General features: G+C 34.9%; 3 protein-coding genes and 1 long non-coding RNA gene across 5 annotated transcripts; 1 reads left to right on the top strand and 3 right to left on the bottom strand.

Moving 5' to 3' along the window:
- Window positions 1–52,910: 52,910 nt before the first annotated feature.
- On the bottom strand, window positions 52,911–60,834 carry LOC103104710 (uncharacterized). Its single transcript, XR_001627496.2, has 3 exons — window positions 60,751–60,834; window positions 53,548–53,732; window positions 52,911–53,434 (listed from the first exon to the last, which is right to left on the bottom strand). It is a non-coding gene; the product is annotated as an uncharacterized LOC103104710 (long non-coding RNA).
- Window positions 60,835–71,095: 10,261 nt separating this feature from the next.
- Window positions 71,096–177,257, bottom strand: VTA1 (vesicle trafficking 1). 2 transcript variants are annotated; one of them, XM_001370368.4, is made up of 8 exons: window positions 176,938–177,257; window positions 128,732–128,826; window positions 126,107–126,234; window positions 124,984–125,059; window positions 109,528–109,639; window positions 92,082–92,252; window positions 80,215–80,295; window positions 71,096–72,507 (listed from the first exon to the last, which is right to left on the bottom strand). In XM_001370368.4, the coding sequence occupies exons 1-8, from the start codon at window positions 177,047–177,049 to the stop codon at window positions 72,362–72,364; spliced, it is 921 nt and encodes a 306-aa protein (XP_001370405.1). In that variant the 5' UTR covers window positions 177,050–177,257; the 3' UTR covers window positions 71,096–72,361. The 2 variants fall into 2 exon arrangements, with proteins under 2 accessions (XP_001370405.1, XP_007484700.1); XM_007484638.3 differs by lacking the exon at window positions 80,215–80,295 and having other exon boundaries at window positions 176,938–177,226.
- Window positions 177,258–198,157: 20,900 nt separating this feature from the next.
- Window positions 198,158–200,836, bottom strand: GJE1 (gap junction protein epsilon 1). The gene is made up of 3 exons (XM_001380882.4): window positions 200,798–200,836; window positions 199,275–199,457; window positions 198,158–198,550 (listed from the first exon to the last, which is right to left on the bottom strand). Exons 1-3 carry the CDS (start codon window positions 200,834–200,836, stop codon window positions 198,158–198,160), a joined length of 615 nt encoding a protein of 204 aa, XP_001380919.2.
- Window positions 200,837–240,950: 40,114 nt separating this feature from the next.
- NMBR (neuromedin B receptor) lies at window positions 240,951–273,603 on the top strand. Its single transcript, XM_001380878.3, has 3 exons — window positions 240,951–241,844; window positions 266,339–266,687; window positions 269,394–273,603. The coding sequence occupies exons 1-3, from the start codon at window positions 241,423–241,425 to the stop codon at window positions 269,793–269,795; spliced, it is 1,173 nt and encodes a 390-aa protein (XP_001380915.1). The 5' UTR covers window positions 240,951–241,422; the 3' UTR covers window positions 269,796–273,603.
- The last annotated feature ends 14,755 nt before the right edge of the window (window positions 273,604–288,358 follow it).

The raw sequence follows: 288,358 nt of genomic DNA, 5'->3' as shown, positions 1-288,358 counted from the left end.
AAGGTTCTGAAATCCCAACTGTTTGGGCACTTCTCTCCTGGAAGGGCATTGATTGGAAAGGCTTAGAAAAACAGGTTTCTGCTTCTCCTGATAACAACTGAAGAGAGAAATCTTTTGATCTGGCTTCTGCAGTTTGAGTTAAGAAGACTGAAGACACACTTCACCTCTGGTCCTATTTGGACAGTTATCAACTGAAGATCCTGGCCGATTTGATTAGACTCCATTTGTGAGACTTGGTTATTGGGGAAACTTACTGATTAGTTTAGAATAAGATAGTTTTAGATAGATTTATAGAAATTGGTGTTTAAGGAAACTTAGAGTAATTCTCCTAACCCCTGTTCCTTCCTCCCCGTCTCAACCAATAGATCTGAATTGTTTATGTTTCACTCTTGTTCATTCCTCACCAAATTCCTATAATAATAATGTTTAATAAATGTCTATTTTATTCATTGATTGCAAATCCTGATTCCAGAGGAATTCTACTAGACTTCCTTGTTATTATTGCAAAAGATCTGACTGGCCACTCCAAGAGGCTCACGTGACTTTTGTCTAAATTATTATACAATTACACAACCCTTAGATTTGTCAGGCCATTCAGTGACTGAATCATAATTGCTTGGATAGAGTTGAAATTAGATGAATATTTTCTACGCCATAATTTTCCTAGGTCAGGCAAAAATAGAGTTTCAGCAGGTAAGAATGGAATACACCAAAGACTAGATGAGTTTTCTTTTTCCCTGGACAAGTATGTATGATTTTGTCTCTATAGTTTGTATATTATTCAAAAGACTCTGTAGTTAAAGAAATATAATTGTCTATTATCATCTGCATATTTTTTTGTCTCTTTTTGTCTCTATTCTTCTAAAGGAAAGAACCTGAAGTTTGGAAGATCTGAGTTGAAACATGGCCTAGACCCTGCTATTGATAACCCTGGGCAAGTCATCTAAATTGCTGTCTGCCTCAGTTTCCTCATCTGTAAAATGTGGTTAATAATAGCAACTACCCCAAAGGGGCATTATGTTGATTAAATGAGATAATTTATGTAAAGTACTTTGTAAGTCCCAAAATGCTACATAAATTAATAACTCAGTTAATGAATTAGTTATTAAGTGCCAATAATATGACAAACAGTGCTAGCTAAGACAGAATGATGACTAAAATGAAACAATCCTTGCTCTCAAAGAACTTACTTTCTTAGGGAGAAACAAAATTCTTGTAAAATATATATATAAAATTCAAACTTTGTTTTGGAAGTGGGGAGTGTTTTAGGGTGGTGGTTTTGGGGATGGGATTGGATGAATATCAGGGAAGAGCCTGGTCTGAGATCAACAAAACAACAACAACCACTGAGTAACTGGGAAATTATTTTAGTTAAATAAGGAAAGGTTGAAATGGAGATGGGGTACTTCTGATACTAAGTTTCTCTAAAGTCCACACGATCTAAATGTCTCCTCAAGAAGAGTCTTCACAGAGTTGGTCTACACTACTCCTCACCTCAATTACCTAAAATTCCCAGTCCCTGCTCTAGATAATTCTGAACTAAAACCCACATTAGTTGATATTAAGGTACTGATCTATGGTAAGCTTGGCAGGATCCAGGGAACGATCCCAAGTCTGGATGGATTTAGATCTCCCACTCACTGACAGCTGGAGTAGACAAGATGTTGTCAGGCTAGCTGTGAATTTTAGATTTTCTCCATTTTGCTTAGTCTTAGAATTCTAGCAACCAGGAATGTATACACCCTACTTAAGGATTAAGTGTTGAGGAGGATGGCCTATGACCTACATGTGCTAGCAAGTGATAAATAAGAAACAATTGGCAGACCCCTCCCCCTCTGCCCCGGGCTGTCCTAAGTCAAGCTTAAGCTACCTTTGGTATATGTGAAATGCAGGAAGTGTTGTAAAGAACGGTCTATATATTTCACATCACTTCCTTTAATGGGCTCTTTCTCGCTCTCTCTCATGGAGATGTGGGCCTCTTTCAGTGTTGGGAGCTGGAAGCGGTGTTCTTAGCGTGCTTGGTGAGTGGTTTAGGCTGATTCCTCTTTCCTTTACCTCCTAAAGCGCTAACCTCCTAGGAGTCCCCTCATCTCGGAGGAGGCCTCGTGGCTGGAAGCCAAACTAGATTGAGAAGGCCCCTTGGCCTAAGCCTTTGAATTCCTATTGGCTTGTCAGATCAGTCCAATTCCCTTTCCTCTCTCTTTCTTCTTAATTTCTTCATACTATTGTAATTAAACCATCATAAAAATCCCAAACTGACTTGAGTATTTCATTGGGATTGAATTTTAATCCCTGGTGACCACTAAAATAATATATTCAGTCAACAACTCCTAATTTTTACCCTAACATACCTTCAGTTCAAGGATCTTCTTTCTCAGGAAACACAGGATTTAGCAGGAAGGACTGGTAAAGGTAATCCACCAGGTAGCTTGGCAGCAAAGCCTCCGAGATGCTTGCAGTCAGCAAACTCCTAGAGAGACTCCAACTGCTTCTCAGTTTTTCTGCTCAACCCTCTTTTCAACATTCCAGAATCTTTTCCCTGTTTGTCTCATGCCTACATCCTCTACATCTGTCCCCAGTGGCCCACCCTTAGCAGGGAGAGGGGTGACCCTAGGAGTTAGCCATGAAAGGCTTCTTGAAGAAGCTGGCATTCTAATTCAAATAGATTACTAGGATCTCTTTCTCTTATATTCTACATTTGCCATAATGCTTTGCACATAAAGATCATCCATAAAAAATAATTGAATAGGGCTGAATTCAATGCAACAATGCATATTCATTGGGCTTCTTCTATGTCCCCAGGGCAAAATTCTAAGCATTAGAACACAAATTAGTATTGGTTGATAAATTTGGCATAATAATATCCCAAAGTAAAACAATCTGGCCTGTTAGGAACAGAACAACTACAGACTTTGATCTATAGCTTACTAGCCAGTTGCTAAATGACATTTAGTACCTCCCCACCTAGGGCTGACATCCTAGCCATCTGGAATCCACCTTTGGTCTTCCTTCCCCTTGGAATAGTTCTGCTTATCATATGGACATTCTGCTCTCTGGGTCTTGATTCCTTCCACCACACTCAGTAAATGTCTCTTAAGGTTTTAGTCTTTCAGAACAGACACTTGGGAATCTTTAACTAGGTGAAATCACTCCTACACTCACTCAAACTTGCCAACACGTTAGAAAGAGGAAAGTGCTCATGGCATTTTTTTGTCCATTAATTGAGTTATGCCCATGCTTTGGCACCTCACAAGGGGACCACATTGTTTCTGGGAAATGTGCTTTCCAGAACTGTCTGACACATATATATTTTTAATACATTTGGCCAAAAGTTTTTATTTCTTCAGGGGCCTGGCTGGAGTAGTCAAGAGTCCACACAAATTCACCATGGCAAATTCAAATGGGAAACCATTTTCATTTAATAACGTTCCTATTTCTGCATGGCTGAGTTTACATTGATAGCCAGTTACCCCTAGCTTGTAACACACTTGGGAGGCAACAAATAGGGAAATTGATCTTTTCTAGTACCAGAAACACCACCTAATGCCAATCAAGGATAGATGAATAGCTGAAAGACAGAAGAAGAAGAGGACCCATTATTAAACAAGAGAAAAGTTCTTTCCAACTCCAAATGCTATGATCTTTTGGCTCAATCAATTAATTGGTATTTATCAAACACGTATCATGTGCCAGGCACTATGCTGAGCACTGGAGATACAAAGGCAAAAATGAAACATTCCCTTGTTCATAAAGAATATGGGGGAGACAATTTAAATATGTGCATCTATGCATAAATATAGGTATGGAATATGTACAGGGTGAATATGAATATAAGATAATTTGGGAGAGAAAGCAAATTAGGCGACAAGGAAAGTTTTCATAAAGAAGACAGTATTTGAACAGCAGTAATTCCAAGAAGCAGAAGTGAGGAGTTATGAAAATATTGTAGGTGTGATAGATAAACAGTAAAATGTGATGGAGATGAGAGACAGAATGTCCAATGAAGGGAATGGTGTTATCTGAATCCCAGAGTGTGAAGAGAAGAAATAAGATTCCCAAAGACTGGCAAAGAAGGAAAGAGCCAATTTGTGAAGGGTTTTACATGCCAAACAGAAAAATTCGTATTTTATCCAATAGGACATAGAGAATCACTTGATTTTTTTTTAATTGAGAATGATAATGGCATGGATATTGTATCCCCATAAACTCAGGCAAACTATTATCAGGGAAATTCCTTTGCTCCTTTATTTCCTTGTGACTCCTAACCCAAAACATCTGATAACTCCTATAAAACCCTGAGAGGATTATCCTCCTTGGATTGTCCTTAAGATTTAAGACAGACAGAGAGATGTACCTCCATCGGGTGATATCTCAGATATCCATCTGTCCTCTAAACTACAAGGGTCACCCCCTATGTCTCCAGGCAGACCCAGTCAGATGACCAAACACCCCACTTAATGCCTGAGTGTTTACAACTCTAGAGTCACCATGACAGCATCATGTCTACACTGTTGTAAAGAGTATAAAATCCCCAGAATTTATATCATCTATGGGGACAGCTTTTCCATCCATGCTGTCCTCCCAAGGAACATCTCCCCATCTTGCTGTTCCACCTTGATAGCCTCCTGGCCATTCTTAACATCACTTTCTAAATTAATAAATTTCTCTTTTTATTTTTAAGCTAAGTTTTGGAGTCTTGCATTCTTGCAAAAGGTATTCTTCCTGAACCCCAGAGGTTCAGCTTTAGTACCCTACAACAATAAGACTTGATCTATACATTTAAAAAATTGCTTTGGCAAAAGAGAGAAGGATGGAATGGATAGAAGAGAACCTCAGGTGGGAGACCATGGGAGGAGAAGTGATAAAGCCTAAGCTAGAGTGTGCATTTCCTGAGAGATATGTGAGAAAGATAAAGAGGACATAATAGAGTATGAAGTAGAGATGGAAATGGCAAGATTTAGCAACTGATTTGATAGATTGTAGTGAGAGTAAGAAGTAGAGGATAACAATGATGTTGTAAATTTGGGTGACTGTAAGAATGATGGTGCCTTTAACAGTAAGAGGGGTGAATTTTGTGGGGAAATAATGCATACTGTTTTGTACTTACTGAATTTAAGATGCCTACAGAAGAGCCAGTTAGAAATGTCTAATAAAACATGATGTGGGACAAGAGATGAGAAGAGAAACTGGGGCTGGGTTCACAGATCTGGAGGCATGTACTTTGAGATAATAATTGAACCCAAGGAAGTTGAAGATATCATCAAAGAAAAGATTATAGAGAAAAAAGAATGGGGAGTCAAGGCAGGATCTTGTGGTTAGTTCATAGAATGCTGTGGAATTGGAGACAGGAAAACCTAAATTCAAATATTAGCAAAGACAGTGTGACTTTGGGCTATCTTGCCCCATGCATATTACCTTATATTCATTTTTGTACTGTATATATTCTGTAATATAAACATATATAGATTTATATCTTAATGTCTTCACCATGTTCTTTGAGGACATTCATTTTTGTCTTTTTATCCCCAGTGTGACTCTCTCAGTCTTGATTTCCTAAGCTGGGTAAAGAATGGTTTGGATTTGGTGGTCTGTAGAGTGACTTCTAGTTCTAAATCTATGATCCTATGAATAAACAAAGGAGAGAAATATAGTGGAAATCCATAGAGAATCTATGTAGTAGAGAGTATCCAACATTGTCAAGTGCTGCGGAGATGCCAAAGAGCATGAAGATTGAGAAGAAACTAATTGATATGATAATTAAGATATTGGAAACAACAATTTCAGTTGAAGGATGAAGTTGGAAGCCAGAGATTGTAGTGGGTTTAGAAGAAATTAAAGTGAGACAATGAGTATAGTTTCCTTTTTATTTGTAAAAAATAGTTAATAGATCTTATGTGGTAATTTTATATAATTCATGTCTGGCACAGATCTTTTTAAATTTTATTTTTAATTCAATTAATTAGTTAATTTAATTTTATATTTATGTAAAACATACATTTATAATTTAATATTTAATTTAAAAAATAATAGCTGTATCATAGAGATGAGGCCTACCTACCACATATATATATATATTTATATATATATATATATTTTTTTTTCCCCCTTAAGGGAAGCTTTTTGCAAATTTTAAAGAACTAATATAGTTGTGGATAATGATTCTCAACTGCAGGGAATAAAAGGTGAAATTGGATTGGGCAGAAAAGAACAAGAGTATAGTCCTCTGGTCTTGTAATTTATACTTTCCCCTTCTCATCTACCACTTCCAATGTTAGGAAGACAACCACAGAACAGGAGTTAGAAGAGACGGAGGCAGTTATCTGGTCCAAACTGATAATAATGAGGTATTAATTTATGAAGACTGTAAAGGGAAGAAAAGTGAGATGGTACCTGGACTGACCGACAAAGGAGGATAGAGGAAGTTATATTCCTGAAGTCCCCTTAAATTCTGCTGCCTGTCTCAAGCCAACACTAACAACTGTCTGGCAAGGCAGAAGATATGAGTCAAGCTGCCCTCAATCAATGCCATAAAAATGCTATAAAAGTGGGGACAAAGGTATAAAATATGACTAGCTATGCAGACTGTAAAGTGATCCAAGAACACAGACAAAAGACAGCATGATAGTGAAGAGAATGCTGAGTATTGTGTCAATAAGGCCCAAGTTCAAATTCTTCCTCTGACACAGCCCCTTACAGAGATCCCAGATCTTTATTCCAACAAAGAAAAACAAATGACCCACCATTCAAGAATATTGAGATAATACTAGAGGGAAAAAATTTTTTTTAAGTAAATCAACCTAAGATAGTCAAATGTTGACAGTACAATTAGTTTAAGATTATTTGGATGAAACTCAGGCAAATGTAATCTTAACCTCCTACCAAAATAAGATTTTCCATATATTCTGGTCAGTTGAGCTAATCAGATTGCAAATTGGCAGGCCAGATCCCATAACAAATTAAACATTGGTTTTTGGGTGTTATATGATTTAATAAGGCACAGTGTAATGTGCCAGCCAAAAAGATAATGTGGTTTTGTTCTACATTAAGAAAGGAGTAACTTCCAAGAACTGTAGTTTAATTTCATTATATGGTGTCTGACCACATCTGAAGTATTTTGCTCACTTCTGAACATCACAGTGTAAGAACACTGATAAGCTTGAGATCCTCCAGAAAAGAGCATTAAGAATAATTTCATACCATATGAGGATCCGTTGAAGAAATCAGGAATGTTTAACATGAAGAAGAAAAGGCTCAAAGGGGACAAGAGTTTTTTAAGGTGCCCTTAAGTATTTTAAGTCTATCATGAGTAAGAAAGATTAAATTTACTGTTAGATACAAGATGGCAGAATCAGAACTAACAGGTCACAATAAGACAAATTTAGGCTTAGTGCCTGGGAATATTTCCTAACAATTAGAGCAGTCTGAAATTGGAATGAACTGTATTGAATTAAGGTAGGAAATTCACTCTGCAAGGGGTCATTTAGCCTTCTCTAGCACACCATTATTGTTGTTCACCTTCGTTTTCAAATGGCACCAATAACATCATGGAATGGCATCTTGATTTGGACCTGAACTGGATTTCAGTGAGACAGAGTTGCACAAAATTGTCAGCCCCACTCTCCCCCAGAATGATCGCTATCTGATGACAAGATAAAAGTCAGGGAATTTGGTGATGGCCTTGGGTGTATTGGATGACATTGGAGTCTTCATTGACCAAGTCTTGAGTGCTTTGCCCAATAAGGAAAGAAAGAGCTACTACTTTCCAGGACAATCCATTTTGCTCTTGGATAGCTATAATTGTTAGAAGGTTGGGGTTTTTTCCCCTTATAAAAAACCTCTATAACTTATACCAGTTTTTCTTACTTGTCTCTGCTAAGGTCAAGGAGAAAAATATCTAATTTCTCTTCTATATAATACTTCTTGAAGTCCTTGAAGATGACTTTCAAGACTAAATGCTTCTCTCCTCTAGGTCTCCCAGTTCCTTTACTTGACCATCCTTTACCAACCTGGTCAACATATTTGGTGCTTATCAACTCATCAATTTCCTTTCTAAAATATTACACTCAGAATTAAATACAAGATTTTACAGAGGGTTTAATCAGGAGTAAGTAAAGACTTTCATCTTGTTCTAGACACTACACTAACTAGATTTTTGTGTATCGTATTGTAATTATTGACTTGTTAAGCTTACAGTCTTTTACACATGATCTTCTATCTAACCATAATTCCACAATCTTATATTTTGGAGTCAAATTTTTTAAAATATTAGATGCAAGACTTTATGTTAACCTCAAATTAATTCTTAGCCTCTTAAATTGAATCCAGTGTCCCCATCTGTCAAGCCTTTTATTCAATTTTGGCTTTGTCATTCAGTGTGTTAGTTATCCCTCACAGTTTTTTGTCATTTGTTAATTTTATAAGTTTGTCATCAGTTCAATTCATCAATTAAAAATATTAAAGAATAGTGATTACCCTTCTGTTCGCAAGGTTCATTGTTATTGTAATAATCTTAGATCCAAAAGAAATTTAATCATTATTTTAATATATTGAATGCTTCTAATTAGATTAAGAAAAGAAATATTGACTTAAATAATTTATGTTTATTTTATTTGATCCAGTTTCTTGGTGGGGGGAGTTTTGTGGTCTTACACAGAGAGAGAGAGAGTATATGAATCTACATTATTTTTTAATGAAACTTTCCTTCAGATTTTCACAAAGTAGAAACAATATGCTAACCTCTCCTTCCATGAAAATTAAGCTAATTTTACCTTAAAAGGCTCTGGTTGGTAGGTTTAGTGGTCTAGTGGGTCAGACTGTTGTTTTCACTTCCTTAATGCCTGAATACAATTACAAGGAGCTTTGAGGGTGCTCCAATGCCTAGCTTGAAAAAAAGGATCTGAGGTTAACTCAGACAAATCTCATCTGAATGAATGCAAGGTGTGTGTGATAACTCTCCTTATTGAATCTCCTAATATGGTTAAGTAAATCTCTTCTGATTAACTGCTGATTAGCCTACAACCTCTAATTTTTAATTCAGTGTCAAAATGAACTATGAAGGGACTAGCCTCAGTTAGCCTAGTGCTGAAAAACATAAATAGGCAAGCTGATGACCTCAAACATAAAGATAATGCAGAAAAACTCTAATGGTTTTACCAGTCTCTCCTCAGTCAGGGGTCCTCATCAAATACAACTAAACCAGAGCCCTGACATTTTAACTGTTAGCAGTGATTTCCATAGCCCCACTGCCTGAGAGCCAAGAATGTCACATTTTACCCCTTTTCTCAGCGTTCCCTCGTACCCTTAAGGGGGTTTGGGAATGTCTCTCTTCTCTAATACTATCTCAACTGTCCCTCCAAATTGTATTTCCCCAAGGTTTATGGGAAACCTAGTACTCTACTTCCATTTGATCACTAAACAGTTAGATTGACTTTTATGCCCATCTCCCTCAGCTTCCTGCCTCCCCTCTTTGATTAGAGGGCTGGAGGATGGAGTGCCAAACTCTTTCCATTCTGTACTAGCAGTCTACATTCTAGCAATCTGTGGACAAACAACACTATAACACTTGATGCCACTGGATAGAAAATGTGAAGCTGTCCCATGTTTGCTGTTTTAAAGATGCAAACAGTTCTTGCTACACAACCAATGAAAATATTCTCTTCTCACTCACACAGTAGGAGAGTACAGAATGTCTTCTTCCAGAAGTTGGTCCCCCAAATCACCCACATGAGTGTTTCCATCCTAGGTTAATCTGGTGAAATAGAAGAAGTAAGCTGAGAGAAACTGTTACTTATTGAAATAGTGAAGGTAAACTCAGGGGAAACTGTTTCTTCAGCAATGACTGTTGTTCTCTGACTGGCTGTGACTAGAGAGAATGGCTGAGGGAACCTGAGGCTGCTTATTGGTAATGGAGGTAGAAATGACAAATCCTGAGGGATGCCACATAGGGATACTGGCACACAGGGATGCTGGTACATAGAGGACTGCTCTGGGGTTTATTTTGGGGTTTGCCTATTGATCCCTACTGATGGCTGATGGAATAATCTATTTCCTAACCTCCTTCCTCCCTCCCTCCCTCCCTTAACCAACCCTCTCCATCCAGTTCTTCTTGAAGCCTTTGGCTCCTTCCCTCCTCACTTGAGAAAACTATAAAGATATTCTTTTCCTTTCCTTTTTCAAATCAAGGGGTTTATTGGGACAAAAGGATGGGAAACTGAGGTAAGAGGGATGAGGATTTCCCTAAACTACAGGGATAATTTTAGAAATGTTTGAGGAAGTATTCCAGTCACAAACTGAGACTCTGAGACAGTTAGGGAGATGGAGGACAACAGCAGTTCAAAATCTTCTTTCTTTTTCACAAATTCAGCCTGGCTGGTCTCCTTTCTCAGCTTCAACCCCAGAGAAAAACAAAGTTCAAAGTCTCTAAGTTTTCTCCTGGCCAGCTCCACTCTCAAATAGACCACCAACTCAATAGCTTCTCCCCTGGTCAGTTTCCACTGCTCAGAGCCAGAGAGACAGAGACCAAGTCCCAAAAACCAAGTTTCTCTTCTCAGTATCAACTTCAACTGCTCAGAGCTAGAGAAACCCCAAAAAACCAAGTCAGCCTCACAAAGTTCTTTCAGCCAGTTTCAAACCTCCAGGGAAAGAGAGAGTGTGACTTCCAGTCAGAATCCAAAAGCCAAGTTTCTCCTCTCAGTGTGGCCAGCAAAAGCCCCCAACTGCCACCCCTGGGAACATTCCATTGCAATCCTGGTTCTTGCATCTTGGTCCACAAGTCCTGCAAAACCTCTCTCTCTTCATGTCTCTATCACACTGGGCATATGCCAAAACTTTGTTACATCAGGATTGTTTTACAGTTATGATAAAGAATCTGAATTTTGTTTATTGCCTTCCATTTGTTTCAAATTTGAGAGAACAACCACAATTTTGTCATTTGAATTTTTTGGTGATTTTTTGGAGAGATGATTTCAAAAGAACCTCCACTCCAAAGAAAGCTACAGGAGTAGGATTATTTTTGTGTGTGAGGAGGAAAGCAATCTTCAACCACATTACCAGAAGTATGTTCAGAACAAGGTAATTTAATTGTCCCAATAAACTCTATATTGGTCAAAGCATATGCAGAGTTTTATCAGTCAAATCCTAGCCCTCCACAATTTCAGAACTCATGAAATTTGGTTTTTGATGTATTTTGACAAGAAAAAAATTGTCTTGGTTTTTGACTTTTGCTTAGCACTTGACATACTAGCATTGAGGTCTCGGGAAGCATATGCCCCCTTCTGCCAAAACAAAGGATCACCTCTTAGTCTCAGCATAGCTCTTTCACAATAATAGAATCTACTTGATTTTGTGTTCATTTTTTGTGCCTTTTGTGACCCATTTGAGATATATTTTATGCAAATAAGTCTTCATGTCTCCTATGAAAGATAACAACCAGCAGAGAAGGAAATTTGTTAGGACCACAATAGAGGCTAAAAAAGAAAACGTGAGAAATATGAGAGTGGTATACATGGTTCTGATCTTGCATTAGAGTATTGAATGCTGAGAACAAGGATCTCCACCATTGTAAATCAAAGTGGCTGATGTGGCTGAAGGAGTGGAAGCTGTGAGGAAATAGAGATCCCAGATATTAGAGGAGGTAGGGAAATGGTTATCGATTTGGATAAATGAAAAACAGTTAGCAGAAGATAGCATTTCCAAGGCAACAATCTGTGAAAAGGCAAAACTGCTGCATGCTGGTCTGTTGAAAAACAAGCTTGTAACAAGTGCTGATAGTGGTGAAGTGTAAAATGCCAGTCTTAGCTGGTTTGATGATTATAAAAAGAGAAGTGGTATATATAGTGTGGTGATGCATGGAGAGGAGGCCAGTGGCAACATAAAAATTGCTGAGGAATTTGTGAATGATTTTAAAGCTTCTGTAGGGGCTAAGAGATTTGTTCCCCAACAAGTATTTAACTTTGATGAGGCTGGCTTATTTTAGAAAAAAAATGCCAAACAGGACCTACATCACTTGAGAGGAAAGGACATCTCCACAACACAAACTGATGGACAGGCTAATTCTATTGCTGTGTGGGAATAAACTTTTAAGATGAATCCCCACTTAGTTTACCATAGTGAAAACCCATAAGTTTTCAAGAAAAATAAAGCGATAAAAACTTGGGAAAATTGTTTTGATCTATTTTTTTAAATTTATGTCTATGTATTACTAATGTTTATTTAGTAAAATACAGCTCCATTAATGCATATAATGCCTTCTAAAATCTGGGTTTTAAGGGTGTCTCAAACAGGTTAATTCAATCATATTATTCCTTATGGGAAAAAAGTATTTAGTATTTGACCTTTTGGGTACTCAACCTACCTTCTAGAAGAAGCTAATGACAAGTAACAAGGCACTTCTGCATTGCTTTTAGTTCTAGGTGCCACCTTTTGAGAATGTGTTCAAAGTAGGACAACAAGGATAATGATTGAAATTGGAATTATGTCATTAATCAATCAACTGAACAATAAAGATTTATTAAGTGCTTTCTATGTTCTGGGCATTATGCTAAGCACTGGGAATAGAAGGACAAGTCAAACAAATCTTGTCCTCTAGGCTTACGTTCTAATAGAGGAGAGAACATATAAGCAGGTAGGTATAGACAAGACACAAACAAACTGAACCTTGTGTTACTAGCATGGAGGTTAGGGAGCAGGGCAGTGAGGACCAAGAAAGGCTTCCTGCACAAGATGACACTGGAGCCGAGTCTGGGAGATCAGGTAGTCTGAGGGACATAGGTAAGTAGGAAAGCAATTTAGATATGGGTCATGGTTAGTGCAAAGGCACAGAGATGACAGATGAAGTATTTTGTGTACAGAACAGTAAGGAAGTCCAGGAGGTTGGACTAGAGAGGACATGGAGGGAAGGAATGTGTAAGAACACTAGAGGTGTAAGAATGTCATCCCACGAAGGTCACGTAGAGAACTGGGAATGTTTAATTGGGGAAGAAAAGACTTAGGAGAGACTTGGTAGAAATTTTGAAGACTTTGAAAATCACCTGGAAGGGAATTCAATGGGGTTAATATCCCACTAGGGGACAGAACTTAGACTCATGGATGGAAGCATTTCAGTTTGACAAAAGAAAAAAAATTTCTTAACTAGAATTGTTTGAAAAGGAAACTATTTTTTGAGGTTTTGAGTTGTATCAGAGGAAGTATTTGAACAGAGGCTAGATAACCAACAACTCAAGATTGTATGAGTATAGTGAGTGAGAAAATAGACTAGATCCTTTCCAACTCAGACACTTTTGTGATTCTATTTAATTATATCATATCTGTAAGCCACATTTTCCACTCAGGGGATTCCTGGAGACCTTCGGCTACCCAGCGCTAGTAGCCCTACCACTTCCTCATCTAACTTCTGTAACATCCAAAAGAGGAACCATATCCTACCCTGTCTGCCACTGCACAGCCTCTGAAACAGACATAGCCTCACTAAAATCTGTTGGAAATAGGGACCTATAGTGGCTGATAGTTTCCCATGTTTTGAAAATCTTTATTTATTTATTTTTTTTACTATTTTCTAATGTTTGCCAGCCCTATCGAGAGTTTCTCCATAAGTATATTTAAGATCAGTTTGAGGCACGTGACTTAGATTGCTCAGTTGTACTTTTCCCTTGATACACTTACCGTGATATTATGCTCCTAGAGGATATGACAGGCAATTCCTACAGGGATGGTCTCTGATGTACTTGAGAACATAAATGAGGAAGGTGGTCTCTGAAAGACCATAGGTAAAAGGCACACAAATTACCTGAAATTGACTGAGAGGGTCTCCTTTAGCTTTCTCCAATTATTAATCCTAACAATAGCAAATAACACATATATTACATACATATAATAATGTGTTACTCTATATAGTTATACATAAACATAGATATATGTGCATATTTATGTGTATATTTATATATAAACACTCATGTTTAAAATTACTTTCTCCATAGCAATCCTGTGAATTAAATAGTATATTGTTATTCCCAATTTATAGATAAGGAAAGACTTGGAGAGGTTACTCATGGTTATATTGTAGGGGTTGGAACCATAATTCAAACTCAAGTCTCCTGTTTCTAAATTTGGTACTCCTAAATCCTGGCTGGAAGCAGTGAGGAGAGTGTGGATTGTGAATATGACATGGAAGGGAGAAGAGGTAGGAAAGATTTGGGTGGGAGGAGAACAAGGTAGCAATCAGCCAGCACATAGCCAGAGATCACAAGAAGCTCCAAGAAGGGTTGACCAGTAAAGACTGTATCTTAAAAATGCTCCAGGCAACATGAAGACACTGGAAAAGAGGAAAAGCCCTAAGCAATGGAGTAATAATGATGATAACAATTGACATGTACTGGGAGATCCAAGATCAAAACTGAGCACAATTTTAAGCTCATCAAGCTATTAGTAGTAGTCTCTTGGTAACTGAGGATGACAATTGTCTTTGTGCGTTTTTGTGCATGAAGATTTAAGTGGAAAAGTCAATGCACAGAGACAGTCCCACTGGTTAAAGATTTAAAATGGCACTAAGACTTTTGGGGAACTCTCTGTATAATGATTTAAAAAAAACACCCTTACCTTCTGCCTTAGAATTAATATTGTGTATTGGTTCCAAGGCAGAAGTGTGATAAGGACTAGGCAATGGGGGTTAAGTGACTTGCCCAGGGTCACCCAGCTTGGAAGCGTCTGAGGTCACATTTGAACCCAGGACTTCCCATTCTAGGACTGGCTGAGCCACTTAGCTGCCCTCTGTGTAACGTTTTGTAAAGCACTTTCACATAGCATGAGATGTAGATGATAAAACCATCTCAAGGACCTGGAATCATTTGGCTAGTGTCATACAGGAAATAATTATTAGAGTGAGAATTAAACTCAAGTCCCTACTATGTATAGATCTAGGAAGCGATAGTTTGAGGGGAGAGAAGGGAAAAGGAGACAAAAGACAAATTTTGCCTGTTTTTCCATTTGGCATAGGACCAGCCTTGATTTAATTTCTCTGTGGCCTGTAATTTAGTTTTCATTTTCTTCACTCTACTATTATGATTTATGCCAAAAGCCAGGAAAATATCCCTGCCCCAACCTCCTCTTGGCCCATCTATTTTTGAGACATGCTTTCAGAGACAGCCTTAGGCAAGAGCACATAGAAAAGCTATCAGCATCAATATATTTTCAATTTGCATGTTAATGAAAAAAAGACAAAAAACTAACTGAAAAATAGCAATGAAAATTGTATAGCCTAGATAATATGTGTAATCACTAAGAAACATTTTTGTCAGTGTAGCTGGAATGCTCTTTGATCTAAATAAACCTTTTTTAGGGGACAGGGGAGAAGGTCTGTTTCTTGAACTGTGATTTGTTTGGGAATCCCTAGAGAAGAAACTCTCTCCATCAATTCAAATCATCACAAGCTTCATGAATGAATGCTAAAGAATTGCTAGGTTGGGCTCTTTTTAGAGTGACAAAGAATTGGAAATTGAAGGATTGTCCATCATTTGGGGAATGACTTAAAATGTGACATATGATGGTGATGGAATACTACTGTGCTTTAAGAAATGATGGGCAGGATGATTTCAGAAAGAGCTGGAAAGATACACATAAACGGATGCAGAGTGAAATAAGCAGAACCAGAACACTGTACTTAGTAAGAAGCAATGCTGTGGGATAATCAACTGTGATAGACTTAGCCAAGAAAACCCAACAGACATGACTGAACAATAACAAAATTTTAATTCAAGTATTTCTCACATCAGTCACCCTCTGGATTCCCTCTTCTTGATGGCTCCATGGCTTGGGTAGATATAATGTCACACTAGAATCAGGAAGCCCTGGCTTTGAATGCTCTTCTCAGATACTTACTCCCTGTTTGGGCAAATCATTAATTTCTTTCCCTTTCAGTTTCCTGATCTATAAAATAGAGATGATTATAGCACCCTCTTCAGAGAGTTATGAGAATGAAATGATATAACCAAAGCAAAGCACTTTGTAAACTTTAAAGTACTATGCTTGCTGTTATTCTATCATTTCAATCATGCTCAACTCTTCATGACTTCATTTGGGGTTTTCTTGGCAAAGATACTAGAGGGGTTTGGCATTTCCTTCTCCAGTTCATTTTACAGATGAGGAAACTGAGGCAAACAGAGATAAGTGACTTGTTCAGGGGCACCCAGCTTTTAAGTACCTGAGACCTGGTCTCAGGGAGAGGACTCTTCCTGACTCTAAGCGTAATATTCAATCCACTTCACCATCTACCTGTCCATGTAAATGCTAGCTATTATTATTATATTGAAGATGGTTCTCTTAATCATTGTCTTTCTCAGCACTCTTCCCCTCTAAGTTGAGCTGTTAACAAACCAACCAATTATGTTTGCCTGACCTTAGTTTCAGTATTATTTCTAAATTCTTCTCTACAATATAGTTGCATAATGTGTTAAAAAGTGACAATTCTCCAAGATGTTTCTCTAGATAAAATCCTACACAGATTGGTTACTGAGATGATGTATCTTACTCAGTTGAATCAGAGAATGTACATTGTTTAAATTTTAGGAAGAGCCCTAAAATGGTATTCAGCCTATGCCAGAAAATTTATATCAATATTGTCTCTGAATGAAGTTATAAGAAATAGGGGCAATTTTAGGACTCTAGAAAGAAGCCTGAAGCCATAGATTCCCGGTGACCAATCTTGAAAACTTGAAAACTAAGATACTGTCCTATTAGGAAGATATAAACAATAGACTACCTACAAATATTTCTGCTTTTTTATGACCTTTTAAGCTATAGTATGAATATGATTAGGTAATTCTGGAAGTAGATGAGACAACTCCCAGGTAATTTAACTTAAAAATGAGGCAATAACTTAATGAGCCCTTAAGTGCCATTCCAAATCAAGTTCTAATATGAATCTGTGAAATTCAAAATAGCAACTTCTCTAGCCTCAATCATAGAGATGTGTGATTTCTTTTTTACCACTAAATACTCTTTTTTTCTGGAAAAAACCAAAAACTTTACCTTCTATCCTAGTAAGAATTCTAAGACAGAAGGGCAAGGATTGGGGATTAAGTGACTTTCCTGGGGTCACACACTTAGGAAGTGTCTGAGGTCCAATTTGAACTCAGGTCCTCTTGATTCCAAACCTGGCACTCTATCCACTATGCCACTCACTTTCATTTACCAATGTATATTTAAATAACTGGGCACCTAGGAGGTATAGAAGAAGAGAGCTGGGTGTAGAGTCAGAAAAACCTGAATTCAAATCCAGTCTCAGTTACTAGCTTTATGATTCCGGGCAAGTCATTTAACCCTGTTTACCTCAATTTCCTCATCTGTAAAATGAACTGGAGAAGAAATGGAACGCCACTCCAGTATCTTTGCCAAGAAAACTCCAAATGATATCACAATCATATCCAACTGAAAGAACCAAACAACAATAACATTCAAATAATTCTCTGGCACCTTTTGGTTAATCTGCTGTAAGACCTATTGAATGTAATAGAAAGGATGATCTGTGTAAACTATTTCTGGTTATGGTAACTGAATATAATCTGGCAGACTAGAGAGCTGCTAGTAGGGGGACACACCTGAGGGCTGTCTATTTGTAATGGGGATAGATGAGAGACACTGCTTGAGAGATAGAGATGCTGCTAGAGGTAGAGAGATGTTGCCACAGATAGACACTGCTACAGGGGAATGCTCTGGGGTCTGCCTATAATCTCTATTGATGGCTGATGGATCAATCTATTTCCTAACCTCCTCCTCCCTTCACTCCCAGATCCCACACACTCCTTCACCCCCCTCCCTTCTTCCAGCTTCTCCCTCCCAGTTTCTTCTTGAAGCTTGTGGCTTCACCACTCCCTGCTGAGTGGACTATGAAGATACTCTTGTTTTCTTTCTCAGGTAAGGGGTTTATTGGGAAACAACAGGATAGAGAACTGAGGAAAGAGGGATGAGGGTTTCCCTAAACTATAAGGAGAATTTGAGGGTTTGGGAAATAAGTACAGTCACAACTGTGACAGGGGGACAGAGAGATGGATAACTGTTATTCTTCTTTTCTTCTCACAAAGCCACTAAGGTCTCTCAGCCTAATTTCAGAAGTCCCCTCAAGGGTCCTTCAGTCTGGGACAGAAGTTAATAATATTAGTTCCCAGCTTCTTCCCCCTATAGCCAGGCTTGCCTCCTTTCTTTGTCAGTCAACCCCCAGAGCAAGAGACTCAAAGTCCCTCCAGCTTCAACTGCCTCCTCCTCTTGGGAACATTCTGTTTGGAACCTTCTCCTTGATTTTGTAGATCAGGTCCCCAGCTTGGTTTGCAAGCCTGAAGTTCTCTCTTTCTGAATTGCCTCTATCACATGAATTATATTGATATATTTGTATTTTAGCACATAGCATTCAATTTTGAATTTGAAAACTTTACTACTCCCTTCTTCCATCATTTTGGCTCAAAAATCTCTTTTTTCCTAATAAAATGTATTCATATATTATTTGCCTACATGTGTGCGTGTGGTTCCACAGCAAAAGCACTAAACTTAGAATCAGGATATCTGCATGCCACTAGCCAATTCTGTGACCCTAGGAGGTAACTTATTAGCCTATCTGTACCTCAGTTTATTCATCTGTAAAATAAGGAGGTTAGACTACATCAGTAAATCAATAAATTTTTGCTAAGAGGCTTTTAAGACCCTTCCCAATTCTAGCACCATTAGTGTTTTCACGGCAATATGTTCTTTCCTATATTGACTATTGGTAAAACTTTGCTTTCTCATTACCTTTTTTCTTGATTTCCTTTACCTCTTTACCTTAATTCCATAATAGTTTTTATTACCATAATATTTATCTCCAGTTCCACTCTTCTGTGCCTTTTTGGCTACACTACTCTTATACTTCTCATTTTTGCATTGCTCTGAACTACTTTCCACAAGTTTCTGTTGGATTAGCCCTATCAAGGGTTCTCCTTTTTGGCTCTTTGCTCTCCCAACATCCTCTTACCATTTCCTGATTTATTAAAAGCATGTGGATGTGAAAGTGCTGTGATTCTCTGGAGGATATCAAAGTCACTCCTGGGTCGGAATGTTCTCCTTTTAGTTACACAGTCACACTTCTGAAAACCACATCCCAAGGCTGAATCTCTGCATTTGACTTAAAGTAACCCTGGCTACTCATATCATATGAAGGCGCTGAGACATCGACCCTACAAATTCATTGAGTAAAACAACCTTCTCCCGCTGGGATTTCGTTTGTTGAAATATCTCATTGGAAATGTTTTATTTTAAATACTTTGTGTCTTTTATATTTCCAGAACATTCCTACTCTAATGTCCTATCATGACATAGTGGTGACCTTCAGTTCTCAAAGGCTACAGCACCAAAGCACGAGCTTTGGCAAGTTTTCCCAAGCTGAAAAGCATCATTGGATCATAGATTTAGAGCTCTAAAGAAGTCAGCGATCATGTAGTCTACTCCTCTTATTACAAATGAGTAAACTGAGGCCCAGGGCAGTTAAGTGACTTCTTAAGGTTATACTATTAAGCCTCAGAGACAGGAGCTTTTCATTTCTTATTAAAGATATTTTATTTTACCAATTACCTGTAATAACAATTTTCCACATAGGTTTTCTGAAGTAATGTAATGCAAATTCTCTCCCTACTTCTTTTCCATTCCCCTTGCTATAGGTGATAAGCAAATTTTATATAGGTTATATGTGTATTATGTGGGCATTATCTTGCAAAACATATTTCCATATTGCTCATTTTTATAAGAGAATAATCATATAAAACCAAAACTCCAAAATAAAAACCCAAATAAACTAAAGTGAAAAATTATATGTTTTGATTTGCATTCTGACTGCAACAGCTCTTTTTCTGGAGTTAGATAGCATTCTTCATCATAAGTCCTTTAGATTTGTCCTGTATCATATTGCTGAGAGTAGCTAAGTCTTTTACAGTTGATTGTTCCACAATATTGTTGTAACTATGGAAAATGTTCTCCTGGTTTTGCTTGTTTCACTCTGTATTAGATCATATAGTTCTTTCCAGCTCTTTCTGAAACCATCCTATTCATCCTTTCTTATAGCACAATAATTTTCCATAACCATCATATGTCACAATTTGTCTAGCCATTCCCCAACTGATGAACATCACCTTAATTTCCAATTCTTTTACATGCCTTAATTTCCAATTCTTTTTCACCATATAAAAGGGTTGCTATTTTTGTATATTTTATATACAGTAGGTCCTTTCCCCCATTTTTTTCTCTTTTTGGATATAGACCTAGCAGTAATATTATAGGATCAAAGGGTATGCATTATTTTATAACCCTTTGGGCATAGTTCCAAACTGCCCTAAAGATTGGTTGGATCACTTCACAATTCTATCAATAGTACATTAGTGTCCCAATTTAAAGCAGGTGCTTTTGACTCTACCAGCATTTTCTTTGTACCAGAATGCCTCCCAAAGATTTTTAAGTTCAGGGTTCACTGATAGATTGGATTTAGAGTCATGATTAGTAGATTAGCCACAAATATATATTTTTGCATGATCAATGAAACCCACCAAAATACCAAATGACATCCAATTTTCTATTGTTTTCTTGCATTTTTTCAGTGAGAATGGGAAAAAAACACAGAAAGTGCTAAGAATTAAACAATTCTTTGATCATGAACATTAATTCAGTTCTTGGTGTTCTTAATGTGTCATCTTTTTCCAATAATCAAGAAACTGACATACTCCTAGAAAAACTAAACAATTCCATAAGGTCTCTTAAAACTTCATTTGACATGAGGAAGCTCCTTGAGGGAAGTCCTCAACTAGTCACTTACTTCACTTAATAGATTTCTCTTTAACCAATGCTACTGATATCCCAATGGGTAGCATAATCCCACCCATTTATGTTATGCTCATTTCGGTGTTTTTTTAACTATCTTTCTCTTTTAAAGTGGACTTTGTAACACCAAGGAATAAAGAGTTAACAGATACATTAAAAATAGATATTTGATTGATATAAGACAAGGTATAAATCTAGTCAGGTCAAGTCAATAAGCATTTATTAGGAAATTATTATGTGCCAGACACTGCAAGGCCTTGGATTCCAAATACAAAGAGAAACAAGACAGTGTCTGCTCACAAAAAATTTAAGTTCTATCTACCAGGGAAACCCAGAGATTACATTAACACAATTAAGAAATTCTTTTCACATAAAAAACCTGATCTAAACAATTGGAGATATATTAATTTCTCATAGGTAGATCAACTCAATATAATGCCTCTAATCTAATTTTTATAAGTGATAGAGAAATGTTAATAAAGATTAAACTTTAAAATGTCATGCCTTTTGGAGAGTTGATTGCTAAACATTTACCAGAATATTCCCTTGCCTGGCTTCTTTATGGTGGCACTACTTCTCTTGTTTCTTCTTTGTCTTATACTCTTTATAGTTGTTTGTTGGTTTCTTATTATTACACCAACTAACCTTAAGTGCTATCCAAGACTGTTCAAGGCCCCCTTCTCTTTTCACACTGTGCAAAACATTCATTTAGCAACCAGTCTGTGCAAAGTTTCTGTATTTAACTGTTCTGATCCTCTGAATGATCTCACAGGGATCTTATTAGCTACTAGGAGTCAAACACCTTCTATTTAGTTATGCCCAGAGACTTCTCCCTCTTCCTCTCCTTCTCCCTTTTCCTGTCCTACTCTCTCTCTCTCTCTCTCTCTCTCTCTCTCTCTCTCTCTCTCTCTCTCTCTCTCTCTCTCTCTCTCTCTCTCTCTCTCTTCTCTCCCTCATCTCTCTCTTATCTATCTATTTATCATCTATCATCTATCTTTCTATCCCTATCATCTCCCTCTATCAACCTATATTTTTGTCTGTATGTCTGTCTATCTATCTATCGTCTCAATCTAGCTAACTATCCCGAACTGTAGTCATCCCCAAATGACTTTTGGACATACCAAAGTCCTGAAGGCATCTTTAAGGCAATATATTAAAAACAAAATTAATTATCCCTTCCCCTAAAACTTCTCCTTTTGGAACTTCCCTGTTGCCATGAAGTTTGTCTCCATTCTCCTAGTCACACAAGTTCACAACCATAATATCATCCTTGCCTCATCCCTCTCTTTCAATGGCTTTATCTAATCTGTTTCCACATCTTAACACTTCTAGCTTCACATTTGTTTTATGTATCCTTTTCTTTATACTAAGCCACCAACGTAGTTCAAGTGTTTTGCCCCTCTCATCAGCACCATTATAATAGCTTTCTAATAGTCTTCCTGACTCACCTGTGTCAACACTTCCATCTATCCTCCACCACAGAGATTTTTCTTAAATTTAGGTCTGATTATGTGTCTCCTGACAAATTATAGGGACTCTTCTTTGCCTCTAGAATCAAATACAAACCACACAGTTTGGCATTTAAAGTCTTTCCATACTCTAGGCTCTTTTTACCTTTATCATTTTTTCACTCTTTAATTCCTCCCATATGTTTTATGATCTAGTAACACTATTCCTTATTTAAGATACTCCACCTCTGGTCTAAAATTCCTTGCACCGGATGTTCTCTCTCCCTAGAATATCTTTTCTTTTTTCTTTTAAAAATTTTATTTAGAATATTTTTCCATGATTCCGTGATTCATGATTATTCCCACCCCTCTTCCCTCCCCCCTCCTGGAGCTGACAAGCAATTCCACTGGGTTATACATGTATCATTGCTCAAAACCTATTTCCATGATATTCTTATTTGCAATAGAGTGATCTTTTAATGCCAAAACCCCAATCATATCCCCATTAAACTACATGATTGATCATATGTTTTTCGTCTGCATTTCTGTTTCTACAGTTCTTTCTCTGGCTGTGGATAGTGTTCTTTCTCATAAGTCCTTCAGAATTGTCCTGGATCATTGCACTGCTGCTAGTAAAGTCCATTACAATCAATTGTGCCACAGTGTATCAGTCTCTATGTACCATGTTCTCCTGGTTTTGCTCCTTTCACTCTGCATCAACTCCTGGAGGTCTTTCCCGTTCACATGGAATTCCTCCAGTTCATTATTCCTTTAAGCACAATAGTATTGCATCACCACCAGATAACACAATTTGTTCAGCCATTCCCCAATTAATGGAGACCCCATTTTCCAATTTTTTGCCTCCACAAAGAGCATAGCTTATAAATATTTTTGTACAAGTATTTTTCCTTATTATCTCTTTCACGTACAAACCCAAATGCCTTTACTTTCATGTCTTAGTTTCCCTGGATTACTTTCAGACTCTACTCAAAACCCACCTTCTATCAGAAGCCTTTCCTTGTCCCCTCATCCCTCTCTACTCCCAAATGCTAGTGCCTTTTCCTCTGTGAGTTTATTTACATATTTTCCGTATATTAGAATGTGAGCTACTTGATGCCATAGAATTGGCCACTCATCATTGCCTGCTCTTACCAGTGATTACCACCAGAGCTTTGACCTTCTCTTTCTGCACTGACTGATTGTCCACTCCATTTTAGAAGCTCCATCGAAGATTCACTCTACTATCAGTTGAGCTCATGGCAGCTGGGAATTCCCAAGCGCAAGAAAATAGCCAGCCTCACTCTCTCAGAAGCAGAGATTATGGATTAGGTACCAATATGCCTGGAAAATGCTTGTTAATACAATAATTATGTATAACAATTTTGGATCATGAAAATAGTGGTTAAAATTTTTGTATTATTTGACCCAGATGTTCCACTCTTTGGCATATACTAGATGAAGTTCATTGATAAGAAGAAAGATTCTATATACAAAAAATATTTATAGCAATATTTTTTGTGGTAGCCAAAAATCCATAATTAAAATAGATTCTCTCAAATGTGGAACATATTAGCCACCTGTGGTACATGAATGTTATTGAATATTACTTTTCTGTAAGAAATGATAAATATGACAAATCCAGAAAAGAATCAGAAATACTTAAAAGAATTGATTGATGTAAGGTAGAGACAAGAAAACAATATCCAAACGAGCTACAAAATTTAAATGGAAAGAATAATAATCATGAAACAATTTAAAATTAAATTTGGGGACAGCTAGGTTGCTCAATGGTCAGAGAGAGCGATTCCTGGGCATAGGAGATTCTGAATTCAAATCTGCCCTCAGACACTTCCCAGTTTTATGACCTTGAGCAAGCCACTTAACCGCAATTGTCTAGTCTTTGCCACTCTTCTGTCTTGGAACCAATGCTTTGTCTTGTTTCCAAAACAGAAAGTAAAGATATTTTAAAAAGGAAGAAAGAATGAAAGAAAAGCATAGTGGTGCCTTGATACACCAGCACCTTAAGTCATGAGCAATTTGAGATATGAGAAGTCATGATTGGGATTTTTTGCTTTAAGTCAGGAGGGGATATTTGAATCTTGAGCTTCCACCACCCTCTACTAGATGGCCTCCCTGACATTAAGTTTCACAAGTTACACAAGGCTGCCTCATTTCCTTTCTCATTAAATTTTGGCTTTATTATCAGTTTGGGTTTTTTTTTGGAAAATTGTTTAACTTTTAACCATGGGTCCTGAGGGCAGAGGAATTGAAGGAGTACAGCAGCAGCAGCATACGGAGGTTGTGCAGGAAATTAGTGGGGAGGATCCCAAAGTGGATGAGGTAATCAGTACAAGCAAGATTAAGGAAATGTTGAGGATTTAGGAAAAAAATTAAACAATTTATTGAAAAGACACACCCAGAAAAAGTAGCAACAGATTGTACATCGGAGCTGTGTAACAACTCTTGTTTCACACTTTATCATGTGTAGAGAGTAAGTCATGTCAAGTGATAGCATGAAATAAAAACGTTCTCCACCAGCATCTTTGCCCAACCTTGAAGGTAAATAACATTTCAGAAGCAAGTTTATTTCTTTACATTCTTTCTTGCTATCTATAAATATATTTGTTATTTATAAAGTACATTTTCATATTTAGAATTGTATAAAACAAAAAATTCATGTGTTTTTGGGGGGTGGATGGATTATTTACATTTCCATTAATTTAGATGGGGAAATTCAATTTGACACACAAGAAAATTGAGTTACAAGCTTGGCCATGGAATGAATTAAACTTGTATCAAGGAACCACTGTAAATAGTTGTTGCAAAATTACAGAGGAAGTTTGGCCTCAAAGCAAGATATGAGAAGATAACTTCCTCTATTGCTTTGCAGAGGCAGGTAAGTGTCTATAAGTGAAAGAGTGCATAAGTTGTCATATTTTTTAAAAATATATTGATAGATGTTATTGATTTTTCCTCACTTTCTAATTGTTTCCTTCTTATATTTTTTATAATAAAGGATGACTCATTGGGAGGGAGATGGGGCAAAATTAAGTGATTAAAAAAAGATAAATAAGAAATATTTTAAAAATAATACATAATTGAATTGAATTAGCCAGAATTTGTGTTTTAGTAACATACTCTAAGATTTCAGCATCAATCATACCTTGATGAAACATCAGAATAAGACTTTGTTGAAGTGAATTATTGTCAATAAAAGTAACAGCAGATAACAATATGACTCATTGAAAGCATGAATAAGGGAGTCAATTCAAAGAAGCAAATCAAAGAGATTTCATCTTACACCCAAGGTAACAAGAAACATGTTCATGCTCAATATAAGCAAACGTAACATCACCAACATAATTATAGCTTATTTTTAAAACTCTTACCTTCTTCTTAGTATCAACACTGCATATTGGCACCAAAGCAGAAGAATGGTAAGGGCTAGGCAATGGGGGTCAAGTGACTTGCCCAGGGTCACACAGCTAGGAAGTGTCTGATACCACATTTGAACCCAAGATCTCCTGTCTCTAAGCCTCGCTCTCACTCCATCCTATAGGTTATGTTTTGAAATCTAATGCAAAAGATAAAGTAGAGAAATCCATAGAAAACTCTAAAAGGATCCTGCCATCTAAGTCAATGTACACTTCAATATTCAGTGGCATCAAAGTGAATTGGGATATAGACGAGGATAATGAAACCCAAGCAAATAAAATTAGGAATCAAGATATGAAAACATCCAGAGGTTTGTTGTCTATTGTGAAGACTAATATGGACTCATGGAATTTTTTTTTTCAAAAGGAGTCTGAAGATGCTAACCACAGTAAGTACTGAATGATGTCATAAAAATGAAATTGACTGCATTTTAAAAGCCAAGAAACAGACACAGAAGTCTTTTCCAAAACAATGTGTGCACTCATTTGATCTACTCTTCTGAGGAAAGATCCAAGTAGAACTTTTCATGGAAGATGTCCTAGGCAGAGAATAAAATAGAAAAGAATTTCCTTCTTTGGGGAAAGTTCTCTAAATTCTTCTGTTCACCGCTGGAATAGTACTAATTTCAGACTATTGAGGGAAAATGCCACATCCTGCTTTACAAAATGCTAAATTTAAGGGCCATCAATTCCCTCAAATTTAAATATGCAAAAGGTACTTACAAAAATTACAAAATTACATAAAACACTAAAAGCGGCTTAACAATTTATTTTAAAAATACATTTAATTTTAACAAAATAATAACAAAACATCCTATTTAAATATTTAGTTATATCCTCTTTTGATCTTTGGTCTGTGCATTTTTTCTGAGTATTGCACTCATAGTTCAACAAAAGGGGACTGGATTGACCATAGCAAGGGATAGATAAAGCAATGAAGGGGTGCTCATTGAGAACTGATTCAACTGTACTTATCTCTCCTGTATATATTGGGTATGTTGCTTTTCTGTGGCTAGAAGTTTGAGGTAGTTGCTGAAACTCATGACCAAAATGCTTTTGTAACAAGGTGTACCAGATAATATGGAAGCTACCTCAATGGCATGAGCCTCCAAACCCAAAGGCAATTAAATCTGGAAGAAAATTCAAAATCTTTTAAGAAAAAACTAGCCAAATACACAAAGAATGGGGGCAAAGGACACTTTCCACCTCATATCACATTTCCATATTTCTTTCATGTTAATCATTACTTATTGCAAATTCCACCATTTGCTCAGCTGTTCCCTAATCATTAGAATGTAAATTATTTCCAATATTTTCCTATAATATCTAAAAGTACAGATATTTTTGTACAGGTATCTTTTTTCCCCTGACATCCTCAAAAATATAATCTTAGTTGTGGCTCACTGGGCATGAACAATCTGGGATATGTTATGATGTATTGACATATTGCTGTCCAAAAACATTATGCCACTTCACAACTCCACCAGCAATGTGATATAATTTCTGTTTTTCCAAAAGCACTGAATTTCACCTTTGATTCAATAATCCCTATTGGTCATATATTCCAAGGAGGTTGAAGACAGAAAGGAAAGACTCATAAAAGGAAAGATAAAATGTTCAAACAACATTTTTTTGTATTAAGAAAAAATAATTATAACAAAGTGAAGGCCTTTATATCAGGGAATTGTTGAACAAAATTAAGCATACGATATAATGGGATAACATTTTTCTATAATAAATAGTGAATTTAAAGAAATTAGAAATGAATGAATGAAAAAAAAATTCTTCTTTGAAGGCACTCATATCTTAATACAGAGAAGAAAACATATGTAAGAAATTTCAGCTGTGGAACAGATGGAAAGGCCCAGAGGTCCTTAGAGTGCAATAATATGGCAGATGGTAATACATCTTTTTTTTTCTGTCATTTCCATTTGGGGGAAAATCTGTTTCTTACGTTAAATCATTTATAAGGAACTTGAGGATGAGATTTTTTTCTGAATCTTCACTATTTGTGTTTGCTAAGACAGCAGTAAAAGTAGAACCTTCAGAAGCAGTTGCTAGCTTGGATATCAATGGAGACTTACACTCTGGATAAATGAGTATAAGGGCCTGGAAGCAGGACCAGTGACTTGGGAGACTGACTATTTCTGGAGCTTTGAGACATGAGGTTCTTGGCTGTTTCCTCTTCAGTTTGAGGAAAGATGGCTGTGGTAAAGTGGCCCACCTAGCACATGCTACTTGTCTCCACTGTAACATGCATTACAATTAAATATTCTTGGGCACAGTAAAGACCGAAGAACCAGGAAAAGAAAATAACTATCAATTACAGAAATGTAAATAAAAGCAGCCCTGAAAAACAAATGAAGTCTGATTCTCAACTCAATGACCATCCTTGATCCAAGAGAACAGATGATAAACAGACTGCCCTTCCCTCTGCAGACAGGTAGATTACAGGTATGACATGTTGTATACTGGCAGATGCATTTACTGTGTCATTTGATTTTGTTTAAGCATTGTTCTTCATTCCAAAGGAGGATTCAGTGTATGGAGATTAGTACATTAGGAAATAACTGTTATATAAAAAACAAAGCCTCTGATAAAAGTTTAAGCCATTAAAAAAAATAAAATGAGTAGGCTCTTCCAAATTATCTCAAAGGTCCCTTTCTAGCTATACCTTTTGGATCTTATGAAATGCTAAAGATTTTTATGGGCTTATCTTCTATCCTCCTACTGAAACTATTATCTTGATTAACAGCTTTGTAAGGCCTCATTTTCTTTTTTTGTCCTTGTGTTTTTGTTATTGGTCTCAGGTTTTCTAAACCATTATGGTGATTTATGTAATCATATTATCTGTAAATAGAGATATTTTCATTTTTTTCTTTTGCCTATATTCATTAATTTTATTTTCTTGCCAATTGCTGATAGAATTCTAAAATTATGTCAAATGATAATAATAGAATTATGCAGACTCATTTTGGTCTTTTTTAAAACTGGGAAAACCTTAAATGTTTCTCCATTATATGGCTTTCTAGTTATTGGTTTAAAAAATTTTTTTAATCATATTAAAGAAAAAAAAGTCTTCCATTCCTGTGCTTTAAAAATTTCTTTTTAACAAATTGTTCTTTTTTATCAAAGGCATTTTCTGAATCTACTAATATGTTATATACTTTCATATTTTTATTTTTGTTCTTATATTGAGTATTTCACTATTATTGAACAATTCTCACATTTATGAAAAATATTTTGTCAAAAGTTTAATTATACAAATAAATTAATACATTATTAAAATTGTTTTTAATATTGTTATTCTGCAGCCTCTATTTTTTTAATATTTCTTACATAATAAGCATGAAAGATATTAGCATATCATTTTCTGCCTTGTCTTTGCCAGCTTTGGGAGAAAATCCCCAAGCTTTTGGGGGGTACACGTTTTAAAGTGATGAAGATATCTACCTGTACAGAGATATTTACAGCAGTTCTTTTTGTTCTGACAAAGAACTGAAAACTGAAAGGATGTCCATCTATTGGGGAATGGCTGAACAAATTATGGTTTATTCTTCTAATGGAATATTATCATGCCATAAGAATATGACAAACACACTTCTGGTCAAGATGGCAGCTTAGAGAAAGCTAAAGTCCAGATCTCCTGAAACCCTTCCTTACCGATCTCAAACCTAATGCTCCTAGGACACCGAAATTCAAAACGATCAACAGCATAGACCCCGGGAGTTCTCCTCCTGGACCTGGACCTGGATCAAAAGGTACGCCCCCCCCCCCAAAAGCCAGAACCCGAGACCACTCAGACCTAAGGGGTTGGCAGAAAGAAGGTCCTAGGACCCATCCCCCCCAACCCAGAGCGCTGAGTCCGAGTCCGAGGCAGCAGAGGCAACCTCAGAGCCCCACAGCCTGCTATTCTGAAGGCCGCTTCCTGAAAACAACCTAACCCAGTGGAGGGGGCACCCAGACAGCAGGGAAACAGAGAGGGACGGGAGCTCTTAACCCCCCTGGGAGGAGCTCTCGGAGCTCCGGGAAGCCGTGGTCCCTCCCCCTCAGAGAGCAGGGGCTTCTGAAACAACAGCAACCCTCAGGACTGGCAAAAGGCCTGGGAGCCGGCTACTCTGAAGGCCACATCCTGAAAACAACCTAACCCAGTCGAGGGGGTACCCAGACAGCAGGGAAACAGAGAGATGGGGGAGCTTGTAACCCCCTGGCTGGATCCCTCCACCCAAGTCTCAAGTCCCTGCCTCAGGGCACACTCAATTCAATCCAGGGAAAGCTAATCTTCTTATCAGGAGCCCTCGCCCAGAGCTCCAGGAAGCCGCGGCCCCTCCCCCTCAGAGAGCAGGGCCTTCTGAAACAACAGCAACCCTCAGGATTGGCAAAAGGACCCCAGGGCCGGCTATTCTGAAGGCTGCTTCCTGAAAACAGCCTGACCCAGTCGCGGGGGCACCCAGGCAGCAGGGAAACAGAGAGACGGGGAAGCTCGTAACCCCCTGGCTGGAACCTTCCATCCGAATTTCAGTTCAACCCAGGGAAAGCTAATCTTCTTATCAGGTGCCCTTGCCCTGAGCCTAGAGAAGACGAGGCCCCTCCCCCTCAGAGAGCAGGGTCTTTGGAAACAAGGGCAACCCTCAGGACTGGCAAAAGGGCCTCAGGAGCCGGCTATTCTGAAGGCCACATCCTTAAAAAAAAAAAATAGAATATGACAAACAAGATGATCACAAAAAAAAACCCCAACTTGGAAAGACATATAATGTGTCGCAAAGTGAAATAAGCAGAACCAGGAAAACATTGTACACAGTAACAAAAATAATATATGGTGATCCACTATGAATAATTTAACTGTTATCAACAAGGGAAGGATCCAGAACAGGGACTCAAGATGAAAAAGGCTATCCACCTCAATAGAAGAACTGATGGATATTTGTATTCAAGGAAATTAATATTCTTGACTCCAGGCCAGGTACTCTATCCACTGAGTCACTTAGCTGCCAAATTACAGGAAGAACTTATTATGTTCCTTTTTCCATCCATCCATCCATCCATCCATCCATCCATCCATTCATAATTACTATTTTAGGGAAGAAAATAAGTATACAAATTTCTTTGACTCTTATTCTATTAAGCTTCAGTAAAATGGCTCTCAAAAGCTAAACATTCTTTTAAAAAACAAAAGACTATTTAAGATTAAGGTAACTGAGCAATTATCTACTCATAAGGAATCTTATTGAAAATGTAGACAAAAGTAATGAAATTTGTTTTTAGAACTCCATTTGGAAAGTGACTATAAACAATATGCTTATTTTGATTTCTAAAATCAGTCAAGGTTGTGATTTCTTTCATCATATCTATAATACAGCCAATTTAAATGCTTTCATAGCTATAGAACCTGTTAAAATTACTAGAGATACTACAAAGGGAATTTTTATCCAGTTGTGATCCCACTAAATGACTTTCAAGATTTTAGAGACTCTGATTTTTTATAATTAATTAATTTACTTAGCCAATTTAGAACATTATTCCTTGGTTACAAGAATCATATTCTTTCCCTTCCTCCCCTCCCCCAACCCTTCCTGTAGCTAATGCACAATTCCACTGGGTAATACATGTGACCTTGTTCAAAACTTATTTCCATGTTGTTGATGTTTGCACTAGGATGTTCATGTAGAGTCTACATCCCCAATCATATCCCCATGGACCCATATAATCAATCAGGTGTTTTTCTTCTGTGTTTCAACTCCCACAGTTTTTCCTCTGAATATGGATAGTGTTCTTTCTCATAGATCCCTCCAAGTTGTTCAGGATCACTGCTTGCTACTAATGTAGAAGTCTATTACATTCTATTATACCACAGTGTATCAGTCTCTGTGTACAATGTTTTGATTCTGCTCTTCTCACTCTGCATCAATTCCTGGCGGTCATTCCAATTCCCATGGAATTCCTCCACTTTATTATTCCTTTGAACACAATAGTATTCCATCATCAACATATACCACAATTTGTTCAGCCATTCCCCAATTGATGGTCATCCCCTCGTTTTCCAATTTTTGGCCACCACAAAGAGCACAGCTATGAATATTTTTGTACAAGACTTTTTGTCCATTATCTCTTTGGGGTACAGACCCAGCAGTGCTATGGCTGGATCAAAGGGTAGACATTTTTTTATCGCCCTTTGGGCATAGTTCCAAATTGCCCTCCAGAATGGTTGGATCAGTTCACAACTCCACCAGCAATGAATTAATGTCCCTACTTTGCCACATTCCCTCCATCATTCATTACTTTCCTTTGCTATCATGTTAGCCAATCTGCTAGGTATGAGGTGATACCTCAGAGTTGTTTTGATTTGCATCTCTCTGATTATAAGAGATTTAGAACACTTCTTCATGTGCTTATTAATAGTTTTGATTTCTTTATCTGAAAACTGCCTATCCATGTCCCTTGCCCATTTATCAATTGGAGAATGGCTTGATTTTTGGTACACTTAATTTAGCTCTTTATAAATTTGAGTAATTAAACCTTTGTCAGAGGTTTCTATGAAGATTTTTTCCCAATTTGTTGTTTCCCTTCTGATTTTAGTTACATTGGTTTTGTTTGTACAAAAGCTTTTTAATTTGATGTAGTCAAAATTATTTATTTTACTTTTTGTGATTCTTTCTATGTCTTGCTTGGTTTTAAAGTCTTTCCCCTCCCAAAGGTCTGACATGTATACTATTCTGTGTTTACGCAATTTACTTATGATTTCCTTCTTTATGTTTAAGTCATTCACCCATTTTGAATTTATCTTGGTATAGGGTATGAGGTGTTGATCAATTCCTAATCTCTCCCACACTGTCTTCCAATTTTCCCAGCAGTTTTTATCGAATAATGGATTTTTGTCCCAAAAGCTGGGATCCTTTGGTTTATTGTATTCTGTCTTGCTGAGGTCGCTTGCTCCCAGTCTATTCTACTGATCTTCCTTTCTGTCTCTTATCCAGTACCAAATTGTTTTGATGACTGCTGCTTTGTAATATAGTTTGAGGTCTGGAACTGCAAGGCCACCTTCCTTTGTGTTTTTTTTTCATTATTTCCCTGGATATCCTTGATTCTTTGTTATTCCAAAAGAACTTTGTTATGGTTTTTTTCTAAATCAGTAAAGAAATTTTCTGGGAGTTCAATGGGTATGGCGCTAAATAGATAAATAAGTTTCGGTACGATATTCATTTTTATTATATTGGCTTGTCCTATCCATGAGCAGTTAATGTTTTTTCTAATTGCTCAAGTCTAGTTTTAGTTGTGTGGAGAGTGTTTTGTAGTTGTGTTCATATAGTTCCTGTGTTTGTCTCAGGAGATGGATTCCTAGGTATTTTATTTTGTCTAAGGTGATTTTGAATGGGATTTCTTTTTCTAGTTTTTGCTGCTGAGCTGTGTTGGTGATATATAGAAATGCTGATAACTTATGCAGGTTTCTTTTGTATCCTGCAACTTTGCTAAAGTTGTTGATTATTTCAATTAGATTTTTGGTTGAATCTCTAGGATTCTTTAAGTAGACCATGTAAACCTCAAAACTTCTTAGACTTATAAATGTTGGAAATTTCACCATTGGGAAATTTCATACTTGAAAAATTTCCTATTGATAGTGGGTCTTGACTATTGGAATGTGAACCCCATTGGCATGGGAGGTTCCTTCTCTTCCCTTCTTAAGATTACTTTAGGACAGAAACCTTTTGCTGAACAATGGAAAGGACTTTGACCTATGCTTAAGCATAGAACAGGAATTTCTTTGAGTCATGATTGATTTTAGAATTGATACAATGGAGATACTTGGAATCAATCTCCACCCTATTCAGCCCTAACAGGATTTAGAAAGGGCTGTAGCAAAGGATCAAAGATTTAATTATTTGAAAATATGACCTACAACAGACATGTGCAAAGCCAGAGCTCTGGGCGGTCCTGCATTAAGCTAGAGCCTCCATTGGCACAGGGAAATTGATGGACACGTGATTGGTAGATGTGAGGACTGAGGGGAGGGAACTTGGATGGTTTCCTTAAGGATAGGGGGGTCTGAAGACTCGAGGTGGGGGTTGAGAAGTTGGTTGGTGTGGTTGGTGTGTGCTCTGAGAAGCTTGCTCTGAAGGAAGCTGAAGGTGGGGGCCTATGAGACTGTTTCTCCATTTTGGACACGTGAGTAATAGGGACTGATCTCTTTTCTTTGCCCCAGCTATCTAAGGGCTTGGGCCTTTTGGCCCAGCCTAAACAGAAGGGGTATTTAAGCCCTATTCACTTCTCTCCATTTTTCTCTCTCTCTACCTCTAATTCCTTTCTTCCTCCTATTGTAATTAAACTCCATAAAAGATTGACTGCTGACTTGAGTTTTCATTTAGGAATTACATAGCTGAATTCCTTGGCGACCTTAAATTAATATATATCAGTCTTTTAAAGTGATTCCCTTGTAACAACCATTATATCATCTGCAAAGAGTGATAACTTGGTCTCCTCCTCCTTGCCTATTTTGATGCCTTCAATTTCTTTTTCTTCTCTAATTGCTACTGCTAGTGTTTCTAGTACAATGTCAAATAGTAGAGGTGATAATGGTCATCCTTGTTCTACTCCTGATCTTATTGGGAATGCATCTAGTTTATCCCCATTGCAGATGATATTAGCTAATGGTTTTAGATATATACTGTTTATTATTTTAGGAACAATCCTTCTATTCCTATGCTTTCTAGTTTTTTTAATAAGAATGGATGTTGTATTTTATCAAAGGCTTTTTCTGTGTCTATTGAGATAATCATGTGTGGTTTGCTTGTTGATGTGGTCAATTATATGGATGGTTTTCCTAATACTGAATCAGCCCTGCATCTCTGGTATAAATCCTATTTGATCATGGTGGATAACCCTTCTGATCACTTGCTGGAGTCTTTTTGCTAGTATCCTATTTAAGATTTTTGCATCTATTTTCATTAGGGAGATTGGTCTATAATTTTCTTTCTCTGTTTTTGACCTGCCTGGTTTTGGAATCAGTACCATGTTTGTGTCATGAAAGGAATTTGGTAGAACTCCCTCTTTGCTTATTATGTCGAATAGTTTGTATAGGATTGGGATTAGCTGTTCTTTGAATGTTTGAGAGAATTCACTTGTGAATCCATTGGGCCCTGAGGATTTTTTCTTAGGGAGATCTTTGATGGCCTGTTGGATTTCATTTTCTGATATGGGATTATTTAAGAATTCTATTTCTTCTTCTGTTAGTCTAGGCAGTTTGTATTTTTGTATATATTCATCCATATCACCTAAACTTGTGTATTTATTGCCATATAATTGGGCAAAGTAATTTTTAATGATTGCCTTAATTTCCTCTTCATCGGAGGTGATGTCCCCCTTTTCATCTTTGATGCTGTTAATTTGCTTTTCTTCCTTCCTTTTTTAAATTAGATTGACAAGTACTTTGTCTTATTTTGTTTGTTTTTTCAAAGTACCAGCTTCTTGTCTTATTTATTAAGTCAATAGTTCTATCACTTTCAATTTTATTAATTTCTCCCTTAATTTTTAGGATTTCTACTTTGGTTGTCTGCTGGCGGGTTTTAATTTTATACCTTTCGAGTTTTTTTTATTTGCATTTCCAATTGATTGATCTCTGCTCTCCCTAGTTTGTTAATATATGCACTCGGGGATATGAATTTACCTCTGATTACTGCTTTGGCTGCATCCCAAAAGGTTTGAAAGGATGTCTCGCCATTGTCATTTTCCTTGATGAAATTATTGTTTCTATGATTTCTTCTCTAACTAAACGATTTTGGAGTATCATATTGTTTAATTTCCAATTAGTTTTTGATTTGGTTTTCCATGTACCATTATTGATCATTATTTTTATTGCCTTGTGATCTGAAAAGGCTGCATTTATTATTTCTGCTTTTCTGCATTTGTGTGCCATGTTTCTGTGACCTAATGTATGGTCAATCTTTGTGAATGTGCCATGTGGTGCTGAGAAGAAGGTGTATTACTTTTTGTCCCTATTTATTTTTCTCTATATGTCTATTAATTCTAATTTTTCTAATATTTCTTTCTCTTCTTTTACCTCTTTCTTATTTATTTTTTGATTTGATTTATCTAAATTTGATAATGGTTGGTTCAAGTCTCCCACTAATATGGTTTTACTGTCTATTTCTTCCTTCAATTCTCTTAGTTTCTCCATTAGAAATTTGGGTGCTATATTATTTGGTACATACATGTTGATTAGTGATATTTCCTCATTATCTAAAGTCCCTTTTAACAAAATATAATTACCATCCCTATCCCTTTTGATCAGGTCTATTTTTGCTTTGGCTTTATCAGATATCATGATTGCCACTCTTGCCTTCTTTCTGTCAGTTGAGGCCCAGAAGGTCTTACTCCATCCTTTAATTCTGACCTTGTGGATGTCTACCCAGATCATATGTGTTTCTTGAAGACAACATATGGTAGGGTTTTTTATTCTAATCCATTCTGCTATTCGTCTATGTTTTATGGGTGAGTTCATCCCATTCATGTTCAAAGTTATGATTGTCACTTTTGGACTCCCTGGCATTTTGATAACCTTCCCTAATTCTAACCTTTCTTCTTCAGCTCTACCTTTTAATCCAGTGATTTACTTTAAATCAGTCCCCCTTGTCCCCTCCCTTGATATGTTTCCCTTTCTAGTCCCTCCCTTTTTGTTCCCTCCCCCTCCACCCTCTTCTTCCCTCCCTTTTTTGTGTTCCCTCCCCCGTACCCCCTTGGTTTTCCCTTCTCCCTTCCCTTGTTGGGTAATATAGAATTCAAGATCCCAATGGATCTGGATGTTCTTCCCTCTCAGAGTTGATTTCCCTGAGAGTAAGGTTTAAGTGAAAACTCTCTTCCTCTCCTTCTTATACGAGTTTTCTTCCCCTCCCCTTCCCATGTGAATCTTTGTGTGATAAAGATTATTCTCTTTGGTTTTTCTTTCCCCCCTATTTACACATTGCATTTTCCCCACATATTAATATACACAGATTGATATAAATGTAGTCCTTAGAGAAGAGAGTTTGAATAAAAGAAAAAGATAACATTTTTCTCCTTTTCCCTTTCCTTCATATTTACCTTTTCAGGTATTCCATGCTCTTTGTTTTTCGATATCGAACTTTCCACAGAGCTCTTGTCTTTTCTTTGCAAAGACTTGGAAATCTTCAATTTTGTTAAATGCCCATACTTTCCCTTGGAAGTATATAGTCAAATTTGATGGGTAGCTGATTCTTGGTTGAAGGCCCAGCTCTCTTGCTTTTCTGAAAATCATGTTCCATTCTTTACGGTCATTCAGAGTGGAAATTGCAAGGTCTTGTGTGACCCTGATTGGCATTCCTTTATATAGAAATTGTCTTTTTCTGGCTTCTTGTAAGATTTTTTCTTTTACTTGAAAGCTTTGGAATTTGGCAATTACATTCCTGGGAGTTGTCTTTTGGGGATTTAGTGTAGAGGGTGTTCTATGAACTATTTCAGTGTCTGTATTGCCCTCTTGTTCTAGGATCTCTGGGCAATTTTCTTTGATTATATCTTGTAGTACAATGTCAAGTTTGGTGTTTATTTCTGGCTTTTCTGGTAGTCCAATTATTCTTAAATTATCTCTTCTCCCTCTATTTTCCAAGTCTATGACCTTGTCAGTGAGATATTTTATATTCTATTCTAATTTCTTGGTCTTTTGGCTTTGCTTTATTAATTCTTGCTCTTTGTCTTCGAGTTGCCTAATTCTGACCTTTAAAGCCTGGTTTTCCTTTTCAGTTTGGTCAAACTGGTTTTGTAGATGCGTGAATTTCTTTTGCATTATTTCCCACTTTTCCTCCCAGAAGGCTTCCATCTTTTTGATCATTTCTGATTCAAATTCTTCATGTGTTTGTGGAGAGTTTCCATTTCCTTTGGGAGGTTTCGGGGCATTTGCTTGTGTTTCCTCTTCTATCTCCTCTGTATTTTGTATTTTTGCTCCATAAAATGTGTCCAAAGTCACCCCTTTCTTCTTGTTTTTCTTAGACTGTTGAGGCTCTTGTGCTTCTGTGCTGTTTGCCATCTCTATCTGAGTGAGGAGGATTAGCTTTTCTTATCTCTGTCTGGTGTTCAGAGGCTTTAGCCCTAGTCAAATTATCCATTCTCTGCAGCTGTTCTGCCTTCTAGAGGAAGCCTGGAATTGCTGGTGTTTTAGTGTTACTGCCCTCCTCAGTTCCCTCCCGATGCTTCTCCATTGCCTTACTTCCAGTCTCTGAGCCTGGGTTGACGAGGTGTTTCAGTTCCTTTGCCGGCCAGAAGACCCTGCACTCTGATGGGGGGGGGGGGGGGCGCAGCTTCCCGGAGCTCAAGGGCTCCTGATAGGATTAATTTCCACTGGGTTGAACTGAGTGTGTCCTGAGGCAGGGACCTTCTGTGAGACTCGCATGGAAGGAGGCAGCCAGGGGGCTACATGCTCCCCCCGACTCTCTCTGTTTCCCTGCTGTCTGTGTTGGGTGCTCCAGAGACTGGGTCAGGTTGTTCTCAGGAAGTGGCCTTCAGAATAGCCGGCCCTGAGGCTCCGAGGTTCCCTCTGCTGCCTCGGACTCAGGGCTCTGGGTTGGGGGGGATCGGTCCTGGGACCTTCCCTCTGCCTACCCCTTAGGTCCGAGTGATCTCGGGTTCTGGCTTTTGGTGGGGGGCTGTACCTTTTGATCCAGGTCCAGGAGAAGGGTTCCTGGGGTCTATGCTGTTGTTTGTTTTGAATTTCGGTGCCCTAGGAGCATATAGTTTGAGATCTGTAAGGAAGGGTTTTAGGAGATCTGAACTTTAGCTTTCTCTAAGCCACCATCTTGACCAGAAGTCTTGTGAGCAATAGGATTGTCATTTTTATTACGTTAGCTCATCCTACCTATGAGCAATCGATGTTTTTCAATTTGTTTAGATCTAGTTTTAATTGTGTGGAGAGTGTTTTGTAGGGTTTTATCAAAGGCTTTTTCTGCATCTTTTGAAATAATCATGATTTTTCTCAATTTGCTTGTTAATATGTCAATTATGTAGATGATTTTCCTAATGTTGAAACATTCTTGCATTCTTGGTATAAATCCTACCTGGTCATAGTGAATAACCCTCATGATCCCTTGCTGGAGTCTTTTTACTAGTATCCTACTTAATAATTTTGCATATACATTCATTAAAGAGATTGATATATAGTTTTCTTTCTCTGTTTTTGACGTGCCTGACTTTGGAATCAGTACCATATTTGTGTCGTAAAGGGAATTTGGTAGAACTACTTCTTTGCTTATTCTGTCAAATATTTTGTATAATATTGGGATTAGTTGTTCTTTGAATGCTTGATAGATTTCATTTGTGAATTCATCTAGAACTGGGGATTTGTTCTTAGGGATTTCTTTGATGCCTTGTTCAATTTCTTTTTGTGATATATGTTTGTTTAGGTAGTCTATTTCTTCCTCTGTTAGTCTAGGCAATTTATATTTTTGCAAATATTCATCCATATAACCTAGATTTCCCTTATTTATTGCCATGTCATTGGGCATAGTAATTTTAACGATCGCCTTAATTTCCTCTTCATTAGAGGTGAGGTCTCCCTTTTCATCTTGGATACTGTCAATTTGTTTTTTTTCTTTCTTTTTTAAATTAGATTGACCAGTACTTTGTCTATTTTATTTGTTTTTTCAAAGTACCAGTTTCTAGTCTCATTTATTAAATCAATAATTCTTTGACTTTCAATTTAATTAATTTCTCCTTTGATTTTTAGGATCTCTAATTTAGTCTTCATCTGAGGATATTTAATTTGTTCACTTTCTAGTTTTTTAATTTGCATGCCCAATTCATTGGCCTCTGCCCTCCCAAATTTGTTAATATATGAACTCAAGGATATAAATTTCCACCAGGGTACTACTTTGGCTACATCCCATATATTTTGAAAGGATGTCTCATCATTGTCATTTTCTTCAATGAAATTTTTAATTATTTCTATGATTTGTTCTCTAACCAATTTTGGAGAATCATACTGTTTAATTTCCAATTAATTTTTGATTTGGCTCTCCATGTACCCTTACTAATTATAATTTTCATAGCATTGTGGTCTGAGAAGGTTTCATTTAACATATCTGTTCTTTTGAACTTGTTTGCAATGTTTTTCTTTGTGAAATTACCATGTGCTGCTGAAAAGAAGGTTTATTCCTTTTTGTCGCTATTTATTTTTCTCCACATATCTAGTAACTCTAATTTTTCTAAGATTTCATTCACTTCTCTTACCTCTTTCTTATTTATTTTTTGGTTTGATTTATCTAGTTCTGACAGAGGAAGGTTCAGGTCTACCACTAGTATAGTTTTTCTATCTATTTCATCCTTGAGTTCCACTAGTTTCTCTTTTAGAAATTTGGATGCTATGACATTTGGTGCATACATGTTGAGTACTGATATTTCCTCATTGTGTATACTGCCTTTTATCAGCATGTAATTACCTTTACTGTCTTTTTTGACTACACCTATTTTTACTTTGGCTTTGTCTTTGTCATGAATCATGATTGTGACTCCTGCCTTCTTTTTATCAGTTAATGCCCAATAGATTTGGCTCCATCCTCTTTCTTTTACCCTATGACTGTCTCTTTGGCTTTGTCAGGTATCATGATTGTGACTCCTGCCTTCTTTTTATCAGTTAATGCCCAATAGATTTGGCTCCATCCTCTTTCTTTTACCCTACGAGTGTCTACCTTCCTCATGTGTGTTTCATGTAGAAAGCACATGGTAGGGTTTTGGTTTCTAATCCACTCTGCTATTCACTTGCATTTTATGGGTGAGTTCATTCCATTCACATTCAGAGTTATGATTACCAGCTCTGTATATCCCAGCATTATGATTTGTACTTTTAGTCCTGCCTTTTCTTCTTTCACTATTTCTGTCTACACCAAGGTTTTGTTTCTAATCAGTCCCCCTAATTCCCATCCTTATTTTACTTTACTTTCTACACCTCTCCCTTCTTATTCCCTTCTTATATTCTTTACAGACTTTTTAAACTACGCCCCACAGTCTCCCTCCCTTATATTACTTCCCTTATATTATAGTCTAGATGCAAGACTCTTCCTCTCCTCATCAACCAATGATATAGAATACCTCAAAAGACCAAAAAGACCAAATTCATAAGAAAAAAGGGGACTCTACAGTAAGGCCTAGCTTTGAAGGTAAGTGGGATTTGGGCATTTCCACACTATAAGGGGGTGAAAAAGCTCCCATCCAAAAGCAAACTGATCTACACTCCCCCACCCCACCTACAAAGCCAGAGTCTGACCCAGCATGCACCAGAATAGTGAGTGAGCAAGGAGAACCACTAGAGTGAGCAAGGGGCACCTCTAGGTCCTTAGGAGTTGACTAAGACCACCAAAAACCTAACCCTGAGAGTAGCTACACCTGAAACCCCAGAGGCCTGGGGAGATCATATCTTGGGCTCTCTTGGGAAGGTGGCGCAGAGAAGGGCAGCAAACAGCAGAGGCTGCGGAAATTTAAGAACTTTCCTCAGGCAAAATCCTTTCTCCATAATTACATATAGAGAGAGCCTGCCCATCTCACTCAGATTTCTGATTAAAAAGGGAAGGAAAAAACACCACAGTGATGGCAAATTGTGCCCAGAAACAATAACTCCCCCCCCCAAGAAAAACAAGAAGAAGGGGTTGACCCTGGAAATTTTTTACAAAGAAAAGACCCAGGCTACAGAGGAAATAGAAGAGGAAATTCAAATAAATGCAGCAAAACCTTGCAAAAATGGAAATTGTACACAAGATCATGAAGAATTTAAAGTGGAGCTTATCAAAATGATGGAAGCCTTCTGACAAGAAAAGTAGGAAATAGTTCAAAGAGAAAATAACAGTTTAAATTAAAAGAACTCCCAATTGGAGAAACAATTGGAAGTCACAAAAAGCAGGATAGACCAAACTGAAAAGGAAAACCAGTCTATAAAATCCAGAATTAGGTAACTTGAAGACAATGATCTTGTAAAACAGTAAGAATTAATGAAGTCAAAAGACTGACAAAATAGGAGAAAACATAAAATATCTCACTGACAAGATGACAGATCAGGGAAATAGATCAAGGAGTGACAATTTAAGAATCATTGGTCTGTCTAAAAATCCAGAAATAAACAGAAATTTTGACAAAATTCTATAAGAAATCATCCAAGAAAACTGCCCTGATATTCTTGAACAAGGGGGCAAAATAGTCATTGAAAGAGTTCATAGAACACCCTCTACACTAAATCCTCAAAAGAAAACTCCCAGGAATATAATTACCAAATACAAGAGCTTTAAAGCTACAGAGAATATTCTACAAGAAGCCAAAAAGAGACAGTTCAGATACCAAGGAGCATCAATCAGGATCACACAAGACCTGGCAGCTTCCACACTAAAGGACCACAAGGCTTGGAATGTGATATTCAGAAAGGCAAGAGAAGTGGGTCTTCATCCAAGGATCACCAGTCCATCAAAAGTGACTATATGCTTCCAGGGGAAAGTATGGACATTCAAAAAAATAGAAAATTTCCAAGTATTTGTAAAGAAAAAAACAAAAGTAAGCAGAAAGTTTGATATCCAAAGAAAAATATCAAGAGAAACATAAAAAGGTAAATATGAAGGAGAGGGAAAAGGGGGATTTTTTTATTCAAACTATATTTTTTAAGGGCTACAAATTATTAATATTAATATATTGGGAAAATCTTCTTTCTAACTCAAAAATTATATTCACTATTATAGTAATTAGAACAATCATTCACAGGAAAAGATTGGGGTTAATAAGTACTATAAGATGATATGCAAAACATCAAAAGGGGATGCAGGATTGAAGATGGCACCAAGAGATATTTGAAGAAATAAAATAAATAGGATAATCTTTATCACTCAAAGATAGGCATGGGAAGGGGAGGGGAAGAATACACTTATAAGAAGAAGAGGAAGAGAGTGCTAATATATAATACTTAAACCTTACTCTAAGTGAAATCAATTCTGAGGGGTAAGAGCATCTAGATCCATTAGGGTATTGAATTCTATTTTATCCTACAGGGAAAGTGAGAACGGAAAACTAAGGGAATAGGGGGAAGGGAGTACAAAAAGGGAAGGAAAGAGAGGGGGAGGGAACTTAATAGACCTAAAAAAATAAGAACAGAACAAAAAGTGAGGGGCCAAAAAGGGAAACATATTAAAGTAGGGGATAAGGGGGACTGATTAAAAGGAAACCACTGGTTTAAACAGATATAGCAAAAGAAGACAGGACAGAACTAGGAGAGGATACCAAAATGCTGGGGAATACACAAGTGACAATCATAACTTTGAAAGTGAAGGGGATGAGCTCACCCATAAAACAAAAACAAATAGGACAGTGAATTAGAATGCAAAATCCTACCATATGTTGTCTACAAGAAATAATCCTGAGGCAGGTAGACACTCACAAGGTTAGAATTAAAGCTTGGAGCAAAACCTATTGGGCCTCAACTGATAGAAAGAAGGCAGGAGTTGCAATCATGATATCTGACAAAGCCAAAGTAAAAATAGATCTGATTAAAAGGGATAGGGAAAGTAAATACATCCTGATAAAATGGAATATAGACAATAAGGGAATATCATTAATCAACATGTATGCACCAAATGGTATAGCATCCAAATTTCTAAAGGAGAAACTAGTGGAATTGAAAGAGAAAATATATAGTAAAACTATATTAGTGGGAGACCTGAACCTACCACTATCAAATTTAGATAAATCAAATAAAGAAATCATTAAGAAAGAGGTAAAAGATGTGAATGAAATCTTGGAAAAATTAGAGTAAATAGCTATATGAAGAAAAATAAATAGGGACAAAAAGGAATACACCTTCTTTTCAGCAGCACAAGGTACATTCACAAAGATTGGCCATGTACTAGGTCATAAAAAAACGGCAAATAAAGGCAGAAAAGCAAAAATAATAAATGCAACCTTTTCAGATCATAACACAATAAAAAAATCATGATCAGTAAGAGTACATCCAAAGCCAGGCAGGTCAAAAATAGAGAAAGAAAAATAAAGACCAATCTCCTTAATGAACATAGATGCAAAAATATTAACTAGAATACTAGCAAGAAGACTCCAGCAAGTCATCATGAGGGTTATTCACTATGATCAGGTGGGATTTATATCAGGAATGCAAGGATAGTTCAACATTAGGCAAACCATTCACATAACTGACCATATCAACAAGCAAACCAGCAAAAATCACATGATTATCTCAATAGACACAAAAAAAGTCATTGACAAAACACAACACTAATTCCTATTGAAAACACTAGAAAGTATAGGAATATAAGAGTCTTTCCTAAATATAATCAACTGTATTTTGCTAAAACCATCAGCCAACATCATCTGCAATGGGGATAAACTAGATTCGTTCCAAATTAGATCAGGAGTGAAACAAGGATCCCCTTTATCAACGCTATTATTTAACATTGTTCTAGAAACACTAGCTGTAGTAATTAGAGAAGAAAAAGAAATTGAAGGCATTAAAATTGGCAATGAGGAGACCAAGCTATCACTCTTTAAGGATGATATGATGGTCTACTTAAAGAAACCCAGAGAATCAACTAAAAAGCTAGTGTAAATAATCAACAAGTTTAGCAAAGTTGCAGGATACAAAATAAACCCACATCAAGTCATCAGCATTTCTATATATCTCCAACACATCTCACCAGTGTAAAGGTTAAAATTATGGTTGAGCCTGAAATAGAAATATTATTGATCGCCAAGGATTTAATTCTTTAAAATCCTAAAATGAAACACTCAAGTAAGAATGCAGTTTATAGTGATTTAATTACAATAGGAAGAAGAAATTGAGAGAGAGAGAGAGAGAGAGACAGAGAGAGAGACAGAGAGAGAGAGAGAGAGAGAGAGAGAGAGAGAGACAGAGAGAGACAGAGAGAGACAGAGAGAGACAGATAGAAAGAAAGAGAGAGAGAATTAACTGAACTGCTCCAGCTTAGGCTGAGCCTAAGGCAGGAGTTCAAGGGTTTTAGCCTGAGAGCCAAAGGGAAAGGGGAGTCAGTCCTTATCACTCACCCATGTGACCGATTGAAGGAAAGCTGCTGTCTGCGGGGTTCCTCCAAGCACAAGTTCCAGGAGCTTGGCCCTCTCCACAGGAAGGGACGAGAACCCCAGAGGCAGTTCCCTACCTCACTTACTGTGTCTCACATGTGCCAATGGTGGCTCAAGCTTGGCTTAGGACAGTTGAGGGGGCATGTTTCTGATTTGTCATTTGCTAGCATATACCCTTGTAGTGTGGGTGTGCACATTCCTGGGTACTAGACCAAGCAGGATGGAGAAAATCTAAAAATCACAGCAGCAAGAAGTAGAAAGAAAAATTCCATTTAAAATCACCCTAGACAATAGAAAATACTTAGGAATCTATCTGCTGAGACAAACAAAGGAACTATATACACACAATTTCAAAACATTTTCCACACAATTAAAACTAGATCTAAACAATTGGAAAAACATTAACTGCTCATGGGTAGAACGAGTTAACATAGTAAAAATGACCATCCTACCCAAATTTATTTACTTATTTAGTGCCATACCCATCACCTACCAAAAAAACTTTTTTACTGAATTAGAAAAAACATAACAAAGTTTATTTGGAAGAACAAAAGATCAAGGATATCAAGGGAAATAATGAAAAAAAATGCTAAGGAAGGTGGCCTTGCAGTACCATATCTCAAATTATATTATAAAGCAATGGTCATCAAAACAATATGGTACTGGCTAAGAGACAGAAAGGAGGATCAGTGGAATAGACTTGGGGTAAGTGACCTCAGCAAGACAGTCTATGATAAACCCAAAGAACCCAGCTTTGAGGACCAAAATCCACTATCTGATAAAAACTTCTGGGAATATTGGAAGACAGTGTGGGAGAGATTAGGTTTGGATCAACATCTCACATCTTACCACAATAAACTCAGAATGGGTGAATGACTTGAACATAAAGAAGGAAACTATAAGTAAATTAGGTTAACACAGAATAGTATACATGTCAGACCATAGGGAAAAGTAAGATTTTAAATCCAAGCAAGACTTAGAAAAAAATCACAAAATATAAAATAAATAATCTGGAATATATCAAATTTTAAAAAAATTTTATACTAACAAAAGCAATGTAACCAAAATTAAAAGGGAAATAACCAATTGGGAAACAATCTTCACAACAAAAACCTCTGACTAAGGTCTAATTACTCAAATTTACAAAGAGCTAAATCAATTGTACAAAAAATCAAGCCATTCTCCAATTGATAAATGGGCAAGGGATATGAATAGGCAATTTTCAGTCAAAGAAATTAAAACTATTAATAAGCACATGAAAAAGTACTCTAAATCTCTTATAATCAGAGCGATGCAAATCAAAACAACTTTGAGGTATCACCTCACACCTAGCAGATTGGCTAACATGACAGCAACAGAAAGTAATGAATGCTGGAGGGGATGTGGCAAAGTCAGGACATTATTGCATTGCTGTTGGTGTTATGAATTGTTCCAACCATTCTGTAGGGCAATTTGGAGCTATGCCCAAATATGCTAAAAAACTGTCTGCCCTTTGATCCAGACATAGCACTGCCAGCTTTGTACCCCAAAGAGATAATAAGGAAAAAGACTTGTACAAGAATATTCATAGTTGTGCTCTTTGTGGTGTCAAAAATTGGAAAATGTGGGGATGTCCTTCAATTGGGAATGGCTGAACAAATTGTGGTATATGTTGGTGATGGAATACTATTGTGCTCAAAAGAATAATAAAGTGGAGGAATTCCATGGTAACTGAAACAACCTCCAGGAAGTGATGCAGAAAGAAAGGAGCAGAACCAGGAGTATATTGTACACAGAGACTGCACTGTGGTAAAATTGAATGTGATAGACTTCTCCATTAGTGGCAATGCAGTGATCCTGAACAACCCAGAGGGATCTATGAGAAAGAGCACTATCCATATTCAGAGGAAAAACTGTGGGAGTAGAAACACATAAGAAAAACAACTGATTGATTACATAGGTCGACGAGGATATGATTGGGCATATAGACCCTAAATGAACATCCTAGTGCAAACATCAACAACATGGAAATAGTTTCTAATCACAATCACATGGAATACCCAGTGGAATTGCACATTGACTAGGGAAAGGATGGGGGGAGAGGAGGGAGGAATAGAATATAATTTTTGTAATCTATGAATAATGTTTGAAATTGACTAAATTAAATAAATAAATAAATGAAAGTGTTGTTTTTAATTTTGTTTTGTTTTGTTTTTCTCCCCCCCCCCCTTCTTAATTACCTTTTGATTATTCTCTTGAGTTCTGTGATTGGGCATCAAATTTTATGTTCATGTCTGGACTTTACTTTATAAATGCTTGGAATTCTTCTATTTTGTTAAATGATCATACTTTCCCATAAAAGAATATAGTCAGTTTTGCTGGGTAGTTGATTCTTTGTTGTAGACCTAGTTCCCTTGCTTTCTGGAATATCATATTCCTTGCCTTTTGGTCCTTTAGTGTAGATGCAGCCAGATCCTGTGTTATCCTCACTGTAGTTCCATGGTATCTGAATGACTTCTTCTTAGCACCTTGTAATATTTTTTTCCTTGGTCTGATAGTTCTTGAATTTAACTATAACATTCCTGGGTGTGGTCAGTTGGGGACTAAGTACAGGAGGTGATTTGTGGATTCTTTCTATCTCCACTTTTCCTTCTTGTTCTAAAATATTAGGGCAGTTTTCTTGGATAATTTCCTGTAGTATGATGTCCAGGATTTTTCTTTTGTCATGGTCTTCTGGTAGACCATTGATTCTTAAGTTGTCTCTCCTGGAATAATTTTCTAAATCTTCTGTTTTTTGAATGAAGTGCTTCATATTTTCCCAAAATTTTCATGCTTTTGATTTTGTTTTATAGTGTCCTGCTGCCTTGTGAAGTCACTTGTTTCTAATTTCTGTATTCTGGTTTTTAAAGACTGGATTTCATCCCCAACATTTTGGTCATCCTTCTCCTGTTCTGATTTTCTTTGGAGATCATCTTTCATCTTCTTTGCCTCATCTTTCATTTTCTTTGCCTCATCTTTCATCTCCTTTGCGTCATTTTCAAACTGATTAATTTCGGCTTTCAAGACACTATTTTCTTATTTTTGTTCAAGTGCCTCTGTTTCCAGATGACTTATCTTCCCTTTTAAGTTCTTTTCCTAGTTTACTTCAGCCTCTCTTAATTGTGTTTTGAATTGTATTTTGAGTTCTTGCAAAGCCTGTGTCCAATTTGCTTGAGTTTCTGTGTTTTTGCTTGGTGTTCCTTCATTCTTCTCTGTTGCATTTTCTCTTTGTTCATTGCCTGGGTAGAGACTGTCAATTGTAATTTCTTTTTTATTTTTCTGTTATTTGCTCATATCTGTCCTTCTTTTCCCCCTGTAGTTGTCTGCACTATTGCTCCTCTCTTTGTGTGTTGGATCTGTGGTTTGGAGCTTTTCTTCAGCCTTCCCCCTTTGAGCTTAGTCAACAAGTTTCTCAGGGCAGTCTGTGGGAGAGGGATGTTGGAGCTTGAGCTTCTCTGACCTCTGAAGGCTTTGATGAGATTAAGCCCAGTTGAGTTGCAGAACTGGATGAGGCCATAACCTTGGGAAGGGGGTGGGTGCAATATGGAGTGTCTCCTCTACTACAACTAGGCTGCCCACTCTGCGCTTCTTCTCTAACTGCCTCCCTACCATCTGTGTTCATCACTCTGAGCACAGCTTTGCCTGCAAGGTACTCCCTCCAGACCAGCACCATTGCCTGCCCAGAGGTTCCAGCTACCCCTGTAGGCTCAGTGCTCTAAGTGGGCGAGGGGTCCTGGGACCTTTCTTCTTCCTTCCCCTTAAACTCTAGTCTTCTTGAATTCAGGCTTTTGGGGAGCATACCTTTTTTAAGTTGCATCCAGCAGAAAGGTTCCTTGGCTCTGTCCTGTTAGGTTTGATTTTCAGTCCCCTTGGAGCATTTTGTTTGTAATCATTAAGGAAGGGTTTTTAGAGGTCTGAATTTTCACTGCCTCTAGGCTGCCATCTTGACTCCGCCCTTCTTAGAGACTCTGATTTTCAGACTTTAAATGTGAAATAAGAACAATCAAAGTCATCATCTTGGGTTATTGCATCAGTGCTGCTTTTCTTTGCTTTCACCTTATTTTCAATAAGGTCTGTGCAATTTGCAAAGTGCTTATTCTAAAAGTGAGATGAGAGCTTTGAGCCTTCCTGGGGCTAATCATGTTCTATCATTTTTGGAGAGGGAACAAATGGTGTCCATTGTTGAATCTCTTCCTCATCTGATAGAGATGGTCTGCAGATTCAGTCCAAGATACTTGAGAATCAAATTTTCTAGCATATAAAGTTATTAGTGCATTATGAAAAGAATACAAACCCCTGAACTACTATTTTTTACCACTGTCACTTCCTCTTCTGGTCCTATAGCTGTGCTTAACTTCTGAAGGTTAGATGGCACTGAAAAACTAATAATTGTCTATTAAAGAACAGTTTCTCTGTGTTTTTATGAGAATAAAGCATTTCTCAAGTTCCTCTTGTAACAGTTAAATTAGTTACTCTACTAAAAGTATTATATTTTTATGAGGTTTATTAAGATTATTAGAAATCAAGGAAAAAAGAAAATACAAAATAAGAAAAGCACATGGCTAGAGCTGATTAGTCCATTTACAATTCACTTACATCTTGTTGTAATCTCTGAGTAGAGGAAGAGAGCTCTTGAGAGGCAGAGAGCCCTTTAAATAATAAATTGTGATCTTGTCCAGGTGGAGACTCAGGTGAGATTATAGGGAATTCTGGGAAGTACCAAGGACTTCTGGAGATTGAAGTCTGTGGTTCATATCTCCATTTTTACACTCTATAGCTACATCTTCATAATTTGTACTTATCTCAAACTTTTGAACATATTCTTTTCTGGTGATCAGTCTAAGTCCATAATTATGATGCCATACACATAGTATAAGAGTCTTTTGCTCAATGATATGATGATAATAATTTTTTTGTCATTTTTCAATTGTCAAGGGTTTTGTCTGATTCTTCATGACTCCATTTGGGGATTTCTTGGCAAAAATACGGGAGTGATTTTCCATTTCTTTGGCTATTATTTATATAATTCTTTACAGATAACTCATTTGATCCTAAAAGCCCAGTGAAGTTGGTGCTGCTATTATCCCCATTTTAGGTGAGGAAATTAAGACTAAAATGGGTTAAATGACGACCAAGGTTGTATAACTAGTGGTCCAGGATTTGATCTCAGGTCTTCCTAATTCCAAATCCAATAGTCTTATGCTTTGTTTGCCTTATCTAAAACACTGAAAAAACAAAACGGAATGCTAGTTTCTTCGGTCATCTAGTACTACGTATCACAGACATTTTTGGCTTAAAACATGGTTTTGTTGTTATAAGATTTTTTTAGCCATAGCTCTGCAGTCTGATTTTGAGATTCCAGATTTCCCCACATCTCAGAGTAGTTGTAGAAGTGGTGGCTCAAGGAGCAATTGCTGGAGGAATTCAATTCATCCATAAGCTGTCAACATGAGATCTGCCCATAAAGAATGCTTTTTATGGGGTAATTGCTTTATTATTGCTGAAGGTGGTCATTGCATTATCCTGGCCATATTACATGTAGCACATCTGGGAAATGTTTACATGAAAGCCTTGGTAGATGCTGGGCTTGGTGGCCTGGAACTGATTCTGATATTGAAAAAGCCACAAGAGAGAACAGTGTGCCTTACACTGTGAAGCCCTACTCAAGGGCATCTACTTTTCCATGGGAAAAGATTCAATTTGGTTGAACACAAATTAATGCCACAGGATCATCCCAGAGGAAGAACTTCTGGATGAGGGCGTACTCCTCAAAAATGCCTTGAAACCCTCCCAACTTTTTCCCAAGCTTCAGTTATAACAATCAAAGCTATAAAACAATTGCTAGTAACACCCACAATTGTCAGAAATTATCATTTTAACAAAGTTTCTATATTTATTTTATTTAAGAATTTGAAATTTCTGGATAGGAAACATATCCAAATGGTCTACTATCATACTTCCTATACTAAAAGTATGATGTGGGCTACTAGGATCCTCTAAAGTTTACTGCTGGGGAAGAAATGACCATAGTAAATGAGCTTGCAAGGTTTTCTATTGTTTTCATTTTGATACTCTGGTCAGTGAAAGTACTTAATATTATGTAATTGCTAGTGTAGCTGGGGCTCAAAGCTTCCCACAATACTCTATCCAGTTTTAGAGGAGGTAGGTAAGGAAGCCTCAAAATAGGGATTTTAATTAGGTCCTTTGATTCCAGAACAAATGCAATTTCCACTGTAACACTAGGACCCAGATTTAAATATCAGGTCTGCCAAATACCAATTATATGATCAGAGGCAAGTCAATTTCTTTGGGCCTCAGTTTTCTCATCTGTCAAATGAAAGGCTTGGAATTGAAAGCTTTGGAGGTCCCTTCTAGTTCTAGATGTATGTTCCTATTATACTGATGAAAGGTAGCTAGATGGGGCAGTGAATAGAACACTGGGCTTGGAATCAGCAAGATTTATCTTCCTGAGTTAAAATATGACTCCAGCTATCTATGTGATCTTGGGCAAGTCTCCTAAACCCTGTTTGCCTCAGTTATCTGTACGATAAAATGAACTGAAGAAGGGAATGGTTTGTCAAAATGTCTTTGCCAAGAAAATCTCAAATATGATCAGGAAGTGTCAAACATAACTGAGACAAATGAACAACAACCTTATTGAAAAGAGATGAAATTTCTTATTCATGACGTCTTCAAAGACGAAAATTGAAGCTCACTTTAAGGAAAAACTCTTTAACAATTACAGCTATCCCAAAATGGCATAGGCTGCTTTCTGGGGTAAAGAGGTCCCCTCACCAATGCCTTCAAGGAATGACTTGTCACATAACTCTTATTCTTATTCAAAAGATTCTTTTCAGATCTGAGTTAGACCCAAAGGCTTTTGACTTCCCATTCCAACTCTAAGATTCTAGAAGCCCAATAAGTCAATATCTGTAAAAGTAATTGATTACAAGCTACTTTGGTTTCTTCAGTCAAATTAGATGGACATGTAAGTATCAGTGATATTAAGGACAATGACAATTCACGTATCTCTTTATGTCTTGAATATGTTCATATCTTGGGATAAATTAGACAGTGTAAGAGGTAACTGTCAGCTAGGTGGTGCAATAAATAGAATATTGGGCCTGCAGTCAGGAGTCCTGGGTTCAAAGCTGGCCTTAGATCCTTAATAGTTGTATAACTCTGAACAAGTCACTTACCATGCTTTCATCTGTAAAATGCACTGGATGAGGAAATGGCAAATCATTCCTATATCTTTGCCAAGAAAACCCTACATGGGGTCATGAAGAGTTGGATACAACTGAAACAACTTAACAACAATAGTAGGTAATAGGGTATAATGAAGAGAAAACTGATTTTGGAGTCAAAAAAAGCTCTTCTGGCTTATACTGGCTATGTGATCCTGGGCTTGTGGCTTAGCCACTCAGTGGCCCCAGGTATTAATTGAGTGCCTTTTCTACTTGGATAAAGGCTTCTTCACTGAGAATTCACTATACTAGAAATCACAGGTTTGATTCCATCTTGTATTTGGTCCATAGAAAAAGAAAGATAACTTCTATTCTGAAATCTTTTTTAGTCTTTTGAAATTTACATACCTTTGGTTTATATATCAGGTCATGGGAATTACTGCATTTGGGTACAGAAGGAATGACGAAGTTACTAAGTTCCTGAAAATAATTGGAGCCAATGACAAGGACCCATAGTCTAAACCTTGGCATGTTGATACATTTTTTGCTGACCCTTCTTTATAATTCGAATTTCATTTGGCAGTGGTTTATTGTAGGTAGTTTTACTCCATCTGACTATTCCTAGGACTCATTTATTTGTTGTAAACTCTTGCCAGTCTGCAAAATTCTTTGTAATTTTTTCCACTATCAGAAATGCCTGTTTGTGGTTTATTTTTAATGGACTCATTGCCTATCCCCACTGGAAAACTTTTATGATGGAACTTGTAGATACTTAATTACTTTTTTGGTTGTTGTTGTTTTCTCAAGACTCTTAGGAATGACAGCTTGCACTCATACCCTTTGTTTGGATTTGGATTCTTTCCTTTATGCTTATAAAGGATATCCTCAACCTACCCCCCCCCCCTCACTAACTAACTCTACTTCATAATGGTTCTATAACTACTAAATCACTTGGTAATTGAAATGAACATAAATGCATTTCCCCTTTTAAATGGATAGTTTTTGACTTTTCAGTTCTTCACTTCGACTATAACTCTGCAGCAGATCATTGTAAAAGAAGTTAAACAAATTGAAACCATAAGGTGGTTCCTGGAAATTCAGGATTTTTTTAGGACTGAAAAGAACATTTCTCAAACAATTATTTTTTTTTCGTATCAAAAGGATGGATTTGGAATTTATCTTCATTTCCCTGTCCTCAGTCAATAGCTAACTTTATCATATTCGGAAAACAATGATAGAATTTTAAAAAGCAAAACTGAATAAAAGGACAAATAAACTTTTTCAAAGTGTGAGAAATTTGTTTTGTTAAAGAGCCAGCTGTTCCAGGATGAAAACTCTTTTTGAACATGTGTTTTATAGCTCTTCCAAGAAATGGTCCTTTCCCCCTTGGAATATTATATCTTTAGGCAGCTTTAGATTTGAGGATTTTTTCTATTCATCTGATATTTAGGGTCTGAAAATGGATGAAAATTAGGATAATTTTAGAATAAAGATGTTATCAACAAGTAGAAGATTAACATGCAAAAGTAGAAAATAATGGTATAATATAATATTAAATGCCAATACCTTGTAACTCAATTTAACAGGGCTTGGATGTATGACCAGATTATCTCAAATGGACACCAATGTGGCAGACAGCAAGGACCTTGTTTTGGTAGAAGACATTTTGTGTTCCTCTATTACCAGGCTGGTAAAAGTCTTTTCCATTGACTCCATCCTATCTCTCCCAAATTAAGATAGTTTCTGTCTCACTGGAGGTATCAAAGAGGATTAATTGAGCTAGATAAGGAAAACAGATAAATTCCCCCTACACACACACACACACACACACACACTCCTTGGGCCCTATGGTCAAGAGAATTCTACATTATCCTATCTAACATACATTATCCCCATCTAATTTTTACAACAAAACAAAAACTCATGGAGAAGTTACTCAGGAGTTGGAAAGATAATGTGAAGTTCACTTTGAAAAAAATTCCAGTTAGTTATTTCTATAACATTATAACAAAACCTTTACTGATGTAGATAATTTTTATAGGTCCCTTCAGCTAGACATTTTGTTAACAAGGGAAGCTTAATGATGAATGAAAACTTTCAGAGACTTGGGGTTTTGGGGTGGATTTTACAATTTTGAATATGTAATTCATTAGTTTTGATATATTCTTTAAAGTCTATTCTTTTTCTGTTTATCTTGTGTTTTCATTACAAATAAGTTCACAAGAGTAGAATAATTTAACTTGCTTTCTTTCAACACAGTGGGCAGTTGACAAATACTTGTGACCCACTAAAAGTATGCTTGTTGTACACAATTTTGTATGGAATTATGTTCTGGCTGAATCATGATGATCCTGAAAGCCAAGTCCATGTCCATTTTAGAGAGATTGTAATAACACAACTTTCTTAATACTATGCATTGTTTATTTTTAATAACTACCTTTTCTTTCCTGGTCATGTATTACTGAATCCTTCACTGTACTGTTTTTTCTTGAACTCTTTCTTAAGCTGATTTGAAATAGTATTACCTATATCTCTTTCTCTCAATTCAATATATACTGCTAAATCAAATAGAATAAGAGAAAAGGTTTAAAATATATGTAAGGGTCTAACATCTAAGATGTTTAGAGAGCTAACACAAATATATAATACAAAAAAAAAAAAAACATTTCTTAATGAATGAGCTGCCAAAGGATATGAACTAACAGTTCTTCAAGAGGACTTACCAACTATTGACAACTGTATGAAAGACTGATGCAAATCACTATCAGTAAGAATAATTCAAATCAAATCTACTCTGAGATTAAACTCTCATACAGCTTATTGGCAAATATGAGGAAAAATAGGAATATTAGAGGAGTTATGGAAGTTATGAAAGTCAGGTGACTATATTGTTGGTAAAGTTGTAAATGGTCAAAACATCCTAGATAGGTACATAGATAGATAGATAGATAGATAGATAGATAGATAGATAGATAGATAGATAGATAGAAAGAATTTAATTGGTTATCTCCCAAGTCTGAAATTTTTCCTCTCCTTATTTTTATTGTTTCTTTCAAGTCCCAAGTAAAATCTCACTTTCTATAAAAAGCTTTTCTTGATCTTAATCCCCTCCCTCTATTGATTATGACCAATTTATATAGTGTTTGCATGTTGTCTTTACCATCAGGTAAAGAATTCCTTGAAAACAGAAGCTTTTATTCTTTACTTCCTTCCTTCCTATCTTTTTTATTTCCTTTCTCCTTTCCTCTTTCTTTCCTTGGCTTAGTAGAGTGTCTGTCAGTGCATAGTTGTTGATTTGATTTAACTCAAAAGAATAAACTATGGATAAATAAATAGTGAATAAGTGATTATATCTACCCATCACATCCAACTTTTGTCTTGCACATTGTTAGAGCTATATCTCTTGATAGATTCATACATACCTCTTGTGAAGGTTAAACTTAATGGTTTGGACAATGATTATATGAAATTATATTGTCACCCGTATTTATTATATCTTGAGTCAGAAATTTATTTACAAATAGAGAGTAAACAACAAAGAAGAGAAATGTGAGGGGGGGTAGAGAAGTTATCTATCCTATCAACCTAAATGTTTCAATCTGGGTCTGCTTAATCTAGGCAGAGATTAATTAGCTCTCAACCAGGAAGGTTGGTAGTGAGTAGCCATGTGGCCTCCTCCAAGATGGAAGCTTGTCTTCCCAGAAGCTAGGAAAGGGGTCAGCCTTTTACTCACCCAGCAAAGTAATCCAAAAATCAGAGTCCAAGTAGAAGCCAAGATCTGAGCTCACAGTCCAAGTTGTAGTCTCCAGCAAAGCTACCTTGAAGACTATCTAAGAATATCTCCAGAAGACAATCTCTTCAGACTATCTTCTCAAAGACAATCCACCCTGGAGTAGTCAAGGACTTGCTTTTGATGGTGACTTCTTATCCTTTTCCCTCTTAACAGGGGCCAATCACAGTTGCCAAATTGTCCAAATCCAAATTCCAGGGGGCAGTGTCTGTAGGATCTACTTCTCACTTTCTGAAAGTTAAGTTTTCATTAAAAAGGTTCACAGTTTCCTGATTTGATTGAATTTCTAAGGGTGTGAATTCTCTAAGTACCTTGCTAGCTTCTCACCTAGTGCTAAGTAGGGTGTTTAATCATTTGTTGATTTAATTCAAAAGTAGACAAGGGGGAGTTAATCCTGTCTTCAGTCTAGTGAGGTACTTGGTAGGGTTACTTAAATTAGTGTTAACTCAGGCTAGGCAATAGAGTAAAGAATTCTCTTTCACAATTCCACCTGTGATCCTTTAAGAGGCTAGTCTCCCCAGTGGATCATTTTAACATAAACAGAAAACATAATAGTTAGATAAAAGAGGGAAATAAAAGAGAAAACAGAGAGAGAGAGAGACAGACAGACAGACAGAGACAGAGAGGGACAGAGACAGAGACAGAGAGCAAACCAATGTTTGCTAGGTGCACTTACAATAAGACAATTAGGGGGCAATCCCCTTTGGCATGTAAGTTTACATTCAAAATGCTTATGTTCAACTCTTCCACAATTCAATCAGTTATACTCCAAAGTTCATGCTGGATCTTCTAATACTATGGAGGTTTTTCTTGGGCATCTTCATGGCATCTTCTTCAAAGAGTTTATTTTCTGGATTCAAGGAGTTAGCATGCTTTTTTTTCTGAAAAGTTTGGATTTTTTGACACTCTCCTTCATTGTTTTTTTTTATATTTTATTGGCAAATGAATGCTCAAATTGTTTTGAGATATTTTGGATGGCAACATATACAGATCCAAATCAACCATAGAGGAGGCATAGAGCCATGTTGACATAAATAGAAGAAATATTATGTACATAATTTGATTTAATAGATCTTACCTCCCTTAGTAAAAATATATTTCATTTGGGAACAAAATCCTGGAATTAAAATTTCAAATATAAATTTACGCTTGCGTCCAGATGAATCTTGGAACAAATATCTAGGAGTTTTCCTCCAGAAAGATATTTGATATTTGATCATTGGTATTTGAATAAAATATCAAGTATCCTTTTTTCAGAGCCTATGAATCTGTTTTGAAGACAAAAGCAGGGAAGAAGCTTATAAAGACAAAAACCACAGCTTCCATATCTTTATGAATCATTCAAGCCACAGTTTGGTGTGATTCTATCTTTCCTTTCAGGTAATAACCAAACAGCAAGGATTATTTAGGATAACAAAATATATGGAACTATATTTACAAAATATATGGAAATTCTAGTATGTTACTATATCACACATGATGTCCACTTAAAATAATTATAATTATTATCTAGTTTAAAAGACATACAAAAAAACCAAAGTGCTACATAAATATAAGGGATTATTATAATTATTGATTGACTGCATGACTTAGGAGACAGATTGCCAGCTTTTAAGTAAGAAGAACCCCAAAATTTCTTCTGACATATCATAACTATGTGATCCTGGCAAGTCACTCCACCTCTCTGTGACTCAGAAAATTCCCAAGGGTTTATTTATTAAGGTAGAGTTGGGATGTGACTTCTGGAGAAAACTATCACATTTAAGAGTTTGCCTCAGATGTCCATCAATTGGGGATTGACTGGATACCAAGTGAAGAGTAGAACCAGTAGAACACTGTACACAATAGCATCAATATTATACTATGAATAACTGTGAATGACTTGGCTATTCTCAGCAATGTAATGATCCAAGACAATTGTGAAGGACTTATGATGAAAAATGCTATCTACCTCCAGTGAAAGAACTGATGGAATCTGAATGTAGATCAAAGCATATGATTTAAACTTTATTTTCTTCTTTTTTGTTGTTATTGTTTTGGTTGGTGTTCTCTTTTGCAGTGTGGTTAACATGGAAATATGATTTGCATGACTCCACATGTATAATCTACATCAAATTGCTTGCCTTATCCAGGAGGAGTCTAAAGGAGGGAAGGAGAGAGAGAGAGAGAGACAGGGGGAGAGAATTTGGAACTAAAAAAAAAAAAGAATTAAAATTAACAGGTTATTGAGAAATATAAAAAAATCAGCATTAAAGCAAAAAGAAAAAATAGCATTAAAAATCATATTAGTAAATGCATGTAAGAGAACTAGAAGAAAGTCTAAAAAAGATAGCTTTGAAATTACATATTGAATTCATTATATACTTAAAAAGAAAAGCAAGCTCTTCATAATAGAGATTGACACTTTCATGTACAAACTTTTTTATTCTGTTTTGCATATGGAAATGATCATTTTGTTTGTTGTTTACTGAATTCAGAATACAAATTAAACAAAAATAAAAGAATAAAGAGTTTGCCTTGTTAAAGAAACACCCACCGATCTTTTATGTATTTGTGTATTACTTTAAAAGGTTTTAGCTGACCTGGTCATGCTAAAAGATTCATGAAATGAAGGGTCCACAAACTGCTAGGGAGATGATTGGGTTTGTGGAAATTATCCTGGCCCCTGTTTTTGTACTGTTCTGCCAATGAAGATTTTTTTTATTTTTAAATAAAGTTTTATAATATTTTAAAATTAAAGAAACATGTTTAGCTTCCTGTCTATAAAAAACGAGCTGCCAACATCTGCTTGAAGTGGAACAAAGTAAAGAAGTTGCTTGAAACTTGATTTAAGGGAAAATGCTTTCTCCAAAAGTGAAAAGACTAGTGAAACTACCACTGTGTTCAAGTCCTAGTTCTGCCACTAATTGCCTTGATTAATTACTTAAATTCTGTATGTCAATTTCATTAATCAAAAAGCAGACTTGAGGGAAGTGGGTAAGGACTATATCTATGACTTGTCTCGTTTTAGGATCTATGATCTAATTAGTGTAAAAAGCTACCTGTTAGTAAATTACCCTTACCAATAAGGATAACTAAACATCTATTATATGTCAGACATTGTGCCAAGCATTGGGAAACAAAGAAAACCAGAAAGCAGTCTGTTCTGGAGGAACTCACAGAATGATGTAGAAGACAACATGCAAACAATTTGTACAAATGAGCTACAGCCAGAATAAATTGGAGAAATTTCCTATCAAGACAAAGTATCCATCAAAAATAGCATAATTACACCATTGGAGGATATCCATGGTCCTGGATCGGGGGAGTTTTAATTTATTTATTTTGTGCCTCTTCATGAATATTTCCAATGGATATCCATTCTTCTCATTGATGGGGAATATACTAAGGTTGTGTTAGTTGAGAGAGATCTTTTATTACTACTTCTATTATTTTTTAATTAAATACTGTTGTTTTCAACAAATTGTGTATTCTGGCTCAGAATATAAATATAAATATTTAAATATAAAATTATGTATTTTGGTGGTGGCTTGTGGGGTGTGAATTGAAATAAAAACAAACGTTAAAATTTTCCAGAGGATTCTCTCTATGAGTTAAGAAAGTGTTTCTAGGTATTCCTTTAGTTTCAGGGGGAAAAAGACTTGTTTTCTTTTGAATATGTTTCTAAAATTTTTCTCTTTTAAAATGTGATTTTTTTCATGTGTTATTGCCAAAGCTTTCATAATCAGAGTACATTACTGAACTTCTAAATGAATAAAAATATATTTTTTATTTTAAAAATATAGTTTTATAAAACATTTTAGGAATTGTTTTTACAGAATGTGAGCTAGACAATCTCGATATTATATATAGCTCTGACATTGATATGTCCATTAAGAAAGTCAATATATTTGCATTTTGTGGTTGCTATTTCTTTAAGACACCAAAACTGGTGGCTAAATTCAGTGAAAACAATTCAATGAAAACAAATGGTGGCTAAATTCAATGAAATCAAATGAAGCAAATCAATTGACTAATATTTTCACAGTGTACAGCTGTAAAATTTTGATTTCATTAGAAGTTTGAATGCTAGGGGGCAACTGGGTGGCTGAGTGGGTTGAAAGACAGGCCTAGAGATGGGAGGTCCTAGGTTCAAATCTGCCCTCAGACACTTCCCAGCTGTGTGACCCTGGGCAAGTCACTTGACCCCCATTGCTTAGCCCTTACCACTCTTCTGCCTTGGAGCCAATACACAATACTGATTCCAAGATGGAAGATAAGGGTTTAAAAAAAAAAAAGAAGTTTGAATGCTAGATAAATGTAGCCTGTCTTTCATTGATAGAATGATTCTTTCCAAAGCAATTCTGGTACCTAACTATGGAATTTTATTTTTGCTATTAGTGATAAATCACAATTTAAAAAGAAATTAATAGCACAAAGAGCCATTATTCTATAAATAAGTGGTCAAGAGAATGAACAGTTTTTTCAAAATAAGAATTAGAAATTGTCAATGGCCATATGAAAATGCACTTCAAATCTCTAATAGGAAGAGAAATATACATTAAAACTTCAATATTTTACCTAAGGCCTATTAGATTAGTAAACAGTATTTTTTAACATAGATACACTAGTATACTATTGCTAGAGTTGTCAGTCCAGACATTCTGGATAAAAACTTGGAAATGTATAATAAAGTGACTAAATCATTTCTATCTTTTGACCTAGTAATCGCTCTATGGGGCTTATGCCCAAAGAAAAATAAAGATGGAAGCAAAGACACTATATATAAATCAGTGCCTCTTTGCGCTAACATTTATTGGGGAATGACTTAAAAATTATAGCATAGGAATATGATGAAGTATACTATGCAATAATTGATATGAAATAACAAATATGAAGAATTCAGAGAAACAAGGGAAGATATATATCAATTGTGAAATGACACAAGTAGAACGTCTCCTCCAATCCCCCCACAAAAACAAACAAAAAACTATACATACTGTTGTTTTTAAAGTGTTGTGGCCAGGGAACTGTATCCTCCAGTTTACCCAGGGGTCCCTCCCCCTTACTTCCTGGAATGGGATTGATCTTGAATTGGACCAATCCTGTGCTAGGGAGGGGCCACCACTACCCCCTGCTTCCGGGTACAGGATTGTATAGACCAATCCTGTGCATCTAGGAGGGGATACTTTGAATCCAGTTATCCAGTTTTTCTTCTCTCATTAATCAGATAAAAGAGTTTTTATTTTATTCATTTCAATACAATGAAGAAAAACAACGCCAATGAAAAGATAATTAAAAGGCAGTTGAACTCTAAGTAAGTGAACAGACAGAGAGTTTCAAGCAAGAGTTTATCTATCTTGTGAGATTATATTGTATGTTACATTTACTTGTTGGAAATGACTGGGAGTGGGGATAGCACAATGGATAGAGTGCCAGGCCCAGAGTTGAGAAGTCCTGGGTTTAAATCTGGCTTCAGACACTTCCTTCTTGTGTGATCCAGGGCAAGTCATTTAACTCCAATTGCCCTTATTGAGCTGTTACTGAGCCTTAGAACTGATACTTAATATGAATTCCAGGTCAGAAGGTAAGATTATTTTTTTTTAAAAAGGAAAGAACTGTGATATAAAGACAGAATGAATCAATGAAATATACTTTAAAATCATACAAATTAACAAAAAAAATCATTACAATGAAAAACTGTCTCTACATGAGAAAAATTCCATATTTTGTAAATGGGAAGATTATGATAATCTGTAATACTCCCAAAGGGAATAAGTCATATTCTCTGTGAATGTCAGTTGCCATGCCAATAAATTACTTTGGTTCTCACATTATTTGTAGAATGTAAGATCATAGATCTAGAGCTTGAAGAAATCTTTGGAACAATCTAGTCCTCCTTCAGAGTGTCATTTAGTCAAAAGAACTTTGGTTCTTGGATCAGAGGATGTGTTCAAATTTCATCTTTGAAGACTTTGACAACTTTAATGACCCTGATCAAGTTTCTTTACCTCCCTCAAAAATGGGGTGATTGAGCCAGATGGCCTCTAAGATACTTTCCAACTCTAGATCAATGGTCCCATAATTATTCAGATGAAGAAACTGAGACCCAGAGCAATTTAGTGGCTTCTCCAAGATCACACAGTAGCAGCCCTCCCTAGAATCTGAACAAAGGCCCAATGACTCTATAGGCAACAATTTTTTGAAACTTCATGCTGGGTCTCAGAAACTATATTGAAAGTCTACATATTATATTGGAAGATCAATCTTATCTTTCATTCTAGTTTGTATCATTTGTGCAACCTTAGGTAAGTCATCTGTTAATGTATCAATCATGTAGTTCAACTTTGAACTACATGATTGATACATTAACTTTGTTTCCTGATTTTGCTCAGAATAAGTACTCTCAGACTATAATGGCACCATTTACACCTTTGCTTAGAATAATCAAAGATTCAAGAGCTAAAGCTACATGACAAAATATCAGACCAAATTATAGTCAGACAGAATTACCTGGTTCCACACTTTATTGTCTTGGGTCCCAGCATTTGTAAAAATGGTGAGGGTCTCTTCAGACCTAAAGACCTATGATCCTCCTCAAGATTGCTTTTATCCCCAAGTGCTGGGTGCCATGTCAACCTGGGGGTTGAATAGACAATTATCAAGACGGAGTTCACAGGACTTGCCACTCAACTTTGGACTTTTCCCAGACTCAGTGTCATAACTTTGTTTTTTGATACTCCCTCCACCATTCTTGCTTTTCTATTTTAACCTAATTAAATTCTTTTTTATGCCCACTAGCCTTGGGGTATTCCTTCTTTCTACAGCTATGTATGACAATTGAGATTTAATGCCATTTCATGACCAACAACCACAGTATGTTCTTTAAGCCCCTGCACGCTCTAAATTGACACAATGTCTAATATGACACAATGCTAGTGAACATATAAAAAAAAGAAAATGATGGGAACAGATGGCACGGTTTCATGGGTATACCGGATTCACCTTCTTTATTTTTAGAGGACACAGGTTCACTAAACTGTTATGTCAATGTGGAATTTTAGAGGCAGATTTTTAGAGTTTAGTAAATGATTTGACAAAGTCGATCTTACGAGGTAAAAGACATAAGCTAAATGATAATACAATTTAGTAAATCCCAAACTGGTGAAATGGCTTCACCCTAAGAGCAGTAGTTAATGATTTTATGTCATCTTGGAAGAAAGTCTCTGAAGGAGTGTCCCAGGGTTGTGTTCTTAGTTTGCTTTTGTTTTGCAATTTTTATAAGTGACTTAAATAAAAACATAGATGGCATGATAATCAAATTTGTTCATGACACAAAGTTGAGACAATTAATACACTAGATAATGAATGCACTTTCAATTTGAAAATAACTTCTATATAATGCTCTCAGGTTAACAAAACACTTAACAACTGTTAACCCATTGAATCCTTACAATAGCCCTGAGAGGTAGGAATTATTATCTCAATTTGACAGATAAGTAGGTGGAGTTCTAGAGAGGTGAAGTGACTTTCCTAGGATCACGTAACTGTCCAAATGTCCAAGGTGGGACGTGAACTCTGGTCTTCCCCACTCCAAGTTGATTACAACATCTAGTTGCCTCCTAGATACTGACAAACTAAAACATTTGACTAATATTTGGAGTGGAGGGCAGGTGGGATCATTACATTATTGTAGGGAACTCCAGTTGGGAAAACTCTCAATCAATTTAGATGAGAAATTGTTACTTATATGCCTGGAGAATTATTTCTAAACTCTAACTTACCTGGGACACTAAGGGGTGATCACATAAAACTAAAATTTAATCAGCATAAATGTAAAATGTTAAACCTTGGCTAAAAAACAAAACACTTCATAAATATAAAATAGGAGAGGAATTTCTAAATAGTAGTTTGATTGAAAAAATATGGGGATTGTGAGTCAATGATATGATATAGAAGTCAAGAAAGACAATACAATATTTTGTTACATTTAGAGTAGTCCAGGAATGAGGTGATGATAATTCTGTTGTACTTTTCCCTGGTAAAATGAATATTACATTCAGTTCTAGGGTACAATATTTTAGTGTAGACTGAGAGAAATAGTGGTAAATCAAGGAAGTTCCCTAATTAACTTGCTAAGCTTGTAGGATGCTGTCTTTGATTGGAACTTTATATTTCAGCTACTGGGAATGTTTTAGTTGGTTCATACTTTTGTGGATCAGAGTCCCCCCTTTATTCCAAACCTAAAAAAAAGCCATTCAGTGTCAGAGTAATCTCTTTTTTGCCCCTTTATAACCTCAGGTCAGAGACCAAAGACCTCTGAGTGCTTTTCAGGAAGCCCCAAAGTCTTTGATAGCTTGGTCCAAGGGATGGACGCATCTTGAACAGTGGGAGTGTATTGAGAATTACTGGGACTGAAATTCCTAGACTCTAGTCTTTAGACTTTAAAAAGCTGATTCAAGTCCTGGAATGACAATGGCAGGGGTATGTGAAAGGTGTTAATGTATCTCCAGGATAGGAGAACCCATTGACAAAGGCATAAGAATTTCTAAATCAAAAGGGAATACTACTGAGTAGAACTAGTATTAGGATTGTCTTTCATTCATCCTCATATACAAGATTTCCAAAATCTGGCCCAATAGCAATGGGTTTTGCCAGTATCTTGGGTAGATCACATATATTCCCTGTTACCCCAGCAAAAGAAATATCAACCAGGGGCAAAAACCATGACATGGAGGAATAAAATACCCAGATTTGCCTCCACTATTCCTGTCATTTTTTTAGACTGTGTAGATCTTTTGAAAAAGGGATTACTTTCCCCCTTAATTTTCTTTGTATGTTTCCCTTGTGGGAACTTTAAAGTCTTCTGAATAATGCCATAAGGCTGGGAGTGTGTGTGGCTTCTAGAGACAGTTACATTGAAGACACTGATGAACTGAAGATTGTCCAAAGGAAGGCAACTAGAATTATGAGTGGCCTTTAGTTCCTACCATATCAATTAATATTAAGTGCCCACTCTGTGCCAGGCACGGTGCTAAACACTAGGGATACAGAAAAAGGCAAAAGAGGCAAAAATCCTTACCTTTAAGGAACTTACAATCTAATGATCAGAGGACTGGGGATATTTAGCTAGGAAAAAATGAGCACAATCTAGCTAACTTCATGTATTTGTAGGGCTGTCACATGGAAGAGGGTTTAAAATGTTTTGCTTGATTGCAGAGGGCTAAATGGTTGGGCATATTAAACTTTTCTGTGCGGAAAATTTTGCTAATTATTAGAACCATTCCAAAGTGAAATGGTCTTTTCCCCACAGGTAGTGGCTTTCATCTCATAGGAAGACTTCTGACAAAGGCTAGATGATCATTTGTTAGGTATATTTTGGAGAAGATTATTTTTCAGGTGCTGGCTGTACTGTATGGCCAAATCTAAAACGTCTCTGGGAATACTTAACACACAAGTGAATATTTTCAAAATCAATTTTATTATAAAGTTTTCTACTTAAAATTCTGAAGCAGGGAGATATACGTAAAATACGTCAAAAGTTGTTTTCAACTTCATTTTGTGTTTGTGGGGGACATGAATGACCATAAGATTTCAAAACATGAGAAATATAGGTCTGGCTATCTTTGTAAACATGCTAAGATTCAGAAAATGTGGAAAGCAGATTTATCTACTAAATTAGACTCTGCAGAGTGGAAAGCTGGCAACATACAAGCTCTGGCATCGTACTTTGTCCCTGGTCCAGATATCATACTTTTATTATACACTGTATATTCTAGAGCCTGGTAAAACTAACATGCCTGTATTTCATTACTCAATAGGGCTAGTCCTGTGAGAAACCATTAAATGCTTTAATGCACTTGTTTTCCAAATGCAAATTGGCTAGTTGTTTATAATTTTATAGCTTTTGGATTCAGGGTTCAGGCTTTCATCTTTGTGTGTTTGGTTGCACGCATTTGACAGGTCTCTGATGTGGGCAAGCAATCAGGTGGATGTCTTGCTAACCAGTGTGCTGTGGAAAGCATATGCCAACTTTGCTCACGGTCCATTAAGATCTAATCAAGATTACTTACTTCACACCTATGGTTCTTCTTGAGAACAGACATAATAACCTTTTTCCCTCCCTTCTCCTTTAGGATTTTAAAGCAAGATTAATTTCTCAATAGTTCACAAATAATAGACAAAAAATATATAATCATAATACACTCTGATGAAAGTTTAATAGAATGAGTTTTTTTAGCTTTCAAAATTCAGTTTTTTTTAAATATATAAACACCAGACACCTAATAAATGTGCTGTTTCTATTTAACAATGAGGAAAATTGATGTGTATTAAATGATTTATTCAAGATCATAGAACTAATTAGTTTTGGGACCCTGAAGGGGTCCTGGGAACTATAATCTGCTTATGTATGAACTTACTATTGGGTCACTCCAACACCCAGAATGGAGAATGGCTTCCTCTCTCTGGCACTAATGTCCTTTATGGGGCCCACCTGTCTAGATTTTCCAAAGGACCCCTTGCATATAGTCCTGTAATGACATTTGGAAATTGCATGATTCTGTTAAAAATCCATGAAATATTAGCTTTGATTATAAAGATTAAAATCACCCTTGCCTTGGATGTCACATTCACATGAGAGATCTATGTAAAAGGGTAATCCAAATTGGAAATTGCTCAAGCCAGAAAAAAAATAAGGACTGAAAAAGGGAAAAAAGAGTGAAAAGAACTATGATTTGTATTCAGAAATATATTTGTAGTTGCTTTACCAGGAAATCTCCTGAAACATTTGGAATTACTATGAAGAGAAACCATTTACTACTCCACATTAGTTGATATTTAGTGGCTCTTGCTCAATGAACACAGTCAGAGGCTGGGCAGTATTGAATATTGGGAAGAGGCCAGAAAACCTGAGTTTGAATCTTGAGTCTTCCACTTAGCCCTCATGTGACCTCCTCTGAGACTCAATGTATTAAATGAAAGTTGGACTCAGTGATTTCCCAGGCTTATTATAACCCTGACATCTTGTGAACGTTGTGAAGTATAGCATGTCCTGGAGGTGCTGAGGATAGGAGAATTTACTTAATGTTTAGTATATTGATTTAAAAAAATGCTTGAGGATATTTCTTCATTAAATATTAGGACAAATGACAGGATTAAGTTGTGAAAGCTTAGCATGAAGTATCTGGCCCTGAAGGAAAAGGATTTATTATTTTTATTTTTTGACCCTAATTGTAGTTTTCTTTTTATTTTTTAAAAATATTTTTCCATGTTTACATGGTTCATTTTCTTTCCCTCCCCTCTTCTATCCCTCTCCCAGAACCGATAAGCAATTCCACTGGGTTATTCAAATGTTATAATACCTATTTCCATATTATCTATTTTTGCAATAGAACAATCTTTTACAACCAAAACCCCAAATCATGTGCCCATATAAACAAGTGATATCATTTGTTTTTCTTCTTTGTTTCTATTCCCACAATTCTTTCTCTCAATGAGGATAGAATTCTTTCTGCTAAGTCCCGCAGGATTGTACTGGATCATTGCATTGCTGCTAGTAGTAAAGTACATTACATTGGATCATTCCACAATGTTTCACCTTCTGTGTACAATGTTCTCCTGGTTCTGCTCATTTCACTCTGCATCAGTTCACTGAGGTTCTTCCAGTTCATATAGAATTCCTCCAGATCATCATTCCTTACAGCACAATAGTATGCCATCACCAACATATACCACAATCTGTTTAGCCATTCCCCAATGGGACACCCACTCATTTTCCAATTTTTTTTGCCACCACAAAGAGTACAGCTATGAATATTTTTGTATACATGTTTTCATTATTATCTCTTTGGGGTACAAATCTAGCAGTGGGTATGACTGGATCAAAGGGCATGAATTCCTTTAATACCCTTTGTGCATAATTCTGAATTGCCTTCCAGAATGGTTGGATTAATTAAGAACTCCACCAGCAATGCATTATACTGTCCCATTTTTGTATTTGAGATTTTCTTAGCAAAGATACTAGAATAGTTTGCCATGTTCTTTTCCAACTCATTTTACAGATGAGGAAACTGAGGCAAACAGGTTTAAATAACTTGTTTGGGTCACACAGGTAGGAAGTGTTGAAGGCCAGATTTGAAACAGGAAGATGATTTTCATTCCAGCTCTTCCACTTCCTATTAATTTCTACTGAGGTGACTTTGGACAAGTCACTCTCTGGGTTTCAATGATCTCACTTTCAAAATGAGAGGATTCAACTAGATAACCTCTAAAGTCCCTTCCACTTCTTGACTCCATGTCTGGCATTCTATCCATTATACCACCTACCTGCCCAAAGATCATCTAGTACAACCAAAATGATTATATTATAGTTGAGGAACCTCTAAAGTCCCTTCCACTTCTTGACTCCATGTCTGGCATTCTATCCATTATACCACCTACCTGCCCAAAGATCATCTAGTACAACCAAAATGATTATATTATAGTTGAGGAACTAACACCCACAAAGAATAAGTGATATGTCCAAGGTATATTCGATATTAAGTCATAGAGCCAATAATGGAACCCAGATTCCCTCTCTCCAAATCCAGAATTCTTTTCTATATACTTATACTATATTCCAATCTTCCACTAAATATTGGGAGGAAGTTTGTGTAATCTGACACTTGCATAAAGTATACTAGTAAGTTGATGCGATCAAGGTCTCTCTTAGACCCATCTGAGTGTCTAGAGACCCTGACTTTGTGCTTTGCAACTCTTACAATAAAGCCAGTTTGGCTCAGGAAGATTGTTTCCCAGTATTTTTCGTTTACGAGTTTAAAGACATTCCAACATACCATTAATATTTCAATATACCATATCCATTGCAAGATACCAATAGGAAAAGGATTTAAAAACATTACTCACCTTTACTAACAATTTGCAAAGAGCAGAAGGAACTCAGATTATAGCAATGTGTTAGGAGGCTGATATTCTCATGAAGCCTACTGGTAGCATATAAAATGTCTAACTTAATAGCAATGTACAATGTTCTTTTACAGAAGGAGATAAGACAATTGTTTTGATAAAATTTATTTTTAAAAGCTCAAATTTCAAATGATGAATTCCTTGTCAGTATTATTTTGCTATTGATTATTTTGGGCAGAAACACACTATAAGCTGAATTGGCTTCTGATTCTTATGTTAAAATTTTATACACTGATAAAACTAGGTCTTTTTGTAGTAGTACAATGTTATAATTGTGTTAGTGAAAATTAAAAACATTTGGTCTTTGGATTAAGCATTTTCCCCTATACCTAGAGAGGTGGAGTATTTGAAGCAATACCACAGAATATCTTGTCACAAAATAATAAAATGGTGCCCAGCTCTGGGCATAAATGTATGCCTCAGCTTCCTCTTGGGTAAAATAGGGATAATAATAATATCCACCTCACGGGGTTCTTGTGAGGATCAAATGAGGTATTTGCAAAGTGCTTAGTTCAGTGCCTGGCACATAGTAGATGCTATATAACACATTCCTTTCCCCCAATTTTACTGTCTTTTCTAAAAACCCAAAGCAAACCACAAAGGAAACATTTGCAATCTCAAAAAAAAAGTTTTTACTCATCTTTCCAAATACATTATTAGAAATTGATTTTGGCTTGCATTTTGGTCTAAGAAGCTATTTTTCACCTTCCCTCACTTTTTTCCCAGTGTTGCCTGGCTTGGGGAATTTGTAGTCTATAAAAACCTCTGAAGGTTGTATTAGAGAAAGGAGACTATTCAAAACGTCCAAATGCATCTGTGGATTACTGATTTGAGTTTCCTCCACCTATGCAGTGGGCATTCCATCAATGCTTACTCATCTTTGAAAATTCTTGACACATTCTTCCATAAGTTTGTCCACAGCCTGGTTGGTTTAATGTCCTAGAGGCCTGCCTTGCTTTCTGATGAAATTGCATGGGTAGTGGTGGGGCATTCTGGCCGTTACCTCGTGGTCTCTCATCCTTGTCTTGTGATTAGTACTTCTCTGTTCTTCCTATCAAATAATTCATTGATGATGCTTTTCACTCTTTTTCTTTGAATTTTCTCATTGGTTCAGTGTTGCAACTTGCTAATACACATCACTGCCCTCTTTTTTTTAATACTTATATTTAGTAGCAGTTGCTTTCTGTCTTGTTGCCATCTAGCAATATGCATAAGGTGTTATTGAAAAGTTGGGACTTTGCTTTCACAGAAAGTTTGGAATCAGTAAAGGAGCTTTGCAATTTCCAGAAAATAATCCAGCAACCTTGGCCAAAGGGCTATAAAACTATGCATACCCTTTGACCCAGTAATACCATTACTAAGTTTGAATCCACAAAAGATCAAAGATAGGGGGAAAGGACTTAACTTGTAGGAAAATATTTATAGCAACTCTTTTTTAAAAAAAATTATAATTTCTTTCAGATTAAATGCCAATGTAATTTAAAAATATTTATGTTCTGATATTATGCAATCCATGTTCTTTCCTTCTCCCCCCCCTCTCCCCAAGAGGGCAGGTAATAGGATTGATCATACATATATATATTTTTTGTAATAATCTCTCAGAAGCCGAGAATGACTATTGTCTTTGTGCATTATCATCTATATATTACATATTTCCATGCTCATCATGTTGTGAAACAAGACACATATTGCTTTCACTAGAGAAAAATTCATGGAATAAATCGAGAATAGTATATTTAAATTTTGCTTTCAGACTGTCTATTTCTTCTATATTAGTAGATAGCCATTTTTTTTCTATGAGTCTTTTGAAGTTATCCTAGATTCTTGCCTTGTTAATAATAGTTGTCATTCACAGTTGATCATCATATACTATTGTTAATGTGTACAATGTTCTCCTGGATTTGGTTACTTAATTTTGCATCACTTTGTATCTCTTTCCAGGTGTTTTTGTGATTTTGTTTGTCATTTCTTAAGCACAATAGCATTCTGTTACAAGTATATACCACGACTTGTTCAGTCTTTGCCCAATCGATGGACATTCCTTCAGTTTCCCATTCTTTGCCACCACAAAAGAGCTCCTATAAATGTTTGTCAGGTAGGTTCTTTTGCCCTGTTTTTAATTTCTTTGGGATGCAAACCTAGTAATGGTATTGCTGAGTCAAAGGGTGTGCATGGCCTTTAGGCAAGTCCAGATTGCTCTCCAGAATGGATTTATCAGTTTGCAGCTCCAACAGCAGTGTATTAGTGTCATTTTTCCATATCCCCTCCAGCATGGATCATTTTCCTTTTTTGTCATTTTAACCAGTCTCTGATGGGTGTGAGGTGGTACATCAGAGTTGTTTTAATTTGCATTTCCCTAATCAATAGTGATTTGGAGCATTTTTTCATATGGTTAAAGATCGATCATTTTAATTTCTTCACCAAAGAATCACCTGTTCATATCCTTTGATCATCTATCAATAAGATTTACTCATGAAAATACAACTAGCAGCTATTATTCAAGTACGTTGTCAAATTATTGAGCAGAAATTGCAATCTAAACAGGTCTCACTAAGTATACCAGCTAATTTGGAGGTACTGTTTGCCAAATTTCTTTAATTTATAAACCAATATCAACCAAAAATATGTTCTCTTAAATATGTCTATTGCAATATGTTGTACAGACACCGGGATTATTTAATAAGTTATACTAGTTAAAAGAATCTTTTTTTTTTGGTTTTTATTTCTTACATAATACAGATGCATGTATAACACAATAACACCATAATCCCCAAGAATAAAACTTATACACTAAACAGTTCCAAACTCCAAGATCATAGTTATAAAATCTACAGATTCCACTAGTAGTAGAGTTCTGTATCTTCATTCAAAGGGCCAAATTCTCAGACATTGGAAAATATAAAATTAAATTTTCTATGGAAAGCAAGTCAACTGATTTGCTTCAAAAATCAATGTATAAAACCAAGAAGTTTGGAAACCTGCATTATTTAAATTAAACAAATATTCACCAAGCACTTACTATGTTTGAGGCCTCCTTAGCATTTACTCTATTTTCTGTCAAGAAAATTTACTGTCTTTAATCTAGTAGCATTTACCATGAACACAAATTGAATTTTCAAAATGAACTTCCATTGATTATCTAATGATTTCCACCAAAGAATCCTTCAGGTGAAATTCAAATGTGATCTTTGATCCAGAATTTTTTTTTTGAATACTTTAAGTTAAACTCAAATTCAGATTAATGTAGTAAAATAGCATTGTGGCTGCCCACAGCCTGTAGATGTTTTTCTTTTATTTAATAATATATGTAAAATGAATTACTAAAGTTATTTCCAGTATAAATAGATTTTTGATGAAATTCCTGTTTTCACTGTTTTCACAAGTTCCTTGTGCATTTTCAGCATCTTGCTAACATTATCCCCCGAACCAAAACATGACTGGTTCCCTGAAATGGGAAATGAAAGCTGGCTGAGCCTGCTGATGAAAGCTACAGCAGGAACCGGACACATAAACACAGGTTTCATTGTCATATTCAATGGAACTGGAGCCTTTCTTATTATTACTGTGTTCCTGATGGACTGAAGATGGAGTAATGGAGTGTTAGTTCTTTAGTCCCAAAATACATGAATGTTTTGGACAAAGGCTTCATTCTCTGCCTGTAGTCAGCAACTTGAGAGCTTTCTGTAGATTCTGTACAGCAGTGCTTACATCTTCATATTGCAAAGCACTGCCTGCATACTTGCAGTATTTCTGAGCTCTGGCAAAGTCCTCTGGAGTTAGACGGACATCCCCTGTAAGAGTAATCAAAGAATTGACAAAGGATGAAAAATATATGCAAGCTATCTAATTAGGTTATATAAATGTTAGCTTTGGCCATTTAATGTAGTGTCACCTTCAGATTATGTTATTTTCACTTCTTTTTTAGTATAGTTTGTTTACTTTTATGATGGTTGATAGAAATTACTAGAATATGATACAAATAGGTAGTAAAATTTCCCTTTCAGAAACAAGAAAAAGCTTTCACACTTCAGCAAATTAAGTACAAAACTGTTACATACTGAATGAAACAAGACAGTGGCTGCTGTGTTTATACTGAAATCACAGAAGTCTTTTCATGGAATAATACACACAGACTAAAACTTCTTCAACCCCCATTTGAACTAGAAAAATCCTACCACTCTAAATAAATATAAAAGAATGAACTTTATATTAAACTATGTTTTTTAAAAATGGCATTTTTTTCTCTTTCAAAATTATTCTACTTTGCTTTTGGGGGGCATGAAATCTACATTTCATTTTCTTGAACTCTTTAAAAAAAAAAAACCAAAGATTGTCAATGTTATATATATATATAGGGATGATACCCTCTTCACATTTATTTGTTATATTAATTTGAACCTTTTTTTTTTAACTGTAGAGGTAGGAAATAAATATTTACCAAGCAGTTCATGGCATTTTCAAAGTTTTATCAAACTTTAAAGATTTATGTGTCTAAATCTTATGCTTCTATAAATATAACGATAATTTTCAATGTAGAGTGTAATAAGAACTAAGTTTTTCTTTTCCTGTATCAAAGGGCTTCTATATAGCAACAGAACAATGGATGTTTATAGTTCTAAAATCTGTGTAACAACATAACAAATAAGAGTCTTTTAATTTCTTGTGAGAATTTGCTATAATAAAATTAGATTAAAAAAATAGAAAAAAACCGACCAGATTGGTGGCCACAGGATAAAGATAATTTTATGATGCTCTATTAAATTGCAATTAAACATGATTTTTAGAAATATTGCAAAATTTTAAAATATGACTAAGTATCTCTGAAAGAAAACATTTAGTGCTAAGTAGAATTCAATTTTTTGAAGAATAATTTAACTTTTAGCAGATAAGTAATATCAATATCAAGATGTGATAAGGAGAGAAGTTTGCTTAAATTACTATTTAGATATTGTTGAAAGGCAAAAAATCTCGTGTGTGTTTGTGTGTGTGTGTGTGTGTGTGTGTGTGTGTGTGTGTGTGTAAAAGAGACAGAGAAAGCCAGAATTTACTTTTTGTACAAAGTGAAGTGGAAGAGTACCAAATACTAGGATAATGGACAGCTAAGTGAGAGAACTCAGCCCAAAGTTATATTTTAAAAATACAATTTTAATTATTTTCAATTCTATTTATGATGAATTTGAGATCTGGCTGAGAATCACTGCAGAATAAAAATAAACAAATAGACTGTCACTGATTAATTTACCGCTTTTGGAAAAAGGCCATTGCTGTTTATTTTCTAGAGAATTTATGAAGATAATAATAAGAACAAGGGATCAGAGGGCCAGTTGCAGGGTATGTTAATGACTTTTGATTTAATGACATGATTCTATAGCACAAAAAGAAGATATGATAGTTATCTGCTTTCATGTTTTTCAGGTAGGCAGCAAATCCAGATATTCAGAATTCAAAGTGAAATTAGGTAGATAATCAATCTAATTAAAAATTTCTAAAATTTGAACTAGTAAAATTATTGAAATGAATAATTATTAGAATAATTTAATATCAATAAAATATAATTACTTTGTGTTTTATAAATTATTCTCAAATGAAGATAGTTTACATTCATCATTATTGCTGACTTAGTGAATATAAATACAAATAAATTCAAGACATAGAAATTAATAAATAATTCCATGTTAAATATATAGTCTATCCTTTTTGTTAATAAGTTATACATTAGTATCTCGAAATCAGAAAGGTATTTTAGACTGGGATTAAAAAACAGTAACAATAATTATGGAAAAAGAATATGTCTGTGAAATATATATGTATTATACACAAACACATAATACAAAAGAAAAAAGAGGAAGAGAGAAAAGGAAGAAAAAAGAGGAAAGAAGAAGAAAACTCACTCACATACGGAGTAGTGTGTATAGCACAAAGTGCAGTGACTGGAGTAGGGAGACCTGGGTTCATATCCTAATTCTGACAATGAGTACTTGTGTGACTATAGGAAGATCCTACCCAGGATCAGTTTTCTCATCTGTAAAATGAGGGCTTGTACTAGAAAGCTTCTGAAGTACGTTCCAGTTATAAATTTATGAAACTAAACATGTGCAATGTTACCTAACTGGGCGACAATAAAACTTAACCTACATACTGCTATTCATTTGTGCTCAATACTTTTAATGCCAAAAGAATCTAGTAAGTCATTCTTTAGAAAATAGTTAAGACATTGGTTCAGAATTTGGCTGATTTACTGAAAGGAAGCCCAAAGTCAAGAATATAATTTTATTTTGATAGTACCAGTATTAGTATTCTTTTCTGGCATTGTACTATTTTTAATATTTGGATATAAATATATATATATATGCATAGTAGCAAAAGGTCTTTTTTTACTTTTAGTTTATAAATTAAACATGCCTACTAATGACAAAACTGCTAACTTTATTTGAAGTGGTTAATGATGAAGATATCAACTATGTAAAAATCATGGAAAAACTAAAATTATTATTTCATGGAAGCTTAATAAATTCAATTGGTCACTTTAATTTTATTCTTATTATAAAACTAAAGAAACAGTTACATCAAATATTTCATATATTACATTAGTTATCAATGAATTATGTCAAAAATATATTATCCTAATGTGGAAATACAACATGTCATTATACTAGAAAAATACTAAATTTAAATTAATTGTTTTCTTTTGTTCTTAGGTCAGGATTTAAGAAGCAACTATACAAAACATTTTTATAGGCAATTTCTCTGATAAAAGCTTTATATCTTAAATATCTAGAGAAATGAGACCATTTTATAAGAATAAGAGTCATTCTTCAATTGATAAATGTGCCATTTTTAGTCATCTGAAAAAACGTAACCTCTTGTGTGGCGTGGCAAATAACTGTGCAGCTCCTGCTTTTCCAAAAGTTATATAGCTCATGAAGGCCTCTAAAGGAAAGCTCTTGCAACCAGTGTTCTGAGCATTGTCAACTGTTTCAACATCAGAAATGGATATGGTTTTATCAGTGGAAATGAGATTAAAGATACATTCATCTACTTTACTCCTACATTGTAAAAATGATGGGATCCTTCCATCTGACTTCTACCTGAAACCTCTTGTATAATATGCTGCCTTCACTATTACAATGTGAGCCTCTTGAAAACATGGATTATCTCTGCTTTTTGATTTCTATCCCTAGTTCTTAAATATTTAATTGCTTTTTCATTCATTCATACGCTTGGGTGAAAAAAAAATTCCCTGGGTGAGCAAAACACGTAGTGGTTTTAATGGAGCATAATATTATATAGTTTTATATGTATATATATATATTTTTTTATGTCATTATATGATAGTTAATAGTGTGATATGGAAACCAAAGAAAATTATTTTATATTAGAGTATAAGTCTAATGTTCATTATGAAAAGAGTAAAAGTTCAATTGTACTTTTCCCTGGTCAGATTGCATTTGTGCTGTCATCTTAGGAAGGACAATGATAATCTGGTGAATGTCAATAGGAATGACAGTGATAAGGCGGTGATTTTAAAACTTTTTGATCTCTAGAATCCTTTATATGCCTAAATATAATTAAGAACTCTCACAGAACTTTTGATTACATGAGTTATGTCTAACAATATTAATTACATTAGAAATTAAAACATCTTAGTATTATTATGAAAAGAGTTTTGACTTTGTATACAGCCTTCAAAAACTCTGGAGTCTCAAAGCATTCTTTGAGAACTCCTGTGAAATCTGTCTATAAACCATTTCATATGAAGATTGACTGGAGAAACAGGATAGTTAATCCTGGGGAAGAAAAAACTAAAGCGATAACATACTAGATATCTGCAGAACTAGAACTAATAAAAGTAAAGAAATTATAGGGCTATAAGTTTATTTTAAATAATTATGATAAAAATATTTTAAATTATTCATTAATTACAACTATCTAAAATGGAATGGGCTTCCCATGAGGTGAACAATTAAATTTTTTATCACCTCAAGCAGAAGCTGAATAATAATTTCAGTATTAGGATACTTTACAGGTTTATGCTTTGGGCAAATGGCCATACCAAATGATCTCTATAGTCCTTTCCAACACTTACATTTTATGATTTTTCTTTTTAGGGGATCAAGTGAACCAGCCCCATACAGTAGAATGGAAACAAAAAGTTCCTAAAATGGACCAAAATGATGAGAATATACTTTCTTCCCCAACCCTTCTTAATTCCAGTGCCTGCCCTCTTAATTATTTCCAATATATTCTCTATGTAGCTTGTTTTGTATACATTTGTTTTCATGTTTTCTCCCCCATTAAATTTCAAGGTCCTTGAGGGCAGAAACAATCTTTGGCTTCTTTTTGTAACCCTAGTGTTTTGTTTCAAATAATAGTATTGTTTGTTACCTTTTCAAAAAGATCATAATGAAGGACTAAGAATGCTTATTAATTTAGATTCCACCTAAGAAGTGAAGAAAATATTTAAGATGAACGGAGATTAGCATTGTGGTATAGCCTGTAATTCTTGCTATGGGCAAGACTGAGGCTTTTTGATCACTTGAACCTGAGAGTTCTGAGCAAAGTACTGAGTTAATCATGGCAAGTCCTGGAGAGTGAGGGGCATTGGGCTTCCAAAGGAGCAGCAAGCAAGCCCAGGTTGCAGTCTTAGGCTTCCATGATCAGCAGTGGGATCAGAGAGGCCAATTCTGGAGAAATTTTCACTTGTTTTACTGTCTGAAGTTCTACCAACTTGAGATTCATCTGAGTAAGCAAGCTACCCTATTTCAAGAACCAAACATATGTATAGAACAGGGGCTTTTAAATTTTTTGTGTGTTATGGACAACCTCTGGCAGTGTGGTGAAATCTATGAAACCCTTTTCAGAATAATGACTTGTAGTGTACAATTATAATTAAAGGAAATGATAAATTTCAGTTTGATGTTATCGATAATCAGGATGCCATTCCAGCCCCTAAGTTCATAGACCCCCTAGACTCTTTGTATAGACACTTAGTTAAGAACTCTTACTTTAGAAAATTAGCAAACTAAAAATTATTTCAGTTTATTTTTCCACTTTATACATTTATAAACCTTTGAAGACATTTTGTCTGAAGGAGAAGAAAAATAATTTTGGAGTATTCAATACTTTGGGGACTAGAGAAGACCTAAATAGATTTAAAAGCATTTAAGAATCTGGAAAGAAGCTTAAAAAGAACAGAAAAAAATAGAAACCTATCCAAGACAGTGATCTATTAAAAAAGAGTGCCTTGCCCAAGAACAGTTAATGAACTGTCTTCTTCTCTTCTATATTTCCTGCTTTCCATATCCAAAATGATACTATTAGTACAATAATTCAGGGTCTTTATGAGTTAAGTGAGGTTTTTATGGAATAGCCTGGTAACCTAAACCCAATATAGAGTAGGCCCTTGTTTTACACAAACTCAACACATGTGAATTCAGTAATATGCTATTGGCAATCTCAAAAATAAAGGCAGAGAATATGTAAAATAAAATTTAATTACATGCTATATTCCTACCATTTTCTCTAGAGGCATAAAAATCTCACAGTAGTTCACTCAACCATGCCTTTTTTCATTCTGAGAAGTAAGCATTACATTGTTTTACACTCAACATTAGCTCCTGGATCAATCTTTGATCAGAGTTCTTACTTGTAACAAGAAGTCATATCCACATCAGAGCAGTGCTTCATTAACCCTATTTTAGTTATTAATAATGGCTCCAAACTACAAGAGTAGTTACTTTGGTAGCTCTGATAAGCCTAAGAAAAGTCATAAAGTGTCTAGGTATGTTTGTATAAGAAATCTTTTTTTACATAATGGGGTTAGCAGTTATGTGTAATTTTCAACTTTCAACTCAGGGGTCTTAGAATATATTTGGTTGCATAAAACTAGGTCCTACTGTATAATGTTTTTATAGGGGAATGGTTTGGGATTTCTAACTTACAGAGATAATTTTGGGACATAATCTATTTTGTAAATTGAAAATTGTACAAAAAGTTATTCCAATCTTTGTTGATCACTTGTATCATTTATACAAAATGGTATATATATATATGTATATATACGTATATATATATGTATATATATGTATATATGTATAGTAGTAGTAGTCTCTCGGTAACCGAGGATGACTATTGTCTTTGTGTGTTTTTGTGCACAAAGACACTTGTGCATGCAGATTTAAGTGGAAAAGTCGATGCACAGAGACAGTCCTACTCTCTTGGTGTTGGAAGCCTGGGTCCATTGGCACGAAAAGTCGTTACACCTGGAGACTTCCTCAGCTGCATTGGATGGCCATGTTGTCTTTTGTGCTCCAACATGCCCTAAGCACTCCACAGTGCCTTGCTGCATTGCCATCTCAGCCGTTGAACATATATATACACATATATACATAAACATATACATAAACACATGTTATATGAAATTATGATTTAGAACAAAAGGGAAGTAATCCAGTGTTCTAATTTTTCTCCCTTTAAGTGTTAATGACTCCTTTAGCTGCTAAAGTTTACTTAAACTTAGGTATTAATTAGCCTTTTTGTCAGCTGAAATTTAATTATGCTTAAATAGATATTAGCCTGATTTGAGATGTGTAAGGAATAAATGAAGCACACACGATATACTAAGCTTTCTCTGGATTTTCATTTCCTTATTATACCATGAGAATCAATGAAACAACATTCTTATTAAAGCAACTTTATATCCCGCCACTGTGCATTTATTACATAACAGAATTTCAGAGATAGTAGGCAGTATATCTCTGAACTCCACCTCTGAATGGACATTTTTTCAAAAGGAACCTATTAGAAGGTTGAGGGAAGAGTAGAGAGAAGGAAGAATTGGAATATTAAAAGAGAAGGGGAATGGCTGTGATTTTATAACAAAGAAATGGGTAAACTAGTACAAAATCCCATCTTTTTCAAACAAATGTTCTCATGGTATTTTTTATAGTTGCAAATCTTGGAATAACACAATCCCTAAATAATCACAATCACAAAGTGACCAAAAGTGTACAGAAAACTAGATAAACATACACTTGCATTAAAAAAACAAAAAACTGTAAGAAATTGTATAAAAGATATCACTGAGGAAATGTATGAACAGAAAAGAAGATGGATATTCTGTGATGAGAATGAGAGATAAGAGATGGAGAGATCAAGTATATTATTATTTTTTTAAACCCTTACCTTCCATCTTGGAGTCAATACTGTGTATTGGCTCCAAGGCAAAAGAGTGGTAAGGGCTAAGCAATGGGGGTTGTGACTTGCCCAGGGTCACACAGCTGGAAAGTGTCTGAGGCCAGATTTGAACCTAGGACCGACTGTCTCTTGGCCTGGCTCTCAATCCACTGAGCTACCCAGCTACCCCTCAAGTATATTATTGGTATATGCTATGATGGAGGAGTTGTTCATGTATTATTATTACTATATTTTGAAAATAAGGTAGAAAAAAGCATAAAAACTTTACAAAACAAGTCCAAATCAAATAAATACATACTTACCTATGGTCATAGTACTGAAAAGGGCTGGATCAACAATAGGAATATTCTGAGGAGTGGGTTGAATAGTATTACCTGTTACACCTAACAAATCAGTAAAGTACAAATGATTATTAAAAGTATCACACATTTAATTATATAGTCAGAATCATATAGAAGTCACACTACATTACCTAACTATACTCACTGACCTCAACAGATTTTGATTTACTATATCTGATAACAAAAGGGTATGATGACATTTTGGGGGGAATAAAGCTCTCGAGAATATATATATATATATATATATACATATATATATACACACATATGTATATATAGATATACACACATATTTAGTCATGCATATCTAAGTATTTCAAATTGCTTTTGAATTATTACTTATCAACCTATAGGTAGAAAAAAAGCCCTTTTAATTTCTTAACTGCACTATATATCTTTGCATTTATATGTTTCACAGGATTTTTAATTTTGTGAATAAGTCTAACTTCATATACTTAATCTACCATTAAATTTTTTATTTCAAGTTAGAAACCATTATAAATATCACATCATCTTAATAATTGTTAATTTTGATTAATGAGAGGGTTAATCAGGGTTAAAAATTCATGAAAAGGAAAGGAAAACATTCCTAAATTATGCATGTATGGTTCAAGCTATATTAAAAGAAGAGAAGAAGAGCCTTTCCTCACAAAACAAAGTTAAAATGATCCAATAATAAATATTATATATAATAAATACTTAGTAGATCTTAAACTGTCAACTATTATTAATAATGCCTACTGAACCATATTTCCTTCCAAAATATAGCTTGCCTCAAGCCTCCATTACAGAATTAAATATTAATTCTAAGGATTGGCTTCTAAAACAAGAGGTGGCTGGTAGGAGGTAATAATTTGAAGGTAGGGAGGAACTAAGAGAGTAGATTAGAGAGAAAAGCGAAATTGGGCAGTTTGTGCAGATATAAAAATATTCTAAGAAAAAATTTTAGAGTAATACTCAAGTAGCCTTATTAAAATTCTAGAAAAATGGTTCCATAACAGATTATGGCTAGAAGTTCTTGACATGTATTATACCACAAAATTTACTCAACTTTTAATTACATGTAATCTGGAACAAAATTCATCAAATAATGAAGTTGAAGAATTGAGAACCACAAGAAATTACGTGGTTTAGTAATCTGAGGCTAATGTTTATGTAAGGTAGAAAATTGTGTTTACTCTTATTAAGGTCAACATTCTACATACAGCCTTATTAACAGCTGTATTATTACTTAAGATTAAAGTAAAAAACACTGACATATATTCAATGTAAATCCCATATTACTACTCTTAACTCCTTGATGCTTACCTAAAAGGCTCATAAAGGTAACTGTCTTAATCTAAATAAGAGGTTCCAGACTTTCTTGGTTTATGTTGATGTTGAGCATACTGAGACTTTAAGAGCATCTTATTGCAAAGTGTTAATTATGGGATAAATCTCAGAAAGACACAAGAACAGAGAGCTTCAGAGCTTGATGAGTATCTGGAAGAAGTGTGGGTGAAAAGGAAAGGAAGATCCTAAAAATTCTTGTGGACACAGTTGCTTCCCTTGTAGCCACTTCAATAGATAAAGAAGTCTTTATTTGTTGGAATGGAAACTTTCTTATTCATAACTCAAAAATTAATTTCTTTTTAAACAGAATCAGAGGGCAGGTAAGCATCTTTGGAGGTTGTCAGGTTCAATACCCTTCTTTAGGAAAAGCTTTTACTTAATTCAATATTTCTCCTACCCTCAACTCCCTTTATTGTCTTTAGTAATCCATTCTAAAGAGCACTGGATTTAAAGTGAGATGACCTAGGCCTAGGGTTTCTTCAGTCACAGAGTTACAGATTTGGAGCTAAAAGAGATCTGAAAGATTGAACTCAACTCACTCATTTTATGGATGAAAAAACCAAAGCCCAGAAATGTTAAATGACACACAAAGGGTCAAACAGTTAATAAGGGTCTAAGATGGAATTTGGAACCAGATTTGGAATTTGGAATAGGTTCTCCTATTTCAAACAGTGTATGCCTCTCAAATCTGTCTGGGTACTTATCCTGTCTCGGACTCAGTTTCCTCATCTGTAAAGTGCCGGATTGGATGTCCTCTAAGTTTGTTTTCTAGCTCTTATCTTTTTGTTCTTTACACTGCAAAAATGGCTAGCTACTAGTTGGAATGTTGAAGGAAGTCTTAAAAATCTTCAACATTTGTACACTTAACTTTTGAGACTTCAAGCATTCCCATGATTTTATGTCACTTAATTTTCACTTTCACATTTGCAACTGTGAACATTCATGTTTATGCACAATAAAGAAAAAAATGAGGCAAGATGAGGGCAAGTTTATATCTACAAAAAGAAGGAACATATTCATATATGTGTTCATGAATCTACTCCAGAAAATTCTAATGTAACCTCTCAAGTGCTTAAGGAGGGAATTGAAAAAATGGAAAAGTGGTCAAATTTGTGAATAAATGAAATGAGCTGAGTACCTGATCATACTTGCCCTTGAGCATCCTGTTTCTCCTATTGCCTGTGCTGCTTCTTAGGCTCCCTAGAATTCTGGTATGGAAGGGCAGAGCTATTCAGGCCCCTGGACCAAGTCAGCTTAAGGATTCACTCTGTGGTATGTGCTTTTCATTGGGGAACAGTTCAATAATAGAGCCAAAAGGGAAGATTAGCAATAGCAGGTTCTCCCCCTTCCCTTTTTTCCTTTGGGGTTCTTCTGACATTAGAGCCCAAGTTCTTCTCCATTCTGAAGTTGCCTCTCTTCTACCCTGCATTTTAGCAGTTACTCCATGATTACTGTTAGTAAAAGTACATATTATGAGAGTTAATATATTTTTTTAAAATAAAGAATTATATGTAGAAAAGTATATTTTCAGCAATCTCTAGGGAAAGATTATAGCTTTTGGGGGCAACCAGGATTTCCCATTGGTTCAGTGTATTAATATTCTCAATTTTTTGAGTTCTGCATTGTTTTTTAGGAATTGCACTCCTACCTCAAAGTTAAGGATTTATTATTTGTGATCTCATGAAGATTTCAATGTGAACAATACATAATTTGACATTTACAAACTGTTCTGACTACAAAGTTAAAAAAGTATAGATTCCTCAGTTATAAAATATTGGCAATCACGCAACTAAAATTTGAGAACACTATCTTTGAAAATAACAAGTATTTGTTAGTAAGCATCTATTACATGCAAGGAACAAAGAGAACAAAGATAAAAAGAAAAAAACACCATCTTGGTAATCAAGGAAAATTCTCCTTCCAGTACTTCCAGTTTGTCAAAAGAAGTGTACTGTACAGATTCCTCTCTTCAATTGTTCTTTAATATTTCAAAGGTTTGTAATTTAATCAGTAAGTAAATTAACCTCCATTGATGGAGTTTTTAACTTCCACTGAATTTTAGAATAATCTTCAATTGTTGCTGGATCCAAAAAATTCCTCACCTAAGGCCAATCTGTTGATGAGCTTCTCAAAATTTAGCTAGATTTATTAAATAATATGTTTCCATATCTATATGATCTTCCCTGAATGAAAATAAAATATGGAGACCCTGAATAACCTCCCCTCCAAGAATACAAGCTAATCCTTCCTATGTTGTACAAGAATAAAAATGAAGGTAAATTTGAATATGAATTGAAGTAATTGGAAGAAAGCAGCATAGTCAATGAAACTTGACCTGGGTCTAGAAGCATCAGTAGGACTTGGGAGTGTCATGGGAAGGTTGTTAATCTTGGGAGGATATTCTGTGTATGTTGTAGAGATGGAGAGGAACAATATAATCAAAGCAAAGAGAGTAGGGCAGCTAACAGGATAGGTCAGACTGGGTCAGAATTTGGAGGGTTTTCAAAGCTGGGCAGAAGAGTTAGTGAGCTATGATGTGGCATATAAATTCTTTTCTTTCTTTCCTTTGTTTTTTTATCTAAACCCTTACCTTCTGTCTTAGAGTCAATATTGTGTTTTGGTTCTAAGGCAGAGGACTGATAAAGGTTAGGCAATGAGGGTTAAGTGACTTGCCCAGAGTCATACAGCCAGGAAGTATATGAAGCCAGATTTGAACCTAGGACCTCCTGTCTCTAGGCCTGGCTCTCAATCCACTGAGCCACCCAGCTACCCCCTCGGCATATTAATTGTTAAAGATAACAATAATAAACCTGAAACTAGTTGTTGATATGTAGAGGATGGTAATTTTGTAAATTATTTTTTATTAAAAACCAGTATTAATTACTGAAAAATCACAGTTATTTCTATTTGGATTTATTACTAAAATATTTCATAAATAATTACAGGTCTAGAAGCAATTTGTTTAAGAAGAGAAAAATATTCCCAACATTTGGTATTTTTACTGCATGTTTCAATGGAGTAGTTTTCCTCCTTGTCCACCTCTCCCTAACCACCTCCCCATCTCAACCCCCCGCCAACTTTTGGTGGTGGAAGTAGAAATTGTATATTAGTACATACTATTCTTTTCAGATATCTTAAGGATTTCCCTTTGATAAAAGTGCATCCTGAACCTTTATGAGAGAAAGCAAATAATTCTTAAAATGAGAAAGAGGGGAAACATCTGTTACACTTATAAATTCAAAAAAATTTTATATTTGTATCCAGCAACTATGGTCTACAATTCTTTACTATCTTAAATATAATTGAGAAATGCTGAAAAGGTAAAAGAAGGGATTAGAGTCTGAATAGCATTTAAAATAACCAACTCTTTAGGTTGACAGTACATTTTCAAAAATGTACTTTTAGTAGGGTAGCTGAGTGGCTCAGTGGACTGAGAGCCTGGCCCAGGGATGGGAGGTCCTGGGTTCAAAAGTGACCTCAGACATTTCCTAGCTGTGTGACCTTGGGCAAGTCACTTAACTCCCATTGACTAGACTTTACCACTCTTCTGCCTTAGAACCAATACAAAGTATTGATTCCAAGATGGAAGGTAAGGTTTTTTTTAAAAAGTATAGGTTTAGCTTAATAAAATTTTATACTTCATTCTCAAAAGAAAAAAAAAAGGGTTGTAGCAAATATTTTTCAAAAGCCTTTTCTCCTTAAATTAAAAAGTATTCATATAACTTTTCCTTTTTGAAGAACTGAGTAATTAAAGAGGGGAAGAAAAAAATCCAGATAGTTAAAAAGGGGATACGAATATTCAAATATAATGATAGTTAAGGCACTTCCTAAGGATTAGTCCACAGTATATATTTTTCTGGTACAAAAGCATTTTTGATAAAGACACTTCTGAGAATATCTAACTCCCACTCTCTAGTATGTTAGAAAATAAGTTATCACAATAAAGTGAAAAAACATTATAATACCACTCTGAAATTTTTTTTTTTCAATTTTCTTTTTCCTCAGGTCAGTTTCCTCCAACATTCAACTGAAATTGCTCTCTTCAGTTGCCAATAATCTCTTAAATGCCAAATTAAATTATCTTTTCTGAATCCTAATCCTTCTTGACATCTGCAGCATTTGACACTATCGATCACCTTTCCTTTTGGACACTTTCTTCTTTTCAGGTTTTTGAGATATTAATTCCCTTAAAAGTCTGACCAATTCTTAATCTTCTTTATTGGTTCTTCATCTATATCACGATCACTAACCACTGGAATCCTACAAGTGTGTGTGGGAGACAGTCAATCCTAGGCTCTCTTCTCTTTTTGCTACTATCTCATTTGGTGATTTCATTAGCTCCCAAGGGTTAAATTATCATCTCTGGGTAGATAATTCTCGGATTTGTAATATCACTCCTGAGTTTCAGTCCCAAATCAGATACTGCCTTTGAGATAAGTTAATAAGCATTCAAAATTATTTTAATTAATTGAATAAACATTTATTAAGCACTTACTCTATGCCAATCGCTATGCTACTGCTGGGGACACAAAAACAATAATGAACCAGCTCCTGCACTTTTTATCAATCTAGATGGGCTTTGAAAATTGTACTAAACACCTTAGTGTATCATTCCACTTAATCAAGATGATTACCTTCTGTGATTTCATTGTTATATGGAGTTCCACAGGAGTTCCCTCTACAAAGTCACTTTTTCTGTAATTTACAGTCAGTTGCCTGGGGCCCTGACAAGTTCATTGATTTCCTGAGGGTTACAAAGCTATTATACATCAAAGGTGGAACTTGAACTCAGGTCTTTCTGATTCTGAAGCCAGCTCGCCAGTCATTATATTATTGCCTTTTAAAGAAACAAAACAAAACAAAACAACAGAACACCTAGGTCCTGTAGATTTATTGAATATACTATCCCCATTTTACAGAGGTTAAGAAATCTGTTCAGTGCAATAAAGCTGCTAAGTGTAAGAAGAAGAATTTGAACTGAAGTTTTGGAAACTCCATATCTTTAGCATGATCCACTAGGTTACACTGCCAGGCAGCCTATATATCTACATCTTTAGATCTTGACCAAGGGCAAACCTGCCTTTGGGAACAGGAAAGACTTTGAAAGGGTTCCTTTGTACTTGAAATAAGGTGAAAGAGGAAAAGGAGAGGGTCCTTCTTGTGCCAGAAATCTCTCCCCACCTGGCTGTATAACTTTCTGCAGATAACTTCTGCATTCTACAATCCCAAATCAAATGGAATCTCCTTGCTTTCTCTGGTTAAATTGAAGAATTATGAGTTGCTGAGATAAAAACTTGAAAAAAAAAACAGCACAATAATTAGGCATGTAAGAGTCGGGTAGATATTTCTTTTGATGGGTGAGAAAAGCAACTTAGAAATGAACCAGTATATCAAATAGGCTTTTTATGCTTCTCTTAACTCATATGTTTGAATTTCATAGTTTCTATGCAGCTCTGGTCTTTACATCAGGAATGTTTGGAAGCTCTCGATTTCATGAAAAAATCAATTTTCCTCCCTGAAGGATTACACTCAGTTCTGCTAGGAAAATTATCCTTGGCTTTAATACCAAATCATTTGCCTTTTGGAATATTGCACTTCAAACTCACTGTTCCTTAATGACAATAGATTCTAAGTTGTGTGAGATTCTAAGGCTCTTGGGTACTTGATTTTTTTCCTTCTGGTTGCCTGCAGGTTTTTTTTTGTTTTTGTTTTTTTTACTGTCTTTGACTAAGAAGCTCTGGATTATGTCTATGATAGTCCTGAGAGTATTCATTTTGAGATTTTTCAGGAGAGACTTTTGATTTCATGATTCATTCTGACTTCTTGTTCTAAGAAACCTGGACAGTTTTCTTTTAAGATTTCTTGAAATATGGTATCTAGGATTTTTTTTTTCCTTTGGAGGGCGAAAATTGTAGTATACAGGTAGTCTAGTGATTATTAAATTTTTTCTCTTCAATCATTTTCTTCGTCAATTGCTTTTGCTATGAGATCCTTTACACTTGTCTCATTTTTTCTCATCTTTTGATTTTGTTTTAATATTTCTTATTTTCTCAGGGTCATTGGCTTCTATTTGCAGGGAGTTAATAGAATGGGTAAGGTTTTCTATCTCTTATGCCAAGATGTAAACTCCTTTTCGAATTCTTTCTTCTATTTCTCTGATTAATTTTCAAATTTTTTTTCCCTCTAGAGTTCTCATTTAATTTATTTTAAAAAATTAAACTCTTTTAGGAGTTCTGGTTGAATTTGTGCCCAAGTGAAGTTTTTCTTAGATGTTTTGACAACATTTTTTCCTCCTGGGTTGTTTATTGAAGGTCTCTGTCACCATAATAGCTTTTTACCACCTTAAATTCTTATATTTGCTCATTTTTCCTTCAGACTTCCTGACTTAAGGCTCAAATTAGGTCTAGGCTCTGTGTACTTCAGGAGGCAAGGTCTGGGCTGGTCTTGCTGCTACTTTCTTGAGGTATTAAGTATTATACTTTTCTCAGTAGTCAGGGACAGAACAGGCTGGATTAGAGAGCTTTCAGAGTCCCACTGTGGTCTGATCTAAGGCAAAGTCTTACTGTTGCTCTCCTTTTCCAAGGTGTACAAGTTCCTGACCCAAGTTTAGGTCTGAACATTAGACTGCTGCTGTGAACACAACTTCTCTCAGCCAGGCAGAAAGCTCTACTGGTTCAGAGGGCCAGAACTGTAAGATTCTCTGTGGTCTGGGATTCCTGTTCCAGTTATTTGACCCTAGGCTTGAGACTTAGCTAGATGTGGGCACTGAGACCATGCTCCTTGTCTCTTGAGATCTGTTCTTGAGGCTTCTGAATTTACTCTTAGACCCAAGATAGGTAGTGAATGATAAAGCCATTGGTTGGCAACTCCCTTTTGCTCTGGTGCACTGCTTTTTCGTAAGTTGGAGTACTCATACTTCTGACCACTGACATTCATACATACATCTCTTTCTTCATATAGTGATAGAGGCTGGGAAAATGGCTCATTTTGACATTTTCTTGAATTTCCCACACAAGATCTGGTTTGGTGCATTTTCTAAATTTTTTGTGGGGTATGGGGAGAGAGATGGAGGTCAAGGGGGTTGGGAATGGAGCTCACTATAATTTTTCCTATTCCTCCATCTTCTTGCATGAACATTATAAATGCTTACTATACTGTAGGCATTGTGTTCAGAGATGAGAATACAAATAGCTGAAAATAAAGACAATGAGGGATGAGGGAAGGAGGAGATGTGGTTAGGAGAGAGGCCGACTGAGAATCTGGAGCATACATATCCTGGAGAGAAATGAAAACAAGGCTGGCTTGGACCTCTTTCTTAAGATGAAAATTTTGAGAGGAACTTGTCAACCAGAGAGAAAAGTCACAAAATGTAGCTGAAGCCCAAGATGTGAAGTCCAGAGGGAGAGTGAGCTTTTAGGATGAATGAATTTCTGAAGCATTGTAGAGAGAAAAAATCTGAAAATTAGGAGCATTGCTTGAAAATGATGTCCTATATGTATCTTAAACTCAATACATTATATTATTTTCCCCCTCAGACTCTCAATTATTACATATATTCCTGCTGCTATGGAATGTTCTTGCATTTGCAGCCTCCATGTATCCCCCAATTCTTCATTTGCACTCACCTCAAGGGGTGCATTGTGGCAATGAGGATTCAGTTGAGGTTATTTAGCATAAACTCATAATGGACCTAATCTGAAGTTTTATGACTTTCTTTCAGCAGCACGTGAATAGGAGCAGAGGCAGCAGAAGGGTGTGATTAATATGAAGCAGGGAGTTGTTAGGGCAAGATCAGTGATAGGGCATGGGGAAAAGGAACTCTAAAAGGTTCATCAAGAGAACAAAGTGAGGAAAAGAGGAAAGTGTAGCTGGTGCAGGGTGATGGCCTGGGAAAGAACTGAGGGGGTCAAGGGGTTGGAGATCACAATCAGAACAAATAACAGGTTTCAAGGCTATGATGTAGAGCGAGGTGAGAGGTGGTATACCAATAGATTGTGATGAAATGAAGAATTTTCTGAGTTCATGATCATGAAAGTAGAGCTTTTATAGGTGATCTATCTATACTTGCTAGTGACTTGACTGCTTCTCTTCTTTTCAAATACCAAATTCTTAAAAAACACCATCACTTATATCATTAAACATATCTGATTTCGTTTTGACAAACATTAAGAAGGAAACTGCTTTGTGGTCAAGTCTGTAATAATGTAATAGTATAATCTTAGTAGGTATAAGGGGGTAAAACAAAAAACAAAATTATTTTTTTAAGTGTGAAGTCATTCTATACTACTCCCATTTCTAACTGTGCTTCATGTTTGAGGCTCTTGATCTTAATTTAGCCAAGTAACACTGAAATTGTATTTAATATTGAACTATATTTGTGACTACTTGTCTGTACTTCTATTTGTACTGCTTTTTTGTGGGGGGAGTCTATCAATGTCTCTAATAAAACATTTATTTTTTAGTTATTTATAGGTGTTTATAATCGGGATACATATAAACTATTGTTCTTTATAAGATTTAATTATTAATTACTTGATTTTTGAATGATCTTACTATAATTTTAATGATATGATTTTTGATTTATTCTGAATTCTTGTAGTCTTTAAAACTCATAAGTAAACCAAAAATTTCATTATAAATTTTCCTCTCCTTTACTCTCCTAACTTGATTTAAAAAAAATTTGGATCATCAAGAGGCCATATACCTTGTACCTATTAATACATTTGCTACAAATCCAAATGTAGCACCAAGAAAAGTTAAATATGTATCCAACCATAAGAAAGCAGGAATTGTTACACTAAATGTGTTTATATTTTTCCTGAATGTTATATTATTATAAAAAGTCAAAGAAAACTCATGAAATGATTGAAGACTGAAATCTACTGAGGAATAGTAAATTTATATATGTAAAGCAAAGCTAAACAAAACCAAACCCAGCATGATGAAAAATTTAGACTATCAAAGGCACTAAGATGGAACCTAGCAATAAAACCTAGCACTTAAGACATGTATACATATTTGTTACTCCAACACAAACGAATTGGATTGAATATTTGTTAAGTGAAAGTCAATGTGTAAAAAGACAAAATAGATGTAATAGCAGCAGAAATGACATCATCTTTAATGGGAGGTTAAAAAACCCCTATATACTTTCTTGTATCTTTTCCTTTGATCTTGAAGTCATTTTTCTCCTTGTCAAACCTAACCTTTCTACTTGTGTTTTTGATTCCACCTCCAGCTAACCTTTCTTACTCTAAATCTTTCCTTTTCTTTTACTAGCTTCTTCACCACTGCCTACAGTCTTCCTCCTTGAAAAAATATCTATCATTGGGTGGTAATATCATATATCTCATATTCCTTATGCCTGGGCATTCCTCAAAATTCTATATTGACCTTCTTATTCTGAAATATCTTTTGGTGATCTTATCAGTCTCCATAAATTGATTTACCACCTCTATGCAGATGACAAATTTATATATACAAACTTAATGTTTCTCCTAAATGCCAGTCCTGCATAAATACACATGTTGAATGTCATCCCTATATCAATCCAACCTGCAAATTTCCTTATTTCTGTCAAGGACACTAACATCTTTCTAGTCACTTTAGTTTGAAATTTCAAAGTCATTAAATACTTCTTTTCCTTTGCTCCCCACATCTAATCACTTTGCTGAATCTTGTTTATTATGCCTTTATAATGTATTTACCATTCACTTTCCTCTTTCCAGTTACATATCCTTCCTCATCTTTCCAGACTACTGTAATTGTCCCCTAATTAATTTTCCTGTTTCTGGTTTATTTCCTTTTCAATCTATTATCCAAATAGTTGCCAAAATCATCTATCTTCAAAAGGCAAAGACTTGGCCCTATTATCTCCTTCCCCTAACCCTCAACAAAAGGAAACTGTAGTGACTCTTCATTGCCTATACTAGGGGAAAAAAAAAAGATAAAATGTAGTTTCTACCAAACAGATATTTCTTGAATCCAAATCAGTGTTTTATTCTACTCATTATACCATATTGTATCTCTACAGGAAGGACTGGAGATGACAATATTGGGGTTTAGGTGGGCACAGAAGGAACTGAGCACCATGAAGAGAGACAGGGGAAAAAATCAGGGTTTATCTTTCTTCTGCTTTTTTCTATGACAAACCCTCAATCCTAATACAATGAAAGGAGCTACTAATGGAAATGTAATAACTCTACATGACTGGTGGATGTGAGTAAATAAAGGCAAGAAATCTTGATGGCTTACATCAAGGATGTATGTAAATTCAGAATACCTAATATAACAGTATATTCATCTTGCTAAAACAATAATGAATCTTTAGGACAGCAGTTTGGGATCTTACTCTTCCCTGTGATCACTACTATTATTATCAATGATCACTGTATTTTTATAAAATTAGGAATATCATACGATAAGCAGTTCTTTTAAATAGCATGATAGATATCAGAGGTCATGATGAATATTTTCAGATATTTTAAATTTCATACCTGTGCTATGAGGCACTTCTGCTGGTGTATTAGCTGGAGCATGAGCACCTGGAGGAATCTGTATTCCTGTATAGCTGCTGGATGGCATGCTGCTTGGGTCATATGTTGAAGATGACCGTTGGGGTGGGTGACTGGGCAGGGGAGAAGTCTTAGCTTCTTCATTTTCTTCATCTGTTATGAAATACATATATAAACAAAGTGCAAGTTTTAAAAAATAAAAAAAGCTGAACTTACCACAGAAGTTAATTGCTTGCTTACAAGGTAAAATTATATTTAATAATGGCAACATGGTACATTGGCCACAAACTCTTCCAGTAGAAGGCTGTATGAAGAGACTGCTAGAATCCTGTGGAAACTCTTTTAAGTATTATAAGAAAGGGTAGGTATATAGCATGGCAGAAAGTTCTGATAAAAATCCAGTGAAGGAGCCCTGAATCCCATTGACAAAAACACCTTACAGAGATGGGGGAAGTGGTAAACAAAGGCTTTGGGAACTATTGGGGAGAGAGGGCAGAACAGATTGTGAGCAATGGCAAGAGAAAAGGGAGGAAACCTAGTACAGAAGTAAGCTAAAAAAGGAGGGTATGGGGAGAAAAAAGGAGGAGTGGGTTAAAGAAGGAAGGCAGAATTGGTAAAGGAAGAGTCAAAGGCAAAACCAACACCAATGATAGGGGTGGGTGGAGTTAAAGGGTAAAGTTAAATTAAAAGGAAAGAAAGAATGAGTAAAAACATGGATGGGGAAAGAAGAAGAGAAAGCATAAAAAAGACTGTTTCATTTATAGTTCACAGGTTTTAGAATAGGCATACTTTTTGTCTTACAAGTTTTTTGAGTTATCATTAAAGAAATTATAAATAACATAAGTAATATATAATAAAACAATAATATAATGACGTTATAAATATGTAATAAACATGCTTATCCAAGAGAAAAAAAATTCTCACATTATCTATGTCTAAAATATATATATCTCATGATCCCAATCTGTAGCCTTTTCCCAAGGAAGGCTGTGCATATGTTAGCATATAATATATATTTCCATATTTGCTATATTGTGAAAGAAAACACATGTTGCTTACACTAGAGATAAATTTATGGAAGAAATAAAGTATGGTATATTTTAATTTGCATTTGGCCTCCATTTGCTCTTTCTATGGCAGAGGATATCTCTTTTTTTTTTTTTTTGGTCATGAGTCTCCTGGAGTTATCCTGGATCTTTGCCTTGTTTATAATAGTGAAATCATTTATAGTTGATCATTACACATTACTGTTGTTACTGTGTACAATGTTCTCCTCCTTCTGCTCATTTCACTTTATATTACTTCATCTAAGTTTTTCCAGGATTTTTTTTGTGATCTTGTCATTTTTTATGGCACAATTATATTCTACTATATACATATACCACAATTTTTTTAGCCATTGCACCTGATGGACATTCCTTTCTTTGTCACCATAAAAAAATATCATTTAGGCACTTTATATTTTTGTAAGTATTCACCATTTCACTTGAATTATTAAATTTGTAGGCATATAATTGTGCAAATTAACTTCTAGCGACTGCTTTGATTTTATCTTCATTAGTAGTAAATTTGCTTTTTATTTTTGATGTTAATCATTTGGTTTTCTTCTCTTTTTAAAAAATCATATTAACCTTGTAGTACCTAATGTTTATGGAATACTATTGTGCTAAGAGGAATATGATTGGGGTTTTGGTGTTAAAAGTTTACTCTATTGCAAATAAGAATAATATGGAAATAGGTTTCGAGCAATGATACATATAAAACATAGTGGAATTGCTTGTCCCCTCCAGGAGTGAGGGAGTATAGAGGGGTATGAAAAAACATGAATCATATTCTAAATAAATAAATAAATAAATAAATGCAATTAAAAAAATAATTTGATCCTCCCAATAACAACAACCACAAGAAAATCATATTAACAGATGGTTTAACTATTTATAAATGGGGGAGTATAGATTTGAGTAGAGAGGAAACAATATGAGACCATTATGGAGGCAATTAACAAATCTTAAATCTGAACATAAGAAAGATTATTTAATCCATAGAAAAAAAGAGGATAGCAGAATGGATTAGAAAGGAGAATGCAACAATGTATTATTTATAAGATATATTCTTTAAACATACAGATTCACAGAGAGATAAAAAGAGGGGCTGGAAAAAAATCTATTATGTGTCAGCTAAAGTAATTAAAGAGGGGTATCAATCAGGATTGTAGAAATGCTACAATAAATGTAGATATAAAAAGTAATAAGAATTATTATGCTTAAGGGCAATATGAATAAAAAAATCAATATCTTAAATAGCACCTAGTTACTTAAGAAAAACTTAGCTGAATTGAAGGGCAAAATGGAGTAAAAAATAAAATATTCTAGACCTAGATAAACCTAACCAAAATGATAAATAAGAAGTCAAAATCTCAGTAGAATTTTTGAAAAATTAAAGATAAATCTAGAATAGGAAGAGAACAGAAAGGAATTTATACAGGAATTTTCTTGCAAATGAAGCCATAATGGGAATTACCAAAAAATGTAGAAAAGATGCAATACTAAGCACTGCATTTACTGAGCACAATGCTCTAAAATTTTTATTTAGTAGGTTTTTGTAGAAAGAATTATTTTTTCATTCCACAGAACTATTGAGTTAAAAAACAAATTATAGAAACAATAGAAAATTTCATTAAAGAAATGACAGTAGTATGAAAACATACAAAAACTATGGGATGAAGCTAAAGAAATCTCAAAGGAAAATTTTTATGTGTAAATACATTCACTGACAAAAGATAAAGAAAAAAAGAAAAAAATAGGAGAAAACAACTACTCACCTGATAAAAAATTAAAATTTGAACAATAAGATGAATACAATTATAAGCCAAAAAAGCAATTAACTGAGAAAACTAGGAACAGATTTTCCTTAAAAGGAAAAAAAATCTAACAAAACAGGCAGATTAACTTAGAAAGAAAGGAAAACAATGTATTTTATCAAAATTGAAAAAAAAAAAGAAAATTACAATAGCTGAAGAGGAAACAGATGAACTTTTCAAAAACTTGCATAATTGTAGGCTAACCAAATGAAAATTTTGAGGAAACATTTATTAAAACAGACTAGCTGAATTAGCAAAAAAAGTTTCTTTAAATGTTCTATTATTTTTAAGATGAAATTGCACAGGATTACCTACAACTCCCAATGGCGGAAAAAAACCCAAAACCTCAACCCTCCAGAAACAGATGAACATAAAAATGAATTGTAGTCAACATAAAAAAAACCCAATTAATTCTAATGTTATATTAACTATTTGCAAAAATAGAAAAAGGGACCTCTCCAGTCTCCAATACTCCTAATAAATACAGACACATTTTTAAAAATTAGGAAATAGGTTTTAAGAACATATTAGGAAGATTATATACTGTAAAAAAAGATGGATTTATATCAGGAAGGAAAAGTTGGTTCCATATATGGAAAATTATAAATATAATAAACCATACTATAATGGCTAATTATAAAACCCAAATGATAATATCAATATAATAATGTGCTAAAAAGACCTTAAAAAAACCTAATACTCATTTCTGCTTTAAAAACAAAAGAAATACCAAAGTAGAAAATTCAAGAATAAATCTACTTTGTCCAAATATTTGTGTAAAACCAAGCACATACATTATATATAATAGAGCAATATTAGAGGCATTTCTAATATAATCAAATAAGATCAAGGATAAAGCAAGAATGCTCATTATCATCACTAATATTCAGCAACATGCCAAAGACAGTTTTTATAGTAATAAGAGAAATTATGGGAATAAGCACAAAGAGGAAACAAAATTTCATAATGATTTATGTAGATGATATGATTTACTTAGAAAATCCTAAAATGTGTGTGTGTGTCTCTCTCTACACACACACACACACACACACACACACACACACACACACACACACACACACACACACACACACTCTCTCTCTCTCACTCAGTATTACTAAAACAAAACTCAAAGGAAGAATTAAAAAGATAAATTCATTAAAATTACTTTAAGAAAATATATTTTTGAGTTTTCCTAATAAGAAATATCCAAGAATATGATTCCAATTGAAAATACTCTAACAAAATGAAGAAATAATTTTAATTTTAAAATTCCTTTTATTTAGGATAATTACTTCTCTTAACTATTTGGAAAATATTAATTGCTGTTAAGTGTAAACCTTAAAATTTCTTAGACTTATGAATGTTGGAAATTTCCCCATTGGGAAATTTCATACTTGAAAAATTTCCTACTGATAGTAAGAACTCTATTGGAATGTGAAATTCCTTGGCATGGGAGGATCCTTCTCCTCCCTACTTAAGACTACTTTAGGACAGAAACCTTTTTGCTAAACAATGGAAAGGGCTTTGACCTATGCTTAAGCATAGAACAGGAAGTTCTTTGAGTCATGATTGATTTTAGAATTGATACAATAGAGATACTTGGAATGACAGAACCAGGTCTTGGAACTTACAATCTCCACCCTACTCAGAATAACAGGATTTAGGAAGGGCTGCAGCAAAGATCAAGATTTAATTATTTGAGAATATGACCTTCAACAGACATGTGCAAAGGAAACAGACCTCTGGGCGGTCCTGGGTTAAGCTAGAGCCACCATTGGCACAGGGGAGACATCGACAGTGATTGGTAGATGTGAGAACTGAGGGGAGGGGACTTAGATGGTTTCCTTAAAGATAGTGGGGTCTGAGGAGAGGAGGAGGAGTTTTTGCTCTGAGAGGTTTTGCTCTGAAGGAGTCTGAGAGGAGGGAGGTCCTGGAGGGAGAGCTCCTGGAGAGGTCTGAGAGGAGGGCTTGCTCTGAAGGAGGCTGGAGGTGGAGGCCCCTGAGACTGTTTCTCCATTTTGGTCACGTGAGTGATAGGGACTGATCTCTTTTCTTTGCCTCAGCTATTCTCTCTCTCTCTCTCTCTGTGATTTCCATATCACATTATCACAAAGTGATAATCATAATCACAAAGTGATTTCCATATCACATAAGTCAACTCATAAAAATGAGTTATAATTAATTTACTGATTCAATGCTGTACCAATCATATCATTAAAGTATTAATCTTCAGTGTTGGAAAAGTAATAAAAAAAATAATATGAAGGAATAAAAGGCCAGAATTTCTGAGGAATAGTTGAAAATGTGAAAAAAAAGTTTAAAAACATTATTTCAAATACTTCTACAAAGTAGTAATTATCTAAATCATTTGGTAATGGTTAACAAGTGAATCAATGGAAGAGGATCAGAGATAGAAGCAAACAAACTCAGTAGTATAATGTTCTGGGGTAAAGACTCATTATTTCACAAAAACTGCTGGGAAAACTGGGAAATAGTCAGAACTAAAAAACAAAACAGTATTGGAAGCCAGACTGCAATGAATTAAAAATTTAGAGGGTGGTAAAGAAGTAAAAGCAGCAAGTACAAATGATTTTTTTCCCTAGCAATTTGGCATTTAGAGGAGAAACAAAGATGATTGGATGAGTTAGAAGGATCAAATAAAGGTTTAAGGATATAGTAGACATGAACATGTTGTAGGCAGAAAGGGCCAAAAGAGAGACACTGTAAACATGTCTATGAGTGTGTGAGAGAATGAATGACTGATGGTCCAATCTTCTAAAGAAGATGGGAGGGAATGTGATGAATTGACAAAGACCTGCTTTAACCTAAGAACATGCATTAATTTGTTATGTAATAATCATAAGCATGTGATAAGTTTTAATGAAGTTGGATTTTTCCTTTTTCGTGTATTTTTTACAGATAACAGTTTTAATGCCATCTGGCAATGATTTCTGGTAGCAAAATTAAACTGTACATTAAAATTGAAAAAAATATGTTTAAAAGTAAAAACTAGTCTACGCTTCAGAATAGAAAGTGGTTCATGCTACATCTGTGAAAAACTAATTTATGAGTTGCTTCGATATTGCTTAATTACTTAAAATATCTACTAATCCAGAGGAGAATGATCTCATTGTGGTAATCCTATGTATATCACTCTGCCTTTAAAAAAATCTCAGTTTTTCTTCCCCTGATTCACTGATCACTGTGTTACAATCATCTGATATGACTTTTCTCCTTTGCATTATCATGTAGTTTAAAAGTTTCTTAGGTGTCTGCAAATATTTTTTTTAATAGGCTTCATCTAGTTATAATATTATTATTAAAAAAAAACCCTTTTACTTTCTCTCTTAGAATCAATAACAAATATTGTTTCCAAGGAAGAAGAATGGTACAGGCTAAGCAATTGGATTTAAGTGACTTGCCCAAAGTCACATAGTTAGGATGTATCTGAATTCACATTTGAACCCAGGACTTCCTGTCTCCAGGCCAGGATCTCTATCCACTGATAGGACTGAGTCATCTACCTGCCTTGTTCAATTATTTTCAATGGGTATAGAAGAATGTGAAGTCCAATGCCATTCATTTTAGCATTAATCTGATTTTCTAAAGTTACATCCCCCTTCCTCTTCTCTACTTCTATCCCTACCATTTACTCTTGTTTACAACCAAACTGGCTAAGTGTCTGACACATAGAAAGTACTATCTAGATGTTAGCTACTATTATGACCTAGTGTTCCTAAGTACACAAAAGGATTTTGCACAGGCTGTCTTCCAGAGAAGAAATACTTTCCTCACCTTAACTCTACCTTTCACAATTCCTAATTACCTTCAATGTTCAGTTCAAGAACTATTTTCTGACTAACCCTTTCCTGATGCCCTTAGTAGTTGTTAGCTTTCTCTTTCTCACTCCAAAATTACTTTGTCCTGATTTTACGTATATTTTGTATTTGCCTATTTGTATAAATATAAATAATTATTTACCCCATCGAGAACTCCATAAAAGCAGAGATGATGGTTTCATTTTTGTCTTTGCTTCCCCAGGGTGTGGCATACAAATATATGCTTAATACATGTTTATTGAATTGAAATGAACTGGACTACCAACTCTACATTGGTATCCATTTAGGTGACTTGTAGTGGGATGGTATTTGGCCAGCAGTACTTTGGACAAACATGCAATTAGACACTTACAGTTTCTGAACAGCAAAATAAATTTAGGTAGTAAATTTAGATTTTTCTCAGAACATTTCCTTATACAAACCAAATAAACAAGGTTCTAAAAAGTCTATTATCCCTAGAAATTCAGAACACGATCTTTTGTTTTTAAAAATAGAGGATTTGTGTACAGCATTCTATTTTCTACAGAATGTATCAAATATCCAAGTTTGGAACAACATGTTATTAGAATTTGATTTAACACTTCTTAACCTAAGAAGATCTCAATACTTACAGAAACAATGACAGTGGGTAGGTTATTCATTATATTACTAGCTTTAAAATGTTCAAGTATAGGAGAGGATTACTTTTCTTATTTGTTCAGGTCACTTATTATTAAATTAAAAAAAAAAACACAAACCAAAGGGTGATATGTAAAAAGCTTTGAACACTCAGTCTTTTTTTAGCAGAGATATTTAAACTATTTGTTAAAAATCAGATCATGAGTCATTTGTGAGCATGTGGATAAGTAATGTAGGAAAATACTTTACTCCATCCTTTAATACATATTTGATCACTCTCTGACTTCCATTTCAAGTACAATGAAACCTTAACTTTCAAGCATGTAGAAATCTAGCATTAATGGTAAGGCCAGAAGTAGTGAAAAGGAATTCTATTATTTAAAAGTTGCCAGAGAGGTTAAGGGACTTGCCCAAGGTTTGCCAGCCAGAAGATGCCTGAAGGAAGCCTTAAACGTCCCTTCGTGGTCGCCAATTGTAATGGGGAAATTTTTAGCTTCTGGGAGAGGTTATAATATTGAACAATGGCCGCCAAGGAATTTACTTATGAAATTCCTAAAATGAAACACTCAAGTCAGAATGGAGTTTATGGAGGTTTAATCACACTGGGAGTAGGGAAAGAGAGGGAGAGAAGGAGAGAAGAGAAAAGGGAAAGGGGCTACTCAACCTCTGACCAAGGCAGAGTGAGTTCTAGGCCCAAAGGGCCAAGGTGGAAAGAATCAGTCCTTAACTCACGTGAGTGATCTGAAGGAAAGCTGTCTGCGGGCGTCCTCTCCCTCCAAGCTCCTAACACCAACTCACGTCTAGCTCTCTCCACAGGAAGTGAGCAAATTCCAGAGGCTGTTCCCTACCTCACTTCCTGTGTCTCACAAGTGCCAATGGTTGGCTCTAGCTTAGCTTAGGACAGCCCAGGTGGGCAGTTGGTTATTTCTGATTTGTCATTGACTAGCACATGCCCGTGTAGTGTGGGTGTGCACAATTTTTGGGTGCTATACCAAGATGGAGACTTTTAAAATTCACAATTAGGGGGTTGAAAGTCAAGGCCCCTCCTTACTTAATTATGCTGCTCCTTAGAGTCCAAAGTAAATGATGAAAAGGCAGAATCTCAAGCATACAAGTAAGGAGTCTTATTTGTACCTGCAAGTTACAAAACTTCAAGCTGATTTTAACATATTACAGTTGTAGGAAATGAACTAAAGATTCAGAAATTGGCAATTTGCTTATATTCTAGGGTCTGGAACAAAGTAGGAACTTAGTTATTAAAACTTTCCTTCAATTGAAAATAAATTTAAAGCATCTACAAAAATCTATTTGTCTTTTTTGAACCTAGTTTATAACTCTATGAAATATACTGAATTTTGTAGTACTGATTAATTAAAAAAGACTTATTGAGTTGCAAAAAAGTGACAAAAACAATCAGCAATTAAATTATTTTAGAACTAAGAATACAACTTATTTTTCAATAAGTGTTAAATTTATGATATAGTAATCAATATTAATGAGAAACATATTTTAGAATATTCCAGAGTCAAAAATTTAAATATTATACTGTACTTGTGATAAGTAGTGAGCTGTTTTTTTTTTTTTTTACAGATAACTAACTACAAAGGGTAGAAAGAAATACTAGCCTGGTTATTACTATTAAGAACTCTCTTCCTTCTGACTATCATTCTAAAAAGGATAGGTCTAAGTAAGACAGCTCCATACATTACTGACTCTGTGGTTTGATATTGCCACAATGCTAAGGTGAAAAATCATGATGAGACTATAAATTTCAAAATTGAGCTGATTCCTCATATTTACATCTCTTTGTATCTCAAACTAACTGGTACATAATTACCAAAAATATTTATATGTAGTGTGGCTGGGTGTTCTTGGTATAGTTTAAATATACTTTAAAATAGATCTGTAAAAATTATAATCTTCTTAATATTTGAAGTTTTTTGAAAAAATTTAAACTGAATTTAGTAGTCATATGACTGCCAAATGACTGATATACAAAGTTTTACTGTATTATTCTAGGCATGGATTATCAGATTATACTAATCAAATCTTAAAAATAGTCAAGCACTTATGCCTTCTTAAGAATAAGGTCAATAATTTCCTGTGTTAAGAAACTACATAGGAAAACAACACTGTTCATGTCTTAAAAATGTAATAATGTTTCCTAAAAGCATAATTCTAAATTTGAATTTTAAAATGCTAACCAAAATTCTTTTGTCAAATTGTACTAACATCTTTCTAGATGAAATACATCATTTTAGCATCTTGAAGATTTACAAGATGATGAGATTTACAGACAGAACTATACCCAGAATGCTTATGTTACTAAAAGAACATTAAAGGTAGAACATAGTTTAAAAATTGAAGGACATAAAATGCTGAAAAACTTGTCAACTTATAAAGTTATAGAGAGCTAGTTTCATCCCATTTACAAATGGACTTTCCCCCTTTGTTAGTGAAGGAATAAAATGAGTAAGCAGAAAGGAATGGAGAAAAACCCAGCTTTGTATTTTTAACAATGTTTCCTTTCTTTCAAAGATGCAGAGTAGGAATTGTGATGAGTTCTTTTTCCAGTCTTCTACAATCAAAGTATTTGCATATGACCTTTGGCTCTAAAAGACTCTAAAACATTAGCCACATCTGTCATGATGTTAATAACCCCTAAAAGTGCTTCATATTTTAACTGTTCAAGTGTCAAAAGGAGTACCTTATACTAGTTAATATCGACTCTAAAGTTGTAAATATATTGCAATACAAATTAAGGAACTAATACTAAATTTCACAAATTTAACTTATGAGATATTCCTTGATACCCAGAAAATTATTTTAATAACAACTGGGGAAGTTCTTCATATATTCCATGGATGGTAAAATAACATAATGTGCCCAAGTTAGGGATATAAATATGGGCTGGATCTGATTTCATTGAACAGAAGAAACTTCTTCCACCAGTGCCTGTCTCTGTAACTATTCCCATCAATGAGCTGCCCAGAGCACTTGAGTTAAGTGCTTATACTGAGTCATTCCACAAGTATATATCAAAGGTGAGATTAGAATTTGGATTTTCCTAGCTTCAAGGCTAGCTTTCTATCTACTAGGCTGTGGGTGCTTTATAAAATTTTAATATCAACACTTACTTTTCTATTTAGTTTAGCAATTTGCTGACTCAAAAGAATTATGTAAGGCTATATTTCATATCCTGTGTCCAATTAGCACTTCATTATTTTTCACATGCCATGCCAAACTAGCTATAAAGTACTGCTAGAGACTATGTATTAAATAACTGTTGTATAATGTCAATGCAAAATTGCAATTTGGATGGGGAGGAAAACAAATTATAGACTAAGAGACCTAGTAGATCTGGCTGGTGATGCTCAGGTTTAAAACAAATACATTTAAAAATGGAACAACTGATAACCAAAGTCTGAAAGGTAGCCATAGGCCTAGGCCAGTCAGGAGTTATGAATCCATGGTACAATGTAAAGAACATTGGATATTTAGGGACAAGTAGGACATAGTACAGAGGGAAAATGCTGGATATGGAGTCAGAAGACTCATGGCTCAGAATGGTCATTTTAGTACTGTATGACCTTGAGCATGCTTTCAGGGCCTCAGATTCCTGTAAGGAACCTTGTCTGTAAGATGAAAGGGTTGCACTAGATGAGTTGTAAGGTCTCAGCTCTATATCTAGAATCATTCTTTCTTGCATATTACAATATTTTAAGTATCTGAAGATGACTAGTGTTTATTAATGTTCACTTCCTTCAACCAATCTTCATATGGTAAAATCTCCAGATCCTTCATCACTAAAGCTGCCTTCCTCTTTGTTTTTCCTTAATTACTATTATACTTCCTAATGTTTAGAAATCAGGATTAGACATAATATGCTAGAAATTATGTGAAAAAGGCAGAATTTCTAGTCTTGGCCATGATGCCTCAATGAAGCTCAGCTTGTATAAACTTTCTTGGCTTCCCTGTTATATTGGTGACTTATAATACTCCTGTCTAATTAAATCTGCTGCATTTTGTATTTCTGCAGTTGATTTTTAAAAATTCCAGTATAACTTTACGTTTATCTTTTAAATTTCATCTAATTAGGTTCACTCTAATGCTCCTTTTGAATCCAATACAGTAGCTATTCCTTATCCGTTCAGCATACAATCTATATTTTTATCAAATTTGATAAAAATGTTAACTAGCACAGGCCATGCAATGCTTCCTGGGACATTCTCACCTACCAATGACTATATTGTGGATTATTCAACCAGACCCAGAAACCATCTAACTTTAAACCTTAAAATTTCTTAGACTTATGAATGTTGGAAATTTCCCCATTTCCAACATTAGGTAGGGAGGGTCCTTCTCCTCCCTACCTGAGATTACTTTAGGACAGAAACCTTTTGCTGAACAATGGAAAGGGCTTGGACCTATGCTTAAGCATAGAACAGAAAGTTCTTTGAGTCATGATTGATTTTAGAATTGATACAATAGAGATACTTGGAATGACAGAACCAAGTCTTGGAAATTACAATCTACACCCTACTCAGTCCTAACAGGATTTAGGAAGGGCTGCAGCATAGACCAAAATTTAATTATTCCAATCTCCACCCGACTCAGGGTAACAGGATTTAGGAAGGGCTGTAGCAAAGGATCAAGATTTAATTATTTGAGAATATGACCTTCAACAGACATGTGCAAAGCCACAGACCTCTGGGCGGTCCTGGGTTAAGCTAGAGCCACCATTGGCACAGGGAAGACATGGACAGTAATTGGTAGATGTGAGAACTGAGGGGAGGGAACTCGGTTGGTTGGAGAGGTTTTGCTCTGAGAAGGTTGCTCTGAAGGAAGCTGGAGGTGGAGGCCCCTGAGACTGTTTCTCCATTTTGTTCATGTGAGTGATAGGGACTGATCTCTTTTCATTGCCTCAGCTATCTAAGGGCTTGGGCCTTTTGGCCCAGCCTAAACGGAGGGGGCATTTAAGTCTCTGTCTCTGTCTCTGTCTCTGTCTGTCTCTCTCTGTCTGTCTCTCTCTCTCTCTCTCTCTCTCTCTCTCTCTCTCTCTCTCTCTCTCTCTCTCTCTCTTCTCTCTCTCTCTCCTTCCCTGTTTGTAATTAAACTCCATAAAAGGTTGACTGCTGACTTGAGTTTTCATTTAGGAATTACATAGCTGAATTCCTTGGCGACCTTAAATTAATATATATATATCAGTCTTTTAAAAAGTGATTTCATTGTCACATAACTATATTATTATCTAATCCAGAAATGTCAAATGCATGGTTTGTCTGTGGCCCAAAACTCCAGATTGTACCCCAAACAGGATTAAAATATAAATGGGTAATATTTTATAAAATAAATTAAAATGCATCAAAACATAACTAACATTACATTTTAAATCTACATTAGTAAGTGGCCTACAAGGATCCTTATATATGGATTAGTGGCTCTGAATTCTATTTGAGTGTGATTCCACCGGTATATCTTATCTTTCCACCTTCATATCTTTCCACCTTCTCCACAAAAATAGCTGGGTCAAAAGTTTACCTAAACTCTAGATAAGTCACATTTGTAGCATTTTCTATCTACTAGTTAAGTAAACATGTCAAAAAAGCTCATTGTTTAGCATGACTTGTTCTTTAGGAAGTCATGGTGGCACTTTTTGCTCCTTACTTTCTTTTCTAGATGTTCACTAACCATTCATTCGTTTAATATTAAAATACTTTAGAATTTTATGAAAAATTTAAACCAAGCTCATTACCTTATAGTTTGTAGATGCTAATAACTGTCTTGAAAAATAAACAAACAAATAAACAAGGGGCAGCTAGCCTAGAGTCAGGAGGTTCTAGGTTCACATCTGGCCTTAGACACTTCCTAGCTGTGTGATCCTGGGCAAGTCATTTAACACAGTATATTGATTCTAAGGTGACCTAAGTATTGACCTAAGGAAGGTAAGGGTTTAAACAAACAAACAAAAAACCTCATGATATTTTCTAGGATACAGTAAATATTTAAAAAATGCTTGCTGTCTGATGTTCCAAAATTGTGGTACTACTGCTATTCTCCATGATCTTTTTTTTTTTAAGCCCTTACCTTCTGTATGTTGTATTGATTCCAAGGCAGAAGAGTGGTAAGGACGAGGCAATGGGGGTTAAGTGACTTGCCCATGGTCACACAGCTAGTAAGTGTCTGAGGCCAGATGTGAACCCAAGACCTCCCATCTCTGGATCTGACTCTCAGTCCACTGAGCTACCCAGCTGCCAGCTCCATAATCATTCAAAGAACAATCAATATCAATGCTTTCACAACCACATATGAAAGTTCTCTGGGATACAATTAATTTGGGCCAGGTGACTTGGCCAGGTGACTTGAACTCATCAAGCCTAATGAGATATTAATGACCTGAAACTTGCATTCCAATATCCTATTTGCCATTTTTCTTTGGTCTTTTTCCAGTCAAAAATAATTTTCCTGTTAGAAGAAAATAGTAAGAGTTGAACAGCTCTATTTTCTGTCTATCAATAGTTATTCAAGCACATATATACTTCTGTCAGTGGGAAGTCAATCTAACTGTATATCATAGTCTTATGTAGCAAACTATAATAGTAACAAATATTATGTCACGTTTTTATACCGCTTTGAAGATTAGCAAGCATGTTCCATTCAACACCTTTATGAGGCCAAAATCAAAAAGTACTTCTAACTTCATTTTACAAAAACATTAAGGCTTAGATAGACTAAGCATTTTGCCTGTGGTCACAGCTAGTAAGTCTGAGCCAAGACTTTAACAACAACTAATTGTAAGGATAGGGAATTATATTTGTTGTATTCAACCTCAATCTTATTCCATTTAAAGCAACAGTTATATTCTGTGCTGATAGATAATATAACTGATAGCAGGAAATATCTAATAGGAGAAAGAGCTCTCAGATTCTGAATGATTTTTAGGATTTTAGGGATTTACATATCAAAGATCAATAATGAACTAGGTGCAGAAATGAATAGGAGGAAGAAAATGAGCTACATTTTTAATAGACCCTGAAGTTTCTTAATAAAACAAAATCCTATCTTTTAAAACTCCACTACTCTTATCCTCCTTTCCCCTCGATGGTATACAACTGCAATGGAATAAAGGTATTAAAATATTGCTACTATAATTTTCCCCCCACATCTCTTCTAACAAATGGTTTTGGGACCGCATACATGCTGAAGCAATCTTCCATATGCAGAAAGTGAAGCAAGACTCCATTACTACTCCTCATCATATAGTTAGTTGCTAGGTCTTTCTTTATCAAGACAAGAAATTCTACTGAAAAATAAATAGTAGAAGACAGAATAAAAGTCTACAAAGAGATGAAGATACTTATATTGGATGCAATAGCAGGAAGAATTTAACATCTCTCCTTTACATAAAGAAGAAAACATTCTTTCAATATTAGAAAGACATATGATTTCCTCAGTATTGGGAATCTCCTTGGCCACAGCAGACCCTTTTGAGTAAAAACTCTCTGAGATTTTCTGTGGCCAAAATAACAATTATTAATATCAGTCAGTCATTAAGTCAATGAGAACTACTGGGGATACAAAAAGAGGCAAAAGATAGTTCCTGCTATTAAGCTTAAAGTCTAATGGGGAGAAAACATGTAGATAATAATGTACAAACAAGCTACATATGAGATAAATTGGAATAATCATCAGAAAGAAGTACTACTACCAGTAAGGAGGATCAGGAAAGGCTTTATATAGAATGTGGGAATTTAACTGGGACTATAGAAGAGCTATTACAAAGGCTAAGTAGAGATGACATGGCAATAGAGAGGATATAGGGGATATGTGAGAGTGGGGAGCTAAGAATGACACCTAAGTTGTGATTCTGGGTGCATGGGAGGATGCTGGTATTTTAGGAATAATAGGGAGGATAGGAAGATGGTGGAGTTTAGGAGTTGAAATGATCAGATTGATTATAATAGAATATAATCATGCCATAAGAAATAATGAATAAGATGATCATTAAAACAAACAAACAAAAAAAACCCTGGAAAGACTTATACAAAGTAATGCAAAATGAAGTAAGCAGAACCAGGTCACATAGCTAGGAAGTGTCTGAGGCTAATTCTGAACCCGGGACTTGTGGTCTCTAGGTGGGGCTTTTAGTCTACTGGGTCACCTACCTATCCTCCACTTTCTTAAAATTTTTTTTCTTGTTTCTTTCCACAAAAATATTAATATGGGAAAATGTTTTATGTGATTGCAAATCTAAAATCTTTATCAGACAGTTTACCACCTTAGGGTAGGGGGGGAGAATTTGAGATTCAAAATTTAAAAAGTTAAAACTTGATTTTATATGTCACTGGGTAAAAAATACAATAAAAAAGTAAAAAAAATAATAATTAAAATATCATCTAATAAAAAAAAAATAAAGTATCCAGGGTCTGACCATGTCATTTTTTCTACAACACAACTCGAGTGGTTCTCTATTCTATCTATGATGACATATAAAAACTTGTCTGACTTTTAAAGTTCTTCAATTACCTAGTTTCTACCTGGTTTCAATCTATCTTTTTAGTCTCACTAAATATTCCTTTTAACATTCTATCAGTTAATCACTGTGAAAATTAAATTTAACTCTACCCTTATTATAACAATGAAGGTACTTAGTTCTTCCCTGATTGTGAAGATTTAAATTGTAACTCATGTCTATTTTTAGATTTTAATCCCCATAAGTGTAAACACCCTACTTAAAAGTAAAGTATGGAGACATGTGCCTATTTTTAGATTCAATCACAAAAAGTACAAACACGGTACTTAAAAGTTAAGTATGAAGATTTGCCCATTTAGATCTAATCACCAAAAGTGCAACTATCCCATTTAATCATGAAGTGGGAGGTCTGGGACCCATGTTTACAATAGTGGGCAATGAATCAGAATTGACTAATTGCCTTCTAGGCAGTCCTAGAGCAGAGTGTCAGCTGTGATTGGTAGATGTGGAATTAGGAGAATTGATGCAAGAGAAAATGCCTTTAAAAGAGAGAGTGCTACACAGAGTGGGGTTTTCTTGGAGCAGAGTTCAACTTGGACTTCCACTTCTGCTGTAATTCAATTCTTCATGCTTTCGAATTGAGGCTGGTGAAGAAGGGTAGAAGGATTTGCTGCCTGGACTAATACGTGGTGAGTGAAAGCTGACCTTTAACTGCTAGACTTTTCTAAATAGACTTCCCTAGGTCTTGGGCTACAAGGGCTGAGGCCTATCTGGTTGAGGACTAAACTCCCCTGCCTAGTTTTTGAGCCAGAGGCTGGAGTAAATGACTTAGTGCTCAGGCTAGATATCTTACCTTATCCTCTCTCTGATTTCTGGCTTCACTCTTTCTACATTTTGTAAATAAATTGTAAATAAAATCTCTTTGGAATTAATTAAATTCCTAGTGACTATACTCTTAAATAATCAAGTCCAATCCTTTAAAAAATAACCCCCTTCCCCCCCTTACATCATATTAGCCTTCTCTCATTTCTCTTATGGCAGTTCAATTGTTTTCTCTACCTTTTAGGCTGCTGTTCCCTTGTCCCATATCTGCCTCAGAATCTTTTACTTCCTTTAGAATGCAACTCAAGCATCACCTTCTACACAAAGAGTTTGAAGAGCTAAACATCTCCCCTCTCCAACTATCTTTCATTTATTTATTATATCATTATATAGATACATGTTGTTTTCTCCAATAGAATGTAAGTATCCTGAAAGCAAGAACTGTTAATTTTTCTGTCTTTGTTTCCAAAGTACCTACACAGCGATTAACACAAAGCTGGCTCTTAATAAATGCTTGCTGAACTGATTGTAGACTATTTCTTTTCTCTCAGGTTATCAATCTGATTGTATTTAGTCACAGCCTCTATTATACTTTGTGGTGGTGTTGGTGTTGTTACTGGCATAGTTCCTTGTATCCCTGTTTTTTTCTCCCAAGATTCATGACTTCTACAATCCATACTTCGTTGTTGTGCCTTCCAGCCCTGATAAAGGATGCAAAACTAGGTTGGGCACTCAATAAACTTTAAACAAAACAGAACCTAAATAATATGAATTTTGTTCAATCATTTTTTCTTAGAACAAATCAATACACACCATTACTTTCTTCATCCATTCCAACAGGTCCTGCTTGTGGAGTTTCCCCATTTTTAAGACAGTTATGGATATAGGTTGCCTTCCATCTGGCATATTTTCTGTGTTTCATGTTCTGAAAAAAGGTAATTTAATATTTGGGGGTTACCACTATATTTATCTTAATAATACTAGTTATACAAAGAAGGAAATTGATTTGCTTTGCTGAAAATGTATAATTTCCCAATCAAAATATCACTGAATTCAATATAAGTTTCATAAATAGAAAAGCATGGTTTTGAGTTGAAAGATGACAAACTTTTTTTCAGATTAAGTCATTCTTCTACCTGACTAAGGAATATATATGACAATTCTGAAGCTTGCATATCATCCTCAATCAATATCTTGCCTGCTCTGACAGTTTCTTTCCTATTCCAGGAACATTTACATATTCAGTCAGGTATAAGTGATGTTCCCAGCAGAGGAGGGTGAAAATTACATTAAAGGAATAAAGAGGTCACACAATTTAAGCAGAATTAATGGATTTAAATACTATTTTATTAAAAACTATTCCCATTCCCAATACAGACCAAAACCCAGCTCTTTCTAAATCTCTTTAGATAACAAATGTTTCAAGGGACTAAGTATTGGACATATTTTCGAGCAGAACTGTAAACTCTACCACTAAGTAGTTGTATAGTATTGAGCAAGTAATTTTACTTCTCTGAGGATTCAATTTTCTCATTTTTGTAAAATGAAAGTTTCACTGTGGCTTCACAAAGATTTAACTTTGTGAAGAAAGAAACACATCTGTCTCTAATTACATGAGGACTAAAAGCTCTTTCAGAACATGTGATGAGCTAGTTTTCATTTCAAATTTTCAGATAAATTTAAGCACTAAGTCTTGATTTGTTTCAAGTAAGACCCAAGGAATCTTAAAATAGCAATTTATATTAAGAACATAAGATCTTTTATTCACTGGCCATTTTTCTCTTTATCTTAAGAGAAAGGATGTGATTATATAAAGTCCTATGCAAGGGTCAGTATGCTTAGACATTATGAAAAACAGTAGGGAAAAACAAAAATAATTCCTTTACCACTTGGGAAAGCATAATCAAAGCATACTGACCCAGGTACACAACCTTATATGAGACAGTATTCTTTTATAGGTATTACTTCGTGACTTGGCATTTTAACACACCTTACTCTCATTATTCATCAAAATACTGTGATCAAACTCATAAAATTCATATTCAGTTTTTTCTTTTTTGTTTCTCTTGTTCTGGGGAAGGAAGGAAGGAAGGAAGGAAGGAAGGAAGGAAGAAGGAAGGAAGGAAGGAAGGAAGGAAGGAAGGAAGGAAGGAAGGAAGGAAGGAAGGAAGGAAGGAAGGAAGGAAGGAAGGAAGGAAGGAAGGAAGGAAGGAAGGAAGGAAGGAAGGAAGCAAGGAAGGAAGGAAGGAAGGAAGCAAGGAAGGAAGCAAGGAAGCAAGGAAGCAAGGAAGGAAAGAGACAGAAAGAAAAAAGAAAGAATAAAAAACAAACAAACCAAAAAAAAATCTTCTCAGACTCCTTACAGATATGTGCTTACCCAGGAGAGTGAAGAAACTTCCAAATGGTAAAGAATTAAAATTTGAAAATATTAATAGAGTAAACTCATTTCTATTCAATAGAATGTTTGCTAGCTGTTCATAAATTGTTGAATGTCAACATATTTAGCTAGGTCTTTTGTTTCTAAAATTACCACTTTTCATTCAATTCAACAACTGACTGCAACAAATATTTACTTAATTCCTACTCTATGCAAGGCTTTGTGCCAGAAATGGAAAATACAAAACAGAAATGAAATAATTGCCCTGAAGGGCAATATATTCTACTGGTGAAGGTAGTAGGGAAAATAAGCATCATCTTTATAATAAATGCTACATACTAAAAAAAATAATGAAAGAGTGAGTACTAACAACTGGAGGAGTGAGGAAAGACTACAGAGATAAGGCACCACTTTAACAGTCTTGAAAGAAGTCAAGGATTCTCTAAAACAGAGCTGAGCAGAATATATTCTAGGCATGGGAGAGAACAGTGTATACAAATCCACATAGATAGAAAAGAGTCAGGAAGTATAGTTCAGTCTGGTTAAGTCACAGAATATATAAAAGGAAATTGGAAAGATAGGTAAAAGTCTTTTATTTTGTGAGCAGTGGAATCACTTTACTTTTCTGAGCAGGAGAATGGGACATGGCCAATTCTAGGCTGTAGAACAACTGAGTATTTGCATGTGGAATGGAGAGGAGGCAGAGCAGAAAAAAAACTATTAGAAGGTTATGCTAATAGTCATGAGAAGTGAGAAACTTAAGTGAGAAACTTAAACTAGCATGGCAACTGTGGGAGTAGGGAGAACAGGACATAGGAGATATTGTGGAGAGAAACTAGATAAGACTTTGGGTTAAAGTGTGTGATGGAGAAGGAAGAGTCACAGACAATTAAGATTACAAACCTAGGTGACTTGGAGTATAATAAGCCCCTCAAAATAAATAGAGAAATTTAGATAAGAGTAAAGTATGGGGAGATATTTGGTTGTTTTACATATTTTGAGTTTATAATTTCTATCATGAAAATCATCTAAGATGAAAGGTACAGGAGGCAGTTGATATGAGTCTAGAATTCAGTAAATACTCAAAGATTTTCTATATCTATATAGATGATGTATACACACATAGATGTGTGGATGTATATAACCCACACATGTCTATATATAGATAGATTTCTCTCTTTTCATGTATGTATGTATGTATGTATGTATGTATGTATGTATGTATGCACATCTGGGAGTTACCGAGAGTGGGAACAGATGAAGTCACCAAGGGAGATGATAAAGAGAGAAAAAGTCAAAGGTAAAAGTTTTATTTTGCTATCTAAATTGAAAATTTCAATTAAGAAAAGAGACAGAAAGGTAAGAATGAGGAAAAGTCATAATCTTCAAATACTGTTTTTTAATGTTTGAACATTGAATTTGAATTTGTCTTAAAAGTACATAACATTTAAAGTTGTAATTATTAATAAACTTTATTTCATATGGAAAATAGTTTATAAGCATTATACATTTCAAACTTCAGAGAGAGAAAATAGAACTGCTCCTTCTTTACTTTTTACACAAAAGAGTATCATTTGGAAAAGAAAATAAGCAGGACAGGCTCTTTTGGAATTTTGACTCGATTACAACCTTATTTATTTTGAGCCTATTATTCTAGATACCATAGGGGACATAATAATAGTAAACATAAAACATGGTTCAAGTACTCAAACAGCTTACAGTCTTGTGGTCACAAAATTTAAAACACATATATTTTAATTTCTGCCCATTACTTAACTAATAAAGAAAATAATTTAAATCCATGATACATTGGAAATGTTGGATTTAGACTTAAGAGGACTGAATTTAGACACTATAATAACCTTGGGCAAGTCACTTAACCTCTCTGGTCCTCAAGATTCTGTGTCTATAATGTAACGATGAAGATAAAAGCTTTAAATTGGTTCAACTAATAAATGCAAAAGGAGTCCAAAAAGATATCACTGTTGCTGGGGGAAGTGGAAGAAGAGAAAACTTCAGGAATAGAGGAGATAATGATCATAATCTTCAAGTATATAAATATTACCTTATGGTACACAGGGAGGGGTTAGACATATTCTGCTTGTCCTTAGAGGAGTAATGAGTGGAAACTGGAGGTAATTTTTTTAGTCAGAGATGATGAAATATTTCCTTACAAAAGTAGAATGACCTAACATCTTTGAGGAAGATGAAGTTCTCCAATACTAGAGGCTATATAATCCTTGTTTGGAATGAGAAGGAATATTTTTGCACAAGCATAGTTTGAAAATATATGATCTCTAAAAGGGTCATAAATTACACATGCTAATTCACTTAGATCATGGATTAATAGCCACATATTGAGAAAGGTCCTTTTAATTAGGTAACAGAAAAAACAACTTTTCTCGATTCTCTAGAATTTAGGGGATAATGGGATATAACAAACAGTTCTCAGTTCTGCCATCTTCAAAGAATTATCAAGGCATCTTCCATAAAGAAGGATAAAAGATGAGTAAAAAAAATGTTAGGTTTAGCAGAGGTAAGATTAGAAGCATTAAACAAATATCTATTCAATGATTACTGAACAACAGATCTTATGATGAGAAACAGGAAACAATCCTAGAGATCATCTAGATTGGCAGTTCTCAAGGTTTTTGATATTAGATCCCTTCACCTCATCTCTTAAAAATTAATGAGAGCTTTGATTTTGGTGGGGGACATATTTAATGAAATCTACCATATTAGAAATTAAAAATCTTACTATTAATATTAAAACAGATTTGGCCTCAAAGATTCCCCCCCAAACCATCTTGGGGATTCCTTGAACATATTTTGTGAATTGTTACTCTTGTCTAGTCCCTTAATTTTTAGGCCCAGAGATATTAAATAACATAGCCAAAGTAACATAGAGTATTACTACCAGGGAGAGGCTTTAAATCTCAATCCTTTAATTCCAGATTTAGAAATCATTTTATTTTAGTAAGCCAAGACATCTTATACTATTCCTCAACCTGGTAGTCACTGCTATCCACAATGTGCATGCATCTAGCTTTCCAACTTTAATTCCCAAGCCAGACTAGACTAATTGGAATTTGTTAAATACTACATCTTCCTATTTCTATGTCTGTTTTTATTTCTTCTAATACTTTAATGTCTTTTTTTCCAACTCCATCCACTGAAATCATAACCTAACATATCTTTTAAAACCAAATGCAAATGTCATACATTTCATGAAATATTCTTCCCCTTGTCGACTTCTCTAAAGGACACTTACTAAAGTCTGTCCTTTAAATGTAGCTACAAGGCAGATATAGTATATCATCTCCTCTGCTTGAGGATAGGAATTATGTTATTCATTCTTGCATTTTTCAGAGTACTTAGAATGGTGCTTCAGACATAGTGGGCACTCTAGATGTTTGTTGAATGAATAGACAATTTCTGGATAGGCATAAAATTAAAGACGAGGAATTTTAAACAGATAAAACAATTTCTTAAGAACTAAACAATTAAACTAATCATTATTGAGAAAATATACCATTTTTTTTCTCTTAAAGTATCCAAAAGTAGAAAAGAGTTTCATATTTGGGAAAATCTTATCTCTGAGTTGATGAGGAAGAACAAATATAACGATTTTTCAAAGTTCCTTCTAATTTTATGATTCTGTGCTGCCCCCTTTAGGGAAGAATTTATAAATAAAATAATTTTGGTTACTCTATAAAAAATATGCATTTAAAATATAAGATATTCTAACACTAAATTTGCTATAATTTTATTAAATATGAATAAGCTTTCTTAAAACGAAATCAACTAAAATATCAATGGCTTTCTTTAAATTTTAAAATTATATTCCTATTATTATCCAGATTAATTCTAATTCCTGGCATAAATCTAGTGCTTTGCTTTCTAATTCTATCTTTAAAGTAAAAAAATGTATATTACAAGAAAAAAGTGGTAAGTGGAAAATTTCAAGACACCAATATTTTTGATACCCTTACCTTACATTGGATGATCTGACATCCTTTCTGGAAAACAGGAACTACAAAAATTGCTTCAATTTTTACTCCTGGCCTCTTATGTTTTCACAGAAATGATTATTGGATAACTGAAAATAACTGACATTTGTTACTGCAAAGCATGAACAGTAAGAGTCAGCAGTTAACACTAAGAAGCTAGAGGCCATACTCCGCCACACCCACCTTTGAAAAAAATGTTTTGCTCCTCTCCTCATTAAGTAAAGAATTCTTTACAAACCAGCAAGCAATAAGTCAGTGAACAAGATTTCCTGTGAAAGAATATGGGTCATTAACAAACCTGGGAAGCAGTATAGTATAGTGCAAAGAGAACTAGGCTTGAAGCCAGGAGATTTAAGTCTTAAGTTTCTGCTCTATCATTATTAAATCAACTATGACTTAGAGCAAATAACTGAATACCCTGGCTGCTTCAGTGTTGCTATGTATAAATTGGAATAATAATATGTGAATTATTTATACCATAGGAATAGTGGGCTGAAAAAATATTATAAAGTGACAAAATCTTTTAAAAAATGAGTCATCAAATCAATCAAAAAAATTCTTTTTCTATGTCCCAAGTTCTGTTCTAAGAAAAAAAAAAGATAAACCTCAAACAGTCCCGTACCCTCAAGTTTACATTCTAATTTACAATACCATAGAAATGAAGTATTATTATATTGAAGGTTCTGAAACTGAAAGCTGGTTCATGATGAAGCTCTATTCAAACAATCTTTACTTTTTGCAAAAGAACATAAAGTTTTAAAGAGGAATGCAATCATACAATTCTCATAGGTGGATACTTCTTTACCAATGCAATCTTAAATCAATGATGAGGGCTTTTCCCTAATAAAAGAATGGATATGGAAAATTCCTTTTGGTAGTCAATGTAACTCATTCCTCAAAAATTAAAAAAGAAAAAGTCTAAAATTGAGGTACTATTGGGACAATATTTGATAAATTTTAAGAAATAAAAATCAATCAGCAAGTTTTAAAATGAAATGCCAAAAGGTCAATACAATAATATAACTTTTCTTTTTAAAAAAACTAATTTCTAATTTATCAACATTTCAATAAATTATTTAGGTTACTGATAACAGTCAAAATTTATTTTGCAGTTCATGTCTCCCTACCTAAAGAGAACTCTATTTTAACATAGCTTGTTTTTGGAGTAAATGACCAAAGAATAGCCTAAGATTAGCCAGCAAATTCACTTCAGATTTCTTGGCTTCGTATTTTTAAAAAAATGTTTCTATTGAAGGGATAGGGTAGCAAATGTCTATATTTCTTACAGATTTACTAGAATACAATCAAGAATTATTCAGAAAAACAAATACAACTGGGCCAAGAAAGATGCTGAAACTGGAGACAGATCATCCAGTTCCTATATACCTTGAACTTCCTGAATAACAGGATTCTGAAAAAGTCTGGACACAATATATGAAGCAATAATAATTATTAGAAACAAGGGGAAAAGTGAAGCTAGGAAAAATCCAAAATCATCTTCTAAAGTAAACTCCAAAAGGGAAAAGTCCTAGATAACACGTAGTCAAAAACCCAAGTACCCAAGTCAAAGAAAAAAATAACAAGCATTCTGAAAAAAAAAAGCAGTTCCAAGACCAAGAAATGACACTCAGGATTACACAAAATTTGGCAGCTTTTATTATAAAAGAGAGGAGATATTAGAAGACAATATTGCAAAAGATATATTGCCTTAGGATCTAGAATAAAGGATACCTAATCCTATGGTAAAAATAGATTTTTCTTAAAAGGCAGAAACTTTAAAAGCAAACATGAAGAATCTAAAGAAACCTAGAAAGTTATATTTATTTGATCTCTGATGATACTGAGTTAATATTTTAAAAGGAAAGAAGAAACAAGTGTTCCTTCAGATCTTTAGAGCTTTCAAAAAATACTGATGAAGGTAAGAAAAACAGGGGCTGGGGATGGATTGATTCTATTCTGAGAGTTTGAAGTGGGGAAAGGGAAGTAGGAGTAAAGGAGATATAATAGTGTAGAAAAAAATGAGGCTAGAAGTTGTTTCCCATAATTGATACACTTGAGAAAAATATAAAAACATGGAAGGATGGAAAATAGGCATCAAAAAAGCTCACTATTATCTGAAATCAACAAGAGAGATTTGAATACACATACATACACTTAATCAGCTTGGTTTAGAGATACATCAAAACTTGAAAGGGAAACAAGTAAATTAGCTGAAGAGGAAGGAAAATAGTTGGGATGGAACATTATGTATTTTCAAAAAGTTAAGAGTAAGAAATTGAGATTCAGTTTCATACAGAATCTTCTATGTTCTGTTAAGATACATAGAAATGTGTTATTTTAGTTTTTAAATATAAAAAAAGGAAATATTTGAAAAGAAGTCAACCTAAGAATTCTCTAAAAAGATAAGTATCTTTCAGATTTTTATATTGGACATAAATGAGTTTACAATATACTGCAATGACTGAATGGAGAGAAATTGTGATTTAAGAAAACTGAATTGTCTTAAGTATATGTTATTTTGGTGAGGCTATACACAGAATTTCACAACTGATCGCAAGCACTTTATTAATAAAGAGGTATGGAACCATTAGGTGTTCTGAGAAGCCCTAAAAGTCTTCTTAAAATTAGAGGGTATTTTTTTAATCAAAAAACTTTTAGATTAGTGCTAATGCTTAAAATAGGAGGTAGAAAGTTAGAGAACATTAAAAGACTGCATAGTCTTCTAAAAAAGAACTCTGAATAATAAGATGACTATCTGAGCAGTGATCTATAAAAATGCAGAAGAATTATGAAAGAAGTTCTGTTTATACCAGCCTTTACCATGTTTAGAAAGAATAGTGAAAAGCTAAAATTTCTGATATTAGTTGAGGAGGAGTCAAAATGGAGGCTTAAAAGTAAAAAAAAAAAAAGAGAGAAGAGGCTGAAGACAACTGGGAAAAGAACTTAAAAAAAGCAAAATAAATCATGTGGAAACAGAAAAATAGCGTCTTGAAAGCCAAAATTAATCAGCTTGAAAATGCAGCAAAAGAGATGAAAGATGACCTTGAAAGAAAATCAGACCAGAAGGAGAAGGATGACCAAATAGTCAAGGATGAAATTCAGTGTTTAAAAACTAGAATCCAACAACTAGAAGCAAGTGACTTCACATGGCAGCAGGAAACTATAAAACAAAATCAAAAGAATGAAAAAATTGAAGAAAATATGAAATACCTCATCCACAAAATGGAAGATCTAGAAAACAGGCCCATGAGAGACAACTTAAGAATCATTGGACTACTGGAAGATCATGACAAAAGGAAATGCCTGGATATCATTGTATGGGAAATTATCCAAGAAAACTGCTCTGACATTCTTGAGCAAGAGGGAAAAGTGGAGATTGAAAGAATCCACAGATCACCTCCTGTATTTAACTCTGAATTGACAACACCCAAGCCAAATTCAAGAACTACCAAATGTAAAAATTAAAATTAATTTGAAATAGCAAAAATATTGTATTTTAGGAGATTTATTGATGATCATTAGAAATAAAGGAATACAAGGAATACAAAATAAAAATCACGTGCCCATGGCTGATCAGTGTGGTAGAGTCATGCATGCGAGGGACATAAGCTGGAGATTAATCATCTGTCAGTCAAATGAAGATTCCATTTTGGAATGTGACTGGGAAACGCTTGGAGGCAAGAGTCAATGGCTGGACTGGATTTGAGGTTTTTTTTGGCTTTCTGCTTAATCTGAAGGAGGAAGACGCCATTCTTCAAGCCATTCTCCAATTGATAAATGGGCAAGGGACATGGATAGGCAGTTCTCAGATAAAGAAATCAAAACTATTAATAAGCACATGACGAAGTGTTCTAAATCTCTTATAATCAGAGAGATGCAAATAAAAACAACTCTGAGGTACCACCTCACACCTAGCAGATTGGCTAACATAACAGCAAAGGAAAGTAATGAATGCTGGAGGGGATGTGGCAAAGTAGGGACATTAATTCATTGCTGGTGGAGTTGTGAACTGATCCAACCATTCTGGAGGGCAATTTGGAACTATGCCCAAAGGACGACAAAAGAATATCTACCCTTTGATCCAGCCATAGCACTGCTGGGTCTGTACCCCAAAGAGATAATGGACAAAAAGACTTGAACAAAAATATTCATAGCTGCGCTCTTTGTGGTGGCCAAAAACTGGAAAACGAGGGGATGCCCATCAATTGGGGAATGGCTGAGCAAATTGTGGTATATGTTGGTGATGGAATACTGTTGCGCTCAAAGGAATAATGAAAGGAGGAATTCCATGTGAACTGGAATGGCCTCCAGAAATCAATGCAGAGTGAAAGGATCAGAACCAGGAGTACATTATTCACAGAGATTAATACACTGTGGCACAATAGAAGGTAAAGGACTTCCCTATTAGTAGCTATGCAGTAATCCAGAAGAATTTGGAGGGATTTATGAGAAAGAACACTATCCACATTCAGAGGAAAACTGTGGGAATAGAAACACAGAAGAAAAACAATTGCTTGATCACAAGGGTTGATGGGGATATGATTGGGGATGTAGACTCTAAACGATGGCCCTAGGGTAAACATCAACAACATGGAAATAGGTTTTGATCAAGGACACATGTAAAACCCAGTAGAATTGCGTGTTGGCTATGGGAAGAGGTTGGGAGGAGGGGAGGGAAAGAATGTGATTCCTGTAACCAAGAAAAAATGTTCTAACTTGGCTAATTAAATTTTCAAAAAAAAAGGCTAAAAATTTCTGAAATATCAACCAACAAATTTGTGAGCACTTATGTGTTCATCTTTGAGCTAGGTGCTTATGAAAACATAGAAGCAGCATAAAGTGCTATATCTCTGACTTCAAGGAATTAATGATATCATTAAACATCCTGTAATAATCTAGATCTCCAAATATAAGCAATGAAAAGAAACTTGTAAGCCTCCATAGAGATCTACTATTTGATTTTATGGCTAAGCCGCCTACTATATAGGAATTTTAAAAAAATTGGTATTTAGACAATCTTGAAAAAGGAAATACATATTTGGGGTATGGGAAAGCATTAAGTAAAGACATGTTGATTGGAAGGAACACAGCAAAGCCCCTAACAGAAATATAAAGCAGATTTTTATGGAGGAATTCAGAAAAAATAAAGCTGGATAAATAAGGCATATTAAGATAAAGGTGATGGCAGTCCTAAGGATAGAAAAGCAGTGATAAAACAAATATTTTAAAAGAAACAAAAAGTTTTGGTGACAGGCTGCGCAAAACGGCCAAAACAATGAGAAATGTCAAAGATTTTTGAAGTTTCTATTGTGTCAGACTGGAAGAATGCCTGTAAAACTGATAGGTCTAGAAAAATTGGAAAGGGACAGCAGCACATGGTATATTCACAAGACTGACCATGTACCAGGGCATAAAACCATGGCAAATAAATGCAAAAAACCAGAAATAATAAATGCAACCTTTTCAGATCATAATGCAATAAGAATAATAATTAGCAAGGGTACATGGAGAGGCAAACCAAATTAAATAATATGAATCTCCAAGATCAATTAAAGAATAAACACAGAGCTAAGGCTGAAATAAAGCCAAAGAAGGAAATATTTTCAAAAATGAGGTCATACAGGTGAAAACTATGGATGTTAAATGTTGCATATGCTATTAAATGAAGTCACTATGTGTGTGGGTGTTGTTTAAACCTTTTTTTCCCTATGGTGCAAAGGAAGGCTCACTGGGTAGGGAAGAAGTAGTTTTTGAGTGGAAATGGAACAGGGAACAGTTATATAAAGTGATAAATAATTCCAATAGTGGGAATAAGTGGATCTTCTGAAATTAAGTTCTTTGGTGGAAAAGTAAAAAGGAAAAGAGGATAGAGGTTTAGGAAACTAGACTATGACAGAAATGAATCTAGCACCTTTGCATTTTCATGTTATTATTAGCTCTATGTCTGAAAGGTGGATCAAAGTGCATATAATATTAAGGAAAACTTATGCTGCTCATAAATAGTAAAAAAAGCATCTTTATATTTCTTGACTTTTGTTGTTGCTATTAAAATGTTTTTCTGTACAGATAGATTCCTAAATAATTCTGTATAGCTGATGATTTTAACTGACTACCGTATAATTGAGCTATCATATTATATAAAGTACTATGATAAAGCTAAACCATAAATTTTAGGTAATGACTACAGTAAAAGAAAAAATGCAATTATAAAAACATAGTTTTACATTTATAGTAAAAATGCTAAACTTTAGAATGTGTGATGATAAATGTGAAACAGCTAAAATGATTTTTTTTTCTGAGATTTTTAATACTATTTTAATGTTATTCTTATACATAAAAAAGGAACATGAATAGCACAAATAACTTTTTAAAAGAAGTTTCAGCCCTAAGAAACTAAGACATATAGAGCTATGGTATAGCCAGGATGCAAAAAAATGAACAGAACATTATGCTGGCACTCTCTCTCAATGACCCAATATGGAACATCACAACTGGTCTGGAACTATAAATATAATAGAGAATGGAAAATCTCCATACCTGAAATCCCTTTTCCAAGGTTTCTGACTCCTGCTTCTACCCCTCCTAGGGGTTTCAAAGTACTGGATGGGACTGAATTAGAAATGGGAAGGGAGAAGAGGAATGAGTCAATCTAGACTTTTCAATGCTCTGAAGTGATTAGATATTTATCCATGGATTTCAAAGCATTTATTCTTTTGATTGGGGAAGAGGCAGATACCAGTTGATGCTTAATTATCTGTTTTGTGTATGTATATATATTTATATATGTACACATAAGCTATAAAAATAAAGAGTAGATTTCTATGTTAATATTAATCTAGCTCTAGGCTTGTTTGATTTGATAGAAAGTAAATCATAGAATCCTCTTAGAAGGGATAGTGGAGATAATTTAATCCAACTCACTAATATGAAGAAACTGAATCTCAGAGAGGTTATATAACTTGCCTAAGATCACATGGCTAGTTAACTGCAGAGTGTGGACAAGACTCAGTTGTTCGACTTCCAGTCCTGTGCTCTTTCCATTACACCACACTTAGTTACTACAGCTATTTCAAGCCCATTTTATTATTTTTGACAACCTAGATATATCATTAATATCTATGCTATTTCTACAAACTATATATGAATAAACGAATAAGGCATTTATTTAGCCATTATGGGAAAAGTGCTATGCTAAGCACTGTAGTGTATATGTGTTTGTGTTACACACACACATATTTCTAAAGTCCAGACCAGTAGTTAAATCAATGTCAATAAACTTTTGATCATACATGGTAATTCCATTCCTTGATAAAAAATATGTTATCCATAACTTACAAGTCACAGAATTTTCTGGGGTACTCTGTTGCCTGTGGCTGAGCCCTCTACGCACTACTTAAAATTGTCTCTCAGAATTTTGAGACTGAGAATGTAAAAAAGTCTTGAAAATGAAGGAATATCCACCAAAAGACAACAAAATGTAAACAAAAGGAAAAAAAAAGCATCCTAATTTGTCTGAAGAACAACTTTATACTATGTGGGCAGTAACATCAGTGTTTCCAGTTAACCTGCTGAATGCTTCAGCTGTATAAATAAGGCAATAAATTAAGTCAGCCTATGTTCCAATTCTGTTCATTAAGTTATGTATAAACAAGGCTATTGGCTTGCACTATCAGTTAAAAATGAATGGGTGAAAATGGATGAGGAAGTTAGAAAAAATATTTCAAATATCAAGTTATTATTTTGGGTATTTCTAAAATGAATTCAGTGGGAACATGTTTTAATTATTATAATGATTAACACCTTTAAAGAGTGTTTTAAGTAGAAGAGTTAATATATTTTAGGGACAGGGTTTTGCTGTGGGAGTAGATACCTGAGTTCTAGTACTAATAGCATGACCTTAGGGAGATTACTTTGCTTCTTGTGGTTTCAATATCCTCATCAGTTCTATAAAAAGGCTTTGCAAGTCTAGAAGATGTTGTCTAGTTCTATGATGCTATACTCATAAATATCTACTTACAAGATGACCATGTACCCAACTACATATTTCCCCAGAATCACAAAAGCTCAATTAAAAGACAACTCAAGAGACCACTGATTATAACCCATAATTGAAAAAGAAACCTCTCTACAACATATTCAGTCCATAGATGGATGGCTACAGAGAGCCCTCCTTAACATTCCACTGATGATTTTGAGACCAAGTCACTTCTTTTCCTTCATTGCTGTAGGTGCTTCCTTGAACACTTGACTTGTTTAGTTCCAAAGCCAGTCTTCTTTTTTACCTTTCCAATAGCACTGTGGAGTGCAGGGTGTGTCTATTCATGGTAACAAGTTGAACAGTACAAAAGTGGATGTGAAAGAGGAAAAAAAAAAGGATAGGGAAGCTTCAAGGTAGCCTTTATTTCTACTCAATCCCTGTTCATATCTTGGCAGAGACCCCAGCTCATTGCTTCTTCTCTTCAACTATTTGTAAAGCCTCTATACTTTGCCTCACTCTAGCATCAAAACCCTAATGCCTATAATTAAATATCCAGGATATCTTTCTTCCTCAACATGTAAAGTTATTTGGAAAAGTGTCTAGGTTAGCCTGTGAAAGACAGATTAATTTTTATACACATAAAGATCCACCAATATTATTCATTTTACCCTATGAGTAGGAAGTTGAAGAAAAGAAAGTGTGGTACTTGGGATAAGCAAATCACTAATTGCTTAAAATTCCTTAAGTTTCACCTCAATTGTTATTTTTATCTTTTCTGCTTCTATGTTATTGCATGAGAACTTCAAAAAAGTCATTTGTTCAAATTTGAGATAAAAGAATAGATGGAAAACAGTGAAAACAAATTCTCTTCCAAAGTAGTTAAGTGAAAGAGCAAGTTTTTGTTTTTGTTTTTACCAGATGGTAACAATGAAAAAAAGAATAGAAGGATCAATCCCAGGGACTCTTAAAAGATAAACAATAGATTTGGAGTGAGTGGGCCCAGAATAAAAAAATGTTACTGAGGCATGGATAAGTAAGAGACCTCAGCCTCCCTTCTTTCTAGCCTTGAAACTAGCTTTACCACTATTCTTTCCTTTGACAAAGTCACAGAAAATCCTGGCTCCTGTAGATTGGAATTATGTGGGATGGATGAGGAGAAGGAATTCCTGGCACCTTGCTAAACCTGGGGAAGTATTTTAGTATCCCAAAGTTAAGTTCTCTGGTCAGCTATTCATAGGATGGTATAGTAAGCTAAACACTTAAGTATGATATTGTTTCTTTGACTGAGGGAAATGACAAAAACATATTCCAGGCAACTGATTTACAAATGAGCTCTTAGAACACGACCTATTCAAAAGTTGGAGACTGTCCATTGACTGATAACTGTGTGTGTATCTTTCTTTGGATTCTTTTCTTCTCACTCCACGGTGAATAGGAAAACACGTACTTAACTGCTATCAGGGAAATAAAATATACACAAAAAAGATTTAAATAATACATTGTGATAGAAATGAAAATTAAGAGTAATGTTCTTTAAGAAAGAATTTCCTAGTTGTGTGACCCAGGGCAAGTCACCTAATTCCCACTGCCTAACCCTTACCACTCTTAAGCCTTGGAACCAATACAGCGCATTTATTCCGAGATGGAAATTAAGGGTTAAAAAAATAAGTCTTTTCCTCCAGAAAACATACCATTCAAGAACATGACAATTATTTACTGCTTTGTAGTAAGAGGTATTTACAGTAACTGTCAATTATATAATTGTTTAACTATTCAACACAATGATATATTAAACTATGAATAAAGTACAATATGAAAAAACTAAATAAGAAAAAAGATACAACTGATAAAAAAAACTTTTGACACAGTTTTTAAAAAGCATTAAAAAACAAGTGTACACTCACTTCATCAGTGAGTTCTCCAAATACTGTTAAGACGTCAATCAGAAGGCTTGCAGTATAGAAGGACTTGATCATGTTTCTGCAAGAGAAAAACATTTATTCCGTTTTTAGCAGGATATACGAAATGCAGAGTTAGAAACGTCTATAAGGAAAGCAAAAATTCCAAAAACATAAAAATTAATGCAAAATTAAACATAATTATGTTTTAAGAGTAAAGAGAGAATCCATTTGGGTAATATGCAGTAACCTTTTATAATCCAGGGCTCCAAGAACAAGAGCAAAACGAACTTTTAGGTAACCTTGTTATAACAAACATTTTATTATATTTGTAGAATGCAACCTGTGACAAAAAACTATCTCAGAAAAAAAAACACTCAAAATTTGAAATACTTCTTTGAGGAAATTTTCTAATGCAATTCATCAACAACTTGCTTTTGCTTATAAAAGCAAACAAGAGGAAAAGGCCAGAGCTTTGTTATTAGTTTGTCAGTTTTGTCCCAAAAGAATTATCATTGGGAGCAGTTAGGTGGCTCTGTGGATTGAGAACCAGGCGGTCCTGGGTTCGCTCAGACAGTTCCTAGCTGTGTGACCATGGGCAAGTCACTTAACCCCCACTGTCTAGCTCTTACTGCTCTTTTGTCTTGGAACCAATACTTGGTGTTGATTCTAAGATGGAAGATAAGGGTTAAAAAAAAATTACCATGTGTCAATTTTTTTTTAGATAATGATTTTGTTGGTTTAGCAGATACGAAGTGGGAACTGCTGTCAGGAAGACCTGAATTCAAATCCTGCCTCAGATACTTGCTAGTTGTGTGACCTCAGGCAAGCCATTTAACCTCTGTCTCAGTTACCTCATCTGTGAAACAGGAATATAAGAGCAGCAGAGCATGGTGCAAATCACAAAGCACTACATAAGTGCTATTATTTTAGGATTCATGTGTACATTTTTGTACAAGACATTTATAAATCATAAAAATTAGAAAAAATGCTAGTTGGGAACTAAAAGTACAATTAAATGAGAGAAACTATTCATTATCTTTTGATATATGTGTCTTTAAGAGTAAAAATTAAAGTTATTAAAAAGTATAAACCTAGTAAAACAATGTTTTCTTTCTTTTTTCCTTACTTGTGAAATCTCCCAGCACGATCTTCATTGTCTGCATATAGGAACATTTTCAAAGCATAACTCTCCACATGAGCACAACCGACTATTTCTTGAGTAATAGCTTCATTATCTCCCAATTGTTTTTTAAGCTGAAATAAAAAAATACTGCTTTTTGGGGGGTTCCTTAACATGACTGCATTACTGATTAAGATATAAAAATAAAACTGGAAAGAAAATACTTGACTTTTTAATACTTAAAAGCTACTTTAAAACATTGGTTCAAGCAATACATTAAGCAATATCTAAAATGGATATTATTTTCCCCAAAATAAAAATTAATTAAAAAATTTTAACTTTACATAAAACTCCTTTAATTTTGTTGATAAATGGAGATCACTATGATATAGAAGTCTTTTCATTAAATGTTACTAGTGTTATTAAATTAAAAACTTTCTTTAATTACCCCCCAAAGCCCTAAGTAAATAAAAGGCATTTTTAATTTATGCAATATACACATCATGTCATTGTACTTGTATGAATCTATGCACTTTACCCATGTAAAGTACTTTGTACTTTTTTTTATAAAAACGTCAACAATTTAATGAAAAATCATCTACTACCTTTTTATTTTTAAAAAGTCTAAGGATTAAAAAATATAAATGATCTGAGCACAGTACTTGAATTCAAAGGACTCTTAAAAAAAATGTTAAGAGCATAAGAAACTTCAGGTTTCCTAATAAAGTCAGCAAAGCAAATGATGAAGTTACAGTTAAACAGGTGGATTTACAGCTCCTGAATGGACTCACTGTCTGGATTTAAGGAAATCTTGGTTTTTTTGGTAGAACAGAAACAGAAAAAAAACACAAGACATTAGCTTACAGTTTCTATACTGCCAAAAGATTTTTCAAGGAAGCTCTGAATTTTAGGCTGTTGGTTTTTTTAGAGGGAGTATGCAATCTCATAAGCTAATTATCTGCAACATAGAAACCTCGCAGAAATAGAAATACCTTAAAACTAGTAAAAAAATAGAGGGAATTTAATGTTTTTAATATAATGTAAACAAATATAACAACATATATTAGTTTGTACTTTGCCCAAAGATTAAACTTTCCCTATTTGCTCATTATCTAGATGTCATTAAACTGACATTTCATTTTCCTTCAGTTTTAGAAATTAATTTTTTTCTTTTTTTTCCCCTATGGACCTGCCAACATACATTTTAATGTATAAAGAAAAATAGAGTTGCATAAGGCATGATGAATTTATCAGATTTTAAAATATGTAATATTTAAATATACACATACAATTTAACAAAGAAAAAAAAACTGCTGTTTGTGCTTCTTCTATTGTCTCTTCCATGAATTAAAACAAATTTTTATTGATGCTTTTTTCTATATCTATTACTATATACTAATCTATCAATCCATTCCCTCTGAATGGAAACAGACTCTTGGTAATAAGTATTTTATATATGTGTATATATGCATATAATACAGAGTATAGCAAAACTAGTAACACATTTTCCAAATCTGAAAATGTGTATCTCATAAACCAGCTGCCACCAGAGAAGAAAGGAGATGGCAGGTGCTGGGCTGATCAAATGACTACCACTGTTTCAACCAGCAACTTTCACCAAGACCTGTAGGCACTACAGATATATTCAAGAGCTGGATGAAATAGTACTATGTCCTAGATCATTGGTCTGTGTCTAGTCTAGCCCCTACAAAAATCACTTAGATGAGACTTTGTGGAGAAAGGGTCAGGAACTATGGCCAGGTTTTAAGGTATAAAAGAAGGTGAAAAATAACAGTCCTTATCATTTAAGTACCATTCATTATTTTGTTTTGCATAATCTAGGTCAGTACAATCTGCTACAGATAAATTACCTTCATTCAGTAACAACTAGATACAAAATTTTAAACTAGGGAGTAGTCATTTTTGAAATCACATTTCATCTTAAATTTATAATCTTAAAAAGTGTTCATGAAATTTTAGATTTTTCAAATATAACAAACTATTCAAAAGTAGTATCTTAGAAAACCTTACATATGTAACAAAAACTTGAAAAAAGAAAACTTAATTTACAAAGACAGTATATATATGTATATGTATATATATGTATATATGTGTATGTATATATATATAAATATATATATATATATATGATCATCTACTTTCAAAAAAATATATGAGAATTCTTTCAAATATTCTTTACTAGCACAAGGTAAGGGACAACATCATTTGTCATCTATATTCCCCAGCACCTAGCAAAGTGACCAGTAGAGACAAGGGAACTCAATAAATGTCTGTTGATTCAATTTATTTCTTCAATATTTTAAATAGTCCTTTTTTATTTTTCTGATTATGCCTAAAATGAGATGGATGGGGGCAATGGTATCTTATTCCTATCTGGTATTATTATGTACTATACTAAATATTATAATAATATAAAATAATATATTTTTATATACTATATTATATATCATATAATTCGTAAAAGTATGTATGCTTTCTTATTAATACTATGTGTACTTGAACTGTTGACAATAGTGAGGTAAAGCAAACATAACACTGGCAAAGATTCAAAGATTTTATTCTAAAATTGTTAAACATTAATTATAGAATAAATTAGTAATTGTTACTTACAGCTTCTAGTTGATCCATAAGTTTTGATAAAAATTTTCTACATTCAGGAGTTTTACTATCAATTTTCATTCCAGTTTGCATTGCATATAAACGACCTTTAAAGGAAAGAAAAAAATAACATGAGCAATACCTAAGTGAATCAAAAGCAATAGGGCAAAAATGTTCTAAACAATAATTTTATATTTTTCACTGAATGTTTGGAATAAGTTGAAAAAAATTCTTCATGGCAGTTGAAATTTGACTATAATTAAGAACACCAATACTATACCTCACTATGTATTGAAGTAGTAATTTATAAGTAAATCAAATAATAAGCATTTATGAAGTACTTACTATATGCTAAAAGTTGAGGATACAAATATAAAGACTGAAACAATTCCTGCTAATAAAGAGCTTAATTCTAAAAGGGGAGAGAACAAGTACATATATAAATCTTTATATTATAAGCAAACAAAAGTATTATGGAAAAAAACATAAAAACCAATATACCATTAACAGAAACATTTATCATACACAAACTATATAACTGGTATTATGCTAATTAATGGTGATATAAAGAATACTGTGAAGTATAAAGACAATAAACACTTCATGAGTTCAGGTACGTCAAGGATTAGAAAGAAGGGCAGGGACATGTGATCCAAATCAATTTTGCACATATTTGATTATCATCTTCTACGTACAAGGCACTGCACTGTGGATCAAAGACAAAAAAGAAAATGGTCTGCCTTTAAGGAGCTCATATTTTATTGGAATTTCAACCAGTCCAGAAATAAATTCAAGATTCTTTCAAGATGATGAGAATACAAGATAAAAGACGGAGATGGAAAATTTCATGTAATAATGGCAAAAGTTGTATAAGGATTGACAATTAGTCCATTTTGGCAGAAGTATATGAAATGGCTAGAGGAACAGCAGCCAAAAGGCTGTAAAGGTAAAAAAAAATGTGGAAGGCATTAGATATGGGACCAAGGAATATTAATTTATTTAATCACTAACAGGGAGCTACTGAAGGTTTTAAACACAGGAATGCTAGAGCAAAAACTATGTACTGGGATGATTAATCTGTCATAAGTACAGAGGATGGACTGGAAAAGGGAGAAATTGGAGGTGGTGGTGATATATTAGGAGATGCTTTCAATAATGATGGTGCGAGCCAGTAAGGGACTGGACAAGTCTTAGAGGTATAGAAACGGAAGATTAAATTTATAACAAACTTTTTAAAAAACCCAATGGAAGAGACAGTTAGGTGGTTCAGTGGATAGAGTGCCAAGCTTAGAGGCAAGAGGTCTCAAGTTCAAGTCTAACTTCAGAAACTTGCTAACTGTGTGACCCTGGGCAAATCACTTAACCTCAATTGCCTAGCCCTAACCACTCTTCTGCTTTGGAACAGATACTTAGTACTGACTCTTAAGACAGCATATACTGGAAAAATAGAAAGAAAGAAAAAAACAACAACAATGAAGAACGAATCACAGTACCCTCAAATTTCTGGGGGGAGGGGGGTGAGGAGAAAGAAGGTAATTCTAAAATGTAAGCAAATGAGTTGCTGATATCTAATTGTAACTGAAACTCAAACATCAAGAGCACTTGAAAAAAGCCAGCCAAAAACTTGCATTTAAAACTTTCTTGCTAGTTATGGTAAGTGATTAGTATTTTTATATCACATTTACAGAATGCCTTATGTAAGACTACTAATGCAATTCTTTTAGGGGAAAAAAATGCTTTGATTAGGTAATCTGAGTTAAAACAATAGCTCTTGAAAATCACTTATTGTGTGGATTTATTATGTTCATTATGGGAGTAAAGACCAACCAAGCAGGAAAAGCTAAAAAAAGGAAGGGAAAATTAAATATTAGCTATGGCCTGAACACTAAATATCAATCCATATGAAAGATTTCAATACAATAACATCAGAATGGAGCAAATTATTGAAATAATGGAACTAGATTGTATTTCAAAAGAACTGAGGTTTTTTTCAAGTAAGTATGTGCCAAGAATACCTAAGAAAATGTTGCCAAGAAGGGTCTTTCAGGATAACTTTAATGAACAGCTTTTCATTTGTATGGGTTTATTTTTTTGTGTATCAAATGTATAATGCTTGAAAACTTACTTATATATTTCTTCTGAAGCAAAAAAAAAAAACAAAAAACTGTTAATTTGTTAAACTTCCCTGAACACCTAAATTCCAAACTAGCCTTGTTTAAATGATGACAAATTATGTTAGCAGAACCTAAATTTGTAAGGTTTTCCTATGAGTTAGAAGAACATGGAATCATCTGGTTTACACAAAGCTGAAATAATTTGGGATCTGAGACCCCCAAATATAACAGCAAGTTAATATAAATCATATAAGTTAACTCTAGTTTTTTCAACTCCCATTCAGAGCTACTTTATAGAAAAAAATAATCTCTGAATTTATTAACTAAATTAAATGACTGAAAAATTCCCATAAAAATCACTATTTTATAATAGCATAAAAATTTATATAATTTGAAATGGCATATTGTTATGATAAAACAAGAAATATTTGAAGCAATTTAAATACAAAAAAACTTCATGAGAAATTTCACATAAAAGTTAAGACAGACAGCTGGTATTTGAACAAATCATGCTTTTTCAACAATAATGATAAAACTTGGTAAACATTTTAAAATTCCTCCAGAAATCCATATTAAATTGTAATCCTAAATCAAAGTTATTTTTCCAGAAAATTAACAGTTTTTATAGAAACATGAGATGATATAACTTTCAGATGTTGTACTGGATAGCTGCTAGTTTACCACTTTCTCTTTCTTTCTCTCTGTCTCTGTAGATGTATTTGAAATTATATTTAAAGTAACCTTACCCTTGCTAACCTGTTAGTGGCAGTCAGGATTAGAATCTGCTTCTGGATGTTCCCAATCCAGTACTACATCCAGTACAGATACTGACTTTTGATTTCCATTTGTTTTAAATCTAAAATTAATTATCAGAGAGTTAAATGTTGTATTAAAATGAGCACATTGATTTTTCTAATTCTATTATAATATTACAAATTTTCAATAGTGCAAGCTATACTTGATTATTGGACCTGATATATCTTTAAGTGTATTTTACGCCCTTTGCAAAACTTCTGGAACTAGAGATAACAGCTCAAGATGGAAAGGGGGAAAAGAGGTTATTTTTAAAAGGGTTGGATTTATATTTTAAAAGTGCAGTTACCAGGAATTTAATTAATTCCAAAGAGATTTATTTACAAAATAGAGAAAGAATGAAGCAGAAAATCAGAGAGGATAGGGCAAGATATCTAGCTTAGGCACTAAGTAATTTACTCCTGGCCCTTCTGGGCAGGGAGAATTAATTTCAGCTGGCCTCAGCAAAGCTGAGGAGACAGGAAGAGTCTCTCAAAAGAGGATAGGTCTTTCCTGAGGTCAGTCTCTTCAGAGAAAAGCCAGCAGTTAAGAGTCAGCTTTTTCGCTCACCACATGTCAGTCCAATCTGCAGATCCTTCTTCCCCTCTTCACCAGCCTCAACTTGAAATCATGAAGAACTGAATTCTCATAGGAAGTAACAGCTCCTTTTAAAGACATTTTCTCTTGTGTCACTTCCTGTGCCTTCCCCTAATTCTATGTCTACCAATCACAGTTGACGCTCTACTCTAGGACTACCCAGAAATATGAATTTTAGATTTACTTCACCCTGCTTAGTCTTTAGAATTCTAGCAACCAGAAATGTATACACCCCCACTTAAGGATTAACTGTGAGGAGGATGGCCTATGACTGACATGTGCTAGCAAGTGACAAATCAAAAACAACTGACAGACCCCCTGGGCTGTCCTAAGCCAAGTTTAAGCTACCATTGGTACATATGAGATGCAGGAAGTGATGTAAAGAACTGTCTATATATTTTGCATCACTTCCTCTCTCCGGGCTCTCTCATGTTGGGCTCTTGTGGTTTGGGAGTTCTTGGAGGCGTTCTTGGCATGCTTGCAGTTTTTGGTTTTGTAATATGGTTTAGGTGAGGCATCTTCCTTCAGTGACCTGGGTGAGTGGTGAGGCTGATTCCTCCTTTACTTGACCTCCTAAAGTCTTTCATCTCAGAGAAGACTTTGTGGTTGGAAGCCAAACTAGATTTAATCTTCTGAGGAGGCCTTGTAGATGAGGCCTCTGAACTTCCCTTGGTTTAGGCTAGGCCAGAAAAATCTTATACCCTTTCCTCTCTCTCTTCATCTTAATTTCTTCCTACTATTGTAATTAAACCAGCATAAAAATCCCAAACTGACTTGAGGATTTTATTGGGATTGAATTTAAATCCCTGGTGACCACTAAAATAATATATTCAGTCAACAACCCTAATTTTACCCTTAACAGAAGGTAATCAGTCGATTCTGATTGATCATCCACTATCCAACATGTGGGTCACAGACCTCCCACTTCATGATTAAGTGGGATATTTGAACTTTTGGTGATTAGATCTAAAAATAATCAGGGGTTAGAATGTTATCTTCACAATCAGGGGAGAGTTAAGTATTTTTACTATTATATTCAGGGGAGAATTAAATTTAATCTCCATAAAGATAAACAGATTATAATTTTAACTCACAAAATAACTTTTATAATCTTCAGTACTCTATAGAATACAAGTAGCCTGACATCATACATTTTTTGAAGAAATCATAGCCATAAAAGAAATAAGACTCTCATCCAAGGTGAAACACTGAAGACATTTTCTTTCTGTTAGTCTGTTTTTAAAACCCTTACTTTCTTTATTAGAATCAATATTGGGTATTAGTTCCAAGGTAGAAGAGTGGAAAGGGCCAGGCATTTGGGATTAAGTGACTTGCACAGGGGTCACAGAGTTAAGAAGTCTCAGGTCAAATTGAACCCAAGACCTCCTCTCTCCAGATCTTAATCTCTATCTACTGAGCCACTTAGGGGCCCATATTGAGAGCATTTTCAATAAAAATGTTAACGTTAATGTCTAAGAATGCTCCTTTAGAGAATCAAAGATTGAGAATTAGAAGTCATCTAGTGAAATGCCTTCATTTTCCACATGAGGAAATTATATTATTTGACCAAATACTGTAATAATAGAAGTACAGGATCTGAATACAAGTCTTGTATACATGGGGAAAAAATATGTAGTACAAATAGTTGTTAAAATTCAAGTTTTTAAGGAAGAATTTTGTTCCTTTTGAAGGAAATGCTTTTTAAAAAGTCAAATAGCAGGTTCTTGTATTCTTTGTACCTTTCAATGTAACTAAAAATATGTGGTCTTCCTTAGAATATTGTTTGTAAAAATCAGCTTGTTTTTTTGCTAATATTTTCATCAAGAATGCCTCTTCAATGTATATAGATTATATTCCTATAGATTCTAGGGCAACTGGGTGAGGCATCTCTCATATACCTCTGTTTATGTGTGTATGTGTGTGTTTGTATGTACTACTCACCTTAATAATAACAACATTGGCAGCCATTTTACATGCATAGTCATAGTAGACAGAACAACCCCATGAGGTGGTTTATGGTATTCACTGTTATGGTAATTATCAAAATATCTATTTCCTTAATAATAGAATGAAAAGTTTTAAAATTTTAAGTATTTTAATTATAAACTTGAAAAATATCCATTTCAAAATGGAAATAAAGATTATTACATACAATGTAAATATATAGTTTTAAAAAAGTTTATAAATGTATGATTGTAATGGGTCTGCTTTTCTATATCCCCTTCTGAACTTCCATATCTACTCTTCCCTATATTTTTTTAAACCCTTACTATGTATTACATTGTATGTACCAATACTATATATTGGTTCTAAGCTAGAACACGTGTAAAGGCTAGCCAATAGGGAGTTATGTGGCTTGCCCAGAGTCACACATTTAGATAGTATCTGAGGCCATAATTAAACACAGGAACCCCCACACCCCCAGCTATATATTTTTTGTAAAATACAAGATACTAAATTTTTTTCAGAGGGAAATTTTTGGAAAACAAGCTTGCTAACCCCCCAAATAAGGAAACTCTTCCCTACAGGCTTCTTTATGGTGCCTTCTTTGAAAAAGTTCACTTTCTTGGGGGCAGCTAGTAGATTGAGAGTGTGAATTTTAAAATCTCCATCTTGCTTGGTCTAGCACCCAAAATTGTGCACACTCACACTACACAGGCATGTGCTAGTCAATGACAAATCAGAAATAACTAACTGCCCACCTGAGCTATCCTAATCCAAGCTTGAGCCACCATTGGCACTTGTGAGGCACAGGAAGTGAGGTAGGGAACAGCCTCTAGAATTTGCTCACTTCCTGTGGACAGGGCTAGGCAGGAGTTTGTGCTAGGAGCTTCAGCAGGGAGGAGGCCTGCAGGCAGCTTTCCTTCAGATGAGTCACGTGAGTCAAGGGCTGATTCTCTTCTTCACCTTGGCCTTTGGACCTAAACTCCCTCTGGCTCTGCCAGAAGGTTGAGTTCACCTTTTCCCTTTCCTCCTCTCTCCTTCTCTCCCTCTCCTTTTCCTACTCCCGTTGTGATTAAACCACCATAAACTCCATTCTGATTTGAGTGTTTCATTTTAGGAATTTCATAGCTAAATTCCTTAGCGACCATAAATTAATATTATAACATCTTTAAAGGTGATTTTCACAAAAACAAGAGCCAGGCCTAGAAACGGGAGGTCCAAGGTTTAATTCTGGCCTAAGACACTTCCCAGCTGTGTGACCCTGGGCAAGTCACTTAATTCCCATTGACTAGCCCTTCCCACTCTTCTGCCTTGGAATCAATACACAGTATTAGAAGGTAAGGTCAAGAAGAATAAAAAAAAAAAGGGTTCACTTTCTTGATTCGGGGAGTTAGCAAGCTTCTTTTCCTGAAATTTCTAAATCCACTGAGTCATGAGTTGCTCTATCTCTTATTTTGAAATATTTAATGGAATTCTTTTATTCTTTTGTTTTTTGCATCACTGTCACTCATACTTCTTTAACCCCTTCTCCTAACCAAGAGTCTGCCCTTGTAACAAATGAGAATAATCATGTAAAATCACATATTCAGCATGAGAAAAATGTTTATCTCATTCTAATCCTCTAGTCCATCACCTCCCTCACAAGAGGTGGGAAGCATCATTATTCTGAAGTTATAATTGATCACTGAATTGACCAAAATTTTAAAGTCTTTAAGATTTTTTAAAATATTCTAATCATTACATAAATTTTTCTCTTGGTCCCAACTCATTTGATGTAAATCTTGCTAGGTTCATCCAAATCTTTAATTATTTTAGGGTACAAAACATTCCATTATATTTTATTTGTTTGTCTTTTAATTTATTTTTGCATGCTGATATAATTTTTAAGTTGTTTTCTGCCATTTTGCAATCCTCCCCCCCTCTCTCTGCATAAAAGCAGGTAATATAATATGGGTTGTATAGCATGTATAACATAAGTGTTATCATACAATACATATTTCTATGTTCACCATGTGGTGGAAGAACACACATATTGCTTATAGAGAGAGAAATCCATGGAGGAAATAAAGTGAAGAATTATATACTTCAATCTGAATTCTGATTTCATCAGTTCCTTCTATGTTGGTGAATAGATTTTTTATCATGAGTCTCTTAGAGTTGTTTTGGATCCTTGCATTGCAAATAATAACTAATTTATTTACAATTGATCACTGTCCTTTATTGCTCTCTATAATGTTCTACTGCTTCTGCTCACTTCATGTTGCATCACTTCATATAAATCTTCCTAGGTGTTTGTGTGTGTGTGATTATCTTGCTTGTCATTTCCTAAAGTGTAATATTCCACTACAACCATATACCACAACTTGTTCAGTAATTCCCCAATTGATGAACAACCTTTCAGCATCCAAAGTTCTTTGCCAGCACAAAAACAGCTATTATAAATATCTTTGTATGAATAGACCCTGTTCCCGTATCTTTGATCTCTTTGGGATAGAGACCTAGTAGTATTGCTATGCACAATTTGATTGTCCTTTGAGCATGGTTCTGTGGAGAAGAGAGAAATTCCAAGAAAATGCAAAGGACAAGAAGCTGGAGATTGATCATCTGTCAGTCAAGCTTTAAAAGAAAAATTAGAGGTAACAGAGAAAAATTTGAGAGAAAAGGAGATTGAGGAAATCAAGAAACTAAACACTGTTAGGACTTACACAAAACCTACATACAAACAAAAAAACAGTGGAGAAACTAGAGAGTGCTTTTTCTGTCACAAGACAGGAGACCTGATAAAAGACTGTTTTCTGAAAAAGAAACATGAAATAAACAACAAAACCACACAGGCTAGATACAGAAAGCAAAATTCCACTTGCTGTTCTCATTGTAAGCTAAAATCCACAAAACAGGCAACTGATTTGGAAGAAATGCAACATGGTACATGGATATAGAAGTGATAGTGAAAAAGAGGCTGATATTAAAATTAGGAGGAAAAAGATGAGAAACAATGAAAAACTTGTGCAAAAAAGTGAATCTGTGAGTGATAGTACATGCAATAAATCAAGAGACAGGCAGAGTCAAGTGATACAGATAGATGCAGAAATTACAGAAATAATATCTCAAATAGCAACAGAGATAAGAGACTTGGAGAAAGGCTTTATAGTAACCACACAAGAAAAAAGTGCAAATCAAGTCAAATCATTATTGGAGACCTTTTTTCAGTGCAGAGTGGGCACAGGGGTTGAATTTTGTAGAAGTAAAAGACAGAAAAAAGAAAAACTCAAGCAGGAGTTAGTAAAAGATATAGAGAAACAAAATTTCAATTCCCTACAGGTTATTGTTGCTAAAGATGTAAATACTTTGAAATTTTTCACAGAATTGCATGACATCCCACCAAAGTCAAGTTAATTCTTCAGATAGTTATATGGCACATTTACCCTTAGAAAAATATCTAATTTGAATCCATAATCTGAAACTTTCCATCCAGCAATGAATGATTTAGATAATAATAAATTTACTGAAAATAAAGCTGACATTATATTTGAAAACAATTATGCTATTCAAAGTAATGGAGGTGACATGACAGTTAAATCTGAAAAGAGGAATGGAATGAAAGTCTTAGTAACTGAAAGAACAACCAAGCATTCAAATGATAGATTTGAAGCCAACATTCTAAGTAGCAGAAGGGAATCTGGCCAAATAAACTCATGTGAGATAAGCAACAGCTATGATTTAAATTCATGTTCTAATGTAGTAGAGGATATAGTACATTCAATCTCATATGAAAACTTCAGTGGAAATGAGTTAAGTCAAAAAGAGTTAACTGATTCAAACATACAGCTGGCTGAGGGTAGCAAAGACATGCACAGTGACTCAGTGGCAATACACACCATAGCTACACAGCCAGAAACATATGTAGGCAGTACTGTGGGAAAGCATGAAGGCACACATCCTGATGATGCAGGGGAATATACAGATGTACTAAACTTATTCTCAGAAGAAAATAACATCATAAAGGGACAGATTTCTATCTCTACACAGTCAAAAGAGAGGGAAAATCAACAAAACTTTCTAGCTGATGATAGAGTAGAATTTATAAATATTAGTAACAGCATTGAAAATCTGCAAGAAGAAACTAACCCCATACCATCAAGTTTACCAACTCAAAACAAAAAAAACTAAAGCTTAGTAATAAGAAACAACCAGAAACTGATTTGGGAAACATAAATGCTGGTGACATAGGCTTAGATCCACACACAAAGCCAGAGTTAGCAACATCTGACACAAGTTTACATGACACTGAATGAAATCCAATGAATAACATAATGATTGGATTCAATGGGTCAAAATCAGATAGAGTTGGAAGGAATACCAGAGGGTGTAATAATAATGGATCAAGATGATTTAGAACAAATGCCTCACCAATTTTATAAGCTTTATGAAGAGGTAGATGAAGAAGGGAATGTGTGGAACACAAGTGAGAAAATTGAATACCTGAAACCAGTATTATCAAAATCTCACCAAGATTATGATGATGAGATATTCTTTGGGGACAATATAAATTGCATACCATTAGAAGAACTTTATGCAAGATTAGGGGTTGATAATGAAGATTATTTTATAGAGAAGTTGAATTACATGGCTTCTACAGAAACAGATTGTGAATGGGAAGGAGGATATCAAGGATCATATTAAGAACTGGAGGAGGAGAGACAGATATTTAATTTCGCATCTATTCTCTAACTTCAAAAACATGACAAATACCATTCATGTTGTAAGAGTGAAACCAAGGACTTCCGGTCAAGATGGCGGCTTAGAGAAAGCTAAAGTTCAGATCTCCGGAAACCCTTCCCTACCAAACTCAAACTATATACTCCTAGGGCACCGAAATTCAAAACAAACAACAGCATAGACCCTGGGAATCCTCCACCTGGACCTGGACCTGGATCAAAAGGTACAGCCCCCCCAAAAGCCAGAACCCGAGATCACTCGGACCTAAGGGATAGGCAGAAGGAAGGTCTCAGGACCCATCCCCCCAACCCAGAGAGCTGAGTCTGAGGCAGCAGAGGGAACCTCAGAGCCTCAGGGCCGGCTATCCTGAAGGCCGCTTCCTGAAAACAACCTGACCCAGTCGAGGGGGCAACCAGACAGCAGGGAAACAGAGAGAGACAGGAGGAGCCTGTAGCCCCCTGACCAGATCTTTCCATCTGAGTCTCACTGAAGGTCCCTGCCTCAGGGCATACTAAGTCTGAGGTTAATCCTATTACCAGCCCTCAGAGCTCCAGGAAGCCACGGCCCCTTCCCCCTCAGAGAGCAGGGTCCTCTGAAACAACAGTAACCCTCAGGGCTAGCAAAAGGGCCTCGGGAGCTGGCTATTCTGAAGGCCGCTTCCTGAAAACAACCTGACCCAGTCGAGGGGGCACCCAGACAGCAGGGAAACAGAGAGAGACAGGGGAGCCTGCAGCCCCCTGGCTGGATCCTTCCATCCCAGTCTCACTGAAGGTCCCTGCCTCAGGGTATACTCAGTCTGAGGTTAATCCTATTACCAGCCCTCAGAGCTCCCAGAAGCCATGGCCCCTCCCCCCTCAGAGTGTAGGCTCTGCTACTTGGCTAAGGCACTGAAACAAACACCTCTTGGAAAGGGCCAAGGCAGGCTCAGAGCACGGAAGTAAGGCAACAGAGAAGCATCAGGAAGGAACTGAGGAGGGCAGTAACACGAAAACCCCAGCAATTCCTGGCCTTCCCGGGAAGACAGAACAACTGAGGAGAAAGGACAATTTGCCTAGGGCTAAAACCTCTGAACACCAGACAGAGATAAGAAAAGCTAGTCCTCCCCACTCAGATAGAGATGGCAAACTCCAAAGAACCACAAAAGCCCCAAAATTCCAAGAAAAACAAGAAGAAGGGGGCGACTTTGGACACATTTTATGGAGCAAAAATACAAAATACAGAGGAGATAGAAGAGGAAACACAAGCAAATGCTCCGAAACCTCCCAAAGGAAATGGAAACTCTCCACAAACCCATGAAGAATTTGAATCGGAAAGGATCAAAAAGATGGAAGCCTTCTGGGAGGAAAAGTGGGAAATAATGTAAAAGAAATTCACGCATCTACAAAACCAGTTTGACCAAACTGAAAAGGAAAACCAGGCTTTAAAGGTTAGAATTAGGCAACTCGAAGACAATGAGCAAGAATTAATAAAGCAAAGTGAAAAGACCAAGAAATTAGAAGAGAACATAAAATATCTCATTGAAAAGGTCATAGACTTGGAAAATAGAGGGAGAAGATACAATTTAAGAATAATTGGACTACCAGAAAAGCCAGAAATAAACAGAAAACTCGACATCTTAATACAGGATATAATCTAAGAAAATTGCCCAGAGATTCTAGAACAAGGGGGCAATACAGCCACTGACAGAGCTCACAGAACACTCTCTACACTAAATCCCCAAAAGACAACTCCCAGGAATGTAATTGCCAAATTCCAAAGCTTTCAAGCAAAAGAAAAAATCTTACAAGAAGACAGAAAAAGACAATTTAGATATAAAGGAATGCCAATCAGGGTCACACAAGACCTTGCAAGTTCCACTCTGAAAGACCATAAGGAATGGAACATGATTTTCAGAAAAGCAAGAGAGCTGGGCCTTCAACCAAGAATCAGCTACCCATCAAATTTGACTATATACTTCCAAGGGAAAGTATGGGCATTTAACAAAATTGAAGATTTCCAAGTCTTTGCAAAGAAAAGACGAGAGCTCTGTGGAAAGTTCAATATCAAAAAACAAAGAGCATGGAATACCTGAAAAGCTAAATATGAAGGAAAGGGAAAAGGAGAAAAATGTTATCTTTTTCTTTCACTCAAACTCTTTTCTATAAGGACTACATTTATATCAATCTATATATATTAACATGTGGGGAAAACGTAATGTGTAAATAGGGGGAAAAGAAAAACCAAATAAAATAATCTTTCCCACACAAAGATACACACGGGAAGGGAAGGGGAAGAAAACATCTATAAGAAGGAGAGGAAGAGAGTTTTTACTTAAACCTTACTCTCAGGGAAATCAACTCTGAGAGGGAAGAACATCCAGATCCACTGGGATCTTGAATTCTATCTTACCCAACAAGGGAAGGGAGAAGGGAAAACCAAGGGCTTTAGGGTGGGAGGAAACACAAAAAAGGGAGGGCAGAAGAGGGGGGAGGGGAAGGGAACAAAAAGGGAGGGACTAGAAAGGGAAACATATCAAGGGAGGGGACTAGGGGGACTGATTTAAAGTAAATCACTGGACTAAAAGGTAGAGCTGAAGAAGAAAGGTTAGAATTAGGGAAGGATATAAAAATGCCAGGGAATCCACAAGTGACAGTCATAACTCTGAACGTGAATGGGATGAACTCACCCATAAAACATAGACAAATAGCAGAATGGATTAGAATCCAAAACCCTACCATATGTTGTCTTCAAGAAACACATATGAGCTGGGCAGACACCCACAAGGTCAGAATTAATGGATGGAGTAAGACCTTCTCGGCCTCAACTGACAGAAAGAAGGCAGGAGTGGCAATCATAATATCTGATGAAGCCAAAGCAAAAATAGACCTGATCAAAAGGGATAGGGAAGGTAATTATATTTTGTTAAAAGGGACTTTAGATAATGAGGAAATATCACTAATCAACATATATGCACCAAATAACATAGCACCCAAATTTCTAATGGAGAAACTAGGAGAATTTTGAAGGAAGAAATAGACAGTAAAACCATATTAGTGGGAGACTTGAACCAACCATTATCAAATTTAGATAAATCAAATCAAAAAATAAATAAGAAAGAGGTAAAAGAAGTGAATGAAATCTTAGAAAAATTAGAATTAATAGACATATGGAGAAAAATAAATAGGGATAAAAAGGAATACACCTTCTTCTCAGCACCACATGGCACATTCACAAAGATTGACCATACATTAGGTCACAGAAACATGGCACACAAATGCAGAAAAGCAGAAATAATAAATGCAGCCTTTTCAGATCACAAGGCAATAAAAATAATGATCAGTAACGGTACATGGAAAATCAAATCAAAAACTAACTGGAAATTAAACAATATGATACTCCAAAATCGTTTAGTTAGAGAAGAAATCATAGAAACAATTAATAATTTCACCGAGGAAAATGACAATGGCGAGACATCCTTTCAAACCTTTTGGGATGCAGTCAAAGCAGTAATCAGAGGTAAATTCATATCCCTGAGTGCATATATTAACAAACTAGGGAGAACAGAGATCAATCAATTGGAAATGCAAATCAAAAACCTCGAAAGCGATCAAATTAAAACCCCCCAGCAGAAAACCAAACCAGAAATCCTAACAATTAAGGGAGAAATTAATAAAATCAAAAGTGATAGAACTATTGATTTAATAAATGAGACTAGAAGCTGGTACTTTGAAAAAACAAACAAAATAGACAAAGTACTGGTCAATCTAATTAAAAAAAGGAAAGAAGAAAAGCAAATTAACAGCATCAAAGGTGAAAAGGGGAACATCACCTCCAATGAAGAAGAAATTAAGGCAATCATTAAAAATTACTTTGCCCAATTATATGGCAATAAATACACCAGTTTAGGAGAAATGGATGAATATATACAAAAATACAAACTGCCTAGACTAACAGAAGAGGAAATAGAATTCCTAAATAATCCCATATCAGAAATTGAAATCCAACAAGCCATCAAAGAACTTCCTAAGAAAAAATCCCCAGGGCCTGATGGATTCACCAGTGAATTCTATCAAACATTCAGAGAACAGTTAACCCCAATACTATACAAACTATTTGACATAATAAGCAAAGAGGGAGTTCTACCAAACTCCTTTTATGACAGAAACATGGTACTGATTCCAAAACCAGGCAGGTCAAAAACAGTGAAAGAAAACTATAGACCAATCTCCCTAATGAATATAGATGCAAAAATCTTAAATAGGATACTAGCAAAAAGACTCCAGCAAGTGATCAGAAGGGTCATCCACCACGATCAAGTAGGATTTATACCAGGAATGTAGGGCTGGTTCAATATTAGGAAAACCATCCACATAATTGACCACATCAACAAGCAAATCAACAAGAACCATATGATTATCTCAATAGATGCAGAAAAAGCCTTTGATAAAATACAACACCCATTCCTATTAAAAACACTAGAAAGCATAGGAATAGAAGGGTCGTTTCTAAAAATAATAAACAGTATATATCTAAAACCATCAGCTAATATCATCTGCAATGGGGATAAACTAGATGCATTCCCAATAAGATCTGGAGTGAAACAAGGATGCCCATTATCACCTCTACTATTTGACATTGTACTAGAAACACTAGCAGTAGCAATTAGAGAAGAAAAAGAAATTGAAGACATCAAAATAGGCAAGGAGGAGACCAAGTTATCACTCTTTGCAGATGACATGATGGTCTAATTAAAGAATCCTAGAGATTCAACCAAAAAGCTAATTGAAATAGTCAACAACTTTAGCAAAGTTGCAGGATAAACCAGCATAAGTCATCAGCATTTCTATATATCTCCAACACAGCTCAGCAGCAAGAACTAGAAAGAGAAATCCCATTCAAAATCACCTTAGATAAAATAAAATACCTAGGAATCTATCTCCCGAGACAAACACAGGAACTATATGAACACAACTACAAAACACTCTCCACACAACTAAAACTAGACTTGAGCAATTGGAAAAAACATTAACTACTCATGGATAGGATGAGCCAATATAATAAAAATGACCATCCTACCCAAACTCATTTATCTAATTAGTGCCATACCCATGGAACTCCCAAAAAATTTCTTTACTGATTTAGAAAAAAACATAACAAAATTCATTTGGAATAACAAAAGATCAAGGATATCCAGGGAAATAATGGGAAAAAAAAAACACAAATGAAGGGGGCCTTGCAGTCCCAGACCTTAAACTATATTACAAAGCAGCAGTCATCAAAACAATTTGGTACTGGCTATGAAACAGAAAGGAGTATCAGTGGAATAGACTGGGGGCAAGCAACCTCAGCAAGACAGTATACGATAAACCCAAAGATCCCAGATTTTGGGACAAAATTCCACTATTCGACAAAAACTGCTGGGAAAATTGGAAGACAGTGTGGGAGAGATTAGGAATTGATCAACACCTCACACTCTAAACCAAGATAAATTCAAAATAGGTGAATAACTTAAACATAAAGAAGGAAACCATAAGTAAATTGGGTAAACACAGAATAGTATATATGTCAGACCTTTGGGAGGGGAAAGACTTTAAAACCAAGCAAGTCATAGAAAGAATCACAAAATGTAAAATAAATAATTTTGACTACATCAAATTAAAAAGTTTTTGTACAAACAAAACCAATGTAACTAAAATCAGAAGGGAAACAAGAAATTGGGAAATAATCTTCATAGAAGCCTCTGACAAAGGTTTAATTACTCAAATTTATAAAGAGCTAAATCAATTGTACAAAAATCCAAGCCATTCTCCAATTGATAAATGGGCAAGGGACATGGATAGGCAGTTTTCATTCAGATAAAGAAATTAAAACTATTAATAAGCACATGAAGAAGTGTTCTAAATCTCTTATAATCAGAGAGATGCAAATAAAAACAACTCTGAGGTATCACCTCACACCTAGCAGATTGGCTAACATGATAGCAAAGGAAAGTAATGAATGCTGGAGGGGATGTGGCAAAGTAGGGACATTAATTCATTGCTGGTGGAGTTGTGAACTGATTCAACCATTCTGGAGGGCAATTTGGAACTATGCCCAAAGGGCGACAAAAGAATGTCTACCCTTTGATCCAGCCATAGCACTGCTGGGTCTGTACCCTAAAGAGATAATGGAGAAAAAGACATGTACAAGAATATTCATAGCTGCACTCTCTGTGGTGGCCAAAAATTGGAAAACGAGGGGATGCCCATCAATTGGGGAATGGCTGAGCAAATTGTGGTATATGTTGGTGATGGAATACTATTGTACAAAAAAGGAATAATAAAGTGAAGGAATTCCATGGAGACTGGAACGACCTCCAGGAAGTGATGCAGAGCGAGAGGTGCAGAACCAGGAGAACATTGTACACAGAGACTAATACACTGTGGTATAATCGAACGTAATGGACTTCTCCATTAGTGGAGGTGTAATGTCCCTGAACAATCTGCAGGGATCTAGGAGAAAAAACACTATTCATAAACAGAGGACAAATTGTGGGAGTAGAAACACCGAGGAAAAGCAACTACCTGACTACAGCGGTTGAGGGGACATGACAGAGGAGAGACTCTAAAGGAACACTCTAATGCAAATACTAACAACATGACAATGGGTTCGAATCAAGAACACATGTGATACCCAGTGGAATCATGCATCGGGTATGGGGGGTAGGGGGGGCAGAAAAAGAAAATGATCTTTGTCTTTAATGAATAATGCTTGGAAATGAACAATAAAATATTATAAAATTTAAAAAAAAAGAGTGAAACCAAGATATGGAGTTCCATAGGGTAACATACTAACATACAACACAAGATCTTATGAGAATGAAGATTAGTCTTAGGTAGAAAAGATATTCCAGCAAAAGAACAAGTAATTTAAAAAGAACACTCCTAAGCCTGTAGCATAAAACTCCAACTTCATAACTATGACAGACACAAAAATCACACATGAATCTATGGAAGCATAGAATCACATTGGATGAATTTGTTATCAAAGACTTTAACATGAAGTTATAGTTGAGAACTGAAACAGGTTATCCGTATCTCTCAACCTTCAACCTAAATAATTTCTACAGGGGGAAGGAAGAGAGGGAGGGTATACCATGAAGATATTAACTCATAGTTTCAGATACCTCACAGGAAAGAACAATGTGATCATGTCATAAATGAAGATACAAACAAATGACATCTGGAAAAAGAAAAGCCCTTGTCATAAGAAACAACACGAAGAGCCCTAGAAGAAATCAATAACAGTCCTTGTGAATAAAGCTTATGAATGGGAAACAAAGGAAAGCACACACGACTACAGTATCAACAGAAATTACAGACAAGAGAGCATTGCACATGTTAAAATGATAACAAGAAAGCACCCCTGAAGCAAATAGAACAGTTTCAGAAAGAAATACAGCCAGTAACACAGACAAAAGTAAAATATGCATTTAAAAGTTTAGCAGCCATAGAAAAATTTCTACATATTCTATACAAACTCTCTGCCAACCATAGTAACAGAAAAGAAACATATGTTATCTCAAATGAATACATAACTCCATGACCAAATAAAATACATTATATCCAAATTCTATCTCTAAGTAAACATACAATAAATCTCCTTGTGAAAAAAAACATCAAAAAGATAAGCAAACTTCAAATTTAACAAAATTCTAAGAACTTATGCACAATACTATACTGCTTACACCCACCCATGAATATGCACATAACTAAAGCTCATTTCCACACATGAAAATGAACACATGTAATGCTTACTTTCACACATGAAGAATAGCTGATGAATTCTGACAAGCACTCATGAAAAACTCATAGCTTACTTCCACGCACAATGAAAATTTCAATCTTACATACATGCACATGTAAAAACTTTACACAAATGCATGCTCCTGAGTGTTCCAGTATGTTCCTGATTATTCCAGTTTGTTCCCAAATTAAAGAATACAGGACTACAATCAAGAGTGACAGCAGACAAGAGTAGTATGCTGACCAGATGACGAAGGACACAGAGTTTCTATAATCAACATCAAAGGAAATGGAAGGACTTTGAAAGTTTGGACTTGTGATCAAGAGGTTATGTAAGAATGCATCATATATGTTAACATCACATATATGCATATACATGCTACATAGAAATATAATGTAGGAAGATATCTCATGGAATGGATAAGCATACATGCATAGTTTCACAACACAAAAGTCACACTGATATATTAATTTCTGTGGAAAATTCAAACAGACAAAGATATTTCTTTGAGTGCACAGATATCAAGAACAATGTATATGGATGTGCATATGTAAATCTGTATAGGTACAATTTATGTACACATGTAAATACTAATGCACTAACTATATTAGAATAATTTAATAATGTTCTAATAACTAAACTATAGAGATAGTTTAGAAAAATTTGTTCAAAGTCTTAGGGAATATAACTACCATCAATTCATAGTTCCACCAACTGCGTATTAGGGCTTCAATGTTCTCACATAACAGTTATCATTTTCCTTTTTGGATATATCAGTCATTCTAAGACGTGTGGGGTGCTACTTGAGTTGTTTTAATTTGCATTTCTCTAACCAATAGTGATTTGAAGCATTTCCTCATATGAATAGTTTTAATGTCTTTAGCCTTTGACCACTTATCAATTGAGGAATGCTTTGAAGTCTTATAAGTTTGCCTCAGTTCTCATTCTATTTGGTTATAAAATAAGGTCTTTGTCAGAGACATTTTTTATAATTATAATTTTATAATATATATTTTAAAATAAAATTATAAGAGATACTTTTATATTTAATGTAATCAAAATTATTCATTACACTTTTCATCATGTTCTCTATGTCTTGTTTGGTCATAAACTTATCCATAAGTCTGGCAAACTTTTGTGTGTTCCCTAATGTGTTTATCACACACACACATTCTTACAGAAGGTGATATTTCAAATATTTGAAAGAGGCAAGGCAGGAAAGATGAAGGAGAGTTCTAGAACTGGGGGACAACAAATGAAAATGCTCAGAGTTGGGATATGGGATGTCTAATGTGAAGAACTTTGAAGAAACAAATCTTAACAGATTGTTGAGTACACTGGAGGGAATATTGAGGAGACTAGAAAGTTAGGAAGGGGATATATTATAGAAAGTTTTAGCAGCTAAGTAAAATATATTTGAAAATAGGGAGTCATTGGAATTGATAATAGTCTAATAGTCATATATGGGCTTCTACAGTCAGTCTGGTACTTTGGAAAGATCAATTTGACAGCTGAGTGTCTTTAATCTTTCTTTGTATCCCACCATTACTGCTTTCACTCCTTTTTATGTGTGCTGAAAAAGGCTAGAGAAAAATTATGAAATATTGCTGCATTTTAGCTTACTCTTCCCCATGACTGGGATTCTTCTTTATCACACCTTCCTTCAAATTTCAGCTAAAATCCTACTCTCTTCCTAGTTAGTTCCTTTGATCTAGTTTCTCTACTTTATCCTATGTATCCATACATACAAATATACAGGGATAGGGGTGTGTGTATGTGTGTTTGTGTGTGTGTGTGTGTGTGTGTGTGTGTGTGTGTGTGTGTTGCGATAGAGGAATGATCCAGAGACTTGAGGGACAGAGCCTGGAGGACATGGCAAGATTTGCATCCACAGCGGGGAATGGTGAAGGAGGTTTGGAATCTTGAGGGAAGAGGAAATTCCAGGGGAAGACAGATGATCTCTCTCTCTTGCCTGAGAAAACCAAGGGGACAGGCTGATCAGAGATTTCTCTTCTGAGCCATACAAAATCCTGATCCTATTCATCATCTTCCCCCCACCCCCTGCCCCAAGCCACCAACCACGAAGAGCTGTGGCAGAACCTGAGAAGAAGAACAGCATCAGAAGATCTCACACAGCTCCTGTGATACCCTGAATCTGGACATTGGCTCTGCTGTGCTAAGACCAGGGGTCACCAAATCCTGAGCCTCTTAGAGACCAGGCTGACAAGCCTGGGTCTCTCAACTTCAGGGGGAGAGAGGACATTTTAAGACAGACAGGGACTTTTTTTACCCTCTTTCCTATAAACTCCAACCTGCAGACATCTTGTTCATCTTACCCCTAACCACCTTTGTTAGAATAAAGTGTCAGTTATCTTAAATTGACTTCCTTGTTATATTGAAAGGGGAGAGAGCAAATTTCTCTCTCTTTCCCCAAGGGAAAAGGTTCACCCATTTATCAGTTATTAGAGGGGAGTAAAGGCATGGCTGGTGGAGAGATATATCTGAAGAAGACTGAAGGGGAAATCCATCTCACCCTCATACTTTCTGGGATCATCTCTTTCTCCATTATACCCAAACCAACCCTCTAATATATATATATATAGTATATGTGTGCACGCATGCACACACGTCTGTGTGTGTGTGTGTGTGTGTGTGTGTGTGTGTGTGTGTGTACACACAGTGGATAGAGTAATGGGTCTATATTTGGGAAGAACTGAGTTCAAATCTGGCCCCTGATACTTACTGGCTTTGTGGTCCAAGGAAAGTGATTTAACCTTTGTTTGCCTATTTCCTCATTTGTAAGTGGGGATAATAACAGAACCCATCTCTTATGGTTATTGTGAGGATCTAACAAGATGAAAATTATAAAGTACTTACACTATATAAATGTTACCATCTATGTATATGTCTGTATAGTAGCATTAAAAGTTTGGATGAGGAAGGGCTTTTTTACAGTAGGTGGGATTTCAGATGGGAGTTTAAAAAGGCCATTAAAGCCATGATATAAGTTCCATGTATGGGGTAGAATCAGTGAAAATGCCAGGAATTGAGAAATAAAATATCTAGTGTAGATTGCAGTAAGGAGTACAGTGGTGCTAGACTCAAGACTAAGTGGAGATGAAAAGGTAAAAGAAGTAGTGCACTTTCCTCATTGCTTTCTTTTGTTTTCCTTTTTTTTTTATCTTCTGAATGCTGTCACTTCTTTCCCACTTTGTAGCTTTTGTATGAAAAAGACAAGTCTTTTATAGATGTTAATTTTCCTTTCCTTTCCTAAGACAAACTAACAAAATAGCATAATGAGTATAAAATTTGAATTTTTCTTGCTTTCTCAGCTTCATGTATTTATTTTGGCTATTCAGTGACTCCATTTTTGTTTTAATGATTTTTGTTTCCTTTTCTTTTGAAGCTAACTCAGAGGTCTGTCCAGGGTTAAACAGCTAGGAAGTGTCAGACCATCTAGCTGCCCTATGAAAATTTTTTCCTACCTAACAACATTTGAATTTGGAGAGGTTAAGGAAATTGAAAGATGCAAGATTTTAAGAGGTTGATTTAAGGACAGCTATAGTTTTATTATATTATATTGTACTGGAGTATATTTACAACAGAAAGGATAAAACACTTCAATATAACAGTACTAGCCAAAGCACTAGGGCTATTGTTTTTGTCATCAGTATCCTCTTTAAAAAATAAATCATGTTTGTTTCCAAAAAAAAAGCAATGAAGTATAAGAAACAGATTCAATACTATTTAATAAGTTTACATTTTGGTTTCTAATATTCTCATATTTTTCGGTTATAATTTATAAAAAAAATTATTTGACTTATGCTTTCGAAGTTCAAATAAAAAACACAGTTTCTTGTACTATTTTCTTAGAGATGAAATTAAATATCCATTAGCTACCCATTTATAGGCAATTTCATAATATAGATGACTAGTATCTGAAATTAAATGCAGTGGGCAAAAAGGAATTTTGTTGCTCAAAATTATTGCTCGCAAGTTCAGTCATTCCAAATACAAGGGTATCATTATGTATGAGTCCTTCACTTGAAGGGCTGAATCTTCAGGACAAGATTTTAAAATTAAAAAAGTAGTTAACATTCCTTAACAACTCTAGCAAAGAGAAAAAAACAAATGATCTTTTCCAATATACATTGCTAAAATGTACAGCGAAACTTAATCTTCGATGGAAACAACTAATCTACTTCTATACATACTTTAAATTAAGAAGAGGGAGGACATCTTTTTAGTATTATAGAAGCAATTGTTCTTAGCAAAAATGATACAAAATGAGCATTTAAGTAAATGGTAAATTATTTGCTAAAAGAGGACAAATAAATCAGTGGCTGGATACCACTTAGGAAAATGTATGACACTTACTGAATTTCAGCAAGTAAAAGTGTTTGCTTTTGTGAATAAATATTATTTGATGTTGAATTAAGAAGCATATTTGAAAAGGGATTAAATACTTTCCTATTCAACCCATTCCCCTCCCTTTTCTAACCCTTACCTTGTGACTTAGAATTGATACTAAGTATCAGATGCAAGGCAGGAGAATGATATGGGTTAGGCAACTGTGGCTAAATAATATCCCTAGGGTCACAATGACAGTGTCTGAGGCCAAATCTGAACCCAGGACTTCTTGTCTCCAGGCCTGATTCTCTGTCCACTAAGCCACCTAGCTGCTTCTTTCCTATTCAATTTCAATTTGATGTAAATTAATTGGTAGAGAAACATTTCATAATCTGAAAAGTATGGGAATGGCTAAAGAAATTTTGGTATATGATTGTGGTGGAATAATATTGTATCATAATAAATGATGAGCAGACTAATTTTAATGAAACTTGGAAAGAACTACATGGGATAATGAACAGTGAAATGAGTAGAACCAAGAGAACATCATACACAGCTACAGAGTTAATTTTTGAAGAATAAATTGTTAATGTTACCACCAGAGAGTTAACTGAAAGATGGAAACATGAAAAAATAATTTATACGAACATGTCTGTCACCTGGACGATGCCTATTGTGATGCAGGGAGGGTTGGGGAGAGGCTAGGACACTTGTGGATAAAACTCCAAATAATAAAAAAAGAAAAAAAAGTCTTAAGTACCATAAAGCAAAGTTACCATTTCTAATGAAGCATTAATTTATAAAACATCATGAAAAATAATTAATTTGTGGGGTGGGGAGGACAAGGGCAGCTCAGTGGCTCAGTAAATATAGTACTGGGCCTGAAGACAGACCTATTGGGATTTAATTGGGTGATATCTCTGTCTCTTCTTTCCTTCCTTAAAACCTTTTATTTTTTCTCTTTGAATAGATATTGAATATCAATTCCAAGGCTAATGACAGGTAAGGACTAAATCACTTGTCCAGGGTCACACAGCTAGGAAATGTCTGAGGTCATATTTGAACCCAGGACCTCCCATCTACAGGCCCTGTGTTCTGTCCACTAAGCCACTTAGCTGCTCCATGGTACATTTTCTAGATCTCTTTAGAGGACTTTTATAGACAGGAATTCATCTCATAGATTTCTGCTACTCTTCATCCTGGCTTTTAAAATCACCCATTCAAAATCCACTCTCTCTCTATGAGAGAAGTTTGTTCTCCTTGTGACTCTACTCTACTCTCCCTTATCACTGTCATTGACTATTTATCCCTGATGAGTTTAATGTATTTCTACATCAAATACTCTGTTTTTACCCTTTCTTTGTCTAGTTTACATAAGAATGAGGTGCAGATAGTGACTGCTTCCCTACTGCTTTATCTTTCTTTACTCTTCTTCCCACATAAGAAATAATAAGTTCTATTCCCTTGTTCTTTTCCTCCCTGGCTCATTCCTTTTATACTCCACCTTTTCTTTCTTAAGGCTATTGAAACAGAACAAGTTTTCAACCTCCAATCTGTCTCATTTAATTTTAATTTCCAGTGATCCTCAAAGATAGTGAGATTATAAAGGAAATTTGTCTTTACTACTCCTATCAGCATTCAAGCATTTCATTATTTAGTCCCTTCCATTTACTCACACTTATTGACCTCTTTTAAGTTTCTCAACTTATCTTGCAGTTTAATTTTATACTAGGTTCTGATCTTCTGATCAATATTGTTTCAAAGTCTATTTCATTAAATGTCTACCCCAAAACAAATTATACTTAGTTTTGTAGGTTATATTATTCTTAGTTGAAAATCATTATCTTTTGCCTCTTGGAATATCAAATTTGAAGATTTTCTCTCCTTGTGGACTTTGACTAAAATATCTCTGGGATTTTCATTTTGGAGTTTCATTCTGGAAGGGAACATTGAATTCTTTTTATTTTCAATTTACCCTCTTGTTCTAAGACAACTGGCACTGAAGTTTATGTTTTCTATAGTTTTCAGTGAGTCTGATGAGTACTTAAATTGTCTTCTCATTATGTTCTACAAGTCAACTGGTTTTACTAAAAGATAACTTATGCTTCCTTCTTTTCTTTAATCTTTTGATTTTATTTAGAGAATTTTTTTTGTATCTCAAGGAGTCATTAAGTTCTGGAAACTATGTTCTAATTTTCAGGTAGTTTGTTACCGAAGAAGGATTTTTACCTTCTATTATAAGCTATTAATTTGCCTTCAATTTTTCCCCCGAGTACTTATTTTTCACACTTAATTTCATTCTTAATTTCTTACATAATTTTGCCAGCCAATCCTAAATGATGAACCAAAAGTCTTAGTGCAATTTTATACTTTAGTAATTTGAAACCACAGTAAGACTTTTTGGGACACCCTTGAATATCACTTCACACTTTCAAACCCCACTTCAAGTTCCCTTCCCCAAACGAAATAAACATTTTTGGCACTTATTCATTTCTTGAACTCCTATGATTCTTCCTCACATGTTTAGTAAACATTTAAAAAGTCAATCCTATTAGTATAGGGTTGTATTAGTATAGATTTTGTAAGATTTTTGATATAAATTAACTACATGTCAACATTTATTAGAATAGCAGTCTCTTCTACCTCACTAAAAGTCAAGAGACTATTATATATAGACCTTATCTTTTCTTATCATTTTTCAATATTGTACCTTAATAGAATTGTGATATTTTTTAACCCACACACTTTTCATCTTTTTTTTAACCCTTACCTTCTGTCTTAGAATCAGTATTGTGTATGTTTGTGAATTTTAAAATCTCCATCTTGCTTGGTCTAGCACCCAAAATTGTGCACACCCACACCACATGGGCATGTGCTAGTCAATGACAATTCAGAATTAACTAACTGCCCACCTGGGCTGTCTTAAGCCAAGCTTGAGCCACCAATGGCACTTTTGAGGCAAAACAAGTGAGGTAGGGAACAGCCTCTGGAATTTGCGCACTTCCTGTGGACAGAGCTAGATGGCAGTTTGTGCTAGGAGCTTGAAGAGGGAGGAGGCTCGCAGACACCTTCCCTTCAGATTGGTCACATGAGTCAAGGACTGATTCCTTTCTACCTTGGCCCTTTGGGCCTAATCTCCCTCTGGCTTGACCAGAGGTTGAGTAACCCCCTTTCCAAAGGTTGAGTAACCCCTTTCCCTTTTCTCCTCTCTCCTTCTCTCCCTCTCCCTTTTCTTACTCCCATTGTGATTAAACCACCATAAACTCCATTTTGACTTGAGTGTTTCATTTTTAGGAATTTCATAAGTAAATTCCTTGGTGACCATAAATTAATATTATAACAATCTTTAAAGGTGATATTTTCACCATAACAGTTTCCAAGGCAGAAGAGAGGTAAGGGCTAGGCAATGGGGGTTAAGTGAGTTGCCCAGGGTCACCCACTTAGGAAGTGTCTGAGGCCAGATTTGACATACTTTTCATCTTAGTATACTAATTATATATTCTACTAAGTATAGGTTCTAAGGCAGAAGAGCAGCAAGGGCTAGGCAAATGGGGTTAAGTGATTTCCCAAGGATCACATAGCTACCAAGGGTACGAGGCCACATTTGAACTAATAAGCTCCTATTTCCAGGCACTCTATCAATTGAGCCACCTAGATGCCCCAATAGTGGCTTTTTAATAAATATTTCCTGACAACCTTAGAATGAGAAAATTTTCAAGTAGAACCAGAATGAATAAGCCCTTCTTGCTTTAATTAGGAAATAAAAAAGATGAAAAATAGATGAAGGAGATTGAGTCATATGAGCTGTCTAAAATCACAGATCTAGTTAGTAATGACTGCATAAACAATAATACTTTTAAAGCCCTTTGCAAACTGGTTTCAAACTACTTTTCCAGGCTTATTACATTCTTTCTTTCCAGCACTTTTAAAGCATTCTCTTCAAAGTTACTAATGATCTCTTAGTTATCAAATCCAATGGTCTTTTCTCCTTGGCCTCTATGTGACTTTTGACACTCATTCTCTTCCTTGATACTCTCTTCTCTCTCCTCTTTTTCCTCTCAACTATCTGGCAGCTTCTTCTTCATTTCCTTTGCTGGACCCTCATTCAGATCATGCCTTCTCATATTAAGTATTCCTCAGAGTTGGGGCTTGGATTCTCTTCTTTTCTATCTCTATGCTGCTGCTTCACTTGGTGATCTCATTGGCTCCCATGGATTTAATTACTACTGATGATTCTAAGGTCTACCTTTTCTGCCCCTAACCTCTCTGCTGATCTCTGATCTTGTATCTCCAAATTGCTTTTCAGACATTTCAAACTGGATGTACAGCTGATACCTTAAACTCAATATATCCAAAACAGAACTCATTATCTTTCTTCTTAAACCTTTCTGTGTCTCCTTCTTTCCCTGTTGAGTTGAGGGCAACACCATCTTCCAGATCTTTTTTTTTTTTTTGGGCAATCTAAGAGTTATCCTTGACTACTCACTCTCACTGCCCTTTGGCCCCCATCCAATCTATTGTCAAGACTTGGCAATTTCACCTTTGCAACCTCTTTTGAATATACCCTCTTTTCTCTTTTGACACTCCCACCACACAATATTTATCCTCACCACTTCTTTTTTGTATCCCCAGTGCTTAGCACAGTGCTGAGCATATGGTAGGTGCTTAATAAATGTTTATTTATTGACTACTGTTCAAACTTGCCATTCTCTATACCTAAAGTATTCCAAAGGCCCCTTGCTCAAAATGTCCTCCTTATCTGAAAAATAATTATCACTTCATCCTAGTATAATATCTAATAACTTCCTATAAAGTTTAGCTTGTATTACTTCCTAAAGAAAACTTCTTCTGATTTTTCTAGTTGCTAGTGCTTGCAGGTTTCACCTTAGCTACAAAATATGAGTGAGGCACAGAAACAGCATTTGGAATATTTTATAAGGAAGGGTCAGGCAGTTTGTCTATAACAAAGAGTTCTTCTAAAGGATAATATGAAACAAGATTGGGAAGTGCCAGAATAAGGGTTTTATAAAAATAAATTTAAAAGGGAGCTTAAATAAATTAATCTTCAGTTTTTCATCATTCCAGGATATAGCAAAAAAAAAAATTCTGATTTCTTTTGTTAATGCTTTAGAATTCTTTGTGTATGGCTTTTTTTCATATGTGGACATATATTAACTATCTTTCCAGGAGGGAAAAGTGGTTTTTTCAAGTTTGGCTTCCCCTCACCTTCTGAAAAATTTTCTCAGTTCTTCTAATCCTAATTCTCTAGAAAGATTCTATAGGAGGACAGACAGATCAGTTCTTCAGAGAATTCTATTGTATAGTTTCTCACTTGGTCAGACTGTCCTGTTTTCTAACTAGGGATCACTGCATACATTTTCCCTTAGATGCCCAATATATGGAATACAGTTTTTCTTAATTTATTTTGTTTGTTTAACCTAAAATTCATAATAACATCAACAAAATGTGAGAGTGAAATAATAAACAAAGAAAGCATGTGCCTAAGTGGGTGTGCTTATTGTTAACATGTGAAAGCAAGGATTTCGATTAACATCCTTCCTTTAATTCTATTGGGGTATTACCCTTCTCCCTTCTTACTGAGCACCTTTCCACCATGTTACACTGCAGAGGAAAGTTTCGCCTATTTCACAACCCCTAGCTGAAATTCCACAAGCAGAAGGACATGAATCAAGTTATAATATGGTTGAAATGAACCTCAGAAGGTCATTTAGTTCAACCTACACCCGAAACATCAGTCTTCTCTTCAATATTCCCCCCAAACGGTCAGATAATCTCTCTTTTATAATTGCTTTCAATCTTCCTGACAAGCCTCATACAGATCCATGGGTACCATTAAACCTACCAATGCTTTTTCTGATACTGCAAGTCCAATATAGAGGTAGGGTTCTTAAACCTGGGACCCAAGAATAATAAAAATAAATTTGATAGCTATATTTCAATTTAACTTGTTTTCTTTGTAACTCTATACATTTAATTTTATGCATTTTCAAAAAAATGGAGGGGTCCAAAATATCAGTAGTGTCCACAATACAAAGAAAGTTAAGAGCCTCTAAGAGCAAAGAGGAAGATGTTATTATTGTTGATAATCACACTTACTTTTTTCAGCCAAGGCTTTGGCAATATATTTTGAATGTCTATTTTTAATCACTTGAAGCATCAATTGGTGATGCTACTTGATTTTTATATTTTAATTTTAGTCACATTTCTATATCAATCACCTTTCATAAAAAAAAAGGGGGGGGGGAATATGTAGCATCCCAAGCATATTCACATCTATGAAATATAAATGACTGTATGGCTACTGTGTCTCCAAGCATAAGGTTATACCAATGAGGTTTGTGAAGGTAACCTTGAACTGGCCATGCGGCCCTTGGCTAAGACAAACTCATTAACATGCTTGGACTCAATTCCCCGGGAAAGCCCGGTTTGCAATCTACACGCCCAAAGGTGTTCCCTCTACCTTGCCACCCAATCTTAATTGTCTATACTTTGGGAGTACCGCCCAGGCAGGACAGGAATAAATTCAGAGGCAATCCCATGAACTTCCTCTTGGCCTTTCTCCACTTCCATGGAGCTCCACTGGGCTCCTCAATGACTCTGTCCCTCTCTCTCCTCTTGACCTTCTCCTTCCCCGAGGCTGTAACCATCTCGGCCTGCATTTCCTATCTTAATCTCCTCATCCACCTCGTGTTCCTTTGTACTCATACTCTCCTACCAAAGGGAGTATCATAGGGATTGCCTGCCCTATCCAACCACTGACTTGTCCGTGTCTTTCATTTCCAACCTGGTTCTCGGTTCCTGCCTCTCCTCGGTCCCATCACAAAGGTGAGCCCCTTCCCTTGTGGGACCCTGCTGGTCAGGGAAGTCCATTAAGGAAAACCCCACACTGTGTTTTGTTCTGCGGTACATTTTAAGGACATGTATGAAATGTCAATGGTGCAGAGGAAGGTGACCCATTATATGTTACTCTTGGCTTTCATATAAGTAAGAACTGAGCATAAAAAAGTATGCCTGTACTCAGACCTAGAATGTATGATTTTTTTTTTTAAACCCATATCTTCCAACTTGGAATAGATACTATGTATTGGTTCCGAAGCAGAAAAGTGGTAAAGCCTAGACAATGAGGGGTAAGTAATTTGCCTAGAATCACACAGCTAAGTGTTTGAGGCCAAATTTGAACTTAAGACTACCTATTTCTAGGCTTGGCTCTCTATCCACTGAGCCACCTGCCTGTCCCATAATGTATGATTCTAAAAAGGAGCCATATTAATTTATCTTTATATTTATGATAGCTCTTAATATGTTAAAGGTATTCAAAGATTTGGATGACTCAATGTGAACAGTCGGTTGGTTGGGCACTGGAAGATAGAAAATATTTTTATTTTTTGCCTTTTTTCCCCCTTAACCAAAAAGCCACATAAAAAATTCATTCATGTTAAAATTTTTAAGATTATGTTTGATAATAAAAGTTCCATTTTGTTACAAGAAATATACTTGGGACTTCAGGTGGAGCCAAAACGGTGGAGTAATCCAGAGCAGCTCTGCGCTACCATGAAAATACTCTCCAAGACTAAAATATCACAACAAAACAAGTACAGGAGTGAAAGAACTAATAAGAAGATAGAATGAAACAACTTTCAAGAAAAGGAAAACCCAAAAGGTAGACAAAGAACATCTGGGGCTCTGGGGTTAGAGGAGAGCAGAGCCAGCAAGAAGCTGTAGCAAGGAGGGAAGAGCAAGCCACATCCGAATACCCCACATCTGTGTACAAGGTTTAGGAATCTAGGCCAAAGCCAGCATCCAGATCCCTGAGAACCTGCCTGTGCAAATAGTGGGACAAGCCAACCCATAATCCTTGAAATTTCAAACCTGTGGAGAAGTCCTAAGCCCCAGCCCTAGGAATTCTAGTCTGGGCTTGGGATAAAGACTTAGTTCACACTTTGGGTTGGCTGATAGTACTAAGTACTGATCTTTTTGCCTAAAGCTAAGGGAGGAACTCCAAGACAGGACAATCAAAGGTGTGCCTGACTTGATCAAGTATACAGTGAGACCAAAAACTTGAGCCTAAGCCTAGGGCTAAAATTTTATCAGCTCCTGATCTCAGAGTGAGATCAAAAGTTTACACCTGAACTTGAGGCAAGTCTAAGCAATCGGCATCTCAAGGGTCAATTGAATCATCAGGGGTATGGGGACTCTTAGAACTCTCAGCTCTCAGCCCTCAGACCATCACATCATCTCCCCAAGCCTACCTATAATTAGATAGGGAAAATGAGCAAACAACAAAAAAAGCACCTAACTCTAAAGAATTTTTATGGAGACAAAGATCAAGGTACAAACACAGAAGGGAATGGTAAAAGCAAAGGAAACACACACAAAATCCAAAAGAAAAATATGGAATGGACAAAGATTCTCAAAGAACTTAAAAAAGGACTTCAAAAACCAAATAAGAGATGCATAGTAAAAGTATGAAAGAGAAATGAAAGTGATGCAAGAAGAAAGGGGCCAATTGAAAAAGGAGAACCAAAAGGTGACAGAGGAAAATCAGGCCTTAAAAATAAGAATTGATCATCTAGAAACTAATGACTTCATGAGAAATGAAGAAACAAAGCAGAATCAAAGGAATGAAAAAAAAAGAGGAAGATATGAAATGTCTTATTGAAAAAACAACTGACCTAGAAAATAGATCTAGTAGAAAAAATTTGATAATTATTGGACTATCTGAAAGCCATGATCAAGAAACAACCTTGGCTGTAATACTACGAGAAATTATCAAAGATAACTGCCCAGAGATACTTGAGGAAGAAAATAAAATTTAAATTGAAAGAATTCACAGATCATTTCCAGAAAGACAAATGACAACTTCAAGGAATATAATACTTAAATTCAGGAGCCAACAAACCAAAAAATATATATATATATATATACTTTTTGCAGCCAGAAAGAAGCCATTCAAATAGCATGGAGCTATAATCAGGATCACACAGGACCTAGCAGCTTCTACATTAAAGGATTGAAAGGCATGGGATATGATATTCAAGAAGGCAAAAGATCTGAGTTTACAACCCACAGTCACCTATTCAGCAAAACTGAGCATATTCTTTTAGGGGGAAAAATGGATTCAATAAGATAGAAGATATCCAAGTATTCCTGAGGAATAAGCCAGACCTAAACAAAAAAAAAAATCTTAAGTCGAAACATGAGACACAAGAGAAGGCCAAAAAGGTAAATAAGAAAGAGGAAATTTAAGGGACTCATTAAGGTCAAAATATATGTCTACATGGAAAGAGGATTTATGTAATTTTCAAAAAATTACTCTTAGTAGTAGTAGAGGAGATGGAAGGAATTTATTCAGAAAGAGGGTGGAGAAGTAAGCTGATTATGATAATATGATATATGATGATAGTATATATGTGTAAATATGATGATATTGAACAATATCTATGTAAGATATGATGTATGCATATGAATGATATGTTAAAAAATCAATCAAGGGCTGAAAGAGAGAGTTGCACTTAGAAAAAAGGTAAGGGAGAGATAGAATGGGGTAAGTTATATAACATAAGGACGCATGAAAAATTAATAGAGAGAGGAAAGGATAAGGGTGGTGATGGGCAATGATTAAACTTTACCCTCATTCTAACTGGCTTATAGAGGGAAAAACAAGTATACTCGGGGGGGGGGGGGGGGGGAATTCTATCTCACCCTACTCAGTGGTGTATGGATAAGAGAAGTGAAGAAGGAGGTAACTGGAGGGGGAAGGAACTGGAGGTTGGTGACAAAAAGCAATATACTGGTGAGGAGGAACAGAGAGAAAGGGAATAGAGCAGGATTTAAAGGGGATAATATGATGGAGGGCAATACACAGTAATCATAATGCTGAATGTGAATGGGATGAACTCACCTATAAAATGGAAGCAGATAGCAAAGTGGATTAAAAAACAGAATCCTACTATGAGCTGCTTACAAGAAACACCTTTGAGACAGGGTGACACACACAGATTCAAGATAAAAAGCTGATGAAGAACTTATTATGTGTCATCTAAAATAAAAAAAAAAAAAGCAGAAGTAACAATCACGATACCAGACAAAGCTAAAGTAGAAATTAATCTGATTAAAAGAGATAAGGAAGGAAATTACATTTTGCTAAAGGGTATCTATAAACAATAAAGTAATATCATTATTAAACATTTATGCACCAAATGGTATAGCATCTAGATTTCTAAAGGAAAAATTAAAGGAGCTCAAGGAGGAAATAGAAATTAAGACCATACTAGTGGGGGATCTCAACCTTTCCCTTTCAGAACTTGATAAATCAAACTGAAAAATTAATAAGAAAGAAGTAATGGAAGTGAATGAAATACTAGAAAAATTAGAGTTAATAGATATCTGGAGAAAACTGAACAGGGATAAAAGGGAATATACTTTCTTCTAAGCAGTACATGGTACATATACAAAGATCACTATGTACTAGGGCACAGAAATATTGCAAACAAATGCAGAAAAGGAGAAATCATACATGCAACTTTTTCAGATCATAATGTGATAATTATAATTAACAAGGCCCTTGGAAAGGCAAATTTAAAATTAATTGGAAACTAACTAATCTAATGCTTCAAAACTGGTGGGTTAAAAAAAATCATAGAAACAGTTACAGACTTCATTAAAGAAAATGACAATGAGGAGATAACATATCAAAAACCTATAGAATACAGGCAAAGCAGTACTCAGGGGAAATTTTATATCTCTCCAAGTGCCTATAATAACAAAATTGAGAGGGAGAAGATCAATGAATTGGGCTTGCTACTTAAAAAATGAGAAAAAGAACAAATTTAAAATCCCCAGATAAAAACTAAATTGGAAATCCTAAAAATTAAAGGAGAAATTAATAAAATTGAAAGTAAAAGAACTACTGAACTAATAAATAAGACTAGGAGCTGATACTTTGAAAAAACAAATAAAATAGATCAAGTATTGGTTAATCTAATAAAAAAAATAAAGAAAAGAAGCAAATTAAGAGTATCAAAGATGAAAAGGGTGATTTCACCTCTAATGAAGAATAAATTAAGGTAATTATTAAGAACTATTTTGCTCAATTATATGGCAATAAATATGACAATCTTGGTGAAATGGGTGAACATTTAAAAATATATAAATTGCCTATATTAACAAAAGAGGAAATAGAATATTTAAATAATCCCATCTCAGAAAAAGAAATTGAACAAGCCATCAAAGAACTTCCTAAGAATAAATCCCCAGGGCCAAATGGATTCACAAGTGAATTCTATCAAACATCTAAAGAACAACTAATCCCAATTCTATACAAATTATTTTATAAAATAAGCAAAGGAATTTTACGAAATTCCTTTTATGACACAAATACGGTACTGATTCCAAAGCCAGGTAAATCAAAAGCAGAGAAAGAAAACTATAGACCAATCTCCTTAATGATTATAGATGCAAAAATCTTAAATAGAATACTAGCAAAAAGACTCCAGCAAATTATCACAAGGATTATTCACTATGATCAGGTGGGATTTATACCAGGAATGCAAGGATGGTTTAATATTAGGAAAACCATCCACATAACTGACCATATCAATAATCAAACCAACAGAAACATGATTATCCTAATAGACACAGAAAAAGCTTTTGACAAAATACAACACCCATTCTTATTGAAAACATTAGAAAGTATAGGAATAGAAGGGTTATTCCTCAAAATAAGAAACAGTATTTAAAACCATCAGCAAGTATCATCTGCAATGGGGACAAGTTAGAAGACTTCCCAATAAGATCAGGAGTGAAGCAAGGATGCCCATTATCACCTCTACTGTTTAATATTGTACTAGAAAGCTATGATAACAATTAGAGAAGAAAAATAAATGGAAAGCATTAAATATGCAAAGAGGAAACTAAACTATCCCTCTTTGCAGATGATATGATGGTATACTTACAGAATCCTAGAAAATCAAGTAAAAGGCTACTGGAAATAATAACTTTAGCAAAGTTGCATGGTACAATATAAACCCACATAAATCACCATCATTTCTTTATATATCCAACAAAATTCAGGAGCAGTTATATGAACGCAACAACAAAATATTTTTCACACAATTAAAACTAGATCTAAATAATTGCAAAAAACATTAATTGCTCCTGGGTAGGGCAAGCTAACATAATAATAATGACAATCCTACCCAAATTAATCTATTTATGCAGTGCCATATCTATCAAACTACTAACAATAATATTTATAAGAATTAGAAATAATTATAACAAAGTTCATCTGGAAGAACAAAAGATCAAGAATATCAAGGGAAATAATTAAAAAATTGTGAAGGATGGGGGGAGGGGGGGCTAGAAGTACCAGATCTTAAAATGTATTATAAAGCAGTGGTCATCAAAACAATATTGTACTGGCTAAAAGATAGAAGGGTGGATCAATGGAATAGAGTAAGGGTAAATGACCTCAGCAAGCTAGTGTTTGATAAACCCAAAGATCCTAGATTTGGGGACAAGAATACAGTATTTGACAAAAACTGCTGGAAAAATTAGAAAATAGTATAAGAAAAATCAGATCTAGATCAACATTTTACACTCTATACCAAGATAAATTCAAAATGGGTAAATGACTTAAATTTATACTTTATGGAATGAAATCATAAATCATAAAAGGTGAGCATGGAATAGTATACCTGTCAGATCTGTGGGAAAGGTAGGAATTTAACATCATGCAAGAGATAGAGAACATTACAAAATGTAAAATGAATGATTTTGATTATATTAAATTAAAAAGGTTTTATACAAACAAAATCAATGCAACCAAAATTAGACGGAAAGCAATAAATTGGGAAAACATTTTTAAAACAAAACTCTCTGAAAAAGGTTTAATTTCCCAAATATATGAGCAATTAAGTCAAATTTACAACAAAACATGCCATTTCCCAAAAAACCAATGATCAAGGGACATGAATAGGTAATTTTCATATAAAGAAATCAAAACTCATTATGCATATGAAAAAATGTTCTAAAACCCTTCTGATTAGAGAAATGCAAATAAAAGCAACTCTGAGGTATCACCTATATCTAGCAGACTAGCCAACATGGCAGCAAAGGAAAGTGATAAATGTTGGAGGGGATGTGGCAAAATTGGGACACTAACACACGGGTGGTAGAGTTGTGAATTAATGCAACCACTCTGGAGGGCAATTTAGAATTATGCATAAAGGGTTTTAAAAGAATGCTTGTTACCACTACTGGGTTTTTACCCCAGAGATTATAAGGAAAAAGTCTTGTACAAAAATATTAATAGCTATGCTCTTTGTGGTGGCAAAAAACTGGAAAATGGGGGGGAGGTGTCCATCGATTGTGGAATGGCTGAATAAATTGAGATATCTGATGGTGATGGAATACTATTGTGCTGAAAGGAATAATGAATTCCATGTGAATTGGAAAGACCTCCAGGAATTAATGCAGAGGGAAAGGAGCAGAACCAGGAGAACATTGTACACAGAGACTGATGCACTGGGGCACAATCGAATATAATAGACTTTTCTACTAGCAATGATGCAATGACCCAGGACAATTCAGAGGAACTCATGAGAAAGAATACTATCCATATCCAGAGAAAGAACTGTGGATACAGAAATGCAAAAGAAAAAGATATGATTGATCACATAGTTTGATGGGGATATGATTAGGGTTTTGATGCTAAAAGATCACTCTACTATAAATATGAATAACATGGAAATAGGTTTTGAACAATAATACATGTATAACCCAGTAGAATTGCTTATCAGCTCTGGGAGTGGAAAGGGAAGAGGAATGGGAAAAATCATGAATCATGTAACCATTGAAAATACCCTAAATTTTTAAAAAATTAAAAAAAAAAGAAATATCCTTGGAGATATATCCTACATTATAGCATAGCCAAACTGAATAAAACTATGCTTAATCATTCAGCAATTGTAAAAATAGTCAAATAGAGACTATCTTGTTATTTTGGATGTTTATACAAATTCCTTTAAACCAATGTCCTTTATTGTTACACTGCTGCCCCCTAGAGGACTTTTTAAAGCAAAAGAACAGTAAGTCAAGATTTTAAATACATAGATAATTGATCACAAAATTAAGAGGCACATAAGTCTCAGAAATACTTTTAGGTTATGGAAGATACCTGATAATGTCTTTTATTTCTTTCTGAAAAGCAAGCAAACTCAACAACAACAATTCCATACTCAGTTCTTAGCAATTCAGGTCCCAGAGAAACATCATCTGTGTCAACTCTTAATTTTGAGGCTCATTTAGTCACTACTCTGATCCTCCAGAAATCTCCACTTCATGTATGTTTGCTTTCAGTATCTATAAACTGACAACATCTGTAACTACAATGGACAAAATTTTAAACTAATTTTATTTCCTAATTTTCTAAATGAAGAAATTAGGTCCTGAAAGGTTGTTTTGTCAAGTTACATGGATGGTAAAAAGCTGAGTATTTTAAGTGAAGCTCTTCAAATCTTCAAACTAAGTCTTCTTTCTACTAAACTCCTTTTGCTTCAAACAGGACGTTAAATAACAGCATGACATGAAGGTTACCCACCAACCCACGGAGAGTAAATGTAGAATAAACCATAGTGGTGGATTTGGATTGAGAATACTTGGTTTACAATCCTAAGTATGTCACTTACTACCAGCTCTTCTATGTTATAAGATGGAAGAGTGAAAACATAAGAAAGGGACAGTAACAACAAAATGAAGCCTTACTTAACTGCCATATAATGCAAAGACACTGAATTTGGAATCAAAAGGCCATATTTGAATTGTAGTTCTGCTACTTACTGTGTGACCTTTCCTACTTGGACCTCAGTTTTCCTTATCTAGAAAATAAGGATTGTATTAGATGATCTCTCATGTCCTTTAGAACTCTAAAATCCTATTATCTTCTCTTTTTCTCTCATAGATAGATAGACAGATATGAAAACTGCTTACACAGGAAACTGCTGAGTCACTTAATTACTCTGGGCCTCAACTTCTTTCATATATAAAAGTTTTGGAATAAGTGTCCTCCTAAGTCACTTCCAGCCCCAAATCTGATATGAATCTTAAGAGTATAGATAAAAAATAAAGAAATTTATTACAACAATTAAGTATAGACAGTCCCTAATTTATGACCTAAACATGTAAATCAGGGCTTAGAGAATCTCAGGTTACTTACTCAGATTACGCATTTAGAAGTACGAGAGGGATGCATTACTTGTATTAAAAATACTTCATCTATATTATAGGCCAATGGGACTTTTGTAGGATTACAAAGAAATATAACCACCATTTATATCATAATTTCTTTACCTTTTCTCAAGGAGAGGAAAGGTAAGGACTATGTCTTTTCTTCAAGAGTCACAATGTCTTAAACATAACAGATACTCAATAAATATATGTTAATTTGAATTAAAATAGCTGACTTAAAATTAACTTTAGAAATATAGCCAGTTTTTCAGCACTTAGCTAAATCCCTAGCACATAACAAGAGCTTTAGATGGCTGCTGCTTTGACATCCAAAATATTTTCTTATAGACCGAGGTGATTGTTCATCCAAATATATTTTATACCTTGATATAAGTAGATAGGTAGAAAAGGAGTTGGTTTGGAAATACTTCAAGAACAAGGCATTAGATCTCTACTGTTACATACTGGTACCCAAGTAATGTTAAAATAACTAAAGAAACATCTCTAAAACACTAGATTCCCCCTTCTTCCTTTGTTCCCACCATCTCCTAAAAGAGTTATGATACAACATGAATAAGAGTAGCACATGATGACAAGGTACAGATAGGTTGTGACTATCACCACTGGAGGGTGGGGATACCCACATTCATGAGATCAAAAATTCACTGAAATATACAAACAGAAGGAAGAGATGTCAAAGCACCTAAAACCCATCATCTTTAAGGATTACAAACACTGTAACCCCCTGAGGAAACAAAGACAAAAAGTGAACTAGCTCTTGCCCTCAAGTTTAGATTTGATCAGTATAACATATATACAAACAGGTATATGTGATATGTATAAAAAATGAATGCAAAATTATTTTGGGAGTAGAATATCAAAAATGGTTTCATGTAGAAGGTAGAAGGACTTCATGTAGAGTAGTGAGCTGAGCACTGAAAGGAAATTAGGGATTCTAAAAGGAGTGCATTCTGGGTATTGGGGACAACCAGTTGTATAGGCATTAAAATGGAAGATAAAGTGCAGATGTGGGGAATCACTGAAATCAGGTTTGAATAAACCATTTAGAGTATGAAATTGACAAGGTAGGCTGAGACCATGTTTGAATGATTTTGAATGGGATGCTTTATATTTTCTCTCACAGGAATGATAGGAAGCCAGTAGAGTGTAATGGAGAGAAGTCAGATTTGAGTTTTAGAAAAATCAATTTGGCAGCTACACAGAGGATAGATTAGAGTAGAAAAGTCTGAGATAAGATGATCAAACACACTATTGAAATAGTTCAGGAATGAAGTAGTGAGTGGCTCTATGAGGATGGTGGTTTTGTGAATGGAGAGAAGGTGATGATGTAAGGGAGATTGTGGAAGTAAAAATGACAAGATATGACAATTAACAGGAAATATGATATGAGAGTAAGGAGTCGATGATGACATCTTGGTTGTGAACCATAGTGACTGGAAAGAGGTAGTATCCCCAATAGTAATAGAGAAGTTCAGAAGAGAAGTGGGCTTAGGTGAAAAAATAATGGTCTGGTTTAGACATGTTAAGTTTGAGGTACCTATGTGATATCCTGTTTGAAAGATTTAATAAGCAGCTGATGATGGAGTAATAGACCTGATCTCTGCATTAAGGTTGACCATATAGAACTGGGAGTTACTTGGATAGAAACAATCATTAAAATCCAAGAGAGTTGCTGATGTCAACAAATGGGAGATTACAGAGTGAAAAGTTCTAGATTAGAGCATTGGGGTACACTGACAGTTAGGCATGATTTGGATAATCTCACAAATGAAACAGAAGAAACTGTTACATATGTAGGAAGAAAACTGAGTGTTACAATAATCTAGAAATGAGCACAAATGCAGGAAAAGTGTCAAATGTGACACAACAGTGTCAAATGTTATAGAAAAGTTAAAAAAGGATGAAGACTGAGAAAAGACAAGTGGATTTGACAAATGAGAGATCACTTTTTTTGATAGAACAGTTTTTTTGGAGTGATGAAGTTAGAAGCCAAACTACATATGGATTAGGATTGAGACCAGAGGAAATGGGAAGAAGAAACTGTTTCTCTTGGGAGTTTGGCTGAGAAAAGGAAGAGTGGTTAGCTAGACAGGATGGTAGGGTTTAGTGAGGATTTTTTTTTTTAATGAGGAAGACTAAGCCATGTCTATAGGAAGCAAGGAATAAACCAGTAGATGGGGATAGAATGAAGAAAGTATCTAACAGCCTGAAAATTGTAAATATTGTTTTCAGCATCATCTTGAAATAGTTGCTCAGTCTTTCCTTCCCTTCCAAATAACTAGAGAAATACTTAGTTTTGTAAAAAGGAATTCTTTATTCTTTTTTGATTTAACAGGGGATCTGGAGGTCCTCTTACCATAGAGATATTGTAGGGATTAACCAGCCCACAGTAACAGGAAGTAGAAATCATAGAGACAGGAAGGAGGAACAATAGAGACAGGAAGTGAGATAGAGGAAGATTATAAAAGGGGCCCAGCATTAGTTGGTTGGCCTGTCAGTTGCTGACAGTTGGTGGGAGGGGAAGTCAGTTGCTGTCATGTCTGACAGTTAGGGCTGGCAATTGGGAGGAAGTTGGCTGTTGGGCTTGAGTTGGTCATTGGGGGTTGGTTGCTGGTTGTGTGGGTCAGTGAATAGTTGATGTTGGCATTTAGTTGCTGGAATATAAAGTTGGGTCTGAGCTTACTGAGAGGGCTTTTGGCTTTAGCCTTTAGAGAGCTTTTTGCTTTTTGGTTTGGGTTGTTAGGTTTTTTTCCCCTTCCTTGAACTTTTTGAAAGGTGGCCAGTCTTCCTTGACAGACCTAATTGGCATTTGATTAAACCTGGATTGGGTTGGTTTTGATTGGGCTGGATTGGGTTGGAACTTTGTGGGTGGCTGTTATCGGTGGTGGTTACAGGCAGTTATAGGTAAATATAGGCAATTTTAGATAGTAATAAAAGGCAGTTAGAGATAGTTATAAGATAGCTAGTTAGGTTTTATGAAATTTATTTCTCTACCTCTTTCCTATATTTCCCTCCTTTACTATATATCTCTATTTTAATTAAATGAAATTGTTAATTGTTAAAACCTGTCAGAAGTTTTCTTTTCTCTGGCTTAAAGGAATAATATTAATTTACAACTCTACTATATTCCCATTAAAGCTTAAATTATTAAAAGCTGCTCTCTTATTTTGTCAAAACCCCTATTTTAACCCTTACAGTTTGGTTTAGAAGATGTAAAATAACAAAATATTTAAACTTATTACTTATCATAATTATTTACTTTCACATAGCACAATACTTATCCAATATAGTATTAAACCTGTTCTTTTACTTCCATTTTATCATCTGTAAGGTTTAGGGGTGATAACTCATACGGTTTCTTCAAGTTCTAATGGTTTTAGGACTATAACTGTGTCAGATTAGCTTTAAATTTTATTTTAATACAACAGATAACTGTTTATATATGTTTAGTACTCACAATCTGCTGTTTATGTAACATGGTTCTCTAATCAATTTAAAAATTAAAAGGAACTAGGAAATTTTCTTGAGGCACAGAAAAACATGATATTTCTAGGAACTGTTTCACTGACTGCTGGTGTAAAGCCAAGTAGATTATATATATATATATACTTGGCTTTATATATATATATAAAACAGTGACACGTATGTACAAATATCTTGATGACATTTTCAAAAATTTTAAGTGAATATTCAAATAAAGAATAAAACAGGATCATGTTTCCATTTTAATAGTTTTTTTAAAGAATAAAAGACATTTTAAATGCATTCACATTTGCAGAAATAATATAAAAAACCATAAATCTTGACTTCCATTCTGTTACTGCACCATCTAAGCTAGATGTCACAGTTCCCTCACTAGACTAGTTAATTCTGTTTGGCATGTCATGGGGCTGAGCTTGATTGGCCAATGGGTTCAAACTTGCATGAAGGACCACATATAATGGCATTCAGATCATATTTAACATCCATCCACATTGGATATCTTCCAGCTAACTAAAAAATCTGTTAAATGCAAAAAGTAAATAAAAATCAATATATCCCTAGATACCACCAAGGTTGGGTAATGCCAATGTTTTCTTCTAATAGGCTAAAAATTTGAGCAAGGCAAAGAGATAAAAGAAAAAGAAAAAAGTGGGAAGAGAAAATAAACAAATGAAGAAAGCAAAGAAAAGATTTAAATAGACCTGGAACGTTGAAAAGTAATAGATTCAGTCTTCTTATTCCTTCCTTAATATGCTTTTAAAAATTATTATTCAGGTAATGATGTGAAGGGAGAAGTATGCTCATCAACAAAGGAATTTAGTTTTCCATTTTTGAGGACTCTAAATTCTAGTGTAGAGGTCAATTGAAAGTATTCCCTAAAACACAGCAAAATATTGAAGATATTTTATTCAACCAACAAGTATTTATAAAGTGCTTACTCTATATCAGGCACAATCATAATCACTAAGAGTATGAATATAATCAGAAAGATCAGAGTGCAGTCTGGAGAGTAAGACATAATTTGCCTGGATGTCCTCATTAAGTGAAGTTCTTGGGGTGTGGGGATCAGACAATCAGAAGTAAAGGACACAGGAATGTATTCCAGAGCTGAAGTGAGTTCCTAAAATGAAGTAGTTTCTGAGGTATGGTAAAAAAAATCCCAGGGTTTAGCCTATTCTATTTAAGGATGACAATGTACTGCTTATATGTCGTTAAGTAAAAGATATCTGCCTAACAATCCTGAAAGGAAAAATCAAGAGGATGAAGAGCACTTATTGCTCATGCTCTAAGATAAAATACTGGGATAATGTATTAGTAAATAGATCCTGGACAGATAATCCAGATATCTTGTCCTACATATACTTGGGAACATGCACAACATTTTCAGTGATGTAAATGAAACTGTTCTTCAACATAAAACCCTCATCTTTTTAGCAGGAATTGTAGGCCTGATGATTTTGTACTGCTGTGAAGAAAGAACCACTATAACTTCTGGAGTGTCAAAATTACTTGTGACCTAAGAGGCAAAGCAGAGATGGCAAGGTGAACATAAGTAGAATATGCAGAACATTGACAACAATAATTTATACAAGCAAAATGATGTAAAGTACAAAGAAATATATGATTAGTCAGGTACTGAGAAGCAAGAGCATGATTCACTAGTACAATGTTAAAAGATCTAGAGAAAGGCCTCCCTGCCTTCCTCTAGGAATGTAGGTCTTCTATGAAAAGATCATAGGAAAATATGAATAACAAGATATTCTCAACAGAAGATAATAGTGTGTACAAAAAGATCTATTCAGTAAATAAAAGGTAAATTTGGATATCATAAAAGGAATAAATCAGAGATGGCATAAATAGGAAATATTACAATATATTCATGCTGAAGTTAGGAAGTCCTTGAAATTTCTGCTGGGTATGGAAATGGAAGAAGGAATGTATCTGAGAGATCACTTTGCAGAAAAGCTTTTTAATATGGTGATTCTACTACAGAAAAAGAGAGATAACAAAATGAATGATGACTCCAAGATTTTAAACTTGGGGTGACTGGGGAAGTGGTGGTAGCATTAATAAAAACAGGGAAACTGAAAAAGGAAGACTTTTTGTGAAGGAGGAAGAAGGAACAATATACTAATTTTATTCAAATTGAACTGAAGGTGAAAGTGAGATAGTGAAATACAAAAGTAGTGCCTTACAGTGTAGGGGAAGCAGTTTGGAATTTAAGAGAGGCACATAGTATAGTGGAAATAATACTGGATTTGTAGGTAAAAGACCTGTATTCAGATTTAACTGTCATTTAGTGTAACTTGGGGAAAATCAATTTCATATCTCTTGATATGATATGTTTCCTCATCTATAAAATATAAGGCATAAAGATATGGCTTCCAAAGTTCCTTTCACCTCTAAAGTCCTATATCCCACAGGCAATAGTCAGCAAATAATACATTCAGTATGTACTATGCATAAGATGGTAAAGATAATAAAAATAAAAGTCCCAAGTTCCTTTCCTTGAGGAGTTTTCAATCTAGATGGAAGGATAAGATATATAATCATACATGCACAATAAAAGATAACAATAAAAAGTAGTTCATGAATGATAAATGTTCATGAGTGATACAAATAATTGTAACAGGAATTCGAGTAAGAAGAAACTTATTGTTGGAGAAAATGGTTAAGCATAAATAAGGCAGAGAGGTGAGATTCTGAAATTGTTTTGAAGAATAAACAGGATGGAACAAGGAAGGCTACTTGTAAAGAAGGAAAAATTATGAACAAAGATATATAGATGAGAATAAATCAAGTTAAAACTAAAAAGTGTTAAATATAACCTGTAAATAGAACATTTTGCTAGGCCGTAGGCAAAATCCATTCAGATAACATGTCCATTATGATTGAACTTACAGTCTATTAAGGGGATATGGAATATACATAGGTATATAATACAAAATACTCTCTGATAAGAGAACCAGAGTTGCAAAACAGAATGTTTTATGAGATTTAAGGGAAGAAAGATAATTGCTGACTAATTGGGAGTGTAGGTTCTCAGGCAAGGCAAAAACAGTACCTGCCCTCTGGGAGCTCATAACTAATGGGACCAATAACAAGCAAATAAATGTGTACAGATTATCATTAATAGAGGGAAGGCAGTAGAATTAAGAGCAAGAAACGCTTCCTATGAAAGATGTGTTTTTAGTTGGGACTTAAAGGAAGCCCAAGGGCAAAAATGGGAAAGGAGAGTATTCGAGGCAAAAAGAACAATCAGAAAAAAATGCCTGTTGTTGAGAGATGAAGGATGAAGTCTCTTACTTGTAGAACAGCAAAGAGGCCAGTATCAGTGGTTCAAAGAGTATGTGGCGGGGAGTGGGGTGAAGACTGGAAAGGTAGGGGAGGTTAGGAAAAACTTTGAATGTACATGGATTTTGCATTTGATTTTGGAGGCAATACAAAATTCACTGAATAGAAAGTGACATGGCCAGATCTGTATTTTAGGAAAATCACTTTGGTAGCTGAATGGAAGATGGATTAAAATGGGGAGAAATTTGAGGCAGGTAGACCAACTGTCATAGGTAAACTGGTAAGAAGCTAGCAATGTAAACTGAAAAGAACTGGTCACAGAAGAAAAAGTGATATGACTAAGATCAAAGGCAGAGATATAGTTCAGGAGAATATTAACTGTGTTAAAAGCTGCAGAAAGGCTGAAAAGGATGAAGACAAAGAATAGTTTTGAGAGTAGAATGTTGCCTGTCTTTCATGAACTCATAGGGTGATGTCTTGACTTGTGCATGAATTGGATTTAGGTAAGGCAGAGTTGCACAAAATTCAGCCTTTCTAAATTTCTAGAGTTAGTCCAGTCGTAAGACAAAAGTCAGGACAACTGGTGATGGCTCAGGATGCAGTGGATAACATCTTGGCATCTTTGATGTCTGACCAAGCTCTAAGAGCTCCACAATTCCTGCTTTAGCTACTTTCATGACTGCTGGAACAAACTGTTCTCACCTTTAGGAAAGTCTTCACATGCTTGGATAAGATATGGGTAGACATCTCCCTAACTCATCATGTTTGTGGTCTATCAAGATAACCTCAATCTGGTTTAGCCCACCTGCAAAGGTTTACTAGGGTGTGGCTGCTGGGCATGCTATAGCTTATTGGAGCCACAGGTGAGAGTTGAGACCTAGGTGGACACCAAAGGTGGATGAACACCAGAAGTGCTAGTCCTTCTTGAAAACCTATAAACCCCAATACAATGCTATTGAGCATTTCAAATGTGTACTCTGTCTCTTGCCTACATTTTCTAAAAAGACACCTTCCGCCAAAATGTTTGCAATCAGACTTCTGCCCTGTTCCTCAATCAAAACTTTTCTTTGTCAGTTTTCTTCTTTTTTAAAAACCCTTACTTTCTATCTCAGAATCAATACTGTGTGTTGATTACAAAGCAGGAGAGTGGTAAGGACTAGGCAATGGGGAGTAAATGATTTACTCAGGGTCACAAAGTTAGGAAGCTTCTGAGGCCAAATTTGAATCCAGATTCTGCTATCTCTAGCCCTGTCTCTCAATCCACTAAACCACACAGCTGAGTCCCCCCCCTCCCCCCCCAGTCAATCTTCTTCTTTCTTGGGACTATAGAAGGACTGCCATAGTCCAGGTATAAGTTGATAAATGAGGGCCTACACCAGAGTGATGACAGTGTCAGAGGAGAGAAGGTTTATTTAAGAGATGATACAAACCTGAAATTGATAGCCCTTAGTAACCTCGGTATCATCCTCAACTATTTCTCACTCCACTATATCTAATCAGTTGCCTGTGGGACTCAGAAGATGGCGGTGCCCTTTAGAGTAATAGGGAAGTTTAGAGGGGCAGGGGCTTAGGGGGAAAGATAATGAATTCTACTTTGAATATGTTGAGTTTCAGGAGCAGAACCAGGCACAATTGAATGTAATGGACTTCTCTACTAGCAGCAATGCAATAATCCAGGACAATTTTGAGGGGCTTATGGGAAAGAATGCTATCCACATCTAGAGAAAGAGCCGTGGGAGTAGAAACAGAAGAAAAACAACTACTTGATCACATGGGTTGAAGGGGATATGATTGGGGATGCAGACTCTAAATGATCACTCTAGTGCAAATATTAATAAAATGAAAATAGGTCTTGATCAATGACACATGTAAAACCCAGTGGAACTGCTTGTTGGCTATGGGAGGGGGATGGGAAGAGGGGAGGAAAAGAACATGAATCCTGTAACCATGGAAAAAATATTCTAAATCAATTAAATAATTTTTTTCAAAAAAAATGAATATGTTGAGTTTCAGATGTCTACTGGACATGAAATTCAAGATATCTGAAAGTAGTTGGGAGATGTGAGACTGCAGGTCAGCGCAGAGATTAGGGAAGGTTAGGTCCATTTGAGAATCATCAGCATAGATACAATGAAATCCACAAGAACTGACAAATTCACCAAACAAAGTACTATAGAGGGAAATGAGAACAGAACCCAAGACACGATGTAGAATAGGTTCCAACAAAGCAAATTGAGAAGGAAAGAGTGGTCTGATTGGTTTTGAGAACCAAGGCAGAATGATATTCAACAGATGTTGAAATGAGGACAAGATAAAGAGAAAAAACCCATCAGTAATGTTACTTAAAGTATCAAGAAAGGTGAAAATGAGATAACAGCAAGGGAGTAGTATAAATGGATGCTATGAATTTCAAACAAGAGACCCATTAATCTAGCATAAGAAAGGCTTTCTTGATACCATACCCCACTTTTTGAAACTTTGTGAGAATAAAACCTGGGTATTAAAACCAGCAGAGTTCATATGCTCCTATTTAACTGTCCTCATTAGTCAGGCAAAAGATAATAAATAGAAGTTGCTTTAAAATTGCTTTAAGAAACCATAGTAAACACAAGTACAATACAATGTGTCACTTGGAACAGACTTAACCATGCCTTTTTTTTTTTCTGGGTGTGGGGTGGGGAGGGAATATAAGAGGGGAGATAGTTCACACTATGGCCTTTTACTTAAGCTAAGTTTATTTAAAAAGTTATTCACCTTTACTAACTACTTTTATCAAGTCACATGTTTCCATAATTTTCTTCCTCTCTAAAATTCTCTTTATCCAAGATTTACACACAGCTTTTATATTCAGTCACTATATTAAAGAACAAATCTACTTCCTCCTTTTTCAATTTTCCCCTGAATAGGATGTAAGAAGTACAATAAAATTAATGAAGATTTTGTTAAATCCATTAATAAAATGAACATCTGAGAATCTGTGGTAGCTCTAGCAAGTCTTTCCAGCTCACAAGGTTTCTCTAATTTCTGAAAACAGTAATTTAAATTAATCGTTTTTATTAAAAACAAATAGTAAAGAATAAAACATTCTTGTTAATTGTCTGAACAATACCATGAAAAAAAAAAAACTATCCTTTCTGGAAGGTTTTGAGTTCTATCATGTCATTTATTTTAAAGTGGATATTTACAGTATGTTTAAAAAGTACCTTAATACAAATTATAGGAGTTATTTCATTCACTGAAATAGTTCTAAATGAAAATGTTAATCTTTATGTAAACCTTCAATGACCATATTACAAAAATTAGCTATATCTGGGACAACCCTGTAGTGAGCTACATGAATAAATTTATTCAGTAAATGTGAATTATTTACATATATAGATTATACAAATTGTGGATTACCTGCTGTCGAGTTTTAAAATGTTAGGTATAACTACAGATTGAATACACACACATTCCTATATACACATAATATAAAAACCTATATGAAGATGTACACATATGCATAAGTACACATGCATGTGTATATATGTATGTACATGCATATCTGTGTGTTTTTCTTTTGTAGAAATGTTCAAAGTGAGAACTATGGGGATAGTTCTGCGGTTTACAAACTAATAATGTCTATAAAGGGATAAACAAATAAGACCTGGCCCAACGCAGAAGAAACAGTAGCCAAGTAAGAACTAGAGGTCTAGGAAAAGAGGCCTTGCTAGTGACAATGGCCAGAGAAGTTGGGCCAAGGCATTATTGGTCGGACTTCTGGGGAGGAAGAGGAGAGAGATGCTGGCAAAGGGACTGCCACTTATTGGGGCAGGGCGGCTAGAGAGGGAGTGGTGTGTCCAGGTACTGAGCAGTGAAACCGAGGCAAGGAGGTAACAGTCGAGAGGGACTCACAGTAGTAGGCCACCACGGGGTCCCGCTTGTCATGTTCCTGCGCCGTCCTCAGATGATGCTGGAGGCTCTTAAACTGTGGTGGCAGTGCGGGTAAAGGGGCCAGGGCGGCCATCTCTAATCCAGGCACAGCCGCTTCCTTACTCACACACAGCCACCTTAGTCACCCGGGACTTCCGCTTCCGCCTGAAAGGACGCTTGAGCGAGAGGATCTTGGAGGCGTGCGCGCACGCGTAGGGGCAAGTCAGAAGAGGACATGGAAGCCTCGTTCCCGGAAGACGTCAAGGAAAGAAGGACGGAGCAAGAGACGGGCGCGCGCGCACATGCATGCACGCGAGCTAGCGTACTGACGCAGACGTCCTCACGCATTTACAGAGTTAAAGCAGCTTTGATCATCTATTTAGGCTGCTGAGATTTATTGTTAAAAAAGATCATTGGACAATGGCAAAGGTGTGAGAGAAAATGTTAAAGTTGGAAGCGTCGTTCTTTAATTGTTCTGACAGGCATTTTTGCTTCGCTTCTTCCAACCCCTTTTTGTTTATTTTTAATAAACCTCTCTGTGTACATTATATTCCCATATTCCATTAAAATGTAATCCCTTCAGGAACTGTACTGTTTCGATTGTTTTCTTTGTTCAGAAGTGTGTCTGGCATTTTGTAAACATGTAAAAACTGGATGAAGAAATGATTTGCACCCCACCCTTCATTCCTCGCTTTCAAGTAGTTTTTGAGACTATCGAGAGAAGATCCAAGATAATTTGCAATTTTATATTCAGCTACCATCCCTAATGAGAAAGGACACTTAAAAGTGCATTCACTAAATGCACTTTTCCTTTCAGGAAAAGACTGCTTTTTAAAATCAACAAACATGTATTAAGCAAATTGTACTAGGTTTTCACACCTCAACACCCAAAGTTTAAAACAAAGGTTTACTTTAATTTGTAAATACTGTATTCTTCGTGCATTAATTCGACTTGAGTATTAATGATTAAAGCATTGGAATAATGAAGAGATGACCTTCAATTACTGATCAAGGGCTATGCTATAATGTAACAAGGAGGAAATGAGATCTATAAAAGTGATTGTAATACAAAGCAGAACGTATGATAAACTGCTGTGGGAAATTAGAAAAGAGAAAAAAAACGAAAAGTTTAACGTGTTTGGGGATTGAAAAAAAATAAATATTTCTGAATTAGGAGTTCTAGGAAGATGGCATTAGATAGAATCTGAATGGATAGCTAAAATTTTGACTTCAAGTTGGCAGGGAGGGTATTTTAGATGAAGCAGGCAGCTAGACCAAATAGACACAGAAACCAGAAAGAATGGGAGCATGTTTGGGAAATATAAAATAATATACTTTAGTCTGGAAAAAAATGTGTTTAAAGAGAGCTGTGGGATTGAGGGATATAAAATGCAAAAAGTAATTTGGAGTTAGACCTTAGAGGGTCTTGTGTACCACACAAAGGAGTTTGGAGTTCATTTGATAATTCTTTTGAAGATTTTTGAGATTGTCAGGTGACATGATAGTTGAATTTTAGGGAGATGAATATGATGTATGGAATAGATTAAAAGTTGGAACACTGAATATAGGGACACTGTTTAGAAAGATTATTTGAATTGTGGCTATTACTCCCTCTATGTATCATGTTTCAGTAGTAGGAAACCCTGGAAAACCAGTGATTGCATTATTGAAAGTAAACTTTATTCTGAATAAAAAATTTAGAAATGAAGAGTAAAAGGGCTTAGATAGTAGGTAGTTTGCCTTGGGGAGTAAAACAATGAATTGGAATGATAAAATCAACAGATGTAAAACTGGAAAGGACCTACAAAGACCATCTAGTCTTAAGAGTTTTCTTGTTCCTAGACTTTGTGCCTTCTCTAAAGCATCCTAAGACTAAATTAGCTTCATTGGCTGCCAAATCATGCTTAACTAAAACCTCCTGATCTCCTTTTCAAAGGTCTAAATGTATTTTACCCATCTTGGAATTGTGAAGTTGATTTTTCTTAATCTAAGCATAAAATCTCACATGTATCCTTATAAAACACCATCTAACTTGAATTACACTTAACATTCTAGCTAATCAGGAACTTTAAAAATCCAGACACCATTATTCATTGTGTTAGATATCTCACTATGTGTCATTTTGAAACTAAGTATAACTATACTTTAATCCAACTTATTAATAAAATTGATAAGCAGTCCAGGACCAAGCATGAGTCCTCAGGGTTCTCTGCTGTACACCTATATGTACCTGAATGTAACCATTCCAAATATAATTAATGGTACTATCAATCTAGTTTGCATCTTTCCATATTTTTTACAATATTAGCATGAGTTATTTAGTCAAACACTTTAGTGAAATTTATGGAAGCTTTGTGTAAAGCAATCTCTTATTTTACTAGTCTAGTAACATTGCCAAAAAAAAGAAATAATGACAGGGACAGCTAGGTGACTCAGAGGATTGAGGGCTAGGCCTGGAGAAAGGAGGTCATGGGTTCAAATATGACCTCAGACACTTCCTAGCTTAGGCAAGTTACCTAATCTCCAATTACCTATTTTTTTTACTGCCCTTCTGCCTTTGAATTGTTTCTTTTTTTTTTCCCAAATGCTTTAAAAAAATTATGATCTTATATTTATTTATTTATTTATTTATTTTAAAATGTTATTCTGTGGTTACATGATTCATGTTCTCTTCCTTCCCTCTTCCCTTCTCCCCTCCCAGACCTGACAAGCAATTCCACTGGTTTATATATAGATAGAATCATATTGATTCTAAGGCAGAAGGTATGGGTTTTTTAAAATAATAATAGCAATGTTGATCTTCCTTTATCTATTCTTGATAAAGCCATACTGATTATTTGCAATTATTACTTCATCTTCTAGATGTTCATTAACCATAATTATAATAATAATATAGAATTTTGGCAGGAATCAGTCAAGTTAACTGAATTGTAATTTACAGACTCCATTATTTTACCTTTTTTAAAAATTTTGATTATACCTCTTACTAATCCTATAGTATCTCTTATTCACTGTCTTTCAAAGATCACTGAGCAGTTCATCAATCATATCTACAGCAGTTCTATCAATGCCTGAGGACGTAGTTTATCTAAAGAGGTTGATGAACTCATTCAGGACAGTTAGATATTCTCTTACTAGCTCTCATTTATCTTTAGTATTAACTCCTTACTAGGTATTTCTGTTTAGTCCATTACAATGTAAAAATAATTTTCCATAGCAGAGATAATAGAAGCAAAATAAGAATTAAACAAATCTTTCTTCTCTCATTTGTCAGTGGACATCATTCCAAAAACCTTCCACACCACAATGGCCATGTCTTCTTTGGTCCTCCTTTTTTCCTCCAAAATAGCTAAAAGCAATAACAAAACTTTTTTTTTCTTTGTTTTCCTCACCTATTCTTGTGAAGTTCAGCTCTTTCTAAGCTTTAACGTTTCTAATGCTATCCTTGAAGAACCATTCCATTATATATATATATATATATATATATATATATATATATATATGTCCTTTAGTCTTTAATACCTGACCTTGTTTTCAACTTCTATTCAAGTCCCAAGTATATAGATATTGATTTTCTCAAATTCTTCTCCCTTTTTTCTTCTAACTAGTATTATCCTTCTTTGTATCTTAAGAATTTTATTCTAATTTTTATAGAAATGTATTCTAGACCTACTCTTAATTTCATTATTTTCTAACTCTGGATGCCTATTTCTCATCTATTTCTTCCCTATCCAGAATCATGTTTTTTCTTCTCCCACTGTTGTCTTCTTTCTGTTTTCAAAAAATGTACAAATATCCTTAACCTGGAAAAAAAAATTCTTTACTTTTCACTCTACTCACTCCAATCAGACATGTCTTTTGTCCTACTGCCAATCTTGAGGAAAAGTTTGTTCTATCTGCCTCCATTTATTTACCACTCATTCATTCACTAGCTTCCTACAATCTGGCTTTTACTCCTACAACTTTACTGACTCTATTAGCTCTTAAAGGTCATCAAAAATTACTGATTCAAAATCAAACCACATTTTTAAAAATGACTATTCCCCTCTCCTTCATGGCCTTGCTGCATCTTATATTTAGACCAGAAAGTTCAAAAGAATGCTGTATGGATCCCTTTGGTTCCCCAAAAACCTTTTCAAAGAATTTGCATGATCATAATTATTTTCACAAAATAATGTTCATAATATTTGCCATTTTTTACTCTCATTCTTTCACAAGTTTACAATGTAGTTTTCCAGAGGCTGCATGATTTGGAATTAGTTAGCTATAAGCATGAAGACAGTTAATATCTTGTCTGTAGAAATGTTCTTTTGCCTTACAAATGAATGTGAGACTCTACAGGTGTGGTTGCCCTCCTCTTTTGCTTAGATTTATTCATTATCAGTTCAAACTAATCATTTAAGATCTTTTATGTGAAGATGTGGCAAAAATACAAGTGGTATTGAAATATTCAAACTCAATAACTTCTTTGAATCTCAAAGTTTATCTGGGAACAACTGCTGACATTTGTTTTACTAGAGCAATAGCAATGGTAGATAAAATTTTTGGTGTTTTGGTAAAATCAGAGTAGTGACACCAAACTCTACTAGTCACATCGCATTCTTCACTGCCATACACTTAGCAAAAAAGAAAGTTTCAATGAGGAATAGCCTTGATAAAGTGTAAAAAATGATTAATTTTACTCTCTCAAACCTTGATTGTATGTTGCTTTAATATTTGGAGTGACAAAATGGAAAGTCCATAGAAATACTTCTACTGCAAAACAGAAATATGATTGTTGTCTCAAATACATTTATGCAACTAGTAATTGAGTTGCAAGCTGAACTAGTTGCTTTTTTTCACCATTTTTACTTGAAAGAATGACTGACTGACATAGTTTAGTTATTCAGATTGAGTATTTGGCAAACATTTTCTTGCAATGAATAAATTAAGTTTGTAACCTCAAGGAAAACAACTGACAATATTTTGTGGGAATGATAACATTTGAACTTTCAAGCGAAAATTATATTTTAGAAAACTTTTATCAGTCATCATGAGTTTGACAGTTTCCCAATACATAAAAATATTTTGATAAGATAGATATGATATTAATAAATATGTTTTGGGGGCACTTTATAATTAAAGGTGCCAGTATTTGGAAGTTCTGTGAACAATATTTTCCAAATGACTAATGCATAATGTTATAAAAGTACATGTGAGTAAAAGATAGATTCATCAGAGTACAAGAAACTGCAAAGTATTTTAACACAGAAGAGTATGAAAAGTTGATTAATATGGTTTCAGATTCTACATTGCAACTAGCCTTTAAGAAACTACCACTAAGAGAAGAGTATAGTAGAAGGATAAAGAGAGTATAGTATGGTAGTATAAAAGAGTATAGGAGACTATAAGTTTGGTATTGTATCAAAAAAGATATCCATAATTATTTGAAAAGGCAATTACGATCTTTTCTACTTTTCCAACTACATTTCTGTGTCAACATGGATTTTCTTCATATACTTCCACAAAACAACATATTGCTACAGATAGAGTGCAGTGGTATATGTGGGAATCCAGCTGTGCTCAATTAAACCAGACATTAAATAAAATTTCAAAAGGGCATAACAATGCCACTCTTCTAGTTATTTTTATGGAAATAGTTATTTTTCATGAGATATTTATTATTGTTATTTCAAGTGAATTACAATTTTAAATTTTAAATTATATTTCCATTATCATAGATATGGATAGATCCAATTCACATAAAGAAAAGCTCTTTTGGCTCCTCAGTAATTTTTAAGAGTGTAAAGAAGTGGACTTCCGGTCAAGATGGCGGCTTAGAGAAAGCAAAAGTTCAGATCTCTGGAAACCCTTCCCTACCAAACTCAAACTATATGCTCCTAAGGCACCGAAATTCAAAACAAACAACAGCATAGACCCTGGGAATCCTCCTCCTGAACCTGGACCTGTATCAAAAGGACGGCCCCCAAAAACGCAAGAACCCGAGATCACTCGGACCTAAGGGGTACGCAGAAGGAAGGTCCCAGGACCCATCCCCCCAACCCAGAGCACTGAGTCCGAGGCAGCAGAGGGAACCTCAGAGCCTCAGGGCCGGCTATCCTGAAGGCCGCTTCCTGAAAACAACCTGACCCAGTCCAGGGGGCACCCAGACAGCAGGGAAACAGAGAGAGAGAGATAGGAGGAGCCTGTAGCCCCCTGACCAGATCCTTCCATCTGAGTCTCACCAAAGGTCCCTACCTCAGGGCATACTCAGTCTGAGGTTAATCCTATCACCAGCCCTCAGAGCTCCAGGAAGCCACAGCCCCTTCCTCCTCAGAGAGTATGGTCATCTGAAACAACAGTAACCCTCAGGGCTGGCAAAAGGGCCTTGGAGCTGAAGGCCACATCCTGAAAACAACCTGACCCAGTCTTGAGGGCACCCAGACAGCAGGGAATCAGAGAGAGACGGGGGGAGCCTGCGGCCCCCTGGCTGGATCTTCCTTCCGAGGCTCAGGGAAGGTCTCTGCCTCAAAGCATACTCAGTTCAACCCAGAGAAAGTTAACTTTATCAGGCGGGCTCTCCTGGCCAGCTAAGGCACAGAAACAAACACCCCGAGGAAACAGCCAAGCCAGGCTCAGAGCATGGAAGTAAGGCAACAGAGAAGCATCAGGAGGGAACTGAGGAGGGCAGTAACATGGAAACGCCAACAATTCCTGGCTTCCCCGGGAAGACAGAACAACAACTGCATAGAATGGACAATCTGCCTAGAGCTAAAACCTCTGAACATCAGACAGAGATAAGAAAAGCTAGTCCTCCCCACTCAGATAGAGATGACAAACTCCACAGAACCACAAAAGCCCCAAAATTCCAAGAAAAACAAGAAGAAGGGGGTGACTTTGGACGTATTTTATGGAGCAAAAATACAAAATACAGAGGAGATAGAAGAGGAAATACAAGGAAATGCTCCGAAACCTTCCAAAGGAAATGGAAACTCTCCACAAACCCATGAAGAATTTGAATTGGAAATGATCAAAAAGATGGAAGCCCTCTGGGAGGAAAAGTGGGAAATAATGCAAAAGAAAGTCACGCATTTACCAAACCAGTTTCACTAAAGTGAAAAGGAAAACCAGGCTTTAAAAGCCAGAATCAGGCAACTCGAAGACAACGAGCAAGAATTAATAAAGCAAAGCCAAAAGACCAAGAAATTAGAAGAGAACATAAAATATCTCACTGACAAGGTGACAGACTTGGAAAATAGATGAAGAAGAGATAATTTAAGAATAATTGGACTTCCAGAAAATCCAGAAATAAACAGCAAACTCAACATCATAATACAAGATATAATCAAAGAAAATTGCCCAGAGATTCTAGAACAAGGGGGCAAATAGAGCCACTGACAGAGCTCACAAAACACCCTCTACACTAAATCCCCAAAAGATAACTCCCAGGAATGTAATTGCCAAATTCCAAAGCTCTCAAAAAAAAGAAAAAATCCTACAAGAAGCCAGAAAAAGACAATTTAGATACAAAGGAATGCCAATCAGGGTCTTGCAAGTTCAACTATGAATGATCATAAGGCATGGAACATGATTTTCAGAAAGGCAAGAGAGCTGGGTCTTCAACAAAGAATCAGCTATCCAGCAAAACTGACTATATGCTTCCAAGGGAAAGTATGGGCATTCAAAAAAATAGAAGATTTCCAAGTTTTTGCAAAGAAAAAACCAGAGCTCTGTGGAAAGTTCGATATCGAAAAACAAAGCATGGAATACCTGAAAAGGTAAATATGAAGGAAAGGGAAAAGGAGAAAAATGTTATCTTTTTCTTTTACTCAAACTCTCTTCTATAAGGACTACATTTATATCAATCAATGTATACTAACTTGTGGGGAAAATGTAATGTGTAAATAGGGGGAAAAGAAAGACCAAATAGAATAATCATTCTCACACAAAGATTCACATGGGAATGGGAGGGGAAGAAAACTCCTATAAGAAGGAGAGGAAGAGAGTTTTTACTTAAACCTTACTCTCAGGGAAATCAACTCTGAGAGGGATGAACATCCAGATCCATTGGGATCTTGAATTCTATCTTATCCAACAAGGGAAGGGAGAAGGGAAAACCAAGGGCATTAGGGTGGGAGGAAACACAAAAAAGGGAGGGCAGAAGAGGGGGGAGGGGAAGGGAACAAAAAGGGAGGGACTAGAAAGGGAAACATATAAAGGGAGGGGACTAGGGGGACTGATTTAAAGTAAATCACTGGACTAAAAGGTAGAGCTGAAGAAGAAAGGTTAGAATTAGGGAAGGATATCAAAATGCCAGGGAATCCACAAGTGATAGTCATAACTCTGAATGTGAATGAGATGAAATCACCTATAAAACGTAGACGAATAGCAGAATGGATTAGAATCCAAAACCCTACCATATGTTGTCTTCAAGAAACACACATGAGGCGGGTAGACACCCACAAGGTCAGAATTAAAGGATGGAGTAAGACCTTCTGGGCCTCAACTGACAGAAAGAAGGCAGGAGTGGCAATCATGATATCTGATAATGCCAAAGCAAAAATAGACCTGATCAAAAGGGATAGGGAAGGTAATTATGTTTTGTTAAAAGGGACTTTAGATAATGAGGAAATATCACTAATCAACATGTATGCACCAAATAGTATAGCACCCAAATTTCTAATGGAGAAACTAGGAGAATTTTGAAGGAAGAAATAGACAGTAAAACCATATTAGTGGGAGACTTGAACCAACCATTATCAAATTTAGATAAATCAAATCAAAAAATAAATAAGAAAGAGGCAAAAGAAGTGAATGAAATCTTAGAAAAATTAGAATTAATAGACATATGGAGAAAAATAAATAGGGATAAAAAGGAATACACCTTCTTCTCAGCACCACATGGCACATTCACAAAGATTGACCATACATTAGGTCACAGAAACATGGCACACAAATGCAGAAAAGCAGAAATAATAAATGCAGCCTTTTCAGATCACAAGGCAATAAAAATAATGATCAGTAATGGTACATGGAAAATCAAATAAAAACTAATTGGAAATTAAACAATATGATACTCCAAAATCATTTAGTTAGAGAAGAAATCATAGAAACAATTAATAATTTCACTGAGGAAAATGACAATGGTGAGACATCCTTTCAAACCTTTTGGGATGAAGCCAAAGTGGTAATCAGAGGTAAATTCATATCCCTTAGTGCATATATTAACAAATCTGGGAGAGCAGAGATCAATCAATTGGAAATGCAAATCAAAAACCTCGAAAGCGATCAAATTAAAACCCCACAGCAGAAAACCAAACCAGAAATCCTAACAATTAAGGGAGAAATTAATAAAATCGAAAGTGATAGAACTATTGATTTAATAAATAAGACAAGAAGCTGGTACTTTGAAAAAACAAACAAAATAGACAAAATACTGGTCAATCTAATTAAAAAAAGGAAAGAAGAAAAGCAAATTAATAGCATCAAAGACAAAAAGGGGGACATCACCTCCAATGAAGAGGAATTTAAGGCAATCATTAAAAATTACTTTGTCAAATTATATGGCAATAAATACACCAATTTGGGTGATATGGATGAATATATACAAAAATACAAACTGCCTAGACTAACAGAAGAAGAAATAGAATTCTTAAATAATCCCATATCAGAAAATGAAATCCAACAAGCCATCAAAGAACTTCCTAAGAAAAAATCCCCAGGGCCTGATGGATTCACCAGTGAATTCTACCAAACATTCAGAGAACAGTTAACCCCAATACTATACAAACTATTTGACATAATAAGCAAAGAGGAAGTTCTACCAAACTCCTTTTATGACACAAACATGGTACTAATTCCAAAACCAGGCAGGTCAAAAACAGAGAAAGAAAACTATAGACCAATCTCCCTAATGAATATAGATGCAAAAATCTTAAATAGGATACTAACAAAAAGACTCCAGCAAGTGATCAGAAGGGTCATCCACAATGATCAAGTAGGATTTGTACCAGGAATGCAGGGCTGGTTCAATATTAGGAAAACCATCCACATCATTGACCACATCAACAAGCAAAGCAACAAAAACCACATGATTATCTCAATAGACGCAGAAAAAGCCTTTGATAAAATACAACACCCATTCCTACTAAAAACACTAGAAAGCATAAGAATAGAAGGGTCGTTCCTCAAAATAATAAACAGTATATATCTAAAACCATCAGCTAATATCATCTGCAATGGGGATAAACTAGATGCATTCCCATTAAGATCAGGAGTGAAACAAGGATGCCCATTATCACCTCTACTATTTGACATTGTACTAGAAACACTATCAGTAGCAATTAGAGAAGTAAAAGAAATTGAAGGCATCAAAATAGGCAAGGAGGAGACCAAGTTATCACTCTTTGCAGATGACATGATGGTCTAATTAAAGAATCCTAGAGATTCAACCAAAAAGCTAATTGAAATAGTCAACAACTTTAGCACAGTTGCAGGATACAAAATAAACCCGCATAAGTCATCAGCATTTCTATATATCTCCAACACAGCTCAGCAGCAAGAACTAGAAAGAGAAATCCCATTCAAAATCACCTTAGACAAAATAAAATACTTAGGAATCTATCTCCCGAGACAAACACAGGAACTATATGAACATAACTACAAAACACTCTCCACACAACTAAAACTAGACTTGAGCAATTGGAAAAAACATTAACTGCTCATGGATAGGACGAGCCAATATAATAAAAATGACCATCCTACCCAAACTCATTTATCTATTTAGTGCCATACCCATTGAACTCCCAAAAAATTTATTTTCTGATTTAGAAAAAACCATAACAAAGTTCATTTGGAATAACAAAAGATCAAGGATATCCAGGGAAATAATGGAAAAAAAAAACAGAAATGATAGGGGCCTTGCAGTCCCAGACCTTAAACTATATTACAAAGCAGCAGTCATCAAAACAATTTGGTACTGGATAAGAGACGGAAAGGAGGATCAGTGGAATAGACTGTGGGAAAGCGACCTCAGTAAGACAGTATACAATAAACCCAAAGATCCCAGCTTTTGGGACAAAAACCCAGTATTCGATAAAAACTGCTGGGAAAAATGGAAGACAGTGTGGGAGAGATTAAGAATTGATCAACACCTCACACCCTACACCAAGATAAATTCAAAATGGGTGAATGACTTAAACATAAAGAAGGAAACCATAAGTAAATTGGGTAAACACAGAATAGTATACATCAGACCTTTGGGAGGGGAAAGACTTTAAAACCAAGCAAGACATAGAAAGAATCACAAAATGTAAAATAAATAATTTCGACTACATCAAATTAAAAGGCTTTTGTACAAACAAAATCAATGTAACTAAAATCAGAAGGGAAACAACAAATTGGGAAAAAATCTTCATAGAAGCCTCTGACAAAGGTTTAATTACTCAAATTTATAAAGAGCTAAATCAATTGTACAAAATTCCAAGCCATTCTCCAATTGACAAATGGGCAAGGGACATGGATAGGCAGTTTTCAGATAAAGAAATCAAAACTATTAACAAGCACATGAAGAAGTGTTCTAAATCTCTTATTATCAGAGAGATGCAAATCAAAACAACTCTGAGGTATCACCTCATACCTAGCAGATTGGCTAACATGATAGCAAAGGAAAGTAATGAATGCTGGAGGGTATGTGGCAAAGTAGGGACATTAATTCATTGCTGGTGGAGTTGTGAACTGATCCAACCATTCTGGAGGGCAATTTGGAACTATGCCCAAAGGGCGACAAAAGACTGTCTGCCCTTTGACCCAGCCATAGCACTGCTGGGTCTGTACCCCAAAGATAATGGAGAAAAAGACATGTACGAGAATATTCATAGCTGCGCTCTTTGTGGTGGCCAAAAATTGAAAAACGAGGGGATGCCCATCAATTGGGGAATAGCTGAACAAATTGTGGTATATGTTGGTGATGGAATACTATTGTGCAGAAAGGAATAATAAAGTGGAGGAATTCCATGGAGACTGGAACGACCTCCAGGAAGTGATGCAGAGCAAGAGGAGCAGAACCAGGAGAACATTGTTTTTTTTTTTTAATTGTAGTCTCTCGGTAACCGATGATGAAGATTGTTTTTGGGCATTTTTGTGCACAATGACACTTGTGCATGAATATTTAAGTGGAAAAGTCGATGCCCAGAGACAGTCCCACTCTCTCGGCATTGGAAGCCTGGGTCCATTGGCATGAAAAGTCGTTACACCTGGAGACTTCCTCGCTGCATTGGATGGCCGTGTTGTTTTTTGTGCTCCAACACGCCCTAAGCACTCCACAGTGCCTTGCTGCATCGCCATCTCAGCCATTGAACCTTTTTGTTGGTTTCTTCCGCTTGTTCTGCAGAAACAGTCTTTACATGCTGGGTGAGGAAAGCCCTAGTTCACCAGGGGTCGACGATGACCCGATGGCTACCCTCACAAGGTTTAGCCCGTCTGTCGAAGTCGTTGCCCGGGGTGTGGCCGCTGCCGCATGCTAGCAGTTACTAGGAGCCACAAGTGAGAGCTGGATGTCAGGTGAGGGTCAAAGGCTGGAGAGCTGCCCTAGGAGGGCATGACAAGCCCTCCATACCAAAGGTATTACTCCTCCCTGAGCACCCCATACACCCCTGGTGTCAACCATGAAGGGACCATTGAGGAGAACATTGTACACAGAGACTAATACACTGTGGTATAATCGAACATAATGGACTTCTCCATTAGTGGCAGTGTAATGTCCCTGATCAATCTGCAGGGATCTAGGAGAAAAAACACTATTCATAAGTAGAGGACAAACTGTGGGAGTAGAAACACCGAGGAAAAGCAACTGCCTGACTACAGCGGTTGAGGGGACATGACAGAGGAGAGACTCTAAAGGAACACTCTAATGCAAATACTAACAACATGACAATGGGTTCGAATCAAGAACACATGTGATACCCAGTGGAATCACGCGTCGGCTATGGGTGTTGGGGGGAGGAAAAGAAAATGATCTTTGTCTTTAATGAATAATGCATGGAAATGATCAAATAAAATATTAAAAAATTAAAAAAAAAAGAGTGTAAAGAAGTACCAAGACCAAAACATTAGAGAACCTCTATTGTAACCATTTCCTCCTCAAAACTCTCTTTTCCTGTAATTTATAAGACATTTCACAATACTGATTCTACTAACTTCTCTCTGTTTCATTCAAGCTTATTCCATGCTTCTCCTGGCTAAACCTTCAATTATTTAACTATATACACTCTCCAAAGTTCATTTCTAAGTACCAAGCACTTTCTTCTTTATATTCTTCCTCATTCATTTTCATGATTTTGACATCATGCTTCTGTTGAGTGACCAAATCTTTCTTTTCTGTTCTCTCATTCTATCTCCCATTTTGTTCCTCAGACTGTCTCCTGGATATTTGTAATTTAATGTTCTACCATCTCCTTAAAGTAACATGAACAAAACTGAACTCATCATCTTTACCAACCGACTTTCCCTTCCAATTACCCTTTTTCTCTCCATTTGTACCGTCATTTCCTAAATTATCTAGACTTAAAAACTTGAGGTCATTTTTGACACATTACAAAAATGAGAGTGAGGGTTCAGCCAGACTTTGAGGTGCCAATTGTAATTTTCTTAATTTCTGCATCAATTTCTTTAATCTGTCTCTGCCTTTCTCTTGCTTTATTGCATGTACTATCATTCACAGATTCACCTCCTTGCACTGAATTTTCACCATTTCCCAAGTTTTTTTCTACTATTTTCAACTGCAACCTCATTCTCACTATTTCTTCTAACTCCAAGTGTCACACTATATACTTTATAGGCCTGGCTTCATAACTATTTCCTAACCATATCTGAGTATTTAGGTTTGGCTCCAGAGTTAATTGCATGTTGCTTCTTTTGCAAATCATTAGCTTGATTTGAGGATTTAAACATGCAATGAGAACAACAGTTGGACTCTTTGTACCTAGTTTGTGAATTTTGTGTGTTCTTGCTGTTAGTGACTTCATATTTCTTTTTTAAAAAGCAATTTTTAATCAAGTGATCTTTCTTGTGACAAAAGAAACATCCCCTAGTCTCTCTTTGCAATAGGTTTCTTGTAACTAGATGTTGTGTAAGTCTTAACTGTGTTTAGTCTCTTGATTTCTTCAATCTCCTTTTCCTTTAAATTTTTCTCAGTCATTTCTAATTTTTCCTTTAGGTCCTGAACTTGTTTACTTTTTTTCTGAATTACTATCATGTAAGTAAGTTTCTGTCTCACGCAGTTCTATCAGGGTGACTGAATCATACTTAGGGAAATAGTGCTTGAAGAAATTTTTCAAATGAGGTGTGCATCCCCTTAGAAATTGCCTACAGACATGGTTTGAAGATTCTTCACTATTTGATTCTAGACCTAAGATTGATTCTGCCATCTGATAGTTGGTTGATGTATGTGGCAGGATGTTCCTTTTTGCTCTACAAGATCTTATCATTTGGTTTTGAACAGCATTATCTTATGGCCTATTGCAAATCGTCCCTGTATTTTCTTAGGTAGGACATGCTAGTAGGGTTAGCAAAGTCTATATCTATCCTTTGCTCCACAGTTGGCCAGCTAGTCAGGCTACTATCAGATCTTGTCTTTTCCAGGAATTGCCTTTGTTCATGGGGGCTGAATAGTTCTGAGAGAAGGAACTCAACATCCTCAAAATCAGGATCAAAAATCCTGAAAGCATGTTTCAACTCCTTTTGAGATTTGAAAAACTTTTCTACAAATTTTGGGAAATGTCTTTTTATGGATTCAAGTTCCTGTGATGTGAATTGCCTGTGAACCTTAGACTGCAATATACCAGTCGTTGATGATAACTTAGTGACTTCTTTTAAAGGACAGATTTTCTCTGGTTCACAGTCAGGCTTGTTCTCATTGTCACCTTCATTTCCCTTAGGTACAATATCTGTTTGTCCATTGTCCTTGCCCATAACCTGATCTAGCCCTTTCTCCTTAATTAATTCCTCAAGCACTGTCTTAATCATGCTTTCCAGGTTGTTATCAATAGCCAGTATCTTTTCTGCCTTCAGGGATTATCACAAATCTAAAAATCTTAAGTTGGGTTAGAGTCTGTAACACTGCCATCAAGAGCACATAAACTTGAGCCAGGACCTGCCAGAGTATAGGGTCTGTTTGGAATGGCAACTGCAAAATAGACATTGTTATGTTGCCTATATAATCAATAGATTCAACGATCATGTGGGTCATTGTGTTGTACAATATGTGGTAGACCCAGAAACAAGTGATGATAGCAATGACCACAACTTCAAAAACAACTTTCTTAAAAATTGTTTTTTTCTATTCTACTCTGCCTTTCTAAGGATTGTGGGGTTCAGTCAATCTTTGAGGTGCCAATTGTAATAAAAAGATAATCTGAGTTTCTGTTGTAATAACTAGATACTCTGGAGTGAGTAGAGAGATACTAGGGGAAACCTCAAGGTGCCTAGTTGTAATAGAGAGATATTAGAAGGATACTTAAGGGTGTCTATCAATTTCCTAGGTGGCTAATTGATTAATACTTTTCCTACCCTCCTCCTTCCCTCAATACCTCCCTTCACCACCAACTTATGAAGCCTTTAGCTTCACCCCTCCCCTCTTCCTTCCCTGAGTGGACTATGAGATTTATGAGGAAAAACTCCTTCCTCTTCCTTTCTCAAGTAAGGAGGTTTATTGGGGAAGATAGGACAGGATGGCAGAGGAGGTGAAAGGGATAGGGTTATTCCTAGTCTATAATGAGGGTTAGGAGGATTTTGGGAAATGTCAGTCCTGTCACAGCTGTGACACAAAAGTCTGTCAGGGAGTTATGAAGGACAATTGATTTTCTTCTATCTTCTTCTAATCAGCCCAGTATATAACGGTCAGTCACCAACATCAGCCACACCAAATCAGCCTAGGTCAGAAGAAGCCAGTTTCTCTCTTGATCAGAAGCCAAGGAAATCACTCAGTTCATCTGGCCAGATTCCAACTGTTTTTTCCTGGGAACATTTCAAATGGAATCTTCACCTTGATTGACAGATGATGTCCCCAGCTTTCTGTCTTGCATTCATGAAAATTCTCTCTCCCTTCATGCCTCTTCCACAGTGAGTCCAAGTTAATTTCAAGTTCTTTTATTCTTCCTTTAAAATGTCCTTCATATATACTTTTCCCAACCAATTCCCACTGGCACTATCTTGTTTCAGAATTTCATAATCTTGTATTTCCTACATTGCCTTTCTTATTTAAGCCTCTCTTCCCTCCAGACTAACCCTTGTACCATTTACATTTAAATATTACTTAAACACTAAATTCACCATGCCAAACTTCTCTTCAAAAGGCTATTATGACTCCTTTCTGTTAAATCAAGTCTAAATTCCTCTGTCTGATTCTTAGGACCGATTATATCCTTCTTGTATAAACTTCTTTTCCACTACTTACCAGGATTTTCTGATTTTTTGATTCACACAGAACAAATTTGGAATTACCATGACTATTACCTACTTTACATTTGAAAAGTGTTTTTTCCCCTTGTTTTTATTATAAAAGAATATTTGTCTCTGGTTTGTATATAAGACTTTGGTTTGCTGTTCTCATTTTCAAATTATATGTCCTTATTTGTCTGGGGTAGTATTTTATGGCTTAGGGTTGTAAAACAAGTTGTACATTGAAGAAATAAGCTATTAGTAAATGCTGTTTTTTTATGTCACAATGACATTCAGGTTACCGGCATTCTAGCCATATTCCTCATTGTCTTCCCAATTCCCAAATTCTCATTAATGAGCTTTGACCTTATCTTTTTTTTAATTAAAAAAAAGAAAACTAAACCCTTACCTTCTGCCTTAGAACCAATACAAGGCAGAAGAGTGGTAAGGGCTAGGCAACAAGGGTTAAGTAACTTGCTCAGGGTCACACAGCTAGGAAATGTCTGAGGCCAGATTTGAATCTAGGACTTCCTGTCTGTAGACCTGGCTCTCAATCCACTGAGCTACCCAGCTGTATCTCCCCATCCCCTTCACCTAATCTTGCCCAGTACCTAGCTTCCATATCACTCTAGGCCATTTATAATCCAAGCTGCAGAGTAAACGCCCCTGCCCTCTTTTTACCTCCTCTTTACATGTTATTTTTTCCCCATTAGAAAGGAATCTCCTGACAGAAGGGATTATTTTGCTTGCTTTTGCTGCTTTTGTATCCTCAGTGGTCATTACAGTGTCTAGCATATCATAAAATCTTGGCAAATAACTCATTCATCGATCCATTCTTGATTGAATGAAAATGGGATCAAAATAAAGTAACCCTGTTTTAGGAGCCTTTTATCATAAAGAGTTGGTAAAAATCTTAAATTAGAAGAAATATTATATATACATAATATATATGTATATAGTGTGTGTGCATGTATGCAGAAAGAGTGAGAGAGACAAAGAGATATTCATTTCATAAGAATTTCACTGGATAGAAAGGAACATAGAAGAAATGAAAATTGAAAAAGGAGTCAATAGATGGCTGTTAGAGAGGAGTAAAATCTTATTGAGGAGTGGGAAAATTTAGGAAGTGGTAAAGGGGCCAACACTGTAATCTTCACACATGATTTATGAAACTAGTAATCTAATAAAATTCCTTTTCCAGCTAAACCTTAACTAGTAACAGTGTTAGGCTAATTCTATAGAACAGGTTGTCCTAATTCCCAGCAAGACCACTAAGAACTGTCTCCCTTCAATTATTTCAGCATAGATGCATTCTGTACTAGTCTAACCCTGGTAACTTCATCAGAAATGGTTATTGCTCCATTAGAAGTAGTTCAACCAATTTTTCTGGGAGAGATTCAGGTTTAGGGATTAAGCTTCAGAAGTATAACTGATAATGCTGTGAAAATGGCAACAATTTATATGTGCTTTTTGGTGAAGAATAGTAAAACTGACAAAATTATAATAATCATTTTAATTTTTCTAAAATACCTATATGGACTCTATAGTTTTCTCCAGATAGAACATTTTAAATTCTATATAAGTAATATTAAGCTGTAACTTAGCCTATTCATGCTAAATGTAAATAAACATTCTGGTTTGCCTGTAACAGTTACACATATTTTGTGTCTATACAAATGAAATAAATAGGAAGGACACAAGTCACACAACTTAAAAGAATTGGATGAGTTTTTGATGCCTCAATGAATAATTTAAGCCTTATTAAGTTCTTTATATTTGTCTTGAGGATTATACTGTCAAAGAGCTTTCACATCTATTATCCCATTTGAAACTTAACTCAATGTGATAGGTCAGGGTATGCATCCTTATCCCTAATTTACAGATTGGGAAGCAGATTCAAAGAAGTCAGATAATTTGGAAAAGGTAACAAAGTGAGCCAAAAGCCAAAATAAAATTCAAATTCAGTTAAAGAAATCACATATTTGTTCACTTTGAAAGATGCGATATTATCAGATAAATGCTCATGTTATAAATAGTATTCATATCACAGTTTCAATCTTTTCAAAATAAAAAAGATTGATATTTAGAAAAATAAAAATAGTTATTTAAAAATATTTTAATCAGATAATCTTGTTTAACTAATTCAAATACTTTAGGTTGAAGTAATTTGGACAAGATAGATAAGGCAGATTGGATGCAAGTCTAAAAATCTTAGACAACTTGGAAAAGTCACAAAATTTGCAAGTGGTAGGGGTTAACTTTTCAATTTAAATAAAGAAATCAGTTATTTTTTTCACTTTAAAATATACTGTTATCAAATAAATAATTAAGCTATATAGAGTTTGGCTTCCAAATCACAATCTTTTCAAAAGGAAAAGAGGTATATGTGCTAGAAAAAAAATTAAATGATTATATAAACATTTTAACAGGTAATTTTATTGTTTAAATATTCAAAATTAAAATAATAAAACTAAATCTTTGACTAGTATTTTCTTATTTTTTCATGTAGAACCAAAATTGAAGTAATTTTCATTGAATTCAACAAGTATTTACTGTGTAATTGATATGCAAGGCAGATAATGTCAAAATTTTCATTTTCTTTAAATTGGCTTAGAATTTAGATTATATTGTATTTTGATTATAGAAAATAAAGCTTAAAAATTGATAGCTAACTTTTTTTTTTACTTCCAGAAGATTTATTGGTTGTAACACTAGTATATGTTCTATCTGCACCACTACAAAATAGTATTATATTCTCAGTTTACTTTAACATTATAAAAAACAAAGATCATGAAACTACATTTTGTATTGGAGCATTTTGTGACAATATGTATTACTCACTTGTAGGATCATGTCCTCTAAAACATTTATTTATATATAACACTTTCCTAAATAGATTTTATTAAAATCAAGTTAATCAAGTAAATTTAAATTTAGATCCCATTGGGTAATTTGGTCTAGTAATTTATATTCAATTTAAGGTTTGCTATAGCAACATTATGTGTATTAGCAGACAATATTACTTAGCCACTTATATCAGCAAAGCTGTGATTCCTGGTTATTGTTGTCTTTTGCCGTGCCTTTCAGTAAAGAATTAAACAGTATGAATCAGAAAGAGTATTGTTAATCAGTGTCATCATAGATTTATATAATTTTAGAGTTGGAAGGGACCTTAGAGGTCATATAGTCCAACATCTTCATTTTGTAGATGAGGAAACTGAGGTCCAGAGAAATTAAGTCACTGACCACGGTAAATTATATCTTTTGAACTCTCTCTCTCTCTCTCTCTCTCTCTCTCTCTCTCTCTCCCTCTCTCCCTCTCTCCCTCTCTCTCTCCCTCTCTCCCTCTCTCTCTCCCTCTCCCTCCCTCTCTCTCTCTCTGTCTCTCTGTCTCTCTGTCTCTCTCTCTGTCTCTCTCTCTTTCTCTCTTGCTCTCTCTCTGTCTCTGTCTCTTTTTCTGTCTTGTTCTCTCTCTTGCTTGCTTTCTCTCTGCATTTGTGTGTTAATAATATGGAAATAGGTCTTGAACAATGATACACGTAAAACCTAGTGGAATTGCTTGTTGGCTACAGGAGGGGGTGGGAGGGAAATAACATGAATCATGTAACTATCAAAAATATTCTAAATTAATTAATTAAATAAAAAATTTAAATCAAATCTCTTTGCATTTGTGAAGCACAGCTTTCTGTCTTTTCTTCTTTATTTAGAAACTTTTTCTTGCTCAGAAAAATAATATTGAGAAATAAATATCATCATGACTTTGAACCACTTTTAATCCCATGGTGCTCCTTTGCTTTGACTCCACCTTAAAACTTAGTTCATCATCATGATGAGGGAATATCAGAGTAGTTTTGGGTTAAGAATTCAGGTTGCTATTAAATTCTTCTCCAAATAAAAATTTAACAGCCAGCCAATCTGTTCCTATCTCAGAGGTCCATTCATGATGAGAAGTCAGTGACTGACTGCTTGTTACCTGAGCTGATTTACAATTTCAGAAAGAGAAACCCTGTGATTTCCTGCCTCTGGGTCCTGGCTATCAGGTTTCTTTGGAAGGGGATCTTGTCTGTAGTCAGGATTTGTATCATATTAATCATTATATTCTATAATAAACACAGTTAAAGCTGCAACTCCAATAAACAAACATGCATGAAAATGTGTCCTAGAAATTTTCCATTCAGTAGAAATCATCTTGTAGAGGTGTTTACCCTACCTAGTGATTAAGGCACTCCATCTTTGTACTCATTAAATAGCAGAGCAATGATAGGACTGAGTACAGGCATCTAACTTTTACCAGCTTCTTTTCTTCAAATCTCTAATAGAATAATATAATATCCTATTTGTTAATTTATCCATGGATACCATGACTTAAAGAACTTAACTTTTACCTGACTACTATGGTATTGTTGCTACAAGAAATGGTGAATTGAATTGCAGGGGTATAGTAAAGTGGGTTGAAGAATCTTTCTCAGATTAGCATTGGTCTAGAAATCTGGTCAGATCCTAACATTTTTCAAGAAAGATATTTCCCAAAGATAATCTATTACAATAATTACATACCCAAATGGTCATGGAGCTGCATACAAAATTAAACCATGAATTTTGCTGGAGAATCTTCATATCAGGTTTCTTTTATCTATAGAACTATATCAACAGTAGCTTTTAAAGAACAGGTGCCTAAAAGAACTCTAGACAAGGTAATCTATTCGTTAAGTACAAAACTAAAACCCTTTGAATTTAAGCTTCCATTGAATGCAGTCAAAAATAAGTGAAGTGAATGAACCAGGCACTATCCACTTAAAAACCCTAATCTTCTACATAAGATCTCAAAAACTTCAGCAAATCCCAATGCCACTGTGACTGCAGTAAATGTGTACATGGCAATGAGAAATATGGTTTTTTCAAAATGTTCCGGGACCAGGCATCTTATGATACCCAATCTTTTTTCAAGCAAACTAGCATCACAATGATAAAGAGATTTTACTTGAAAACCAAAAAGATGACTTTGTAGCCAAAAGGCTATCACCTCAAGAATTATTCTTAATAAGGCAGAGAGGATATAAAAGACAGTGTAGATGGGTCTCTGAAGTATGCTTTCTTGATCGATGCTTTTACATGCAGCATAAAGATGAAAAGCAGCTCCAGGAACCAGTACAGTCACTAGCTGTAATGCCCAGAATACCTAAAAAATGGCAGAAATTTTAGTCAAATAATTTTCCCCATATATCCATTAAAAAAACCCTGAACCAACATGTATTGGTTCTTTAGGGAGCTTAGTTTTAGCTTTTGTTTCAAAATTTCCATTGTTATAAATATAAAAATACTTTTCTTAAAGGAAGCTGGACTTAGAATTTTATTAGTGTAGTTAATTCTCATTGAGGAAAGTTCTATTAATATCGATTATTTTCCTTTTTCTGGAATATTTTAATACTTTAGCTGAGTTAATGAAACATATATATTTTCAACTTACTCTTAAATACCTCAATGCATCTAAATTTGTTAAAACTAAAATCTATTTATAAAAGTTATTTTTCCTCATTTATTTTATCCCAAATTATTAATAACAATGAATGGTCTTTTAGGTAGCTATTTTATTTTCTCTTTATTATTATAATTAACCCAAATGTTCAAAATGAAATTGGGAAATGAGCATGTCATCTAAATAACTGAGTTTTCCTTCCAACTCATCTTTATATGAAACATGAAGATCATAAGATCCATAGCATATAGAGCTAAAAAGCAGCATGGATAGCTGATTCCTTTATTTCCAAGATCATTTAAGCTAAAGTAACATTTTTTGGGGGGAGGGAATCATCTAGACAATGCTATCAATTCCCTATTGTTTTGCTCAATGTAGACTTTTGAATGAAATATCTTTTTCTTTCTTAAAAAAAAAAGGGATTTACCTGTGGAGTTATTGGCCTGAACTGGTTGTAACAGAAGAGATTGATTTCCCTCTTGTCTGGATCACAGCTAAAATGCAAGGCTTCATTCCCATAGACTGCAAAGCCCAACACTCCAAGGAAGAACATTCGAACTGAGCCAAAGAAAAGCGTGTGGAACTGACCGATCACTGTAGGAGGTCTGAGCTGTGATAGTTATAGTGAAATGTCATTAAACAGGCAAAAAAGGAAAACTCATATCATATTCCTATGAGCAAATTTGTTGGAAGCTATCTCAAAACAACTGAATCATAAACATAGAGAGCTAGAAATGACCTCAGAGGTCAGAGAGGCCAGCTCTCAAGGTATATTGTTAAAAGAGTATTCTTCTCCTTAATTCTTGAAATATTTATAGTTACACATGGAATATTTTATTTTCCAGTAGTACATATGAGAAATTATTTGAAAAGTTTTGAATTAAGATAATTTTCACTAGCTTTATCCTTTTTTTATCAATAGTTTATTCATCAAGAAACTGAGAATAATCAGATGAACCTATATATATATATATATTTTTAATCCTCCTTAAACTCATCAATATATAAGCTAACTTTTATAAATAAGTGATAATAATATTTATATAGAACTTTAAGGCTTTCTAACTCAATGGCCAAATAATATGCAGCTTGTGTGATTTGATACTAGCTGCCAATTTGGACTTAATAAAAGAATTGAGGCATTGGACTGCATTAAGGGCCAATAAAAGCTACATAGCTTCATGAGTTCATTTATTTCAGTTTTCATTTAGGAGTAGTTATGTTCATCCTATAGTTTAAAAGAAGTCTTAGGAGAATTTTCAGAGAGCAATTTGATAGTAAACAAATCACAAAAACAATATTATTCTGAGCCAAACATCTCATTATTGGGAATATGCCCTCAGAACATCAACATAAAAGAGAAAGAATGAGATCTGTAGCATTATTTATACTTTCAAAGAATTGGAAACAATCTAAATGTCACAGAGTTAGTAACTGTGGCTGAATAAACTAGACATCAATGTAATGGAATACTACCATTAGATAATGATTAATAGAATACCATAAGACTTACATAAAGAAAGACCTTTATGTATTTACACAAAGTGAAGAAACCAAAGCCTGTATATACACTGTATGACTACATACATTTATATGTATGTATATATGTATATCCATGTATATATGTATTTTGTACATATAATAGAGATCGACATACATATAAACACAATAGAGATGAAGAAAAAGAAAGTAGAAGTGGATGCAGAGGAAATTGCTAAAAAATATTATAGAATATTATGTGTAGAAACTAACCTTTATCTATAATAGTTAATACATATCTATTTATTTGGTTATGTTGTTTAAAACTAAATTTCCAAAAAATTAACTAAAAACATCATTGATTCTTTCTATTATTCTCAGAACATGACATCTATCTCTATTCATGCAAATCAGGTAAAAACACATGAACATTTCCAACTCATACAATTTCATTATTTGCTTAATACTCACACATCCTTCGTAGAAGTTTTTGATGTAATTTAGAGACATATCTTGGTAGATTTTATCCTGGAACCACTCTGGGGGGTAATTTCCTGTCCTATATGGCCATCTTATTGCTCCTCACCTTAAACTCAAATTGTTAGATTCTCTCATGACTCTTACAAACAGAAAAACACTCATCACTGCACTTTTGACTTTATTTTCTCTGTACTCTCACCTCCCTCTAACCCCACAGACCATCTTTCATCTCTGAGGCCCCAGCCAACTTTTCTATCTCTGAACAAAAGCCCATTAAAACAAAAGCAGAATGCATGTGGTTTATCTAATAATCCCTCTACAATCTCATTCAGGCAGCCAAACGTGCCAGCACAGCAAGAGCAGTGACATAAGAGGGCAGCATGTCATGGGCAGTGGGCTCTGAAAATATTTGTAATAACTTAAGACCAACTCACACAGATACAAATAAAGATCTTTTGAACTTTGAGCATAATCCTAGAGAGATTTAGGAAGAAATGACTTTCTCTTTCTATCTTGGTATCTCAAGTAATATGAGGACAAAGAAAAAAAATATCCATCCTTTCTTCCTTCATAGACTTTTTTATGGAACTTGTGTAACCTGGATAAAATAGTCAGACCTGGTCCTTATCAGAAATAGATAGAATTCTAAGTGACTAGCTAGATGTTCTAAATATGGTGGATGTTATCTTCTCCTTTAAGTAAATCTCATAAGTTTACTAACACGATCCTGTTCTTCTCTTCATCATTGATCTTGACTCTTCATAGGTCAGGAAAAACAGGGCAGACCCTAAAAAACTGGAGTCAAGCTGGGCACAAAAAGACTATTTTCTTACTTCTTTTCCCAACAAAATTGGGTTCACTCCTATGCCCCAAAGGTTTTCAAAACTATATCAAGAAATAAGTACAAGTTTCAAAGTAATGTTGAAAAAGAGACCAATACCAGTACCTTTATTTCTTTGGCATACCCACCAGCTGAAACCTTGGAGCTTGATTTGGGAATCCCATTCATTTAGCTTCTAGATTGGACTTCTCTGATGTGCTGTCTGCAGGAATTAGTTTTAAGGACAATTTTGAGAGGAAGAGAGAGAAATTGTCATTTTGTCCCCTTCCCTGCCCCCTTCCAACACACTCAAATGCAAAATTGCACTCTAGCGATCCTCCCCAAATCAAAACAATGAATGGGGTTTTCTCCTTTTTTCCCCCCTGCCTTTTTTCCCCTTTTGTCTCTGACTTCAACTTTTTATCCACTGTATCAAAAGTAATTGCATTTCAAAATAATTTGAGTAATTCTCAAACTCCTAACATCCACAAATAGAAGTAATATACACAAAGTAAACTGTTCTCAGGGGGGAAAAGTTGCATTTGAAAAATTATTTTATTTTATTTTTTTTGGTTACAATACTCACTTTATTTTCCTTCCTCCCCTCCATCCACCCTTCCTACAGTCAAAGAGCAATTTCATTGGGTATTACTTGTGTACTTGATCAGAGCCTATTTCCATGTTGTTGTTTGCACTAGGATGTTCATTTAGAATCTACATCCCCAACCATATCCATTCGACGCATGTATTCAAGCAGTTGTTTTTCTGCAGTATTTTTACTCCCACAGTGTTTCCTCTGAAAGTGGATATTAGTTTTACTCGTAGATTCCTTCAAGTTGTTCAGGATCACTACATTGCCACTAATGGAGAAGTCCATTACATTCGATTGTACCACATTATCTCAGTCTCTGTGTACAAGGTTTTCCTGGTTCTGCTCCTCTAACTCTGCATCAATTCCTGGAGGTTGTTCCAATCCCCACAGAATTCCTCTACTTTATTATTCCTTTGAGCACAATAGTATTCCATCACCAACATATACCACAATTTGTTCAGCCATTCCCCAATTGAATGGCATCCCCTCATTTTCCAATTTTTTGCCACCCCAAAGAGCGCAGCTATGAATATTTTTGTACAAGTCTTTTGGTTCATTATCTCTTTGGGGTACAAACCCAGCAAAGGTATGGCTGGATCAAAGGGCAGACAGTCTTTTAGCACCCTTTGGGCATAGTTCCAAATTGCCTCCAGAATGGGTGGATCAATTCATGACTCCACCAGCAATGAATTAGTGTCCCGACTTTGCCACATCTCCTCCAACATTCATTACTTTCCTTTGCTGTCATGTTAGCCAATCTGCTAGGTGTGAGGTGATACCTCAGAGTTGTTTTGATTTGCATTTCTCTGATTATTAGAGATTTAGAGCACTTTTTCATGTGCTTATTAAGAGTTTTGATTTCTTTAACTGAAAATTGCCTATTCATGCCCCTTGCCCATTTTTGAATTGGAGAATGGCTTGATTTTTTGTACAATTGGTTTAGTTCTTTATAAATTTGAGTAATTAAACATTTGTCAGAGTTTTTTATAATGAAGATTTCCCCCCCAATTTGTTGCTTTCTTCTAATTTTGGATGTATTCATTTTGTTTGTACAAAAACTTTTAAATTTGATGTAATCAAAATTATTGATTTTACATTTTCTGATTTTTTTCTAGCTCTTGCTTAGTTTTAAAGTCTTTCCTTTCCCAATGATCTGACAAGTATACTATTCTGTGTTTGCCTAATTTGCTTATAGTTTCCTTCTTTATGTTCAAGTCATTTATCCATTCTGAGTTTATCTTGGTGTAGGGTATGAGATGTTGATCCAAACCTAATTTCTCCCATACTGTCTTCTAATTTTCCCAGCAGTTTTTATCAAATAGTGGGTTTTGGTCCCCAAAATTGGGATCTTTGGGCTTATCATAGACTGCTTTGCTGAGGTCATTTACCCCTAGTCTATTCACTGATCCTCCTTTCTGTCTCTTAGCCAGTACCAAATTGTTTTGATAATCACTGCTTTATAGTATTGTTTGAGATCTAGGACTGCAAGTACTCCTGGAAAAAAAAAAAAGCAATAATTGCTGGACGCATTGACAAAAAGCCAGTCTAGGGGGCAGTCCCCTTTGGCATGAAAGTATACACACAAATAAATGTTCAATCAACCACACCCAAAGTTCATTTTTGTGCAGCTTGTGGTTTGGAAGCTTCTTCATGGTATCTTCTTCAACAGTTCAGTTTCTGGATTCAGAGAATTATCATCTTTCTTTACCTAAAATTCTTCTTAAAAGGAATTTAAACTTTGCAATTTAAATAATAATATATATTTTTACATTTCCCTGTGTTGTGGGTGATTGAAAAATACAGGATCACTTAGGGATGCATGGCTGAGTTATGAGGTATGTGAACCAATTGGTAAGTGAAATTAAAAAGACATCAGAAAAATCCAAATAAAAAATAAAAATTTCTGGATGAAAATATAAACTATCAAAGTCTTATGTGTAAAAATTCCAAGTAAAAAGAAAAATAAATCTATAACCAGTCCTTGAATCAGGGCCCAATTAAAATGATCAAAGCAATGACACATTTACCCAGTCAGTAGCCAAGACTACAGAAAGTTACCACACTATGTAAGACAGAAAAAAGGGACCAGATTATAGGAGCCAAGGTTTGGGGATACTTGTCTGTGAGTATTTTCATGAAGAGTGTGGCTACAAGGAAGGCCTACATCTTAACGTTTATCAAGTGTCTCAACCCCGAGTCTCACACTAGGTTCAAGTCCTTAGTATTGGCTTAGAAGTGCATCAATCCTACCTGCATTGGGTTTTCTTTGGCCCTGTGCAACGACTCTTTTGTGTATACCTTGTCCTGAAACTAGACAGAATCATTAAGTAAAGTCCCATAATTTTTTAAATAATTAGTGGCATCATTTTTATAGTCACAAGCTTTTGGGGGCATGCATTAGCAAGTGTATTTTAAACTTATACTACTGAAAAATCAAAAAGTAAAGAAATATTAATACTGGTGACATGTGCTTCAAATATAAAAAGGAGAGAAAATAAAATAAAATAAAACTGAAATAGTATATTGCACATGCAAGGAAATGTAATAAAAGAGTTTTTAAAAATTCAAAAATATAGCTTATAATCATTGACACACTGTGCCAGCTAAGAAAATAAAGATTACAAGGCTTTCTCACCAAAAATGAGATCAATTTCCTCTTCATATCTGGCCATGATCCACTATGAGTGAAAGCAAATGTATTGAGCAAGGTAACATTTTTCATTTTTAAAGAACAATATTACAAATATGTAGATATTACAATACCAAACAAACACACTATCATATTTCACATAAGTTTCTGTATGACATTATAGAGCCTATGAATTGATGGATATTTGTCACAATTTTTTACAAACGTAGCAAATCTTTCAATCTTGGTAATAAACACTTTTAAATAAAGTAAATCTCATTTTGGGTTTAGAACATCATCAAGAAATCTAGATATCATTCTGGTGGAAGTAAAGTAGTGAGCTGAAGAGTTATAAATGAGAGGTGCTCCTTTTTTGGAGGCTTTTTAGGGGCACAAATGCCCAGAGATTAACTGCCCCATCTTCCATTCACATATTAGAAATGTGGGAAGGTTGGGGGTTATAATTGCATTTCACTTCAGCTACTAGAATGGGCCTTACACCTCATGGTAGGGGCAGGCAAAATAACCAGAGATTGTTAAAAAAAAATTCCAAAAATCATGTTTAAAAAACCTTTAAAATAATTTGAGATATTTAGCACAGTAAAATTTCCAAAGGTTGTTATACAATCATAACCAGTTCTGATGAAGTCCATCTATCCTCTATGTGACAATTTACAAAGGCAAAAATAGAAAAGCTGTTTTTTCATATATGGGCTTAATTACAATGATATTTGTTCAATATAGTTATAGGGGAAAAGCAACAGAATATAACAGTATTTAAAACTCAGTACATTAAAATGATTCAGTGTAACAGAATAATATTGAATGCAGTAATATATGAATTTAAAATCACAAAGTTAAACCTTAAGCAAAGCAATCAGTAAAATGCAATAGAAGACAGAGATTTTTTATAAACCATTGGAGTCTGAAATGCCTTAAAATATATAACCTCCAGCCTTTTTTAAAGTTCCTTGGGTTTTTTATCCATTTAGATGTCTATTGTCAGAAGGCAAATTGATAAGGGGTAAGCAATGAGGTCCAAGCGATCTGTTCAGGGCCACAGGGCCATGAAGTGTCACAGGCCAGATTCCAACCAATGACCTCCCATCTCTAGGCCTGGCTCTCAGTCCACTGAGACACCCAGCTGCCTCCCCAAAATTAGCTAAAAGGTTGTACAGAGCTGAATACTTTCCCTGACATGCAGGTGAAGTCAATAAAAGGATCAATGCAATTAAAAGATATTCTTGTAAAATAGCCATGCTTTTAAGTTTCTGTTTTGAAAGTCTCTTCTCTCCCCTTTTCTTTCTCCCCTCCAATACCGCCTCCTGCCCCAGTCCACATGGCTAATCTTAGCCTAAGGGGAAATTACCCCTCTTTACCAGCTGGTATAAATGAGTCCTGGGCCTGAGTCAGGATTGCTGGGCTGGGAGGTTCATCTGGGTCAGGATTGCAGGCAGCAGGGCAGGAAGCTGGAGCACCAGGTGAGAACGGAGAAAGGCCAGGAGCAGGAGCCAGAGTAGAGTGGTCAGCCGGGGTGGACAGGGCTGGACCAGATGAGCGATCTGAATCAAACAGGTCCAGGTTACAGGCAACAGTAGCAGGGCTGGAAGGGCTGGGACCAGGTGATCGATATTGAATCAAGAAAGTCTGAAGCGGATGGCTGCCGGCAGGAGCTGATCAAGATGGTTTTCTAAAAAAGCATCTTGGAGAAACATGGCTTAGAAATCATTATCTAGGCTTTCTTTTTTTTTTTTTAATTTTTGAGAAGTTCTCATCCAATCTAGTGGTTGCCAAAACTGTAAGAGTTAAAATTTGGGGAAACTGAGGCAGGTAGAAATTAGTTTCTCTCTGCAAGGAGTATTATATTTTTAGAAGTTTATTTTAGATTAAGAACTTAAGAATATACAAGTAAGAAAAGCATGTGTCTAGGCAAGAAAGAGGCCTAGACAACCTCACCTACATCTTGAAAAGACCCGTCTGCTTGCAAGTGGAAACAGAAAAGCCCAGGAGACCCTGCCGTAGGCGGAGACCCTTTAAATTATAATTTTCTCTCGGCCCAGGTGAGAATTCAATGAAATTACAATGCATTCTGGGGAAGTGGAGCAAGGACTTCTGGGGATTGAAGTCCTGGATTCAAGTCTCCGTTTTTGCAGTATTAACCTCTTTTTTTTTAGCTCTAGTTGTATATATATACATATATATGCATATATATGTGTATATGTACCCATGTATATATATTTTTGCATACATCTATCTATATACCTATTTATGTCTTGTTATTTCATCCTATACAGTCACTGTTTCCTCTAGGTATAATTCTTCTAGCTGCCCAGGTGATAACAACAGTTTTTAAGAGTTACCAATGACCTCTTTTCTTATAGGGATACATACATATCATTTTAACTTATTGAGTTTCTTAAAATTTTGTTGTTGTTGTTGTTGTTTTTCTTTTTTCTCTCTTTTTTAATTACCTTTTGATGGTTCTTTTGAGTTCTATGTTTGGACATCAAATTTTCTGTTCAGGTCTGGTCTTTTCTTTATGAATGCTTGGAATTCTTCTATTGTGTTGAATGACCATACTTTCTCCTGTAAGAATATAGTCTGTTTTGCTGGTTAGCTGGTTGTAGACCTAGTTCTTGGTTGTAGACCTAGTTCCCTTTCTTTCTGGAATATCATATTCCATTCCTTTCAGTCCTTCAGTGTAGATGCAGTTAGATCCTGTGTTATCCTCACTGTGTTTCCATGGTATTTGAATGCCTTTTTCTTGGCAGCTTGCAATATTTTTCTTTAGTCTGATAGTTCTTGAATTTGGCTATAACATTCCTGGGTGTTGTCAGTTGGGGATTAAGTATTGGAGGTGATCTGTGGATTCTTTCAATCTCCACTTTTCCCTCTTGTTCTAGAATATCGGGGCAGTTTTCTTGAACAATTTCCTGTAGTATTATGTCCAGATTTTTTTCTTTTGTCATGGTCTTTTGGTAGACCAATAATTCTTAGGTTGTCTCTCCTGGAATGATTTCCTAAATCTTTTGTTTTGTGAATGAGATATTTCATATTTTCCTCAATTTTTTCATTATTTTTGTTTTGTTTTATAGAGACCTGCTGCCTTGTGAGGTCACTTAATTCTAGTTGTTGTATTCTGGTTCTTAAAGACTGGATTTCATCCCTGTCATCCTTTTGGTCATCCTTATCTTTCTGGTCTGATTTTGTTTGGAGGTCATCTTTCATCCCCTTTGCCTCATCTTTCATCTCCTTTGTCTCATTTTCAAGCTGGTTGATTTTGGCTTTCAATACACTATTTTCTGTTTCCAGATGACTTATCTTAGTTTTTAAGTTCCTTTCCCAATTGTCTTCAGCCTCTCTTAATTGTGTTTTGAATTACATTTTGAGTTCTTCCAATGCCTGTATCTAATTCACCGGGATTTCCGATTTATCTTTTGCTGATCCCTTCCCCTCTGTTTTGTTCGCTGTTTGTTCATTGCCTGGACAGAAGCTATCCATTGTAATTTCTTTCTTCTTTTTCTGTTTTGCTCATATTTACCCCTTCTTTGCTCCCCATATTTGTCTGTGCTCTTGCTCCTCTCATTGTTTTGGTTTTGGGGGTTTCTGTCAGTCCCTTCTCTTGGAGCTTTGACAGAAGGTCTCTCCCTGTAGTCTGTGGGGGAGAGGTGTTGTAGTTTGAGCTTCCCTGTCCTCTGGAGCCTTTTGATTGGATTAAATTAAAGTCCAGCAGTTTGTGAGGGTGGGTTTTTGCAGTTTGGTATTCCCTTCCCTCTGAAGACTTTTGATGGGATTAAGTTAAGCTGGGTTGGGCTAGATGTGCCCTGAGGTAAAATCCTCCTGGAAGGCTGGAGCAATATGGAGGGTCTTCGCAGCTCTGTCCAGACTGCCAGCTCTGCCCTCCCTCTCCAGCTCCTTCCCCCCCCCCCCCCGCCTGTGTTCTACCCTTTGAGACTGGCACAGCTCTGCCCACAAGGTGCACCCTCCAGACCAGCACCTTTGCCCATCCAGAGGTTCCTGCTGCCTCTGGAGGCTTAGTGCTCTAGGTGGGGGTGGGGGGAGGTAAGAGGTCCTGGGACCTTCCTTCTGCCTTCTTCTTAAACCCAAGTGTTCTTGGATTCTGGCTTTGGGGGAGGGGTGCATACCTTTTGGATTGGTTCCAGCATGAGGGTTCCTTGGTTCTGTCTTGTTGTTAGGTGTGATTTTCAGTCTCTTAGGAGCAGTAAGTTTGTGATCATTAAGGAAGGGTTTTCAGAGGTCTGAACTTCTGCTGCTTCTAAGCCACCATCTTGACTTCACCTCCTCAAGTCTGAGAAAAAAGTTGCATTTTTGAAATTATCTTTGACTCAAAAGAGCTTTTTGTTTAAAAATTTTGTAAAGCTTCCACTTGGGTTCTATTCCAGTATGTCATTTTGAGTAGAAGGATGAAGGGCTTTATAAAATCAGTCCATTAGCATCTGAGCTCTAGTACCAAGGCTAGTATGGAACTAGAGATATTATACTTTGCAGTGATTTCATTGGTTGATATAGAGAAGTACTTCTACCAGTGCACACCAGCAACTTCTTTGCAATTTATTGTTTTAGAGAGTAGGCTAGAGTACTGAAAGAATAAATGACTTGCCCAGGATTGCATAACCAGCATATATCAAAGCTAGAACTTGAACTCAGACACTTCTGGCTTTTTGTCCTGCTCCCTAACAATATTACCATGCTGCTTCTTATTGTCTGGGGAAATTCATCAGAATATTGGTCCCTTGGTGATATATTTTTCCTACAGATAAAAAAGAACCATCCATAAGGCATAGGGGATTTATGAATAATGTTGCTGGCAGAAGTAACCAGATAGATTAAATACTGAACATGTTAAAATATTGAAATATTCAACAAATATTAGATAATAGAAATATGAAAGAATTCTTAGTTCATGTCTTCAGGGATCATATAGTTGAATAGATTGAAGAATCATGCCTTTGGTGTGAGGGCTAGTTGAATCCTTTTCAGGGCTGTCTTCTTCCTCTGGTCTCCACCTGTCACCCAGCTCTCATCTCTAGCTCCAAAGAACTGTAGCATGCACAATAGCCACATCCTGGTAAACCATTGTGGCAAGCAGGCTAAACCAGGTTGAAAGCAACATATAGGCCTCCAAACTGTCAGTGAGTTAGGGGGTTATCTATTCCAGGCATGTAGAGACATCCTCTTGGTGGAAGGGGTAGCTGAGAACAACTTGTACCAAAAATATGGAAGGTGACAGAAGTGAGCGCTTTGGAGCAGTTAGAGTTTGATTAAACATCAAAAGAGACAAAGTCATCCACTGTATCCTGGGCCATCACCAGTCATCTTGACTTTTATCTTGCCACTGAACGTTGATAACTTGAAGAGAGAGAGAGGCTGATGACTTTGTGCAACCCTGCGTCACTTAAATTCAATTTTTGTTTCTGTCAAAAGATATCCCAAGTGATGTCATTTGGGTCCTCTCAGAGGACAATATTCACCACACACTGAATGTTATTGACAATGCCTGTACATATTTTGTTACTAAAGCTGCCTGTTTTCAACATATACCTAAGAGAAGCTTCTCTGTGCTACTCTTTTGTAAGTTTCCCAATTCTCTTTTAATCTAGCCTGATATAAATATTAACTTTGTCTGTGATTTTTATCTAAAAAAAGATTCAACTGGGTGATAATAGTGGCATTATCTAAGATAAATTCTCTCTTGTCATTCCCCTATATAGACATATCAGAAAGGTTACTAGCTCTGTAAAAATTTTTGGGTTTATTTTACATGCTGTAACATTGCTAAATTGTTAATTGTTTCCTAGTTTTTTAACTGATGCTCTGGGGTTCACTAAGTCTACTGGTATGTCATCTGTAAAGAAAGAATAATTTGTTTTCTTATTGTGTATTATTTTTTTAAACATTATTTTATTTGGTTATTTCCAAGCATTATTAATTGGAGATAAAGATCCTTTTTCTCCTTCCCCTCCACCCCCACCTCCCACCTATCCCGTAGCTGAAGCGCGATTCCACTGGGTATCACAAGTGTTCTTGATTCAAACCCATATTGTTGGTATTTGCACCAGAGTGTTCTTTTAGAGCCTCTCCTCAGTCATATCCCCTCAACCCCTGCAGTTTAGCAGTTGGTTTTCCTCGGTGTTTTTACTCCCACAGTTTGTCCTCTGCTTTTGGATAGTGTTTTTTCTTCTAGATCCCTGCAGATTGTTCAGGGACATTGCATTGACACTAATGGAGAAGTCCATTACGTTCGATTGTACCACAGTGTGTCAGTATCTGTGTACAACGTTTTCCTGGTTCTGCTCCTTTTGCTCTGCATCACTTCCTAGAGGTTGTTCCAGTCTCCATGGAATTCCCCCAATTTGTTATTCCTTTTAGCACAATAGTATTCCATCACCAACATATACCACAATTTGTTCAGCCATTCCCCAATCAAAGGGCATTCCCTCATTTTCCAATTTTTTGCCACCACAAAGAGAGCAGCTATGAATATTCTTGTACAAGTCTTTTTCCTTATTATCTCTTTGGGGTACAAACCCAGCAGTGCTATGGCTGGATCAAAGGGCAGCCAGTCTTTTATTGCCCTTTGGGCATAGTTCCAAATTGCCCTCCAGAATGGTTGGATCAATTCACAACTCCACCAGCAGTGAATTAGTGTCCCAACTTTGCCACATCCCCTCCAGCATTCATTACTTTCCATAGCTGTGATGTTAGCCAATCTGCTAGGTGTGAGGTGATACCTCAGAGTTGTTTAAATTTGCATCTCTCTGATTATAAGAGATTGAGAACACTTTCTCATGCGCCTATTAATAGTTTTGATTTCTTTATCTGAAAACTGCCTATTCATGCATGTCCCTTGCCCATTTATCAATTGGAGAATGGCTTGATTTTTTGTACAATTGATTTAGCTCTTTATAAATTTGAGTAATTAAACCTTTGCCTGAGGTTTTTATGAGGATTGTTTCCCAATTTGTAGCTTTCCTTCTGATTTTGGTTACATTGGTTTTGTTTGTACAAAAACTTTTTAATTTGATGTAGTCCAAATTATTTATTTTAAATTTTATGACTCTTTCTAAGTCTTGCTTGGTTTAAAATCTTTCCCTTCCCAAAGGTCTGACATGTATACTATTCTGTGTTCGCCTAATTTTCTTATAGTTTCCTTCTTTATGTTGAAGTCATTCACCCGTTTTGAATTTATCTTGGTGTAGGGTGTGAGGTGTTGATCTAAACCTAATCTTTCCCATACTGTCCTCTAATTTTCCCAGCAGTTTTTATGAAATAGTGGGTTTTTGTCTCAAAAGCTGGGATCTTTGGGTTTGTCATATACTGTCTTGCTGAGGTCACTTACCCCGAGTCTATTCCACTGATCCTCCCTTCTGTCTCTTAGCCAGTACACAATTGTTTTGATGACCGCTGCTTTATAATAAAGTCTGAGATCTGGGACTGCAAGGCCCCCTTTCTTTGTATTTTTTTTTCATTAATTCCCTGGATATCCTTGATCCTTTGTTCTTCCAAATGAACTTTGTTATGGTTTTTTTCTAAATCAGTAAAAAACAAATTTTGGAAGTTCAATGGGTATGGCACTAAATAGATAAATGAGTTTGGGTAGGATGGTCATTTTTATTATATTGGTTTGTCCTACCCATGAGCAGTTGATGTTTTTCCAATTGTTCAAGTCTAGTTTTTGTTGTGTAGAGAGTGTTTTGTAGTTGTGTTCATATAGTTCCTGTGTTTGTCTCGGGAGATAGATTCCTAGGTATTTTATTTTATCTAAGGTGATTTTGAATGGGATTTCTCTTTCTAGTTCTTGCTGCTGAGCTGTGTTGGAGATATATAGAAATGCTGATGACTTATGCTGGTTTATCCTGTAACTTTGCTAAAGTTGTTGACTATTTCAATTAGCTTTTTGGTTGAATCTCTAGGATTCTTTAAGTAGACCATCATGTCATCTGCAAAGAGCGATAACTTGGTCTCCTCCTTGACTATTTTAATGCCTTCAATTACTTTTTCTTCTCTAATTGCTACTGCTAGTGTTTCTAGTACAATGTCAAATAATAGAGGTGATAATGGGCATCCTTGTTTCACTCCTGATCTTATTGGGAATGCATCTAGTTTATCCCCATTGCAGATGATATTAGTTGATAGTTTTAGATATATACTGTTTATTATTTTTTGGAACGACCCTTATATTCTTATGCTTTCTAGTGTTTTTAATAGGAATGGGTGTTGTATTTTATCAAAGGATTTTTCCACGTCTATTGAAATATTCATATGTTTTTTGTTGCTTTGCTTGTTGATATGGTTAATTATGTGGATGGTTTTCCTAATATTGAACCAGCCCTGCATCCGTGGTAGAAATCCTACTTGATCATGGTGAATGACTCTTCTGATCACTTGCTGGAGTCTTTTTGCTAGTATCCTATTTAAGATTTTTGCATCTATATTCATTAGGGAGACTGGTCTATAATTTTCTTTCTCTGTTTTTGGCCTGCCTGGCTTTGGAATCAGTACCATGTTTGTGTCATAAAAGGAATTTGGTAGAACTCCCTCTTTGCTTATTATGTCAAATAGTTTGTATAGTATTGGAGTTAGCTGTTCTTTGAATGTTTGATATAATTCACTTGTGAATCCATCAGGCCCTGGGGATTTTTTCTTAGGGAGTTCTTTAATGGCCTGCTGGATTTCTTTTTCTGATATGGGATTATTTAAGAAGTCTATTTCTTCTTCTGTTAGTCTAGGCAATTTATATTTTTGTACATATTTATCCATATCACCTAGTTTGGTATATTTATTGCCATATAGTTGGGCAAAGTAGTTTTTAATGATTGCCTTAATTTCCTCTTCATTGGAGGTGAGGTCCCCCTTTTCATCCTTGATGCTGTTAATTTGCCTTTTTTCTTTCCTTTTTTTAAAATTAGATTGACCAGTACTTTGTCTATTTTGTCTGTTTTTTCAAAGTACCAGCTTCTAGTCTTGTTTATTAGTTTAATAATTCTATCACTTTCAATTTTATTGATTTCTCCCTTAATTTTTAGGATCTCTAGTTTGGTTTTCTCCTGTGGGTTTTTAATTTGTATGCTTTCAAATTATTTGATTTGCATTTCCAATTCATTGATCTCTGCCCTCCCTAATTTGTTAATATATGCACTCAAGGATATGAATTTTCCTCTGATCACTGCTTTGGCTGCATCCCATAAGGTTTGAAAGGATGTCTCACCATTGTCATTTTCCTCGATGAAATTAGTAATTGTTTCTATGATTTCTTCTCTAACTAACCGATTTTGGAGTATCATATTATTTAATTTCCAATTAAATTTTGATTTGGCTCCCCATGTACCCTTACTGATCAATATTTTTATTGCCTTATGATCTGAAAAGGTTGCATTTATTATTTCTGCTTTTCTGCATTTGTATGCCATGTTTCTGTGACCTAGTATATGGTCAATCTTTGTGAATATTCCATGTGGTGCTGAGAAGGTGTATTCCTTTTTGTCCCTATTTATTTTTCTTTATATGTCTATTAACTCTAATTTTTCCAAGATTTCATTCACCTCTTTTACCTCTTTCTTATTTATTTTTTGATTTGATTTATCTAAATTTGATAGTGGTTGGTTCAAATCTCCCACTAATATGGTTTTACTGTCTATTTCTTCCTTCAGTTCTCCTAATTTCTCCATTAGAAATTTGGGTGCTATACTATTTGGTGCATACACGTTGATTAGTGATATTTCCTCATTATCTAAAGTCCCTTTTAACAAAATATAGTTATCTTCCCTATCCCTTTTAATCAGGTCTGTTTTTGCTTTGGCTTTATCAGATATCATGATTGCAACTCCTGCCTTCTTTCTATCACTTGAGGCCCAGAAGGTCTTACCCCATCCTTTAATTCTGACCTTGTGAGTGTCAACCTGTCTCATGTGTGTTTCTTGAAGACAACATATGGTAGGGTTTTGGATTCTAATCCATTCTGCTATTCGTCTATGTTTTATGGGTGAGGTCATCCCATTCACATTCAAAGTTATGATTGTCACTTGTGGACTACCTGGCTTTTTGAAATCCTCCCCTAATTCTGACCTTTCTTCTTTAGCTATAACCTTTTAAGCCAGTGATTTACTTTAAATCAGTCCCCCTAGTCCCCTCCCTTGATATGTTTCCCTTTCTATCCCCTCTTTTTTTGTTTCCTCCCCCTTCACCTCTCCTTCCCTCACTTTTTGTGTTCCCTCCCACCCTACCCCCCTTGGTTTTCCCTTCTCCCTTACCCTGTTGGATAAGATAGAATTCAAGATCCCAATGGATCTGGATGCTCTTCCCTCTCAGAGTTGATTTCACTGAGAGTAAGGTTAATTAAAGATTCTCTTCCTTTCCTTCTTATAGGAGTTTTCTTCCCCTCCCCTTCCCCTGTGTATCTTTGTGTGAGAAAGATTATTCTATTTAGTTCCCCCTCCCACCTATTTCTTGGAGTATATTTTAGTACCATCAATGATTCCCCTTTCCCTTTTTCTTTCTATCCCCCCTTTCTCCATATCGTCTTGATACCCCAAATGTTCCCTATGCGTGATTCTTCTTACTATTCTAATGATGCATGTAATTTTTGAGAGTTACACATTATATTTTCCCCACATATTAATATATATTAATTGATATAAATGTAGTCCTTATAGAAGAGAGTTTGAATAAAAGAAAAAGATAACATTTTTCTCCTTTTCCCTTTCCTTCATATTTACCTTTTCAGGTATTCCTTGCTCTTTGTTTTTCGATATTGAACTTTCCACAGAGCTCTGGTCTTTTCTTTGCAAAAACTTGGAAATCTTCTATTTTGTTGAATGCCCATACTTTCCCCTGGAAGTATATAGTCAGTTTTGATGGATAGCTGATTCTTGGTTGATGACCCAGCTCTCTTGCCTTTCTGAAAGGTCATTTCCTAGCAGTCTTTAGATCCCAAGGACCCTGGTGTGGCCCCCCCCCCCCCAGACAGAGACGTTCCTCACTCACTTGCTGTCCCAGTGAGAGCTCTGATCCCCTACTCTGGTTTAGTGGGGGAGGTGGGGTGGGGAAGGGTGGCTCAGTTGACTTTTTTCTGCAAGCTTTTCCTCCTTTTTATAGTGTGGAAAAGTTCATGTCCTATATACCTTCATTTCTGTGGGATACTGGAGAGTCCCTCCGTTCTTCCAAAAGTGATTTTTATGCTCTTTTGATGTAGTCTATTTCGTTCAGTGCCAGGGAGAGGAAGTGATTTGCGTCTAGATTGCAGCCATGTTTACCCAGAAGTCTGTATATTCTTATTCTTTCAATTTCTTTTTCTTATTTAGCCCCCATTCTAGAGTCTCAAACTTATCATTCTGACCCCTAAAGTCTCAGTCTGGAAAAACATCTCATCCTGACCTTTCATTAGTTCTGTTGCTCTAGAATTTGACATAAATCATGCTCTTAAGTATTTTTGGTGGGGGAGTGTTGGAAGAGCTGGACTATAGTGCTTCCTTTATTCTATCATCTTGACCCTGTCCCCTTATCTTAATATTTTGAGACCTTTGTTTTGTATTAGTTATGATATCTGACATACTAAAATTGACTATTCATGATGCTGGATGTAGCTTGTGAGTTGTTAATTTAAGTGGATGTAGATCCACAAAGTATCTTGAATCTTGGATAACTTTGCTGATAGGAACCTCTGGGTTAGGGTTCCCCAGGTACTACCATGATTTGCAACTATGCTCTGGACAACTGAGGTTGTTGGATAAGTGGCCTCTAGATAAATGAAATGTTACTATGACAAAATTTCAAATGTAAGAAATCTTATTTCATGGAAAATGCAGAACATGAATTTTAATTCAAATTCAGGTTCTAGTTCACCCCCAGTGTAGGAAATATGTTGAATGTGTACATTTGTTTGCCACAGAAAATCATAACAAAGAGTGAAAGGCAATAATGGAAATTCCCCAGGAGAATTCTTAGAAATGTAGGGCAGATCCTCCTCAAGAAAGTGAGTGGTGCAAAAGAGTAATACAGAGGATCATTAAGGTCCCTTCTGATTTTAAATCACATGATCCTATGATGTCCTATGTGTAGAAAGAAGGGCAAAACTCAAGGTCAGTCAGGCAGTTCCCCTGTGATCTCATTAAAGAGCTCCAGGTACCTGATGTTTTAGTATTTGATGTTGTGCCAGGAGATGGAATATTTCTTTCCCTTGAAATTCATACAAGCTGCTCAAAAGCTCCCAGGCTTCCTGAAATTTTTATTAAGAATTCAGATATTCAAACAATACTTTTCAAGAACTAGCACTTCTACTAACAGTTAATTTAAAGTAAATCTGAAGGGCATGTTAAGATAGCTCCTCAATTCATAGGTTATGTCAACATGAGACAATTTGTACCATGTAAACATGACCTTAGTGTGCTCTTATCTGCAGCCATCACAGGCTATAATTAGCAAACCAGTAGCTCAAGGATTAGGGTTGACTACATGGACATGATAAATTCTTTTAGTTCTTTTCCCCTAGTGATGACTACAAACAGACATGTTAAAGAACTGTGGAATCTTTTAAAAATATAAATAATTCTATAGACTTGAACATTGATCATATTATTTAAAGTCCGAGGGACAGAGAGGTTATGTTTTAGCCTTATGATAGCATAGCTGGATCTATAAAAATATTCGCTCAGATTATACCTTCTTGGTTAAAAAAGGTTTTATTTAATTTTATTCATAAAGTACCTAAAGATATTTAGATATGTGTGCTTGACCTTCAAAGGATTTTTGAGGAGTAACTAACTTATGAGTCCAGGGGATCAGAAAGGCTAAGCTTGCCATTCCCACACCTCCTCAATTCTGCTTTTATTTGCATTCTAGATATAATGAGAAGTTGTGAGTAGGTTTGCTCCTATGCTATTGTGCGGTAGTGGAATGTTATTTCACATTGAGCAATGCAGCTTCAGGATATTTTAACTGCCTATGAAATCCGGGAGGTGCTGGGCTCTATTCCACTAATTACAAAATAGATAGGCCATTACTGAAACACACAGCATTACCCTTGTTCAAAAATGCTTGTAGAATTGGACTTCACTGCACATAACCGAACATATGTGCATAAACCCTAGATTACTGAATTCAAGCAGCATGCTAAATTGGTAGCCTTTCATTAGTACATTCATTTCTTATTCCCTTTGAGATGCATGTTACCAGGGAAAATCCACTGCTTGGAATAGTAATGAACTTGAAACAAACTTAGTTTGTGAAAGCTGATTACTGCTTTCCTTGAAATGAATAATAGAAAGGCTGGTGTATACCTAACTTATTAACTATGCATTTGCTCTCTAATTTAAAGAAAGTTTATTTAATGACCATTTTTCTTCCATGAATTTAGGTATTATTACTCAATAAGCACCAGGATTTACTAATTTATCTTTTTACATAAATATAGTTCTCAAGATGTAAATGTACTGTTGGCAAAAATATGAAACCATATGCTGGATGATTCCATCAATCTGTTATACCCTATAATTATCTGATATCTGTGCAAACCTTGAGAGTTAAAAACAACCAGTTCTTTAGTAGGGATAGCCTGACTATACATTTGCAGTGGTATCTTTTTTTTAATAGAGTGATATATATATATATATACATATATATATATATACACATTTTTTTCATATGTGGGTATGTGCATTTATAATAGATGTTAAAATGGTCCCTATAAGTTGACAAATGTAATGTTTGCTTTATTAGTATTACTACATGTATCAAGGATTACATAATTAATTTTCAAAATCATGTGACCTTTGATAAAGCAAACATTATCATGTTTGTAAATTCATAGGGACTATTTTAAATTATAACTTAGAGGCAGTGATATCCATGCTCTTGTCAGAAAGATCTGGATTCAAGTCCTGTCTCTGATACATACATAGTGGTTGCATGATCTTGGGCAAGTCCCTTAATCTTTAAGACCTTGAGACAACTTCAAGACTATAAGCTTAGGGAGAGTGTTGAACTGCAGTGGTAGTGGAAGTTCCTTGTTGAGGAATTCCCTCTTTCCACAAAATTATCTCTCTGTTCTCTATCCCTATTTTTCTATAATTTAAGGAAAGAAAATAATTATGTTTATATAATTTATATGCTTGTGGTCTCTGATGATACTTTCTGAGTCATACTGCAGACATAAAGGTTATAGATAAAGAACTCTTTCCATTTTTTTTCCATAGGACAGAAAAGCACTTGAAAAAGTAATGCATTATGGCCATCTGTCCCTTTCTATTTCTAAACCAGCATTCTGACTCAAGACCTTTTAACTTCAGGATTGGACTATTTTAAAATGGTCTCTCTCTCTCTCTCTCTCTCTCTCTCTCTCTCTCTCTCTCTCTCTCTCTCTCTCTCTCTCTTCTCTTATGTACACCCTTCCCTGTCTTGACTTCAATTGTTAATGTTTATTAAATTATCTTGTTTTTTTGGTAAATATAGGTTTATATGCATGTAATTAATAGCATGAATGTCACAAAAATACCAGGCTCGTCATTTCCTCTGCTGTCTTCTGTTGAGCTTCTCTTCTACTGAAATTTGTAGGTCCTTTTTTTTTTTCAGAAAACCTTCACATCCTGCATCTTCCATCTTCTACTTAGGAGGCTAAATTTTTAACCCAGGATTTTATTTCTATTAAATTCAACCTTATTAAATTTGACCAGTGACTTATTGTGCCAAGTATGTTATTTAATATGTTAAGTGTCCCTCCCAGATCTTTTTCCTTATCTATATTTTTATTGAAGACAATTGATAAAAATGTTAAAAATCATAGGAGTGAATATTTAGAATTAGAAACTCTCCACTGGTTACAAGTTGACATCAAACTTCTAATTGACCACTCATTAGGTATAGCGGTTCAGTTTTGAATCTACCTAACTGTACTATTCTCTCTGTCTTTTACTTTTTATTCCCCATATAAAATGACTTCATCAAATATTTTGCTAAAATGGAGCTAATCTTTATCTACATTACTATAGTAATCTTGTCCAAAAAATAGAATGAGGTTAATCTGACACAACTGGTTCTTGATGAAAACTTACTGACTTTTAGTGTTTGCTAGCCATTCTTTTAGTCTTCTTTAGAATTTTGCCTAAAATAGAAATCAATTTAAATATAGTGTAGCAACTGTTCTCATCCCTTTAAAAAACTGGACATTTTACCTTTTTCCATTATTGAGTTACTTTCTCCCATCCTATACTTTACTTTAATAGTATTTACTGATGAACCTAATCAGGTTAGTAGTCTGATAATTAGACTTGATGATGAAATTATGAACATAACTTCTTGAATTCACTAATTTTTTTCTTTGATGCTGTTATTACATTAGTTGGTGTTACACATATATACACATACATGCCTCTTCACCTCCTTGAAACAGAAAGATAGTATTCATTATTAATATCCCAGTAATGATTTCAAGATTTCATTCTTGATTTCAAGTTATTATTTATTATTTAAAACCAATAGATTTTTGGAAAAGTAGTTCATCTGTAATAATAATCATTCCTATTAAGTTAATTCAGGAACAGTTTTCTTTTTTTGTAACATCTTTTGGAACAAATGAGTTTATTACTCATAAATATGTCAAAACTAAGCTAGTTATTTGAGAAGAAAAGAGAGATGATCCTGTATTCAATTTCTCAGAAAAGATTCTTAAGTCTAATCCTTGGAAAGGGCTGTTAGTGGCAAAAAATACTTTATTTTGTCAACCTGGACACATTTAAATTCTGTCCTCTGCTGAGATTGCTGTAGGTGTACCAAATTTACATCAAACTCAACTTTTAAAAAGTCATTTTCAACTACATATATTAACTTTGAGTAAACTCTTTTTTTAGCTGCTATCTTCATGAAGAAAAACATGGTAGGAATGCCAAGTATGAACTCCAAAAATTTGAATGCAAGTAAATTGAATTTTTAAAAGCTTTAAAATGCATAGCATAGATCATCTATTGATATACTGAATCATGACAACTGATTTTAAACACATTCATCTGGCTTCAAAGCCCTAAAATTTACATTCAGACAAAAATTAAGGTGTTAATCATCTGTTTTAAAGTAAATTTCTAGAGTGTTTTTTGGAGGAATTTTATTTAGTCAATTTTGAACATTATTCCTTGGTTACAATAATCATATTTTTTTCCTCTCTCCCCTTCCCACACATAGCCAAAGCACAATTCCACTGGGTTTTACATGTGTCCTTGACCAGAACCTATTTCCATGTTGTTGATGTTTGCAACAGGATGTTCATTTAGAGACTACATTCCCAATCATTACTTCTACCTTAAGCAAAGCTAATGGCCTTTTTGTACTCTGAATTCAATTATGTACATGGTGATGTATATAGTCTTTCTCTTATTATTTTATCATAGTATATAGTAATATAATATGCACACTATAAATACTATATGCTATATACTCTATATAACCCATAGTCTACAAATACATTATAGCATATATTAATAATATATGTAATATAGTATGCATATATAATATAGCAATAATATATACTATAATATATGTAAAATATAGTATACTATATACTATAATAATCTTATCAAGTGGTATAATTTATTTACAACAAATATGAAAGCAGGATTCTACTGGATTTAGATTTGTAGAGAGTGCTTTCTAACTGGTGTTCTATAAATGTTATTATAATTATGTCTTCCCAGATAATATTAGAGCCATATATTTACTATGATATAAAGTCAAATAAGTTGGGTAATAATTATAGCCATAGTTATGGCATTTACTACTGACCATATTAGTCACACCACTGGCTTAGGAGTTTATCTATTCATATTAATTTATTCTGTGTTTTCCTCCAAGATAATAATTTTCAATTGTCAAAGTATAATTAGAAAATAATCGGATTCCTTAACAGTAGTTAGTCTTGGATGTTGTAAGCTTATAGAAAGAAGTTCTCTACAAATTTACCCAGCAGTAGATGGACAGAAAATTCTCCCTCTTAGATTCTTCCCTGTCTCTGCCTCATCATTATCCTTTCTCTTGTGGGTGAGGATACAGCGGGGGTTTATCACCTCTTTTAATCTGGAAAATGTCCTTTGCTTGGTTTTGTGGGAAGAAACAAAATCTCAGTCTCATAATTTTCTCCATCAGGCTCTTAGCCTTCTAACATAGATCAGGAGGTTTCAAAAGGTCAAATGACTTAAATTTGGTGGACCAAAGTAAATAATTTAATGATGCATATCCTTGGAATATTGTCCAGCGTAAATGAGGCTTCTTCTGTAAAGCAATTTTACTAATTTTTGTGATTTGTACCTATGACTCCTTTGTTTTATTTATATAAAACAGCTGGTTTGTTACTAAAATTGAAATGTGACCAAATCTCGGTAGGTGGCGCTTATGAGCCATGCTTTGCTGAGTTGTCAAATCCTTTTTCTAGGCAGATTTTTATTCCACAGCTCTGTTTATAAGAATGTCAGTGTAATGACTGGGCAATCTTACAGAGTCCCTCAATTCAGGAATGGTGGAGTCACATTAAATGATTTTAGAGATTTATTCCATCCTTCCTCTATAGTGAATTTGAAGTTTGTGTGTCTATTCCTTCCATCACAAATACAGAAATACTGAAAAATGAATTCTGTGTGTCCCTGTATGGTCATTTCTTGTCTCTCCTTCAGGACTGGAAAACTTGCTTCATTTTTTGTTGCTGAAAATCAGCAATAGGTTGCCCATATAGCTGCCTTACCATTTTTCTACTGCAAAGGCAAACAAACAAGCAAATAAACAAACCTAGAGCAAATTGAGGTGATTCTTTGGTTAAGGAGGATATACTGAATTCATATGAGATTCTTGGCAGCTACTGCCTCCCAAGAAATTATAACCTTGCTTATCTTTTACAGACACCAAGCAGGTTATCCACTGGTTTTCCATTCAATCTAAGTGTTAGAAATACCGTCAAGCACTAAGCAAATTGCTTTTTTTATTTGCTCCACTGAGCTTTCAAAATATAAACCAGATGTATTTTTTGAGCTAAACGGACTTTTTAGAAAGAGAAAACACAATTTAATTAAAAAAGACCAGAGTTCTTGCTTACCTTGTCATTTTGAGAATAAAGTTACTCTATTAAAGGTTTCCTATACATTAGAAAAGAAGCTTTGGCCAAAAGCTACTTTGGAATTATCTTACTAAAAATGGAAGAAATGCCTTTATTATATATAAGTAATTTAAGTGAGTGTATTAAAATAATGTGACATCTTCTTAGTCTTACTTCTACACTTTCTTCATCCTTATTGACATTATTTTGTTTCCCAAGTAACTCATTGGTTTAAGTTATATCCAAGTAAAATCAGTCTTAGTTGATGTCCATGTAAAAAAAAATGCATTAGGTCAAATGAGGCAATGTTCTATGGTGGATAGAATTTGAGATTTGGAATCAGGAAGGCTTGAGTTTGAATTTTGTTCCCTAACACTTACTAATAGGGTGATCCCATGCAAATCACTATTTCTCTTTGCCTTAGGAAACATCTATTAAGTCATATATTGGTTGAGAGACATGAGTGGAGAAAGTAATTCTTACTGACAAAATCCTGACAGCTAAAACTACTAAAATAAACCTAAAGTATTATTAAAGATAAAATAAATTATTTAATTTAGTGTGATTAATTGGAAAAAGACATACAATTGAGACAATTCTAATCTGAGTGACTAAAACACACTTTTTATTCCAAAAATAAGAAATAAGATTTCTATATATACTTTTATTGTTTCCTAACCAACATAAATCAATCACCATGTCAGAGGAAAAGTCTAGAAAATAAATCAGCCAGAAAAAACCTTTATTTTCTTGCCAAATAGAGAGATATAGCACACAACAACACTATAAATTATTTGTAAAATATTATAGAGGATATAATAGAAGATAATGAGCAGAGTTGCTCATAAAATGTTATGAGCAACAGGAAAAAATAAGAAAATGCATGATTAGAAACACAACTAAGTCAAATCATTCTAATGATATTTATTTATTTTTTAAAAACCTTAACCTTCTGCCTTGGAACCAATACTATATGTTGGTTCCAAGGCAGAAGAGTGGTAAGGGCTAGGCAGTGGAGGGTTAGTGACTTGCCCAGAGTCACACAGTTAGGACGTGTCTGAAGTCAGATTTGAACCTAGGACCTCCCATCTTTGGACCTGGCTCTCAGTCCACTCAACTGCCCAGCTGCCCCCCATTCTAATGACATTTAAAGATGAAACTGGAAGGACAACAACGAAAAGACAAAAAACATAAAAGTTCTGTACAGTTTTCTTTTAAAATACATTGCTATCTTTTTATACACCACTTATATGTCCAATCATATTTCTTATCATTCTTATTCAAAGGGCCATTTCTCATAATAAAGAATAAAAATGAGAAAAAAGGTGTCAAGCAAAACTAATCAATATTTCAACTAAGTCTGAAAATATATGCTGTATTTCAGTCATAGTCCCTTATCTCTATTAAAGAGAGATGAGCATTTCCCCCCTTTTCCTCCTGAGTTAGGCTTTGTTATAATTACTCAGCATTCATTTTGTTGAAAGGTTTTCATTGTTGTTATTATTGTTCATTTAATTTAACTTGTTTTAAGTATTATGAATACTGTTTTCCTGGTTTTGCTTACTTTATTTTAAAAATTATTTGACATATCTTCCTGTCCTTTTCAGTGTTCATTATCATTTTTTCTTAATAATTTGTTCAGCTCCTCCCACCCCAATGAAGGACATTTTCCATTGATTTTGTTTCTAGTATTATGGTAGATAAATATGCCACTACTAATATTTTGACATCTATGAGTCCCTTCTATCTTTTACTTTGTTTGGGGTATATATCTAACAACAGAATCTTTGGGTAGAGGGCTATGGATAGTTTTAATTCACTTTAGTCTAATTATGAATTGCTTTTAAGAATTGTTGAACCAAATCACAGTTCTACCAATAATGGTAGTATATGTTGTAAGAATGATAAATAAAACTCTTTATCTTGATGTTATTTGTTAGCTAGGCTTGATGATGTATGAGCCTAACTGGGTTGTCTTTCTCACTGACTAGAGGGTCTCAAGGATATGCCCCTGCAATGGAAACTCAGTACAGGGAGCAACAGGATCCAGTATTCATATAAAGACAACAAAAGAGTAAGGTATAGACATTTTGCTTGGACTTAGAGAAATGCCAAGCGCCCATTGATGTCTTCCTGATACCAGCCTGCCAGGATGTCAGCAATGGTGGACAACCTCTGACTTTTTGCTTAACTGGAGTCTATTAGAGCTGACACCCTATAGCACCCTATCACCCTCTATCTCTTTGAGATATTTCAAAGACCTATCTGACTGTCCATCAAAAGAAAAAAACAGTGGTTTATTACCGAGACAAGTAAGGGAAAGGTATGGGAAAGAGGTATTAAGAATATCCCTAAACTATTCCTTTCAGACTGATCTTGAGTCCTTAGCTGTGGCCATCAACCTAGATCAGCCCTACTAGGAAACTCTTCTTTTCCTAATCTATTTAAAATATATATAAGTACCCAAGTAAAAGTTTGAGACTGGAGAGGTAGTAGAGATAGCTAATTAGACTGTCCTCCGAGGATAAATCCTGCTTGGGTCAATCTCTAGAGTTTTGCCAGACTGTCAAAGGTTTACAAGAAGTTCTTTAAGATGATTAATTTTATATCATATTCACAGTAATCACTTTGGGACACTTCAGGCTATTTGATGATATGACCAATTTCACACCAGAGTTCAGGATCCTTCCTTACTCTCCTCCTGAGTTCAGGAATCTCCCCCTTCATCTATTGAAAAACTCCCCAGCACCCCTCTGTGTATTCCATCTCTCCTTCTGTCAATAATTTATATTCCTGTGTGTTCTATTTCTCCTCTTCATTTACATCAATTCCTAGAAAGTCAATATTTCTATAATAAATATTTTTCTTTTAATGATGGTGGATAAATCACTAGAATAAAAATTTACATTGTACTACTTGAAGAAGTAGAAATAATATAAAAGAAAACAGAAAATACATATGGGAAGTAATTTATGTTGCTGGTAACAAAATTTTGAAGCTGTTGAGAAATTAATTCTTCAGATAACAAAGAGAAGACAAGAAATGTTTGAGAAAAAAATCACAAATGTTATTATTACTGGGAAAAGGTGGCAAAACAAATATCAGCAATTACCGATCCATATATCTACATTTCTGCTTTTATAAAGAATTTATACTCTACTTGGTCTTAGCCAAAAGGCTGAGAAGCAATGTACAAAGCATTTATGAATTAACCCATATATATTTTTGATGAATGTATGAAAATAAAACTCATGATTTTCCTAAATATGGCATAGTCATACAATTGATGGAGAGGTGTAGTAAATACAGTATTTCACTGTGCTTGCTGTTCTTGACTATAAAAAGAAATGTTTGACTCAGAAAACTCCTCCTTAAGACTATCCTTCACATGTCTATTTCATCATCACATGAGATTCCTTGAAGGAGATAACTTTGTTCATTGATACCCATATAATACAAAGCAACATAGGAGACAGGGAGAAGAATGCTTGCCAAAAGTTTTTCCTAATTTCATGGAGGATGTTACGCTCAGAGTCTTAGTGAAGGGTTTCTCTATAGACAATGATGTCTCCTAGATGCTCCTGTTTGTATATGGTATTGGACTGACTTCATTAATTCATGTAATACTTCAAAGACTCATCCTAAGTGACATCCATAATTTATTAAAGATTTAGTCTAACTAAGATTTGTTTTTTCAAACTTGGGAAAAGCTAAGTAGATGAAGAATGCCTATTGTTCAGATCAAGATATACAATTGGGGGGGCACTATCAAGCTTGTCCATCAGTACATATATGTTGGAAAAATATTGCATATAAGTGACAATTTTGGTCTAGAATGAGCAGCACATGGAGGAGAGTAGTGTGACTAGAGAGAGCTGCCAAGGGAACCTGAAACTGCTTGATTGTAATGGAGGTAGGAATGAGAAATGCTGAGGGATGCTAGCACAAGGATGCTGCCACACAGGGGAATGGCTCTGGGGAATGCTCTGGGGTTTGCCTACTGATTCCTACTGATGGCTGATGGATCAGCTTATCTTTCTAACCTCCTCCTCCCTTTCACTCCCTCCCTTCTCCAACCCTCTCCTCCCTGCCTCCCTCACCTCCCAGTCTTCTTGATGCCTTTGGCTTCTTCCCTCTCCCCTTAAGTAAACTATAAAGACACTTTTTTCTTTTCCCTTTCAAGTCAAGGGGTTTATTGCTATAACAGGATAGAAAACTGAGGTAAGAGGGATGAGGATGTCCATAATCTAAAATTGAGGGAGAATTTGAGGATTTGAGAAAGTAGTCCAGTCACAAACTGTGATGCTAAGAGAGTTAGAGATGGAGGACAACAGCTGTTTAAAATCTTCTTTCTTCTTCTTCACAAAGTCAGCAAGGTCTCCCAGCTTAACCTTAGAGAGAAACAAATTTCAAAATCTCTCCTTCAGCCTGGCTTTCCTCCAACTCTTGGTCAGTCAAATCTCAGTGAGAGACAGATAGGCAGATAGACAGGGACAGAGACAAAGTCAAAGCCAAGTTCCTGCTTCTTCTCCTCTGTGGCCAGAACCCCCCAACTCCCACTCCCAGGAACATTCCCTTTGCTTCTCCTTGACTGACATACAGGTCCCCAGCCTTCACTCTTGCATCTTGGCTTGTCCTCCAAAATCTCTCTCTCTTCACGTCTCTATCACAGTAGCCTGGATTACTTTTTTTTTTCCATTTTAACTCATATTCATTTTAGAATCAATACTAAATATTTGTTCTAAGGTAGAAGAGTGATAAGGGCTCAGCAATGAGGGTTAAATAACTTGCCCAGAGTCACATAGTTAATAAGTGTCTGAGGACAAATTTAAACCTAGGACTTCACCTCTCCAAGCCTGGCTCTCTGTTCACTAAGCCCCCTAGCTGCCCCTCTGGATTACTTTTTAAAAATTGTGCAGTAATTTTTATAAGATCAAACTTCTTCCTAAGATATAGTCTCATCTTTTTAATATAAATATTCTTCTACTAATGATTTTATGAATATGTTATGGAATGGGAGTATCTGAAAAAGCAAATTACGGGTAACTCAAAAGGCAATGGAGAGGGAGCAGCTGGGTTACTCAGTGGATAGAGAGCCAGGCCTAGAGATGGGAGGTCCTGGGTTCAAGTCTGATTTCAGGTACTTCCTAGTTGTGTGACCCTAGGCAAGTCACCTAATCTGCATTGTCCTTAACATTCTTCTTCCTTGGAACCAATATATAGTATGATTTAAAGACAGAAGGTAAGGGTTTTAAAAACATGAAATGGAGAAGTGTATGGTGTTTATAAGTAGGTGATATCTTATCAATGAAGGATTGTGAAGGAGACATAGCATATACAATGTCACCCTTGAAAAGAAAGTGCACCTATCATGCATTGAGAGTGAGAAATAGCATGGATAATTTATATCCTCCATTGCTACTCCTATAATATTAAAGAACATAGAGGACAATTCTGAGCAAGTTGGGTAGATATAAAGGAAGACACTGATAACAGTTAAACAAACTGAAAGGCTTGGATGGATTGTAATCTTCACCAATGAAAGAATTACTCACATAAATAAGATCAAAGAGCCACCAAAATATTAAAATAGTTTTGGGATTTCATTTTTATCCTTTATCTTTCCATTACTCAAGAACAGTGCCTTGGACAAAGATGGTGCTTAATAATACTGAATTAAGTTACTATAAATCCATATTTATAGTATATAAATATATATGTATATATTTTATATTTATTTATTATTATATAAATATATAATATATCTATAAATCAACCATAAATCTAGATATTTCCGAGCTATGTGATCTGTGATAAGTCACTTAACCTCTTTTTGGCTCATTTTTCTCATCTGTAAAATGGAAATATTAGTACTTCCCTCCCAGGATTATTGTGAAGATCAAACAAGATATTTGTAAAAAGTGTTTAGTGTAAAGTGTAAAATGCCTGGCAAATAATGACTACATAAAAGTTAACTATCATTAGAAACATCAACCTCTTTATTAATATTTATTCCAGAATTTACAATATGTCCAAAAAATTAGTACTCTCCAACTGTGAAGGCCTTATTCACAAAGAACTAAAAACCTATCTAAAATTTCTTACCTGCTCAACGTTTGTGTTCTTCCTGAAAAATACCACTTCCTAGAAAATAATGCAAAGTGCCACTTAAGACAAGTAGTCTTCATTCTTTGATCCAGTTCTTTTTCTGATTCATAATTTTCTTAGGTATTTTGAGGGAGTATTATTATAAAGAAAGTTGTCATTTTAGCTTTCCAGAGTTGTCTAAGAGTAAACCTAAAATGTGGGGAAAGGAAACTTCAGGCTTCATTTTCTCATAATTTCTGTTAAACTATAGAATGATTTAGAGTAAGAGTAACCTTTAAAGATGACAATAATATCAGGAAAAGAACTAAGGAAATAGAAAATATTGTTAGAAAGACATTGAAAGCAAGATTTTCCTACTAAATGAAACTATCACAAAGAAGAGATATTGTCATTCTTAGTACCTTAGATACTTCTACTCCTGGATATCTAGATGAAATATACTTAAATGAATGTTTATTTTGCATATGCCTAAACATGGCTCGACAATTTGCATATTACAAAGGATTGATTGAGCTTAAATTAATAGCAGTTCAAATAAATATGGAAAGCATAACTTGGAAGACAATTTAATATACCAGAATATTCCAGTAATCTGGGTGTCATTACCTGGAATCTCACCTTGAAAGCAGAAATAAGCCAAAATAGTCACAAAATCTATAGGTTTTATGTCACAAGGAGTATTTCCTTCTCTTCTAAGACACGTTTGGTACTTAATTTTGGTTATTGAATTTCTCTTGTTAATCTTGATTCTGTCCTAGGTTCCAATCAGAGTGGGAAGACTTAAAACAGAGATTATGGAGGAGTTGGTTGGTTAGAAAAGAAGCATAAAAGCAGATGCATTAACAGAAATAAGTAAAAGGAGAGAACTGAGGCAATTGAAAAAGAGGGAAGAGAAGAAAACAAATAAAAATAGCACAGACATCTGGAAATATTTGGTAAGGCAGAGAATAGCACCATATAACACCATAAACCCTAAAGGTTTAAAAAAGGGCAATATCCTTTGGGAAATACAGTAAAAAACAAAACCAAGGTAAGTTCTCACCTCAAGAACCCCTTGAAGATGATAGTAAGGTATCATATATAATAGTTGATGTTCATAATGATGAGTTTTATGTTGAGAATTATAAATTATGGTCTGTATATATGAAAAATGTAAGGAAGTTTATAACACATTTTAGAAAAATTTTCATTGAAACTCATTAAAATAAAAAAATCCTACTAAACTTCAGTTATTGGGGAATATTTATTAGGATTACTTAATTCCTTAACAATGCTGCATAAATGATGTTATAGTATATGGACATATACTTATATTTTGTTGTTGTTCAGTTGTTTTGGTAGTGTCCAATTCTGTATGATTCCATTCAGGGTTGCCTTGGCAGAGATATTGGAGCTGTATGCCATTTCCTTTTCCAGCTCATTTTACAAATAAGGAAATTATAGCAAATAGGTTTGCGACTTGCCCAGAGTCTTACTGTTAATTAGTGCCTGAGGCCAGATTTGAACTTAGGAATATGAGTCCTCATGACTCCAGGTCTGACATTGTGCCATATAGCTGCCCCAAATATTTATGTACACATACACATATATTTCTATGACATAGCTTAGAGTGGAAGGGACATTTAAGAACATAAAAATTCAATCCCAAATCTTCATTTAAAAAAAAAACAACCTTATTTTAATAGTACTAAAAACTCTCAATGAAGAAAATCCCCCTACCAACTCCATTATGAAACTTTATAATGTTAGAGTGTAGTTTAGTCAACTGAAAAGTTAAGCTACTCGACTGGGACCAGATAGTATGTATTGGAAGTAGGACTTGAATCAAAGTCTGCCTAATTCAGAGGCCTGTTCCTATCCACTTTTAGATGGAAAAAATTATGAAAAGATTTTTCCTCAGGACACATATATCAGACCTAGATCTAGAATCCTGGACTTCTGAAAATTCATTCAGTAACTTTACTGTTTCTGCATGCCATAATTAAAGTAGATTCTTAATTGCATGTCTTAAATTGTACGAGCAAGTTTGAAAATAATTTTAGCAATTGCCCTGTTAAGAGCCAGTCAAAGTAAATAGTGAAAAGGGCTCTTTATTTAAGATCAGGAGGGATATAGGCTATTAGGTTTGCTTCATGTTCTTACTTATTGCTTTCTAATCTGTTAAATGGGGATGATAATACCTACCTCACAAAATTACTAAGAATCAAATTAGATAATATTTTGTAAAGGGTTTTATAAACCATAATGGATTCACTATTCACTACTTAAATGGATCTGTGATTTAATCAGGTCTAAAACTCCCTACAATTGCAACTCACCCATTCCTGCCCTTTGTTACTTTTTCATGTTTTCATGTCTCCTGAGATGTCTCCTGACATTTTGTTAGACTAACATTGTAGCATTCTGGCTGTTTACCTGTTATATCTCATTTTCACCATATGACCAACACATCTTTTATTGCCATTGTATAAATTTTGAGGACATTCTTGAGTCTTGTTCCTTGGAAAATCATTTTTATATATTATAGTCACTCATTTGCCACAAACTTTTCCATTGTCCTCTATGTGATGCTCATTTAAAATTCTTTAAAGGCAGTGGTATTTCAAGTTTTGATGCCACACAATATCAATGATAAAATGTTTATGTTGAAAAGATAAATTCTAAATGGAAAAGGACCTGTGTGTACAAGAACATTTATGGCTGCTCTTTTTGGGGTGGCAAAAAAATTGGAAATTAAAGGGATATCCCTCAATTGGGGAATGGCTGAACAAATTGTGGTATATGATGGTAATTGAATGATGGTATTGAAACACTGTGGAATGATCAAATGTGATAGACTTTGCTACTAATAGCAATACAATGATCCAGGACAATGCTGAGCAACTTATGAAAAAGAATGCTATATACATACAGAGAAAGAAGTGTTAAAGTATAAATGCAGATGAAAATGTATGATTTATTACTTGCTTATTTGGGTATATGTTTTGGGGTTTTGGTCTTATGATATTGTTCACTTATAAAAATGAAAAATATGGAGATAAAAATAAAATAAAATTCCAAAGGAAAAAAAAAGATCAATTCTGGGTGTGGTGACATATGCCTCTTGTCCCTGATGGTAGGGATGCTAAGACTTGAGTATCTGAGTGGTAAATGGGCTAAAGCTGATTTCCTGAACATATTAAGTGCCTTACTCATACATATTGAGTCCTCAGGCCTCAATACTGGGTCTGGTCCATGAATGGTTGCTGTACTTCTAATTGGAGTAAAATAAGGAGACATTCTTAAAAACAAAACTTCAAAGATGAGCTTTTGTTGTCATGGGAAACTAGTAGGTCAGGAGACATGCCTTTCAATTTCCTGAGAAAATTGCCTTTTCAGCACCAAGTTCACAGCCCATTGTCTATCTGAGCTGTTTGTCCCAAATATATATATTTATATATATATATATATTACTGGAAATCACTATAGTGCACTGATGGTGAACCCTTTAGAGGCTGTGTGCCCTGATCCATCCCTCCCCTCCAAGATTGAGTGCTGTTAACCCCCATTCCCACTACCTCCCCATTACCTCAGACAAGGGAGGGAGAAAGAGAGAGCAGTGGCCTGAGCACTTGACTCAAGAGAGAGAATAAGCGATTCCATTGGGCTGCTGGGCACAGGGGTGGGTGAGGAGAGGCAAGTGTGGATGAGAGGTGAGTGGCTCAAACTCTCTGGTCAGGAGGGAGTGAGAGCTTCCCTTGGGCTGATGGGCAAAGGGGTGGGGGAAGGGCACAGTGGAGAGGGGGAAAGGAGCAGCTCTGCCTGAGTTCCTCTGCCTTTTTAGTAACTAACTCTTGTAGGCCATGGTGTGAGTGCCCACAGAGGTCTCTGCATGCCATCTTTGCACATGTGTCAGAGGTTTGCTATCATAGCTATAGGGGGTGTCTATACAGATACATGTTGTTTTCTGGGCAATGGAAATTCTCTATATATTTGTCTTTCCTGTGTGGATGAATATACCACACTAGAAGTAAATATAGACCTCTTTCAGGAGATTCTACAGTGTCTTCAGTTTGATATAATTGATCAATAAATTGCTATATATAAAGAGGATTATCTGAGATCTGTCACCTTCTATAAGGAAGCTCTCTCTGACTCCACAGTGGATTTCCTGTAACATAGTGACAAATACTTTTGGCAAGTATACATCTTCCAATATAATAAGGGCCACTGAACAGGGTAATTTCTGTTTTTATAATCTTAAAGGAAATTTCTGTTATATGAATATATGTTTGGAAGACACTTTTTCAAATAATAACCTGTAAGGCAGCACCTTTTCTCTACCAAGTTAAATGTATTTTTTTGAATGATCAACAAATAATTAACATAACTCAATCTTATTTCTTCCACATTTTCATAAATAAATAAATAAACCTAATGATATAATTTTCAACTATTACTACTAATAAATATTAATTGATCATTTCTAACATCACTGATATCATTCAAAGAAGTATTAAGAACTTTAGTAATGGTCATAATCTTTACACTGAATTTAATCTTCTATTCTATTGGCTATCTCATTTTTAATGATCATTCAGGAAAAAGTATTTATATAAAACAAGAACTATGAAAGAATTTTGGGATAGTTATAACCCATATAATCTGGGATTAATATTTTCATTGACTTTTCCCATTCTTATGAATAGAGATGAAAACCTTATATGCTATGTTATGAATATTAAGTATATTTAAAATAATATATATTCAATAACATGTAATCCATGTTCATCATTCCCAAGACATAGGCATAAGGGCTCACTTCTTGGAGGGCCTCCAACAGTCACTGTCAGGCACATATTCAGACTATTCTCTGAGAAACATCAAGAAATATTGCCGTCCATCTTTGTATGCAAAAGGTACACATCCCTTCTAAGTTCTAAATGTAAAGATCATCTACCTATATCTATATGTGGCTGTTACAGGATAATTTTTATTTCCCTCCATAGAAAATATGGAAAATGCTAAGTACCCAGAATTGACCATAAACACATGTAACCACTCTCCCTAAACATGAAATATTTGTAATAGCCTATAAATCTATCTCAGTGCAATCTCATGGGTCTGGACCACCAGCAAGGGAAAAAATCATAGGTTGCCAATAGAGCAAATATGGACATCCTGGGTAGTCTCTTTCCACAGGAACATCTAGTACCCAGATTTATAGTACTTCCATGTGGTTTGTGTTCCACTCAAAAGGCAAGTGAATTTTGGCTTGCTAAATAGACAAAAGTCCATTGGTTCAGTAATAATGATGCTTGGACTATCCCAGGAAGTAAATAAATTTAGGGTTGTTTTGTAAGTAATCCTACTTCTCATTAGTCTCACACCATACATATAACTCATAGTGATAATAAAGGACAAGCTCTTTGATTTCTTGTTCCTCTTTGGTGTGGTTTAGGCCCTTGTTGTTGCTCTTTTTAGCATCTGGAACCACTTGTATAATCTTTTTCTAAGGAACACACTATTATAGCAATTTCTCTTTCCTCCATAGGTCAGATACTTTCTCTCCACTTTGGAGTTACTTGTGAGGCAATATTTAAGCATAGCATTATCATGAAATTTCCCACTTCTCTAGAAGGAAAGATTAAGACTCCTGACTGGTCATCCTCTTTTTTTGGTTTCGAGAACAGATGTGATTATTGGACTTAGTACTGCTTAGATAGTCAACCCTTTGGATCACTCACCATTTAGATATCTGTTTTCTTCTCCATGGTTTCATATGAATATAGGGTTCTTCACTGCCTCACTCTGGTGAAACCAGTAAGTCAACACTGCTTAGGAACTCTCTTTGGCTAAGTGGACAAGAAGATAGTGACTTCTTCCATGTGTATCTCTAAGAAATATCAGCCCTCCACTAATTCATCAGATATTATATTGCCTTTGACCTGAGGATATTATCTCTCAGAATGAATGGGGAGGGAGGTGTTCCTTGATGTTGCTCCTTTTAGGTCCTGCAGTTTATCATATATTTCTGCTTCAAGTTAGGCATTAAAATCCCCCGCCCCTTATCTTTCCACTCTATTCTACAAGAATGTGTTAAAAAGAAAGTAGAAAAAGGAAACTGACTTAGCAAGTTTGATTTTTGGCCCTTTAATTGGCAAGCAAAAAGATGGTGGTTAATTTAAGAACAGAGTTTAAGTCAACCAATTCTTCTTGTGATTAGCTTCTATTTATAGAACTCATCCTGTAGGAGTTGTCAAAGGGCACTATATTCTTATGGAAATGCAATTAAAAGCTTCAACAAAGACTCAGCACCCTGAAATTTCAAAGTTGGTAGGAATCTTAGAGATTATCTAATCCAACCCATACCTGAATATGCTTCCCGCTTATAACATCTCCAATAAGAGCTATCCTAATCTGTGATTAAAGAGGACCCATCACTACTTTATATGACAGGCCAATTTGCTATGTTGCAGTTTTTATAAAAATTTTCCTCATGTTGAATAATAATATCTCTTCTATTTGAAATAGTCAAGAAGATAGACCTCCTACTCCCTTATATTTGGTGATAGGGATTGGTTTAAGATAATCAATACTGTGATTCTAAGTGTTTAGTATAATTCCATAATAATCTTAATTACAATCAGTAAATTTCATTATTTTTATAAGGATTTCTAACTAAAGCATAAAATTGCTTTCAAGGAAATTTTCAACCCCTCCCTTGTTAGTTACAAAGTTTGTACTTCTCTTTATCATAAGATGGTGACCATTTGAGTTTTATGTCCAGATATGGTGCAAACAACTACACCCTTCCCTTTTTTGAAATTCACTCCAGATCAGATAAGTCTTAGGTAATAGTTATTATTTTCCTAAATAAGGGTATTGCCTTGTAATTTAACTTTTAGACTACTAAGAGTTATCAACTTTGTTGTTGGGTAACTGTTTTCTAAGAAGGTCTATATGATGTTGTCTTGTGATATAAGTTCTGTACCTTGTATGGAAATATACGTCAGGCACTTTGTAAGGAAATATTTAGTTCGTCATTGTGTCAGCATATAAACTGGGTCTCTGCCACATTGAAGCATCTCTTGTGGTGATCTAACTATGTAATATGTGCAGGAGACTGATTTTGTTAGGAGATTTGGCCCCTTTCCAGTAAAATCTAACTTTCTACCTTGACTTGGACATTTTTGACTTTTTGACTTTCTTCATCTAAATTGTTATATCAGTGTGGTGGATTTATTTTCTCATAACAAAATATTATTTCCACTTGTGTGTGCTTGGACCAAGGCCTTAAAATACCTCAAGAGAGTTATCATATGCCCTCTAAATTTTCTGTTCTCCTTATTATCCTTGATATTCATTACTTAGATGGTATAATATTTCATTTTATAAAAAATTTCTGTTAAAAGCTGAGACTCAGGAAAAGTGACAAATTTGGTCTAAGGAAAATTTACTTTTTATGGAGAGAGAAAAAGTAAGCATTTAACTCACTTCTTCCTATGAAACAAATAAAAATTATTGCATAAGTAAAATAAATAATATGTTTTCAATTCCCTATCAAAGGTTTTTATGGGAAACAAAGAATCAAAGCCTGAGGGAAGACAAAAGAACACAGGAATAGAGAGGGGAGAAGAAAAAAGACAGAGGGGAACTAGAAAATAAAACAATCAGATATGAAAAAATTAATAATCTCCACAAGTTTAGAATGTCCTTTAAATTCTATCCCTTTAATGGGTTTATTATGTTTGGTTTTGATTTTCTGATTTACCACAATGGTTGTGTCAAATAACACTACCAGTTTTCTATTACTTAAAATCACCATGATTACTTTCATGTTATTCTAACTCTCCCAATTCTCCCAAACTTGTGTGAAAACAACATGACTTTTGTCCTCCATTCCAACAAATTACAAATAATATTATTCCTTTTTTGTTCACCCATAAGCAATATTCCTGGTCTGCTCATCACATACCACTTGGAGTCTCTATTCCAACTGCTGAATTGAAATGAGGTTTTATTCCCAAATAGTCAATTCATTACCTATTCATGTCCATACCTAATAGGGACTTCTGTCCATTCAGTGTGGGGTGTCCAACACAGATAGAAATGGGGGCTATTAAACCATAAACTGAGATTCCTGTAGACATCATATTGACTTACTTTTAAAATGTAATATTGTGTGTGATTTATTGGATTTTAATTTTGTTAAATATATCCTAATTTCATTTTTAACTAGTTTAGGCCCCACTGTGAAGTATTATGGGAATGTGGTCTGAATGGCAAATATTTAGGACCTCTGATTGAAAGAATATTGAACTTGGTATTAAAATATCTGAGCTCATATCTAAATTAACATCCTTAAATAGTTGTCTAACTATGGGAAATTTACTTAACATTTCTCAATCTTAGTTTCCTCATTTATAATATGTTGCACTATAGAAGTTAGAAACATGTCCATACACCTTAAATTATATGTGGATATGGATTATTATTGGGCCTCATTGCCTTTGTCATCACTTCCCAATTCTAATATGTGATCTCCAAATGAAAATTTTTACATCCTGAGATCTTACTAACATTTAGTGCATTGTCTCACAAAGTGCCAACTCAGAGCAAAAACTGTGACAAGGATGAGAGTTCTATGTCTGGAAGAGACCTTGGAGGTTGAAACCTAGAAAGATGAAGTGATTTGAAAGTAACTGTCAGAGCCTGTACTCAGATATCATAGTCTTTCAGAAACTAGGTTCTCCTCCATGCTCCAATGAATCACTAGTCACTGTGCTATTTGTTGGAGATGCAAAGAAGAAATAGTTCCTCAAAGAATTTATATTCTAATCAGGTAGAGAACATGTATAGTTCTAAGTATATACATAATATATATGAAATAAATACAGAGTGGTTATGAGAAGGAGAACACTAGTCGTTCAGGTAGGTGAGGAGTTCTGGAAAAGCTTCATGTAGAGAGAATCACTTAAGATGAGTCATGAATGAAGCCAAGTATTTCAAGGTCTGGAAGTTGAGAAGGAGTGTATTCCAGGCAAGGAGTGTAGATTATGAAAAGGCAAAGTGAAGGGAAATAGAGTGTTATTTTTGTGGAAAGTAAGTCATTATTTATGTATCACATAAAGCAAAGAGGAAATTATTATGTAAAATATTTGAAAAGTATGAAGGAGCCAGATTATGAAGAATCTTTTATGTTAAATAGAGGAGTTTATAGTTGACCCTAGAAGCTATGGGGAACCATTAAGGCTTGTTGGTCAGACTACTGACATGTTGACACCAGCTCCAGTCAAATTACTATAGAAGTTGCATGGAAGATGAATTGAAAAGGGGAGAGAAGAGATTTTTGGCAGGGAAAACAATTAGGAGACTATGGCAGTAGTCTAGTTGGGAAATTATGAGATCTTGAACCAGGGTGGTGCCTAAGTGAAGAGAAAGGAACAAAGGTGAGATGTGCAATGGGATAGAAGTGACAATATGTGTAGATATATGTGTATTTGTATGCATATACATGTATACATTAATTATGTTATATAGCCTGAGTGTGTTAATAAAAATAATGTATCAGAGATATAGGGACATCCAGATTATCTTTATCTTTGACATAGTAATTAACAAACATAAAGAACTTAAAGAAATGCTATCTCAGTGCTATCTTTGTAATTTCAAAAATTTTGCCCAATATCCAAATTTTTCCTCTAATTAACAATCAAAATGATTCTATAATACAGGAAAAGCCATTGAAACTTATGATACTGTCTCCTATATATGAGAATAAAATTGAGAATAGTTACTGACCTTCATTAGTTAATGGAGCTTCTTCACCTTCAACAATAAAGTCTCAGGTTTGGACCCCACAAAATAGTTAAGTCTAAGCAATTTCAAGACCTATGTAAATTTAAAACAATACTAGTGATTCTATGATTTTAAATTAATGTGTGTGGATGTGCATGTATTTGAGAATTTTTTCTATATTTGTATACACATACGCATCTACATAAGTATGGGGATGGGAGTATATACACATAGGTCATTCTTGCCCATTCTTTTAGGATTTTTAAAAAGTTCCTGTAAAACATTTATTGTAAATTGGACCAACTTTCTTTGATACTTGGAGTGGTGATAATTCTATTAATTTTATTGTGCTCATTATTCAAAAATATTACTGACAATTTTATATATCAAACCTAAATGGTTCTATTGAATACAATTTGATGTCAATAATGTGAATCATGGAAAATATTTGGACTTACTAATTTTAAGATAAACAAAATTTATTCTGCTTGTAATATCACTCTGAATTTACATATTCATATTTGACCAACAATCTTTAGAGATAGGTAATATAGGCATTTTATCTCCTTTTTTACAAATAAGGACATTGATGTGCAAAGAATTAAGTGACATGCTTACAATCACAAGGTCAGTAGGTGTCAAAGATAGAACTTTAAACCCAGATATCTCCTGACTTTCCATTATATGAAGCCACTGCTACAAATTCAAATTCAACAAAATACAGCAATATTTATCAAGTGCTCAGGAGTTTGCTCCATTGCCTGCGATTTATCAAACTTCTGTATGAAGGCTTTAAAAATTAATTACAACATCAAATGTTTTATTATACAATGCTTAAGATGTGGATGCTTATAAAATTAAATTTTAAGCTGAATATTTTGGTTTTGATCCGATTTTAAACATTATATAGACATGACAAAGAAAAGAAAGACTATTAGGAATTTGGTCCAGAATACATTTTTTTTTTACTAAACCAATGTAATAACTCTCTCTCTCTCTCTCTCTCTCTCTCTGTTGTGTATGCATGTGTGTGTGAAGGGGGGGACAGAGTTAGGAGATGAATTGCCTAGATAATTGTTTCTATTTTCTAATTTGTTTTGCATATATAATGATGACAACTGTTATTTATATAACATTTAAACATATATCATTTTATCATCAAAATAACCCTGTGAAATAACTAGATGATAGGAGCATTTGGATTTTTTTTCAACTTGAGTAGAAAACTGTACTTAGAGCATTTGAATGATATGTGTATGCTCCTACAGAGAGAAAGTGTCTGAAGGCAAGCACGGTTTCCATTTTTTCACATTTCATGTGTAGCAGTCACTCCATTGTGTTTCATTGTCTCTCATATATGCAGAGCATAGTCCAAAAAAGTGAAGGGGTGAGGGAGAAGGTACCAAGAAAAGGGAGGTTGAAGGATGAGGGTTTGGAGGGGAAGGAATGTTAGTTTTTGAGAAGACCAAATGCTGTATTGCTGTTGGGAAACGGGAAGGAAAAATTGTAGTTGAGTTCCTTCTTTGTGTAGTGGGCCTGAAGCCCAATGCTTTGCCCTCTACTCAGAGTCTTTTTAGAGGGATAGAGTGGATCAATGAGATGTTGGAACCAGGCAGATACAGTCTTGAACGTAATGAAATTTCCCCCAAATCTCATTATGATAAAAAACATTTTAGATATTTATTCTAATTGGTATATCATTTTTAGTCTTGTTTGGTTACCTTTTTTATTATGACCAATGTCTACACATCAGTACAGCTTCTAAGAGACATGCTTTAGGTCCTCAGTGTATCCCTAATGGGGCTTTTTCATTATATCATGATATTAGCATTGTATGTGAGTTTTGATATATGGGGTGCATATGGGAAATAACAGATAAAACTGAATATTGTGGATCTTATTCAGTGGGTCTCTGAGTCCTTGCTTCCCTCAAACTTAATTTAGGTTTTTGGCATGTAGATATTTTCAGTGCAGTCCAAACCTAAAGAAGCTAGCAAACTTCTACCCTATTCTGAAAAGCTCCTCCCTTGTAGAGGCGGGTCGGGGTGGATGTATATGGGGACACAGTGAGAGGGAGAATCTTGGTTCCTTCCACTTTTACTTATGCTGGGGAACTGCAGAAGGAAGAAAGGCTGCACAACTAAGATGCCCTAGTCCCTTATGTTTATCCTAACAGAGTTTCAGCAGCGTCCCGCTGGACAGCTCCAGGAGGCATTGCCACAGCGGTTCTTAGCTCTTTTCCCCTAAGAATTCAGAAAGAAATTTTGTTTGCAGGAAAGCTCTAATTCTCTCCCTCCTCCCCACCCCACGTCCCCAACTGCTCCCCTCTTTCCTACTCCCAGCCCCTGCTGAGATTCGCAGCACCAGGAAGAATTACTTTACCAGTTTCCAGGTAGACAAAACCTGCACTTTGAGAAAAGGAATTAAAGCATCTGTCACAGAATGTTCTTTCTTATGATAATTTTTGCAGGATACTTTCTCTGGTGACAGAAACTTGACGAAGAGAGGAAAGCTGACCAAACTCATCAAGTCTTTTCCTCTTCTTTCCTCAGTGTTACAGAACGCACGAAAAACTGAAGTGGATTTTCCAGTAGTTAAGACTATGGTTACAAAATCTCTTTTTAACCTTTCCCTGCAAACCGATGGGAATGAGAGCAATTTGTTTCCGGAGGTCTTCGAGGCAGATTCCTTGCCTTCCTCAGAACAGGGCACAGCGGAGTTCGTGATCCGCTGCGTAATCCCGTCATTGTACTTGCTTATTATCACAGTGGGTTTGCTGGGCAATATCACCCTAATGAAGATCTTCATCACTAACAGTGCCATGAGAAGTGTTCCTAACATCTTTATCTCTAGCCTAGCTGCAGGAGATCTGCTGCTTCTGGTGACCTGCGTGCCAGTGGACGCCTCTCGCTACTTCTTTGAAGAGTGGATGTTTGGGAAAGTGGGCTGCAAACTTATTCCCGCCATACAGCTTACCTCAGTGGGAGTTTCTGTGTTCACTCTTACCGCGCTTAGTGCAGACAGGTAAGAATGTCAACCTTGTCACTGAGACTTTTTAGTGTGTGTGTGTGTGTGTGTGTGTGTGTAAATTGGGACGGTGAAGAGAGAAAAAAGGAAAGTAAAAGTAAAGGGAAAGGAATAGGCAGAGGAAGAGAGCTAAGGAGAGAAGGAAGAAGAGAGGGAAAGAGTAAAGAAAGTAAAGAAATAGAGAGGCAAGCACAAGTAAGAGATAGAACAAGATAGGAAGAATGTGTAAACTGAGTTAAGCTTAATTTAAATGTGATACAGTAAAACATAATTTAAGAAATTTATTTAAGAAAAGAGCAAAGAGTGCTTGCAATCCTTTTCTAAAATGCATTTATTAGTACATCTCTACCAAGACTCTTTATAGCTAGTTTCACTATGTTGGATGGTAAAAGTTCAATTTCAGGTGTCTTTTGAAGGAAAGAAAAATCTTTAAAGTGAGAATATATATTTATCTTTTAATGAATAGGGTAGCTCGATAGTTTAGAATATGCCTTTAAAGTATCCTCCTAAAATATTATTAATATTTTGCCTTTTCACTAATGCATTACTTTCATTGTATTACTACTCTTTGAAGCAATAGCAATTGCTTTTACCCACTGTCTCAGTACTTTGAACATTTTAAACCTATTTGATACCAGCAATTTAAGAACATACACTTTCCATAAATTTGGGATGTGCTAATTGGTTTTATTTAGATACAATAAAGCAAATTAAAATTCAGCCCTATGCAAAATGTTTTCAATACAGTTTACAAACATTAAATAAGTTGCAGAGCAGGTGCTGGGCTTCACTGATATGAGGAAATTCCCCACCATGAGTTTCCTATACAAAAAAAGCCCATTTCACTCTTTAATTATATATAATGTATATGTATATTATATATAATTCATATGGGGATGCATAACTATTATAAGTTACTTTAAGAAGAAAGATATGCTAGAATGTCATTTAGAGCTTGAGGTCAGTGAGCCAAGCTGTTAATTTTATAGACTCAAAAAGCAGACCCAGATATGTCATGTGACTTACCTAAAGTCATAATTTATGGTATGGACCTACCAGGTATTAGAACACTGATGTCCTTAATTCTAGTCCAGAATACTTCCATTAAAATTTTGCTCTCATCCTTTCAAACTCTTAAGTAGATATCTAAGGGTTTTTTGGGATTTGGCAAAAGGAATAGGCAACATTTCCACAGAAGGTTGGAAGCAGGGTCTGAGTATATCTTGTAATATGAATGAAATGTGCTAATCTGATACTATAATAATCTGATATGATATACACATATATATCAAATATATATTATATAATCTGATATGATACATATCAGATATGACATAGTCTGATATGTCAGGAATTCACTATGTACTCCCTAAGCATTTGAATATTAGGTCAATTCTAGGAAAAATGATGTAATGTGGATATAAAAATAAGTATGGAAAACTGAGGTTTTTAAATTTCTTAACCCATTAAGTTGCTGATTAAAAAATTTGGGTTATTGAATTATCTGCATAATTGTATTAATTCCTTATGTTGCTTTGTCAGTTAAGAGTTGATCAGAGTTAGCACAAGCATAAAATGAAATATAGAATGTCATTCCAAAAACTTTAGACCCAAAGCATATTTCCACAAAGAGTAGTAGAGTTGATCTTGTCTGAATTATGGAGACAGTTTATTTGATTCTATAGGTTGCTTTACTCAGGTGGACACAACTCTTACTGTTTGTTTTAACATGTTGAGGATTTCCCAGAAGTGTGAGAAACTTAAGATGTTTCTTTTTTCTTACCTTTTATGTATGGATCCATTTTTACATGTTTTAAATTGAAATTGTACCATGGTGATTTTGGACAAAATTCATGTATGGATCTTACTGCAGAAGTTCTAGTAATTTTTATCATTATTGATGTGATTTTTTTCAGACATGAATCTTAGTATCCCTGTAAGACAATCCTGAGTTTACCAAGTTGATTTTCCTAATTACCAGGGGAAAAAAATAAAGTTGTCCTGTCTCAAGTTAGATGCTCCATTCTGTTTTCTTATCAGATATTAACAGACAGCAGATAAGTATCGGTGGTTTCCATATAGACTATATTTTAGTGAGTTAATTACAATAATTTTAATACCATATAAGAATTCTTCCTTTTATTCAATTGACTTTGAGATATCTTCCTCCCTCTGTGTTGGTGTGTGCTTAGGGAATAAAGCATGATCTTAATAACAATCCAGGGAAAACAAAATCAGATAATTAATTTAAAAATCTAGAATGATTTTCTAATTATCTAATTTTTTTTGTTATCCTTATCTTGTTCCTCCTCACAAAGGATGAATAATTAGGGGGTAATAACAATGGTGGTGGTGGTGGTGGTAGTTGAAAAATATATGTTTGAGTCTATACTCTGAGTCTATCACTTTGTATCTGAGGTGGAAGGCCTGTTATATAATATAATGTTATATAATATAATATTATATATATATATATATATAATATAAGTCCTCTGGGACTGGAGTTAGTCCCATTATGTGAATCAGACTTCCCAAATCTTTCAAAGTTGTTTGTCTTTACATTATGGTGATTTAGAAATTGTTTTTCTGGTTCTTTTCACAATTTTAGAAAACCTAAGGTTGTTTCTCTCTTTTTTATACCACTTTTCATCCCCAAGTAATGGTTGGTAATATATTCTACCTTTGTGTCATTTTCAAAAAGCTCATTTAGACAATTTTTTGGAACTTGGAACACATTTTATTTCTTATTATCATTTTTAATATGACCATAACAATCATTTGCAAAAATGGACATTTCATTATACAAAGAAGATCAGGGAAGATGATTTTTCAAAATATCCACTAGGTATCTTTCCATTGCTCTTTGAGCAAGTAACCTGTAATTTTTATTCTTCTGGGATTATGGTGTCATATGATTTTGAATCATTTTGTAAAACTAGAAACTATTGTTAAAATATATACTTTTACAGTAGTGAAAAGCTTGTATCCATTGAAGGCATTGTGCAACTTCCCAAATCGGATCCAGCCCAATCTCCTCCTATTCATTTCTCCAATTCCGCAGTCTGTCAAAGTTACCTACACTAATGGATTGATTTAACTTGCTGCCTATTTAGTGGTGATGTTATATACTATATATAGTATTTTCTGGTTCATTAAAGTGCTTTAAATAATATTTCATTTGATCCCCACTATAATTATGAAAACAGGATATTATAAATATTATCCTTATTTTATAGGAGAAACAATGTTGCATAGTGGATAGAGAGCTATCCTTGGAGCCTTGAGGGTTGGGTTCAAGTTCTGTTTCAGATATATACTGACTATGTGACTCTGGGCAAGTCACTTATCACTGAACTAGGCTATTCACAAAGACTCTAAGGTGTAGATAGAAAGAGTGCTAACCTGCATTGGTAGAAGGAGGGTCCTCGCCCAGAAGTTCAATATACAAATGAAATAATAGGTTTAATCCTTATCCATATTTTACAGATAAGGATACTGAGGCTCAGGGATATTAAGTAACTTATTTCAAACCTGTGGGGATTTGAACTCAAGTTCTCCGCCCCAAAATCCAGTCCTGCTTTCATTACAAGTTGCCATTATAATATTATGCAAATTTTGTCTTGAGTCTTCATTTTACTATTCATTTTATAGGTATCACTTATTAAATATACACATGCACCTGTACACACACTTATATAACATTCTATAATATAACAGCAATAACAGAATAATCAGAAGAGAAAGGAAGTTATGTGTGACCTATTTCATAGCAGGACAAAAATCCACATGCTAAAACAGCCCAATAATATTTAATGAAAACTGCATTAACCAGCCTCAGTGACAGAACAAGAATCTGAATATAAAGAGAAAATTGAAACAATTATCTTGTTAATTCATATAAAACTCTGATATTGAATCAAAGGGGAATTGGGCTTTTTTATTCAGCAAAAACACTCAGATATTTGAAAATTTCATAGTGACTGGATCAGAGAAGATTCATCTGATAAATCTTATTCTTCTGGTTGCCTTTTCCTGGGCTCATAGAGAGGCCATAAACACAGTGGGCTGTAAAGAAGGAAGCAGATTATAGAAAGGCATATAAGCTATTTACACAGTATAAAACATACAAATGGAGGCTTGATAAAATACATCAGTGTAGATAACAAGACCATACAACTGAGGTCTCAAATTTTGATCAAATCATTCTGTTCAAGATACTCATTTAGGGCCTATATCATATTTTTATATAGGGATAGAGGTTGATAGCCTTTCTTGGGGCTCTTATACTTCTCTCTTGGGTTATGTCTACTGTCAAGCACATGTAACAGACTCTTTAAAATACTTATAAATTGATATGTGTACAGCTGTCCTTTGAAAGGAGTTATCTATCCCTGGAAAAGGCCTTTTGGATCCATTTTATATGATCTAATTTTAAGGGTTCACCTTATACATAACAACTGGGGTATGTCTCCATGTTGTGATTTACAAGATAATTGGTAAAACTCCTTTGTCCCAAGTGTCTTTCTTACTGTCATAATACCTGAAATCTGACTCCCAGGCCTCTCTTGCATTGCTTCTTAAAGGCATTATAAGCTTTAATAATTTTTGCTAATTCATTAGCCTCTGAAACAGATATTTTAGGGCAGGTCTGACCATGTTACTACTGTGTTCAAGTATCTTCAATGACTCCTCATTTTTCTTTATTTAAAAAAAAAAACCCAAACCATCACTTTTTGTATTAAAGTTTTCCACAACCTGGTTCCATCCTATCTTTCCATTTTGGGCAATTATACATCACCACTCCTTTTGCACTTTATGTTATAGCCAAATTGGTGGTCTACTTGCTGCTCCCTGTCCATGACATTCTTTTTCCTATTATTAAGCTTTTGTAAAGTCTGTTTCCAATGTTTGGAATGCATTCCATCTTCACCTTTACATCCAGGAACCTTTACCTCCCTTGAAGGATCAGGTCCAGTCCCATCCCTTTCAGCAGGTCTTTACTGCTTATTCCATGCTATGGATGATGACTCCCCATTTCTCTGTAATTATTTTGTAGGTATCTTATGCTATTTTCTATGAATATACTGAATCTCTTTCCCTAGTAGAATCTAAACTTTAAAGGGTCAGATATTGTTTCATTTTACGTTTATTTGTATCTCTAGCACCTAATATTGTGTTTGACACAAAAAGGTACTAAATAAATGCTTACTGGTATTAGCTACTTATTTGATATTTTGTAGTTAAATTAAAAAAACAGACATTATGGGAAAGAACATAAAAAATAAGAAACTAGAGAATAAGACTGATGGAGAAAAAGGAAAAGAGAGACACTTAAAGGGGAGGTTTAAGGGCATCAGCCACAAACCTGCTTACATCATGATTTTATCCAGTCAACTCCCTCAATAACACCAACAGCTGACATTTACATAGTCCTTAGTACATTCATGTCAATAACTCTGTGAATTAGCAGAATCATAGGCCATATGTCTAGACCTAAAGGAACCTTGTATGTAATCTGAATCCAAATCCTTAATTTTACAGTTGAGAAATTGAAGCTCAAAGGAGTTAGGTAAATTGCCCAGGGTCATAGTAAGTAGCCTAGTCACTGGACTTGAACCCTAGCCCTTTGGTCCAGTACTTTCCCCACTATCCCACATTACATGGTCAGTTGATCTAGTCGATTCAGTCAAATAACAGATTTGTTAAAGACAATGTAAAACAAAGAAAGTTCCCAATCAATTTAACTCAGTCAGATAATTGGTTTAGTTAGGGCTATACAATCTAGTTAACTTTCTGTAAGTCGGTTCTTATGAATGATGATATGACAGCAGAAGAGTCATGCTTCAGTGCAGCAATATGTTCATTGACTAGAAACAAATCACTATAGAATTCCTGACCAAGAAGTGACTTGGGGGTCATCTAATATGCCATCTCATTTTACAAATGGAGAAACTGAAGGCCAGAGTAGCTAAAAGGTCTGGTCAGATGCTAATGACAGGCTTAGAATAAAATTTAAGGTCTTTTTACTCCAAATCCAGTAGCTTTTTTTTACTACTTCACATCCTATCTCATGCTTCTTTTTTTTTTTTTTTTGAATTCTTTCCTTAATTCTCAGATCCAATTTCCCACTTTCAGTTCCATGTATATGACTCAGATATATGAAAGTGCTGCCTATAACTACACTTTGATGGCTTTATTGGACTCTATGTGTACTCCATTTGGACCTTTTCACTATGATTTTGGTTTCATTTTTCCTCTTTTTTCAACTTTGCCATTTTTCTGCACCAATGATCTATGAGTTACCATTTCCTGTTTTCCCTTGCCACTTAATCACGTCTAACAATAACAATAGCTTACATTTGTCAGTTTACAAAGTTTTTCCCTTTGAGCAATCCTGAGAAAAACATATATGGGTATCATCATCATCACCATCTTTTTATGAGAAGCAGTATGCTCTATGTGGCAGAATAAGTGTCCATTTTGGGTAGTACTTTAAATGAAGCAAGCCTCTTTTTGAAAAAAAAAAAGCCATTAAAATACTGTGAAGTAAGAATTAAAGTTATGGATCACTCAAAGAACAATGGAAAAATACAAAGTGGAAATGGGCAAGACTTTGGAAATGCAAAATCGCACAGGGGAAGTAACATAAAAGATGTCCTTAAAGAAATACATAGCCATTAAAAAGACAGGTGGGCCATAGCGAAAACAAGTATTAACTAATAGCTTGTTTACTCCAGTGGTATATTTGTAAAGACAAGAAAACAAGAGGAAAGCCTTTAGTACAACATGTTGGTTCACCTTCCAATAGAGGAGTACTAGAGTAGTAGCAAATGTGTACAATATGGAGAGACATAAATGGGTGATGATCTTATCATTAGATGGAGTACCCAAAGTGATAAGATCACAGTTCTATCCAAATACTGAAATATCTCTTGTTATCAGTAAAGTAATCTGCATAGAAAATAAGGTTTGTCTCAAATGATCTGCTCTTGATAAGGCTGTATTGATTTTTGGTTTTCATGGTTTCCATTTTTAAGTGTTCATGGACCACTTGCTTTCCAAGAATAGATAATAAGCTCACTAACCTATAGAATAGATAGTTTCTACCATCTTCCTCCACATTTTTGAAAATCAGGGCGACATTGTTCTTAAGTATTATTCTCTAAAAATTTAAAAAAAGCACACGTCCATGCTTCATAGTTTACCTCTGCCAATTTTTTCATAACCTTAGAATTTATTTTTCAGAACATTAGTTTGTTAGGGACAGGAAACCTGAACTCATCTTCTTACTTCCTTGAAATACTACTCTCAGTTGATAATTCTCCCTACTTCAAATTTTTTCCTCTTTGGAAGGGAAAACATAAACTAGAGTTGAGTTCTTCTTACTCAGAGGGGTTATCTTCATTTCATTGGCCCGAGTAGTTTTTTATCCCTTCTTCAATATTCCTGTTCTCTCCTGCATTGCTTAAATATACTGCTTTGGATTCTTATCATTCACTGAGAGCCTCAACTCATCTTGACACAGTGTTGACACAATTGACACAATTCTTACAGGAATATACTATTCTTTAATTTCACCTTCAATTATTTGCCTTTGCTTTTGTCTTAGCTAAAATGGCACAATGGTTAGAATGATAGATCTGGACATCTCATCTTCCTGAGTTCAAATCTGGCTTTAGACATTTACTATCTGCGTGGCCCCAGGCAAGTAATTTAAACCTATTTGCCTCAATTCCACATCTGTAATATGATCTGGGGAAAGAAATGGCAAACCACTGCAGTATCTTTACCAAGAAAACTCAATATAGAGTCATGAAGAATCAGACAGGACTGAACAACAAAAACAAGAAGTATCTTTAGTAAATGTAATTAAAAAAACCCCAAGTTTATTCATATATTCCCTGTGCATCCACATCAATATCTTTGAGCAGATATCATATTCCATTCTCATTGGAATAATTTTTTCATTTTTTTAGAATTTCTATATTGCAAAGTTTCAATTCCTCTTGGGATGACTTCTTCCGCATAATTGTAATTGTAACCTAGTTATACTTTCTCTCAACCTGGCAAAAATATATCCTCCTGCCATTTAGGGCAAGTGTTATACTACGTTAAGATTTCATTTCCTTTTCTTTTACTGTCACTATGATAGAGTGATCACAACCCCAAGATTCCTGTCATTTCTACTTTAGTAAGTAGCTCTTTGTTATTGGCTTAAACATATGAACAGGCCAAGGACACACTTTTGTCATTTATTCTACCATTTGAGGAATGAAATCATCAGCAAGGAAAGTTACAAATTTATCAGATCTTCTTATGAAAGAGAGAGAGAGAGAGAGAGAGAGAGAGAGAGAGAGAGAGAGAGACAGAGAGACAGAGAGAGAGAGACAGAGAGAGAGACAGAGAGAGAGAGAGTTCACCATCACTGATGTCATACTTAAGTGCCAGTTTTTTAAAAACCTATTTTACAAGCTCATATCATTCATTTGTCTATAGAGATGATATGTAAAATGCATCCCTACAAGAAAATTGATTCTCTTTATTCCTACTTTGATTTTCACTCAGACGTTTTTTACTATATTTCTTCCCTTGGGTTCTAGAAATTTTTTCTCATGAATTATTCTTGGTATACAATAGTAGTCTCCATTGACTTTTTAACTATTCTATTCCTTTTGAATAAAGTATTTCATTCCTCAGTCAAGTTTCTAGACACAAGTCCCTTTTAAATGATTCCCAGGGATGACTTCTAGGTCAATTTGTTTCCTTGTATTTAGTATCTCTAACTCCATTTGTTAGCCAACTTTTGTGCTTTCATATATAGTTTTCTAAATCCAGGAATTTTCTTTATAATTCTGTATGTGTATTATCTTTACTTTGCTTTAATACTGTATTTGACACTCTATACTTCTCTCAGCCTCAGTTTCCTCAATTATAAAATGTGGAATAATAATGGCAGCTATCGCAAAAGATTGTTGTAAGGATCACATGGGATAACATATATATATCACATTGAAAACCTTAAATTGCTATATTAATATTAGCTATTGTAAAAATATTTTTCATATACTGGTCTTACTTGGGTGTTCTCTGTCCCATGCCAAAAGTTGTCACTCCCTGTATTTTAATCTATGGTATTAAGATTCAAGTCAGTCCAGACACATTTGCTTAGCTATCATTTCTTAAAACTGTCTTTCTTTTCTGAATCTCCCAAGTTTAGTTCACAGTAGTGATGAAGAAACAGGTGATAACCTGTTTCCTCAAAGTATTTAGTATTTTTTTTAATAGTTATTAGCAAAGCTTTTTAGGTTCTTTTTAATAACATTATTTGTAACCACATGACTTGCCAGAAGTGGGTAAAGGTTGATAGATGATATCTTTTAGGAAGCTCTCCTTCAGGTCTCATGTACATGTCCCAGGAAAACAGATCCATCTGTTGTTTATGTTAGGTCAACAAATACTTTAAATACAACCTCACAAGATTGGCAAAAATGTCCCAGTTTTTTAAAGATGGAAAAGGATGGACTCTTCAAATTGCAGGATATTTATTTCGACCTCAATTCAAATGCATTATTTAGGAGATGGCTTGTGAGCTTTTTAGAAAGGGAAGTGTTGATCACCAGGAATGAGTATGGCTTCTTCAAGTATAACCTCAATTCCTTTTTTGACTTATTTAAGAGATTGGTATGGGAGAAGGATACTATAGACATTGTAACCTTCATTTTAACCAACAATTAACAAAGTGTCATGCTGTTATTATGGATAATCTCTCCATTTCCCCCACATCTCTTCAATGTGGACTACATGGTAGTATAGTTAATATGTAATTAATATTGTTATAGTCAGTTTAAAAACATCCTAATGACTTGACATTAATAGAAATAGTTATTGTTTTATTGTCAACTTAGTGGACACATTTCCTGTACTCAAGAAGCCTATATGGCAATGGATGGGAAACAACATATAAATTGGAGCTTAAAAAAGATATAAAGGGAAGACCCAGACCCAGAGTGGATAGAGTACTTTCCACTTAGGGATTCCCCTAAATACCCAGCCATGATCTCTGGGTATTCTAACCTCTGGTTAGAGAGAGTGAAACAGAATTAATTTCTTTCACTAGGTCAGTTGTGCAAATGCCTTAGAGGCAATAGATATATAAAAAAGAGTATCCCTTTTATTATAAGAGGTGATACAAACTGAGTATCAGAACAAGGGGTCCCTAACTCTAAGAGATTTAGCTAGTCCCCCACAATCCTATACATCCCTCACAAGAGGGAGCCTTTAGATCTTCTGGCTAACTTATCAACTCCCTATATCTATCTAGGTGTTCCCCAAAAGCTGACTAAGCTACCTATCTGTGGCCCTTAGTTGGTTAGATTTATTTCAAAAGCTGTCTCTGAAAACTGTTATGACTGATTTCAAATGGCCAAGTTCAACCCAGGAGGTCTGACCCCTGAGATAAAACCTCAAAGCTGATCTGACAGGATTTTTGAAATCACAGAAGATATTGTCAGATCCTTTTCTAGATGTTTTTCATTCAGAGTACCTCCACAGATGATTTAGGGGTTTACTCCTTCTCCAAAGTCAGGCTGAGGTAGATGATCTCTGACAAGCCCTTTTTTCCTTCACCCTTCCAGACAGAAAGAGGGGAACCTCCTACAGGAAGTCACTACAATAGCAGTTGTCACTTCCAAAGTGTTCCTCCTCTGCCTTCTGCCTGCTAAAATCCTTTAGCTTGAGTTTCTAGTATGTGCCTTATAGACACCCTTCCACTTCTCTTAAATCTTATCCTATCTCTATCCTTTTTCATTACAAGCTGGAAAGGGAGTGGATAAGTATTCCAAAGCACGGTTTGGGAATATCTGGAAAATAATGTGAAGGCCAGTTATCAGAAAAATAAAGTGAAAGCTCACATGTCAGGGGATTGGGAAATAATGTCCAGTGTTGTGGTGACAGTTTAAAGATAGTGGCTATAGTGTACACACAATGATAGAGAGATGGTTGGAGAGTGGTGTTGAGGCCCTGTTCCCTGTAAAATAAGGTAACATCTCATTGATCAGATAGTATCCATTTTTCCTCTGTCCAGATCAGATAACATCCAAAGTATGGGGGTCAGTTCTGGGCCTCATATTTTATGAATCATTGATTTTCAGAGTTATTGTAAATGGGATTTCTCTTCAAGTACTAGTCTAGTAAGTAGCCAGTGAAGTACTTTCCATATCTGAGACAATAAGATTTTTTTCCATGTATGTATAATCATTTAAAATTTATTTAATCAGTCAATTTAGAACATTTCCCCCTGGTTACAAGAATCAGGTTCCTTCCCTCCCCTCTCCCTACCCCCTCCTGTAGCCAATGCAAAGTTCCACTGGATTTTACATGTGTCCTGATCAAAACCTATTTCCAGGTTGTTGATGTTTGCCCTAGGGTAATCATTTAGAGTCTGCATCCCCAATCATATCCCCATCGACCCATGTGATCAAATAATTGTTTTTCTTCTGTGTTTCTACTCCAACAGTTCTTCCTCTAAATGTGGATAGTTTTTTTTTCATAAATCCCTCAGAATTGTCCTGGATCATTGCATTGCTGCTAGTAGAGAAGTTCATTACATTCAATTATACCACAGTGTATCCATCTCTGTGTATTATGTTCTCCTGGTTCTGCTCCTTTCACTCTTCATCAATTCCTGGAGGTTGTTCCAGTTCACATTGAATTCCTCCAGTTCATTATTCCTTTGGGCACAATAGTATTCCATCACCAACATATATCACTTTCTTCAGCCATTCCTCAATTGAAGGGCATCCCCTCATTTTCCAATTTTTTGCCAACACAAAGAGCGCAGCTATGAATATTCTTATTCAGTCTTTTCCTTTATTATCTCTTTGGTATATAAACCCAGCAGTTCTATGGTTGGGTCAAAGAGCAGATAATCTTTTAGGACCCTTTGGGCATAGTTCTAAATTGCCCTCCAGAATGGTTGGATCAATTCACAACTCTACCAGCAATTCATTAATGTGAGACAATAAGATTTTAAGCTTTAACATTTTATGATGTTTAATTTTATGATAGAGACTACTAAAAGAAAGGATGAAACAGTAAAGGAAAGATCCTGTTGATTTTGACCATCCCACTTTTGAACTATGTAAGAAATTTAAATAAGGGTTTGACTAAATATATGAGAATTCTGAGACAGTACTGTGGTTGTTGATTTAAAAATATTATACATCAAGTCAAATTGAATTTCAGTAGCTTTATTTACAAAGTGGTGGAACAAATGAAGGTAGAGAAATGCAAAAGAGGGTAGAGTAAGAAGTCTAACCTATCACCCTAAATGTTGCTCCATCCTGGGCTCAACCCATTGTAACAGTTAAATTTTAGGGAAGATGGGGAGACTGAGGCAGGTAGAAATTAGTTTCTCTCTGCAAGGAATATTATATTTTTTAGAGGTTTATTGAAGATTAAGGATTAAAGAAAATACAGGATAAGAGACATGTGTCCAGGCTATAGAGAGGCCTAGACACAACCTCACCTACATTCTGAAAAAAGCCACGCCTGCCCCACAAGGCCTTCTCCAAGAAGGAGAGGCCTCTCTGGAACTAATTTCTCCAGAATCCAGGAAAGGTCAGCTTCTCAGTCACCTAAGTTAAAGCTCCAAAGGAGAAGATCCAGGAACAGTCCAAGAGCCAAAGTCCCAGGTTGAAATCCCAAGTCATAGCTCCAAGCTGTAGTTGCAGCCAAAGATCCTCCACACCTAAAAATTCAGGCTGAAGGCCTCTTGGATAGGATGTTCAGGACTTTTATAGTCCTTTTTACATGTCACTTCCTGTCCTTTCCTCCATGTTATGGGAGTCAATTGCAGTCTTTAAATTTGCTTAGCACTGCCCAGGGGGTGGTCAGTTGCTTATGGAGTTGTCACCCACTTTTAGTAAGTGGCTTGGTGACCTCCCCTACTTAGTGTTAAGTAGGGGTGTTTTCATTTTTTGTTGATTAATTGTAAAATAGGGAAGGGGAGAGTTAATCCTATCTTCACAACTATTTTTCATAAACTGGAAGGAAACTTGGCATGTCATCTAGGCTATTCTGCTACTCTAGGGTTTTATTACACTCATATGATCACAATTAGATTGACCCAAAAAAAGAACAACCAAAAGAAAGGAACCAAAGAAAGAAAACTTAAAGAAAGAAGTTCTATTTCTTCTTTTACTCACTTCATTCCTTCATTCCTTATTTTCAGGTAACACTTCCTAGTGAAAATGAAGTTCTTTGTATTAAGCTTAATCCTCTTCTGTTTTACTAAACCTTCTAGAAAGAGGAAAAGTTTGTACTAAGTAAATATTATAAAAATGTGAGCTACTACTAATCTAAGTTGAATATTTTTTATTAGACAGATTTTGTGAAATTTCAAAGCAGAATTTAAGAAACATAGAATTTAAAGTTTTCAGTGTATATTCAGATTTTTACATGTTACTTAGCTTGTCAACATAGAGTTAAAGGTAGTCTCAACATTCCAACTTGTACATCTTTCAAACTTACTAATATACACAATCAAAAGTGAGGACTTATTACTCAAAGGGTACAATGACGGATTATTAATATAGGTAGTTTTTGGAAAAGTAAACCTTTTTGTCTCCCAGAACTAATAACTACACATTGGAAGAGCCTAATGGTATGTGACATTGTTGTTTGGTTCTATAAATCAATCAACCATTTTATCAATAAATATCCATTAAACAGCCACTATGTTTATGGCTCTAAAGATACAAATGTAAAAATGAAACAGTTGTAACATCAATAAACCATGGTGATCAAATGTTAATGATGTTATTATCAGCAATGCAAGGATCTAGGACAATTCCAAGGAACACATGATGAGAAAGGCTATCAATAACCATAGAATGAACAGACAGAGTCAACATATCATTCTTCACTTTAATTCTCCCATGTTCTCTAGTGTAAGTGATATGTGTCTTTTTAAAAAAAACATGAACATAGAAATATATATATATATACACACACACATATATATATATATATATATTGTATGATAACACACGTACAACCTATATTATCCGCTATCTTTTTGGAAATGGAGGAGTGAGAGGGAGGGAAAGAAAACATGTGGATTACAACATGTCAGAAAATAGGAATCATTCCTCAATTGATAAATAGTCAAAAAATATTAATAGACAGTTATATATACATGTATATATCAAAACTATGCTAAGATATTATCTCATATATCAGATTGGCTAAAATGATAAAAGGGCAAAGTGGCAAATGTTGGAGAGGATATGGAAAAATAGGGACAATAATGCACTGCTGATAGAACTGTGAACTGATCTGACCATTTTGGAGAGCAATCTGGAATTATCCCCAAAGAATTATAAAATTGTGCATACCTATTGACCTAGCAATATTGCCACTAGTTTTACCCCTAAGATGATCATGGGGGAAAAGAAAAAGAACCTATGTGTTCTAAAATTATAAAAACTCTTTTTGTGGTTGCAAAGAAGTGGCAGCTGAGAAAATGCCCCTCAGTTGAGGAATGGCTAAACAAATCATGGTATATGATGGAATACTACTGTACCATAAGAAATGAATGAACTGATAATTTTTTTAAACATGGAAAGACCTACAAGAAATTATAAAGAATTAAATTAACTGAACCACGAGAACATTACATATAGAAACAGAAATATTGTTTGAAAAATGACTCATGTACATCTACCTCCAGAAAAAGAACTGATAAATAGAAACAAGAAACTGACTTTCTGTCATAGGATGCCTTCTCTAGTGAGGGGAGTAGGGGAAGGGCAGAAGATAACCTGAGAATTTTAATGTAATAAACAAACAAACAAATAAAGAAAAAGAAATAAAGAAAAACTATGGAGGTGGACTACCTAGAATGAGTAGTAGGGGTATGTTGTGATTTCACACAGGGCAAGCCAATTTTCATGGATGAGAAAATGGCAGTGATTACTTCTGCATGGTGGAAAAGGATACCATGTGAATTCTAGGGTAGGGCTGACCTACCTAGAACATAGGAGGTGAACAAAGTGTGAGCATTAGTGGTTAATAAAGACAGCCTTTGCCTACCTCACAATTTGCCCTAATTTAAGCCTTTTGTAATTCGTTCAGGTAAATAAATGAAGGTTTAGTATAAAGAGACTATACAGCAGCCCATGAGAAACTCCTTAGAATAGAAAATATTCAGGTCAGATTTTGACATTCTGAAAGAGCACTGAAAGAAAAATAAAATAGAAAAATGTTTCTTATTGTTATTTAACATATATCAATATATTATTAACTAAAATGTATAATATTAGATTGAAAACCAAAAATGATTGCATATAGGTTAACACAGACAAATCAAGAGCAGAATCATTTATTAAAGGATGCTTTCTACTTTAAAAAAGTGAGTGGATTAAGGCCTTGTTCTAGGAAAATTGATAAACTCTATTATTACTTAAAAGAAAAATAGCTTTGGTTTGTTGAACTGACTTATGAAGAATATCTCACCACTCAAGTACCTAACATTCTCTACGTAAAAAATAACATCTTTGATTTCTTGCCTTCATAAATAAATGTAACCAATTTCAGTAATCAAAACCAACAGCCATGAAATTCACTCAAAACTAACTCTTTCTTCAGAATCTCTATTTCTATGAAGCATTTCCCAAGCACAGAAGTGCCCTCAGGACCATTTTCATAGATGAGACATTCAAACAATTCCAAATAACTGTCAGGAACTGTCAGTTCTACTCCCTTTAGTAAATAAAAATAACCTTTCAGAAGCCAGTTATTTGCTCAGTCCATGTTTTGTACTCAACATGTGACAGTTCTAAGGCTCTGTTTTTTATGCCAGTGAAATTTGTTGAAATTTTCCAATTTGATTCCTTTCACTATTAACAAAAATAACAGGGAAGGAGGTGATCACTGGTCCATTCCTTGAAGATTACTAATCAAATTTTAGGAAAAAGCCCAAAGTCATTGGCTTCCTGAAGGTAGCAGACAAATTGCTTTCATTGTACCTGTCAGACTGTTGTCAAACAATTTGTAGGAAAACAGCTGGTCTCCACAATACAAAATTAAAATGGATGGAGGCCTGGCCAATTGATGCAAGTTGAAGGTTTGCCCATAGCATGGATGACATATCCCCTCTATTTAAATAATGAGTTTATTAAACTTGGAGCAGATATTTAAATGGGGATAATGAAGAGCCACATGCTCAGAGTTAATCTTAAATATTTCAGTTTTAGGAATAATAATAATAAATAATGATGATGATGATAGCTCATGTTTTTATTGGGTCTATGGTAACAACATACATTATAAACATTGTCATTTGATCCTAACAAGAGGGAGTTTTTAACAGTTATTTTTATAGATGAGGAATCTGAGGATCAGAGTATGCCAAAATTGAAAGAGTACAGAACTTGGAGTCTGAAGACCAGAGTTGAAGTATTGATTCATTCTGTCACTAGCTGAGTGATCTTAAGCAAGTAACCTCATCTTTTTATGTATATTTCTGAATCTAAAATATTCGGAAGGGTAATTTATATGAAGCCCAAGTTAAAATATTCTATTATTCTTTAAGTACTATTTTTTGCAGTACCTTTAGTGAGATCTTTTTCTTCAAAGCCATCACCAGAGATAACAAGCATCCAATTTATTTGAAGTAAATCTGTGGTCAGATGACCTTGGATAAGTATGGTTCAAGATAAAATGAAATAGTTTTTTTCCTCCTTTGGAAGTCCATTTCTGTTCCCATCTCCCTCACCCAATAATAACTGTAATGACCATGCTTCTACAATTCTGCACTATTATTTGTTTTAGTAAGGTTAGTGTTCTCTTTTCTAATTAGAAATCAATGCTGGAACTATTCTTCTTTCCTTAAATGCCCTTGGCCCTCTCCATAATTCAAGTCCTTCCCAACCTTTTGTGCCCATGGGTTCAAACCTACAGCTGAATGGTCATCAGATGATTGGAACTGGAATGTATAGGAGAAGTGGAATGTTTGGGCTGGGACTTTGAATGTGTTTATTATTTCTGGACTCAAAGTTATCAGCTAAATCTGCTTCTTATGTCTTGTAACAAATAAGCATTATTTAATGCCCTTCCTCTTACTTGTTATTTTTCCGACCCTTTTTTCCTGGAAAGGATAAAAATTCCATTTACCTCAGACCACATTTTCTTGCTTGTGGTTCTATTGCTAATTTTTTTTTATTTTGTCCTTTGTCCTGGTTTATTAGTTGCTCAGTTGATACTTAGGAAAGAATTGTGCTTGGCAAATCCAATTAAATTCAGCAAACATTATTAAGAGCTAATATTTGCAAGATTCTCTGCCAGGCAGAGGGGATAGAAGATAAAAAATTTAAAAATCCCTGCTCTCAAGTATAAGCAATGTAAATGGCAAACAGTGAATTAGGTTCAGAAAGATTAGTTGTGTGACTGTACAAGTCAGTCAATTAACATTTTTAAGCTCTTACTATGCTCCAGAAAGTCCTAAGTTCTGGGGATCCAAAGAAAGGAATAAGACAATTTCTTCTCTAAAGGAGTTCAGAGCCTAATGGAAGAGATAATATGTAAAATAATTATAAGTTGGAAAAAATTAGAGACCATCAACACAAGTTGGCACTCGTATTAAGATGGATTGGGAATAATGTCTTGTAAAAGGTAGTATTTTTAACTAGGACTTGAAGGAAGTCAGGGAAACCAGTAGACAAAAAGAAGGGAAAGAATTCTAGACATAAGGAATAGCTAGTGAAAATACCCAGAGTCTGGAGATGGAGTAGACTGGGCAAATGTCTGGACTGCAATGAATCTAGGAGGGAATAAAGTGTAAGACTAGAAAGATCAATAACTGGACCTGGTAGTCATTTTACTGGTCTCTGTCTCAATTTCCTCATCTGTAAAATAAGAATAATTGTCACAAGTGAATTTCTGGTTTAATTTTTGTCAAAAGTGAATTTTGGGGAGAACATAACTGACTCCACTTTGTTCTGTAGGTTTTGTTGTTGTTGTTGTATATGACCTCTGCATGAATTGTAAGACCAACTACTAGTGTCTTCTCTGCTCTCCTAATTAACACTAAAAAACTCCAAACTCAATTGCAAAAAAAAGAACATTTAGTCTCTGAAATGTCCCCTTCCTTCATCTGATATTTGATTTAGTGAAACTAGTTATACTAAGAGGACAGTTTCTCATGTTTTTTTTGTGTGGATAATGATATGTTCTTCTAAACAAGCACATTTTTATTTTTATAACTAAATGCACTATAATAAGCAGCCATTTATTTATTTGTTTGATTTGTTTAATATATAAAATCTACTAGCTGAATTGTAAGTAACACACATTCCTCTGAATTGCTGATAGGGTGTTGCACTTAAAATATAAAAAAAATAAATTCTGTTTCTATGATTGGTTCTAGTTTATTGGCATTAATTGACATTTATGCAACACTTCTTCATTGGATTGTTGTGAGAAACAAATGCAAAATATATAAAGCTTTTGAAAACTTTAATTTTTTCTATTATTATTACTGGAGGGTGATGTTGCAGAACAATAACTAAATCTTGTCACCTTCTCAATACTCAGAGTCAGGGGATACAATATTTTGCTGAAATCCTCTCAATTCCACTAAGTTTTCTCTACTTCCAATCCTCATTTATTTCTTCTTTTTATGAATATCCATGAGAGGCACCATGGCTTAGCAGGCTGGCCTTGGACTCAGGAAGCCCTGTGGTAGTTCATGTTCTGCCTCTCACATATTCTGTGACCATTAGCATATTGAATAACCGCTCAGTGCCTTAGGCAACTGTTGAAGACCATATCAATCAGTCAATCAATAAACTTTTATTAAGTTTATTCAATTTGCTAAGTTCTGGGGATAGAAAAAGAGGGAAAATATAGTCCCTATTTTCAAGGAGTTTTTAAAAAATAATAGGCTAACTATAAAAATAATACAGCAATGAATTCATTATGGGTTTGTAAACTGATTTTAGATACTTTCTTGCTATGGTTAGAAAGTATCTTCAGTTTACATAAGTGAAGTGAAGCTCATAAGTGAACTTCTCTTCAGGGTCAGGCACAAGGATGCTAAGGAGATTCTTGTTATAAAAATAAAATATTTATTGAAAATATAAGGATAAAAAATGATTTCTAACTCTAAGGAATTCTAACTCCACCCAAATAAAACTCCCTGGTTCCAAAAGGAACTGCTTCTCCTGTTTCCACAGGCTTTACTGATCCTTCCTGATCTGACTAACCCAAATTTTTATGATTCTAAATAAACTAACACTATCATCCTTATAATTCTTATCTTCACTTCCAAGTTATAAAAATAACAAAGGTTAGTTGGTTGAGTCTCAGCAAGAGCCAAGTTATGATTTGTAATCATTACATATAATTGTATATCATATGATATAAAAGATAATATATCTTATTACACATTTATATTTAGATAATGTAGTTATTTATTTTACATGCCATAATTTTCTTTTTGTATTGATTAGACATAAATTCCTCTTTTATCCATAGATTGACAGGTAAACTATTTTGTGCTCTTCTAGTTTGTTTATGGTATACTCCTTCATTTCTAAGTCATGCATCCATTTTTTACTTTATTTTAGTGTATGGAATGAGGTGTTGGTCTTTGCCATGTTGGTATCTGCCATGTTCTTTTCTAATTTTTTTTTTCCCAGCAGTTTTTGTTGAATAGTAAGTTTTCCTTCTAAGGGCTCAGATTGTTGGGTTTGCTAAATACTTTGTTGTTATGGTCATTGACTACTGTGTGTTGAGTCCCCAATTTTTCTAATGATCCACTACTCTATTTCTTTGCAAGTACCAGATTGTTTTGAAGATTGCTGCTTTATAATACCATTTGAGATGCAGTGCAACTAAGTCACTTACCTTCATATTTTTTCCCTATGAATTTTCTTGATGTTCTTGGACTTTTGTTCTTCCAGATGAATTTCCTTATTTTTTTCCTGCCCTATGAAATAATTTTTGTTTTGTTTGATTGGGATGGCACTGAATTGATTTAGGTAGAATTGTCATTTTAATTATATTGTCTTGGTCTACCTATGAGCAGTTATTGTTTTTTCCAATTGTTTAGATCTGACTTTATTTGTGTGGAAAGTGTTTTGTAGTTGTGATTATATATATATATATATATATATAAACAAACCAAGGAACTATATATATATATACATATATATATATAGTGAGATTTAAAATGGTTGAGGTCTCAAACTGTAGTGAGTTAAAATGGTTGAAGATATAAATTGTGTTAGATATAAGAGAGGGTGAGTAAATTTTGACTGCAGAAATATGTTTCACTACAGTGTCTTGGGTTTTAAATCAAATATAAGGTGGTCGCCAGGGAAATATTCCCAATTATTCAAATACACAAGTGAATTGGGTTTTATAGAGATTTTAATTAACAATACAATGAGTAATCAAAGAAAGAGAGAGAGAGTAAGAAAGGAATAAGTATGAAGGGCCTCAAGCCAATATGGCCTAGACCTGAGTCTTAAGAGAGAAATCAGTCAGTTTTTTTAACACTCACCACAAGGTCTGACTAAACAAGGATTCTAGTAACACCAGGCCAGCTCTATCTCAGCTGACTTCACCAGAGAGCCTTCCAGCCAGATACTGTTCCAAAGGGCCTCTCTCCAGAGCCTCCAGAGGGACAGAGTCCCCTTAGAGGAGCTCCAGGGAGACCTCCTTAGAGATTGTCCTCCAAGAGTTTCCCTTCTCCAGAGCCTCTCTCAAGAGATTCTTCCTAAGTGGTCCTCATCAGAGATCCCCCAAAAGGAATTCTCCAAAAGGAATCTCTTCAAGAGATTCTGCTTTTTCTTATATAGGGGTTTTTCTCCCATGTCACCTCCCCTAAGTCCCTACATCTACCAATCACTGTAGACGCTTTCCAAAGGACTGCCCATCTAAATTCCTGCTAAGTCCACCAATCTCCTCAGTAAGTCTGAATCAGAAAAAATGCTGCTGTGTCGACCAAGATCCTCAGTAAGTCTGAAAGAGAGAAAACACAGCTGAGTCAACTAATCTCATCAAGAGAAAACTTGCTGGACCCTTTTAGGTACCTAGCATCTCATTGTTTCAATTCTAAAAACAGGCCTGGCTCAAAGAACTCCTTGCCCCACCATAAGCATGGATCCAAGTACTTTCTTTGTTTAGCAAGGAGTTTTCTGCCCTAAAGCAGTCTTAAGTATGGGTGGAGTAGAGGTCCTCCCATTTCTGATCCTGGCAAGTTCTCACATCAAAATGGGGAATGCTTTCTCAGTAGGGAATTTGTTCCAATTAAGAATTCCCCAATGGGGAAATTTTTAACATTCACAAGTCTGAGAGATTTCAAGATTTACAATATATATAGAAGGTAGACTCCCAGGTATTTTATATTTTCTATCATCATTTTAAATTCTTGTTGATTTTTATAAGTAGTATAGAGAAATGTTGATGATTTATATGTTTGTTTCATATATTATAACTTTGCTAAGTTGACAGTTGTCCATTGTTTGGATAAGATTCTCTTGGATTCTCCAAGTATATCATCATGTGTACTGCAAAGAATAATAGTTTAATTTAATTTCTTCATTACCTGTTGTAATTCCTTTTATTTCTTCTTTACTCATTGCTATAGCTAGCATTTCTAGAACTATTCTTTTTCTTTTTGAATGTCATGAAGGATTTTGTTTTTTAGCTGGTATGAAGTACTGACAAAGTACCAATATCTAAATTAGAGAATGCTTACTATCTTTCTCAGAAGTTTAGAAGGTCAATGAAAGTCATAAGCATGTGATGCATGCAAATTATGAGAAGGAAAATGACAAGTTCTAATTCAGGGAAATGTGGAGGTGAATGTAGTAAGATGATTTTCAAAGCAGAAAGCAATTTAGTAGATTAGATGATTTTCATTAACTCTTAGAAATTATGTTTAAGTCAATTTATGATGTGTTTACACAAAACATGAGAGATGGCAAGCAAGACTCAACAAAAGCATAATTAAAATTTTAATACATACAGATTTCATTTCAATTTTCCTTTTAAATTTTTTTATTCTCATTTTTTAAAATTGGCACTATTTCACTGAGTTTATTTGTATGAAAGAAAAGAGCTCTCTGTACATATCAAACTGTTATTATTTACATATGTAATATTTTGGAGATCATCATTATTTACACATTTCCCCAACAATGTTTAAAGGAAATCTGATTAATTATATCAATATTCATTTGTAATATATTCCTTCAGATAAAAACTACTTTCACAGAAACAGAGCCTTTTAAAGCAAAAAATATACAGATAAACACATTCCAGATTATAAAACAGGATTGCACTACTACCCTAGGATTGAGTCTCTGATGAACTGTTATTCTCAGATTTGCCTTCAGATATTTTTGAATCTATATTTTGGTACTTATATAAAACATCATATTAATCTTATAATTCCTTGCTTTTGGAGGAACAGAGGCTCCCTATGATCTTTCCTATCATCTTTTATTTTTGTTGCATTTGTGTTTTCCTAAAGCAGAACATATAATAATGCTTGGATACATCCACGATAATAGCATAATTGTTTTGAAAAGTATGATTATTTCAGAAACTGTTGCACTACTCTGACAGAATTCTCTTATGAAACTACTCTATCTACTGTTACATTGTGTAATGAAAAAGTAGGAATTGGATTCACCATGTAATCAGTCATTACCTGGAAAATAAAAGGGATAGACTAAATGACATTTGAGACCCCTTTTAGGTCTAAAATACTAGGATTTTAATCTTTCAGGCACATTGGAAAAAGCAGTAGTCTCCAAAGAAGGGGCTAGGACCTTCTAGAGATTCCTATGGCTTGATGCCAAGGGGATATGTGGGGAGGTAAATTGACATTCCCCTCTAGCTAATTATGAGGCTTTTATCTAACACAGAGTTCTATTTACCCTTCACCCGTTATAGCCCAGTACTTTCCCAGTTCACTTGTCTTCCACTATTGGTCAACTTGCTAAACTCCCAGGCCATTTTAACCTAACCCATCCCTGAATGTTTATAGTGACACCTGCCAAGGTACCATTGGCACCCTTTCCATATCTTCTAGTCAATTTACACACGGGGGTAAGGGGAACTGATAAGAATGCTTGATTAAAAAGTTTGTAAATCACTGGCTTAGAAAAAGAAGTGTAAGTCTTTTTATACCCCTTGACTACACTTGATAATATAGAATAGGGATAAACATGGATCTGAGATTATCTTTGAATTGTCCTTTAAACAAAGATTTTAAACCTTTATTACAAATTTTTTCTTAACTTGAGCTTCAAATAGTTATTAGATACAGTTAAATTTCAATGATCTTTTTACAATATTTAACCTCAAAGTATATTTTCAATTTCTTATTTATATGGTATAACAGGTGATAAAGTCCTTTGTTCCTATCTATTACTTATTTTAGTTCAATATATCAGTCAAGAGGAAGTATTCAACTCACTGAACTGTCTCCTACTTCCTTGTCATAAATCATAAATAAAGTCAATTAAGGCAGAAAAAGACAATGCTACTTAGATTGGTACTAAGAAAGAACGCTATCTTCAGGAAAGGGTAAATACATTGTTCTCCTTGGAAATCAGGGCATCTGAGCATACTGTTTTTATATGTCAGAATCAAGTGACTTAATGATATAAGTAATATTTTGTATTTCCAGGATATCATTCATTTTTTCTTCTGAAACTTCATAACCCCATTTGGGATTTTCTTGGCAAAAATAGTGGAGTTGGTTTCTCCACCTCATTTTACAGATGAGGAAGCTGAGGTAAATAGGTGAAGTGACTTGCCCAAGGTCACACAGCTATTAAGTCTCTAAGGTCAGATTTGAATTCAGGAAGATGATTCTTCCTGACTCCAGGCCTGGTACTCTATCCATTGTGCCACCAACCTGCCCCTTGAGGACATTAGACATAGTCAATTGCAAATATTAAAATATACTAAGAAAGTTAGATATAATATTGGATAGAATTCTAAAATTCTAAATGTGAAGTCAAACTCTGAAAGATTGGAGTTCAAATACTGTCTCTGACTCTAGATATTTGAAACTGTAAATCTGTAAAATGAATAATAATAGAACCTACTGATGATCAAATTATATTTATCTAGAAATTGCCTTATGAACTTTAAAGTATTATATAAATGTGAACTATTATTATATATTAGCAATATTTGAATTGTTGTAATTGATTGTTCGAACTATTCTGTTCCTCCTATTAGTAAGCTTAATTAACAATTGAATCCAGAATTTGAAACGTATGCTTAATCTTCTGCCCACCTTGCCAAAAAATAGTGAAAATGACCTAAAGGTAGATAAGTGATGAGTGAAAAATCTAGAATATTCACAACATGGAAAATCTGTCTCTAAATAGCAGAGTGTTGTCTCCCCTTACATGACTTAGAAGAAACTTGAAAAATAAAATACAATTTTGTTTTCTTTTCAGATATAAAGCCATTGTGAATCCTATGGATATCCAGACATCAGGTGCAGTTCTGTGGACCTGTGTGAAAGCCATTGGCATATGGGTAATTTCTGTGCTGTTAGCAGTTCCTGAAGCAGTGTTCTCTGAAGTGGCACATATCAGTAGTATGGATAATGGCAGCTTCACAGCATGTATGCCATACCCACAGACCAATGAGTTACATCCAAAGATTCACTCAGTGCTGATTTTCTTGGTCTATTTCCTCATACCTCTTGTTATCATAAGTATTTATTATTATCATATTGCTAAAACATTGATCAAAAGTGCACATAACATCCCTGGAGAATACAATGAACATTCTAAAAAGCAGGTAAGAAAACAGGTGGGAAAAGGTACTATAGACTAGTAATTGATTTTCATTTTACCTAGTAAGTTCAGGAAATTGTGAAAGAATGAATGAAAAATCATTTATTAAATGTTTCCTATGTGAAAAGTATTGTGCTAAGCACTGAAGATACAAATAGAAAAATAGAGAGTTTCTATTCTCATGGAGCTCAAATTCTAAGTAGGGGGTGGGTGACAGAAAGCACACATAAGATTTCAGTCACATGGAAGTCAAATGGAAAGGTTCCATTGTTCTTAGAATGAAATAGCAGAATAGTATTAGAGCCTTCTTAATAGTCAGGACAGGGCTGGCACATAGATGTGTTATATATTTACTCAATGTAGTATGAATTGAGGTGATCTGAGAGGATCTTACTTGCCCCTTCTGTGCCCCACTGCTCCACCAAATGTTGCCCACAATCCTGTCTAAAGGCTTAAAATTCTATTATTAGAATTAATTTCTCAGAGTTAATGTCTCTTTTAGATGTAAATGTCTTCACGAGAAGGGGTTGACATATAATATTGTTAATCATAGTTATTCTGGCCATTCGTTTACTTAAATTTTTTTTCTTAGAGAAGCTAATTCTAAAATGCAGGTAGGAAATTGGAGTTTTATTGAAAGTAAGGGATGGAGAAAGAATTAATTGTAGAGTATGGGCACTGCCTGGGGAAGGAAGTATAAGTGGGTTGACATTATAGAAGTTGCTAGGCATCCTGAAGGTTACATGGAAGTGCAGGACACTAAGGACAAGTGAATTCCAGGAAGAAGAAAGAGACTGAAGGTGAATTGGACTACTTTATAATTTTACTTAAAATTGGCCCTAAATTACCACAATGAAAAAATTTAATCTCTGAAACACTTTGTCATTAAGAGCATTTCCAATAAAAATAATCATAAAGGAACCAAAATACTCCTGAAAGCTAGGGCTTCAAAGAAAGGCCTTATTACATATAAACCTGGAAAGAGAAATTTTCAGTGCCTTAGATAACTCACTAAATGGATTCTAAAAGTAGTTGCAAGTATATATATATATATATACATATATATATATATGTGTGTGTGTGTGTGTGTGTGTGTGTGTGAGTATATATATATACATATATATATATGTATATATATATAAAATAGGGGAATACCTTCTCTGGATTTCCCTACACCAATAAAATTATACATCTTTTTTATAATAATCCACTGTATTTTGTTTGTTTATTAGATTTATAAAAACTGTATAGTTATTCTTAAGAAAATGCATTAACTTAGTACCAGTATCAAAAAGACTAAACATTGATTAATAGGAAAATGTTCTGATTTTTATTTTTGTATGTTATTCTCAAGTACACAATTACACTATTGTCACACTTCCCAATATGATTTTCTTTTTATGTATTTTACTTTTTTTACAAAGTGTACAGAGGGAGGGACATACAAAAATTATAGATCTTAATGAATTCCATTTGAAAGTATCTAAACTCAAGGAAAAGTCTTGCTCAGTAGCAATACCTTTTCTCAATTTCTTCACAATTCTAAGTTACAAGTTCTAAGAGCTATAATCAAAGTGTCAGAAACTAGATGGTAGAAAATGACTTAGAAATAAAACAAAAGAAACAATCATTGCAGCTTCCCCCCAGGGGACCAAGGTCATGGAGACTTTCAACAAAATAATTGTCTCCAAAATGCATGCTACTGTAAAAATTAAAAGGAATTCATTTTGATTTTTAAGGTGTTATAAAAATTTTATTTTTAACTATTAACAATTTGTGGAAATCTTAGAATTTTTCACCATTCAATAATTTATCTATACAGGTAGTAAGATATGGGGAGCAAGATAGACTTCGAGTAAAGAGATCATAGATCATGCATTTAGGACTAGAAGATATATTGGAAATCATCATTTTACAGATGAGAAAACTCAAATAGGTTATTTGAATTACCTAAAGTCATACAGGCAGTCATTAATGGATTCTGGATTTGAACTCTTATTCTGTGGCTCTAAGTTCAGCATTCTTTCTTACAGCTTTATGCCATGTGACCATGGGCAAATCACATACTCTCCTTGAGACTCAGAATCCTCTTCTCTAAAATGGAGATGCTAATACTTGCATTTCAAAGAATTTTTTGGAGGAAAAGAAAGCTTCTTAAACTTTTAAGGGCTACATCAAAGTAGATTATTATTAGATTACTATTTGGAAGGGTTGGGGTTAAAAAATAAGGCCTACTTTGAAAGGCCCTTCTGTTTTTTTTTCTAATTAGAGAATTCTTGTGTCTGATAAATGCCCAAGTTTATTTAGTTTTCATGCCTCATTAATTGGGTGGATTTAATATAAACAGAGATAATTTGTGTTAATAGTTGGAGGCTTGAGAAAAAGAAAAGCAGTTAAACATAAGAGAGCTTTGAAAGATTGTGGATTGGAAATGTAAAAGGCTTGGGAATTTACTTGTGATTGATCATCTTAGTGTATGTAAACTGTCAAATACAAGTGGTAACAGCAATACTAAGTGCTGTGATTTAACTAAGAGATTTCACAGGAATGCCAGTTGCCATTCTGATGAATAAAACTCATTGTTGTGCTGATGTAATTTGGATGCATTGTAATAGCAAGGTCCACTTCACTAATGTCAATGATTGTTAGATTGGAGGCTCACTTGATTTGATTCCACTCATCTAAATGATTATTCCTCTTCTATTTTCAGATGGAAACAAGAAAACGCCTGGCTAAAATTGTCCTGGTTTTTGTGGGCTGCTTTGTGCTTTGTTGGTTTCCAAATCATGTGCTCTACATGTATCGATCTTTTAACTACAAAGAAATTGATCCATCCCTTAGCCACATGATTATCACCTTAGTAGCTCGAGTGTTGAGCTTCTGCAACTCTTGTGTCAACCCTTTTGCACTTTACATGCTCAGCGAGAGCTTCAGGAGACATTTCAATAGTCAACTTTGCTGTGGGAGAAGAGTCTATAGGGAGAAATCCACCAGCTACCTGCTTAGCTCCTCTGCTGTGCGAATGACTTCTCTGAAAAGCAATGCTAAGAACACAGTGACCAATTCTGCCTTCTTGAATGGGCACAGCGGGAAGCAGGAAATGTCTCTGTGATTCCAGTCATTTGACTCACTACTTGAAAGAACCCACTCTATATAATTGCTGAGCTGAGCATGACTAAACAATTCTTTCCTTCTTCCTACATTTGTTCAAGGAATTCATTAGAGGATTGATCACTGTTGACTCAGAGAAGGCAAGGCAAACAAGACAAGTCTTTTTCTTTGAATGGGTTCTTTAATCACATTCAACAAATGGATTGCCCACGTAGAGAAAGACTGAAGAGCAGTATTAAATTCCTTCCATATCCTCAACCCACATCTTCCCTGACCCCACAAAAAATCCAACAACCTGATAAAACCCAATATTACAACTATGATTTAAGCGATTGCTATAGTTGGCTGCAGTGTGTTTTCCCTTAGCAATGTTTTTTTTTTTTTGAGAGGGAGGAATGTGACATGAATTTTTATGTTTCTTAAGATATTCCATAAGGGATCATATGACACAGAGAATCATTTTTTTAGAGAGAACTTGCCATTTCTGGTATAGGCCACATTGACAGTTGTTTACTTTGGATAATTCATGGATAATGGTGCCCATATATGTACAAAATGAAAGTTACTTCAAATTTGGACACACATTCAAAAATGATGACAATAGCCATTGAAAATCTGGTGACTGTGTCAGCATAACATCATTTCCAACCTCCCAAAGTTTGTCTTCTAAGATGACATGCCATTTTTAACAGTAAAAAGAAATAAAAACAACAATAATTCACTAAATGATGAATTAGTTTAAGGCTTAGTACCATCTGTACTAAAAAGCGGAATTCTTTGTGATGAATGTTGGTGATGAAGTTGCCCTTGAGGCTATGATCAACTACATACATCTATTGTCTCTTGAGAACAAAAGTTACAGGAACTCTGCCATTCCTGTCAGCTTCTGAACAACAACAACAACAAAAGATTAAAAATCTATATTCTGATGAACTTGCTTTATGTTTCACATTTCATAGGATTATAGAATTAAAGTTAGAAGGGATTTTAGAGGTCATCTAGTACAATATCATTTCATAAATATGAAAACCAAAACCCAGAGAGATTAAGTGACTTTGCTTAAGATCACATAAAAAAGATGCCATAGTCAAAATTTGAACCCAAGAATTATGATTCCAAATTCAAGATGCTATCCACTATACCATAGTACCTCATAATCTGTTGTGAATTGGCATCTATTATTTTTAACATAAAAGTAAATATGGTCTTAATTAAATAATCCAGTTTCCTATCAAGAATCAGAAAGCCTTATCTTTGAATCAACCCACTGTAAAATATTGTTGTTTCCAAATGACACATAGCACAAATGAGTTAGATTATTTAAGTTGTAAAAATGATAGTGCTAAGGGACTGTAGTGCAAATGGTAAAAGATTTCACCCTCACAATTCATCATAAGAAATATAGTTGTTGACTTTTATCTCATTCAAACATTGCATGTAGTTGAACTCACTCCCTCACAAGTGTTGGATATTCATGTAGTTCTAATTATTTGGATGTTTTCCCTTATATTGACCTGAAATCTGCCTATTTATAATTTTCATCCACTGACCTAATTTCTTTTCTTGAGAATATATATAAAGGCCTACACTTGGGTTCAAAAACTCCACTACAGGGGGCACCTGGGTGGCACAGTGGATTGAAAGCCCAAAGATGGGAGGTCCTGGGTTCAAATCTGGACTCAGACACTTCCTAGCTGTGTGACCTTGGGTAAGTCACTTGACCCCATTGCCTAGCCTTTACCACTCTTCTGCCTTAGAACCAATATACAGTATTGATTCTAAGACAGAACGTAGGATTTAAAAAAATCCACTCCATACATAACTACAGAATTAGAGAGATTTGTCCTATGAATATCTTTTCCCTTTTTGATTATAGGAAATTTTAAAGGCCAAATGGTCCCTTTTTTTTTGGGTCTTGTAATTTCTGCTTGACCAGCCAATTGTTTCTTATTAGTCAGAATTAGTTTCAGGTTAACACTTCACTAGATACAGTCCTTTACTTTGTGGGAACTAAAATTGTTATGATATAGCATTTTTGGCAGATGTCTGTGTAGTTAAAATACTCAATCATAAGTATATTTAACATCTTTTCCAGTTTTATGATTTGTATCAGTAATTCATCATCCATTTCCTCCATCCATCAGGGTGGTTTGGATTACATTCTTATGAAGTAATTTGTTTTTCTTGTATCTTCACCAAAATGTTTATTGCCATACTTTAAATTCTTGAATTTTTATATAGGAATATGTTTAAACAACAATAATACACTACTGCCCTTTAAATTGGATTTGTTTCCTTAAATTCAATTCAACAATTATTAAGTGACTACTAAAACCATAGCACTTTCCTAGGCACTGAAGATACAAAGCTTAAGATGAAAATTTCCCTGAAATGGACATATTTCAGTCATGAATCTTTTCCCACAAAGGCTCAACAATATGAGGGTGTTTATAATTTGTGTGTTGAAATTTCAATTTGACTTATTATTTATATTCTGTGCTTTTAAATAAACATCTGAAGATGTCAGGGCTTTTCCTGTCCCTCTTCATGGTTATTTTCTCCTGTGAAAAATGGAAAATTTCAACTATGTTACACAAGTCTCTCTTCTTATTATATTTTTGTATTCTCTGTAGGAACACGTTTATAATTTATCTGAGGTTTCCTCTTCACTTAGCCTTTTAATTTTAAAAATCCTTTAATCATGTCAGCAAGACTCTGGCCAAATATAGTTTCCTCAGTTATCAGGAAATATCCTTCATCCTTAGTCAAGAATTTGTCATTTCAATATTTTAAGTTATGATATGAAAAATTAAATCTTGTTCTTTAACAGCATCTTTATCATAGCCAGCTGTTGACTCTGCATATTTCCTTTCTCTTCCAAATTCACAACCTTCAAGTCACATATGATATGCTTATATAAAAAATCCTGTTAATTTAAAACTATCAGAATAATCATAGTATTTAATCTGACATCTGGCTAATATTAAAATTTGCAAAGGATAGATGGAAAGAACATACTTAATAAAGCACTCTACATATTAGGTTTATGTTAAGTATTATCTATACATTTGCTAATACTAATCATTGTTAGTCATTGATTCTAATTTAAAAATAGCTATGTTAGAAATGTATGTTTCTCTACAAAATTTGAGAGTAGCTAAGAATCTCTGGATAATATTAAGGTTGTATATTTCCCATTTTGTGGCTATTTTGTGACTTTTTCTTTGGGGGTATTTGTTGGGACTTTATTTTCAATATATTTGCATTTTCATTTGAAGTTGATAATTACCTAGTTTTTGAGAATTTTGAAGAAAAAAGATCAACTCCTGATTTTTAGGATACAAACAAGCTATTTTGATGATTATCTGTGCATATGTCTATAGTATACAATTTAACTTCTGTGACATATAGCTGTTCTGTAACTTTGTTTATGCTTTTCCCAGAAGGACTTCCTTTTTGGAGTGATGTGATTTTCTAATAACTAGCTCCAATCTTCCCTTTTAAAAATACAGATAACTGAAAATTTGATGTCATAAATATATATTTGGTACCTGAGATTTTCTCTAAACAATACTAAAACAGAAAAATTACCGCATGTACTTAAAGGAGCAGGCTAATATTAAACTCAGATCTAAGAGTTTGGTATTTCTTGGATTTTCTCAAAGATTTTTAGATCTATTTATTACTACCAGACACTTCTAATATTTCTCCTTAAACTTAGTTCTAAAGATGAAGATGAGAATTTTTATCTAGAGTTCATCCACACAATAATGTCATAGAAACAAAAACCCATGAGTAAATAAATAAAAGAGGGAAAATATGTAAAATGATGTATTGGGTTATTTCTGCACATTACCTAAATACATTATAAGGGAAATAGAACTGTTCCCTACATATTAACTACACTTTTGTCAATGACAGAATTGAGATAGAACTAAAGAAATAGTTATGGAATATGTTTGCTACTGTGTGGTACAGGGATATTTTGAGGGTACATTTTGCCACTAGAATATTTTTGATGTCATACCCATGATAGAAATGGCATATTATGCTACTCTCCCATAGATAGACGTGTAGGAGGAGCCATAACTGAGAATTCTAATAACAGATCCAATTCACTTGCCCTTGGCGAATGGAGATACTTCTAAAGTATGACTACTTTTAATTGCAGTTGATATTCATTAGAGATATGTTATGGGAGTTAGAGATAATGAGGAACAGGTTGTTCAAATGTGACAGAAGGTTAAATGGAGAAGACAGAGACCCAGGTATTGAACTTAGAGGCTAAGAGAGAAAGCTGTCAGGGAATTTGTAGATGACAGCAATATGGATTTGGGAAGAATAGAGTGAGTGAATTTTATAGTAAAAGAAGTGGTTGCTAACTTATGGTAACAGAGAAAGATATGAAAGTGGCAGTGTAAGCAACAAATTTGCAACTCTTTTTCTGGATCTGTATATCAGGGACTATGAAAGAAAATATAGCTGTATTTAAAGAGACTTCCAAGACAATTGGTATCTTCATGAAAAAAAAAATGAAGTCATAGGACCCTAGGGAGTGGGGATGATGGCAGCTTTGAAGTGCAGAGAAAAAGCAGGAGATAGACCAACAAAGGGGCCAGTAGGAGACAAGCACCTTATCTCCCAAAAAGAAATCATGCCATGCATAATATCTACATATGGAACATTGATGTCATTGCCCTGTGCTAGTTTTTGTTTCATATCATATAAGTTATACAAATAGACAAAAAGTTTGTCCTAGTATTATAGAACAGTGTTTTTGTTTTGTCTTGCCTAGAGATTATTATGGTAGGAGGTATGGTATTAGCATAAAGTAAATGAGAATGGTAGAAAGTTGTGTTTATTAATTTTCTTTGTAAAATTATTTTGACTGAACCGAATAAATAACTAATTGACTAAATTAACAGTTAAAATTGGCAAACCTATAATGTGATTTAGAAGGCCTAGCTTCAATGTTTGAAATGGCATTTCAAAATCTGAGATTGATTTCTTACAATATTGCCCTCAGGAACTCTAATACACACATACACACGTGTGTGTGTGTGTGTGTGTGTGTGTATGTGTATATATATATATATATACACACATATATATGTATATAATTAAGACTCCCTTTCTAGGTTTAAAACATGACTTAAAGGAATTAAACCACCTATACATTTGTGGAAGTCATTTCAAGTTGTCCAGGAAATATGTAGAGTGTTGGGGTAGCTTTCTAATTTCAATCAAATAGTCTCTAGAATTTGGGCAAGAATCATCAGATTTGGTGTCATAGCTAAAGTATTGCTACAAAATTGCTACAAAATGAGAGACAGCTAATCCTGATCATAAATCTAGTAATTTTTAATAAAGGCATTTCAGAGATTAAAAATGAGATAATTTAAAAAAAAATTTTGTTGCTTCTCAACTCTCCATCTGTTAGGGTTTCCCAGGGTATCAGGAATAATGCAGAGAAACAGGTTCATCTAAATATTTTATTGAGATTACCTAGTTCTAGTTTAAAGCAATGGAGAATAATATTTTTGTACATATAGAGTCCAAATCCAACATCCCCTCAGTATCTAGCATCCTTATATTAATCAAATTCACCTCCTTTGGAGGACACAGGTTTTGACTACCTTGACCCTTCTGATCTAGAATCCTACATTTAGAGCCAGAAGGGGTTTTAGCAATCATATAATCCATTACTTTCATTTTACAGATGAAGAAACTAAACCTTATAAATCAGAATTGCCTAAGGTATCAGAAATAGTAAGTGGCAGGGTCAGAATTTGAACTCAGGTCCTCTGACTCCACTCCTTTCCACTGTACAATGCTGCCTTTCTGTACATATGGCCTTAGTAATTGTTTACTGACTAATAAGGTTGATACAAGCTATAATCTCTTCTGCCTGGCTACAGAGCACAATCCTCTTGTAAAATGTTTCTCAAGGCTAGATTCATTGCTGCAAACACATTTGAGAGCACTTCTATTTCACATCTTTGGGAAAGGAAGGGGAAAGACCAGGGGCAATCAGTTTTCTCCTCCATTTTGTTATCTGTCTAATATTTGGATAAAAATTGGGAAAGGGGAAAAATCACATAGTGGACTAAAAGCCCGTATATTTGCAAAAATGCTAAGATAGATATAAAGTTAATAATTGAGTCATAATGATTGCAAGGTTTTATTTTTATTATACTTGAAAAATTCTCTAATTTCTCTGATTCACTTATAGCTTAAATGTAGATTTAGTAGGTCCAGAAGACACCACTTTGAAATGACCACTTTAGAAGACTTTCTGACAATCTGAGAAGTGGAAATTTTGACTTAAACATTTCTTTTAAACTTAGAGAAACTTCAATTATCTCAACATCTGGGTGTGTTTTCCTAGGTTTCCTAGAAAAGGGGAACTTTGAACTAGACTAAATACTTTGGCTGAGAAAGTTGATTTTTTTGGTAAAGTTATGATTCAAAGCATGAATGATAATAAAATCCAGTCTGTAATTTCATCTATAATAACCATTAGCATGAACACAAAGTATATGTCAGAGTGTTATTTATTCTTTTATTCTCTATTTTATCAAGTTGTTCCATATGCCACTTCTAACTAAAATTTCAAACAGTGGAGTTTTATTTTTGGCTAGCCAGTTATTGGACTGCAGAGAGTAGTTTGTCTTTGAAGTGTCATTCAACAATATTTGGCCAAAATTTCATTTCTGGGAACTAACTTTGTTTGTAAATAAGCAAGACTCATACAACATGCTTCTTAGTGCAAGATGAAACTATAAATTCATATCCCTGTTGTCAGGTCAGGAAACATATGAAAAACACCAAAAAGGATTTGACAAAATGCTTCTGCATTATTTAATAGTAAACTGGGAAATGGAAATGTCTAAAACATCTATTGAAACTAGGTCTTGTAGACAGTCAAATTATTCATGTCTTTCTGGATCTCCCAATCCACAGATCCATGTTCACTTGAAATGAGGAATAATAATAATAAGTAACATTTATATAGTACCTACTCTGTGGCTGGCACTGCGCTAAATAGTTTTGGATCATTTAATTTGATTCTCACAACTACACTGGGAGGTAGATGCTATTATCTTCATTTTACATCTGAGAAATCAGGCAAAAAAGGGTTAAGTGACTTTCCTAGCATCCAAAAATTAATAAGTGCTTGAGACTAGATTTGGATTCAAGTTTTCCTGACTCCAGGACCAATACCCTATCCCCTGAACAATAAGACAAGTCAAAGTATAATACCATTTCTACTTCATCTAAAATAACTGGCTTTTATGATGATTTGTTTTAATTATTATGAAAACCAAAAGAAAGATGCCCCAAGAGATTCCAAAGTTTGATTTTCATAATACTAATAGCTAGCATTTATAGAGTGATTTAAGGTTTGCAAAGGACTGAACAAATATTATCTCATTTTATCTACACAACAACCTCACAAAAGTAGATGCATTTTTTTCTATTTCATAGATGAGGACATTGAGGCAGGAAGAGGTTAAGTGAATCTCTCAGGGTGATATGGCCAATAAGGGTCTCAACCAAGAACTGAATTCAGGTCTTGCTGACTCCAGATCGAACTCTCCCTAGCACATTCACCATTTTTGGAAGAATGAGCTAATGTAGTTGAAAAAAGAGGAGAAGTAGATCCCAATACTCACAAATGATCCCAATATAAACCTGTTGTCATTATCTGTCTTAAAAATGCTCTTTAGTTCTCTTTAGATACAAAGGGTACTTACTAGGTCTTTTTCATGCTTTCCGTACAATTTGGTTATAATCTAAGAATTTAATGAAGCCAATTATTTGGCATCATGCAGCTCAAACCCTAAACAGAAGGGTTGATTACTTTCAATTTTGTTTAATTTACTGAATTCTGCGTGTAGGCAGTTATCAAATGAGCACTTCCAGTTGATTTCAGAAACACAAAATTATCCAAATAATGATTCACCAGTAGCGGCATCATTTTTCTTCATTTTGTCAAGCAAATAAGCCCTGGCTGTTGTGTTCTAAGGCATGGAGAATGTTTTAAGGCAATGCATTGGATTTTAGTCATGCAAAGTCTGTTAATGTTAGCTCCTTAGATCTCTGTGTAATGCTTTAAGTTTTGGGCCTTGATTATAGTCAGCTACCTAGAACATTTAAAAATTAGAATTATTTTGGTTCTTTAGGTAGTTTTTCACAAAGTATATTAAAGTAACATGATGCTGTTTGTATTTTTTTTGTATGCATGTCCCATTATCCAGTACAGAAGGCTATACTTTCTCTTAAATTTTATCTATAGTGAATTAGATTAAGAAACATGAAACAAAGACGTATACTTGGAACAATACTGTTTCTTCTCTGACCATACCAGATGCCCTCATACTTTTTTTTTATTTTTTTATTTTTTATTTTTAAATTCATTTAAATTCATCAAATACTTACTAAACTCCTACTGTGTGCAGTGCACTATGCTTGATGATGAGAAATTAAAGATGGAAAAAACTATATTCTCTTTGACCTTAGGAAATTTATGCTCAAGCAAGTAATGTAATTATATAAAGTCAATACAGTTGGGATAGGGAGCAGTAATTATACCATCTAAAAGCAACCATGAAGTTTGATTACATAACCCACACAGAGAAAACTAACAGCATTAGGGTTTTCAAGCAGATCTGCTTAAATAATTTAAATGTCCTTTTCCTTTTGAAAAACTTCCTGAAGATATTGTGTAGTCTAAAAATTAAGGCTAACATAATTTACTACTAAGACAGCTGTTTGACTTCAGGCCAAAGCTAGAATTCTGCTGAGGTTCTGCAGATGCCATCCTTTGGGCACCTTGAGAAATCTCTGCAATCGCTGTGATCACCGAATTCTATTAAGATTCACCATGGCCAACTTTTTCTCTTAATTGCAGATGAGAAAGTCCCATTTCCTATATGGAAATTAAAAATATCTTGAGGTTAGTCATACCTAAATTTTCTGGTTGTAGACTAGAAGTTAATACTATGTTTTGCATAGGTTTAGTTACTAATTGAAACCATATTCTCACTGCTTTCCTTCATAACTTTTGGAAACAGCTTGGCTAACTTTGGTCACTAGTTAATTAGCTTAATTTGACTATCTCTGTGTCTTTTAAATTTTGGAAATCTATATCTCCTTTTACATATTACTCACACTAGCATTTTTCTCCTTTGAAAGAATATATGGCAAAATACAGTGTTTATCACAGAGCTTTTTTGGGGGGATGGGGTGGAGTCCCAGCTTGAAGTGTTCATCAAATGAAATGACAGCTAACATAATGAAGAACATGATCTTTTTTTAATGTCAAAATTTAAAGGTCTTTTTGGATTCAAATGGATGCATTAATTAGCCAATTTAGTGACATAGTACAAATATCACCAGACCTGGAAGCAGGAAGACCTGAGTGAGAACTAAGTTCAAATCTAGTGTCAAACTCTACCTATATGACCGTGGGCAAGTTTTTTATCCTTTATTTCTGTTTCCTCATTTATATATTGGGAATAATAATAGTACCTAATTCTCATATTTGTTGTGATGATAAAATGAGATAATAATTTTAAAGAACTTTGCAAATTTTAAATAATATATAGATGTTAACTCTTCTTATTAGAAATCATAAAAGTTTCACAGGAATTTGGATTCAGGTATATTGGGCTATATTTGAAATTTCTATCAGTAGTTTAAGATTTGGCAATCTGATTGCAGGAAAGACTGAGTCTATGATATAGTCTGAGATAAACAGATTTTAGTGAAAATCAGAACTTATTTTCCAATATGAATTAAATCCAACCAGTAGCTCACTCTCTATCACCCTTCTCAGAATATGTAATGTATCAGAATCAATATTCTGGGGTTTATTTCACATGTATGTATTCTCTTATATTTTATAAGACAAAAGAACAACTACTTCTATATCACTTTCATGCTTAGCACTATCTTGGGATTTAAAGCTTTCAAAGTCTTTTCTGTTATAAATGTTTACTTGGGTACTTTTCTCTTGGAACCATTTGGCTACTCTTCTTACCAGGCCTTATGAATATGTTAAGTGGTTGCATGTAAAAAAAGTCATTGTAACTTTATATTCTAAGCACTAAAATTATTATGGGGAAACATATTTTTCAGAATTGTGGTTATTAATACAACACAATCCTAGTTTTGGAGCCCTAAATCATTTCCAGTGGAATGCTGGGAATTAAGTTAATTTATAAGTTACTATGTATTTTAAATCCATAAGGGACATATCTATGGTTGACCCAAGGAGAGCAGTTGGGGTTGAAATTTTTAAATAAAAATTCTGAGCCTTCATCATCATCATCATCAGAAAAGAACAGTTAAAGATTTTTTTTAATCTTAATAACAGAAATCACAGGATTATCTCAATTGATGTAGAAAAAGCCTATTGAAAACACTAGATTACATAGGAATAAAAGATCCTTTCCTTAAAATAATGAGTAATATTTATTTAAAACCATCACCAAGTATCATCTGCAAGGGGAATGACTTAGAAGTCTTCCCAATAACATCAGGAGTGAAGGAAGAAGTCCATTGTTACTACTATTATTTAATATTATACTATAAATGCTAGCTTTAGCAATTAGACAAGAAAAAGAAATTGAAGGAATTAAAGTAGGCAATGAGGAAAATAAACTCTCAGTCTTTGTGGATATGATGGTATACTTAGAAAATCTGAGAAAGTCAATGAAAAAACTAGTTGAACTAATTAATAACTTTATACAAAATAAATCCACATAAATCATCAGCATTTATATATATATATGTATATATATATACATATATATATATATATATATATATATATAACCAACAAAACTCAGTTGCAAGTTATAAAGAAAAACTCCATTAAAATCACTCTAGACAATATAAAATACTTGGGAAAATATTTGTCAAGATAAATGCAGCAATTATATGAACACAATTACAAAAGACTTTTCACATAAATACATTTAGATCTAAATAATTGGAAAATATTAGTTGCTCATAGGTTGGCCAAGTTAATATAATAATAGTGATAATCCTACCTACATTTATTTATTTATTCATGCTATACCTATCAAACTACCAAAAACCCTATTTTATAGAAATATAGAAAATATATTTTTATAGAAAACATTTTCATCTGGAAGAAGAAAAGGTCAAGGATAACAGGGGAACTAATGAAAAAATGTGAAGGATATTGGTCTACCAGTACCAGATCTTAAACTGTACTATAAAGCAGCAATCATCAAAATAATCTGGTACTCGCTAAGAAATAGAAAGGTGGATCAATGGAATAGTTTAGGGGTAAATGACCTTAGCAGTCTAGTGTTTAATCCCAGCTTTGGGGATAAGAACTCAGTATGTGACAAAAACTGATGGGAAAATTGGTAAATAGTACAGCAAAAATTAGGTTTAGATCAATATCTCACACTATAGACTGGGATAAGGTCAAATGGGTATATCATTTACACATAAAGAGTGATATTATAATTAGGGGAATAAAGAGTAGTTTACTATCAGATCTATGGAGAAGAGAAGAATTTATGACCAAACAAGAGATAGAGAATATTGCAAGATGTAAAATGAGTAATTTTGATTATATTAATTTAAAAAAGGTTTTGTACAAGCAAAACCAATGCAATCAACATAAGAAGGAAAACAACAAACTGGGAAATTTTTTATAACAAATTTCTCTGATAAATGTCTCATTTCTCAAATGCATAAAGAACTAAGTAAAATTTGTAAAAATATAAATCATTCTCCAATTGATAAATTGTCAAAGTTTATAAATAGTCAATTTTCAGAAGAAGAAATCAAAGCTATAAATAATCATACGAAAAAATGTTCCAAATGTCTTTTGATTAGAGAAATACAAATTAAACCACTCTGAGGACTACCTCACCCCTATCAGACTGGCCAATATGACAGTAAAGGAAAATAATAAATGTTGGAAGGAATGTAGCAAAATTGGGATACTAATGTAATACTGGTGGAGTTGTGAACTGATCCAAACATTCTAGAGGGCAATTTGGAATTATGCACAAAGGGTTATAAAAGAATGCATACCCTTTGATCCAGTAATACTACTACTAGGTTGGCATCCCAAAGATAAAAGAAAATGGGAAAGGACCTGTTTATACAAACATATTTTTAGCTCCTCTTTTTATGGTGGCAAGGAATTGGAAACTAAAGGGATGTCTCTCTATTAGGGAATGGTTGAACAAATTCTGGTATATGAGGGTGATGGATTATTCTTGTGCTATTCACTCACTATTGCAGAGTGAAATAAGCAGAACCAGGATACCATTATACACAGTAACTGCAATATTGTGGAATTATCAAATGTGATAGTAACAGCAAAACAATGATCTAGGATAATTCTGAGACACTTATGAAAAAGAATGCTATCCACCTCCAGAGAAAGAACTATTGGAGTAGAAATACAGATGAAAATATATGATTGATCACTTGTTCATTTGGGTATATTTTGGAGAGTTTTGGTTTTATAAGATTATTCATTTACAAAAATAAATAGTTGGGAAATATATTTTGTGTGTTAATACATGCATAGCCCAGATTGATTTGCTTGTCAGATCTGGGAGGGGGAGGGGAAGGTGAAGGAGAGAGTATGGATCATATAACTTCAGTAAACTAATGTGAAAATGTTCTTAAAATAAAAATAAATTTTAAAACAAATTTTTTTCTTTCCTGATTTAGATATACTATATACTTGGATACAATCTTTGCACTGAAAGACTTCCTCTATTGCCTAGACAATACCAAACATCTGAATGAAAAATTCACTCCATTATTTAAATGTGGATGATTGATTAAATGTTTCATTTTAATGAAATATTGAAGGCTTTATATAAACACAGCCAGAACGCTTGCAATAGTCTAAAGAAGAGTGTTTTATTAATGATATTCTCAAATGAATGGATTTAGAGTTGGAAAAGACCTTAGAGAACAAAACTCAATACCTTCATTTTTTACCAAGGAGGAAACTGAAGTTTCTGAATTAATTAATTAAGTTGAAATATTAGTAAATTATCTAGGCCCTATATAGCTAGTAAATTATTGAGGTAGGATTCAAACACATGTCTTGCTGATGCCAAATGTTGTGTTCAAACTACTATCTTCTGTTACTTCTTTTTTTTATTTTTTTACTTTTAAACATTATTTTATTTGTTCATTTTCAAACATTATTCCTTGGAAACAATTTATGAGGTCTAAGGAGGAAAATGAAATTAAAACAGTGGGAGTTGTGAAACACTTCATGAAACCAATGACCAAGTTTGGCTTTATAGTATTGGTAGCTATTTAAATATCAAAGAGGTGAGAGAATAAGGACATAAAGAATAGTATGTGAAACATTTGGGGGAGAGAGTCAACTCTGGATGGAACATATGACACATGATGGGGAATGGACTGAAAAAACCTGGAGTAGGGCAGACATCAGGTTCTGAGAAAGCAAAATCATTGCCTTCAAGTTCTGCAACCCCTCTCCTTCCCCTCACACTTTCATGCATCAGGTTATTTTGGGAGCCTCTAAGATTTTTATGGTTACTTTATGAGGTTTGGGCATAATTATTCCTGTAGGAACCTCTAAAGTCAACTCATCTTTTATTCTATAAGTCTTGTTTTTTTCTTCTGCTTTTCCCACAATAGTTCTTGGGACCTTCAAATGATGCCAATAAGCTCTGTTCACTGTCCTGGGGACTTCAGTTCCTTACATAATGAGGGAAAAATTAAGGCTAAATTTAGAAACTGTTTTCTTCTTCTCTTGTTCTCTTTCTTCTTGTTCTTGTTCCTCTTCCTCTTCCATTAAAGTGTGTAAAACACAAATGGGTTTTCTATTATGACATCCACACCTTCCCCCCACATTGGAAAAATGGTTCCTTTTTAATACATACATACACATACAGGAGACGTTTTTTTCTCTATAATTTCTTCTCTCCTTAAGGACTTTATGGATTAGGGAACAAGTTGGGTATAGGCTCTTTAGTTCCTGGGAATAAGAAAAGGACCAGGTATAATCACTATGTTTCACTATCTAGAAAATATAATTTTCTCAGTTCTTGAAATTATGGGGAGCCACATTAAGGAACCACTCAGTGCCCATTTCAGTGAGAAGACAGGACTTTCTCAGTCCTTCAAGTCTGCATAAATGCCCTAGTTGGCTGTTTTTTAGTACCCTTATTTTTTGGTTTTAATTTTCCTTGAAAGCTGAGTCCAATTACCTTCAAAGGTATATCTCTCAATTTTGCTTCAAATCTTCCTTTAGGTATTAGTCCAGGAAAGGTACCCAAATTCTAAATTATTTCAATTATTTTAAACAAGGACAAGGAACAAATAGAAGATGCAAAAACATTCACTTACCCTTTATCTTTTGTTTTTGAGAAAGTCTTGTTTGTTTGGACTAGGGAGAGAGACAATCTAGGACCACAAATTACCATTTGACGAAGTTTTCTTGCTGTTGACAAAATTTCCACTTATGCCTTGAAAATGGGATACATTTCTTAATAAACATCTGTAGTGTGATGATTTGGTCCCTTCATGATCACCAACTGTGACAAGTAAAAATTCCAAGAAACTGTTCTCAGTATCAAAAATCAATTTATTAATCTGACCAGCTAAAAATCAGTAAATTAATGAACATATATTCTCTCTCTTTCAACTTCACCTCCATAATCCCTGATGCTCTATATATCAAAGGGAGACTGGAGAGGAGGGGACCAAGTACATAAATCCACTGCCCACTGGAGAGTATCTGGTTTGGATCAGTTCTGTTGATAAAGAATGAAAAACTCAAAATCTTGGTTTGGGTAGGACTCATCCCAATTAAGAAGATGTTTTAGCGCAAGGAATTTGAGGATATTTCTAGGACTGTCACTGAAAGCTCTTTGTGAGCATAAGAAAAATGAATCTGGAAGTGTTGTAAAGGAATAGATGGAGTGGATATGGGGCAGAAAGAGTTAAAGTGAGAAGAATGATAAGGAGACATGTATAAGAGTGCAATAAAATGCTAATAAGATATTGGTAGAACTGGGTGTTGTAGGGAAGACAGGAGGAATGTTGTGGTGGTAGAATCAAGAATACTTAAGTTATCTATTTCAAGAAGTGAAGGAAACAAAGTAAAAAACAATAATATGGAATAATATGGAATATGGAAAACCATGAAGAGTATTTTCATTGACCATTACATGGTTTTATGTAGGTTTTAAAATTGGAGTTTGTATCTTAAAAATTTGGGAAAGCTAGTAGGATATTCAGATGGAGATATTTTTGGCTATTGAAAATGTGGGCCTAAAGCCCCCTGAATTACTGTGACTAACCTCTATTTAAATATTTTTATTTTATATCTAATCAGTCAGTTAGTCAAACAAAAATTATTTATTAAGTGCCAACATTTTCCAGGAACTGTGCTATACACTGGAGGAGGTGGGGAATGGCAAAAGACAAGTAATAATATTAATCCAGAACAAAAAAAACAGTCCCTGTTCTCAAGAAACTCATAGTCTAATAGGGAAGCATCATGTAAAAAACTACAAACAAGATAGAAAGGACAAATTGGAGATTATCAAAGAAGGTCTGAACTATGAAGGGATTATAATAAGCTCCTTGTGCAAAGACTGATTTTACCTAGGACTTGAAGAAAGCCAAGAATGCTAAGGACAGGGAGAATTCCAGATATGAGGGATAGCCAGGTAAAATATATATAGCTTTCAGATGTAATATTCTAAATACAGCAAGGAGACTTGTATCACTGGATCTCATCCATTCTGCTCATCCTACTAAATGAGTTCAATGAAGAAAGTGGAATTTAATCTTGACCTTAAAGAATGAAAAAATATTTAGTCCACATGATTTTGTTGATAGAATGCTTCACTTGAAATCAGCAAGATCTGAGTTTAAATTTTGCTAAAACTAGTAATGTGACCCTGAGCAAGTCATTTAACTTCTTTAAGCTTCTGTTTCCTTACAAAATGGGGAAAATAATTGTTCCTACTTAATAAATTTTCTTTTTAGGATTAAATATGTTAATTTAAATAAAACATTTTACAAAGCACTATATAAATGCTACTTTTATTGTTATTAGTATTTTTAAATTTTTATGGATCAATGTTACATATGGACAGGTGTGAGCAACAGTTTGTTCTATGTTGATCTTCTTGATACAATCCAATTTATTTGCTGAATTGTCCAATATTACTTGAGCCCTTTCTATATGGGAATCTTTTAGTTCTTAAAAAATAGTGAGCTACTCCTGGACAATTTTAGCAACTAAGTCATTTCTTAATAGATAGTTAAATAGTACTAAATTTCATAGCTTTCTCTCATACATTGCACTTTTTTCTTTGTCACTTCCTTGTATAATCTACACTGCTCACTAAATCTGAGATCCTTAAGTATAAACATTCTGAAATTTTTGGTGGTAATGAGCAGGTCTTGAATTAATTATGATTAACTCTTCCATTTACATATATAAATTCATATGACTACCATCTGTTTGATGTATCTGTTGACATGTCATTAACTGAGTTCATGTAAAAGTTGCCTTTGGGTTCCATTATTAAATATTATTGCTCCTACTGCTCCTTCTCCTCCTGGGAGAAAAAAGAGCTAGAATTGAAACATGAGCAAAGACATGAAAGAGGTAATAAAAATGGAATCAGCTGGAGATAGGGACGGTCATTGATGTGACTAGAGGAAAGGGTTCATGTTGAGAAGTAGTGGGAAATAAGACTGTGTAGGTAAGATAACTAGATTATGAAGGAACCTAAAAACCATTGGGAAAAGGAGTTTCTGTTTCATTCAGTATGCAGTAGAGTTGCTGAAATTGTTTTCTTTAGCAGAGAAATAGCCTAATGAATATAATGGTTTAAGAAATACCCTGTTAAATTTACTAGGAAGCTTTTGTCAATTATTTCAGGTTACACTAATTTTTTCCAATTTTTACTACTAAAGCTTTAATAGTAGGACAACATTCAGCATCTAATTATATTCCATTGCATTATTTTTTCATTGTTTCATGTGTTAATCATATATGCCTGCCCGGATTATGAATTCCTTGAGGCAAGGTGCATGTAACATGTTTCTCATGGTAGATGCTTGATTAATTCTTGCTGATTTTTCAATTGACTGACAGGCCCAGTTTGTGCCATGGCCTCATTCCCCAGGACAAATGTTCTTGATAAGGGAGTGGAACAATGATCCAGACAAAAATTGTCCATTGATTTTCAATAAGCATGCCAACCTTTTCCTTCTCTGGATTTCTTAATTGATAGTGACAGAATTTTGTTTTGCTTTTCAGTATTTGAAGATACCTCCAGATCAGTCAATGCCTTAGAGTACTAATTGTGAGAGAAAATGGAGGTCTGTTTGCATTGCTATTTCAAATCATTGCTTAGCTATTTAAAATCATTCTGACAAATATATTCTGAACTCAGAGTGAAGCCAAATAAAATGGTTTCCAGACACAGTGATTACAACTAGATAGATTTGACTGATTTGAACACAAAAGGTGAGAGAGGTTCACCCTGTCAAGCTTTGGGAATTGACTCTTGTGAGTGTTTAGTTATCTGATTTAGTTCTGAGTAAAAAAAAAAGGTTTAAATATTGAAAGCTCTTGCCTTTCTTGGCTCACATTCCTGAGGTAGCTTTCCATTAACTTTATTCTCTACCCATTAGCAGATATTTTGATGAAAATGGATTTTTTATATTATATAGAAGAATCTTTCCCCATTTCTACTTGTGTTTTTACTTAGGTGCTGGCTATTTTTCTCTCCTTTAAATTATTCATTAAAATACAGAAGCCTTGGACAAAAATTGGCATGTGATGAATACTTTGATATCTAAACACTAAAATGTGTAAGAAATCTCATATGTACGGCTAAGGAGTTTTGTAATATAGAGGTGAGAGTATTGACTTAGAGTCAGAATGACAGTTCAGATTCTTCCGGACACATACTAGTTAAGTGACCCAGAGAAAATCACAACTCCTCTCAGCCTTTCTTATCTGCTATTTGTTGTTTTAATAGCACTTATATCACAAGATCTTTGAAGATGAAATGAAATAACATAGGCAAATCATTGTATACTTTTAAAGAGCTATATAGCTAATATAGTTAATTTGGTTAATAAAGTTAATTTGGTGGTGGTGATGATGATGATGAAACCAAGGGTCAAAAAGATATGATGATCTGGCTAAGAATACACAGGTAGCATCTAAAAGAGCCAGGATTTGATGTTCTCTTGTCTTACTGCAGGTTAAGCTCCCAAAGAATCATCGAAACCTAGTTTGGGAAGAGTTCTTCAAAAACTTGAATTTTTGAACCTATTTTTGAACCAATTTGAATCTAAACAAAAATTCCTTATACAACATGTTTGCCTAACCTTTAAATGCAACAATGAAGGGATATCTGCTATATCCTAAAGTAATTCTACTTGTCAGCAACTTCCATCCACTTCTCTAAATTCTGTTCCCTAGGGACAAGCAAGTCAAGTCAACAAGCATCTCTTAAGCTCCAAATAGAACATGTCTAA

This window comes from Monodelphis domestica, chromosome 2, assembly GCF_027887165.1.
Source record: "Monodelphis domestica isolate mMonDom1 chromosome 2, mMonDom1.pri, whole genome shotgun sequence".
Taxonomy (NCBI): Eukaryota; Metazoa; Chordata; class Mammalia; order Didelphimorphia; family Didelphidae; genus Monodelphis; species Monodelphis domestica.
The sequence above is the reverse complement of the archived record's forward strand: the minus strand, read 5'-3'. Positions and strand labels throughout refer to the sequence as shown.

Bases quoted from the DNA above. Each gene is read 5' to 3' on its own strand.
- VTA1 (XM_001370368.4), bottom strand. From the start codon at position 177,049: ATGGCCGCCCTGGCCCCTTTACCCGCACTGCCACCACAGTTTAAGAGC. The intron at 125,060-126,106 runs GTAAGGAAAAAA...TTTCTCTTGCAG, and splicing joins CGTGCTGGGAGATTTCACAA to AAACATGATCAAGTCCTTCT. The intron at 92,253-109,527 runs GTGTGTATTGAT...ATTTCATAACAG, and splicing joins AATGGATGAAGAAAGTAATG to ATGAAGAAAATGAAGAAGCT.
- GJE1 (XM_001380882.4), bottom strand. From the start codon at position 200,836: ATGTCTCTAAATTACATCAAAAACTTCTACGAAGGATGT. The intron at 199,458-200,797 runs GTGAGTATTAAG...TAACTATCACAG, and splicing joins AAAACTTCTACGAAGGATGT to CTCAGACCTCCTACAGTGAT. The intron at 198,551-199,274 runs GTAAATCCCTTT...GCCATTTTTTAG, and splicing joins TCAGGCCAATAACTCCACAG to GTATTCTGGGCATTACAGCT.
- NMBR (XM_001380878.3), top strand. From the start codon at position 241,423: ATGGTTACAAAATCTCTTTTTAACCTTTCCCTGCAAACCGATGGGAAT. The intron at 241,845-266,338 runs GTAAGAATGTCA...TTTTCTTTTCAG, and splicing joins ACCGCGCTTAGTGCAGACAG to ATATAAAGCCATTGTGAATC. The intron at 266,688-269,393 runs GTAAGAAAACAG...TTCTATTTTCAG, and splicing joins ATGAACATTCTAAAAAGCAG to ATGGAAACAAGAAAACGCCT.